Here is a 237,446-nt window from a genome sequence, read left to right on the forward strand (position 1 = left end):
TATCTCATATGGGAGTTCATCAACTAAGAAGACCTAATATAAATAAATTGTTCAAATTTGAATCCTTAACCGGTACCTACCACCTTATAAAATGGATAAGGAGATGGGTCTCGTCTCGAGCTCGAGATAAAAACATTTTTATTCTCAGGTCATAATCGTAAATTTGATCGGCGCTGGCGGCAAATCGCTGCGGCACCCTGGACATCGTCTCCGGGTAGAAGGGTCAGTCAGCATGCGTGGAAGATAAATTCGTCGTTTTGGTGCGTGCGTGTAGCGCGGCGGGGGCGGCGCGGGGCGGCGGGCGCGGCGCCGGGCCGCGGAGGCTGCTGCGCTCAGAGCACCTGCGCCCGCGCTCCGTAGCGCCGCACGTCGCGTGCTCAGTCCCCGCGCCCGCGTCCCGCGCCGCGTAGCGTCGCGACGCCACCCACGGTACGTAACGCCGGCGCGTCGGGGTCGGCCGGCCGCGCGTCCACCACTGCGCCGCGCCAGCGCCGCTTGTTGGCGCACTCGGCTGCCGCCGGCCGGTTTTGTAATTTCGCCGGGTGGGCCGTGACGTCACGATACTAGTTTGACGCGTGTGCGTGACGGCCTGCGACAGGACAGGACGCCCGCGCCGCCGCCGCCCCCGATCCACCAGACCAGTGCTATGACGTGTTGCTGCTCTCGAAAGTGTCTCGTGGTGCTCGCGGTTCATAATACTCCTCAGATCGTCGTCGTCAGATGCTTACCCTTCACGGGTTCTCGAAATGCATTCAGAAACTAAAAAACCTCCTTGTTTTGATTCGGATCGGTAGGAATGGTCGTCGATTTCCAATAAGCACTCTTATGAGATTAACAAATATAAATAATCTTAATTTGTAACCGAAGTAAAAAGGCTGCGATATCCATGTGTAACGAGCGTGTGTGCTGTACGTGTAGCTACATAGGTAGGTATGTCCGCGCAGCAGGCCATATTTGCCAGCGTGTGTGAGTGAATTACGTTCATTTCTTGCTGTATCGATATGCCGGCGAGCTTCGTGCATGCTGAGAGTGTGTGCGACCCGCACACTGGCGAGGCTTGGCGGCTCCGCGGCAAAGCCTTTTTGTAATTTTATTTTTCCTCCTGCAGAGAGGCAATGGCGCTTGCCTGAGCAGGCATTACTGGTGGTACCTAATGGCAAGGTCGCCGTCTTGGAATTTCAGAAAGTAAAATGACTAGGCTCCGACATTAACGAGAACGTTATTAACTCGATAACACATTCGGATAAATTCAAATTTAGTGTAGTGCTTTAACACTATCATTATTATATGTTACAAATTGGTACAAACAAATAAACCAAAACATCGATCGAAATCATTAGGTAGGTCACCTTAACTTCATAGTCATTAAATAGTTCAAACATTTTGCTAAATATACCTTTTCCTACCTACAAATAAGTATATTATATATAATCTATGTATATTCTGCAAAGAATCATTCTGGATTCTTATAAGTAAGTGCAAGGCAACCATATCAGGTAGACAGACAAAGAGAATTTTAAGTCGAGAAAATACAGAAACTGACCGATTCACTACCATTCCACTCGAACTGCCAGCAGCGTATATTCTCTTTCCTTTTCGCACGATAGCAGCCTCCCGACTGCATCGAGAGGGCAATATTTATCTTTTTATGTAAGTAAGTAGCTAGGATCCCTTACGATAATGAAATTTCATTTTATCTTCCAATATGCAATAATAAACAACGGGTGTATATTTTTTCTATTCACGCCCTCATCACAATTTGGGATCGGGACAAGTAGGTAGTTATTTTTGTTTGGTTCAGTTTGATTTAAAGAACTTATCTAATACGCGGTAATCTGATCGGATTCCAGTTTGGAAGTCCGGTTGTATCGAACGTGTTTACAATTTGGCGTACACAATAAAATGTAACCTGATGTATTAGGTGCATACTGTTGTTGTTTGACAGGCACGTGGTACAATAGTTACCAGTTTGTACCGTACGGGCGCGGTGGTCTGAGCGGCCGAGGGCGGCTTCTGAACGAGTTCGGGCGCTTCGGCGTCAGGTGCCTCGATACCAGTTCTTCTAACTGGACTCACATCAGCTGTTGCCGTGTCACCCTTAACTCACCCGTATGCAATCTCGATCGAACCTATGAACTCTGTGAAAATGAAGCGTTTTGTTTTGGTTGTTTTTGATGTTCTGTCAAAGCAACGTCCTTTTATGCATTGTTTCGTTTCTTTCTTTTGTGTTCAGTATCTGGTGGAGTTCTTCGCTTGCATCTGAAGCATACCGTGATTTCTCTGTTAAGTTTCTGAACAAAAGAGTTCAACGCGTCACTGTAGTGCAGGTCACGTCACACTACTGGTCTATTTTAACAAACCAAAAAATTTGCAGTTTACGCACTTCTAACTACCTAATAATGAGATACAAGAAGACTATAGTATTAATTACAAGTGTTCTAAATATATCATAGACTTTAGTTTTCCAAGCAGACTTATCCAATGTGGGAAATTATTTCAGAAGTTGAAATTGGGGGAGTCAAATTGTTACGCGGGGTGCTGGTGAGTGGGGCCTCCCGCGCGGCCTCCCCCCGCGGCGCCATGTCCGCCGTGTCGCCGGTGCCGCTGGTGCCGGAGCGCAGCCCCCCCGCCTCGCCGGCCTCCGCGCCGCGCTCGCCCGCGCCCGCGCACGCCGTGCTCGCCACCATGACGCCCGTGCAGCCCGCGCACGCGCACCACGCGCACCACCCGCACCCCCACGACTACTACCCACACAAAGTCGAGATGGACTCCGACGACGGGTACCCCCCCGAGGCGCACTCCTACCGGCACTCGCCGCACGAGCTCGCCGCGTACGCGCCCGACAACAAGGTGCCCGTGCAGCCGGACGTGTACGACCAGGGCATGGAGTCCATAGACGAGAAGACGCCGATTGATCTCATTTACGAAGACGAGAAACAGACTGTAATATATACGACGACGCCGGACCAGAAGCGCGTGGAGATGATCAGCGGGCAGTTGGAAGACGGGCAGCTGGTGGACGGCGGCGTGTCGGTGGTGGTAGGCGCGCCCGGGCAGGGCACGGTGCTGGTGCTGGCCGACCACGTCGTCGATGAGCTCGGACAGGTCATCACGATACCCAGGTCAGTTTATGATTTTTATACCTCACTCAAATTACTGTACCCAGTGCTCAGTAATGCTGATAATATGTTCAAGTTTTATCACAAATAGTTCAAAAGTTACCTTGTCTGGACGCTGTTCATCAAATTAGCATCTTATAACAGTTATAACTCAGATACAATACAACCATGAAGGCGAGTAGAATGTCAAATTATAAATACTTTTATGTGATGCAATTTTCATTTAATTTAAGTCAGCCTTAGGAAGGCCAGTCAGATAACTTAAAAACAACGTATATGAGAGGCAGTTTTAATTGAGAACGCGGTCTTTCAACTCCCTTTGGGAGGATAAGTATTAAGGAAAACAATAGATACCTATACACACGGCAGACCGCGTCGACTACGGTTTATAGCCCGTTCTCAAATTTCGAATAAAACAAGATTAACTCTAAATAGTCGTGGTTACGTCGTATTTTATTGCCTAGATTTATGAGACGGCATCGAAATATCGCGTTGCCAGGTGTCTTAACAGATTCAAGATGGGAAATTCCATCTCAGCGGATACAACTGAGTAGGTATAAAGTAAAATAAAACTTTTAATTTATTACAAGTTATTTATCTCGCTGCAATTTGGTATGCTTAATGTAAATTGCTTTTTTTATTCGAATAGTGCATGGGTCTTAACAAACATTTAAGCTCAGTGTGAAATCCATACTTTAAAATATGTTTGTTTATTTATGGCTCAGTAATCATTTCATTATATTTAAGCACAATGTTTAGAACAAAAAGGTCTACAGCTCACAGAGTCACTAGTTTAATTGTTTACACTCTGAAAATTAAAATTTTCTACCTCATATTACTGATGACTAAGTATACCTTGCTGACATCTTAGACGGACAGCAGTACTAGGATAAGGATAGTAATAGGATCATCGTTCATCGGCCTTCTACATTAACTAGTATGTAGTTACAGAACTTAAAAAATAATAGACTAATCATTTTGGCAGTTACTTACTCTTAACAAACGTGTTTTCCAGAATCAGGATCTATATTTTACGGGTTATTTAGCACAGGTTGCACTGATAGCGATCGCAGGTGTGATGTGTGTGTGACATTGCGCAGTCAGGCGGCGCAACTTCGTGTTAGGTACTATTAGGATGTAACAAGAAGCTCGTTAATTGTCAATTTACCTTAGAGCATTAGCAAACTGGAGAAATAATCAGCGCGCCCATTTAAAAAGTAATTAGAGTCAATAACAAAAATGTAATAAGCCAGCTTATTATATGCAGTTGAAATGAATGTTAGTTGCATGCGATGGAAAGGCCTCGCTTATTATGTATGCAGGCTAGTGATACCGATGCGAGATTAACCCCCTTATTCATAAACGTTTACTAAAGTTAACAAGCCGATAATAATCGTTTGTCCCTTTCCATCATACCAATACGTCGGAAAGGGACAAACGATTATTATCGGCTTGTTAACTTTAGTAAACGTTTATGAATAAGGGGGTAAGGCTTTAGAGCCGGGCAATTAAGTACCCTTTAGCAACTTCCGCGTTTTGGAGATTGCTTGCAGGTAAGTATTAAAGGTGAGCGCCGGGACAGACAGCATTCAGCCCGTGATTAATTGACAATGAAGCATGATGACGACCAGACACTTTAGTACCTCAGCACAAAAACTGGCTGCACTGTCTAGACATTTGTCATACCTACTTAATCATAAAATTCATAAAATAAAATGTTACAGACAAATAGTTAAGGTCACTACGGCCATCTTGTATTCAAGGGTGTTTAGACTATTTAGAGTTACATCAAGCTAACTCTGCACAGTCTGTGCATTTGTGCAATGACAAAGTGTGGAAGTGTCAAAATAAACGTTGTAGAGGATAGCCCATTTAGATAACTATAAACTATAAGACATACGACGATCTCTTCTTAGGAACCATGTCATCGATTTTAGTAACAAGAAAAACTGCATTCATACATTTGAGTGCCAAATATTCTCTTATGCCGCTGATAAGGTAGGTAGGCAGTTACTTGGCGAGTTATTTGACGGCAACAAAGTGGTCAGTGGATATAGTTAGCCAGTTAGGTTAGGTTAGAAGCCTAGTGATAATAATGCTTCCTCTGTTCTGATAGCTGTAGTATGTGCTAAGAACGGCTACAAAAATCTCAGCCAAGAAAAAAATGTGGTATCTACTAAACTAGAGATGCCCTGACTAGTGAATTTGGCCGAATACCGAATATTCGGCCCCCTCTCTCGGCCGAATACCGAATATTCGGCGACCGAATCATCTTACAAATACGTCGGAAAGGGACAAATGATTATTATCGGCTTGTTAACTTTTGTATAAAGTTCTTTATACAATTGTCTAATTGTATAAATAACGTTGCCGCTGAAGTTGATATTAATTATTTATTTGCGAAATGTCCGCGAACTCGTCTCCTATCGGGTTGCCTATGCCTATTATAAAGCCTGACTAGGAATATATGATCAGTATGATCACGCGCCATGTTGCAGGATTTCACTGAAACTATTTTTTTCATACTGAACTCTCACCCCATACATGAGAATAACAGCGCCTGACAAAATGATCATATGTGACGTCCCATGGGTAGAGGTATACCTTAATGGCGGTTGGTGCTTACGCTATTATTAACGCCGCTCCAATATTATTGCGGTGCTATGCGACGTAAGCGCCAGCCGTCATAAGGTACCTTCTGCCGTCGTGGAACGTCTCATATAATACGAGTATTGGTCGGGCTTTACATTTCTTTAACCATAATCGTCATTTTTGGCACTGATGTCAATGACACATATCTATAACAAATCTAGATCAAATTCATAACCTGTTATTAAGAAAACATTAAAACTAACTATGAACTAAAAACTAAACTAAAATAAAACTACTTATTAGAATTAGAATCCGCCATTGTTCTCGAAGAACATTCAGAAAAGTTAACCAAATTATCGCTGACTTGATTACCAATTAATACGTTTGACGCTGCGTCATTCATAGGTACTTACCTACTTAAACTTAATTTTAGGAACAGCAAAAGTGGTCAGTGGGTATTGGTAGGAGGTTGGCGATAGTGTTTGTTCTGTTCTGAAGCCTGCAGCATAACGGTTGTGCTAGGAGCGGCGCGTGGGCGGAGCGACGCGTTCACCTTGAACTTGCGAGGGCCCGCGGCCCGCCGCTCCCGAGCCGATCACATTTCGATGCTGTGATGTAGCCGTAGCCAAACCGTCGATACCAATACCACAAAATAAATAATACTACTGCCGTACAGAAAGGAAACTTTCCACAGAACCCAAGTTTGACAGCAGTTCAGGGTCGAATTATGGTGTCCCTTTCTAATATATGGCAGTATCCCTTTCGGCTATTTAGGGTTGTCAAAATTCAAGTCATTATCTTATCTGTGGTCGTGCACGCAAAGGGACGTCAAGTTGTGGTAACCATTAGGATTACTCGGAATAGAATTGCTCGGAGCAATGCTGAGCCGAGCGGAGCCGAGTTTGGTCGAAGTCAAGAGTTTCGCACCCCTGCCAATACTTATTACTTACTGATTTTTCTAAAAGTCTATGTACCCATGGTGTATTCAGATATTGATGTCATTAATGGTCTCATATTTAATGGGCCTCGCTCCACAAAGCATTGACGTGTAGAAATAGTTCGACGTGCTAATATCGAGATAAAATTTACATGTTTACTTACCTACCTTTTCTAAATATACTTTAAACCAACTTTGGCTTGGGTTTTATCATTCGCAATTTCTCATTCACTTGAACCATAATGTTTTCCTTAAATATTAATTCATACTGACTTTGGAACAAAACAAAGAACAATTATTTATATATATACATATGCCAATTTAATCTAAGTATAGTTTCTGAATTTTACTCTTCAAGAAAGTTGACTGTGACGGATTGGCCGCCAGATAGACGGATATGGAATATATTGTGGTATTAAACGAAAAAACTGTGGGTAAATTTAATCTGGGTAGGTAATCATCTCCATTAAAGGGAACTTGACTATTATATAGCTTGCCTAATCTAAGTATCTATCAATATCTTAATCGTTCTTTAACTAAACGAGTAGGGTATTTTTTTTTAAATAGCTGTTATGTTTATATTAAATATATGTATTTCAAGTTTATGGGTATTAAACATTACACACATAGGTACACATTTTTGTATAATACATTCACCTCTAAGGCATAACTATTATTTTACCGTAATACTATAATGCAGGGGTCGGCAAACTTTTGAGAAGAAGAGCTAACCGCAGTTTAAATCATCAGTTATAGGAATCTGAAAGGGCCGTAAATGTTGTTTTCAGTCGTCTAAGAAGTCTAAATGGGATGTTTTTGGTCCCTTGAAGAGCCGCATGCGGCTCGCGAGCCGCGGTTTGCCGACCCTTGCTATAATAATGTAATGAATTAGTACTGCTTTTAAGTAACTAATAATATCGTACTAAGAATGATTAACTAAGAGTCATATAAATTATAATTCTTGATATAACAGCTGGAATTGTCTAGCATCTATACAATTAGATACAATAGAGCTGAGTTTATAAGCGGCCCTCGTTAGGTCAGATAGGTATCTTAATAGTGAAGCTCCGTCATGTGAATACCTCGGCCCCCATTTTGACCCTCCCATTAAGTCTTTATTGGGTCTTTTGTCTGTATTGGGTTTCATGGACTTAATTATGCAGGTAATAATACTACCAAACGACATGTCTAGTCTCATGTCTGATATACTAAATTGATGGTTATTGCTAATAGGGTTGATATATTCCAATCGCTTCTTGTCTTGTAAGGTTAGAGTCTAAAGACTAAAGTCTAAAGTATCTGAAATCCTTTAACGATCGAACGAATCCTTTAACGAGCATGCCGTTCCGGATACCCTAACTCTGCATGAGAGCGCGATGACGCGCACAGTCCTCGGCTTTGGCCTCGACCCCGCGCTCATGGATAGGAGCCCATTCATTGTACACATGGCGACCTTTCCACCATTTAAAATGTGAAAAAACATTTAATAGTGGAAAATTATGAAGATTGGATTCATTTCTGTCTTGTTACGAAACCGATAGTAGTGTTCCGACGACCGTAATAAATAAGGCTTTAACGTATCTCGCTCCACTAACTAAGATCGTTCTTAACTGCTCCATCCACTCACCTTATCGGCAAAGTAATACGTATTAAGTGTTAGTTAGTATGCGGGTATGAGCTTAACATGTGATGTAACTTGTGGTGAGAAAAATTTTAATGCATAATTTTGAAATAACAGATTTAATAATATTTCCTGTTGTCGTTTTGCGACTCGGCTGTAATTACTAGCCGTTATCGTAATTATCATTTATCGCGAGACTGGCGGCGTTCGAATTTGCACTGACTCAATTTATTATTAAGAATAAATTACTTATTCAGAGATGAAAAAGATTTTTTTTTAAGATACAAAATCGGCGCCGTTTGTCATCGCTATAATTATAATTTATATTATAAATAAGTTTACGATACGAGGTGTACACAATAAGATACCTACTTGATGAAGAATGTAAGATATCGTGTATGTATCGTGTGTAAAATGTAAGTGAAAATGTTTTATTTATTTTTTACTACTACATATTTCGCAAAATCGATGATCGAGTTGCATTATTTATTAACAATATCTACATATAATATACTGGGTGTGGCCTGTAATACGAGCAAAAAATTTAACTGTAGGCTGTACTCCTCATACTGACCAACATTTGTTTCTAACCTTTGAAAATAACTTGTGGTTTGATTTTTAATACACTTTAAAGTTTATTCTAAGACGCAATGTATTGCGAGATTGAGAATTTTGTTATGTTTAAGGCATGACAAGCAACGTCAATCACAAATAATATGGCATGGCGATGGCGTCCATTGAAGATAATATTTATTTTGTATGAAAAATAGGAGGTCTAAATACTTCATAATTTTTAAAAGTTGTTGAAATAAAGTGTCACCGTTTGAGGAGTACAATCAATCAATGTTTTAATTATTTGCTCATGTTACAGGCCACACCCGGTATAATGTGTATTTTTTTATAAACCATGATTGTTTAAAGATTTTTAAATAAATTTAACTAATTTTTTCACTATCTACGGCCATTACATTTTACAATGTAACTATATCATTGTTTTCTGAAGCTTGTCTTCTTATTGTCTCATAATATTCTCAAATCAAGCCGTGAGTCACCGGTCTTATAAGGCCTACTGGCGTCCAGTGGGAGCGGTCCAACTATTTCAAATAGGGTATTGTGTGCTGATAATTACAATAAGTTTTCAAAATGGAAAAGTTTCCAGTAGAGAAAACAAAAAGTGTCGATATGGATTGGTCGGTAGGTCGAGTGGTAAAAAGTCGGCTGGATCGTTTAAGCGGGAGGCTGCGTTCGCCGCCTCCAACACTTTAATGATGACTTTTTGTTGAGAAGCGGCTTTTAATACAAGCTAAAAGCGATTTTATTCTTGATTAAAACTCATTTCAGGATAATATAGTACTAAACATTCGCATATTAAATCAAAGTGTTTATGAGCATTAAAACTTATCTGCCATTTTATTTAATAAGGTATTTCTACCTAATTGTCTAGTAGAAGTACTATTAAAGAACATAGGAATGTAAGTATTAAGATTATCAGCAGAATAAAGTGGCACCCAGCATAGGCCTATCTATTATAGGAAAAGGGTAAATTTTGTATCTATGCAACTAAAACACAACATTTATTTATAAAGATACTATATTATGAGTCTTAAGCAATCGCAATTTATAATATTTAAGTTATTATAACCAAATAAAACACAATTAAATTTATGAATAAGACATAAAATACCAATGCCAATCTATTTTTACCCTAGCCGGTAGCTAATTTAAATGTACATATATTTATCATCAATTCATCAATAACATAAATGGATCCGCTTCGACTTAATTTCCATTCCAATATGAGTGCAGTTATAAGTGTCCTAACCAAAAGGCTTTCCTTGAAACTTATACTTTAAGCTTGCTGAAATCGCTACCGGTGTTGACTTGCCACCTTAGGTTTCTCCTGAGGGCGACAGGCTGCGTGTCCCTCGCCCCCCTCCCCCACACTCGCCCCCCTCTTGCCCCGAATCCCTCGCCCCTCCCGCGTCGTGAAGCCTTATTTTACTGCCTCATCGAGCGGCCGGCGAGCCCTCGAGATGAGCGCTGTGCCTTTTTGCCCCCAATCATTATTTAATGTAATTATCTGCCCGGTAAACAACTTTTTTTTGAAATCTTAACAGTTATGAATATTTTTTATTCGAATTTTGTGTTTCTCCCGAGTCGTGGTCTTTGTGCGGTCGTGAAGGTAATTAAGTCCGAGAAAATTTTGCGGAATTTTGCTCACGAATAAGGAAGCCAGAGTACTTACGGTAATCATTAATCAAGTATACCTACTTAAAAATACAAAAATATAAATAAATTAAGGTTGCAAGTCTGAAAGCAATAATTCGGCTAATTAAACCAAAAATAAGTAAAATAGAGATTAGTTCATACGATTTTGTCTTTCAATTTTCGTCCGTATTACCTTCAGTGTGGGCAAATCTGTATAAAAAGTCAATTTATATATACATTATGCCATACAAAAGGGCTTTCATTGAAAAGGTTTACGCGAAATATCTGAAGAGGCAGGGTCAACAAACTCGTGAAAGTGGGAGACATTAAGCTCTTAGCAAAAGACATCAACGGGGTCTCGCACTCCCGGACAGCGCGCGGCGCGGGCCCATTCCGCGCGGGTTATTCTCAATACGCGTATTTATTTACATACAAGATATATACAGCGGTACCACTAAACGAAATTAATAACTAGCTTAAATCTAAAATAGGTCCCTGAGGCATTGTACCTACCTACGGATGCTCGCAATGCTAATACGTTGTGCGAGGTAGCCGCCAGCTCTTACGAGTTTTTAGGTTTGTAAAATATCATTTCAGTTAAACATTTATGAACCAAGATATATTTGTGCTACTTACTACAAAATCGGTTTTACTACAAAATTAGCAAAGATTATAATCTACTGGGAAAACTAAATAAATTTTCACTTTATACTGGGAATATCCCTTACGTGCATCCGCTGGCGTGATCGGCGAATATGGCTTCTCCGTGATTCTACTATCGTGAATACCAAATCATTTTGTATTCGCTCGGTTTTCCGTGTTAAGATATCTAGATAGGTTTCCCTCAGGTTCAGGTTCAGATGGCTAAAACCGAATTTTGCAATTTGCGGGGATTTTTCTCTTTTACTTAAATGAAAGCATAATTAGAGAGACAAAGAAAAGGCACTGTGGAATGCATACAATATTATTGTTATCCTAAAACGTTAACATAAAGTTGTGTTATACAATAACAATAATCTTAAATACTAACTGAAGACGGGTGATCATTCATCGATTTATGAATGCATTCCATTCAAAAAGTATTTTGCAGCACGCCTCACACAGAATCGTGCTAAAGTTACATTTACAAATGATTCGTTCCATGCGGGACTGTTAATATCGACTACTATTCCCAGCATCTCAGTTGCTTCTAATCTAACCCTGCGTGGTGATAATCATCACATCACATGTCACAGTACCTACTGGTATAATATTGCCAATAACTCGTTTTTTGCAATAAATACCTTGCATCAGTGTGAAACCTAATTTGATTTGAATGTACGTAGTTTAAAATTTGATCTTGCCTTGAACATATCATTTTGTTTCGATTTAAGTCAAGCCAAACCAATGCGTATTCATTGTAATTCCTAATTTCCTACGCGAAAAATTACCATGCGATACCAAGTTAAACCGCAGGTTTTCTTATAACATATCACGCTTATAAAATATAATAAAATAGAAAAAAGAAACACTAATTTTGAACGGCATTTACAAAAGTGACGGAAAACAAAAATACACAAATCTATTTTAAGTAAACTTGACTTCCTTAAACTGCATAGCGAGAACAGGTTTGCTAATGTTATGGTATTGTTAGGAGTTCAATGATAATTGTTCACCGAAAAACCTGTTACCGACTTCTTAGAGATCACACTAACATATCAGATCATGACCGCGTGTATAAACACAAAGTTCAGTATGTCCTTTAAAAATTAACGATCATCCTTTCTACCTGATGCCGCTGTCCGAGTGCAAATAAAAAACGGTTTCCCCGCGCAAAGGGTTCACTTCCCATCACATGGAGGCTGTAGGTACTCACGCACACATATGTATCAGCAGCACTCACACATTCGCTGGACCAACGTCACTTTAGGCAGCGAGGCTCGCAGCGTCCGACAGAAATCTCGACGGGGGATAAAATTTCTTCCGACCGTGAGCATAACGTGGATCTGTCAAATTGAACATTTTATTGATTGTTCTTGGAACGAAGTCTTTATTGAAGGGATCGCGAGAAATGAACTGTACCGGTCAGTTAGTGTCCTGTCCTGACGTCCATGATATTTACACTTCATTTGCAGAAATTATTTGCCGTATTTTAATGCTAAATTGGATTGGAACGTAGGCCTTCGCTAACGCTCGGACGATGAAATACTTTTTAAATCATATATAATTTGTATTTAATTGTACAAATTTTGTACTGTACTGTAAGCATCAAAAGTCAACTTTGGAAAACACTTAGGTACTTTACGAGTAGGTACCTATACATATTTAGATAAGTAAACGTAAGTACGAAGAAAACATTCAAGATATAGAAAAACAAATAAAAATTCTTGTTTGTAACACACACATTTGTTTTTGGCGAAGATAGAAACCGTAGTTGTCAACTTTTCACTAATAACTAAGCCAAACATACTGTCGGTTAATTTGAATTTGGCTGGGCATAACTAGTACCTATCGATTGTCATTTGTCATATAAATGTATGTACCTACTTACTTATTTATGTGCCTAATTAGTAATTAAACAATTAGGCAGTTTAAGTGGTAAGTACGGTAGTATTTAATATTTAATACCAATTAATCTAATTATATTCGTGAAAACTCTAATATTCCGAAACTCCTTACGAATATTCGTATTGGCATCCACAACAACATGTCATCTTATGACTGCAGGACTTAGAAATTTGTGTTATTTTTTCGTACCGAAAGCAAATTCCATAGTAGCGATGAAACTTTTAAATCATAATGCATGTACTTACCTATGATAAAACGTTTATTAAGTTGATTAAAAATTGATATATTGTTCAATATCGTCCGCTTTCATATTCGCACTTCAAATACTTTCCGCTAAGCATGCTCGATTTAGAACTTGATTCTTATTTCTGTGGATTTAAAAAGAAAAATTAACTATAGATTAAATATTGTTTGTAATTTCCAACAAACCGCCCGCCGATAATATATAAATGTCTAATGTTCATTTCAAATTTCATGTTATTTTAGAATATCGTTTTAAAATGGGAGCAAAACTTTGATTGTATTGCGGCGGCGGCTAGGTTCTTGGGACTCTTAACTACAACACAGGTAGCTAATTGGCATTAAAATCAACTTATTTTCTTTTGCATATAATATGAATACAAGTTGTCATTTATAATTATATGCACGATGGATAAATGTTCAATTTATTTAAAAATGTCCATGTCCATATACAGTAGGTAAATCGGTTGTTCTTTTTTTGTTCACTCACAGCCACAGCCGTACAAGAGCAAATCCATTATAGCATTTTATTATCTTATATCAAGGTTTGAAATTGTAAGGCATCAATATTTTATAGTGCTTGTGCGTGTGTATTATGCAAAACAGTTTCTTATTAGAGGGGTATAAGGCTGAAATCGAGAGTGCGTCCGCCGCAGGAGCTTCGGACATTAATGGGGATACATTTTTTTTTGTCGTTCGGGGATTCCTTTGTGGTTAGAATCCCATAAAGGGTCGACCGAAGATTTCAATCCCGTTGTTTGCCCTTTGTTTATGGACGAGTCAGTAGATAATTACTAATTACTCTCAGGTATTGTTTTCAGTGTGGAAACGCGCGGAAGCGGTGGTTGCTTACCGCCGTTCATTTCGTTTTCTCATTATTTTATTAGGTTAGGTGTGAGATGTGATCTAGGTAGGTACTATATTAAAAAAAGATCTCTGCTTTTAGATATTGCTCTTTTTCACAGTATTCAACACTTGAGACCAGTTGGAATTTAAAGATTTAATTTGTTGTATTTTACCAGATCATTAAAGTAATGTCATTCAAAAAGATTACCCAACTTTGCATAGATAGGTATCTATATATCGCCATTGAATCGTAAAATCGGAGAAACTGTTTATTCATCCATCGCGTAGACAACTCACACAGGCACGATGTATCTGCGTGTGTGAACGTAGCTTATTAGTGGGAAAAAGACGGAGAATCTGGCTGGGACCAATATGTGCAACTGAGAAAAACAGACGTCAACAAGGCTAGCTTTACCTTTTTAGTATATGAATGTACGTTTTTATTAACTTGATTCGTTATACGGCTCAACATTATAATACATGGGTACATATAATCGTAATTGAGTTCAGTTTAAAGATTACGGTATAAAAAGAAAAAGATGCATGTTTTCCTGTTTATGATTTTTGTTAACAAACGTGGTAGGTACTTATGCGATGTCCTCCAAAGTTTTTGAATGTTTAAGAATGTGAACCAATATCGTGTTAAGTAGGTACAAGCGTGTGAAACGTGGTTCAGAATTTCTTGATTATTTTGCTTTTATTTTACAATAATTTTACTCGGTGTTTATGCAAACATGCGAAAAACATACCTACACGTATTTTTATTTTTACAAGTATGAGTAGTATTGAAGATGTGGGTTGAAGTTTTCAGAGCTCCGCACAAACTGTTCGCGGAGCTGTTATTGGGTCTTGCAAATTGGTTAAATGCGTTTTTCTCTCAAATACTGTTTGATGTATTTGTTAATGGTATCAACTTCGATTCAGCAAGCTCTCCGATTTTCCTTCTTGTTTTGATTGTGATAATGAGGAATGCCATGTGTATATTGTAGATACACTGAGTGATGTAAGCAAATAAAGCGCGTCTAATTCTCATAACACCGTCAGTAGGCAACTAAAGAATAGCGGTGTGTTAACAACTCTTTGATGACCATATGAATGAAAAAGAAAATTGACGATAGGTTGCCATTGTTGTGTGTCACTTTATAACCACCACAAACTAAAACCATAGGTAACTTAATAATTGTGTATAGTCGTAGGCAAGATTAAAGAATAGAGTGTAAATTAGTAATATATGTAAATTTACTCGATAACACAATACACGCAGTGGTGCTAATGAAGACATGACGTGTCGCAGGTACATAATGCTTTTGGGAACCACTATATAGTTTTTAATAAAATACATATATCATGTATATGTAGGTATTACATGTGTCAGGTACTTAGATTTTCCTTACTACTATAATTAAATACGAATCAAACTATTTGCGGAACACATAAGTAAAATAGCAGTTTTAGCCATTATGTATAGGGTGATTTTACAACCCTTACTCCGCGAGGTGAATATGTAGGTCATACTAAAAATTATGAAGACTACCCGAGTCTAAGACCCGGTCTAATTATTTTGTTTGTTTTTATTTTAATTTGCTATGTCCTAGTCAGACGTGTTATTAATGAACAATTATTTATTCTTACGACTCCCTTTTTATAAATGTACTGTTTTGTTGTGCACGCCAAAACCAATTAAGAAAAGCGTATATTGCTCGAAGGCTTTCGTTTTGCAGTACAGTGTTGTTGGTCAGTAAGGTTGGACATTCACTCGCATGGCACTGGCAGGGTGCGCAGGCGCAGGGGCCGGCTCTGACGACCACATTGCTGCAAGGACCCGGCGCCGCGAGGGCGCGCCTCTCACTCGCGCCACAAAAGTTTCGGATACCTTTAACGTACTCGGTTCTTGTCATTTTGTAGATGTTAATGGTGATTCAACAATAAACTTTGTTTTGAATACTGCTCTACTAAGCCAAATAGCGCTAAGTATCTCAAAAGACAGTTCAATCCATTTTAATGTCAATTGCTAACTTAACTTTAATTTATATACTTAGCTGACAATTTCATTTTCATAATCATTTGTTATTGAGATAGCGCTATTTGGCTTAGAAGGGCAGTATTTTAGTAACCGATTTTGGATCCAAAATTGACGCATCACCGAATCTAGAGAATAAAAGAATCTGTAACAATGTCTAATGAAGCACAATGAAACAGACTTGTTATTCTGACGATTTATCGCAGTGACTTGAACGGTTTAATCGTTAAGCGGATACCATAAGTACGTTAAAAAAGAAAGCGTTTAAGGAGCGCTATGCAGGGGTTTTTTGCATGCAGTGGTGAGTGAGTGCCATAGCAGCCACCCTGTACTTACATACATGGAGTCGCAATCCCGCACGTCCGTCGCACCGCGATGTAAATGATCCCCAGTATAATGTATGACCATTCTTGGCCTCCTCCCACCACCAGCAAATAAGGCCTTCGACAATCGACCGTTACGACTAACTGCTAACTATGCAAATTGAAATAGTAATAAGCGTTTGCCCAATCTATGGGTGTAAAGTTCCATAGGATTATTAGTTAGCTCACTTGCCGAAACACTTCCGCGTGTCAGGGTTATTGAAGGTCACACGAGACCTTGAAAACTACCTATCTCACAACGTATTGTTAAAACAATACAGTGCTTAGGTATGCAAACACAATAATTTCGTTTTGTGTTGCCTCGAAGATGACGCCGAGTTCACGGTCTCGGGTTAGCGACAGCGTCTAATAAATACGTGTCGCATCGTAGCGCGTTATGATAACTGTTCGGTGTGACTCAAAACTAATAAAATATCGTGCATTACAAAACCCACACTATCGTATTGAAATACAAATACAAATAATTTATTGAGAAAAGTATAGTACAGTGGTTGTTTTTAAAGACTAAATGATAATGAAATGATAATAGGATAATACACTTCTTGAAGTAGTTTGTAAAATATATTTGTTAATAAAACCATCTATGATCTCAGCGTGTCGCTATTCGGTGGTAGTGATTCAATGTTGTCGACCCACAGGACACGATTAATATGTACCTACCTACATAAGTAAATACAAAACGGCGCTGCGACTGCAATCAAATCGTTTGTGATATTATAGTGTCCTATGCGGCTTTAACAACTGGTACAGTATTAGATGCAGGGCCCTAGCGAAATTAGTATGGAATTATTATGGACTCTATCTGTATTGTGTTTGACGTAAATGTCGCATGTAGTCGGTGGAGTTGAGCACAGCGCATGATCGGGTCACGACTGACGCGCACGCGCGGTCGTGACCTTGCCGCCGCGCGCGCCGCGCAGAGGTCACACTCTTGTGTTGATGCGGTAGATGCCAGAATATCCCACCACCACACACATTGTGCTTTTCTAGGGGTGGCGCGGGATCAGTTAAGGCGCACATTTGTCATGCCGAGGTATACTCATGAATTAGCTATTTTGTAGGTTAGGTTAGCTTAGAGCTTCCTCCCGGAAGGTAATTATATATATGACAGTGTGTAGTATTTATACACATTATCAGGGTTCCGTACATCAAGGGTGACAAACCGACCGAACACATTGTCTAGCCTTCTCTGTACGCCTGATCATAAACTCTAACCCCATCATACCAATACGTCGGAAAGGGACAAACGATTATTATCGGCTTGTCAACTTTAGTAAACGTTTCTGAATAAGGGGGTAAGATAGTAATTCTAATTACTTAGGTAGGTATATTGAGTGTACAATTCTATGCCCACTTTACGCTAACCAAAACTAAAAACATTACCTAGACGATATAGCTATCATATTCAATTTTATTATTAATATATTTTGTTAGCTTTATTAGGCTTCAAATGTTTTTGTTAACGTTGGTTTAACAATAACTTTAAGGCAACAATTCTATAAATAATATTAGTTAATCTTCTCTCCTTCTATGTTAACAATTCCAACCAAGAGAAATATGGATGTAATTATAATACCAAAGAGACAGATTTACACAAGTAACAGGGGAAAAGGCTCGAGGAATGAGAAATGCCGCCATAACAGGGCGGTGCGCGGACTTTCTCCTGCGTATTCCCTCTGAGCGCTGGCAAGCCTTTGCCTCGGGATACCCAGTCTACGTGTGACCTTTAAATCTGTAATAATAATTGAACACGTGAGCATATGAATGTGCTATTTTACAATAACATAATTTCGGGTAAAAGGCAATGAAAGGATTTCAGCTGCAGGTAATGTACCTAATTAGGATCAACCGAAATGACTATAATTGTTTGTAATGTAAATGTAACTAACAAAATAATTTCCAATACTATACTTAAATATTGTTTTTTAAATATAGGTAGGTATAGGTAAATTTATACACGATGATGTAAATCTAAAAATCAAAGTACAAGATTCACACATTTGCAGTTTGTCATAGAACTCACTGACGAACACGCCAAGATGTATATTACTTAGCACCAGCTTAGCACCTTCCTTCGTGGAAAACCTAACCTTTTTACGTTTATTACACGTTCACCCACTGAGTTTAAGGCTTTTAAGACTCAAAATATAAACTTTGAAAGTATGAAGATATTTGTTGTGACTTTATGCAATACAATACAATACAAATAGTCTTTATTGCACACCTCAAACATCACTAAAGATAAAAAGATGAAATTTATTATATTAAATAAATAGACGAACAATTGTAACATACATAACACACTTATCCAAATGTCCATCCACATTGGCTTCAATTATTGGTTGAGATCACACTTATGCTGGTTTGCTTGATGCTAACATTCGGAAAGCAATGATGAACAGCGCTTGTGGCTCGGTGTAGCGCAGCACCCTTTAGTTATTCAATCTAAAAGGCTTAAAGAATTTCTATATACCTAGGTAGATTAAACGATATTATCATCGCTCCTCTCATTCGTTATTCGTTTAATTTCGTATAATTATGTATTCCTCACTCACTTTTTACTTATCTTGTTTGCTATCCGTCATTGTCTACTCTTTCTTCTTGGCCTTCCTTAGTCACATTCATAGTTTGTCTCTTTTATTTTTATCTCAGTTATCTATATTTTATTCATATCTCCCATACCTAATTAAGGTAGGTACTGACTAGTGACTTTTGCAGGGAGTTTTAATGTATATGCACACATGTGTGGGAAATTAGGGGTCATTGTTGAACACGGGTATACCGTATTACTAGGATGGGTGGGACCTTTTAGGTCGGGGTCAAACCTGAGCACGGTCATTAGGTAGCTCGAAAGCTTTCGCTTCGCAGGTTCCCATTCCATATGGTAGTAATAAACGTTACAAATCTTATTTTAAATAACTGTATATACTGTTGACTATAAATTGTGAGTGATATTTATTCAAAAATTGCCTTCATGTCAGGCCAATGTATTGTTATACCGTTCGTTGTAGAATTATTTCTTACTATTAACGTTTCAGCACATACTCGTAGAGTATTCTCGAGAACGGCAACCTCTCATGATTTAAACTAAAAGCAGATAAAGTTGACTTCTCAAATTATTGTGTTTGCCAGGTTTGAGAACAAAATTAGGTGAAAACTGTCTAAAAAGTAGTTGCTAATCATGCGTCATATTATTATTTTATTATAGTCATGTAATAAAACGAATAGTCTGGAGAAAGGAATAGGCCCTTCAAATCCTTGGTAAGAGAGAAATTGTCTGTTCATCAGTGCCACTCAGAAATACTAAATGTACTTTGAATATTGTTATATGATGGTATGTTCGTACAAAGCACAGCAATAAATTGTGTTATATACCATGAAGTTCTGTAGTTAGAGTCGCGTTATGTATTTGTACCGCCGCGCCGGCAGTTGCTGATTACTATGTAAGGCTTACCTACTGGCGGGCATAAACTAGATAAATGAATAAGCGTAGCAGTGATTTCTGATTTATATGTTCCTTAGCAAGTCAAATAAATACGCAGTATTAGAATCAAATATGTACTTACTCCTTACCTCTTAATACACTTAATTTTGTCTTACGAAACAACTTTGTAGGTAATTCTATTCTAAATAGGTGCTAATTGGAGCTCTTAGTTATTTGTATGCTTGTTCAACGCCATTGTTAAAGCATGTATAACCTATAGATACAAATATTTGCATTATAGTTAGATATATTACACAGAAATAGCTTTTTCATTTCTCATTCTCTGAAAGAGGGTGATTGTTGTTCTAAAACGTGTGTAGAAAATGATACGTTTCTGCACTAGAGCATTTAGGTTCCAAGTACGAATTTTTTCTCCAATTTGTTATACAATTTCCATTCCGATGTTTGACTCCCCATTCCATAAATAAGGATACTTTTGCCTAAATTGTTAAATGAAAGTACCCTCAAAAAATACTATAAAAATGTATAGTTGGTCGTGTTTTAAAAAAACATGCATTTTACTTTCCTTGTATTCGAAATGAAATTCGATTGTTTAACTCGAGTGAAAGGCATCATTTCAGCCTCGGACTATTGGCGCTCTCACTGCGTTCGAACGCCAAACTACCTCGGCATAAATGAGTATGAGCCTCTCATCCCTTGGTTAACAATCTACTATTTACTGAATAATTATGTGACTGTACATAGGTGCAAAAACGAAAACTTGCGATCATTTTTGCAAATGAGCAAAGTAAATCATGTAGAAAACTCCATACCGTTACAGCCTTACTTGGGCAAAAGTAGTAATGAGCGCCACAGATGGTATCGCGCGAGCACGTCCTCAGCTTACACACGCTAATGCTTCTCATTAAATACTGCAACACCAATTTGTATCTCCCGCCACGTATGAGAATGCCAAGATCATCGATTTTTATTGCTGATTTATATGAAACACCATTTATGTCCGCTGGAAACTTGCCTAAGAGCCTATCGAATGTAGCTTTTACCTGACTTTTTAATGGAACGTGCGATATATTAGAACTATAAGGAAAATTCAATCTGGTTTTTTAATCATTTCTAAATAACATTTGTAAACAAATACTACGTAAAACCATTCTGGCGACCTTTTGTTCATGACCACGAGTTCTAATTCCTTAAATCATTCCTATTCCTACCCATAGTAACGGTAAAAACCCATAAGTAATCATGAAACCATCAAGAGAAAATTTAAAGATTCCAATACATTCTACGACTCTTCTCGTTCCGCACAGACTCTGCCTACTTGTAAAACTTCGACCGCTTTGCGCGTTATAATATAATTGTTTGTATTAAAATGTACTGCAATTAGTCTCAACTCTCAACATACTTAACTCACAAATGAAAACTATGTTTTTTTTTCTCCAACCACGATAATCAAGGCGCCATTTCTTTCAGAACAGACCGAAATTAATGGAACGTAAACTTAAGCAGCTCTATGACTTTTTATGTAAATGTTGTGAGCTTTTAAAAACTGATGTTTAATACTTATTTATTTATCCTTTATTGCACAATATAAAAAAAGTACAAATGGCGGACTTAATGCCATAAGGCATTCTCTACCAGTCAACCATTGGGCCAAACGGAAACTTACAATTGGTGCGGAAGAGAAAATCAGTACAGAGATATAAAAGTCACTATCTAAATACTAGGTACCTACTTACTATTATCACCAATAATGAAACGAACATAAGCCACACACTTATTGTAAAGGATGTGTGGCTTACGTTTCATTATTGGTGCCACTTCCATTATAGGGGTGTTTACTACGCATTCTAATACATATATCAAACAAATTAAGCGGTCACGAGATGAATTTCCTATTTATTCGATGTTAGTGTTAATAAATATCCTTAAGAGGAAGGGGACGGCCGTTTGTATGAAAAGTTGATTTTGCACAGGTCCTCCACATTCGTATTAAGTGCAATTTTAGCAATGATTTTCTATAACTGTAAACTTGATCGCCGATTAAATACTACTTATAGTACATTTATGGTGCTACTTTGTAAAGTACGTTTGTAAGTAAGTTTGTAGGGCTGTAGCTGTAGCCCTAGTATGGTAATTAGCACTTTACGTGCCTATGTCGAAAATTTTAAGGGTCATTAGTACTGTATTCGATACATGTGTGAATAGATAATTCGCAACTGGTTTTAATATATCGCCACTCGCTGAGAATTCCCTATTTTTCGCACTTGTATCGTAATGTACTATTAACGTTATCATTTGCATGCTCTAAAATCCACCGGTGCTGGTGGTGGATTTTAGAGCATGCAAATGATTAGTCGTTTAAATATTGTAATTTAATATTACCCGGCCACCTTGAATTCCCAAAAAGGGAATTTTGTTATATTGGCACTATTATTACGAGTAGGTAACTAACTAATATACTTAGTTGAAGTAAATTTTAATATTTAAGTTTAAAGGGAAAAGATTTTATGTGCTTTACATATACAGAAGGTATCCTAAAATATATATATTTATTTATAAGGTAGATACAAACATTATAAATGAAAATAAACTAACTTATCTATAAAATAAATCTAATTAAAAAAAAAATTATTGAATTTTAATTTTACTGTTTCGTGATTACAGTACAGGGACAGGGTGAAAAACTATAAGGGTCCCTAGTAGACTACGGAACTCTAAAAAAATTAAAAACCTTTATTTGATTTGATTTTTTGCTTGCTTAATTTAATTAAAGCTTTAAAGTTTTGATTTGCTTACTTAAAATATTACACCGTCCCAAATAGATACCTCTATTTAAATCCATTTGCATAATGACGTCGCTGCGCAGTTGCGTCGACGCTGCGTCGACGTTGCGTCGACGTCGGCCATAGAATTGTAGACGCCGACGCTCGAAAGACGCCAGATGTGGGGGGGCCCTTAGTCAGTCAGCCAGGACAGAACTTTACGACGACTTTATGATTATTACATATTCCCCGTTTTCGGTAGCCCACTAAGGGCCACTTGCACCATTCACTAACCGGTTAAACCTAAGTTACCATGGTACACTGAGATAAAAATCATTAGTAAACTAAACCAGGAATAAAAAAAGCGGCCAAGTGCGAGTCGGACTCGCCCATGAAGGGTTCCGTAACAGCAAGTAACATAATGCGGTTTACGGTTTATGACGTATTAAAAAAAAACTACTTACCAAATCTTGTTCAAACCAATTTTCGGTGGAAGTTTGCATGGTAATAATGTACATCATATATTTTTTTTAGTTTTATCATACTCTTATTTTAGAAGTTACAGGGGGGGACACACACATTTTACCACTTTGGAAGTGTCTCTCGCGTAAACTATTTAGTTTAGAAGAAAATGATATTGGAAACCTTAATATCATTTTTGAAGACCTATCCATAGATAACCCACACGTATGGGTTTGACGAAAAAAAAATTTTTGAGTTTCAGTTCTATGTATGGGGAACCCTAAAAATTTTTTTTTTCTATTTTTGTATGAAAATCTTAATGCGGTTCACAGAATACATCTACTTACCAAGTTTCAACAGTATAGTGCTTATAGTTTCGGAACAAAGTGGCTGTGACATACGGACGGACAGACAGACAGACAGACATGACGAATCTATAAGGGTTCCGTTTTTTGCCATTTGGCTACGGAACCCTAAAAACAGTTCTGCAGTACTGGGGGAAAAAATGAAGATTAGTAATAATTATAGACATTTCACTATTTCTGTAAAGTTAATTTATTTCTACAAACAGCTCAGTAATCCTAAATCTAATTTCAACAAACAGATAATAGAAATTGCAAGAACTAATAGAAATTGCAAAAGTCAATTTGTTCCTTTTAGTTGACTCTCCTTGCCCCCGGATTAAGTTTATTTTTGTAATTATAAGTGTGTTTTTATTATCCTTTTCTCTCAGTGTACCAACACAATTTGAGTTACAATCTGGGATAACGGTTCAACGGGCTAACCCCAGGTTAGTGCAACTGGCCCTAAGGAATGTAGCTAGGTAATTGCGATCTAATAATAAAATCACTTTAAATTCTGTTAGAAGTCATAAGTAGTTTTGATAATTATAAAATTTTGCCTGACGAAGTATGTTTTAACGCATTTGATGTGCAAAGTAGGTTGTATATTGAGCTTTTATTATTAATTTATTTCAATGATGTTGCAAGTTGCTTATATTTAATGATGACCTTTAATGATGTCTCCGTGGTGGACTTAATAATAAAATAGTAAATTTATTCGCAATATTGTGGATATTAAACGTTGGTTCAGGTATCACCGGTTGCGAATAAAGATGGTAATTCTATTTGTTACATTTTAATATTGTGTACATTGTGGTGTAGTGGGTTATGAAATGATTATCTATGCGTAATAGATGCGTTTTACACAGACACAAGACTTAATTTAACACTAAATACGCTGATTCCAAAGACATAAACATTATCATGCAGCATATTTGATGATGTATAGGTACTTCACTAGTATACATCATCATTATCATCAAACAAACATTAGTTATTAGCTCGATTATGGATTTTAATTCTTTGTGCGATTCTGCGAAATAATAATAATTAGATACGTTTAAATAAGAAATTAAAATAAGGTTATGTTTTGTAATTGAGTTAAATATAGGTAGGTATATTACCTCTAAAACTTAACCTATTTGCTCTAAAACTTAATCAATTTAGTAGAAACATGCCAAGTACTCAAACTTGAAGCCGGTTTACGATTTTGTCCCTCTCGCTGTTGAGTCGGCTGGTCCTTGGTGTACCGAGGCGAAGGTTTTTGTGAGGGATCTGGGAAAACGCTTGCGGGATAGGGGTTGCGATCCTAGGTCTGGTTCGTACCTGGTCCAGCGTATATCGTTGGCTATTCAGCGCGGGAACGCCGCTGGTATTTTGGGGACGTTTGTGCCGGGTACTTACCGGATTAGGATATAGGTTTATGGCTTGTTATTGTGTTGTGTACCAATTTTCTTTTAAATTTGACGATGCGTGTTGCGGATGACATATGTGAAAGTATACATTTTATTTTGACGAAACCTGAGGTGGATGAGCTATCTGTATAGTGACGAAGCCTGCGCTGTGGATCTGAAGGTACTGCTATTATTATGTTTTTTTTTGTGGGTCAATAAAAGTTCATCTTTTAATTAAAAAAAAAAAAATTTAGTAGTTGGGTCAAACACATTTTAGAAAAAGGTCACTTCCGTGGACAATACAATAAAAGTTGACGTTAACGTTTTTCTTATTTGTTTCTCAAGTACTGAAAAAGTGTACCCCGCCTTTAAACGCGCCGCGTAAAAATTAGCTTTATATTCCCTTTTTGCGATTTCTACAGGAAAGACGGGAAATATTTATGACCTAGTTAGTTAAGTTTATATGTAAAATAGGTACTTGTAAACTGTATAAAGCTTCAGGAATGTACTGACTAGTTGGAAAAGCTGACTATCCTGCCTCTTTTGTAGTCTGCAAAACTACCGATTAGTCGGTCTGTTATTAGTTACGGGGAAATTATACATAAATGAAAAAGCATATAGCCAATATTTATCATAAGTTTTATAACCTTTTTCTTTTTACCGAAATACCTATTTTGGGTGCAAGCTAAAAATTCATTTAAATGTATGTTGCAGACGCAGAAAATGTTGAGTTGGTTACAATTACAAATGTATTAGGTTTTTCATTTGTACCTATTATTTTGAGGTGTTATATTAAGCTGCTAATGCTAAGTACTAGGATATAACCAAACATGAGTCTGAAGAAAAGGCTAAATTGCTGAAAAGGCAATAAAGCGATGCTTGGAGTTTCCCTGCGTGAACGAATTAAAGATGTACTGCTTATCTGGTCAAGATCACAGTAAATAATTGAATAGGTACTTAGGTATTTACTTCACACGACCAGTCGTTAGGTCTTTGAACCAACGGAACATCGTTATCAGTTAATACGAGTTCATTTCATACGAGTAGCGCGACGCGAGTCGCTAAACGATTGTTTTTCATATGCATCCGAACTTACAGGCGTATTCAAATTTTATTGTAGGATATGAAGTCGATCTGGATTACATGTGGATAGTGGTTAGTGTTAAAAGTGACATTTGTTCATCCAAAAACATCACTCTTAGCACTGACTAGGGTAGCCATATGGAAGAATTAAATGACCGGATAAAAATCCGGACATCACCCTAAAAATTCGGACATTTCTTGTAGCAGAGATTTGGCATAGCTTGAACGACGCCCCGGCGGCGCGTTGCTCTCTGTGGTGTACTGTATCGTGGATCTACTTTTCCCTTTCCCTTCGTCCGATCCCGTAGCCTCCTCCCCGGGCGCGCATTTTATTTTTATAAGGTCATTCCTAAAAATCCGGACAGATGCTAAGTCCGGCCGCAACCCGGACAAAGGGTCAAAAATCCGGACATGTCCGGATAAATCCGGACGTATGGCAACCCTAGCACTGACAGATCCGATCCATATCTAATCCAGATCAAATTCATATCCTATAATTAAAATTAGAATACGGCTGTTAGACAAAGCTGGTGTAGTAGCCATCCGAATGTAACCTTTACCGACTAATCGGCTAGGCGGCCATCAGCAGGAGCAGCGCCATTACGGGAGCGCTAACTTGAGCTGCGAGCTTGTCACTTTGATCGCGTCACACGTGAACGGCGCCTGTAACTTTATAGGGATAATGGCTTCTAGCAAAATCTTGTCATTTCCTTAGCATAATGAACAATATTAAGAGACCCGCTAAGCGTAATTGGGATTCGAGCAAAGTGCTCGGTTTATGCGGCCACATAATTACGTATAATAGGCGACTTTTGCAACGTACGCGTATTCAGAATGTTTAACTCTTGGACAGAAGTTTTGAAACGGCATGTAATTATGAGATGTAAGGTGTACATTATACGATTAACTTAAATATTGTTATTGCATCTTTTCCGTTCAGCGATCGCGAAAGCGGGTTTTAATGTAGGAAACTTTTCAGCTCGTTTATCGATCAAGCACGGATTGTTTGTGGTTTCCAATTTATTTATAAGTAGGCAAATATTCATTCATTAACTATGAGTTTCAGCATTGCTCCGAGTAATTATTAGGGTTGAGACAACTTGACGTCCCTGTGCGTGCACGACCACAGATAAGATAATGGCTTGAATTTTTACAACCCTAAATAGCCGAAAGGGATAGTGCCATATAGGGACAGGATGATTCGACCCTGAACCGCTGTCAAACTTCGGTTTTTTAGGAAGTTTCCTTTCTGTACGGTAGTAAGTACTATTATTTATTTTGTGCTAACGTTAAATGACTGAGTCAGATGTTATTATTTCGTCGGGTGACAAGCAAAAGTCACTAAGTACTATCAAAAAATTAAAGTAACAATGAACTTTATTACACTTGTAACACGGTTTATTGTCCAATAATTTCAATGGTGTTAGTTAGTGACTTTTGCTTGTCACCCAACGATTTGTTCATACACGAGTATTTATTTACACTCGCGAATACAATCGCATACTCAATACTCATATACCTACCTAGACCTACCATAAGATGATTAATCTCAACGGTTATATATTTTCCATTAATTGCAGATTAAATACTTTAATGCACTCAATGACTCAAAGCCATTACAAAAATATCTACAAACAGTATAAAATACTTATTTCGGAAAAAAAAATACGTCGACGAGTGAATTGTCGGTGAGGCAGCAAATAATAATTGACTTATTTACAGAAAAAACTGCCAATTGAGATAAAATTACTTACGCTTAAATGTTATGGCATTGTTTTATATACTTTGTGATGCCAGTCCCGAGAATAAATACAATCATCACAGTAAGGCTCGCTAACAAAACAAACTCACCCATCATGCCCATTACGGGCGTACCGTCCGCAGCGCACGCGCATGAGGGATTCGCTCTCATTTAATTTTACTTTGCGATATATTTTTTAAGTAAGTAAGTAAATATTCTTTATTGCACCAATAATTATATATTTTACATACGTGTAAAACTACAAAGAAATTTTAACGGAAAAATAGAACCAGGTAACAATCGCTAAATAGTTATTTGTACAACAAGAGATCAAAGTTTGATATTTCTTCGAGTGCTTATTTTGAGTCCCGTGCAAGCGAAAGATTCTATAATAGATTCACGAGCGTAGCGAGTGAATCTAATTTAGAATCTTGAGCGTGGTAAGGGATTCAAAAGCGCACGAGATGTAAATAACTTTGATCTCGTGTAGTACACAAAATTTTTCACACTAAGCAGTGAGAACATACCTAGAGGGACAGAGATAATAGAAACCAAGTATATCGAACTTGTATTAGACCCCGCATGTTGAAATGACATTTGACTATAAAGGTCACTTGAATGACATTTTGTCTCACTCAGTGAGCAAAATACGATTTTGCTCACTGAGTGAGACAAAATGACTCAGTGAGCAAAATCGCATTTTGCTCACTGTTTTTAAGAAGCAAAGTACCCTTGTTCGAGCTGCTGAGGTGAAAAAGCCATATCTTTACTTACTTGCGTTGGATTAATTTTACACTTTAATATATACAATATTATCCATACTTAGCTCAAACTCAAATTAACAGTAGTGGCATCCGGAATAAGTATTACATCGTACATATGTATGGTATAATAACCTGTTGATTGCGGGCGCGTTGATAAAAAAATATTTTGGATGGAAATAAAACATAACAAGAATAAAAATAGACATGACGGCAATATTTATTCAACATACGTTTTTGGTCGAACTTCATAATATATCAGATCAAGAGTGGATCATGGAATAGCAAAACTGTCACACTTAAAAAAAATCAGAAGGTACTTACGCGATTTTTTCAAATTGCTCGTGAGTGTATTTATTGTCAACGATATTGTTTTACTGATCGTACCTTACGGTATTGGAATCCATTAATAATGTATAGGCTTCATTAAACTTATTAAGTCACCGAAGGGTAACGAGCTTTTGGTAAAAAATCGAAAAAAATCAAGGAGAAACTAATTAAGAAATTATTTCCTCCAATTTACTTGGCAACCTATTAGTAAGTTGGCACTGTTGGTATGTAGATTTCAATACAACTCTGTCTTTACACAAACATTTAAATAATAATCTGTATAATTATCACATAACCATATTGAGAACATGCAGGACGAGGATAAAACTAGTTAAAGATTTATGCAGGTAATATTAATAAATTAGGTAAGTTGTAATCTATAATTAAACATATATTGCACAAAAATCCTCGTTCATATCCATTGATGTATATGTGTTGCGGGTGTTGTTATCTTATCTATAGCAAATTAAGTGCCAGTTGCACCAACCACATTTGACAGACTGATCATCGTCAGCCGGCGCGCCCCGCGCCTTTACTATGAAACTTTCCATACATAAAAATTTAGCGAACTCTTTAACGTTCGTAACAGTTTGGTGCAACCGACCCTTAATCTATTTGAAAAATTAAAAAATGAAAATGAAAAATGTTTATTGTGTTAAACAGTACAATTTGAATACAAGTACACTTGAGTCCTCCTTGTAAGTATATGCATACCGGTATCAGGAGAACCCGCTCTGTATTATAACATATTTTTTATCAGCGAGCTTCCTAAAAGTTGTACATTTTCAGAAAACTTTTTATTAAGTACAGTGAGTAGGTAGGCCTTTGTAGAACAGTTTCTTATACCTACTTATCTACCTACCTACAATCAAAATTTGTTACTAAGTACCTATCTTATATTATTATAATTTTTAAACTTGACAAGTTAAAAACAAGCAAGATATTCTAAAAACTTTATTTTGGAATTGATTCGTAAACAAAAGTCGGTTAAAAATGTAGACCATGTTAACCGCGTTATATAAACTAATCGATTGACACATCATTCACCAAAATCGGCTGAGTAATTTTGACGCTATTGAGGATACAAACATAACTACATACTGACATACATTCATAAACATACATAAACTGCCAAAGTCGTAACCTTTGCTCCCGTAGTCAGTTAAAATAGTAAGCATCTACTCGTATATGACTGTATAAGCGTTAAACCCGTTAAACTGTCTATCATGTTCGGCAAATACGTAATGTTGTGTCGCTTTGTCAACAGATGGGATGTTGGAGCACGTGTGTACATTGAAATTCGGCTAGTCTCCGAGAGATGGCGTTGCTTATCACTTATTCAAAAGCGCGCGTAGCCTAGCCTTACTCGATAAACAAAGTGTTATTTACAGCTTACTGTGGTCCGTGTAAATTTATGTATTTTTTAGTTTTTACTGCATACTCATATTTCTCTTTTCATAATAAACTGGAACGTTATATTATTCCTTAAATCGGCCTATTACACAGCCTGTTGAATACGGCTACCAATTGAATGAACCATGCTAACTTTTTGCAGTTATGATATCCATCGCGTTATTGACCCTAATCTGTAGAATTTATGGTCATTTAGTACAGAGTTCCATAAACGTGTTATTGACAGTCGTTATTTGAGAACGTATATAAATGCGTTTTATAGCATTTCGCTGTTCGAATTTTATCACGAGATACAAACAGTACCAACTGCCGTGCCGCGATGAGTCCTCGACTTTCGTTTGATCATCATAATTCAGCCTATACTTATTAAGTACGTTTGACTGTTGGGGACATACCTCCTATAACGCACGAGGAAGATTGTGCTATAGTCCCCACACCTGACCCAACACGGGAGCCATTTGAATCATTTAGTTTTCTACGGAGAATCGAGCTTTTCGACACCTCACCTTTTTAAACTCTAGATCTATACCAGAATTCGGCATATTTTTTATGAATTATGACAACAGAAGTACACTTAAAACTAGATCTATATGTATATTTTATTAACATATTGGGCCCGATTCGGATTTTGAAATAGATATCTATTAGATGCTGGAGATACTCTTGAACGATTTCCACAGGATATGACTTAGATATCCAATTCACATCTAATAGATATCTTACTCTATCTAACGTAAAAGTGACATTGGTTGCCCCTGCAAAAGAGAACTAGTTGATATCTAAACTATAACGTATCTAGAATGGATCTAGTACGTGTCGTCTCTTGTGAATATCTTGAAGTTCGAATGCGGTTGATTATCTTGGGTTCTAGTGGATATATCCGCCATTTATTAACAATAATAAGAAAAAACATACAGCCGAATTGATAACCTCCTTCTTTGAGATTTGGAAGTCGGTTAAAAAAAAATCGATTTATAGGCACATAGTTATATGTATTACATATATGTATTTGTTTTCATTAAGAGTTATATTATATATTATTTGTTTTCATTGAGAATTATGTATACCTACGAGTATAGATAGTGAGGTTGTATGTTGAGACTCCATATATAAAATGTCGTAAAATGAACCAGTGGGTATGTTTTTTTTTTTACCCCAACTGTTTCCAAACTCTGTAGCCGGCATTGCTTAGTATCAACATCAACGCATGAGCGTAAATTTGCGTAAGTGGTTCCAAGAGACATTGGAAATCTGTTTTATGCAAAGGTTAAATCGTTCTGCGTCTCTGTGATGACAAAAACCAATAAGTAGGTACCATACACGTATCATATTACTTACTGCAAGTACACAACTTGGGCCTTTTCTTGGATCATATGAAACATTGTACGTGTAGGTAAATAGGATCATTATACGTATTACTATTATTTTATGGTAATTATTAGCTCCCTATTAATGTAATCCGGGAAAAACTCCAATAACTGTAGCTCTAATAATAACAATAATGGTTTAATATTAACCTTCTTTCTAAAAAAGTAGCTGTTAACCATTTGTAGCAGACAATACTCGTATTTCTTTCGTATTTCGTATTTTTTGTATTTGATACCAAAAATAAATTCAGCACCCCCAAATAGTATAAATCATACGAGAATGATACCAAACACGGCCTTGGGGTAGCAGCTTCACGAATGTAGATATCAAGATAAAATTGAAAGCCCTAAATAAACTTTCAAGAGCGAATATCTCAAAAACTATTTAAGATATCGAAAAACTTGACTGAATAAAACTTGTAACAAATTTTATCAGCTTTCGGTTTGTCTTAGTAGTCATGTCGCTAAGACGCAAAGTTTCCAAGATATAAGTGAAAAACCGAAAAATGGGACCTTCTTTCCCTACGGGCTACGGCCGGGGACTTTTGATATGTTCGCCTCCTAACTAGTCCAAACAAAGTTACGGAGTCAAAAATTGTGTTCCTAGCATTTCCCTCTATATCTTTTTATTGCTTGGCCTAACTGTAAATACATACTTATTTAAATTCGAGATCTGTATAAAACACTTTATTATACAATACATATACAATCTATTAAATTTCCCAGTGTCGGATTACCGAGCGCCTACTGTACTTATTTTTGTATTAGGTAAATACTTATTTGAAAGGGTCTCCTCTTATGAGCGTCCTCTATATTTTATTACTTGAAGTGTCTAACACTAACTTATTGCACGATGTAAAAGTTAGATTTAAATTGCAATGTCGTACAGAAGGGCACAGGAGTAATAATACGGCAGAGCCCTCGGGCGCAGATCGCCAGTGCGGTCACGTTCCCATTGTTCGAAAGCGGCAGATAAAAAGTTCACTGAGAACTAATTATTAGTTTCAGGTCGAAGCTCGCTCCAAACAAGAAGCTTAATTAGCACTCATAAAATAGCTACCACGAGCGCCTATATACTTTGTGGTGAATATCTAGGCTTTAAAAAAGTGATCTGTACGATATACTTAGACTCTGGCTCTGTGGAATAACGTGTCGCATTAAATTAGTTTATGGTACTTATAAGATGCCTCTTAAAAGTAAATAACTGTTTGCATAACCGCCTCAAATTGTCTTTAATAATATTATATGTATAAAATGATTACAAGTGCATAACGAAAAAAAAAATCCAAATCGATTGGCGTTGCTTTAGCGTTGCCCAGGTTGCCCTCCAAAAATCGTTATGCATTAAGAGCACATATTTTTATTTCGTTGATAACAACTCTAAGAAGACATTAACTCAGAAGAACAGATTAAAATCACCTACACACGACTTTGGTTCCATTTGTGGGAGGTGCCATTTGTAATGTCGAGCACAAACAATGTGCATGCCGGGTATCAAGTGATTGGTGCGATAGGTCATCGCGCGCACGCGAACTGTTCCTTCGTAGACTAGTTATGTCCTCTAACAAATTTGTCATCCACTCAAATCATTTAATCAATAAAAAAATATTCTATGAATATATTGGCGGACACGTTGACTTAAATTTACCAGCGGTTTGGATATTTTCGACCATCGAAGACGAATGAACCACCAAACAATTTTAATTATTTCCTCTCAATTCTCTCAAGCTTAAATGCAAGTGGTACGATGCTCCTCTAGAACGTACGACTGTCGAAGGTCTAACGCTACGTCTTACGTAGGCGAACAACGCGCGAAAGCGGCGCGGCGCGGCGCGGTGCGGCGCGGTGCGGCTAAATCAATCCTTTGATGCCCATAGAAGTGTCCTACGTAAGCGATCTCGTTGCGAACGCGACGCGGCGCGATTTGCACGCGAATGTCGGGCGGCGCGGCGCGGCGCGGCGCGGCGGCGGCGCGGCGAGACGCGGCACGGAAACAACAAACCGTTGTTGCGTATGGAAGTGTCCTAGGTGAGCGATTTTAACGCGATGGCGAAGCGGCGCGGCGGCGGCGCGGCGCGGCGCGGATCTGGCGCGATCAATCCATTTGATTTTTAGACGCGAGTATGACGCGGCTAGAGGCGTGGCGTATATAGAATGTACGGCTTTGATTTGATTAGTCAACTCCCGTTTGATTTCTTTATAGGTTTTTCCTGTATTCTATAGGCACAAAACTAAAAAATATTCAAATTCGCGGAAATTGGCATAAAAGACTTAACTCCAGTAGCGTCTATGGCACTTACGACTATTCTGAGTTCGCTGTAATTATTTTAATTTTTTTTAAGCTAATTGCGAAGTGTACAACTCACAGAAAAGAGCAACTACTTTTGTTTTTAACCGCCTTAAAAAAAGGAGGTACTCAGTTTGATCTGAATGTATGTATGTATGTTTGTCCGTGTTTTTGATGCGGTTTTCAGTGGGATTTAGAGTGGGAGAGGGAGTGGGAGTGCGAGTGCGAGTGGGTGGGAGTGGGAGTGCATCCCTATATTACGTGCGTGCAGCAAGATCAACCGATCGTCATAATGAAACAAAAATTAATAAAACGAAATAAAAAAGTAATAAAATAAATGAATCAATTTAAATAAACAAACATAAAAGCAAAATAACTTAATATAATTTCTTTAAAAAAACCGGTTAGGGGTCATCCATTAATTACGTCACACGAATTTCTAGGTTTTTTGACCCCTCTCCCCCCTCCTTGTCACACTTGGTCACATTTGGCAAACCCCTCCCTCCTAGTGTGACGTCACATTTTTTCTACGAAATCGCGAAATCGAATTAAGTAAGTACCTAAGTATTATTAATATTTTATCAAAATATTTTTGACGATAAATATTAGTAATTTTATAACCCAAAATTGCTTAGGAAAGAAAAATAAACGAATAAAAACGACTATCGTTTTAAAAACTTATTTAAATGTACAGCGAATAAAATAATTTAAATAAATTTTCGGTTACTCATGAAGTTAAAGTGACGTCACAAAGTTTGTGTCTCCCCCCTCCCCCATGTCACAACATGTCACATTTTCTTGAATCCCTCCCTCCCCCTAAACGTGTGATGTAATTAATGGATGACCCCTTAAGTGCGAGTCAGACTCGCGTTTCTAGGGTTCCGTACATAATTCCGCTTGACTTCACATTTTTAATAGGTTTTCCTGACATCTATAGGTAAAGAGGTAAAGAACTATTTTGGATACTTTTTTTTTCAAAATTTTAGACCTACATAGTAGTTTTGGAGATAAAGAGGGGGAATGGTCATTATTTGGCTATTTTCTTAAATAACTTCGAACCTATGTATTTTAAAATTATAAAAACCGGGCAAGTGCGAGTCGGACTCGCGCACGAAGGGTTCCGTACCATAATGCAAAAAAAAAAGCAAAAAAAAGCGGTCACCCATCCAAGAACTGACCACTCCCGACGTTGCTTAACTTTGGTCAAAAATCACGTTTGTTGTATGGGAGCCCCATTTAAATCTTTATTTTATTCTGTTTTTAGTATTTGTTGTTATAGCGGCAACAGAAATACATCATCTGTGAAAATTTCAACTGTCTAGCTATCACGGTTCATAAGATACAGCCTGGTGACAGACAGACGGACAGACGGACGGACGGACGGACGGACGGACAGCGAAGTCTTAGTAATAGGGTCCCGTTTTACCCTTTGGGTACGGAACCCTAAAAACATGTCTATCTTTAGGTTAGTAATGTACATATGTATACCAAATTTCAACTTAATTGGTCCAGTAGTTTCCGACAAAATAGGCTGTGACAGACGGACAGACATACAGACGCAGAAGTGATCCTATAAGGGTTCCGTTTTTCCTTTTGAAGTACTTTCAAAAACCCAACCCGCTGAAAAACACAAAATATTTTTTTATATACCCAGATCCCACCCCTATCCTTTTCCAGTCCCTATCCCGTCGTAAAGTCAATTTCTGCCAAAACGCAATTAATACCTAATAATAAGCAAATTAATAACCACCGGGGTAATTAATTGTGTACTTAGTTTTTGAAGGCGGTGCCAAATCAAAATGCCAGTAAACCAAAATTTCAGACAACGAAGAACGCTGCACTTACTTGCATTAAAAGACATAGTTTACTCATAATTTAAATACGAATTTTCTAATAAACCGTGTCTGTGTGCGGCCAAGGCGGTCGGGAGTGTCTCCCTAGCCGGACTAGGCCGCCGCGCCGCGCCGCTTCGCTGTGTGAGTAGGACACACCTATACGTATCAACGTTTTGTTTCTTCCTCACCGCGCCGCGCCGCGCCGCTTCGCTGTGTGAGTAGGACACACCTATACGTATCAACTTTTGTTTCTTCCTCGCCTCGCCGCGCCGCGCCGCGCCGCTTCGCTGTGTGAGTAGGACACACCTATACGTATCAACGTTTTGTTTCTTCCTCGCCGCGCCGCGCCGCGCCGCGCCGCCGCCGCGCCGCGCCGCCGCCGCGCCGCACCGCGCCGCGTTCGCGCGTTGTTCGCCTACGTAAGACGCTGCGTATAAATCTCTCTGTTCTCATCAACGCGTTTTTCCAGTTTCATTCTAAAATTTCCGGGTTTGCTTGTCCTAATTCCAAGATTGGTGTTCTCTCGACAGTAATCTGAAGGCTTATGATTTCAGAAGATAAATTAAGTTGAGTTTTGTCTCCTATGAGTTTATTGAAGTTCTTATGCTATGAAGATATTTGTTTTAAAAGCATGGATATAAAATGTTTAATGCAATAATTCAAATTAATAGATAGGTAGGTAAGTAAACATGCTTATATGCAACGCACAGTTAGTATACATATACTCGTAGGTAGAGACTTCTAGTGGTCACAAATTCTAAACCTAACTGTGGCCGATGTTGCCTGCATAATCATCAATGAATATTGCAAGCTCCACAAAGCTACGAAAGTTTTATCGACAAATGTGCTCTGTGTAGTAAACCTTGCGTGCTTGAGGGTCATGCCTAGACACGGCTATCCCTCTCCGCCCTTCGCGCTAATTTACTTCAAGCATAAATCTCCAAGCGCTCGCTGTATCTTGTCGCCATCTGTCACCGCTGTACGGCCGCCAACTGAAAAACGAACGTGATTTGGTTATAACAACGCACTAAACGAAGCACTTAGATGGCTCATTAAATAAATTTATTCCATTTGATAACGATTCGATACGATTGCAAGTAAGCTGGACGTTAGCTTTTGATTAATGACTATCGCGTGGAGAAATTTTTATGTTACTCGATCTTAGAACGTGCGTCAGCGTCTGAATTTGCGCGGTGTTGATTATATGCAAATGAACATGGGTGTAATAGAAATTCATGCGAATATCGATGGACAGCTCTTCGAGGAGAATAATTGCGTGACTAAATCCCGCTTCGGGGAGCTGATGCGAGGTGGTTATTCTCTTTCGTTTACCGAGCTCGATTTTAGCCAGCCAGTGTAGGTAAGCATGACATCTATAGCGAAGCATAATCGATATGGGTTTGAGATCCACAATTAAATTGAGTCACGTTAGGCGATTAGCACACGCCCCTTAGAAGTGTCAAACAGTCATATTCGCTAATGTCTGCGTAACTTACTTTCTATACATCTCACTCGCACTAATATCCGAGTACGAGTGAGATGCATAGAAAGCAAGTTACGCACACGCTGGCGAATATGTCGGTGTCAAACGGCGCGATTCGAACTTTAAAATATCGCGCCGTTAGACATTCACTAGATATGAGATAGTAAAGATATGTGACGTTCCACTGCAAAAGGTACCTTATGGCAGCTGGCGCTTACGCTTATTATTAACGCCGCTCCAATATTCAGTCGGGGTAATGGTACCTTTCGCCGTGGAACGTCACATATCTTTACTATATCTTATTTAGTGCATCTCTAAATCATTTCCCGAATCGCGCCGAAAGTGGTGATAGCCGTAATGCTCGGTAATTGAAGAAAATAGCACAGGCAGCGTATTGCCGTTGCTTACTTAGCGCAAGCGCATCGGTCGCTCACAAAAATATCAGTGTATATTTTGTCGTGAATAAAAAATAAAAATGATTTAAAGTAGCCATTGTCGTGTATAAAAAATAATATTGTTGTTGTATGAGAAATAATAAGGTTTTTAAGATGTCTAAATGATTAATGGAAGTGATGCCCCGGATAAGATCCGCAGTAAAACATTTCACCTTTGGAGTGCAAGGGTCCTCTTGTTACTCTAACCTGGTTAATGGGAACTTGATAGGATATTGAAAAGATAAGACCAAATATATGACATGCAATTTAATACAATTCGCTAACTACTACAATGCACTCCGCTTTAGGGCGGGCGCTGCTCAGAATACAATCGGTTTCTCTAAACTGTCGGCGGTTATGGGATGACACTATAGTAAACCTTAATCTACGATCGCGAGAGGGACGAGACGCGGGGTTTTGGCCAAAACCTGGGATAAAAGTCTAGTGCACTCACGGGTACCGAACGTAGCTATCATCCACAGGCCCGCTGGTATTTAACGCAGCAGGCGGATCGCTGACGGTGGGCGACGGGCGTTCCTCAAGCTCCGGCTTTGGCAAGCCCGGGCGAGAACAACCCGCGGCGCTCAGGAGTTCCACAAGAAGGACCCGCGCGATGATACCTTGGGATCGTCGGACCGCGGCAAGGCTGTCCGACACACGGCTCGCGAGTCAAGGCCGTGCCCTACGGCTTGATTGTGGCGCCAACGTGTCGCGCCTCGGAGTCGACAGGCCACGCAAGTGAAGGGGAGGCCTGTGTGAAGCACCTCGGGATCGCCGGGCGGCACGCAGTCCACAGGCCCTGGAAACTGCGCCCTGCGGTGAAAACCAGCGTCCCCACGACGCTCAGCACATCAGGGAGCGCGCAACGGCGCTCGGTGCAACACGACCGTCGGCCATGCTTGCGCTCGCCGGCGGCACGGAAAGCACTCGGTGGGCTACGCCCTTTTCGCGCACAACACACACACACGGCGCACTTTACATATATCCCAATCTTCCACCGGCCAGGGCAGGCGGCGGAAGGGGGCGAGGCGGTTTATTTCGATATTCAATTAGGAACTGTATAAATGCCAGCGTGCCCCAGTACCAACTCTCCATCCATTGTCGATTCTAGCAAAATCCCCAGCCCTCCGTTTCGATCCATATCGACGCATCAAACGTCAAACCAACTTAAACCTTTTCCAAATCATATGACTCTCGAAAAAATATCAATGCTCATTAATACTTGTAATATTTTAAGTGGTTAATAATAATTACTAATAATTATATTTCTATCGTACGTTTCCTACCTTGTTTCATTCAGAATACCTTCTTTCCGATGCGGTAACTAAACGCATAGTCTACTCTCTGACAGTTCTCCTGTCAAAATTTCAACCTTTTCACACCTTCATATTCACTATTTATGTTTCATAAAAATTCCGAAAATGATTCTAAAATACTAATTAAATTAGGAAGTGACCTATTTGAGCAGTTGGGGTAGACCAGGGGGATCATTTTGATATGCATGAAGCCAGGTTTGGTTCAACAATCTCCGCGCAATTTGGGTGACAAGTTCCGTTCAAGTGGCATACTCTTTAGCCTTGTTTCTTCGAAACCAGTTAACCAGGAGGCAGGATATGCTAGTCAACCTACAGCTGAGAAGGTACATTATAGTTTTACATAAGTGTCATACTCTGGTGTATGTTATTTTGTTGGAAATGCGACAGTCATGTTGTACCGGTTATCTTGTATGGAAAAACATGTATTTATCCTAGGCAAATATGTAGCATCGCTACAATATCCCCTCTCTCGGCAAAGAGGTTAAGCGCCGCTTAACCGAGGCAGCCGGGGTAACCGGAGAAAAAAAATCTTTTCCCAAAAAATCATCTGGTCCCGTAGGACGTTAACTATACATGCGGATATATACATGCGCTCCATATTTATTATCGTTTGACACTAAACCTAGATTTATTTATTTAGTATGCTACTTAATATTTATCTTTAATTTACCTATATTATGTTCTAGAACTATAACGTAGACGTATACCTCTTAACACTATGCTGTGGTCAGATCATGACTATCACATGTTTCACATTAGAAATCACAGCGTGTGGCCACCACACTGTGGTTTCTGCTACTCAACTAAAAAATATAACCTAGATTTCCTTTGAAATAGTCTTAAGTTGTATAATGTAGTCGCTATAGTTAATAATGAGCTAACTCTCATTTTGAGGCTAATTGATATCTTTTAATGCTAACAAAAATATTAGTTATCTTTGATTAGGCTAATTTATTCTAATTAATTAGTATATTACATGTATTTCTATTCCTAATGTAATGCTACCTATTGATATACTAATAGTTATGTTTTACTATAGCATGCTCTGCTATGCCTATATTCCTACAAATACAAAGCCACTAGTACCCTAATATAATGTGGTTACTAGTTGGTAGTCTTTATTTATTACTTATACTAGTGATAGTGGAAGTTACTTGTAACCCGCACTTAAATCAAACTCCAATATGCAGCCAATAGGCTTGCATTAATTGAAAAAGAAAAAACTTGGTTTTCTTTTCCATGTCCTACTTAGTGTATTATATCCACCATAATTGAGTCACCCTGGGCCCTTAGGGTATGTAGTTACTTATAAAATTTGATTTCCTAGGAAATGCTTGGAACAAATGTTGACCAGTTGGGTCAAAGAAGCATGTATGCTTGAAAAAAAAGAATGGGCTAAATCTTAGTATGCCCTAATAATATAAAATAAATTGTTACGTGTGACATACACCTTGTGGGACTTTAATTATGTCCTTGACATGATACTTTCCAATTTTACCCGTGTCTATCTCCTGAAGATCATATACGACATCCGAATGCTTCTTAATGACTTTGCATTTCAGGAAGCGCGGTGCCAATTTTGCGGAGAAGAAGTGTGCTGCATTTGACTGTACAAAATTACGCCTCCATACGATATCGCCTACGCTTAGCCGCAGTTCCTTACGGCGCAGGTTATATCGTACCGCGTTTTGTTTGTACGCTTTGGTCAAAGCATCAGTGACGCGCTGGAAAATATCTGCCATCTCGTTGAGAGCAGTTGCTCTGTCGGACCGGTTGGAAATTTGGAGGTCGTCTAACGAATTTGGAATACCGCCCCTAATGGAATGCAGCATGCCATCCGTCATCATCTCTCGCCCCTTTGCCAACAAGAATGGTGTATGCCCCGTTACAATATTAATAGTGCTATTCAAAGATAGCTGGATTTGCGGTAGGTACTTGGACCAGTTCCTTTGGTCTTGTCCTACTAAAATAGCTAGGCAGGTCTCAATAGTTTGATTAAAGCGTTCTACTGTATTAGATTGAGGTGCGTAATATGCGTTATAAAATATCCTTGGTATTGAGTGTGTGGCACAGAAATCTTTAAATTGTTTACTTTGGAATATTGTTGCGTTATCGCAGATTAAAACACATGGGATTCCCTCTTTATTTAAAATTTCTGATTCTATAAATGTAGTTACTGTTTTAGTTGTTGCAGTTCTAAGTGGGTGAATCCAACAATATTTTGTAAATACATCAACTATAGATAGTATGTAGACGTGACCAGAATATGATTGTACTAAAGGACCTATTAGGTCGATAGATAGAGTGTGTATAGGTTTATTAACCTTTTTCTGGTTTGTCATGTGCCCATGTGGAGGCTGATTTGAGTGTTTGTATGCTTTACACTTCTCACACGTGGCCACATAATTTTTCACGTCTGCATACATGCCTTTCCAAAAATAGTTTTCTTTAATTTTTGATAAAGTTTTAAATGTGCCAGGATGTACTGTTAGTTTTTCATGATTTTCTTTAATGCATTCTGGTATTAATTCTCTAGGCAAAACTATTTTCCAATTATTTTCGGTTTGTAAATTTGATATTGGTTTTGAATATCTAAATAGTACTTTATTTTTTATTTGATAGTTTTTATGAAATACTGGGTTTGTTTCTACATTTTTAAATAATTTATTATACCAATTATCTTTAGAACTGCAACCTCCTTCGAATATTACTGCCTCAATACGTGACAAAACGTCTGGAACTACGTGCATGGAGCCTTTTTTATGTCTAATTTCAAAGTCAAAACAAGATAACTGCATTGCCCATCGCGCCAAACGACCTGAAGGGTTGTTTAGCGTTTTGAGCCATTTTAGCGACCTATGGTCGGTGACCACCACAAAGCGGCTACCTTCTATGTACGGTCTAAAATGATTTATTGAGTCCACTAATGCTAGGAGTTCACGTTCGGTTGTGCTGTAATTTCGTTCGGTTTTCGTAAGCAACCTAGAATAAAAAGCTACAGGGTGTTCTATACCGCTCAATTCCTGAATAAGTACGCTCCCGATGCCGACGCTTGATGCATCTGAATGGATCTGGAATGGTTTGGAAAAATCAGGGCAGGCGAGCACCGGAGCCTGGGTGAGGGCTTCTTTAAGCGCTAGGAATGACCTCTCTGCTTCCACTGTCCAGTCTACGGTGTCTCTACCCTTCTTCTTGCCAATTAAAGCTGTCATCGGGGCTATGATAGTTGAAAAATTTGCCACGAATCGTCGGTAATAAGAACAGAGCCCTATAAATGCGCGTAGTTGCTTAGCGGTTGTTGGGCGCGGGAAATTTTTAATGCTATCTAGCTTTTGTGGATCTGTTAGTAGACCTTGTGAACCGACTATGTATCCAAGGTACCTAAGCTCTGATTTACAAAATTCGCACTTACTAAAATTTATAGTTAGACCTGCCTTGCTTAAAGCTTGAAAAACGTCATTTAAAATAACGATATGCTCTTCAAACGAATTGGTGGCTATGAGAAGGTCGTCACAATATGCAAATATCTTCTCGCCGTATTTATGGTGAAAAAGAGAGTCTACCAAACGTTGTAATTCACAGCCCGCGTTCGAGATACCGAACGGGACGCGTTTAAATTCAAATAGTCCGCGGTTTGGTACCACAAATGCACATTTTTGACATGACGTGCCGGAGCCGTCGACGTTGTCGGAGTCACATAAAGAAATTTGCCAGTAAGCCGCCGACAAGTCGATTGAGCTTAAATAACGTGTGCCACGTAAATTATCTAAAATTGAATTAATGTATGGTACAGGATATGAGTCCTTGACTGTGACGTCGTTAAGTTTTCTGGCGTCTAAACAAAATCTCCAGGAACCGTCTTTTTTTGGGGTCATTACAACGGGGTTAGACCATGGTGATTTAGATGGTGCTATCACGCCCAGCTGAAGCATCCGGTCTACTTCGTCATTTAAAGCCTTCAGTTTAACCGGTGAAAGCGGATAATATCGTTGTTTTATTGGTGGCCCCGTTGTTGTGATCTTGTGCTCTACTAGAGATGTTTTACCCAGACCTCGCTCCTCTGTACTGATTGACTTAAATTCATTTATTACTTTGTCCAGTTGAATTGATTCGAGAGGGGAGAGATCATGTTTTGGCACTATGGCACATAATGTTTTTAGTGACTCCGGCCTAAGTGATGTTTCCCTTTTTAGAAGGTGAATATCTTTTAATTTAAAAATATCTATTAATTCTAGTGTTAATATAGAATCCATGCCAAAAATGAAGTCATCAGATACTTCTGGGATTACCATAAACATGATATTATAAAGCATCCCTCTGAAATTGATTGGTAATAGGATTTTACCTATGACCTCAACGACAGAACGGTTTGCACAAGTCGCAGTTGTAGTGTAATTTATTAAATTAAATCCTAAATTTAAGAAATGTTTATGGTAATTGTTCCCTATTATACTTAAATTTGCTCCTGAGTCCATTAGACCTGTATATATTCGTTCTCGTACCTCAAAATCAATGTAAATTCGGTTATCTCCTTCAACCGCCTTTACACCAGGAGTCACCGCACCTAAATATAGTGTGTTTGATATTGTTTTGATGGCTCCTGGTCTATCTAGTTTTTTTGGACATTGTCTGCTTCCGGCGCTGGTCTGCCCTTGGCAGGATTACATTTGTGGCAAGTGCTTGTAAGCACATTTTTCTGACCGCACTGAAAGCAAACAATGCCTGGAATAGTGCGGCATTGTTGGTATGAATGTCCCGATTTTTTACATTTTTTACAAGTGAGTTGGTTGTTTTTATTATTTACCTGTCTTTGTGTATTATTGCTCTTGAAATTTCTCTGATTATAAGTTTTAATTTCGTTAATTTGTTTTATTTGTTTTGTGGTTTTGGAATTATTTGTAGGCCCAGGTAAGCCTGAATAAGCTTCAAAACGTTTGCCTATAGCAATAAGATTTTGGATGCTATTCGAGTCGTCGACAGCCAACAGGTGTCCATATGATGGCAAAATGTTATGTTTAATTATCTGCAGTAAGGTTGTTTCTGATAATTTTGTTGTGAGCCGCGCATTCATAGTTTGCATCTCCAATATGTAAAAATGTAATGACTGGCCTGGTGATTGTCGGTGTTCTCGAATAGTTTTTTCTAAAGTATAATCATTGTCTATCGATGTAAAAAACGATCTGAAAAGATCTTGCAATTCCGACAACGAGGAGACTGCGTCGCGTATGTGCCTATAGTAGTCTAAGGCTTTACCGCTTAGTAAATCTGCAAAACATTTAAGCACTTTGTGCTCCGGAGTGTCTCGGCTACGTCTGTAGTCATCAATCCTAAGGAAGAAGTCGGTGACATCTGAGTCACCTGAAAATTTCAAATTCCACGACCGCAAATGGTCCTCGCGCAATACATGCACGATGCGTTCTGTACTGCCTGTAGTCCCCGTCGTAGGGGTTGTAGTGACTGCCCCTGTTAAGGTTGAGTTGGTTTGACGGACAAGGCCCGGAGCCCCCAAATATGGTAAAATAGACTCTAGTGGTTTTGGCGTGGATGGGCCGGGCGGGTGGGCGTCTGCAGCAGCACCCCGCGGTCGTGTATTGACATACGAAGGATTGAATCCTGTTAATTCACGAGTAGTGGTGGGGGGTTTGACTTCCCTCGCACCTGTGTCATGGAATTCGTCCCCTTCCTCCTCCGACATGTCGGTAAGATTGCTGCTTTACTTGTGTCAGGGTGTGCACCTAAGTATTATAAGCTAATAACACTTCGGTAGATATATGAAGTATTGAAGTAAACTACCACTATGCTCTCGACTGGAGCGTGGTAGAAAAAATAATTTGTGGCTAAGCGCTATGCTAACTATTCATAGTGTAGCCTAATAATAATTACAATAAATAATAAATTTGCTACTCTGTCACAAGTAAAGTTACAAATTAAATGATATTGTATTTTTTAAGACCAATAATTGCATTTTAATTAATTTTTAACTGATACTAATTTTATATATTTATCTTATCGCTCTCCCAAGCTCACAGCAACCAGGTTGATATTTAAAACTTTTTTTCGGGCGCCATTGTCGTGAATAAAAAATAAAAATGATTTAAAGTAGCCATTGTCGTGTATAAAAAATAATATTGTTGTTGTATGAGAAATAATAAGGTTTTTAAGATGTCTAAATGATTAATGGAAGTGATGCCCCGGATAAGATCCGCAGTAAAACATTTCACCTTTGGAGTGCAAGGGTCCTCTTGTTACTCTAACCTGGTTAATGGGAACTTGATAGGATATTGAAAAGATAAGACCAAATATATGACATGCAATTTAATACAATTCGCTAACTACTACAATGCACTCCGCTTTAGGGCGGGCGCTGCTCAGAATACAATCGGTTTCTCTAAACTGTCGGCGGTTATGGGATGACACTATAGTAAACCTTAATCTACGATCGCGAGAGGGACGAGACGCGGGGTTTTGGCCAAAACCTGGGATAAAAGTCTAGTGCACTCACGGGTACCGAACGTAGCTATCATCCACAGGCCCGCTGGTATTTAACGCAGCAGGCGGATCGCTGACGGTGGGCGACGGGCGTTCCTCAAGCTCCGGCTTTGGCAAGCCCGGGCGAGAACAACCCGCGGCGCTCAGGAGTTCCACAAGAAGGACCCGCGCGATGATACCTTGGGATCGTCGGACCGCGGCAAGGCTGTCCGACACACGGCTCGCGAGTCAAGGCCGTGCCCTACGGCTTGATTGTGGCGCCAACGTGTCGCGCCTCGGAGTCGACAGGCCACGCAAGTGAAGGGGAGGCCTGTGTGAAGCACCTCGGGATCGCCGGGCGGCACGCAGTCCACAGGCCCTGGAAACTGCGCCCTGCGGTGAAAACCAGCGTCCCCACGACGCTCAGCACATCAGGGAGCGCGCAACGGCGCTCGGTGCAACACGACCGTCGGCCATGCTTGCGCTCGCCGGCGGCACGGAAAGCACTCGGTGGGCTACGCCCTTTTCGCGCACAACACACACACACGGCGCACTTTACATATATCCCAATCTTCCACCGGCCAGGGCAGGCGGCGGAAGGGGGCGAGGCGGTTTATTTCGATATTCAATTAGGAACTGTATAAATGCCAGCGTGCCCCAGTACCAACTCTCCATCCATTGTCGATTCTAGCAAAATCCCCAGCCCTCCGTTTCGATCCATATCGACGCATCAAACGTCAAACCAACTTAAACCTTTTCCAAATCATATGACTCTCGAAAAAATATCAATGCTCATTAATACTTGTAATATTTTAAGTGGTTAATAATAATTACTAATAATTATATTTCTATCGTACGTTTCCTACCTTGTTTCATTCAGAATACCTTCTTTCCGATGCGGTAACTAAACGCATAGTCTACTCTCTGACAGTTCTCCTGTCAAAATTTCAACCTTTTCACACCTTCATATTCACTATTTATGTTTCATAAAAATTCCGAAAATGATTCTAAAATACTAATTAAATTAGGAAGTGACCTATTTGAGCAGTTGGGGTAGACCAGGGGGATCATTTTGATATGCATGAAGCCAGGTTTGGTTCAACAATCTCCGCGCAATTTGGGTGACAAGTTCCGTTCAAGTGGCATACTCTTTAGCCTTGTTTCTTCGAAACCAGTTAACCAGGAGGCAGGATATGCTAGTCAACCTACAGCTGAGAAGGTACATTATAGTTTTACATAAGTGTCATACTCTGGTGTATGTTATTTTGTTGGAAATGCGACAGTCATGTTGTACCGGTTATCTTGTATGGAAAAACATGTATTTATCCTAGGCAAATATGTAGCATCGCTACAATTTAGAGTTTTTTCAGGTACTTTAACGTTACTTAATGAGTTACAAAAAATCAATAGGTACCTATATAACAGATCTGTAACAACTGTACCTATGTAATTGCGTAATTGCAGATCTTTTATTTAACTTTTCTCCTGAGATGAATCCGGTTAGCAGTTGGAATACAGAGTCAGATTCAGCGCGGCTCGGTTGAGCGATTTTTGTTATTAATGAGACAATATTTGAAGCGATTCGTTTCGCGATTGCAATAAATCAAATTTGCGCAGGTTTATATAAGGTAGAAATTGTAACGTTGTGAGGAATTTAATTAAAAGAGCAATTATTTTATTTGGCTTCAATTAAATCTACTGTTACTGTGTGTGTATGTACGGTAGTACCTATTATTAGTTATTCTGTGATGTTGCCTAATGATTATAGTTTTCAATAGTATCCCTTATTACTAAAGAAAAATAAGGAAATTTGAAAATAAGGAAAACATTAACGTTATTACAAATATTACCTACAGTCAGCAGCAGATATACCTGAGCGGGCAAGGTGTCCAAGAAAACATATACACTTCAATCGTCACAAAAATAAGGACATCTAAGTTGTCATTTTAGCGTAGGCTTTCAGTTCGTCACATATATCTTAACTTCTGAGTTTTTCTTTAACACATACACCCTTATTTAATCACAATGACAATAACGGTTAGAACGTCAGTGGTAACTAAGCACTCAAATTCAAGCTGCTGTCATTAATACCTACACGCACTGCCAATCACGTACGTCAGCAGCCAGGGTGCCACCAGTTGCTAAGCAGTTGTTATTTCAATGGTAACTAAGCATCAACATTTTATCTGTTTAACTTTTAAAAAAATACTGTAGCAAACTACGAATTGACACCTCCTTTCTTAAAGAAGTATTTTATCGTCAAGTGTCAAACTTAGACCATAAATAAGTACTTAGGTTCTACGAGAATGATCGGTTTTTTATTTTAACTATCATAGGCGGCCGTTTTTCCAAACCGTAGAGCATATTATATGTTAATATATTTATTTAGCCCGCTTATTGTACTAAAATATACCATATAGTACTAAAATACGACGCTCCGAATCGATCAAAGAACGAAGGAGAAAATAATAGAATTGAAACTTAACACGTTCACTGTCCCAATCTGACATGTAAACCTTATGGCTTTGTAATAGAGGCTAGCCGTGGCCCCACGTGAGGAGCACGGGCAGTAAAGGTGTTAAGCATATCCAACTATGACTTCTCTCTTTATTTTGTTGGTTGGACTCATGATCCGCAAGAACGGTGCCTCCTCTTCTATAGATGTACCTATGCGATAAAACCATCACTGCCATGCATATACCTACGTAATATGGTAACTGTTGACCATAGGACACGATCCTCAGCAGTGAGGGAACGACTTAAGGGGGAGGAGGTTGACCATAGGAATGACGAATTTTGTTTTTACAACTTAGCAGACAGGATAGAGTATACGGAGGTATACAGTATGTATCAGAACGAAAGGCCAAGAAAGAGACCCATTAATGTTTAGGTCATACTGAGCAAGTTTTACTATGGGACCAACCCCGAAACCCCGGAAAAAAATTTACTCTCCCATAGAAAATTTCAACATCAGACCAGCAAAATGTATGAAACTTCCAATTATTTTTCCGCGTTTCGGGATTGGCCCCATAGTAAAAGTTGTTCAGTATGACCTAAACATTAATGGGTCTCTTTCTTGGCCTTTCGTTCTGTATATACTATAGTATAACCTAGCAGTAAACATCAAATGGCATTCCGCACAGGAGTAATCTAAGGAACTTCCACTGCGGTTTCAAACCTACAATGTCCTGTTAGAAAGTCGTACATACGCTACATGTGACATATCTTTAAAAAACATATAAACTTATGCGAAATTAATATAAAACTACAAATTAATAATAAAAATGAAATCCAAAAAAAACTGCGTCCAACTGAGATTTGAACCCGCGGTCTCTGCTTTGAAAAGCAAACGCCTTAGTAACAAGACCACAACGTGCCTTGACAATTGGCTCTAAATTCGGCTTCAGTTAGCTTTCGCTATGTGTCACTCATTCGTTTTGATGATTCTATTCAATAAAAGAAATAGTTAGCAGTAAGTTGACTGACAGGCCCCTGTCAATGGTTGAAGGGCAAAACGTGAGATAGATGTATGTGATGACAAGACTGTACTGCTTTCGATGATTGTCAAAACGCTTTACCTGAAATTAGCATAGCTATTATTCATTCAATATACGACCATACATGTATGCTTTAAACGTCTATTTTTCCATATTGTTCAGATATATTTGACACGTTGACCGCTTAGATACCAGTGGTTTTCTGAGAGCTAATAAGGTATCAATGATTTGTTGTAAGTGTAGAAATTAATGAATAGCGACTGTTAAGATATTTGTGACATGTTGAGCGCTCACAAGTAAATGCTACCATGACAGTCAACAACTTTTTGACAGTTTAAACGTTTACCTCTCTTTGAGCACCTGGAGTGTATAGCGACTTCTGCTGCTGACTGTACAAGAAAAATATAATGACACTTCTATCTCTATGATAAATTATCGATGAAATTATTTTCTAAATCGCTTTCTTGGGGTTAGGTATGAGTTTTTATTACAAAAAATAAATCACCCATATCGTAACTAGAGGGGCCAAAACTTGGTATGTTTTGAAAATTATTTGTGTTTTAATTTAAAAATAATGGCTGAAATGTAATGATGTGGTATAATTTTAGAATTGCCTCAAAAACCCTTATATGATACCATAGGTAGACGATAGGTTTCTGAAAAAAAAGTCCCTATAAATAAATATTCAGCACTCTCCGAAATCAATCAATCTAGTATGCGTGTGTCAAACGGCTAAACTGTACATCAATTTGCGGTTTTTTTTGCGTACACCGTAATATACACTGTTTGATAAATTGCGTTGCTGTCGCTGCCGCATTGCTGTCGACATTAAAATGTTCAACCCGTCACAAGATTTAGCAATGAAGCTGACCGGGCCTGCAACACTGTACTATCAAACCAGATGTTGCAGTCGCCATCCGAAAATCAGCTTTGTTATGTGAAGTTATAATAACCTTAGACTTATCAATTATTGCAGACAATATAAGGTTGATGTTGATATTAAATCACTGTAAGCTGGTCACAATCTAGGTAACCTGTAATGCAGGAATGCACTAGACGTGACCTGCCCAGGTGTAAGGCTTCTAGACCGACAACAGATCGATACATCAACCATCAGAATTATGTAATTTAAATAATGGGTTTACGTATATATTGATTTCAATCCATAGTTCAGGGTAAACTTGAAACGTGGTGCGGCAATATTCCTTCTTGGTGTGCCTACAGCATAGAGAAATATAGTATTTTTTCTCTATGGTTTACAGTAAACTTGATTAAACATGGCCTGTTAATTGTTACTTCACAGGGGCAAATCCACTCGTTAGTTTGGTACTTATCGCTTTATAAATGAAATAAAGTGAATCCTTCTCTTGGTGACTAGTTAAGATCTTGAGATTATATAACCTTTTTATTTAGCCGTTGACGTCGTATATAAGATACAGTCAACTGTAAAAATATGGGTGCATATAACTTCCTCAAAAATATGTCCCATAGTTCTTAATTCGTTGAGATAAGAGCTATGGGACATGTTTTTGAGTATTATGTTTGCACCCATATCTTTACACTTGACTGTAGGTACTATAATATACTATAGTATGAGAAAAATATAAAGATATGACATCCAAAGTCAAAGGTTTTGGTTTGCATCTCAGGTAGCCACCGACGCCTATTTATCCAGGTTTCACTGTGTTTATTTGCTTTATTAAATGTTATAGCCTCGCACGAGTCGCACGGTTTATTAAAATCTTACAAGTTAATGGGTCATGGGCTACAAAGCTGCGGTAATTTACACCGCGCTCTAACGAACACTGCACCCATGTCTGACCGGCCGGGTCACAATAAATATTGCCGCGCTGAGTCCCGTTTAAATTCTATGCGGATTGGACGTGTACTTCATTAATACAGGCACTTGAGCCTACTTAGGTTTATATTTAAACATTTATTCCAAGTGGGTAATCATGGGGTAATCACTAAACTTGTAGTAAAACATTCTAAGAGGGAGATCTTTCGCGTTAGCAATATATTAGAAATGTTGCGTCGTTATTTATCTTCTTTACGTTGTACGACTCGTTTGTACCGAGTAATTAGTAACGGGAAGTACTTTCGGCACAGATTAATTAAGTATTTCATGCTTTAAGTGTGCTATACGCATATACGTATCGATGTGTAGTACCCACATATCTACAAAACAAATGAAGCACCTAAGTAATTCAATGTAGGTTTTTGTTAAATATTCGAACATTAGGTACTCTCTAGAAATTTTATCACTACTCTCTCACGGTCGGTTGGACGTTCGGAGCGGCCATAGTTTTAATTAGCCCCAAAAATTGTGGGCCCATAAAATTTATAGCAAGTTGGAGGTGTAATGTAACGTCAGAGGAGCGAACGCCCGGCGCGCCGCAGTCGGCGCTCATTTGGGCACCCATCACCTGCAGACGTATGATAGTTTTACGACAGCGCTTATGATTGATTAATCAGTGAGCCTAAAGCTGATCGCTTCGCACTTAGTCATTTGATTGCAAAACGTCAAACACTTCATCTTATACCAAGTGTATTAATTGGTAGGCAATGGTGGCCTGGTATCAAGATGAGAGGTGTCAGGCCAGTAGCTGTTTTATTGCATTGGAATGCATTAGAAGACCGAGAGAAAAATTGCGTCATTTATTTTACATCGAGCGTCAATTCAATAGTGTTGCGTGTATTATTAGATTCGACACTTGTCGAGAACAATCGATAAGAGTAGATAATCTTGCTCAGTGATTGACGACGACGTAAATACGTATAATGTGTTTTAGTCATTCCTGGGGTTATAGAGTTCAAAAACGGAACTCTGTAATGAAATTTGGTACATAGGTCAAATTTTCAAAAATGTGTAGTTAGTTTCAAAAATGTGTGGTGGCGGTCTTGGGCTTTAAAACTAAAGGTTGGTTGGAAAAATCCAAATCGAAATCGAATTATATCACGGAAAATCATTAAAATAAATTATTAGTTGGTTTTATTGACAACGGGCAGGCTGTACCTACTTATGTAAATAAATTTTCTGCTCTTGCAATTGATCTACTTACTTTCGAGCTACTGAGAACCATTTAAGACGTTCTTTTACAATAGCGGTGGAACATATTGTAAGACTCCTTTGAAAAAAACCTTAAACCTCATTTCAACCACCCACACATCACTAATGTTGTCAGAGAACACAATCAATACGTATTACCTATAATAGATGTAAGCATATTCAATTTTCTGTACGGCAATGAGCATATTTTATAACATGTAAAATAAACAAACATGTATACCATCGTCTTATTGCAATCGTGCAAGTAACTTATTGACATCAAACATAGCTGCCAAGATAAGGATCGTGATTGAGGAATTGGCACGTGTAGGTATCGAACAGCTGCGTAGGCCCGCTATTACATAGGTGCTGTTGTACATTTGAGAGAATGATCCATTAAAGTGGTAATCATACGACTAAGTAACTAGCGGTCACTACACAATTAATCGTAGATTTAATATCTACTAAACTGCAGTATCGGTGATCAGTCTGTCCTCTAAATGATTACTTAGCTTAGAGAATCATTAAAATTTAATTCTGTAATTATGTCGCATTAATCTACACGTACAGTTGATTTTAAAATTAGATAAGTACGTCTGTTTAGTTGCATAACTATTTATTTATTTAACATCATGCTGCAAATGTTATCGCTTCCAATTTTTGGTCTGTGCAGCCAGTGTTTTAAAAATGGCGAGTAGATAATTATATTAATTAAAATATACTTACAGTCGACGTCAAAGATATGTTTACACTTTTGCACTTTGTTACTTTGTAAAAAAGCGAAAAATTAAAACATATTATCTTTGACGTCGACTGTACTAAGTTACATGTAGGTAAAATATATGTATTAATTAAATACATAGATATACGTATTGGATCAACATGTAAATAAAATACACAGATTTTTTGCTGCCTGTTTACGTAACTTATTAATTAAATCGTAACTACTTCAATATTTCTGTACCTACATATGAACCCTCGGAGTTCTCTCATGTAGGTACCTATTTAAACTGTAGACACTTAATACCTGATTATTACTATTATTACATGTTATGGTGAGTGCTAGTGAGTTTATATGTATTGGTAAATTTTGGTACTCGTGCATTTCAGCACCGTTAAGATAGTTGTAAAGCGTACCTACACAACTAGGAGCACTATAGCACTATAAAACATTTTCTTAGAAAGCTTTGATGTTGTAGCTGTAGATAAATAATGTTAGGTGTCATAGAGAGTTTAAAGAGAATTTTTCTTGACCCTCAGTGAGGTATTTTTCATGTTTAAAAATTATAAAGCCACACGTCATATCATTCGGACATCTGACCGTATAATATTGCATTAGCCATTACGGACACACTGTAGCATCTCAAAAGTACCTCGTAAACGCGCTACACAGCTACTAGAAACGCAATTTAGCGGTGCACAGAGAGAAACGATGGCTATCAGTAAACGTATAAAGCGGTGTTAGTGCCGTCACACATTTTTTCTCGTTACCGTAGGTGTTCTGGAAGCTTATCTCCCGGTCGTCATCACGTTATGTTTTGGGCCTGCTTTGCATTTTTCTTCCTTGTCGTTCCGTAACATACTCTCATTAAACTTTCGCAATGTGTCACGAAACGGATGGCATTATTTACTTTCGAGCTCCAAATGAATTAAATTAATTATTAGACCGCTGTTTAATTTCTGATTCTTGTAATGGTGTTTCTAGGCTTCAAAATAAAAAATCCGTCGATGCCAGATTTCTGGTGCAATTTATGCTAAGAGCTAAAATGACTGACTGATTTGTGAAAAGAGGATTTTTTCATTGTACTACATATTATTAAAAAGCAGTGGTGGCCGAGTGGATATGACGTCTGACTTTCAATCCGTAGGTCGCGGGTTCAAATCCTGGCTCGTACCAATGAGTTTTTCGGAACTTATGTACGAAATATCATTTGATATGTACCACTAGCTTTTCGGTGAAGGAAAACATCGCCAGGAAACCTGCATACATCTGCGAAGAAATTCAAAGGTGTATGTGAAGTCCCCAATCCGCATTGGGCTAGCCTGCGGACTATAGCCCAAGCCCTCTCGCGCATGAGAGGAGGCCTGTGCTCAGCAGTGGGATGTATATAGGCTGAAATGATGATGAATGATGACATATTATTATTTGTATTGATATTTGATTGATAAGACAAAAACCACAGATATTAATTGATCCAAGCGTGAACGACATTCACGCTGTCAGATTTAAGTCGTGTTCAAGGTGATAGTCTCTCTTGCGTCTTACTAAAATGGCGACCGAGTTGACATTTAAATGCCATGCATTTTTAAATTCATGCGACGTACGCAATTAACAGCGCGACTTCGATTATATTGTCATTCGCTAGTGGACTTCTAAAGTCCATTCCAATAGAACTTGCTAACTTTGTAAACAAAAGACGTAACTTTGTTTTGTCACTGTTTCTCCTTGAATTTTCACATCATCTCATCAAACACCATTGAAACACATACACTAGTTATACACTATTAAAGCGATCGTTACCGTAAAATACAACAATATATAACTGTATCTTGGATATTTCATTAAAAGTTTAAAATGGTTTCATAAGTTAGGTTATTAGGCCCTGATGTAATGACGTTTTTGTTTCTTTTACATTCTACAATTGTCTATGATGGGTAGTGTTGTGACTAAAGTTGGTGATATACTCGTAAAGCCGCTACACACTACGCGACTCACGGTCTGTACCTGCCAACGCGGTTATATACACTACGCGGTAGTTTGACAATTTTTTTTTCCTCTGATCGTGAAGAATCGTGATTAAACAAATTAAAAATAAGTATCTACTTGTTTTTTACTTTCGGTATTTAATTATTCGATATGGTTTGACATAAAAACCGGGCAAGTGAGAGTCGGACTCGCGCACGAAGGGTTCCGCACCATAAAGTAAAAAAAAAACGGAAAAATGCAAAAAGAAAACGGTCACCCATCCAAGTACTGACCACGCGCGACGTTGCTTAACTTTGGTCAAAAATCACGTTTGCTGTATGGGAGCCCCACTTAAATCTTTATTTTATTCTGTTTTTAGTATTTGTTGTTATAGCGGCAACAGAAATACATCATCTGTGAAAATTTCAACTATCTAGCTATCACGGTTCGTGAGATACAGCCTGGTGACAGACAGACGGACGGACGGACGGACGGACGGACAGCGAAGTCTTAGTAATAGGGTCCCGTTTTACCCTTTGGGTACGGAACCCTAAAAATGGTAACACACTATCGCACCGCACACCACGACCTTGGTGCATCGCACCCATAAGTGATATATAGTTCGTTTTTTTAGCATTAAAAATACTTACAATCTTTATGTCTTTGTTTTTGATTGAAAAACACATTCAAAAAATAAGTTACGGCAAATATGTAACAATAATGAATCCAATACGATCATTTATATTCTTCTGCTTTCATAAGTAATAGTTACTGATTTTTAATAAGCGTTTTTCAATTAAAAGACATGTCAAGATCGCTTACCTTCTTTCAAGTTCTTTTTAATGCAAAAAAAAACGAACTATGGATGCGACGAACCAAGTTCGTGATGCAGTGCGAGTCCTTACGTAACGCCCGCTCGCTCGCTCGCGAGTCGCTTACGTGAGTGTGTTACGGCCTTAAGTAAAGGACTAAGTAAGACTCTTGCCCATCACTAGCAAATTCATCATCCAGAGACAATTTCAATATGGCGGTTTGTTTACATAGTTTGCAAGTTCTATTGAAATGGACTTTACAGGGCGCTTACCGTTAGAATCCCGCTTTCTGGTTAAGGTTCTTCTCTCACTCTCACCGTAATAATGAGCGAGACGGCTGTGCGTGCCCGGGATTGGGATTCTTAATACCAGAAATTTTGGAGCACGTAGTTGATGTGGCCTAATAAAAGTTTTTCATTATCTTTCAAAGGACAGGCATGTTTAAGAAAGAGAAACAAAGTTTTTTGTTTATTTATTTAGAGCACAGACATGATGACCATAATTTATTATGTACATAATATGTATGAGTATGTTGGCTAATGTGATAAGTAACGACTGGTCATGCGACCCGGCTGACGCCCGGCGCCAGGGCGGTTCCGGGTCTCCTGGTGTGAAATTGGCTACCGGCTGCAAGCGAGTTCGTCCGCAGGCTCCTTGCAGAAATTGGGCTACTGCTGGACAGATACCACCACACACAAGTCGACTCACTACCAAAGAAAATGCTCTCAAGATAGGGACCTGGAATGTGCGTGGCATGCAGATGACTGGAAAGATAGAGATAATAGAACAGGAAATGACTAGATATGGATTGGACGTGTTGGGACTGAGTGAGACGCATATAAAGGAGAGTGGCCATTGCATATCACAGAGTGGCATGCTCAGGATCAATGCCGGTAGTCAGGACAACAGTTTCAGCGGCGTGGGCTTCCTAATTTCTAGGCAGTTGCGTAATAAGGTGCTAGGGTACAATGCCTTCAGTGACAGAATTGCTACCCTGAAACTTGCGGCGCACCCTAACCCGATTGTGCTGATGCAGGTATATGCGCCTACATCAACTTCGTCAGAGGAGAGCATAAGCCAGTTTTATAGTGACCTAGAAAGGCTATACCAGGACGTCCCGAGTAAGGAGACCACCATCATCCTTGGTGATTTTAACGCAAAAATCGGAAGCACTCGTCACGATGAACACCTCAGAGAAGTTGTAGGGAGCTATGGCCTAGGTTCGCGGAACGAGCGGGGCGAGAGATTGCTCGACTTCTGTGCCGAATATGGGCTAACCATCATGAACTCGTGGTTTGAGCAACATCCGCGACGTCTCTATACCTGGCAATCTCCTACAGGGCATCGTAACCAAATAGATTATGTTTTGGTAGGTAGAAGGTGGAGATCGTCTATTCTATCCACAAAAACACGTCCTGGAGCTGACTGCGGCAGCGACCATCAGCTGTTGGTTGCTACCTTCAGGATCAGATTAAAAGTGATAAGGTATCAAAAAGCCACGAGGGTCATAAAGTTACCGACGCGCGCTGAGGAACCCTACGAAGATCTGGTCAAATCCCGTTTGTGCACAATGGATATTGACCCTTTTGAATCCGCAAACGCTACCTGGGAGTCATTGAAAGCCGTTGCTCTTGATGCAGCCAAACAATTTCCTGCAAGTACTGGTGCCAAGGCAGAGTGGATGACTGACAGTACCTGGAACGCTGTCGAAGAAAGGAAAGCATTGAAGTTGCAAGGCCTGTCTACAGAGGAAGAACGAGTGGAATATGCTCAGCTCAACGCCTGCGTTCAGCGTTTATGTAGACGAGACAGAAGCAAGTATATCGACTCAATATGTGACGATATTGAAAAGCATTCGAATGCAGCTCATGCTAAGGACTTGTTCCAGAAAGTCAAATTACTCGCCAAGGAATACAAAACGAAGACATGGTCCATCGGAGATGAGAGTGGCAAACCCGTCGTTGAAAAGGAGCGTGTTCTGGAAAGATGGAGGAACTACTGCCAAAAGCTTTACAGTTCAAATGTGGAAGAGGCACACATTAACAGGCTTGATTATACAGTTAAAGAACCAGATATCCTAATGTGCGAAGTGGAAGCTGCAATTGCGAAGCTAAAGCTGAAAGCTTGTGGTGGTGATGGTCTTACCGCACAAATGATCAAGCATTTAGGTACTGATGGCATAAAAATTCTCCACAACGTTTGCCTTAAAGTCTGGAGGACGGGTAGCTGGCCAGACGATTGGACGGAATCGATCATAATTCCTCTGCACAAGAAAGGTTCCACCCTTAAATGTGAAAACTATAGGACCATTTCGCTCATTTCTCATGCAGGCAAGGTTTTGCTCAGCATTATCAACAAACGACTGGAGCACTTCATTCAAAAACAAATCGCGAAAGAACAGGCCGGGTTTGTTAAGTGCAAAGGGACGCGTGAGCAAATCTTGAACATTAGGCAGCTCATAGAGAAATGCAGAGAATTGAATGTACCGATGGTGCTCTGCTTCATCGACTACGCAAAAGCCTTCGACTGCATCAGCTGGCACAAAATGTTCGGAGTAATGAAGGAAATGGGTATACCAGAACACCTAATATTCCTCGTGCAGAACCTCTATTTGAACGGTAGCACTAGAGTGCGGTTAGATGACGACATTTCCCATCCCTTCAAAACAGAAAGAGGCGTCAGGCAAGGCTGCATACTCTCCCCTCAGCTTTTTAATCTGGTCGGAGAACATATAATGCGCCGTGTACTGGACGGCTGGAAGAGAGGTGTAAGGGTTGGCGGCCAATTAATAAGCAACCTTCGGTTTGCCGATGACACCACCATTATTGGCACCAATGAAGCTGAACTCTCGGAGTTATTGCGCAGGATCGAGGATGTCAGCGCAGAATATGGACTTCTCATCAATAGGAGCAAGACCAAACTTATGTTTGTGGACCGAGCGGACCAGATGCAGAGGACTTACGAACTGCGTGACCTGGATACGGTGCAGGAATTTGTGTACCTGGGGTCACTAATTTGTAATAACGGGGACTGCGATAAGGAAGTGATAAGGCGTGGGCAAATGGCCAAATCAGCTGTCAACCGGCTGGGGAAAATATGGAAAAACAGAAACATCAAGCGCAACACAAAAATACGCCTCATGCGCACTCTCGTTTTCTCCATATTTCTCTATGCAGCGGAAACTTGGACCCTAAAAGCTCGCACAAGGGCAAGAATAGACGCGTTCGAAATGTGGTGCTGGCGCAAAATGTTGGGCATCTCATGGACAGCGCATCGCACCAACGTGTCTATTCTGAACGAGCTCAACATAAAAACCCGTCTATCTACTATCTGTCTCAGGAGAATCCTCGGCTTCTTTGGACACTTGGCCCGGCGGGAACCCGACAGTCTAGAGAAGTTGATGATCGGTGGCCAGGTTGAGGGCAGAAGAGGCAGAGGCAGAATACCTACACGCTGGTTTGATGCCATTGAGGCAGTCACACGCGTCAAGTTCCAGGGCTCTATGCGGAAGGCAGAAGATCGGCCAGGTTGGAGAGCAATCCAAGAAAACGCAACTTATGGCGGTCACGACCCTCAGTCATGAGGTTACGACGAAGAAGAGATGTTGTACACAATGTACTGAAACAGAGAGAAAGTACAAATATATCTGGAGGTTCATTTCATTGTTATAAACAATGTTAACAAACTAAGATAGGTAGAAATGTATAAAAAATACATAGTTCTAGAATAATAAGATATAAACATGGGGCAGTTATTTTGTATATCTCATATAATTAAGTTGGAATGCCAATTGAAATGGACCAATGATAATATTGATAATCTGTATTACAAAAATAATTTGTACAAAAATTTAAATGGGAGTAGTGTGGCCATATAGCACGCATGCATAGAGACAGATAGGCAAGAATAACAACACTAGGGCGAGGCCTTTCGGGAACAAGGGATAAAGGAAAGATCAAAGAAAAATTACTTGACGAAAGCGTGGTTACAGCCAGTCAAGATTGACAGGCAAAACTGACAAAATAGTTTAATTTTTACCCTTTTTTAACATTTTTTATTTTATAGTGTAATGATTTTGGTATCACAAGAAATTGTAGAAATTAAAAAGTGGCAACATCTTAGTGCGCCCCGTTTTCTTAGATTGATTTGAAAAAGACTTTTCACTTTTTAATTTCTACAATTTCTTGTCGGTCTATAATATTATAGACAATGAATAAAGGCTTAAAATATTACAAAAAAAAATCGTATATATGTTGGTGATACGAATAAGAAAAAAACCGGGCAAGTGCGAGTCGGACTCGCGCACGAAGGGTTCCGTACCATAATGCAAAAAAAGGCAAAAAAACGGTCACCCATCCAAGTACTGACCCCGCCCGACGTTGCTTAACTTCGGTCAAAAATCACGTTTGTTGTATGGGAGCCCCACTTAAATCTTTATTTTATTCTGTTTTTAGTATTTGTCGTTATAGCGGCAACAGAAATACATCATTTGTGAAAATTTCAACTGTCTAGCTATCACGGTCACGGTTCGTGAGATAGAGCCTGGTGACAGACGGACGGACGGACGGACGGACAGCAGAGTCTTAGTAATAGGGTCCCGTTTTACCCTTTGGGTGTCTACGGAACCCTAAAAATTGTATTAATTAAGTAATGAAAAACGTTGTACTAATTACCATAACTTCTTTCCTAGGTAGACATCAAATATTGTGCTACTCCGCGCCTTAACTACTTTATAGGAAGGATTAAAAGCTTAGGTAGAGCCCGTCTTTTATCTTAATATCCGTGGTCGCTATATGGACTAACAGGACCTAGGTCCTACCTAGGCAGCAGTAGCGTGTAAGTACTCAATTAACTTAATAGTCTTTCTGAATAGTATTCAATACGTTAATAATTCATTTTGTTTATGAGAATGAACATGTTTATTTCATTGGAGGGTCGCTGCGATACAAAGACTTTGCAATGTAAACCGATATCGTAATCTCCACTTATAGCGGTATGTATGTTAATTCATTGTGTTTCGCACTAAACGTAAACACCCAGTAGGTTTTTCTCTATTCTCACTGCGCTTGTCAGTTCAGTGATTGCCATGAGAACTGCCTGTTTGTGCTTTCTGAAAGTGATATAAATTGATAAAAAAGTGATAACTATTATGTTAAGTAATTTTAAATCAAAAGTTATGAGTCCCGTATCATAAATAATACATGGACACAGTATTTGTAAGTATACGTATATGGTCACGTGTGATTTCTACCTAGGATCGGGACAATTTATCAACGCTGTCAAATGTCATGATTTACTGCGGTGCCTCCGTACAGCCGCGTTTAGTTATGAGGCAGGCTAAAAATATTCAATGCAACTCGAGTGTGAAGCTTTGCACTCGGACATTATACTCGCCAATATTGTAACGAGCGTTGATTTTTATGAAGTACTCACTCGCATAAACTGATTTCGTAATAACAATAACCCAGTAAACTTTCGCAAAATATTCGTTTTATTTTGGAGTTTAAATGTCAAATATTATTTTGTTGTTTAATCCGTAAAAATATAATTTAGTACCGTTTGGTAACCAAAATTTCGTAACCAGCTACAGAATGGGAATCAAGATTACGAATTGGTATTTTTTTCCCGTTTCGAAGCTGGTTACCAATTTTTAGTTACCAAACGGTACTAAAGGAAAAATATAATAACAAACAATATTTCTGGTGCAATTTCCAAGTTTATTGAAGTGTTATGTTTGCGTTATTATTACTTAATGATGACATGTCCTTTTTATTTTTCAGGTACATAATTATTTACTACACGTAGATCGAAAAAACGGGAGAAGGTAAGTTAAATCTTATTTCTTCTTTGATTTTGATATTGACATTAGTACCAACTCTGTAATGTATTGGATGATTCATGGTGTTATAAGTTATACTGAATATCGATTAAATTAATCGTGAATCAAGATCAGTTCTCAAAAAATCTCTAATTGGCCAGTAATGTCGTTATCATCGATAAAGTATTTAAATGACTTACCGGATCAGAATGTGTGCTGAACGCTAAGTAGCCAATAAAATTCAAGCTACTTATTAGTCGTCTCCATTTTTAGTTACCTACTTCAATTGAATAGGTATCCATTTCACCGAATCCCGTTTTAATCTGTGAGTAAAAATTGTACTAGGAGGTAATATAACTACAAAAGTTTTTTATGGTATTTCCTATATTTACCTACACTAAAAATAAACTGTTCATGATTTGCTTTAATAAACAAAATTTTAACATATTTTTTCAATATTATTTTATGGAAGGTATCACTTTAAACATGTAAAAATATGAAATCCGTAAATACGAGTATATTGCATCAATTTAGCATTTTTACAAGTACAAGCGTTATTACAACACTTTATTCATTTCCAATTGTTTTCAAGTGAAAGGCACAATTGGAGGAGATTACGGGTTACGATGTGATGAAGCAAATAACGTCAAGAGAACGATGGCGTTCGGGGCGGGCCGGAGATGTCGATGACGATGATTTATTAATATTGAATCCATTATGTGGCATATTTTTGCACTAAGTGCAACGTGCCTATATTGGGATTAGCGGGACGTGGCAATTAAATAGCTAGCAATCTAGATGCATGACTTATTAGGTTATACCTTCTTATAAGCGTCTATTTAAGTCGAGCGGATGCATTTGTATGATAGGAATCCATTAAGAAAATCTGATAATTAAATTAGTTCCCATGGTTTAAAAATATTCTCATATTAGAACGTTCGATGGATTTGGATAATCAACTATTCATATTAGATTTATGAGAAGTCGAATAAATTATATTTCCACATTCAGGTCTAACGTTTAATTCGGGTAGTAACTATTAAACAAATGAAAAAGCATATAAACCTGCCTAAACTTACAGCTTTGATTTTTCATACGTAGTTGTTACACGTTTTCCTGGCCTCTTAAACAAGGTAATATTGAACACAAAGACAAGGCAGGTAATCTTAAATCTAGGCAGACGTGTCTCACTCCGCGATTTCGTCGCTTTGCTACAGGTAGCTAAAAGTACATCTGTTCGACCCCAATTTTGGGGTTTGCCATAAACCGCGCGTGGCGCTGTCGCCACCTAGCGGCCATATCTCTCCTGATCGTAACAGACGCGTTTTGTTAGAGAGTGAGTCTTCTGTACCTAGTACTATTATTTATTCTGTGATCTAGGTATTTGATGAGTGGTTCGTGGAACGGATTTCTTTTTACGGCCCATTTATCGCACGATTAGGCAGGATAAATCCTTCATCTCTCATTGCTTTGTATGTATAGGTACAGTCCGGGTAGGTTGGTACGTAATGAGTACGCACTCGCACTCACAAGAGCCACTCAATTTGCCGGCTAGTGCTACTCGGGTAGCAGATGTAATTTCACGCCGAAGGAGGATGGCCACGACACATCCCGTCCTCACCGACAATCAATTATCAACAATCCATAATCACGGACAATTAATTTTTTCTTGGCACGGTTAATGGGAGTAGGTACGCTTTCGTCGGTTATTTTCTCGATAATGGTCAAATTGAGCCGCCTGCGGCCTATGTGAACAAAACAAGCAATTTACGGCACTCGATACATTACGGTTTTTATTATTATTCTACTCGGTTATCTCGTTACACCGGCTCGGTCGAGACGTAATAACAGTGCTCGTCCATATCGCATGCTGAGTCTCACTTGGAGGGGTAACTGAATACCTATCGCGCGGCATCTTCATTCATTTCTTTAAAAGCTCATTGAAGTAAACTTGCCTGACTGACAGAGAGTTATAGAAGGCAGATTATCAAAAACAATTGCTTACGAAGTAGTAGGTATTTATGTATGTATACAAAAATGCATAAAAACCAAGAAAAATCATTTGTTTTATTTATATTTTTGACAAAGATTAATATCAACGTACAAATTATGCATATAGTTTGTTATAATAGTTATAGTTTGTTTGTCTTAAAGGCCGGCAACGCGCTTGGAACCCTTCTGGTGTTGCGGGTGTCTATGGGCGGCGGTAATCGCTTACCATCAGGTGATCAGTCTGCTCGTTTGCCTCCTATATCATAAAAAAAAACAGAATTAGTTGTCGTGCCGTACGTTAGTTTAACATTCGCACAGCGCCCCTGGGCACAACAGTAGAAGCCATGACCCTATTTATGACGTTACTTAAGAGTAACATACGATGTCACATAGCCGCAAAAGCAGTATTTTTTGATAAATCGTTGAAAAGAAACAAAGGGCGCATAAATTTATCGCCAGGGAGCGGCTTATCATGATCATGTCGACTTTCTCCGAGTGTCGATATACGCCGTGTGGCGGTAAAGGCGGCTCACACGTGCGCCTGCGCTGCGCCCCGCGACGGAATTTCTGACCGCATCTATGTATAATTGTATTTCCGAATGTTTGGTCTCGGGACTCTCGGGAGTATCGAGAGGAGACACTGAAACTCGATGTCGCAGGAAATGATGCCTATAATGCGTGGCCGAGTTGAATAAGTATGTGACATAACACTTTAAACTCTCGCGTTTTGTACACATATTTAATTACACAAACGGGTCTACCGCCTTATAATTTCATTGTTTTTACCTTTAATTCCGACGTTTTAGCTGAGTTGCACCAGCTGTGGTCACGGAAAGACTGACTGACTTTGGTCTGAAATTATACCGCGGTAGACCCGTTTGCGTAATTAAATATATGTATGTGACATAATTAAAAAAAAAATTACAAAATTCTAATTGTTTAGCAGTTCTGTAGTCGGCTTTATTATTTTCTCGAAAATACCTTTTTAGGTTTATATATAAAAGTACGATAAGCTAATACCTAATAAAAATATTTTAATCATGAAGATTATTATTTTAGTACACAGTTTCGTTATCGTTCGTCCGAATGCGATAATATTTGTAGAAAATTACTACTTACCATAAATGTGTTTTAATCAAAAGGACAATTTCTGCATCATAATATGTTAGTACTTATCCATTATTGCACGTTAATAGTTCATTCACCGGGCCTCACCGATAATAACGTATAATAAACGTTCATGGTAGTAGGTACCTGTAGCTTAAGCGATGAATAGCAACCGTTAACTTCACTCGAAGGGGTGTCGCGCAACTAAATGTTCCTTTCAAATAAATCCGAGAGGGTACTTTTTAAGGGTCTGTTTCTAAACAAAGCGTTCGATGACCACCGATGACCAGTACCCACAATGTCCAGTGTGGGAAGACTCGCTCATGTCTTTGTCAGGCTTGACCCTTTCTTAAGTTTCACTGTTTCATAGCGAAAGGGGATTTAGTCTATTGAAATGCGTGTCTCTTGTCTTTTGTTTATTTTTTCCTTGATATTAACGGTTAGAACAGGAAAAATAAGCACATGGCAAACTTCCCATGGCCGTTTTTTTCTACCCATAATTATGTGCACTCGGAACTGCGAGATATTTTCGTGCGCACGACCTGAAGCCCGGCGTGCTTGCACAAGAACTGTTCAGGCGTTTCGGAGAAGAGAAATGTGATAAATCGGACCCACCAATTATGAACAGCGCATTCGGTATGCGAAACTGCTCACTATACTTATGGCGATTATTGACCAAAATCGGTACCTACGCTTGTTACGCCAATCATACCCCCGTAGGTACTCGCATCGTACGTGCCTCTGTTACAAGATTACGTGTACCTACATACACAAATGCAACATAAATGACATTTACATATTTGTCGAGGCTTAATCGATTCACTTGTATATGTATAGGTACCTACATACATACTCCCACTTTAGGCGTAAGTAGGTATGACGAAGTTAAAAAGACATCTCACTAAGCCATGCAAAGGTTGTAATAAGAAGAGCATTATAGAGTAAATTTATTTAGATTAGTACTTATTTGAAAGGTTTTTTTTATTTTTATTAGCTTGTTATAGTATCCCACTGCTTGGCGGGTGCGTCTCATAATGAATATGCACTTTTGGTATAATTTCAGTTTATAAACGTTCAAAAAGTATAATCATCTTATGTATAATGCACTAAATGTATATTTTCAATTAGTATAACATAAAAATAATATAACATTCTATATACATATCGTTGTTTGGTATACTATACATATAAACTAACTATATTTAATATAACATTTATTACGCATATATATTAAAATAATTAATAAAATTTCATATAATTATTTGAACAAAACATTGGTAAAATTATTTGGATAGGATAGCTCAGAATTTCAAAGTTTATAGTACTTAACCAATAATAACTGTCAGAAAAGTAGGTTAGGTTAGGTTTGAACTGTGACCTTTAGAGAAAAAAAACTGCTACCAGAAAAGTGGGTTAGGTTAGGTTAGAACTGTGACCCCTCAGAGAAAAAAAACTGCTACCAGAAAAGTGGGTTAGGTTAGGTTTGAACTGTGACCCCTCAGAGAAAAAAAACTCCTACCAGAAAAGTGGGTTAGGTTAGGTTAGAACTGTGACCCTTCAGAGAAAAAAAACTGCTACCAGAAAAGTGGATTAGGTTAGGTTTGAACTGTGAACCCTCAGAGAAAAAAAACTGCTACCAGAAAAGTGGATTAGGTCAGGTTAGAACTGTGACCCCTCAGAGAAAAAAAACTGCTACCAGAAAAGTAGATTAGGTTAGGTTTGAACTGTGACCCCTCAGAGAAAAAAAAACTGCTACCAGAAAAGTGGGTTAGGTTAGGTTTGAACTGTGACCCCTCAGAGGAAAAAAAACTGCTACCAGAAAAGTGGGTTAGGTTAGGTTTGAACTGCGACCTCTCAGAGAAAAAAAAACTGCTACCAGAAAAGTGGGTTAGGTTAGGTTAGGTTATGGAAAACACGTAATTACGTACTAATCACGGCAAACTCAAAGTATATTGTTTATACAAAAAAATTTTAAGAGTGAATATAATTTCTCTTCTTACCCACACATAATTAGAAAAACATTTTATGGAGCAACTTTACTATCCATGCTATCGTCGTAATTGCATCTCTTATATTTATTGTGTGATATTCGTTTTGTATATTATATTATTTCAATGTTATACATTTTCCTACTTATCATAAACGATCTTATATGTAAAGTACATTATACAATATAAAATTATAGAATTCATTGTTATACGTATCGCACGTTATACTAATTGCACGTTATGCCATTCAAAATTATACTAATTGAATTTATATATTCTGAGCAATATATTATAGGTTTGTATACGTTCTATTACTTACCCCTGCTTGGCAGAGGCCTCTATCCTTGATTTCCACAACTCCCGTTGTAATGCTTTTTCCGGACAGTTACTGATGAAAGTTATGAACGCGTCTAAGTCGTCGCTCCATCTCCGTGTGGGCCTGCCACGTCCGCAAGGTTTGAAAGGTTTACGAAAATTATATTTATAAGATTGAAGAATACCTACCTAATAGATAAAAAAATATCTTAAGTGCTATGGCTAGTTATACCCGTATACCGGAGGAGCAAAAATTTAAGATATAAAATAACGCTGTACTCCTCAAACTGACCAACATTTGTTCAGCGACTTGGCGAAACTTATAAAAGTACATACTTAAAACTCAAGATTATCTTGTGTGATTGTGCTAAGAGATAAAATTGTACATTATTAGAGATGCTAAGTAAGGGAAATTATTGTTTTCTTAGTTTTTGTCCATAATAAAAAAACATCCCGTAATGTTTATTTTTCTACAATAAAGGTAAGATTTCTGAGTATATTGGAGAACTGATTTTATATGTACTTAACGCCACATATTGTAACGTTACTGCGACACGGTCTACTAAAATATTCAGTGTCGTTGGAATTTGACATTAGAATAAGGTAATAAATTCCTACCAGCACATTATGTAAGTAGATAGATATACTTCCAGAGCGTTGTTGTCAGTATCTCTTTAGCATTATATAAAAATAAATGAATTTACAAAATATGTATTATTTAAGGAGCCATTGCCAAACTTGCTACCCATTTAAAGTCGATTTTGTCATAGAAAAATGGCTAAATATAGAAAACCATTTCTAATAAGATTATCGTATGATAACGATCTTTTCATACATGTATTCTAATTTGAAAGCTTCCCACTCAGCATTACTCCTAATGACAGTGAAACTAAAGTCATATTGGATGGCCCATTAGCAATTTGGCGGACTAGTTGTTATTTGGCTACTTGTGAACGAACATGACACGTTATCTAAAGCAATCCATCTCGGATATAGACTCGCTTCTCTAATTCTCTTATTAGCCGCTGAGCGTGGGCGCGCCGGCGACCGGTATACTCGTAAATATAAGGCATAATTTTGTAATTATGTAAAACGGTAAAAAACCAAGTCCAAACCGTTTGCTATCTGTAACGCAATATAAATTAATGGCCGCCATATAATAAAACTCGGTGACGGCAAATCTTTTAAGTTGTTTTCGTTTCAATCGATTGACTCAAATGCCCTACTTTTATTATTCAATTAAGCTTACAGTATAACTTATTCGTTGAACGATTAGATTGTCAAGGAAATCAAACTTTTAATTGCCAGACGTTGACGTAAAAACGAATGTTCGGGTTCGGTACATTTTATTGCAAATATTTTTTCAATGAAGCAGGTACTTAATTTAGACGGCTTGATGGCCACGGATCTAAAGTCATTTTGTGGTATTGATTTTATCGCATTTAATTTATTAACAACATATGTACTTAAAAGTACTTATGCCAGGATCGCACGTACCGAGTAGAGTGGCGAGACGGTAAAACGAAGTATGAAATTGTTATCCGGCCGAGTAAAACTTCCATACTTCGTTTTACTGTCTCGCCACTCTACTCGGTACGTGTAACCGAGCCCTTAATGTTTACAATACGAAGTACCCTACGATAAATGTATTCTATCATAGTGACTTAACAGAGCAGTAGAGTGATTTCAATTTTAATCATGAAAAAAAAAACCATAGATCTATAGATTGGTTTACCGTCGATAAGTATTGATAACAGAGGAGTCTATTTGTGCCCATAATCATAGATCAATAATGACTTACCCATACCTACATACTTACGCCAGTAGCTGAGGTTTAGTTACCAGGCAAGCGCTTTGGTTTGGAATAAGTACCTATCTGGATTTTCTGGAATGTTTGTATTTGATTGTTAAGTGTTGTTTGTTCAATTTACTGCTAAGTATTAGACTGTACTATATTTTCGAAGACAAAGCTAAGTAACAGATACAAAAAAATGAAGTTATATTTCTTTCCTAAAAGAAGGGCGGTTTTCAACGTCTCAAAAGTAACGTAGCAAGGTATAACATATTCTTTGCAACGAACAACTACTTACCTATATTTACTTTTATTACGAGAAACATTAATGTAGTATAATGTATCTTTTATTGCATTGAATGAGTTTATGTTCTATCTAAAAGTACGTAACTAAACTATAAATTGGTAATTATTTGTACATTAAGTACGATCCCTAGAATAGCAAATCGGCTATTGACCTAAAGATTCTAAAGTAGGTATTTAAGGTATCTACCTCACCGGTCTTATGCGTGTGTAATTTTTACCGTATTTCACATTATAGACCACACAGAATTTTTTATAGATGTATTATTTTAAGACTAACACAGGACATACATTATAGGCATGATTACGTTTTACGGATATCATATTGGATGTATAGAGCTCATTTACATATATTGTTAGGAATAATTTATAGTTAACTGCTGAGCCTAACGTTCACATAGGGTAGGGCGAGAGTCTATACACGTGTTATTGCTTGGTGTAAAGCGGAGTATTACCTATATAAAGTTAATAAGTCCGCACGCAGACACAGTGGGCGCGCGCGGCGACTTCCTCCTCCGTCAGTGGGTATGTCCGCTGAGATTCGACTTCTAATTATATCGCCATTGCTAACATTTTATGTTTCCTCTACGCCATTACCTTAATTAATGTTAGGCTTAGATAACCACGCTTTTCTCACGAAGTTAAATTTGAAGTATTATGTGGAATAAATAAGTTTTATAGGTAGAAAACAGTGTTACGGGCACTAAGATCGTTTTAGATATCGGTAGAAATTAAATATTTATTTGTTTAGAACTTATCAATCACAGTTACGTACTGTTCTAATTCGCATGTAGCTTCGCGTTAAAATATTGATCGACCGACTTAAGACATCGTGTAGTCGTGTATGGCATAAGGAATAGTACTAAGATATATACTCTTATACATTATGAAGATGCGCAAATTTATGACAGGAGCAAATATCTTAGAGCATTAAAAAAAGGGTTGCCGTACAATGCATAGGCTGCATTGAGCACCCCTTTGACATGATAAGAGGAAGAACCGATGTCACCCTTCTCCGAATGGGCTAAGAGAACGCCAGCGGACCGAGCGTGTGGGGCGAGCGGGCGCGGACAGGCTGGCAGTAGCGAGCAGCGCCGCACCCGGACCGCACCGCCGTCGGCTGCGCACTGACACCCCACACCGACCTTAACGGACCCCTACCGACTGGACAGTGGGGTGGACGCTGGACAGTCTATTGTGCACAAGTGACCCCTATTGGATGACACCGGCAACTGACCACCGCGCGGTGTGCCCGCCGCCCTCAGCCGCTGATCCGGGGCTGCCCATCAGCCGCCCCCCCTGCGACCGCATCGCGACCCGTTCTACAGGTATTTCGATAATCGTTGTGACCTGTTCTTATTGATAATTCATTCGTGTAATCAAGCATTGAATCATCTTTGATGGCGTCACTAATTAGTTAAAAGTAAGAACATTAATAACAAATCACTAAAATGATATTTAGATCTTTGGAAGTTTATCGGCGCTTGAATGCCTACTGAGTGTTTACGACTTTGAAGTACACGACATGACTATAAATCATTTTTATAGTTCGTTCAAAATGCGTTTCCTATGTTTATTTTTTATTTGATTGCTTCACTTTATGCTTTTAATTTCCGATCGAGAAAATAAATTTGTGTTTGTTTCTTTTAATAATTGTAAATTTAAGGGGTTTCTTCCGTCCTAATCCTAATGACCTACGAATTTCTCTCTCTCAGTTTTCTCTGGTTTTTTAAAAACAAAGCATCAAATTAGGTATAGGGCAAAAACAACCGTTGTCAAAATAAGTTTATACACTGATACTACTACTACTGATGATACTGATGTTTATTTGTTCATAGTTCGTACACTGATAGCCAAAAGAGGAATGCATAAAAAGTTTAATTACTAATTTTTAAATTAAGTAAGTACTTTAGTTGCTGTAACCTTGTTTTTGCGTTCCTCTATAAATTTGTCCATGAGTATATTTAAAATCACTTATGTTATTAGAGACATCAAAAAGGAATAGTTCTTTTATTATAGTTAATTAAAAACATATATAGCAATCAACTTTCTTTTATATATGTTATAGACGGTCATAGTTTGTCGTGGGCGGCACTACGAGGGTCGCACTGAAATATTCGGGAATGGGACACTTAGAAATAACATAATAGAAAGAGGCATATAATTTATAAAAATGTAACTCTTTATAAAACTTTTAAGGTATATTTCATTTGGTTGTCATTTGTATTTAAGAATTACTGGCAATTTGAAAATTGTATGTCGAACATTATTTGAATTTTTGGCAAAGTGATTTTTCCGATCAAATTTTTAAACGGTTTTCAATATGCCCTCAGCGAACAAATAAAAGTTACAATGGGCTTCTGTTATTTTTTTATGAACTAGAGTTCATCGTACGCTCGTTTGCGGTTAAAATTAAATATGAAAGTCACTTTCATTTTATCCCATAGATGATCTTAAAGAAGCATGTCATTCCAAAGCGACGTCAAAAATTAAAATCGCATTTGTGCTGTTAATTAAAAAGACTGCCAAAAAAGTTGCATATCGGCAGATTTCGACATTCCTAAATATTCATATGACAACAGTAAAAAAATATTATATATATATATATATGTAAAAAAAACTTCAATTCCGTTGGCTACTCCACGAATTTCATACAAAACCACTAAGGCTCCAAAATCGCCATACAAAAAGGACTTTGGGATTATGAGCCGTGTGCATTACAGAATGATTACTTTCAAAAGAAAATTTATATGCGTGGTCAGTTTGAGATTAAGTATGCATTAAAATAAAGATTGACTGTCTAGATGCGACAGTATTCTCTATTCCCGACATTTTCAGTGCAACCCTCGTATCACCAAACAAACAAACAAACCAAGTACATAAATATGTAGTTGATCAAAATTTGACAACCGAGTCCGAATAATGGATGGTTCGGGGAAGATTGCCTTATGGTCTCATATTTTCTGGATGAGATGGGTGCAGATATAAAGATTCGATTGAAAATAATGGGCAAGAAACTAAAAAACCACACAAGTGCGAGTCGGACTCGCCCACCGAGGGTTCCGTACTTTTTAGTATTTGTTGTTATAGCGGCAACAGAAATACATCATCTGTGAAAATTTCAACTGCCTAGCTATCACGGTTCATGAGATACAGCTTGGTGACAGACGGACGGACGGACGGACGGACAGCGGAGTCTTAGTAATAGGGTCCCGTTTTTACCCTTTGGGTACGGAATCCTAATAAAATGAAATAATTATAAAACATAGGCTTGTATTCTATTATACATAGGTACAATAGGCCCCTGATAGTAACTTAAACATTTATTTATGTACATATCATCAGACCCCGTTATCAGTGGTAAAATTTTATTAAAATGCAAGGGTTGGCAATTACTCCCCCACCGTGCGAGTAAAGGCTCCTCTTCATGTTGGGCCAACGCCAACGAGGGACGTAGCCATGCGGTAGAATGAGATAGCAACATCACTTGCTCCCTCTAACGCATAAATACGTCCCTCGTTGGCGTTGGCGTTGGCCCAACGTGAAGAGGAGCCTTAAAATTCCGCAAGCAATTGGGTAAAAGTACGCATGTGGGGTAATTGTTCGCATCAAGAAAATTTTAATGGAATTGTCAATAAAACAAAGTTTAACGAATATTTATGAAATTGTTTGATCAATATCCACGTATACTGATAACGGGGTCTGCAAATCATGTATCATTGTAGTATAGACATTTTGTTTTATTCGGTTCTCCCCTAGGTGCCTTTAAATTATTAATATTTTTAATTGTAATGTAAGGTCAATTAACAATAGGCCCTTTAACCACGCTGTCCAGATAAATGCGCAGAGGAAGTAACAATGCTGGCAATGTATTCGTATTGCTTACGTGAGCGCGGACAAGTAGAGTTCCGAAACGCAACTGTCACTGTCGCACTAGTGGCGAAGAGTGATACAGAGAGATGACTACGATACTCTACGGAGCGATAACGATAGGCACTTTGGCTACGCGCTACGCGCCCTGGGGGCCTACCGCAAAAACCGAAATTCGCAAATTGCGGGGATCTTTCTCTTTTATTCTCATTAACGCGTAATTAGAGTGACAGAGAAAAATGCCCGCAATTGACGAATTTCGATTTTCGCGGTTATAGCTCTGATCAGTCAAATACTCAAATCGCTCGCACTCTGCAAGCGACTAGAGCTACAGCCGTGGTTTCCGCGTGCTCGGCCCCGCTCCGCTCGCGACGTTCGTCACAAATTTACGGCGCGTTTGACCGTGAGATCCCAAGCGTGGCTGTTTTTTGCTGCTACCTAATGAGTTATTTATTAAAATTTGATTGTAAAACCTCACAATTTAATGACATAAGTCTGTATTTGTGTCAAAACTTGAAGAAAAACATAATAAATACCAAAACTGTGAATATTAATCATTGTGTGCTGGTCAATTATTCCTATACGAGTTAAGAGGTCCAGGTCAGGAGGTATATCATGATCACGTTTATCACACAAGTAATAAAAAAAATATTAGGTATGTTTCTCCCTTTCTTGTAATGTTAAGAGATAAAACGAAAATACCTGCTTTAGGGATGCTCGAGCTCGCGAGATCTTGAAATTGTGAGATCTCGAGCGAAATTCTGAGATGCTATTTCGTTGGCAGGAAATCTCGATTTCGATATTGAAAGATTTTATATATTATTTTTGCTTATTCACCCTAATTTTTTTGTAAGTTGCTGTTTTATATGTATTAAGTACCCTAAAAAGCGAAAATATACCTACTGAATTCTTAGGGATATGTGATAAAAATAACTCATTTTTAATTACTTATCTCGATCTTAAGAGTGGGGTGATCGAAACACCGAATCTAGATTAAGATTTTTCGCGCGAGATCTCTAATCCCTAATTTTGGTTCGAGATTGCATTCCCTACCCGTCTTAAATATGCCAGCAGATATGTTTATTGAGTTTCGCTATAACAACAAATAATACAAATTTATTTCTCTAAATATATTTATTAATTTATTGAATCCATGAACAAACTTCCATGTGAATAATAAGCAGGTACCTATACGTCACCGTTAACGTTACACACATGGGTATAATAGCGCTAAGAAGACACGTAATAATATAGACACAGACCAAAAGAGCCGCTAAAGTGCCAGATGCTTTGAGTGGTACCTATGTACCACGACATACATTAGAATAGTATTTTCGAATATCAAATATTGGACATGGCGGCGGTCACTGAGTAAACAGCTAATGTTTATTTCTCTAAAAACGTCGACATCGGCGCACGACCGTTCGTTTTTTTGTTTGGCTAATCATTGTTTTTTTATTGACTCCTCCAATGTAATGCTCTTCTAAGACAACGGCAAATGGTATTTGGGGATATTTTCTCACGGCGCGTGACCTGTCCAAAGATATGACCCTATCAGGCTCCGTGATAAAAAGTATTTACGAAGACTCGCGGGCACTTCACATGGGCTCTCTTTAACTTGCAAATTATTACCTCTACTCGTTAGCCAAAATACTTCGTTGCATCCTACACGATTGTAAGCTAACAACCCATGTTTATTACATATAGAAATATTTTATTGTTGATATTTGTAGTTTACATCAGTATTAGAGATCCTGAACGTGGATACAAGGGGTTTTCCTCTTCTCCTAAATTAGTATAGGAGCGTTAATGTATGGCGACCTAATGTCAATTTAGCTGGTAAGTAAGTGATCTCTGCATGACCTGCAACGTGTGGTCGCGCGACGCGACGCCGTCACAGCGGACGATATAATCCGCAACGGGCTCTCGTGTCACACGTCAGATCAAATAGAATAGATAAAACTTAAACTAATGTACACTCAAAGCTTTTCACAATCACCGGCGAACGCAATAAATAAAGCTTCGTCGAAGAACGGGAGCAATTAATATGGGCGCGCCTGTCTTGCGTGAAAGTAGAGATACGACGCGGCACATGTGTGGATCGCGAACGAAAGCATAAAATGCCTGTTCCTATACATATATGAATATCGTGTGATATCGTGCAACCTACATGTGTATCCGCCCGGCGTAACGTCCTTTATGTAATCAGCCATGAAAAAAGTTAATATGAAAACTGTGAATATAGTAGTTATAAATCACTCTCACCAAATTTTCGCTGACTACTACAAGGTAGCCACAGTACAAATTGACCTATAAATTCAGTTGTCGAAATATAAACGATTCACTAAGAACTGTGCCGCAAATTTGCAATACATTTATCTTTCTAAATTGCAAGCAATAAAGAATAAATCATCGAACACGTATCGTAATCACAGGGTTTGGTGAAGTTAAACATAAACGTTTCATAGGTGTACAATTACACTCGATATCCAATTACTGTTCGATGCCGATCTGATATTCGGCTGACCTACATTAAAAACATTTGCGATATAGCCTCCCACGCACGTCGACGACATATCGAAATTGGCACACCTTCGATTTAAATACGGCCTCTGTGATAGTCTCCGCAACGTAGGTAATGGAGGCTGCATGTACCGCGTATGCTAATGGGAGCCGCGGGCGCCTGCGCATCGCGGCCGGGACGACCAGCGCCGCCATCACTTCTTAGTGTTATTAGGTATTTACATACTAAAAAGGATTCTCCACTGAGACTTCACCGATAAGTTCACTACATTATATAGGTATTATCCGAATAATACTGTCAACCTAGTAAGTACATGCCTTATGTTTCTGGGAAGCAGACTTTATTATGTTTCATTTCATCGCTGTCAATAGCGTTCTAGCAGTTTTGTGGTATTGGAAAGGACATAAAAACATCATAGTTGTAATTATGTGAGTGTCCATTGTGTACATACGTTTTTTTATTTAGTTAGCGTCTTCCCGAGAATCCCGCGCTCGTACGTTTTTCTAGGTATGACGCGTGAACACCGTGAGCGCAGCTTGGAATGCTGTCGAGAGCACGCTTTTTCTCAAACGCTTTCAAAATTGCCATAGAAAGCCTATTTTTTCCTATTTACAATGTTACTTTTAATTGGATCTTGTGGGACGTTTCAAATTAATTTTATGAGTATTATTATTATTTTACGCACTATTCCAATATAACATTGTATGTAAGTACATATGTTTATCGTTTGAAGGATAGTGGGTAGTGACCATCGAAGTGCCAGTATAAGGTCGGCATGCGCGGGATGCTGGGAGCATGGTGGCTACGGGCTACGCGCCGTAGATCATAATCGGACGAGTATTTATTGGTGCGCGCGCTTTCTAAAGCCCTGCGCCCGCGCTAAGGCTGAATACTCACAAATGTCAAATGACACGCGATGTTACACGCCACGTATTTTATTACACACCTTAAACTACATTATCATCGTATGAAAATAAGAATGTCTGAGTAGCAGGTGAATATAAGGATTTATAACTAGTTTACATCACAGATTAGTTTGTTTACGAGTATCATAGGGTATGTTATATGTGCACAAGCTATACTTTGTATTAGGCAGGCAGCTAAAAATATACCTAGGCAGATATATTATAATGTATGAGTATACAAGATTTAATTTTTTATTCGGCATCTATTGAGATTACCTCGTGGATCACTTTTTGTAACGGCTCGGAATGTAAAATTTATTGCATTCAGTTAACTTTTCTAAACGACTTTCAATTCCGAAACACGACAAGTCGGCTTCAAAGCGAAGCCACTAAACACATTTATACGGCGCGCGTCGTTAAAACGTATATCTTCCTCTGATTAGACGTGTATCTAGCTTCATTTAATTACACACACGCATTAATTAACGATCGAGAATAAGTAGTCATAAAATCGAGATTTCATAGCAGTTGCGGATAAGCTTTTTTTGTAAAAAGTAATTGTATTTCGTTTGAACACTGATTCCAGCTTTTTTAATCAATATCATTTCAGTAATTTTTATAATGAAAAATGGATACCTATTTAGCCAAAAATAAACAATTACTTACCTTTCTATTTGAACTAACAAAACCAAGCGAGGACAAATATGTGGAATGTACGTATAATAAACGTATAGGTATAGGTACCAGTAATATGTTATATTACAAAGCTTTTAATTGCGTAAACATACGTTGCTAATAATAAGCTCTTTAACAGTTTGTTGTCCGAACAATGCGTACGATCGTTGCTACGGTGAGCTTAACCGATCTTGACACTTGCATTTTTGACATCCAGTTCGTAATGAAACTCGACGTAATCAGTATCGAGCTTGGTACATCCACAGACTCATAGTTTAGTAAAAAAGTGACTTTTGTACTGTTTGGTGTCGTATGTTTATACGCCGTTTTTCATAGAGAAGACAACGGTTACGGGCCAACTGTATCGGAATTAGTCACATGGAAGATATACCTACGTATCATCGAACAATCTGGCGTCAGTCAGCCGAAATGCCGGTATTAGGAGATCATTATTGCGCTGCTTAGAAACTGTACTTTTGTAAGCTGTGTATATACCTACCCTCCTTGTTTTCACCGAAGTTTGGTACCGGTGGTACCTATCTCGGTACATACATATAGAATATTTAATTTAAGTACAAATATAAATGTAAAGACTAAACACAGTAAAATTGCAATTTTTTAAGTAGTGTACTTAGAGTAAGGTTGGCGGTGCCTTTATTACACTTTATGTATAGCTTTTGCCCGTTACTTTGTCTGCGTTAAATAATGAAGCCTGATATTTAGCTCTACAATTACTACTCAATAATCTTAATTTCTGTCTGTCTTTCTAATGCATACGTTAATCGCATAATGTAGAGAGTGATCACTTTCTGTGCTATTAATATTATCCAGTAAGAAAGTTTTTCGTTTATAATGTTAATTGATTAAAGTACTTACTTGCTTATTACTAAATAGATTTACCTATTAAATTATCCAATAGGTATTAATATGGGCATTAGTAAATGCAAATGATAATTGTGATATGCAAATGACACACAAAAATAATAGCATCAAATAATGGTGTGTCGCAGTATTGTTAGTTCGCCGTCAGGGTACCTGCGGGAGCGTGTGAAGTCCGGCGCGAGGGGCGCAAGCGCAACAAAGAATAAAGCCATATTCAAATGCGCTCCTGGACGCTCCTCGCATGAATGTACCTTACCCTATGACCATATTATTTTTAACATCCAAAGATAATGGCTCATCGGGGCGATTCTTAATTTTTTTGTCCGCTCCTTATAAGACCCTTTATTAGGGTCCGCAACGCTTTAGGGTTTTTGTGCAGCCGTACGTGTCATTAATGAAAATTACATTTCTCACTGCGCGCTTTCGTACTCCTCGCTTGGAACTTTATTTTATATTTATAATTTGTACCTCCAATGTTTATTCTTGAGATCTCGAATTCTCGACCGACGCTTTACCGTTATAACTAAGAATAGATCCGAGCGGAGTTGTCGAGTTATATACTACCAAGAGTACCAAGTTTTATAAAATACATACATATATGTATATACTTTGGTGTTTCGATAGCAAATCTCAACGTTTACGTAGATAATCAATTTTATTGTTTTGTCCAAGCAATTATAATTATAACGTGCAGTGAGTATAGGTGCTTAAGTTTTGATACATAGCTGAAATTATTATTATTAATAAACCGTTTTCTAATGGCTACTGTAGCATTGCTATTAAATTCAGTAAATACAGCGACAGGAGGTGTGGCGAAGTACCTGTATCTCGCTGTGCAATTAATAGCCACACGGGCGATGTATTCTCACGTGTCCCTGTGGAGCTACCTAGCTAAGTTGGCCTCGACCGCGGGCCTGAACCTCTTTGCAGTGGTTCACATGAAAAGACGCGGCTAGTAAGCATTGAGTACGAGTATAACGTCACTGTAGTGTTATTTGAAGCGCTACTTAAAAATAAACGAGTCGAACGGTCTAAAAGACCAGTATAAAGTCTACGTTGTTATATCTTATATATGTATCTCGATGTCACATTCAGGCTGGTTAGTCGGAGTGTTTGACTCGGTAAGCAATAGCAGTTTACGGACAGACCGCAGCGGCCACCGTCGGCCCCGGCGCTGCTCCGTCGGTGGTGATACCCACCCTGTAATTTGGCAATCAGCGCCGTCGCGGAGCCGGCGTGCCATTGTGCGCCTAGACTAGACCATATAATTTTGCGGTCTCATGCAGGTGTTTACTATATTTAAATACATTATACTCATTACCACAACTGGCGCTGTTCGCGTTGGTGACGCCTCGATTAATAACCGACTTTTAATTATCAAGGCCGAATTTAAATCAATTTATTTTAACGGCTATGCTTAGATTAAATTTGCGAATAAATTATGTTGCGGCGGTTTGAAATTGGCAGCAATTTCACACGGTGAGAGGTGCACACTTGACCATTGTGTGTCCCCTATCATTAAATAGACAATTCGCGACCCCGGCCTTTGTGCCGTTCACCCCTTTCTCCGGCGCGTCCATGGGTCTTGACGGCCTATGATAATGTCTCACAGTTTTGACAATCGCCTGATGTGAGGGTTTTATTGTTTCGCAGCATCCGAGGGTCCCGCCGAGAATTTATGCTCGCCTGTCATAACAGAATGAGTTTACGCTTTGTGAATCAATATAGTAATTTGATCTATAGACAACCATTGTTTCTGGGCGTTGGGCTTGCGTAACGTATGTATTAGGATGTTGGTGTAAACAGTAACAGTATATTTTTTAGTGAGACAATGGCAACTCGTTTGTTGCGGCACAGATCGATAATAAGATGCGATGGTCGCCGCGGGCGTCGTCGCTCCTCGCTCCTAACAAAAGACTTCAACGAACTTACACATATACAGTGTACGGGCGAAGATTTAAACGGTGGTTAGCATAGGACCTAAAAATTATGTTGAGATAAATTCAATATGATTCGGCCCGCAATGTAAAGCAAGATACAATTAAGTTACGAGATACGAGCTTTTTAAAGTAACTTTCAACCCTTGTCGGCAGTTACTATAAAAAGCTCGTATCTCGTTATGTAATGTCATGTTGTCTCGTAATGTGCAGTACATTGGTGCTCGCAAATTTTTCAATAATTGATTACGGGGTCATAATTAAGTATAACTTGAAAAAACTTCCCAATTATTTAACGATTACACGAATAAAATATATACCCTGATTTAATTTATTGCCCGTATTTTGGATTTACACACAGTATAGTATAGTTTTAGTACATATGTGTTTACTTCAACAAACTAACGTTAATAATATTGCTAAGGCTTGAAACGTCGTCTCGTTAAGTGTAAACAGCAAATTACTGCATTGACTTGATACTCTTGTTAGGATTTTAGAGCTACATATTAGAATCAAACTACATTGAGAGAATAATCATCACCAGGAATTAAAAAACAGTTCTGTACTCGGGGAAAAAATGAAGTTTTAGTAATAATTATGGACGTCTCACTATTTCTGTAAAGTTTATTTATTTCTACAAACAGCTCAGTAATCCCAAATATAATTTCAACAAACAAATAATAGAAATTGCAAGAACTAATGGAAATTGCAAAAGTCAATTTGTTCCTATTAGTAAACTCTCCTTGTCCCCGGATTAAGTTTATTTTTGTAATTCCAAGTGTGTTTTTGTTGTACTTTTCTCTCAGTATAGTTGCATAAATCTACTAAATTAATATTATTCACGCGCCTGATAATTTACTTTATATCAGTACGACCCATGAGTAAAATAAATTCAAAACCACGGAGAACAGAAACTAAAAACCTCACTAAGTATTTAATGTGCAACTTAATTGGTAATAGCTTAGCTGATTATGTGTCATTGTGCCAGACTTGCAAATACGGAGGATACTAAGTCAATGGAACTGTAACCTTGTGCTCAGTGGGATCAGTTTTATTCAACCCTCAAGCCTCATGCCTCCCAGCGTCTCTTGTTTACACTCAATACTGTAATTTCATAATTCAAGCGTTTAAATGCATAGCTTTTCGTGAGCGTTCGCAAAAAGCGGAGGCACGCTGAGCCGCCATTACGGCCCTTAAAATAACATCGTACGTTTAAGTTAATGACAGACACACCGACAAAATGCATTTATAATTGCTTATACAAAGAGTTTTGGTGAAAAATTATCATGTGTATAGTCTTGCGGTAAGCTCTCCCACGACTGCGGGCGGTGCTTATAAGGCCGCAATTCCAATTGGTATTGGAGCCGTAACTTACTTGATTACCCGGTGTTTTGTAGAAGTTTCGTGGTTCACCACTTTACCTTTAATCGTGATCGTAAGTTAATCATCAATCGTTCTGTTACGGCAGAGAATGTGACAATGTATCTAAGTCGAATGTCACCTTGAAGTGCGCACCAACTTTTCCTGAAAGCTAGTGGTGGGCAATTAGCGCGGGCGCACCGGGCGATCAATTCTCGTAACTAGTCGGTAGTTACTATGCAATAATCGACGCAGCAGATTTGCATAATTGTGAACGCTAAGTGTCTGTATCTACATAAAATTGCATCTTTTTCTCAACTCCCCTATATTTAGCAACGACGAAAACGCTTTAATCGAAAATTTCCTCGGGACCGCTTGACATTTCTAATTAAAGTTTAGTAGCTGCGCATTATTAACGGGCATTTTAGTTCTGATACGAAGACCCTAACTTTATTTATAATTTATCGGTGTTTATATAATTTATGACAAAAATTTGTGTGTATGGTTTTGGATGAAAAACTTTTAATGAGGATTATCATATCGTCTGACACGAGGCGGTCGGTAATAATATAATAGTATGCAATAAATTTTGTTATTCAAATGTTCGAATATTTTATATTACTTCGAATCGCTTACTCCGTTATTGGCTCAAAGATAAAGCTGCTGCAAATGAATATGTATAATGGATCAGATTGAGATGTAAATAAATGTATAGATCCATTAACGAACACTCAGCGGACATTGCACGAGCAGCGTTCTGCGCGCTCTTTGATTACTATTTACAAGGTAAATATGTACCTGCCCAAGTTCCATTACCAGCTACATATTATCGGGCTATGAATAGCAAAGACACTTATCAGGCAAAAAAACCTATAATCACTGTTGACATTCGTAAACGATTCCCTAATATGATTTATGAACTGATTCAGTGTCCGCTATTTACCTTATATGATGCTATCGTTCAAAGGCGTTATAAAAAAGTAAACAAGAACGGAAGAGAAAAAAAGTGGCGCAGAAACTGTTTTATTACAACGACATTTCCGTTTGATCCGATTAGAGATAAATTTAATATTGAGATCCGACCGTGAATAGTAAATCTAATAAGATTCCAACTAGTTGAACGGGTGTATAAAAATGGTTATTAATTATTATGGTATCGCAGTAGACGCGACGCCGGCACGGGGCGGGTGACAATTATTGTGTCGTTGTTTTGCTTCTGAATACTTTTATTATTCCGAATCGAAATCAACCTGATATTGCATAAATATGTATGTATCCAAGTCAGCCATTACGTGTTATTGGAAACATGTCACTCTGCTCTTAGTGCCCTGAAGATAGAGCCGGGGCGTGTCTCGACTTCAATACGTATATTGCAAAATCCAATCAGAAAGTTGTTACCTTTGAATCGATTTCCGTTTCTAATAAGTTCTAACTATATGTCAGAATTAAGTATCACAATCACGGTCATTGTATTGAATGTTTTTCTTCAGGTATCTACTACTAAGTAGGTAACATTCGGTTAGTGAATTCACTTATTAGTATAGCATATGATAACATGGATTTTACTAGAGGTAGATGAAACGCGCTAATAAGGCGCTTATTCTATAAATGGAGACGCAAGATGAAGTCGTAAGTGAGCAATAGCCATAAAATGACCCCCCTTTATCTCCGAAACTACTGGGTCAATTTTTTTTACAAAAATACACAAAATGGTTCTTTACCTATAGATGTCAGGAAAACCTATTCGAAATGTGCAGTCAAGCGTGAGTCGGACTTAATGTACGGAACCCTTGGAACGCGAGTCCGACTCGCACTTGGCCGGTTTTTTTTCAAATTACAACAGGCAACACACTTGCACGAAAATGAACTTAATTTATACAGTAGGTGTACTGAAGGACAAAGGCCTATATTGTTCACGACGAGCTGCTGGCTGGAGTGAATTAAAGACTCGAGTTTACAATATTCTCACCCCCGGAGTTACACACAATGTTTTTCATCATACGAAGAAAAGCCTTAATTTTAAGCGAAATAATTCTTAAATACTACTTATGCTATTATTGTCATTTCTTGACAGGTAGTTTTTGTCACTTCTAGATTAATTATCAATATTATCATTGTATAGCGGTGCATATCAATTAAATGCTATACGCATTAATAACGTGATATAGCGACCGTAAACATACAGGTGAGTACGAGTAGTAGTGGTCTTTCATGGACCGTAAATGGTTTTATGGCTGCATTGAATTACAATGGAATTGTCCACTTACTGTAAATTGAATTAAATTGTTATTTAAAAAAAAATGTACTCGTGTATTTGGGAAGCGTATGTACTATGTAGGTGCCGTATTGTGGATGCGCGACGTATGGCTGCGCGAAGCGCCGCAGGGCCGGGCGGTGTAACGGTGCGCAAGAGTCTTGATTTATCGTGGACATCCACCGAACCTATCCGATTTGCATTTAGATAGCGGCGGGCGGCGGGCGAGCGCCGAGAACGGACGACCGCTTTACTCTATCGCACGTAAATTAACTATAAAATTATGTTTGCGCAAAAAAAATCAAGATGGCTTCGCATCCCATAAATGAGAGATTTAATCGTCCAATCAACGGACCAGGCTCAGTATTCTGCAAATAACTAAGACTGTTAAAGGAAAGGAACACTTACTGATTAGATCGTGGGTATTCACGGACGGGACTACGGAACAAAATTCCTTCCAATGGTCGTAAATTTTATTTACGGTACTGTTCGTAGGGACATGGTATTTGGTTAACAACATTGCCAACGTTGATAATGTAGTTACCAAAGTGAAATACTATTCTCATAAGAAGCCTACATGTGTGTCATTTGTAACGCAATGCTAAAGCCAAAGTGTACAAAGATATTTCAACATTAACTCTAACACCCTGAAAATCTTCCTTCTAGTTAGGGAGGCGAGGTAGCTAAATGGCGTAATTCAACGGCGCCGTCGAGACCTATCAAAATCGAAAGATAAAATAATTTCGAAAAGAAAAGCTCGTATGGCAAAAACCATTTTAGCGGTGGGTTTGGCGTGTACGGTTTTTCAAAAATGTTAAAAAAAACAGTTACTTGGGCATTCTCGAGCGCGTCAGATATTCATACTACGTATGCCCCGAGTGCCTCTGATAACAACGGTATACTAATCTGCCGGTTTGCGTGGTGGGGGTAGGCATATAAAGTAGTCAAAAATGCAAAAAAAAAAAAATACTCGAGTGCGTCAGATTTTCGGAAGCGGTGTTAAGTAGGCCCCAAGGAAGCTTCCTTTAAAAAAACTGACGATTTCGGCGTGACGATAAGTTACGATGAATTTTTGAAAATGCAAAAAAAAAAAGTTTTTTTGAAATACTCGAGCGCGTCAGATTTTCATAGGGGAGGTTTATCTCGGTATCCTGAAAGCATATTTTTTTAATCTGACAAAAATGTTGGTGGGTTCTCTTAATCTGACCGAAAAAGGTTTTTTGGTTTCTTTTTTTCCTTTCTTTCTCCTTGATAAAACGGGGAATTTAAGAATGACAATAAAGCGATAGATACAACCAACGTAAATGTAGATGAAATGTAGTACACACATTCAGCACATTCGAAAAAAATATACCGTCGGGTCTTTTCTCTCTCTTCAATCGGCGTCATACTGAGGGCACATAGGTCTACGTTAGGGGACCATAAACATATATATATATATATATATATATATATATATATATATATATATATATATATATATATATATATATATTAGGGTGTACCGAAAATTAATTCCCTTCTACCGCTTCTTTCCCCACCATCAATGTTGCGAAATAAAGGAAAAATACTGGTAGGACGGCATATTTCCGCGAAGCGCTCAGTCTGTATTACATGTTTATGGCAAATTCCTCTTTTTTGCTTCAATTCTTCACTTCGTTTTGCTTACGGTACGTCCAAAAAACAATTTGAGGATCAACAGGCTATTGAATTATATACATACATGAAACTGTACATGTTAATAATACTTTTGTATACAGATACGCGTAACTTTTTCCGAGTCCACGAAAATTGTCGAGAAGCTTTAGAAAAAAAAAATTTTTGAGATATAATAAAAGTCACATAATTTAATCATCGTTATTTCATATAAATTTTTTTTAACACCCTCAGTTTTCGAGATATGCTCAAAAAACCGGGAGTTTGAGTTTTTATGATGCTTCAAGTCAAAAAGTTTTAACTTTGGACAAAAATGTAAAGAGACCTTTTTTGTGTAAAATAAAATTACCTTTTTTGTTTATTTAAACTTTTTTTTGTAAAATATATCATTCGCGACTTATATGCCGCAACGCGTTCTTAGGAAGACGAAATGGCTCCTCCACACTTCCGGTCATGCGGAAACCGGCAGATTTTGTATTTTTAGTAAGTTTTAGATTATATTCTTCAAAAAAAAAAAAAAATCGCGCTCGAGAATGCCGGATTAACGTTTTTTTTACAAGTTCGCGACCCTATAACTCGGCGGCGTCAAGGACTTATCGTCAGATTAGTTAAATTTAGTCTTTAAACACTAAAATCAACCCCCAATATCTTAATCTGACGCGCTCGAGTATTTCAGACTATCCATTTTTAGGGTTCCGTACCCAAAGGGTAAAACGGGACCCTATTACTAAGACTTCGCTGTCCGTCCGTCCGTCCGTCCGTCCGTCCGTCTGTCACCAGGCTGTATCTCACGAACCGTGATAGCTAGACAGTTGAAATTTTCACAGATGATGTATTTCTGTTGCCGCTATAACAACAAATACTAAAAACAGAATAAAATAAAGATTTAAATGGGGCTCCCATACAACAAACGTGATTTTTGACCAAAGTTAAGCAACGTCGGGAGGGGTCAGTACTTGGATGGGTGACCGTTTTCTTTTTGCTTTTTTTTTGTTTTTTTTTTGCATTATGGTACGGAACCCATCGTGCGCGAGTCCGACTCGCACTTGCCCGGTTTTTTTTTACTAATCTGATCGTCTATCCTAGGCGCGCGTCACTACATATAGAGCTAAATACTTTACAAGGTTGTTCTATTAGGTCTAAGGTATCTCTCATATCTTAAACTGCCACGCTCGAGTATTGCCGAAAATTCCCCTATTCGCCTCCCTAACTATTCCTTCCGCAGGTCACTGTAAAAAGACATGAAAATAGTAAACAACGCGAGTTCTATTCGGCTAATATAATCATTTAAATTTTACACTTTAATGTAAATATTGTAACGTAATATAACCCTTAAACAAACTATTTATAGACAGTAATTGCATTAATCATTAATTGCCCAACAGTTGCGATACCGTTCAGATTAGAATATCAACAGATTGTGGCTTTCTGAGGGCGGAAAAGTAAGCTAATAGACGAGGAGAAGGTTGCGGAGGGGGAGGGAGTCTATTCAGACGGCTCGTAAATTATCCACCTCCGCAATTAGCAGGCGCCGAATTGGCGCATTACCTGTACTCGTACGTTTCCTACGGCTGCTGCGGTAAGCAGCCTGCCATACTTACTATGTATTTACAAAATAAAAATGTTCTCTCCTTCAAGGTCTATTAAGTCTTATACTGACCTGGACCACTGAGGAGAAAAATAAATTTATTAAACTAAGGTACTCTTATATCGTGTTAATTTAAAGATAATTTCGGGATTAAAGTATTACTAGCGGTTTCCTTTCCTTAAATTAAAATCAAATCCTAATAATAGTCGAATAAGTAGGTACTTTAATAGTCGTTAAGTCGTTATTCAAAACCTCGTAAACAAGTACTTAGTAAACTGCGCTCGCGTTGTTATGTGACTCATATGCATTTATATGTAGGTATTATAAAAATATTGACAGTAGTATTACTAGTTTGTTGTTAATGAATTGAATTAATGAGTACCTAAATCGTCCCGTTTCCGAGTGCTCTCTTAACTTATTGTGATACCCGATGTATATACCCACCCACCCATCTGATATATATACTTAAATGGATTAGATAGTTTGTATTTAATATACACTCTGTCATACAAAAATCACTTTATTTTTTATCAATGCAATACCAAAATAACGTTTTTTTGCGTATTTCTGTCTAAAATTTTTTTAGCGCAAATAAACATTAAAAGTAGACAGATGCGAACATATTTATCTAGTAAGAGTGTGTAATTTCTTAATACATATAACGCAATTGTTTTTTTGTATGGAGAGCGAACCACCTTAACTACAATTTGATTAAAAAACAGTTCAGTCGAGATAATTATAACAATTTCAATAAGTCATTCAGTTCAAATACTTACAATATAAAGTAGCCATAAATATGTAGTAGTTTACGCATTTAGATGCTTTATTTGCATGGTACCTAACGGGTTAGCATACTAATATCGGGTATTAGACGGATAGATTTATTAATTATTATAGTGTTATAAATGGTGTTTGTGCGTGCTTTATGTTAGACCTACCTACAACCGACACGCCTCTATCTATATCTATGTTAATTCCAGACGCTCATATGCATGACCAATAAGCAAATGTATGTATGCATGTTGTGGTTGTGTCGTTCATATACCTACAGCTGATGCAGATTTTCCTCATGAGAGCGCTTAATCGTTCCTTCAAACAGATGTTATCGGATGAAACATCCCCGACCACTCCGAGGCGTAAAAGGAAGATGTATACGCCCCTAATTGCGAGATCTCCAGCAGTATCTACTACAATATGTAAATAGGCGTCGAAGGCAATTAAAAGCTTATCTCGCGGCCTGCCAGGCTCGCCGCGCCGCTGACCAGGATGGCTCCGAGAAATGATTGACATACGCACTATTTAAACTGCAGCGGTCCGATAATGAAAACGTTCCTCCTCGTTTAATTCATACTGTATTTATTGTTGACAATTACTATATTTACAAAACATTGTGGTATAATTGATCGCGTTCTCACAATTGTCAGGTTGATGAGTTGTTTGCTAGTTGTGTACAGTTAAAAAGTTGTCGGAGTCGAGACGTTGTCTGTCGACAACACCTCGCTTGTATAGCTTATTGCTATTTTTTCTTAAAGTGGTTTCCGATAATTTATCTTAAACGACAAATATTCGTCTTCTGTTGGATCTTTTAAACACATACTTATTGAATTCTGTGTCTGTCGGTATATCGACGTATTTGTATGTGCTTGAGTGCAGACTTTTTAGTGTCTTGTTGAAGCAGCTCCCAAATAGAATCTGGGACAAACACATATTATGAAAATAATGGCAAATTAATAATTTCTTCCGTTGAAATGAAAACTTTCATTCTTAACTCTAAAAATGATTGGTGTTCCATTTCTTTTAATGAGATGTCAAATTAGACAATGTACAACAGCTGAGGGTAGTAAATCAAGCTCGCGTAGATCCGTGGGCACAGCGCAGTGTCGCAGATCTTTCGGGTATAATGGCACCGAGATTTAATTATAGTCGCAGGAGTATAGCATAATCGGGCATAAATCACAGCGTATAGATACCTGCCAGCGCAACCTGTTTTAATTCGCACGCCACAATGCGAAACCGCGCCGAGCCGCGCATTGTGCGCCGCGCGGGCGACATCCTTCTAATTTATACCTTCATGCTTGTTTACTGAAAGCCGCCGAATTCATCCAAAACTATAACGTATCAACGTTTTTAAGCTCGTTCTAAAGAATTGCAAATCTGTTCATAAGCTTTTATTCGGATGCCTATAAAATTTATACAGCATCGTTTCATTGTTCAGAACTCTGTTTAGTACCGCGTTTAGCACACAATTGAAAGCATTAACATTCCCATTGAAACGTGAGTGGTTTAATCAGCCATAGAACTCACTCAATCTTTGTCTACGGGAGTATAACGTAGTCGGGTCAAAATAACTAAAGTAAGGATTTTTGGTTCTTGTAATCGCATCAAGGTGTGATCTAATTACTTAGTTTAAAGAAACACGTTGCTGCCTATCGTTTTAACATTAAATTAAAATACAAATATACATTACTTTTACTTCCGCCCGCGCAGGTAGTTGTTTCTGATTTATAAGGATTGCTATAATATAGTAAGCTATTAGGTAACGCCTTCTCACTGAAAATGGACCACACACGGGTATTCAAATTAGAAAAGTCAATGTAAACGGAAATGATGCATTTATCGTAGCTCGTACGTAAGGCGAACACCGCGGGCGTCTCTTCTCTTTAAGCTCGTAACTCTTCTAATAAGACACCTTTAAGCGCGCCTAATGCGTGCAACATCGATTAAATATTTCATTATGATTTGTGGTGAAACCGAAACATTTGTCCGCCGTGTTCCGTGTGCTAAGACGATTACTGTTATAACTTTGTCTGCCACTTATAACCACGAAACTGTAATACGCTTTATTTATTTAGTTAAGTTACGTAATCTGAATATCAATGAATTGATTTGTGATGTTTCTTTGTAATATATTAATAATAAAATTTTTATCTTAATATTCAATAGAATATTAATATAATTATATTTTTTTACAATAGAATATTAACAATTAAAGAAATTGTATTAATCAATGTCATCTGCCGGGCTAGCACATGATTGGCGCGACAGTATCTCGCTGCGACATAGACTACCCGTCCCTCTTTTATTTAAATAGTTCGAAAAAGACGAGTAGTCTATCTCGCCGCGAGATGCTGTCGCGCTAATCATGTGCTAGTCCTACAGACCAAAGTTAGTAAGTAAGTTATTAAAATTATGAAAAAATATATGAAAAGTCGAGCAGGAAAATTAATTTGCCTCAAATTTATAACAAAGCGTCGAAAGGCGCGAGTACCATGTCGTTTCTACTTCGGTCGACCTTTTGTGTAACCTTCTTTTCCGCATTGTCGAATGTTTATGTTAGCAGATTAAGTGCGGAAATTATAAAAATAACACTGGAATGGAAACAGCATTAAGAAACAATTGGCGATGAAAGCGTTAAATTAGCTATGATAACCACGCTAATTTTTATGGATTCTGTAGTCAACTAGGGACCCTTAATAGTTTTGCCATGTCATCTGTCCGTCTCTCCGTCCGCAGCTTTGCTCCGTGATCGTTAGTGCTAGAAAGCTGCAATATGGACTGAAAATATAAAGCAACCATGCCGACAAAGTGGTAAAATAAAAACAAGAAACATATTTTAAGAATTAAATCTTAATGTAAACTTTCAACGAAATAAGTACATATATATCGACCATGATCGGTTAAGCCGTTTTTGAGATCGCAAAAGTCTTCACTTCGTAGTAAAAACATGTACAGATTGCTGCGATGGTACTCCCTTGGGCTTGTTATGTATATATGAACTGTAAGCAGAGGTACCCAATGATAATTAATAAGAGTAATAACCCGTTCATTCGTTCAAGGCAGTCTAATATGTGACCAACGGGTAGCTAGAACACCGTACACTGAGCATGGCCCACCATGCTTTTGGCCAATTTTTAATACTTCATATATATTCTGTGAATTTTATTGTTGTTAAAAATTAAATTACGGTTCTGCTGCCTCGATTTGAATGACGGTCCGCGGTCTTGGCCAGTCGTCCCACCGACTACAATACAAAGGGCACTTCATATAAACGCAAGTTAACGTTCCAAACATATTCAATGAGCTCGCGTCAACGTCACCTCCGGCCGCTGTCACTCAACGGTCATCCAACGGTTTTGTAAAAAAAAAACAATGAAAAGTTCTCCACTTCCATGACATTTCACATAAAATGTCAAGTTTTGAGTATCAATAACGACTTTATAAATTTATTGAATTTCTACACATAACGTTACAATCATTATTTTGAGCTAAATTATTATTGAGCTAAATATGGAAATTACTCATAAAAGAAGGTATCGTTAAAATTGTATGGGTAAGATAATAAATTACGAGAGATACAAGTAATGTTTATAGCAATGAGCGTTAAAGATAATAGATAGCCTTTTGGCTCTTAATCGAACAATGAAATATCAATGACACCCTTTTCTTTAGGAGCATTGAGGGGTACGATATACAGTAAAGTTACTGATGGTATAAATGTGGCGTAGTGCGAACAAAAATAATAGATACCTAGTAGAACCGTCTCGAGTTAGCTATTAATTGAAAGCTTCTGCGAAACTCAGTGTAATTATTTGCCGCCATTAAATTTTCAGATTACTCGAGCGCTACTAGTTACGCAGACAGGAGACATGACTTATTTAGTGCCCATGTTGTGTTTCCATCTTTAATCTGCGTGGGCGCATATTTCCGAGAAAACATTTCTTGCCGAGCGCGCATGATGATGCTAAGAAAACAGAAGTAATAATGTTAGCCATACTTGTACGGTAAAGAACTCCGTAAATGAATCATCGCATATGCGTTCCTCGTCACAGTGCAAAAAGAGGTTTGTCGAAAATGCCCCTCGTTCAGTTAGCTCGCGCTTCTCTGCTGGCTGCTGGGTACTCATCCCTTATTTATTTATACTGGTATGAGGAATGCGTTTTTTGTATCTCTGTATCAGCGCGTTCAGCGCTGCCACAATCCGATCCAGCGAATTCTTTAATTGACGAAATGCAGCAACACTGCATTCCAGTTGGATCGTTAGGCTTAATGTGGGAATACGAAAATGCCTTATTGCTAGAGCATTAATAACTAATACATTTCACTGTTTCAACACCTGTTCAAATGAGCAATTATTACCTACGTTACACAGTTGTGTAATATTTAGGGATAAGGTGATTATTCCTACGTCACATGATGGCCCGTATTAATAAATTATACCCAGTAGTTTAATAGTTGTCTATTAAAAAAACCGGTCGTGTGCGAGTTCGGTTGACTCGCGCACCGAGAGTTCCGTACAAACTTTCAAATTATGTCATGTAACTATAAACACAAAAGACTTTTGACCAGAATTATACTAATACGTACAGCGCGATCTATCGGCAAATCGGCTAGTTAATTTGCGAGACCGGGTAACTACGTATGTTGGTCAATCATCTCAAAAAATTAAGTTATTTGAAACATATCTGGTGATATTTTCGCCGTTACGTAGAAGCCTTGCAGCACGCTAGTCCAATTACTTGTAATTAAATGTCTCAAAACAGCAAGAACTTCTTTTACCGATGTACTCAAACGTACCGTTTATGGCTCGAAGACTATCTACTCTAGACGGTAAGGTAGTGGTTAAATACGTCAAGCTGACGCTTTTGCTGTAATAATGATAATGTATCATACATTTTTATCGCATTATAATAACATGAGATCCGGTATAATAAAACTTACCTGCGGTTATTAGATGTTGAAGTTGGAAGCAGTTTAAAAGTTAGCTCGTCGTAACAAGTTGTCGGGGATTGATAGCAGTTTCTCTTATCACTGATGATAAAACATGCGTGTAGTGCGGCACTCCCTGCACTTTCCCCTGAACCCACTGCACCTGCTGCGCTGTCTGCCGGGTGACCGAGGTGAAGGCGGCTCCGTCGCTTAGACATGATTCAAAATACACTGCAATGCACGACTAACGTTTATAGATATATCCAGATACGTGAGGTTATTGCATATGAGACGGGTTAAACCGATCCACGTGAAAGTTCTCCTTATTATACCTACTACATATATGAATGGCCATTCACGAGATATACGGACCTCGTATTTCCTGTTTATTACAAGCGATGAGTAGCCCTCGTATATACTTTTTATCGTAATAGATGGTATGTGAAACAAATATAAACATGAGCAATATAATGGACGTAAATCGACGATGTTTGCGCATCCTGTGCGTAAGTGCAGTGGTATAATGTAGACCGTGATGGTTTATAATGAATAAAAAGATCAAAGTATTCCGCTTGGTGGATGGTGTTCGAGTTTTAATTAAGAGATTAATAATAAAGCAATGCAGGCGCAAGGCAACGACCGGAGAGCACACACGGCAGGCGGGCGCACGCAGCCCTATGAGACATGTATGCCGCTCCGTTACGACACCGACACCGAATTTTTCCACATGCCCGCGCAGCTAAGATAAGCGGCAAGAGACGCCAACGTGTTATTTATTAACGAACCGAATGATCGATAGTTGGACGCGACACCGGACGTGGACGTGGCGGAGCGCTGCCTTTCGAAACTGGCCGTCGCCGTCGCCGAACAGGCTCGCTGCGTGCGCCTCGTTTGCCCTTTAAATCAGTAACATATCCTTAAATCTCATTTACTTATGATTATCACTTACCTAATATAATTCAGAAGATTTCTACTAAAACCCATCAAAGTAAGAAATTTCCGTACCTATTAACTAAGTTGCCTCAATCCAACTAAGTGCTTATAAGTACCCGATTTACGAAGATTCTAAAATAAATGAGTTCAAGTTCTTTTGCAATGTCGACCACTGTAACAAAGCTTCACTTACGTTACACATACATCAGCCGTTGTGTCGTAGGTACACATCAAGGATACCTATATGTTGTCTGAGTAACGGTCGTGTAAAAAACGGCCGTGTCGAATCTTTTGTTTGAACAAGTCTCCTTCAACCCTTCGCTCTGAGCCATCCGTTCCGCTCTTGCATACGTCACGTCGTCGTGACAGCTGTGCGCTATACTTTCTAATCGCTCCATTCAATACCAAACAAACAGACAAGGAGTTGGCGACTTGCGAAAGATTTAAATGGCTCGAACAATCGACAGAAAAGAAAAGACTTATCAATTAATTATTTATAGACGTGAGAGTCAACAAAAGCTTTGTCAACCTGATTATGTAAGCGGTGACTTGATACCCCATATATTTAAATACAGAAACAGTACTTACATTGTATAAAGTTTAACCAGTATAAACATACTCGGATGTATACTTGAACTCGACGTGTAATGTGTACGATACGATAGGAAACGTTCGGAAATTCGTGGCTGAGGTGCGCAGGGCAGGTTAGACCAGTCCCGGTGGCCTCGCAAGGACCCCAGCAAACCTGTTAGATTCGTTGCACGATTTTTACGTGCGCACCTACCGGAATCTCATTCACGTGCTGCACCCGCGCCGCGGCCCCGCGCCGCCTGCCAGTTAACTCGTCAAATGACTCACGCTTCGGCTGGTTAAATGCCAGAAGCTGGCTTTTCCAGTTTTCTGATCGAATTCGCACATTCTATTCTTACTTGAAACTAATATGACATTCTGTGAAATAGATACTTTAATTCATTGAGTAAATGGGCAAGCGTAGCTCATTCATTCATATTATGAACGACGCAATACTGATGCACACCATAATAATCTATATACATAATTAGTAGTAGGTACTTGCGTAAAAAACGAACAGGTTCTTTGCATAAACCGCTTTTAATGAATGAGTTTAAAGTACAGTTACGTCAACTGGATGTTATGACTTATTCGTTTAGCTCAACTGGGTAAATAAAGGGTTTGAAACAGTTTGAATAATATCAAATATAAGTACGTACCTATTTATTTTGTTGTACTTACTTAAGCAACTTAAAAGCTGCGGATTTCCGAAAATGATATTGGCCAAAAACGAATAAGCAATGTCATCCCATGATATCAACACGAGACCAGGAACAGGAATCAGGTAGAGCTACGATCCGGTCAAACCCGTCCGACGCGTGCTTCCAACATTTTTTATTTATTTGTCTGCATCGTCGGATACCGCTGGGCGTGACGTCAGACGACCTAAACTGGTTAGCGAGGGAGCAGGGATTTGCCTCGCATCCTTCCGGTTCTGCAAGTGGCACGGACCTGTTCTACATCAGGTTGCGGCACCAGGTGACCCGCCGCCGTGACGCACGCCCGGCTTCGCGATACCTCGCAAAAAACTACCCGAATTAGACGTCGACGACGCCCCCGCGTTTGTTCGCGTCCCGTTCCGATCACTACTGGATTACTTTTGAACCGGACACTCGCCTTGCTGACTCACGCCTGTGTACTCAACAATTAGCACGCAAAGCGTCACACGGACGACCGCTGGTGCCCACCAACCACCAGAGGTCAGTATCCGTACCAAAATGGTCACGCCTAATAACTGGTTCGCAAGTTGTAGTCGGCCCCGTCGTACAACTAAAGGCCAGGGTACAGGTATTTTACGCTATGTTTACTCGATGATCCGATAGACTGAATGAAAATCCATTTGCATTACGTAATACGGCAGACGGAATTGTAATATGCATTGTGCTTTTGATGATGACTCGTAGGTAGGTGGGTAGAATATCTAAAAGAAGAATAGTACCTAATTGTTGTATTTTGTTTGAACAGGAGACGCAAGGAGGTGATGGAGGTGAGCGGCGAGTCGTGGCGCGCTTACTACTCGAGCGCGGAGCACCCGCTGAGCGCGGCCTCGTCTGCGGTGCTGGGCGTGGATGACCAGCAGCCGCAGGCCCTCGTCACCGAGTACTACAAGCTGCCACCGCTGCAAGCGCAGGATCTACACAAGGATGGGAAACTAACTGATGTCTGGACGTGAGTCTTCTACCTAGATCGATACGTTACTTATGCACACACAAACATATCTGGTTATATGGCATAGGTATTTTCGTAAATTCGTTTTTTTTTTACTTAAATTGTGCATATAGCGTTGTTATAACACGGGCATTCAATTGAACTCGACCAAAGAATTAAAAACTATGACATACTTGCATACATGCACACATATGACATACATACCAATGAAATTTCGAACATCGATCGTCCGAGGTATGTATGTGTTATTAGTAGTTGCGTTTAGCAGTAAATGTATGAACTCGTACTTAATACTAATCAATATGTAAATTAACATTCCCTAGACCCTAAGTAAGGTAAGTGTACACGATTTGCTATTAGTACGTACAGTCACCTGCAATAGTATGTTACTCTTCGAAGGCCGCAAAAATATGTGACACGCTCTTACGGCTCTATAAATAACATCGTGTCAGATATTTTTGCGGCCTTCGTTGTGTAACATATTATTGCAGGTGACTGTACAGTCAACCAATTTGATTCCTGGGTCTCGATAGAATTATGTCATAATGAATCAATTTGTTTATCTTCTACGACAGCGTTTGTAGAATGATGTATGTCATGTATCTGTAGTAGTTAAAGCGACGAGGTTCTCTATTGGTATTGGTTGACTGTACTTATCTTTTTATAAAACATTATAATCTTAGTAACATCACTACTCGAACTACGAACAAATTGCTTCGGCAGTAGATAATATATCTTAGGTGCGGTGCGGCTATAGCTGCTTTGAAAAGCATTACAAATTACGGATGAGCCGCGTTGATAACTTACACGCCGTATCATATTTATAATAATCAATTTTATGTTTACGGTTTTAACTCTGAATTCCCCGCAATAAAGCTAAAGTGTGTAGTTTCTCGCTGAATTAAATATGTGTCAAGGAAATGTAATAAATCTGAAACTTTTAAGTTACGCCCATGAAATGAAAACGACATACTTTTGAGGGAAATATACCCAACGATAGATTTTCATTGCTCTGAATTAAAATGTATAAATTCATAGACATACCTACTTCTTAAATATTTGAACTATAAAAAATAGGTCAGAGTAAAAATATTTTCGTATTTTATATAGAAATTCGAGACATTTTTTGACATAACTACCAGTGGCGGCGCGTCAAACATATCCATAGGCAAGCCGCTAATTTGGCTTACATATTTCTTTTACAACTCTGCTCACACGTCCAAAAACAGGCAAGCCGGTGGGAATCGGCTTTTATGGACGCGCCGCCACTGATAACTACATAGTTTATTTATTTACAGTCAAGAAACTGCCACAAGCAGTTTTGGCAGTCCTCTCGTCGAGACGTTATTTAATACTACTAATGCTAATGGTATCAAAACCAGCCCGATACAAACAGCATAACCATAGAGTTTTTACTATAACGGTACACCTATAAAATACGAAAGAACTTTATCCCCGACCTAATACTTAAAATTTTTTGCACAATACGTAATTCTACAAATGTCGGTTTTGATATCTCAAGGCATTTGCTACCCATAAACCATTGCGGTAAACAGAATCATTAATTGCTTAAAGAATGAGTAATATGTAATATGTTTGTTTGCAGGAAATATTACGTAACTGATTTTTGAACTTGCGAAGCAAATGACGGGAAGTAATAAAAACGATTAAAATGTCGATATTTTCCTAGGCATTAATTTAAAGTATTCTCCTGCCTGACAAAACGTTGAAGCAGACTTGTTTGTTGTTGCGATATTCTAAATTCTAAATTGTTGCGATATCGCATTCTATAATCGGCATTTGTTTTTACATTGATAACTGTAAAGTTATTAATTACTTATTTAAAATTTTCCTTCTACTTTAGACATTAGACATCTACCTGCATATTTCCTAGTATATTTTACTTACCTAATATTCTTCGGTGTATAATCAGGGCTTGAAACTGATTTATTTATACGATTTATACATTATCAATTTATCACTTGTTTTTAAGTTGTTAGATATCAAAAAAGTTTCATATATATACTATTTACATAATTACAATTTCAATCATGAATGTATCACAATCGCATCAATCACAAAATAAATTTATCGGTGTATGTAAGTAAAAAGATTATTATAAGGTGACAGTACAAATATCTAAGTAGGTACCTACGTGATACGTATTCGTATTTAAAACGAGTATAAAGGTAATGTGTTTTAAACAAGTGGCATGTCTTTATTTTTATTTTATTTTATTTTATTTTATTTTATTCGGGATGCTTACTGCCTAATAAGCATCCCGAATAAAATAAAAGGATAAGGTTTTTTTTTCTAAGACTGTCAGCGATGGATGTAGGTACTCAGGTATACCTATTATAAATTAGAACTAAAGAAATCATTAGTGATTTTCAACGTACAATAGTCAGACGAGTTAAACACATGTATCCCTATGCTCACAATAATTGTCTGCTTCGAATATGCAAAACAAATCTCGAATATCGACAACAATCAAAGTTTAATCAGAAGCGATCGCGGAAAATCAATCGGCGATTCTCACGGCCGTACATCATGACGTTCGTGTATTGGAGGCATTATCATTATAATCGACGAATTTTGAAGCGCAGTGAATACGGAATGAATTCGCGTAAAATTTATATGTAAACTATGATAATATGCAATCTTTGTAGAGTTTTTATGCACATTGAAGACACATGGGGTTTGTGTTGCAGAGTCTCACGGACGAGTACGCTGAGACAGAGGCCGCGTGGCTTCCGGCCCTAACGAAAGGTGTAAGAATAACAAATAATAAAAATGTTAATGTTCCACTCAATAAATCACAAGCACTCATTTGAATACCTATGGCAGGATTAACGAATTGAGAGTTCGCAACAGCGCATATTTTCGATCCCCACATTTCGACTTCGAATATGTTTTGCATAATATTATGTTTTAGTCTTGGCTCATTATTTTTTAAACTATTTATGACAGGTACTATTCATCGACGACGATATCATAGGTATCCTTTGTTTTCAAGATTTTCTATTTATTAAATGAGCTTATTAAAATATTTTTCAGGTGTATTATTATTTACTCTGATTGTTGTTAAATAAATTCAGTTAACTAAATAGACCAACCATGCCCGCCAATCTCATTGTATGTAACTGGTCTATCTTTTAGAAGCAGTCAAATGGTTGCTTTTTATTCATATTATTCGTGAAAATACGCGCAATTCAAACTTAAAATGTCAGTGCATTCAAAGAAATCCTATAGAAATGCGACCCCGATCCAAATTATGCTCGCTCTTTGAAAGAGGTTGTTAACAGCATCCCTTGAATAGCAGCCCAAAATGAGCAAACGCCGTGTCACATTTTAACACAAGGAGTGCATAATGTTAACTTGACCCCAGAAACCGTTTATATCTACTTTTATGAAGGTTTATTATATTCCATAAACACAGTGACGCAGTTATAAAAAGAACAAGTTTGAACCTATGAAAATGGTAATAGGCCGACTAAGATTATCGTGCACCTCGAAAGACTGAGCACAGTCACCGTCTGATATTTCTTACCTTTAAAATATTTGAACAATTTTTTTTTTATATATTTGGGCTCAATTTACTCAGAACGAATTATAAATTATGAAATCAATTACAAAAACCTCTATAAAAGTGGAGGGTGTAAAAGTGCATGGTGCAGCATTGCGATGGAGTGGGCCTCCTACATGACACCTCACACGTCGAGGGGCCGGGCGACAGGGACAAGTCGCCCTCATTCTGGCGCGCGGATGGAATGTGACGGCGGCCAGATTCGGCTCGTCATTCTCGTCACCGTTTACAGGAGTGCATAAATACAAATAATGACAATAGACGGATGTGGCTGGAAGCGGCTCACATTGACAAGGACGCCCAGGACTTGTCTGGTGCATTGTCGGTGCGCGGCCCACGCGACGGGCTACGATGAGCGCGCTATTGCTCATTCATACATTCAAAATTATAACGAATGCTCGCTCACCCGCGCCCGCTGCCCGCTCCCCGGGCTGTGTCTCTTTATGCGTTTGTATGCAAATTCACCTCTAGTTGAGCGCCAGGTTCATCGTCAGGTTCGGCTTGCAGTGTTTGTTGTCTAAATCGCTCGTATTATTTGAATTGAATGCTCAATATACTTAGACACGGACTAGTTCCATCTTTATAAATATCCTCGAGATCAGCCGTAGGCGTGAGCATGTTTCGTAAACGCGTTGCGTATTGCGCGGGCGCAGCTATAGCGCTAGCCTCCGTTATAGCCAGGACTACGGATATTATGGCTGTTAAGTGGAAACGGGCGGCTATAACCATTAATATAAGTTGGACGCTGTCGAATGCTAACTCTAAGATTAGCATAGAAACGCGCGGCGGGATGTCTCGGGGAGGGGCGCGCCCTTTGACCCTGTCACTGTTCACACTCAACACTAACGGGAAAACATTTTCTCCTCTCTCCGGATCACTTTATTACATTACATTAATATTGGAATTACCTATGAACGTATATAAATAAAGTTAATAGCCATGTAATAAAATATAATAAAAAATACTGTTCAGTGGGATTTCCTACATGCTAAATTGCGAAGGTTGGACGAAGCCACTGTCGGCGCGTTAATTAATCCTGTAGCGACACTTCGTTAATTATAAAATCACCATTTTTGATATGACCCTAAAACTCAGAATACATTATCTCCTATAAACCAATAAACTTTGTAATGGATCAGTTATGAATGTTATACCTAATAGAAGTCAAGCTAAACAATATAATCGTACATACCTGTTGAGCGTTTATTGGTAGGTACAGTATAAGTAGAGTAGGTAGTTTATATTTGTTTATATTGATAGGTATTGTAATACAAAATGATTCATAAGGATCCCTGGTTGTGCGACGCTCGGTAATGCCGCGGCAAAAACTCAGGAGCTGGAACCGTGTGACCCATTTAGGAGAGAACCGGTTCTCTCTTGACGATCCGGCTGTATTGTTAATGGCAAAGCAGTTAATACCATTCAATTCCCTTGGAAACCAACCCCCTTATAAGATAATGCATAAAAAGATAGGAACATCGTTATGTCCCTGGCCGGCCATCACGTAGCGAAATATCAAATCGGGGCTGACCATTCTTCTTGACCATTCTTTATCATGCGAACATTCCCATTGAAACGGTCAGCTAAAGAATTTGAATTAACAGTCGTTACGCATGCGAATTATTATTAAAGCATTACTCACAGACATGCTGATTTATTTTTATTATTACCTTTTAGCTATTTTCGGTTAATTAGGACCAGCGAAAAGTTTAACGGCTTATTAATCACCGTTACGGGTCTGTGTAACCAAAAACTCTTAAATTACTTAGACAAATGGCGAAATCGTTTTCAATTAAAGTTTTTGATAATGTATTAGTTCCGTGAGAAAAGTAGCAATAAACCTACATTTAGCGGAATGATATATTCAAATAGCATTGATATTACGATGCGGGCATCCGCTGCAAGCGCCTCCTCCGCGGCGCGGTCTCCGTCGCGCGATAGATTCTAATCTATTCGTCAAGCAACGGATAAACTGTCGCCGCGGGAGATACCGCGCGCGATACCACTACCAAGTGTTCATTCACTTCATTATCTCACTGGTTTTCTTCATCATTAAGCTTCTTTACATTTTCCAACAGCTTGTTTGTTGCATATTACATGACCAACATCTACTTTGCCGGTAGTTATTATTTTTAAAGTAAACATTATTATTTATTAGCGACCCGCCGCGCCTTCACACGGGTTACCAAATTACGCACATAAACCACAGAATAACTATTAACTAATAGCACTACCTAAACCTTCCTCAAGTATCATTCTTTTGATAGGTGAAAACGGCATGAAAAACCGTTGAATAGTTTTTGAGTTTATCGCGAACATAAATACAAACACAGAAACAGACAGAAGCGGCGGGGGACGTTTTATAAGGTGTAGTGATAGTGATTATGCAATTACTTGTATGAATTAGTTTCGACTACTTTATACTTTGACTAGTTATAGATTCTTACATTATTGGATAGTTATTACTCTTAACAAAGTTGAAATTGAAATTGCTTTTTGCTCACAAATATTCGAACACGACTAGTGTTCGATTGTATGATCAAACAATTCCGTACATTCTGAGAATGAAAATTTCCGATGGTGACTATAATAATAGTTGAATTTACAAATCACACAATTTATGCTGTATTTATCCTTGAGGATACTAAAGTTTATCATCTTTGTGATTCATAGGATATTTTTCAATTACTGCGTCTCTGAGTTGGTGCTTAGGATAGGGTTGCCCTTGCGCACCCCTTGCATCGTATTGTCGCGATCTCGTCATGTGTGAAAGGGTGTTAAGTAAACATTGCAAATAATTATAATGGCAATTGCATCCGCGCGTATTCCGATTTGCTTTGATAAGAAAATAGTTATTTGCATGTAAAATGTAGCAGTCGGATGCTAGAGGTGTTCATTCCTATCCTTTTATTACCGGCACTGTTATGGTAATCATTGCAACATGACACTGATATCTGATCTAAACTTTGGGATTTCGGATTCGGGTTCGTAACGGATTCCTTTCTATTCCTTATCAAAATTAAATTTATGTTGGCTAGCAGGTAAATCTTGGAATTAATACAATTTATTATTTCCTTGGCAACGGTGAGGTTCACATACTGATCTTTTTAGGGTTCCATACCCAAATGGTCTGTCTGTCACCAGGCTGTATCTCATGAACTGTGATAGCTAGGTAGTTGAAATGTTCACAGATGATGTATTTTTGTTGCCGCTATAACAAAATACAACAAATACTAAAAACAGAATAAATTAAATATTTAAGTGAACATTGAATTCCCGCGATCTGCAGTTCTGGTTAGCCTGAGAACTCGCGCCTGCGCTCGCGCATAGCAACTAGTATAATGTTCTCGCGTACTTACTTGTGTAAGTCGCTGCGGGCAAAATAAATAAATAAAAAATGTATACCTACCTACATATTTATTTTTTATGTCAATTTTGCAGTAATTCAATAAATTTGCACTTAATATTATATAAATATGTACTCGTCAAGATAATAAATTCTTAGTATAAGTATGTTTAACTCATGTAAGTGAATTGTAATATTCTTATGAGTAATAAAATTTCTTTAAACCTAAGTGAGACAATCCGGGTTCTTTTCCGCCGTTTTTTTTGCTTAATTGTACGGAACCCATTGTTTCCGTCGAGTCCGTTCGAGTCCGTCTCGCACTTGGCCGATATGTTTATAACCTACTTACCAATAGAAATTTTAGAATTGTACTAAAAAAAGGGACGGCCTATAACTGTTGTAATACGCTAAGTAAATACCTAACAAAGAATTTAGTACCATACAAAGCTAATCATAGTACGATTTATAAGTAAACCTGTTCCAGTGGTCCTAATAAACGCTTACTTGAGTTCATTAATGATACATATGCCAATTTCTAGACGAGTTTTTGTTTGTAATATTGAATAGCATCACCGTTTATAAACAGGATAGTACAAGCTACTTGGTTTTTATGTGAATGGAAAGTGGTTAACGAGTGGCATGGAATCAAGTAACAAGTTACGAGTATGATGTTAGAATTCCTAAATAACCGCGTATGTTGGAGGAGACATGAGCATTGAATGAAACCAGTCCCATAAAGAGAAGAAACCAATATTAGCTAAGTACATATTTTTACAAAGTATTTTTCACTAGTGATATCTGAAGTGAAACCCAGTGAGATAGGTTTAGCTGAAATGATCAATTGATCACAGATTAAGAGTAACTTTTAAACCACAATAATCCGCTCAAGTTACCGTACCTTCTAAGAAACAGATTCAAGTTGCAATGACTGGTTTTGGAAAGTGAGTCAAAAAATAAAAATGAGTAGAAGTTTTTCAATTGGTTCATATGCCTGAGTATTAAAAAAATCTCAGCTATATTTATTAGCAAAGAATGGGGATGGAGAATAGGGCTTGAAGGGATGAAAATAATATATATCTATGTATTTCAGTCCAAGTCGTCTCATTGCAGTGTCGCTCGGAATATTCTTCGAACAGTTCGAACTAACATACTGGTAGACACACGCCTCGATACAATGGATGACGTCTCGCGAGCTTGGGTCGCAACAGCAAGCTTGGCCGCGAGCGAAGTTGGCGGTCGTGTCTCGAGGCGCCGCGACTCAGCTGTCAGCGGAGCGCGCTTTGTATAACGTTTTTGCAAGGCGCCAACAATGAACGACAAGCAAACATCGCTTTATGATTCGCTCGCATGAATAACGATACCTATGCCACTTCATTCCGTAGCTCGTACCCTCATTGTCATAAAATCTATTTGAATATATTTTACGTAGTTGTCGGTATCTCGTAAGATCGACGGTGCACTCGACATCTAACCTGACTTACCAGACCGTTGGCACTGCCGAAATAATCCGTGAAGCAAATTAGCGCCGCATCTCTCTTGTGTAGAAACACTGTCGACGTTTCCCGAAACATTTTACACACGCGGTTTATCTTATCGGATGAGCGATTTCACACTCGTCGTGTTTCTCTTACAAATCGCTTTCATAAATCGTTAAGTATGAGCAAAGCGAGAATTGCAATCGGACACGGGCGGCGGCGAGCGAGCTTGCGGGAGGTCGCGCGTCCCGACCAATTCGGACGCATGAAATAGTGCGGCGCGAGACTCTTATCTAAAATAAACATCTGAACGCCAATGAAACTTGTCTTCAATTATCATAAATCGGCGCGCACTGACATCGCAGTGCCGACGAAAACCGCGCCTGCGCTCTTCGTGCGGAGGTGGCCGCATCGCTAACAAATCAAACAAATGTGCAGCCGTTCCTCGTGTAAGTACTTCGTGGCGCGAATGTTTTCATTAAAAAAAGACACAAGTATTTATACTTATTACAAATTATTTCACTGGAACATTTTACTAAGTAGGTTTGCCTGCATATTCTTTACGGAGCTACGAATTTCCAAGAAATAGCATTCCACTCTTAAAATGGGTACCTACATATATGTGATGTGTAATGCATACTTGTCTGAGTAGCTACATCTGCTCATGTAGATGTAGGTATATCAGTAATACAGAATATGGACATAGGTTTAAAATATATAATGTTTATAGAATTAATATACAGAATTTTATTTAAAATTACTTAATGAATGAAAACATTTATTTTTAGGCCACTATAGGCCCATAGATAAATACCTTAAAACTAGCATACATATTATTACAAAATATATCTTAAAACTAAAAACACAATTATGGCTGCGATGCAGTTCGCAACCCCGCAGTGTCAGGGAGCCGGCCGCGGAACTTGATACCCTTCGGCCATAACTCCTCCTTGGTTAATAGGTACCCTTAATCCATCCAAACACCACCATACCATTACCATTCTACACTTCTGCAAGTGTATTTAATTAAATAAGGTAAATCCGGGGTAGGTGGCCATAGGTTTTTAGGAGGACTTTGCAGGAGAGATACTTATTATTATTATTGAGAGCCTGTAAATTTTTCCCACACCCTCAATTCATCTTTTTGTATTTCTAGGGTTCCGTACCTCAAAAGGAAAAAAAACAGAACCCTTACAGGACCACTCGTGCGTGTCCGAAACTACTGGATCAATTAAGTTGAAATTTATTTTGTGACCCAAACACGGGCATGTACCTAACGTACCTAAACAAATTAAAGATAAAGATAAAGTTTTTATAAACTATATTGCGTTACATATCAAATGAAAGAGCTCCTTGTAAGAATCTCAAATACCGTAACATCGGGGTACTTTGTCCCAAAATCAAGATACTTTTTACTATTAGTTTGAGCACTTCAATTTTTATCGCATTATGACACTTTTATAGTCATAGGTATTTAATTGTGGGTATAATCAACTCATGCACATACGTAAAACTTAATAAATCAATCTCTAAATATTTTTTAATTTTTCGCAAAGTTTGAGCCAAAGTTGCGCTTTCAAGCGGGTTTCTTTGGCCATCGATTTTTCATTGAGTACAACGTAACGGTTTGCAATAAAAGCGCAAAGAAAGCTGTTTAAAATTATTACACAATACACATGTATATCAAATAAGGACATAGTAGTAAGATTCATTTGTTTTTATTACACTAAAAAAGCAAACTAATCAACACAAAGTAATAAATCTATTAAACATGGTTTTTTTTTAATAAAAACTTTGCCAAAACAATCAGAAAAACCTTCTAATCTTATCGATCATAATCATTAGAAATAGTTAACGTGTATAACTATAATTATCATTTATGAAAAATGAGTTATCCTATAGAATTATATTACTAGGTAGGCACCTAGTTAACAGTCGACTGTAACTAATCAGTCTTAAAAATTGATAATCATTTTATAAGATATTAAACTTATGTGGCAGATGTTCTTTATCTTTGTTTTCATTAATTCCATTACAATCTAGAGAATCTGTCTTTGAAACCTGAGCCTGTGGTTCATCCAGTGCTCCAGCACAGGACGAACCACTGGCTGCTGTTCCTGGGATCGTGATTTATAACCTGCGTCAATAGTAAATTGTCTTCTTAGTTAGCAGATTGATCTCGTGCCGTTATGAGACCTTCAGTAGATGAAGCGAGACTATAATATATCTGCGTCGCTGTTCTCTCTGAAGGAAATGTTTTCCCATGGGTCAAAGAAACCCGAAAACGATAGCCAAAGAATACTTTGATTTTCAATAACATATACTTCTCACAATAATCTCTTAAATTCTATGATTTATATCACATTAGGATCCTAGATACATATCTGTTACGATTAATAACAATCAAACACTTAAACTTATTTGCTTTCTTTGTTTCGAGAAAAAGTTTGCACATTATAGAATCGCGTAGTTTATAGGTAACAACTTGTGACCGAAATTATGGACTGACCAATCAGCGTTGTTAACGTGAAACTGTTTCTACCCACCGCCCCATACGGTCATCTATCGATGAATAGCGCGAAATACATCGATAGGTCCTGACGTGCAGCGTGACGGGAAGTTCAATCTTTTTTTCGTTTTGGGACAAAGTAACCCCCATGGGCTAAAGTACCCCGATGTTACGGTATATATTTTTTTTATAATTTTAGGATAAACAGAAGTTGGTCGAGAAAATAGGCAAAAAATTACCATTCCCCCCTTTATCTCCGAAACTACTGGGCCTAATATAACAAAAAAACAAAAACAAAATAGTTCTCTACCTGTTAGATGCGTGAGTGACGTGAGTCGGACTTAATTACTTAGTTTTTGTTCTGTCCCCTACGGGTTTTTTAAAGACATTTCACATACGTTTCACATAAAAAATGCATTGTTAGAAATTGTGTAATGTACGGAACCTTTGGAACCCGAGTCCGACTCGGACTTAGCCGTGTTTTTCTGTTTTTAACTCGTTATCATAGGGGGACATCTGATAACCTTCGGAATACCATATAGGCGATGGAGACATCTTCATTAGTTGCACCTTCACTGCCATATGGCCAATTACCCTGATTTGAACTGGCCATCTCTCCTTTCCGCCAGAGAAGGCCAAGCCTAAAATTAAAACAAGTTGAGACTCGCGGCCCGATTCGAACTTTAAGATACGTCAATTAATAGATTTATTAGAAACAGTGTTAGAAACGATATGGATTAGATATCTCAATGTTAAATGTGACGTTTCTTCAAACAAAATCGTGACTTCTTCCAATGCCACTTCTGACACTGACACATCTAATCCATATTGTTTCGGGCAGATGAGCTTCATCCTTATTTAGGTTAGAACAAAACTAGAACCTTATACTTTACACCAACTTTTATATAGTTTGGTCAACTTTTAGACTTGTCTTTTTTAGAAAATGTATAGGTACAGTCAAAGAATTTAATTTCCGACCCATTTGGTACCCCGTCACAGTGGCAATTAATATGAAAGTTGCTATGTAGACTTGTAGAGGCCTCATACAGTCAAGTGTAAAAATATGGATGCACACATCACACTCAAAAATATGTCCCATAGTTCTTAATTCGCTGACATAAGAGGTATGGGACATAGGTATTTTCAAGAGGTTATATGCATTTTTTTTTTACACTTGACTATAGGTAAGTACCAACATTGGAAAAGTAGCTAAGACTTATTGAATACTTACAAAAATGTTTAAGAATTATTGTGAACAGTTCTTCTTTATTAAGCAAGAAATACCTATTTATTCGAATGCAAAAAAAAATTTACTAATACGCCCTTAAATTGTAGGATTAGGTAAAAAAATTGGTACTACTTCTGTTATAAATATGTTTAATATTGGTTGAAATTATAGTTATTTCATTATACATATTCGTATGATGTATCTGTTGAAAATTTAGTATGCAATTAATTGTTGAGCCGATGATGAATGTTTGTAGAATGTGAAGGAATGTAAATTATCAATATGACAGTTAGCGCAGTTGCAGGATAATGATAGCGCGAATAGTACACTTATCAAGTGTAACGACGCTGCGCGCTGCGCTGCGCGAGGTCGCGGAGCGAGTAGCGCGCGCGCAGCGTCGGCGGCGCCAATCACCGCTATCTCCCCTCCGCAGGGCCGGATCGGCGCTGAAGGCGGCCAATGGCGCGCACGGGGCGGAGCTGGGCGAACTCTCCGGGCTACTACACGCGGGGCTCGTGAAGCGCGAGCCCGAGGACCTGAGCCGCAAGGTGGCCGACGAGCCCGAGCCGCACGCGCACGCGCTCAAGCCGCCGCGACACAAGGTGCGTCACACGTCCGCACGCCGCCGTCGCGCGCGCACGCACTCACACACTCCTTACCGGTCACTTATGTATTATTTATCGCGGTCTTCGTACAATGCGCCGGGCCCCGTGCTCGCGACGCACTAGCCGCCGCGCCCGCCCGCGCCCTAACCTGCTTTACCCTGATGCACCCCATCCCCAGGACCTGTATACTCATCCGGGATTATTCATGTGAACGTGTCACCGACCATAAACCTTAGTGTACGTGAAGCTGTGAACTGTGCTTCGACGCGGCATGTACGCGTCGACGTTGCGGAGCGGACAGTTGTCGTGGGAGAACGCGTGTAACAGACGCGTGTGTCCGCAGGTGGCGGTGGGCGAGGTGAGCGAGGCGGCGTCGCCGTCGCCGGTGCCGTCGCGCGCCTCCTCGGCCGGCTCGCTGCTGCCGGACGCCGCCATGTACGCGGCGCAGATGTTCGCGCCGCCCGGCACCCCCAGCCCGACGCCCTATGGCGATCAGTACTCGCGGCAGCCCTCCGGTGCCGCCTTCGCCGCTGAGCCCTACTACAGAGAGTACTTTGTGGGTGAAGGCTACCAGCAGAGGTCCGCGCCGCCCTACGGGGACGCAGAAGCGGCGCCGGGGTCGGCTTTCGGCGAACGGTACGCGGCGCCGCGCTACCACAGCAAGAGCGTGATCGCGGCGGCCGGGCTCACCGTGGACCTGCCCTCGCCGGACAGTGGCATTGGCGCTGATGCTGTCACCCCCAGGGATCACACCGCCGTTCAGCAGGTCGGTGCACACCCGGGCGCGGGCGGGCGGGATGCTTACACCACACCACACACCACTTTATCATACACAACACAACACGTTTATGTGTACCTAGTTCGTCATTCTTGATTTCGATCTCGTTAGAACTCAATAGGTATATTTTTAATCCTTTCTATTTATAGTGTATTTTATTTTCAATATATACTTAGGTCCTATTAAATAACTGACAACATATTATGTAGGTACACCTTATAACAGAATGTCGGTAGATATGCAAATAAGTTTTCTTTCACTAATTATGTCATCAAAGCCCACCCGCGCTCAGCTCTAATTACCAATATTTATTCAACGCTGATAACCTTATAAGTCTTTTGCCGAACCATGCCTTTACTTTATCTATATATTTTAATTGAATTTATATAAATAAGTAGGCACCGAAACTTTCTGGTAAAATGGTTTCTAATCAGCAAAAAGAATGTAGGTATACCTATATGAAATCCAATAAGAATTAAAATCTTTACCCAATTATATTTGCTAACATAACACAGTTAGGTATATTGGAATGTAAACAGTGCTTATATTGCTTATTACTCTTATTAGTGAGTAGGTACATTTTAAACACTTATCTATGAAGTGCATTGGTATAATTGCTCTTTGAGTCAGACAATGGCTCGCCGCAGCGTAACCTTCGGGGTCAATCAAGTGCCTAGATGGAGCGTTTCCGAGCATTAACAATGTTTGAGAAAATTAAAATAACAAATGGACCAGACCATAACCCAGTTAGGTGATAAGCTGGCTTGAAGGACGGTTTTCAGGGCGCGGTGCGCACGAAGTAGGCAACTGACAACCTAGCACCACAATGACACCGGATTGAGTTTATTAATTTGCCTCTTGTTGAACCGACTCGAGCTTGCAATTCACTCTGGCACCATATAAATTTCGCTTGATGTTTACTGTCACCTTACTGAGCGAAATATGAGCTAATCAAATTGAATGAGAGCAATAGTAAAATGTAAAATATACGGCGGCGCTACTAACTCAATTGTAAAGTTAACTAACTGCACGTGGGGCACGGCCTGTTAGTAGAATATGCAATTCTCAGCGCATTAATTGACTCGATTATTGTTTACGTGCGCGGGAGCACTCAATCAAGTCATTATTGCATAGAAAACTGATTGTAATGACACCTGTACAAGTATGAACTTATGAAGCAGAACCTAGGTATAGCTATATTAATCTTCCGATTGGGTCTAATCAGTGCATCGGCATAGCTAATCGTTTTTAACGATCATAACACGAAAATATGAATAATATTGTTTTTCTGCTTAATAATTTATAACAATTTGCTTAAACATATGTATCTGATTTAAATACCTTGTTTCCTAACGCGTTTATGAATTATTCATATACCTAAAATTTTCATTTATAAAAAGCACTTCACTTTATTTTCTTTATTATACACAATTTCGTTAACAGTTTGTTTAGGTCACATGTCTCATATATTATAGGAAGATACGGTAAATTTATCGGATCCATAGTAAATGTCTCCTACGAGAAACTGATATCTAAGTACATAAACATCTAAAGAGTTTGATACAAATAGACAAAAAGCAGATGTATTTAATAAATGTATTGAAGTCACGTCATACCTGCAAATAGCAGATAACTACTTAATGCCGATGACACACTTACAATGAAATTTTAATGAGAAACCATTATCATAAATTAGTTGCCAATTGGACTTTATTCACGGAAGATTTCGACATAAAACATTAGTGTAACAGAGTATCTCTCAAAACACCCGTTCGAGTAATTGGCTATTTATCAAAGCAATATCCGTTCGACGGGGAAAACTCGCGAGACGTTAATTACGCCCCATCACCTCTACGTCCTACCTTTTGAATTAACTTGCGTTAAAATATCTACAAAAATACCTTAATTAAAAACACTTACCGAAGAGCTTTCAGCTTTTTTTTAAATAGATCTGCATTTTTCTACTGAAGTGTAATATCTAGGTATCTTGTCATAAAATATGAACATAGTAACTATATAGACCTACAATCAATTTCCTGGGTTGTATTTAAGATAAGTTATATAACACATTCGGACTTTGTTTACTAAACTATAGAGATGAGATAATCAACATATTTACTTATGCTCTAATCAAAGACATTTACATAATTCATTAGGTAAATAAAGAAACAAGTTTAAAAGAAATAAACCTATAGTAAAAAAATATCAAAAAAATTACTTCATTATGACATTTTTCATTTGAATCTATTCTAAAAATCCTCGCGAGATATGTGACCTATCCTATCCTAATTGTATGCACGGGAGAGCGCTACGTTGCTACGAAATTAGGCAGTCGTAGGAAAAGACTTCAACGCGTTCCTTGCCGAGTGTCATTACAATTCAGGAATTTGATGATAGGAAACTCCGACACCAAAACACGCCAACGCTAAAAATGGAGCTTTAATCCAAATGCCTCAGAGTTAATTGCACGAACGTGATTTGAAATTACAATCTTTTTCGTAAATTGCGGTCACTTGGGATATACATTACATTACATTACATAGGTAACATTACTTTGAATGTCTACAATATCCGCCGTACGTAGGTTAATCAACTTGCAAATGTATTAGATATTACCGATATTAGCCATATGATATTATGTAGGCATACGACTTTACATAGTGTTTACAATTACAATGTATGTATTTAAATCGATTGTCATTACACAAATAACACGGTATACACAAGTACCATAGTGCTGGCATGAGTTTTTATTGTTGCATGTATATTGTATATTTTCTTTTCCAGAAAAAGTAAGTTTTGCTAGACGTATCAGTTTCATAACCTTTTAACCACGTTGTTTGATATGCTAACTTATGATCTAGTGTCAATGTTTTAATTACTCCTTCGTGACAGATATTATCCAGTTCAGGTTCTGACGAAAGGTGAATATTTCTTGGGTGTTACAACAGAATTTACAAACTATAACAATAAAACCTACTAAAAAACCTCACTTTTATATAATAGACTAGACATAAAAATTCAAAATCGCTCTCCTTCTTGATTCGACTGGCAAATCATATTACTTTTTGGCAACCGGGTTTTTTAACCTAATTAGACCCCGCTGAATCCGGTTGCTCGATCGAAATCATGACCGGAAGTGAGATATTTGACATTAAAGGTCCCTTTTTTTAGTTTTTATTAAATAACTCTTAAACGGAGGCGCATAGCAAAAAATGTTCTATTACATAAGTAATCTGCATAAAATTGCTTACAAGAAAGATTCAGTACAATTTTTGGCTAGGATCAATATTCAAAGAGATATTAACGCGGGAAATTTAATTATAATCACTTCTAAGGTCCCTTTTTTTAGTTTTTCGTAAATAACTCATAAACGGTGGCCAATATCAAAAAATGTTGTTCAACGATAATAATTTACACAAAATTTTGAACAAAACAGATTCAGTACACTTTTCGCAGGGATCAATATTTAAAAAGATAATAAAGAGGGAAAGTTCTAGTATAATGAATTCTAAGTTTCCTTGTTTTTATTTATTCGTTAATAATTTGAAAAATATGACTCATAGCAAAAAAGATCTTATACCTAAATAATAAACATAAAATTTCCTACAAAAAACCTGTAGAACACTTTTCGCTAGGATCAATATTTAAAAAGACAAAGCAGCGGGTAAGTTAATTATAAATAATTTTAAAGTTCCTTTTTAGTTATTTGTAAATAACTCGTAAACTGTGTCCCATAACAAAATAGGTTTTTAAAAATAAATTATCTACATAAAATTTTCTCCAAAAAACATCTGGAACACTTTTCTCTAGGATCAATATTTAAAGCGATATTAATGGAAGAAAGTTAATTACAATCAGTTCACTGGTCACTTTTCATTAGTTTTTCGTAAATAACTCGTATACGGTGGCCCTTTGCAAAATAATATTCTACATAAATATTAAACATAAAATTGTCCACAAAAAAGGTTCTGTACACTTTTTTGCTACATTCAATATTTAAAGAGGTATTAAAGGGTGTAAGTTAATTATAATCAATTTCCAGGTCCATATTTTTAGGTTTTCGTAAATGACTCGTAAAATAAGGCTCATAGCAAAATAAGTCCTTAAAGTTCTTGTAAATAAAAAATCGGCATAAAATTTTCTACGAAAACATAATGAACACTTTCCTGTGGGATAAATATTTGAAACGATATTAAAGAAAGAAAGTTGATTACGATCAATTCACAGGTCACTTCTTTTTAGTTTTTAGGGTTCCGTACCTCAAAAGGAAAAAAACCGGCCAAGCGCGAGTCGGACTCGCGTTGCAAGGGTTCCGTACATTACCCAAATTTCAACAACGTATTCTTTATATATGAAACGCGAGTGAATTGCCATTAAAAAACCCGTAGGGGTCGGTTCAAAAACTAAGTAATGTGCGACTCGCGCTTGACTGCATATTTCTAATAGGTTTTCCTGTCATCTATACGTAAACCCAGTAGTTTCGGAGATAAAGCCCATTTATCCGTTTACGAGTCATTTACGAAAACCTGAAAATAGGGACTTGGAAATTCATTATTATTGATTATTGAACTTACCCCCTTTAATACCTCTTTAAATACTGATCGTAGCGAAAAAGTGTACAGAACCTTTTTTGTGGACAATTTTATGTTTAATATTTATGTAGAATATTATTTTGCAAAGGGCCACCGTTTACGAGTTATTTAGGAAAAACTAATAAAAAGTGACCTGTGAACTGATTGTAATTAACTTTCTTCCATTAATATCGCTTTAAATATTGATCCTAGAGAAAAGTGTTCCAGATGTTTTTTGGAGGGAATTTTATGTAGATAATTTATTTTTAAAAACCTATTTTGTTATGGGACACCATTTACGAGTTATTCACAAATAACTAAAAAGGGACTTTAAAATCATTTATAATTAACTTACCCGCTGTTTTGTCTTTTTAAATATTGATCCTAGCGAAAAGTGTTCTACATGTTTCTTGTAGGAAATTTTATGTTTATTATTTAGGTATAAGATTTTGTTGGCTATGAGTCATACTTTTCAAATTCTTAACGAATAAATAAAAACAAGGAAACTTAGAATTCATTATACTAGAACTTTCCCTCTTTATTATCTTTTTAAATATTGATCCCTGCGAAAAGTGTACTGAATCTGTTTTGTTCAAAATTTTGTGTAAATTATTATCGTTGAACAACATTTTTTGATATTGGCCACCGTTTATGAGTTATTTACGAAAAACTAAAAAAGGGACCTTAGAAGTGATTATAATTAAATTTCCCGCGTTAATATCTCTTTGAATATTGATCCTAGCGAAAAATTGTACTGAATCTTTCTTGTAGGCAATTTTATGCAGATTACTTATGTAATAGAAGATTTTTTGCTATGCGCCTCCGTTTCAGAGTTATTTACGAAAAACTAAAAAAAGGGACCTTTAATGTCAAATATCTCACTTCCGGTCAAGATTTCGATCGAGCAACCGGCAAATTCGGATTCAGCGGGGTCTAATTAGGTTAAAAAACCCGGTTGCCAAAAAGTAATATGCTTTGCCAGTCGAAATCGTTTTGATGAAAAATATGACCAGTCTAATAAATTATAAGTAGATATGAATTTGGTTGATAACTCTATTTCTTTCTTCTTTATGTTTTGTTGGGTATTATTTGTTTATAAAACTAATATACAATCAAGCAAAGGACTTTAAATTGTTGATCGACGTTTATTATCTGAACGTTCATAGTAAATATTAATAAGTGGGTGAACTATTGCACGAGTTTGCTTTATCGTGACAAGGAAATTGAGTTAAATACTTGTCATAACAATACGAATTGAATATTCAATTCACCGACAGATTACATTTTTGAATGGAGAATAATAGGGTGTTTAATTGACAAGTCAAAGTAGCTTCTTTTTTCGGACTGTAAAAACGATTAGTCGCTATGGAGGTGGAGTGAAGTCACGTTCAACCTACTGTTTATATTTCAATTACATTCCGATTAATTACTGAATTATATAAATTGTGTCCAAACGTAACTGCGATCTACGTTTTTCCAGTAATTGTCTAGTAATTTATTTTATGCATGGTGTGAAATAATTTATGTTAATACAACATTATCCCTAATTAGAATAATCTATAACTTATCCTAAAATATTATAGACGACCGGTGTGGCTTAGTGGGTATAATATTTTTCAAACTCGATGGGTAGGATGATAGGTGTCATCAGTGTCATCACCATATAAATTATTATCTAAAACGCCAATTTTCGCAAAATTGTATTGAAACGACACCTGTCATCCTACCCATCGAGTTTGGAAAACACTAGAGTGACCCTGCCTGCGAAGCCGATGGTCCTGGGTTTGAATCCCGGTAAGGGCTGTTATTTGTGTAATTGACACAAATATTTGTTCCTGAGTCATGGGTGTTCTCTATGTAAATATATAAATTATAAGTATGTATTTATCTATTAAAGTATGTATACCGTCGCCTAGCACCCATAGTAGAGTTAGGCTAAGAAAAGTCTGCAACGATTTTGATAGCACACGCAGTGCAAGTGTTATTTTAAACGTCAAACGTCTATGAAATTATGACCTATTAAATGATACTTGCACTGCGTATGCTATCAAAATCGCTGCAGACTTTTCTTGTTCTAACTCTACAAGCTTCGCTTAATTTGGGGCTGGGTTGATCTGTCTAAGAGGTCCCCTAATATTTATTATTTATTTAATATAAAATGGAATTATTCTTACCTAAGATACGATAGATATTGGCACCACAATATGAAAAAAATCCTTTGTTCCTAATTGTGACAAACGTAGTTTAACCTAAGTTAGATTTATCAGAAGTTATTCATTTGTTGTGTTGTGTTCAGTTCGATGCCAATTTTAATGAAGATCAATAGATCTTCATTAAAATTGGCATCGAACTGCAACTAGCCTTTAGAAAATCAATTATGTTCAGTGGTTCACGCTATTGTTTTTTTTGTGTGCACAGTCGTTCGACTACACAGTGATCTGCCAGCAACCCCCGGAGGACGGGCGAGGAACGCCGTCCGCGCACCACTCGCCCGCCCAGCCCCCGCGCACGCGCCCCTGGCACGACTTCGGCAGACAAAATGACGCCGATAAGATACAAATTGCCAAATTGTAAGTAGATACTATGTTTCAGCATGTCCTAATAGTATCTCAGTGGTCTCAAAGCTACAGGGATATTAAACGATGCTGACATATACTTTAATTGAGATGGTATCCATGAGATGTGGATGACTTTCAGGTTCCGTTACACCAGGCACGGTGTTCCGCCTAGTATAGGTAATAAGGGTTTTAATTCTTCCTTATTCCTTACTTAATAAAAAAAAATTAAAAATTTACACTTCCGGCAGGCCTTGAACCCGCAACCTCCACAATCCGTGCATTAGCTCTAACCAATTGAGCTACGGAAGCCTAACAGAATCTCGAGATTCTTTCGATTCCTTCTCTTATGTATGCCTTTTGGGGTGGGGTGGGGCGGTGAGTTTTATATAATTATTTTGTATTGCTGTACTATGCAAATATGTACTAATACATTTATAGAGCCAGCTAGATGTATAATTTTAATAGTTTTCCTTAAGCCTGAATAGTAGAGGGTCAACGTGACACATCATAATCGATATCGCGTCACCTTAAGAGCACGTTTGCAATATATTACGATCCACGTAAATCTACATAAGTGTATACCTAATTCCAATGCCGGCATATATTTTAATTTGATTCGTGGTCGTAAAATAATGACTGTCCACTTTGTAAATACCTAAATCAAAGTATTTAAACGGAAGTTTAAAAAACATACTGTGCCTAATCTATTTGATCTTGAAATTTCCATGCACTGATGAAGGCTTGAAAATTAGTTAAACAATTCCCCTCAATTTGGAGTCTTTAATTAACGCTCGAACCGAAAACGGAACAATTTACTGAATTGCTGTAAACAGATAGAACAAACATTGGCATAAAACAGTTTGATTAAATCGTTTGTTGGTAAGTAAGTGTGGCGTGTGTGCGCGCAGGCACACCGTCTAATGCCCGAGCGACCTTATTGACCGACCACTTCGCACCTCGCCGCGTGTCTCGGCCAGAACCTTTCTAGGAAAACATTTTGTAGGTACTGTGTGTGTTCATCGTAATGCTATCCTAAACTTAGGAGTCTGATTACCTCAAAATAAAATAAAAGGTAGCTTAACGTGATAACATTTAACAACAATATCCAATATTGTGTTAATTGTATAATGAGGCATCATTGACTCGTTTTTAAAATATATTTTTGTTTGCTCATCTATGGAGGTACTAGTTATACTGGGTACCCATCGAATTTCAAACATATAATGTCTAATTCTTATACAATGCCTCTAGGACCTATTTTAAATTTAAGCTATAGTTATTAATTTAGTTTAGTAGTACCACTGTAAATAATTTACATAATTAAAAAAAACTTGTATGTTTAGGTAAATTCCTGAAATATGGACTTAGGACCATCGTATTAATTTTACTAAAAAACACATATTTGTAACTTAAAAGAAGTATTATAAACAATAAATCTCCAACTTTGCTGAGGCGTTTGGTAGGTATTTCTGTTGCCGCTATAACAACAAATACTAAAAACAGATTAAAATAAATATCTAAGTGGGGCTGCCATAAAACAAACGTGATTTTTTTGCCGTTTTATGCGTAATGGTACGGAACCCATCGTGCGCGAGTCCGACGCGCACTTGGCCAGTTTTTATTAAAAACAATTAAATAAGCCTGTCTAAAAACTCAAAATTACGATGTTTGATGTTGACAACTGATGTTGAGAACTGAAATATCTTTCATGCACCTTGTTAACATTAGAAGTCCATAATTAAAGAATTTCTGAATGTTAAATTTGGCATCACAAGTAGGTTCAGTGGGGTGTACTTACTTTTCACTCTTTGCACTGGGTGTTCAAGGTATCAAAACATTAATAAAATCTACAAAGGTGTAAATAGGTACAGTACATAAACACATATTTGTAGACCAAGAAAGAAACGAAAACAACAAGGAAATGCTAAAAGTATTTACACGTAGGTATAACTGTTTGTCGCTGTTGTGTGTATAGGTATTCTCACTTACAATGACCCATCGGGGAGGGATAGTTTTTTCTAAAAGGTGCTAAATGCCATTTCGTGACCGTCGACTGTACTAGTAGAACGTGTGTAAATTGATGTTTTCCTTGATGAACGCTAATTGCGTTTGTATGGCGGAGATTAAGCTGGCCTCAAAGATTTCGAAGAATTAATGGTGATCGTTTAATTAAATTAGTTTTTTGAACATTGAGTACCTTTTATGTGAAGCTATAATAAATAATAAAATAACCAACTGATTATATCAAAAATATTGCCTTCGCCATTAATATTTATGAACATAATATGCAAGAATGCACGGATGCCTGTCCTACAACGGTTACAACGCATTACAGCGAATAACTTGCTGCACCTATTTGGTTTGCATTTTATCAAGTCACAATTAAATTACTCATAAAAGGCTAAGTAACGCTGTAATAGTTCTCTTTTGACGTTTACTGATTTTAGATTAAGACTGAAATGTGCTAATTTGTACCTAGGTACCTACTCTTAGGTATGCATTAATGCAGATCCTTCATTGAGTTGACTTTGTTGTTGTTGTTGTTGTCAAGAGAAAGAAAAACCAGTGTGGGTTTTAGAATAAATATAATGATTATATTAAAGTGATTTTTAATTAAATTAAGTCGGCCAGTAGCACCATTTAGTAGGTACCTCTTAACGAGTATTTTACACGCACCATATTAAGTATCTGTTGAATAATGGAAATAAATTTGTTTTCACGCAACCGAATATGTGGATAACCAACTAGGAAATGTAAGTACATACTATAACACATGTTTTAGTATGCTTTATTATTGTTATTTATAGCTACAGATTCTGTCAGATTAATTATGCAGGTAACTGTTATTTAAGTTATGTTTACGTCTGATTATATATTCAATAGGTAACGCATGTCATTGAAACAGGATTTACGATTGAACGTTTAACACAAATCGGCACCCTCGATAGAAATCGTCACAGCCATGGCACTGCGCTGCGCCTGCGCGGGCGACGAGGCGGCGGAAGCGCTCGTCGACACGATAAGTGCATTAGCATTATTATCTGGATAATAATTACTTGCTTGCATTTGGCCCAAATAACGCGGTCGCTTCTACCGTCTTAAATTACCTCGATACCGATACGGCGCTCGGTCCCGGCCGATAATCAACCCTCGGCCACGTATCTGCCGAGTTATTCCGACGCCCTCACAAATGTTTGGCCTATTACTTACCATGCCGGTTAGCCACTCGACGGCTCCTCGCCTAGCTGAACTAATACTTCCAACAGGCACTTTATTTACCCATCCGATGCTCAACACAGAAATGAGCTCTTAAAAGCCAGTGACTTAATCAACTAATGTGTGCGTATGTGATTATCACTCCAAAATGGTATTTACATTCCTTCTCCGTATTCCGTATCACAGAATCGAATCTTAAAACGCTGTATACCGTTAGATTTCTTGGTGATTTCAGAAAATGTTATTGGTAAATTCAGAAGTCACATGATGATTATATACGTAATGATAACATTTCCGCTGTTTAAATCGCATTTTAATTCATGAGTTCATTAGTGAAGCAAGAAGTGCGATATCGCGTCGACAGTTCGGCATCGCGAATGGGTATTCGGCATAGCGGCATGCACTTTTATAATATGTACTTAATATATTTTTTGGTAAAAGTCAACGCTTTCACGGAAAATTAAATTTCCTAAACTACCTTGATTTAGTTTTTGAATTACCTACCACTAATGGCGTCTACGCGCGTGTATACCATCTAACATAAAATATGGGCAGTAATTACTCTGATCAACATTATTACTCGCTTATGCGTTTAAAATGTTAGAGAACATAATTCTATCCGGTAGCCGTTTAGTAAATTTCATTCAACCACCATGCACCATTTAGTTACTTCAGTTATTAGGTATAGGGTTGTCACCAAATAGAGCCCACGAACAGTGGCGTAGCTTGAACTAATCTAGCCGTAGGTGATGTCACTGATGTCGCATCTAGGTCCTTTTCTTTTATTGTGCCCTAAGGGGCCTCGTGCGAGGCTCCCCTTGGGGCGCCAGGCCGTGGGCGAAGGCCCACTTCGCCCACACCTAGCTACGCCACCTAACTTGAATTTGACGTGACGTGAGTGTGGAAGTGCCACATAGAATACAGTACGTGATGTTTATGGTGCCACTTTATTATTGCAAAGTTTGTGCTGAGTTTGTTTAGACCGACTCTACGAATAATAAATATCTTAGTAAATTGCTACGGAAATGCAACCCGTTAAAAAGATAGGACATTATCCCACGTGATTGGCAAATCCTGGGCTGGTTAATAATTGTGGTGCATCACCATTATGGCGTTGTGACGGTGCGTGTGTCGGCGAGGAGCGCACCTGGCAATCAGTACGCCGCTATTACGCCGCCTAAGCGTTCTCATTAACCGCTACCCGCCGCTGCCCCGCGCCCTGCTAACATGCTATCATGCGTGCACCAACCCTAGCATTATCAGATAACATCTTTTAATTTTCTAGCTGTAGTAATAGCTAAGTGACCTCGATTGGTATCCTTTCAATATATTTCTCCTGAGTTAATACTATCCTTTCCACTTTTAGTCTTAAGTAATGTCTACTCTTCCAAATTAATGGCTTAAACTGCATAATGACTTATTATTGCCTTAGTTAGTATTCGGTATGTAACGCAAACAATACTGCTGCAGTTGCAACAAAAGTAATATAAATTTCAATGAAACAAAACCTCAGGTACGTAGGCATTCAAGGCATTGTATCAGTCAAAGCATTCGTCTCGGGCATACAATGGTGCTTCGATTTCCATCAACGAATGATGAGACGATATCTTGGAGCAGTTGCTTAATGCACTTTTGTAAATAGCGGTATTCACTAATGTCGCGTTTTTGGTTAACGAGACCTACTGTATTCTCTTAATTACTCGATCTGCTTTAAAAAAAAAAGGTTTTGTCTACCACATGTGGGGCTGACGTAGTAAGAATAAGGTATGAGTTGGCCGTGCGGTGTGTAGTCGGTGGGGCTCTCTCTGTATAAGGCCGCGTGGATTATGCGCATCTGATTTGGGCCGGGAGCCCTCCGCGGGACGCCCGGGCTCTTATCTCGGCATGCGTTTTTATTGCGAGCACTTTGTTGCCGCGAAGTTCTGAGGCTTTTTGTGCACTCATCAATTTCCGCGCCTCACCGATTGATTTATTCATGAACGGTCCTCGTCTTCACGCAGGAAGTGTCTTTTTTGGCTGCTGCGTCGCTGAAATTTGTAATGAAGCTCATTGGAAAACAATGTGTTATTTATTACTGGAAATGAGGTACACGCACTCGTTTACTTGGCACTCGCTAACGATCTGTGATATGAATGAATGCTTGTTCTCATATATAATATTACCACCTAACCTAGGTTAGTATCGTATCTACTAAAATGGATTAAGTTTTATTCGATAATCCATTGTTCATTAGTCGTTGACTCCATGTAAAGCAGCTTGCAAGAATATAAAGGATAAGGATAGTCAAAATGACAATAGAGAGCAACGTCGCAAATGGAAATTGCGCTTGGAATCACTTAGAGAGCATCAGATAGGCGAGCGCCGCGACCGATCCGTCACTGTCGGCCCGCGTTTGCATTACACGGCCTTTATCTGCCCATGCTCGGTTTAAATCGCAAACATCAGCGGGCCTGTTTACCAAATTGTTTCCAATAAGCTTTAATGGTGCAACCGCGAGTCAAGAATGGAATCGATGTAAACTGGCGGGCCGACATTCCGGATTAAATCTTTCATAATTATTTATTGCGTTTATCTCATTGCATTGTTTAGTGCGAGAGCTATAATAAAGTAGGCTGATAATGACGTTTCCTAGTGTCGTTTGGTGTGACACCTCGACGTCGTAGGCGTAGATTGGCGCGGCGACAACAGCGGCGGCGGTGCGCGTGCGCCGGGCGGCCGCCGCGCGGCGCGCGTCGCGCTAACGAGCCGCGACACGCGATCAACTAAATTACCGATTAGCGGGGTTTTCCTTCCGTAGATCTCGAGCTCAGGAAATCACGAGAAAACCATTTTTCATTGCGTACTACCAACTAGATCTCGGCGACTTTATATAACGCCGGCCGACAAGCATTGCTTGCGGTGCAATTAAGATTTCCACTTTTTTCACAGTGTTATTGCTCAGTTCATGGAAATTATTGTCGAGAACTTGTATTTGTAGATAAACATCTTAAAGAAGAAATCGCGCTTTTTCTAAATGCTTGTTGAGTCGTCTCAGAACATTGTCGTTTTATTTGCATATGCGTGAACTTTACCGCTTACGACTGCTGTTGGCTTACGTTTTTATCTGCCTAGATCTAAGGCTACATTATGGCAGTTTCGCAGTAATTTGCTTAACTGACAACTCTTAGAGGATTGTACAACAATGTTAAAAGATATATATGACATCATGAGATTGTATAATTTACTGGCTTTTGAAGTTGCTTATTAAATAATTACCTTCCTTTGTCATATCTATACTCTGTATCTTTAGATATTTAAATAAAAGTAAACATATCTACCCTCAAAGGGCTCTCTATGGCAGTTAAGGGTAGATAAAAACATTATCTAATGTAGGTTAAAGTCAGGTCGTCCAGTGACAGATCCAGGGAGTTTTGTATTTGGTTAACCAATAAATGTTATATATAACTACCCGAAAATGTACACATTGTTTGTTAACTTTTATTTAACTGACCTAAAGATACACCCCCTTATTCATAAACGTTTACTTTTCAATAATCGTTTAATAATAGTTTGTCCCTTTCAATCATATGAATACGTCGGAAAGGACAAACGATTATTATCGGCTTTTCAACTTTAGTAAACGTTTATGAATAAGGGGGACATCGACCAATATTATAGTAATTTGTAATAAAAAATGGAACCCATTAATACCTGTAATAATTTGTAATTAAAACTTATTTACTCACTCAATTACACGTCATTGTGCAGGTTTTCGCCTTATGGCTTCAAGTACCACCTGGAGACGGCGAGCAGCAGCTCGCAGCGGCGCGAGGACGACCGCATCACCTACATCAACAAGGGGCAGTTCTACGGCATCACGCTCGAGTACGTCCACGACCCCGACAAGCCCCTCAAGAACCAGACGGTCAAGGTTAGTGCTCGTGCTTCTAATAAAACAAGTACTAACTGTAACTGGTGTGGCGCGAGGACATGGCGTCACGCTAGTTATAGACCCTTAAAAACCTTAGATACGCTCTCGTTATTTAATCACGGCCTGGTAATCAAGTAATTGAGACTAAAAATACTATACGTTACAAAAAGTCCTACTAAGATAACAGTTATAATATTAGCTCTGTTTTCCTACGATAGAGCGGTGGCGTCATATAGCGGCCGTCTCTATAGGTACAAAATATATGGATGGAGTACTATTTTGTATGGAGACGGCCGCTCTATGATGGCACCGCTATCCTAGGAAACCAGAGGTTAAGTGTTTAGTCATTTCCGTGGTAACGTTTTTAATTATAAATAGGTAATTCAAAAGCAAACATTACAAGAAAATTATACCTACTTATATTTGAGAAGTAACAAGAAAAGAAACATCTTGTATACAAAAAGAAAATCACAAAACATTCATTCTTTGCATTTTATACGCTAATGTGATGGTATTCGTACCTTAAATAGTACGTAGTTCCTAAGTGAGGTAGGAGTATTGTGCAGATAGCGCAAATTAATAGGTAGGTATCATTTGTCTCTTCGGTAAACCGGAATACAGGTTTTAGGTAGGTATGTTCTGATAGGATCAGGTGACTGAGTTGATTCGCTTGTAAAATTCATTTTGTTGTTTTACAGTATACTTAGCGACGTTTAGTCACATCACATTACATTTTTACTTCGCCTACAGAGTTTCGAACATTTTACATAAATTAAGTAAATTAATCTTTTTGTGTACCGCAAGCCAGCTATCAAGTGCACTGGTAGATAGGCGCTTGAAATACACTCTATGAATAAACATGAATAGTAGTTATACCGTCGATAGTGGCTGCAGCTCGATGACTTTTTATTATTAAAATCAATCGAAGCTATCGGCGTTAACCGTTGGTCGGCCGGATGTTTGCCCGCGGACCCTAGAAAGCTGCGCCGCACTTTAAGAGGCATAGGCAATCGTAAAACACAACCGCGCCGCCTCTCACCGAACATCTCAATTTATAATTCTAGCGCGGAATAATAAAATGTTCGAAATTATTGCTCCTGTGCGGAAATGTAATCGGTGTTTGATCGATATTTACGAGCGGGGTGCAGTGCAACGTGTATAATTTTATTGGGTAGCCCACGCCGCGTGCGCCTACGCCGCGCCGCGCCGCGTCAGACGCATCGCGCGTCACTTGTCACTTTGTGAAAGGCTGAACGCAGCTCGCTAGCAGTCTAGAGGACTGTCATTACAAATTGACATTTACAAGTTCCGACATCCCTACTCGAATACTTACTATTGCTTTTGTACAAATCAGTGGAAGACAGGAGGTTTTTAGTTATCAGATTTGTTAATTGGGTTTGTTAGGACATCTCGGTTCGGTAGCCCAGGAAGCGGCGACCGCATACTCGTACACGCACGCATCTCGTGTCAGTTTCCCCACCTGCACCCGGGCACCGCTGCCCTCGCCTTCGCGGACTAACCACAAAATAATTACAACCCAACTTGCAACATTCAACACTGTGGTGTTTATTATAAGAAATTCTAGCTGCTAGCTTTACCTACATGTTTTATGAGACTGTTTGTACTAAAAACAATTTATTTTCAACAACCTATAGATTATTTCTTATGGCAACCGTAGTACAATATTTTATTTCTTTATTCGCCTTATTTAGGTATTAATCGTAATAACTTAAATATGACACAAACTTCAAACTGGAAAAGTTATTGCGTGACTCAAGTTGTCCCTTATTATCTCATGAGAAAATTATCAATGTTCAATAGACAAAAGATAAACCCACGCGTCGCATTTAGCATGGAAGTCGGAAATCCCCTCACATTATTGTTCCCAGGAAATGATATCATTTTAATAGAGTCCAACACGAGATCTTTGTAACAATGAAATTGCATTAGTTTAGTTAGTTTTCTTGAAAAACCAGAAAATCAGGTACCATGCAATCTGGTCCTAGTTTAGATTATCGGCGTAAGTGTAGGTAGTACCTATTGTTTGAAATTGTACATATAATTGGCCGTGGATAATAAAACATTTTAATGACAGATTACTGGTCCGTACAGTAATTAGTACCTTATTTAGTACCTATAGATATGTATTTACAGAATTCTCTCGCACAATTTTGACATTTAGCAATCTATAGGTACGTGTTTTTGCGGGTCTTAGGTCTCTAAATTGGCATATAATTTAAAGACGCACGTAATAGATACTTGTATGTAGTGGTTCAATTTAATAAGATGGTGTGAGCATACATAAAAGCGCATATATTTTAGCAAGTTTAATGAAATGCAATTGCTATTCAGTTGTTCAGTTTTCTTTCGTTTTTCTTGTAATGTTCCATGGTCAAACATGTTTATCTGTATTGAATGGAGTTAGATCGGAATAATCTAAGATACAATGCGACATACGTTTGAAGTTATTATTAAGGCAGTAAGTGGAGCGAGTGTGAGTCGGCAGCGCGGCGCGGGCGCGCGGCCGCGAGCGGCGTATCGCATTCAATACTGATTCAGATAGTAGGTATAGAGGCCTTATCTCGGCGCAATCGAGTCCGCATTGTAAAGCCGCGCCCGATAATTAAGACGACGCTTTTGACATTCGCCATATAGGAACACAATGACCGCCCCGGGAGCCCGCTCCGCTCGGATAATATCGCTCCCCTTAAACAATAACCTTACTGTATATGATAAAATAATTTCAATGCGGCAAACATCGTGTTTCCTTAACGAGCATTTTGTTTTGTTCCAGCTTGAAAAAAGTTACATTCCTAAAGAGGTTGTTGTGGCTTGAAATGTTGTGGTCTCTTTTGTTCTGTCCGATCTAAGCAAGTATGTACCTACATATTCTACATATATCGCAAGCCCCATAAGATAAATTAGATATTAAATAACTTGTGTTGTCCGAGAAACAAGTTGCATTTATAGGTATACATTTTAGGATTATGTTCTGTCTTTGTCGTCTGTACGAGTTTCGGGATTAATCTTTTCATTTGTTGTCATCGACTTTTGAATAAATAATGCCGAAAACAATAAACGTTTTCATGCTTTTAAAGGTAATTGTTAAACCAACACAAGCAATTATTTCGTTATAAACCGTGGCTGACAATTTAAATTTCACACGCAATCTGAATACATTTTGCGTGTCAAGAAATTTTAGTAGAGTTAAGATTTGGCGCGCGGGGTGTGCGTGGCGGAATCGTAATTACGGCGGGCAACGCCGCCCTTGTTTTGGCGGAGCTTCGGCGATACCATCGCGGCTGTCCGCCCCGCCCGCGCCGAATGCAACATTTTGCACCTAATTAAACACCGTTGCTACGTCCCAATAAACGACAGACACAATTTCACATCCACTCTCGAAACGTTCGCACGCTATATGAAAATATCACGCTTTTTAATGCGCATAACAAATCGGTTTTTAAAACGCTGTCCTAAAATACTTAAGGAGTGCAAATATTCTTTCCGTTTTAATGGGTTGCAGTAAAAAAATGTGAAAGAAGACCGATCAATCAAAGTACACAGCAGCAATTAATCATTTTGCTAGTAAAACAGTTTAGTTTTTGTTATCCATCCCAGACGCTCGAGGGTTGAATGTGCACGTAACAGGTAACCCTAAGCTTTAAACTGAATGCATATATGCGACACGTTAAGCAAAATCTCATTAATCGTTGCTCTTTATTTAATGCTCAAACAAATAAAGACGTTACTTGATTATCATATGAAAAGGAAAAAGTAGGTATCGTGGTTGTATTTTTTATGGCATTTTTAGGCGGATACCCTAACGTTATTAGATTGATCATAGTAGGTAGTGATTATCAGTAAAAATAGGAGTAATGCTTTCGCTTGTCGAATGCGCGATGTTCCGTCGCAGGCGCGATTAAACGGCGTCGACTTAATGCGCGCCCACTCATTCAGAGCATTTTTTACTCTAGTTTTTATCGTTAACTGACATCATTGTGTTCACTTTCGTAGGAACGGAAACTCGAGTAACGAGATACGTCTCTTTATTAATACAATCTTTTCTCTTTGCAATATTTTACGATTTTAATGATCGCCCCGTTTGCCTTTTTAAGGCAATCGTTAATGATACCTTTTACACTGCACATGTTATGCGCGATGAGGGATTATAACGGTCGTATTCAGAGCACGCGGGCCGCGCACCTTTCGGCCGTCGCGGACAAGTGAAGGGCTGTCATCTGAGACAGTTCAAATAATTCTCACAGGGAGCAATCGAGTGTAATGATTTTCTTATGCAATTTCACAAAAAGAAGTTTTGCGACAATGTAGGCCACAAACACGACATAAATTTTACTTACATTTTTTGGTATTTTTATTACGAATCACGGTTACACAGTAATCAATCACTTGTTGAGATGTCTCAATTAAGTTGCACCCTCGCTACCCTGCGCCCGCGCCGCTCGGCCTCGTTGCTTCAGAAACACGCTAATGATTATAAATTGCGAAATTATACGACAGAAAACATGAGCAACGGCATTTTATAAATTAGGTACCAACCTACTTTGAATAGATACATAGCATTAGATATGTTTAATTATAAAATTATTCTATGCTATTCCATTAGATTTTATATAAATATCTATAAATAGGCGACTCAAAAGTTATTCCATGATATTAGTAGATATGTTAAATGTATATTGTAATTATTAATCTCACTTTAATATTAAGGCTCAATGCAAAAGGTGATCAAGGCGTGAAATGTATTTTGCATTTCTTATTTCTTAAGCTTGCTTTTAAACCATAAACACCTTTATGAGTTTCTGTATTTCAAAGTGAATTTATGTTCTTTCAAATAATGTCATTGCTTTTTAGTAGCTCGTTCTTAACTTAATAAAATTCGGCATGAATTCGTTTCTGATCGAAAAAAACCCATTATGTCGCAGCAAAGAACATATCCCGTTATTATTAAAATTGTAACCATTGGTTCGCTGATTTTTGCATGACAAACCATTACGTGGCTCTGTGAATAACTCTTTGAGAAAACAGAAAACATGCAAGCAGTAATTTAGATACGCCTAAAAAACTTTCGCAATGCTTAATAGGTGCATATTTCTGAATTTGCCGTAAATTTAAGTTACAGACACGGATAACTCGATAATTTTTGTGTATTACATGATGAAATAGAATGTCTGTCAGCACCGTGAGACATCGTAGCTGCTGGAACCAACTGCACTATGGAGGTGAAGTGGCTAGGTGTCGTAGCTGCGTCTACGCGCGAGGGTCGCGCTTCGCCGAGCGTGAACTTTCCACGTTCGGTTTCAGGTTCGCATAATACACGATAGCCATTATGCTTTCGAAATATTACGTGGTATTCGATAATACAGCTCCACGTAACGGCTGAAACTGCGTAACTGCACATAAGCGCTCGATAGCCATCCGGCCAAATATTTTTGCATTATCAATCACTTTGCGTCCTTTCGATAGAATAGTAATTACTTACATACTTTTTTATAGATCAACTTTCACTCGTCTTAACCTTAATTCCTCAACTTAGGTGACAGCAAAGTTGGACGCAAATGGCATTACGTAAGTTGAAGTCCGTCATTGCTCGAGTCGATATCGCGTCTTGGCGGGCGCGTATTTAGCGTCAATCGCGATAGCATCGCGCCACTGCGACAGCGCACCAACCAACACGCGTCCTAATCAAACGCAATGCTAGATTTAAGAACCATTGCGCAATCGTTACATGATTTGCGACTTAAAACAATGGATTAATGTTAATAGTTCGTTGATGTAATATTTCTGATAATAAGGGTACTTACCTATCTAACTATATCTCGTGCTTATATTACAAGAATAACTCGTTAATAAACTACTTACTGGAAAATGAATCATTGCTTATATATTATGAATATGAAGATCCAGTACGGATTTATGTAATTCGATAATTTAATGAATTTATTACAATATGTACATATAAATTTAAAGATGCATATGAAATTAAATAGAATACAGGGGTACCTACTTATAAGAATAATGCAATGGGGGCCTGGAAGAAATTATGTCACTGATATGATTCTATTATTACAAGTGTACATTAATGACGTAGCGACGAATGTGAGTGAAGCGAGTGACAGCGAGCCGTGCTCTAAGCGGGAGGCCCACACTTAAGCCCCATCACGCTCGTCCAGAGCTGCACTTTACAATCTGACATTTCCTTTCGACATTTAAGCAGATTAGTGTTACGACGCGACTTCGGATGTTAATCCGACGCTGGACGGATCGCAGGAATTGCTCCGATTTAATCGAGATTTAGCGGCCACTGGGTGTAACACAATCAAATGAAATTATTGCGTTTGTTATATTTATTGCCAATAATAAAAGCTGCTGATACAAAATCCTGTGTAATTAAGAAACACTTAACCTCGCTCTTGTAATTTAGGTAGTGTATTGGAGTATTGGAAATGATAATATAGTCTGCGCTCGATATTCAATTAGTAGTGCTGGGTTCTCGCCGGATGCGCGAGCGCAGGGCAATTTGTCCGCGAACGGAAGCTGCACATCTCTTGCAATCTTCCGCGCGCCTGCGGGCGCCCTCCCTCCCGGCATCCGCGCAACACATATTAGCATGCACGAAGCCTTTAATAACTTAATGCACGTTCTCAAATACAAGTTATCCTCCAATTGTAGCAAAGCTCAAAGAAAAAAATATTTTGCGTTGTTAGACTCCTACGAAGAAACAAATATATTTTGCCCCATGAATGAATGCAACCTATTCTTTACGATGCAAAAATGACCATTGATATATTTCACTTGAGGTGTAATAAATACCAACACGTAGATCGCTAGCAACTGCAGCAGTTACACCCACAGTTCCGCTCAGAATTTATGTCGAAACCGACATTCGCTACAGAGAACATTTGCAGCAAATAACCTAGGCGTTAAAACAACTAGCACAAACAACTAGCGCACTTAACAAACAGACGTAACCGTATCAGATATAGAGTATCTAGACGGCAGGACATTACTTTTGCGCTATCGATAAAGCTCAACGGTAAGCGAAATAGTTTTGCTATGCGGGGAACATAAATAATTGTCATAAAGTAGATAGGGTCTGATGGATGGCTGCGCCCTGCAGCTAACGAGGAAGTTCGCGGGCAAAAGGACGAGGACGAACCGGCGTCGGCGCCGCGCCGCTGCGTTGCACCGGCTACGCCGCGCCGCGCCGCGTGCGCCCGGTTGCATAACATCGCATGCATTGTTCGCTTACGAACAGATGATGCGATCACCTACCCAACACCGTTCCGCTATATATGCTGTCACGCACTACTTCTCCGAAGACGCACAAAAGCGTAACACGAAGAGATAAAATCAGAAACAGTAATTGTTTTGTTGACACATTACTATTTACCTCACTGAATCACCGCTTCCATAAACGAAAACGACGGTTTTATTGAGCGGCATTCTTTACAAGTGTGAGAAATGAGCTTTGATATAGGAATAAAGTGAGTACATGCGCGGGTCTCGGCTCTAATTAGCCAATTTATCACGAATCCTATACAATACGCAGGTACCTTTCGGCGTTTATGGCCAGGCATGTGATTTGAATGATACCTATTGTAAGGTGATAGTGATAGCATTGTAATATTGATCTGGAACTGGAATTTCAGAAGTGCTTTTTCGGTGCCTAAAGAATTCATGAGCAAATCAGTTGTTTTTAGCTTTTACATACCTAAATATTATGACCCCAGCCGGGATGAGGACTGATGATGAAAATATTATACCTACATAATACTATTGATAGAAAGATCGTCACTTGAATAAACAAATAGTCTCTCGGTAAATTTCAGTACAGGACAATTTAAGATTCATGACTGGCTATATTGATGACCGCTCGCTCTCTGCCACACGTTAACAAAAAGATAATGATCGTCACTGCTTAAGCTTATGCAATGCCATACCTGAAATATATGCAAATGCTTGTTTTATTCAAATGGAATGATGAAATTAAAGTAGAGTGGCTGTCAGTAGGTAATCGGTGAGCTACACATGGGCAGAGCAGTCACCGAGCGTATGTGACACTAGTCACACAGAGCGCGCATGCAAGAGAAAGCGTGCTTAATCAGATAACACAGATTGTCAACCGAGCTCCTGAAATCGGGTCGAATGTCGATACACTCGATTAATTAATTGACGGTCCGAAAAGTTGGAGCTAACTGGTCCGAGAAACCAAAACTGTACTCTTATGAAACATGCGCCGACCAACGAACGACGCTACTAAAAAGTTAATAAGCTCAATTTGGCTCTGGTTAATTGCGAGGTGTACATGCTTAACCGGCCGCGTAAATTGGAGCTTCATTAATTAGCAAAAAAAAAAACAATCAGTGCTCTGAATATCTTTTTCTTTTTGTTATTTGAAGGAAGACTTTGGTTTAGTTTTGAATTATGTCACGATTGGACTTACAAACACACGTAATAAAAACCACAAATCACCTGCCCACATACTTTTCCATAAATTAAGGAACTGACGGAGATTTATGCAAATCTTCGGCAATTAAAACTTTATTTCACAACTTTGATGTTTAGGTATAATGTGTTAAATATTTGTGTAAATATTGCAAGTAGTTAAATATTAATATACCTATATATACGAAGGCATTTAATTAATAAACTAATAGATTACCTACTGTAAACAAAAGCTAATGCCTAGCCTAATTTAATATCATTCAATACTTACACATGATTCGTTACTTGGTTAAACCTTTATTTGGATTCCGCAATCATATAATAATAAATAATTCATATTATAAATGACCTAGCCTAAGAAGAAAGATAAATAAAGAATAAATAAAAAGATAAATAAAAAAAAGATAGATAAATAAATGATAATTGTGCGTTCGGGGATGGTATCCGCCACGTGTATCCCTTGCTTTTAGATTAAAGTGTCTTAAAGGGCCTCTGCGCTGTTGGCTTCGGCCCCACGTACGCCTCCCAAAGATCCGGGACCCCATGGTCCCGAGATATGGAAAAGACATACAAATAAATGATAAAATTCATAAAAGAAACAAATGCACAATACCTAATAGTAATTTGGACGAACTGGATGTCTGTAACATATTATTAAAATAAGCACATTTATGTTAAACAGTTGTAAATCGTCACAACCTGTGAACCGAAGGTGACATCGTCTCTCCTATAGAATCTAGGTCCGGGCTGGAATTAATCAGTTATCTTTACTATACAGAGTATTTTTTTAATAACCTGCCAGATTTTATGTTGTGAATATTAAATCAACTTGAGCTATATTTTATAAAAGAAAAAAAAAATACGAAACTGCCCAACGTCAAATTACAATTAGTATTTGTTACTTTTCTCCGCTGTATACCTAATATCCGCGTATTTACCAAATGTCAATATGGATTAAAAATCCAATTAACGGCGTGGCGAACGTGGGCTGTTTGTGTCACCCACGCCACGCTTGCTGCAACCAATCTTAATGCTCACGAAGGATTAAATGGTGCACATTCAATATTAATCGCATCTATATTCATTTGTTGTCGATTGTTGTCTTAGCTGGGTTGACTTGACTATACCTAATATAATAAAACTGTACCTAGATTTATTTATTTTTAGATTGCACTGCGTTGCAAAATATTGCACTAAGCTATAAGTTATAACTTAAGTAAGTTGAACTTGTCAATGTAATCGGAGTTAAACTTGTCTTTGATAAATTGCGTAATTGGAATATTTAAGATAGTCGTAGTCACCTAGTAATTACCTGCGTAGCTCAATGTATCTTTGTCAAGCAACAATAGCCGGCAAACATTGTTTCGTATCAATTGCAATTTCAAAATAGGCACTAACTTACGTAAACCATTGCACTAGGGCTTAAATTAGTTAGTGAGACTTTATTAATTATTAGTTGCAATATAATAAACAAAATGTTGCCCCAATTACAACTAAACGATTAGATCTATAGGAAATACGGTTCCCTACAAAAATATTTAGGCACACAGTACTTCAAGCATATAATATTTTATAATACATAATAGGTACTTATCTGCGATTTGAATGCCATTATCATAATCGTAAACCTATTTGACGTTTACAGTTAAACATGCATTTAAAGATTTGGTGAAATACCTACGAATCATTTTGGAGAATTCCAATAAAGTGGTACGGTTAAGTTTATTTATGAATAGCGACGGTTAGAGACGATGCACCGTTACAATTTTATACATGGGCTATCGATTAGTATGCAGAGTCGTCGACTATACACCGTCCGATCTCCGGAGAAAGCCTGCGTCCCGCTTATATACTTATACTTATATATGTATACGCAGTTATACGCTGACGTAAATTACTCGTAAATTCGTTGATTTTCTTTAAATCAATTTCTATAGCTATATTCAGCTAAACTCTTATCCAAGTAATAGGGATGCGATGACAATTATTTTACGCGTTTGTTTGGCTGCAGTTCTGCAACCCAGCAACGGAGCGGCACCTGACGTCCACACGGGCTCATTCAACATCGCCCTTAACTATGGACTTTACGATCCCGATCCGGGATGCTATTGGTCATGACCAATCCGAATTCCATGGAATTCGGTTCTTGTCTCGCGGGCTGGAGATTATTGACATGACGTTGACAATTATTTTATCATTCGATTTTAGATTACACCGGGTGCTTAGCAGTTTCGTTTTCACTGTGTCTTCATGTATCGTTTCAGTAGAGTCAGACAAAAAGGGCGAGGCTAAGCCATTGGCGAGCGTTGCAGTCGCACCGATCCATCAATCAGAGGCGACGATCGGAGGTGCTTTCTCATCGTTAGCCCTATAAGGCCACGTCTGGCACCACGCCTCGCGCAAGCCACTTCTTTTTCACTTTATTTTCTAACTCGTCTGTAGAAATCTAACAGCATATTTCACTTTTTCACCTGAACGGAAACGGTCGAAAGGTTTCACGTGCCTTTTTCAAAGGAGATTTAAATGCGTATGAAATTAAGATGCCCGTCGCAACGACGTAATCGCACTCGTTTAACGTAATAGCTCAGGAATGCGCGTCGGTAATCGCATTTTGCGTATTCGCGAAATGCTCTAGGCGCTCTGTTGCGGCGGTGGGCACTTTCGCCATTAAAACTTTGCTATAAATTACGCAAAAGCATAGCTTCTTGGCGTCAGGTGTGTCTAATGACCACCCTCTGTATCAATTTATGTACTATGGCATTCTTTGTAGTCGTAGACCATCAACCATGTTTTTTATTCAGTTTCTTTCTAAATCAAAATGAGATGATGATTTAAACATTCCTAATTAAATTTATTTTATTTTGTTTCAGAGTGTGGTGATGTTGATGTTCAGGGAAGAAAAATCACCTGAAGATGAAATTAAAGCATGGCAATTCTGGCACGGGAGACAACATTCTGTAAAACAAAGGATACTAGACGCCGGTAAGTCATATTCAGTCTTCCTCTGCACATTAAACGCTACATCGCGTGAGTGAGAGTAATTACATGTCCATTAAGATGATCATTTTGAAAACAATGACTCTTTGTTTTTGCGAGAGTTCAGATCGGACAGTAGCGCGTACAAGGATCGGAGACACGGCATTACCTGCACAAAAACAGTCGTGCTTGAGGCGACACAGAAATATGCGGGAGTAGTTGCGTGAGGGTCGGCGGTGGCTCTCGCGTGGCCAGGAGGGTCTAATTACTGTGCTGCGGGCTGGCTCCCGCGCACCTCCCGTCCTCCGCTCCCGCCGTTATACTATCTCGTTAGAGCATTTGCATATATAAGGTCTACCTCTTTCGCGGCCCACACTCTGCGAACCTATCAATCGCCCCGGCTAAAAATATACTTATTCATAGTCCCCTGGCGCCGCCGCGTAAGTATCACTGCCCGCTTGCTTAATGCTGCCGGTCTCATATTACCTCCTCTGTAAACCTAGTAATAATGACGCATTCCACGGCTACAACCAGATTAAAGATATGAAACTCAATGTAACGTTTCCACGATGTGAGGTTGAATAAAACGATCTAAGCAATAAAGATATTTGACGCGATGGGCTTTCCTGCTATTTTAAACTTTTAGTGAGTAACAGGAAATCGTAAACATTATTAACATTATTATTGGAGCTTACCGTGGGGCTTAGTCAATTTGTGTAAAAAAAAAAAAGGAACCTATAATATTTAAAAGGAACCTATTTATTTATTTATTAAGAAACGTTGATCGAGCCCTAAACTCAACTAGTGAAATGGCTTAATTAAAAGTTATCGTTGAATTTATTTTTAAGTCTACGATTGTTAAATAGGCAGGTACACACGTATTCATAAGCAGTTTACTGTCTTCGTTACTTAGATGAGAAAATTGCAATTGCATATTGAACCGCAGCATTTTATTGGCACAATATAAACATGGCTTCAGTTATGCTTAATATATGCGCGGTGAGTTGTCTAACGCGAAAAGAAGAGACATAAGGAATGATACAATATAGTCTGGCGGACACATAAGTACCGCGATGATATCGCGCGGCGCGTTCATTAGCATGTTAATTGCGTGATGCTGCCGGCGCCTGCGCACCGCGACCGCGTACCGCGCCTATTTACCTCGGGACTTATTCTCAGGTATGCTCAACACGTCTCGAAATTATATCGAAATATTGATTGCATCGCCCTAAACACCAGACTTTGTACATATCACGAGTATGTGGCTAGTATTCAGTACATATTTAGATACATATATATCATATAGATGGCTTGTGGTAGGTAAAGATCTTTTCGCATTTGTTTTACAAAGTACCGCCCATTTAGTTGTTTAGTTTGCAACTTTATATGTAGGTATTAATTATTTATACATTTATAATATGTTTATTAAATATTTTGTATTTACTTACTACGAGTATAAATAATAAAAAATTAGAGGCAGGATAATTGATTCCAAGTTAGACACTAAAAGTAGCAAATGAAATTAATTTTTCCAACCAAACATTAACAATAAATCTCATCCATTTTCCACCAAACGAATTTCATCCCTGCGTGTAATACAAATATATTGTTCTTAATTTATTCAGTAAACTAAATAAAAAACCATAATGAATACCTACCTACGAAGCAAATTATAATGATACATAACAGGATAAGTAATATAAAACAATTTCGATTTAAATTAACATCATCAATTTCTGTCTCCTCGTCTGTACATAAAATATAATATAAAAGGCGCGTATCCTTCTATAGGCATGTTATTAAGTTTAAAGAAGCTAGAAAACGTAAGTTAATCGGTTCAATTGAAGTATAGTGGGCCTGACAGCGGCGCCAAGCGTCATCGACGGAATTAATCCCAGGCAAACATCGGCATTGGTGATATATGACACTTTACACATTCTAACATTACGCTTAGCTGTGCCTATGGCATTAGTAATGAGTGAAGCCGCGGTCACAAGCAATGCCCATAAATTATATCTCAAGGAAAATAAAAACATGGAAGACATTAATTCGCGCGGCCGGGCCAAGTTTAATGTCAAGGCTTTTTTAGCTTATCTCGATGTTACTTGAGTTTTGTTTTTTTACTTAGTTTGCGTTATTATAAACAATGATATAACGTCTAACGTCCAAAAATTAAAACTTAAAAATAGTAATGCTTCATACGAGTACCATTAAAAAACTCTAACCTATTCCTTAGGAATAAAATTGTTGCACTCATCTGTTTTACTTGTAGTCGCTATTAGATCCTAAGAAAACTTACCTACCTAGGTAAACGCCAAAGTCAGAAAATTCAGGATTGTGCAACTGTATATTAGTAAGAAATCGTTAGATGTCCGTTATTTATATATGTACCTACATGTAAAATGTGTAAGGCATCAGAAATTGTATGATCTTGGAGTCGGGAGCAGCGTCAAGGGCGACACCGGACACCTGTGCGCGGGCGTGTGAAAGCGAAGGGGTGATGGGGAACGAGGCCGGGGGTAGGGGCAGGGACTCGCAACGCACGGCGCACCCGCACAATGCCGGCTCCGATTACTACATGCCTTCTTGTATCGCGTGTCCAACGCATCCGAGCGTCTTTGGTTATTCCTTTTGACAGGGTTTTGCTTAAGCACCTACCTGATGTATCGCGCTAAACTGATCAAAACTAAAGATTTTACTGTAAAACAAACTGTATATAAATACAGTTACAAGCTGTATATACAACAAACTGTATATAAATACAGTTTGTTTTGCCATGTCTCAAATTTATTATACTTGCGCCACGAAACAAATTTAGCAAAAGTTATGGCCGTGTACACATATTATGAGTTTGATAGGTCCTCTGCTGTCAACGCAACGTACCTATCCTCAGAAAATCTTTCACATATGACTCGCAACTTACTCGAACACAATAATATTTATATTATATTGGGTAAGGTGGGAATTAGTTGTTCGTAGTATTCTGGTTGGAAATGATGGCGGTTCTACCCCAGTTATTCTGTGGCGGTGGTTTATTTACCTCACAAATTCTTACACAATCTATTATTTAAAAAAACCTGATTACCTTTAGTCTCATGGCCGGGGCTACTTTTTTGGGAAAAGGGTTTAGTGTTCGGTTCGGTGTTTTATTTCGTAGCTTTCATTAGTAAGAAGCCTATGAAATGCAGCTTATAAGACGAGGAGAAGCCAACGTATAGGTATCTTGACTCTTATATTTCGTTTGTCAATGTGCTTTTTATTATCCTTTTTCACATACTTTTACAAAAGTTTATTTGTTTATTCATAAAGTATGAGCAATGAGTAATTAGAATTAGTAGGTAATGAAAATACGTTAAGCATGTAACTGTTTTGAATTTCTAATTTTACCCTCTTCCCTGCCTCATTCCGTAAAACACACCAAAAATATGACAGAAGCGTTTTGAGTGACAGCACAGAAGGCGTATTGTTCACAGCAGGACGCAAGCCAGACTCGTAAATTCGTTGGAGGCAGTTAAAACAATAAGGCCGTGTGAGGGCGGGCGGCGGTCGTCATAAACACGTCGGCACCGGCGAGCGGCGCCCGCACAAATCGCTGCCTCGCTGATAGGGCTGCGCCCACGCCGCATCAGCCACGCCGATTACTCACTAACCACCACCCCCGCGCCCGATAATGCATAACCCTAGACCGGGGCTGCCAGTCATGTTGTCGACTCCAGCGTCACTCGTGTATAGTTTGTCCTTGTCAAAAAAATGTGCTAATCGAATGTTATGTGTCGTCCAATGTTTTGTTTGACTCGATACATAATAATATTTTCTTACACTAAATATTCCATTTTTAAAACAAACCTTATCTCACTTATAGTTTTCTAAGGGCCACTTGCACCATTCCACTAAACCGGGGTTATCAGGTTAAACCAGTAGTTCGCATGGTTTCCAGTACATTTGACACTGGGTTAACGGTTTAACCACTTAACCCCGGGTTAGTGGAATGGTGCAAGTGGCCGTAAATGTACTTCAATTTTAACAAAATCTGATAATATTATTAACGCAATTAAGTGATTTAGTATCTAATAAGTAAGTACATAGTTGGTACACATAGTATATGTACCAACTACTTAAATATTACTAGAATACTCGAATAACATCTACTGATGAATCTACCTAATGACGGTGACACGGCCTGCTAGTTAAAGTACCTAAATGAGTTAATTTCTTAAATTAATTTAATAATAGTAACTGTTTAATTGTGACTAATATCTAAATATTAGTCATAATATTAGTCACAATTAAACAGTTTCTATATTTGCATTTGAAACTATTTCTATAATTGGATTAAGTAAATGACATGAAATGTCGAACTGTTAATTCGATTGAACTTTATAGAACCTTAGGACTCAAAATAATTAAGTGCAGATGCAGATTGTGATATACACGTAGTACTTACCCGTCTCCTGCCATTTGCAAATTGGACTTGATTGAGAGTATAATAAAATCAAATGCGTACAAACACGGCGTCAAAACACGTTATTCGTTCGCACAAAGGATAATTGACGAGGCAATCAAAAGACATCACCAATTTACATAAACCCTAGAAGAACAGTTGTCGAAACGAACGCAATGGTTGATAAATCGATGTTATCACGTCATGTGATTATTCACGCCCTGCTAATAAATTTCCGTCGGCGATGACGTATTGTGAGTTGATATCTTAATCGAAATCTGCGTCGTCATTACTGCGGGCCGGGGTTGATAAATGCGTGTTTTTGTTGCAGACACGAAGAACAGCATCGGGCTGGCGGGCTGCATCGAGGAGGTGTCGCACAACGCCATTGCCATCTACTGGAATCCGCTCGAGAGTGCTGCTAAGGTATGTTACCCTAAGGTCTTGAGATTAAAATTAAATCATTAAAATAAATAACGTTTAGGCGGTTTCTAAAAAAAGTGAGATGCGAAGTGTCGGTAGGTATACGGTGGGCCATTCGAGTTTTAAGGACTTCAAAATGATACTTTGGCTATATCGGGACAATTACTTATGTAAAATGAAAAAGGAATGACTACTCAAAAAAAAGTTGATCAAAATATTTAGAAACTTCATAAAGAGTAAGTATTCGTATAGGTACTACTTAATTCTCATTGTGAAGTAGCATTAAAACACAACTCATGATATTATTATACACTTATTACAGTGTAATTAAATAGAATCCTGCAACCTTATTTGGTCGAATAACGACTAAATGAAACAAAAAAATCTGCAAGCGTCCGCCTGAGAACGCTGGCCGCCGCCAGTGGTCGCCGGGCGGCGATCGCACTCATTAAATTATTGAATAATAAACAACGGTCTCCGTTTTTAATTGCATTTATAAAATTCATTGTACTATAATTACCTATAAGTGCATTAATATAGTTCATATTTATATATGTAGATAGACTTATGGTACAACGCACAACGCTTAAAATAATGTACCTACCTAGAGCCTACCGTTAAATAAGATAGAATAAGTACCCAATAAAAAAGGCAATCTTCACTCAGATAAGCATTATATCAATAGAATACGGATGGTTTGAGAGATCATTGCGCTATGCCAACAAACTCATGTGTGCGCTTTTTGTTTTTCTTGGTTTCTTTTATTGCCGTAAATTACTTAGTAGTCAGTTACCAATATCCGTAATTATTTATTGTTGGGCGAAACCACAGCGGATGCGAGTTGTTAGCGACAGATAATATGCGTTCGGACAGTGATCGGTGGCGGTGGCGGCGAGGAAAAACGCAGGGGGTCATTTGCATAGACTGCGGTAATGAGCAAGGTAGACCAGCCACCAGCACCGCCCTTAGCTACCTGCTACGCTATAATGACCCTAACGCAACACTGGATACTACCAACATCGCCAATATTTCATTGAAAAATTCTCAGTCGCTTTATATTTTTTATACAACTGCATTAGTGACGGGCGGTTCTCATGTCTTAGTCTGATACCCCTGGCGCCTGTCATTGCGGTCAGGATGTGTGCTGTTTACATCGCCGGTGTTATCAGAGTAATGAGAATCTAACATCATTATAACCGGACCGCTCTCATGATATTTTGTTTATTTCAGATCAACATTGCAGTACAGTGCCTCAGCACAGACTTTAGCAGCCAAAAGGGAGTCAAGGTATGTTTCCGACACTGATGGTCTACGATGCTGATTACAGACATGGTAGATGCATTTTTATTTCATCGGGTATTTAAAAAGTAATTAGGTACGATACGTACGCCGGTAGGTAGGTACTATACTTATCATTATCACATGTCCTGAAATTATTGAGTTTGAAATGTTTGCTCGTTTGCTTCTACTTATTCTAAAATATTAATAGGTACCTATATACTTATATTCTAAACTCTAACTGTCCATTTACCTCAACACGCGGTTTATGAGTAACGTGTTGGTTGTTGTTTTATACCCGTAAAACTAAATTACAGCAGTTCCATTTTAAATGAAATATTAAGTTTAAATTTTTTGCTCCGCATGGTTTTGATAGGTACATAACAGTAGCCGGGCGTCCTAGCCGCTAGCGCACTTTTCGGCGTCCGCCCGGAACAGCCAGTCCGACTCGCGATTACCCTCCAGACCCGACGTTCTCATACATTGTGTAATACACTAACCAGGCGATCCCATATAATTGTGATCTCTGATTACACATTGGTGTTATGGATGACGAGGTTACTCTTATATTGGTAGTCTAGAAGCGAATGCTCAGCTCGCGTAAAGCCCGCCGCGGTGACGTGCGCCGACCTCGAACCGCAGCAATTAAGAGGGCGTAGAGGAGGGTAAATTTTCAGATTCTGTCAAATTACCCCATTTCACACACAAACGCAGCTCACGCACACTACCTCAATTTACTGGGACAGGTCAGTGACCCCTAATGTTTTTTTAAAGGTGCTGCTTCGAATTTAGTGTTAACTACTAACCTTCTTTGAGGAATTCAAACTGTCACAGCTTTCCTTTGTGAGAAGACAGAGAAAAAACACTTTTTTATATATAGCTTTCCTTGTTTGTTCATGTCATGTCATAGGTATGTGACGTATTAGGTAATTAATTATTTTCGTTGTTGACTTTTGTATTAAGATAGGTTCAAAACGGCGACGCTCTTAACTGTCCATCGGTGGACCTTATGCCTTTTGTAATAAGGTTTACGGACTGTCAGTTAACAGTGTGGTGGTGGGCAATGGTAGGTATGCGGTTTGTAGACAGACCGAATTAAACCTAGGAGTTTTATTATTAAAAATATAAGAAATCATCTCATCTATCTACTCGAAAAAAGTGGACTATATCTAAAATTATCCCTTTATTACTTATAGGTCTTGTAACATATTTTTTTACAACTAAAGACGCTTATTTAATTTCACTTATAACTTAATTTTTAAAGCTCTGTTAATAATAAAGCTTTAAAAACATCTAATAAAATTCAGGTACTACACTTATACTTTTGTAAGTCAGTAAGTGATGCTTACTTAAAACTTATTGGGAAATCAAATAACTCATAATTACCTATATTAAAATATATAAATGTACTATTTCATCTCATTTCATCCCAATCCGCATTGGGCTAGCGTGGGGACTATAGCCCAAGCCCTCTCGCGCATGAGACGAGGCCTGTGCTCAGCAGTGGGACGTATATAGGCCGAAATGATGATGATGATTTCATCTCATACGTTCAATAAGGCCCAGGACCGGGCCTTGTCACCCGCACTGACAGAGGGCCTTTTTAGCCCTACATAATATTAAAGAACTGTGTCCCGGATAGTATGGGTTCTGGTCCATGGCGCGTCCTGAAGTAACTTATACAGTGTGTAATCGTTAAGTGTAGCCAGGCTATAATTCCGTAAATATAACAGATATCAGAAAACTTCAAATTGATATCAAAAGTGCGTTACCCAATGAGTAAAATTACATTTATAACTTTTTTTAAATAAAAGTAGAAATATCTCAAACATTAACTTCAAACCCTCCCATACATTTAGTACGACGACTCACCCCTCAAAGAACGTCGGTGTCCTAAGAGACAAAACTGCTTGAGATTCATTATTTGCGATAGTAAACTGTAATAGAATAATAAAACTACCGTTTATTAAATAATAATCTCAAGCAGTTTTATCTCTTACGACACCAACGTTCTTTGAGGGGTGAGTCATCGTACTAAATATTTAGGAGTTAGGGAGGGTTTAAAGTTAATGTTTGGGATATTTCTGCTTTTATGAATAAAAATATTAATGTATTTTACTCATTGGATTACGCGCTCTCTATATCAATTCGAAATTTTCTGATATCTGTTATATTTACGGAATTATAGCCTGACTACACTTAACGATTACACCCTGTATATCATTAGATAGTTCATAGCCTATATCGATAGAATATATCGTTCTTATGAGCGTATTTGGTGGGCATACCTTATTATTAAAAAAGTCTACTGCTTTATACTCGGAGTAATTAACAATGGAGCCGCCATTAACAGGCGTTCCCCTCTGTCGAAAATAGGCGGCCAATGGTCAACCACATGTCAACCATATGTATGGACTGACGTTTGGCTGACTTGACGTACCTATACATTTGATGTGCCCCTTCCCCGCAAAAAACGGCAGACTATTTTGTACCGAAAATTTTAGACATGGCGTCTCCGTTGGTTATATCCTCTAAGGCTTTATAATAGGGTGGCACTGGTGGCAGAAACTCATTTCATTTGTAAAATTATCACCTGTAATTTATCTGTAAAATATAAAAACATTGTATTCACACTTTTCAAATGCCAGATGATTATTTTATTTAATTTTATTTCAATATTTAATGTTTGACTTGCCACGTGCGGTGCCACAATTATTATTCAGAAAAAATATATGAGTGCCTATTTTATAGTGATACTTTTTAGAATGGAGAATAAATGAGCAAAATTTAACAATTTTTTTATTAAGTACAAATCACCACACTGTGATTGTAAAAAAATACATATAATATTCATTTATTGTGCAAAAATCAGTTTATTTGTATGAATCGTTATACATACCTATAACGATTATTTAAAAACTGAATTCCTCGTCCCTAGATTATACAAAAATGATATATAAGTTGCTAAGAGCATGAAGAAATATAGCATAGATTGGACCGGGGAGCCGACCATTTCCCCTCTTCCCTTATTTTTGGTATACGGTACGATCTCGTTGCTACCGGGCCTTATCAGCCCATTATTTGGTAATAACGGTATGCAAGGCATCTAACACAACTAATAAAACCTCCATGAACAGAAATGGGTGACATATTTTATAAGATTTGACAGTATCCAAGAAGAATCTTCAGATTCAGAATCATTAAACGGCAACTAAGCCACTAGTATTGGGTTGCCTATAATCATTTTTCTGTGAATGTACTCGTAAACCTCTATCCGTTAGTATGCGATTCATTAATGGACGCACCATGGCCCAAATCGGGACACAGTTCTTTAACACGTAATGTTAATAATCAGTGAACATTATTAATTACGCTCAAATGCTTAAGTTTCAGTACAGGTAAAAGTACATATGAGCTGTACTTTTAATTGTTAGTACAATCGGCATCAAATAGATAGTGACGGCCAAAGTGACCAAATATAGTTATAGGATCTAAATGTGAACGAATAAGGTCAGGTGAGGCATATAAGGCCCACCTTTATATTAACTGAAATAGTTTTATTAATAATCAGGATATTATGACCAAACCAATTCAATATATATTTCTCATTTGTTCATGTTTCTTACACTGCTACTGTTGCTGTTACTGTTACCGACACAAACACCAGAGAGGAGGAGATCAAAATACGCATCCAAAACGCCCTGCGGTGCAGTGCAGCCCTCCACAAAGTGTTGGTGTCCGGGCTTCTCAGCAAACATACAAAGTTACGGATATATAAAACCGTTATACGGCCTATCCTAATGTATGGCTGTGAGGCCTGGTCCCTAACACTAAAAGAAGAAGGTCAGCTCCTGGTAGCAGAGAGAAAAGTTTATCGCAAGATCCTGGGACCTATTCAGAGAGATAACGGCACCTGGAGGATCTGGAAAAATGCCGAGATCGAGGAGTTAGTGGCCGAACCCAATATCATCGGCGAAACGAAAGCGCACAGACTTCGCTGGTTCGGTCACCTACTCTGAATGGGAGAGGATCGGGCTGTCAAGAAGGCGTTCTTGGGACGTCCGACTGGTAGCCGTCCGGTGGGTCGGCCCAGGTATCGCTGGGAAGACAGTGTGGCGGCGGATCTACTTCAGCTTCGCGTCAGTAACTGGCAGGAAGTTGCGCAGGAGCGGGACAGGTGGCACGCTCTCGTTTCGGAGGCCAAGACTCTCTTTGGATCGCTGAGCCAAAATAGTTAGTTAGTTAGTTCATGTTTCTTAATACAGCTTTTGAAAAATCCATTTTATAAAAAAAACATACCATGTTGGTTCGGAACCGGGCCTTGTTACTGGCACTGACAGTGGGCCTTCTTACAATTAGTCATAGTACAAGTTCAAGAATAACAGAAAATACTACCGGGCCTTATTAGCTTTTATCATGAATTAATTTCATCTTAGATTTAAAATGGTCTATAGTAAAATACGGCCTACATGAGTCATGGAAAAACAAATTGTATTTTATTTAGTACCTATTTGTTGTTCAAAATCTTCAGTAAGCTAACTTATAAGACTCTTTCTATTATAATTAATCTAGATTGACAGTTTACTTAGCAAATTGTACTTTTACCTTTAGGTTTTATGTCGGAAATATTTCACCCAATTTGTACTGAAACATAAGCATTTGAGCGTAATTAATGATGTTTACTGATTGTTAATCTTAAATATACCTATTATGTAGGGCACTTAAATTATTTTAGCGGACCAAGCGGATGTGTATGTTTGTGGACCACTTTTTTATTTAAATAATTAAATTGTAATTCATTCAAAAAAAGCTATTACAATTAGGGATTTAGATAACCATAAAGATAACGATAAAGATAAAGAACCTACCTTATTACAAAGCATTACAAAAATGTCCAAAGGCCAAAGCCACGCCGATAAGACATAAGACCTCATAAACGACTTCATAAATATAAACGTTCACTGAAAAAACCCAAATTCATTTCTGATAATTTTATTTCGTTACTGAGTTATCGTTTTGCACCGAATATCAATGAAATAAAAGCACGTTGTTGTTTGATAGATACATTTATATAAACATCGTCACATGAAACCAATATAGGTACTCGTAAACCAGACCACTGCGATGCCACTGGCTTTAAATATCGTTCTTTCAACTGATGATATAGCCACAAAAACCCGCTGAAACTGCAGGTCGAGTCTTGATTTCAATTTCTTGATGATATATCATTGCATTAACTTTCAAAGCACATGATAGATCTTAGAATAGCAACAAAACTGGTTGAAACTAAGAATTTTATTGCTGAAATTATGTGAACAACATTGCTTCGTCTTCATAAATAAAATTTTAATAGTTTATATTGTTTAGGCTAAAATGTGAAGAATTTTGTTGATAAATTGTTTATCTAGTATATTGACATTATGTCATATATGTTTTTAAAATGACGTAATATGAATACCAGCACAATGAAAATTTATTCCAATAAGAAATAACAAATCTTCAAACTTTTTTCATTTTAAGTGAATTAGGAAGAAGCTAATTATACTGATTTGGTTGTATTAATATATTTTATTAAATAATTTGTCATATTTTTTAAGTATTATGACTCGTGAATAAAAATAAATCGAAATTTTAATGACTCTAGATCTCCGTGTGACGTTATTTATTTACCCTATTAATTTTGAACACAGTTTTTCACTGGTATCATCATTCGTATACGGACATGAATTTCTGTCAATATATATGCCAAATCGAACTGTCAACTTGGAAAAAAGAAGTACGCGTCCGCTTCCAACGGCCCACAGCGGGCATCTGAGGAGAAGGAGAATTTGACAGATATGGCGGATGTATGGAAATTATACGAAAGTTTACGTTTACGATTGAATTTCACTGTAGCCTTTAAGAGGAAAAATAGGAAAAGCCTGATTCGTTGTAGTCCAGTTATATGGCTTTCGAAATCACTCGATTTTATAGCATGAGCATCGATTTTTTTATACAAATTTTACTAAACGCTGACACTCGTTCATCACGTTTTAGGTACAACTTTGCATAAGTGTATTTATTATATTGTAAAACATTTCAGATTTTCAAGGGTGATTCGTTGTAAACACACTCTTTGGGATATTAATGACATTTATTATATTTTTTTTATCAAGAGATGTGAACGCTAGCGACTAAACGGTGACTGCCTTTTTCGCTGATTTTGCTCGATGCAGTCTTAAGACGTTTTAACGCGATTCGATTCAGACACGTGCATATTTTTCCTTATTCGTAAATTTGACGTAATTATCCCTTATGGTTTATTAAAACAATTTTTTGTTACCATACTCGTTGTGAGACACGAAACGTGAAATTGCGTCAGACGAAAACTATTAGATAATCTTTCGAGCGGTTGATACATAGGTATTTGAATGTTTGCGTTTTACACTACATACGAGTGGATTAATTACGTAGCTAATACATAAATAGCTTGGTATAATGAATAAATAAAATAAAATTGATATTATTTGGTTTCAGGGCCTACCGTTGCACATTCAAATTGACACGTTTGAAGACCCACGCGACACACAAGTGTATCACAGAGGATACTGCCAAATTAAAGTTTTTTGTGACAAGGTAAGATCTCCAGATCTATTCAAAAAGGCCAAAGATGTATACTTACAATAGAAACACGAGATATCCCGCCAATAAACTTGTATTAGATTTTTTTCCGAATAGTTCCCTTTTTATGAACTTTTGTGAAACGTTAAGGATAATTTCTATTTATTTATGTTTACTACCGTACCGTACTTCAATGTAAGTTTCTTCATTCTGCTTATAGGGCGCGGAAAGAAAAACACGGGACGAAGAAAGAAGAGCAGCGAAAAGAAAAATGTCTGCTACGAATAGAAAGAAGCTGGACGAGATTTACCACCCAGTGACGGAGCGGAGTGAATTCTATACGATGGCCGACTTAGCGAAACCGCCGGTACTGTTCAGCCCAGCTGAGGACATCGACAAGCTAACGGGGATGGACATCCAAGGGTTCTACGGGCACGACGAGTCGGCGCTGGCGGAGGCGCACCTGAAGGGCGCCTCGCCGTTCCTGCTGCACGCCGCCAAGCCGCAGGCGCCTGCGCTCAAGTTCCACAATCACTTCCCGCCTGACGCGCCCGCGTAAGTATCTGCTCTACACACCTACACTTGTTATCACTTTTCGGTCACTGCTCCGAGGAATCCACTCGAACGAGGTTTCACATCGCTAGCCGTTTTTATACGAATTACTAACTTGGCTTGGCAGAAGGACAGAAAAAATACATGTCATTGAAATCCCTGTTAACCATCTGACTTATTAAACGACAGGCGTTTTGTACGTTAGGACTTGGTAAGGATTTAGCATTTTCAATGTTCTGTCGTTGTTTGTATTTTTTATGCGACCACGCTAATTAATGCCGCTGATATAACCTCTTGATACCTGCATAATAATGCAAATTTTCGACTTCTTACACTAGGTAAATTGATTACTCAATCGATCACGAAACATGATACTACAATACCCATGACGCAAGAATATACTTATGAATTCATTGTGATACCAAGTACACAAAGAGCTTATTAATCAAATCGATGTCAGATAAAGTCACATTTTGTTTAAGCAAATGTCATATCGGTTATTAGTTAAAGTCAGCGCCAAATTATTGATATCTCAAATTACCAAGAATAAGAATAAGCAAAATTCCGTAATAAACAATTATGGGTAGATAATGCTAGTCCTTCAACCGATCGATTGCAGCACCGATTAACTTGGCAAATTGTTATGGCTAAATTGTAAAATGTTGGTTTGTTACGTTGTTCAGATTGAAAATTATTGTTGTAGCACAAACGTTTGTGAACCATATTGCTTTCGAATTTGACCTAGTACCGTATAGCAGCGTATAGTAAGTAGTTAATCTGATAAACCTATATTTAGGAAAAATTCAAAAAAAAAATGTTTAAGGCAAAGATAGTGTTATTTATTTCTCTTTAAACTTAAGTTAGGTTCCTATTTTATAATAATATGGATATAAATATAAAATACAAAAAAAAATACTTTAACATAAGCAGATGCTTGCGTTTAATTTAGATTGTAGCATGAAGTATCGTTATGGTCAGAAACAGAGATATAAAGGGGATTGTGTATGTAGGTACAGGTCGGAGGTGGGCAGCCTCTCGCCGTACGGCGACCGCAAGGACACGCTGGAGCTGGAGGGCGTGCTGGGCAAGCGCGCGCGCGCCGGCACGCCGCCGCTCAGCGAGCGCGTCATGCTGTACGTGCGCCAGGACACCGACGACGTGTACACGCCGCTGCACGTCGCGCCGCCCACCACGCAGGGCCTGCTGCATGCGGTCAGTACCTTCACCACGAGAGCTCCACTACCGGCTCCTACGTGCCAGGGAAAAACTATATACGTTCTCCAATACGGCCATCGGCTCTGTTCAACAACGCCGTGCTGTTTCAACCACGTTTTTACAAACCGATTACTGTTATACGTTCTAATAGAAGCACCTTAAAATTAAATCCATTTCTCATAGGTATTGAAATATATGATTATCACTTACCTGTTACTTTTCAAAGTTACCACAGGCAACTGAAATATTAGATGAGCGGATTCTATTAAAATTTCATTACGTTTAAATCGTAATTATACCATAGCTGAATGACGCTGACGCGGCTCTAAGATACATTTTAAGGTGCTATGACGTCAACAAAATCCTGCTTGAGTTCGGACGGTTATTAGTTCAGTTGTTTTTCATTGTTATGATTTTCAAATGATTGATGGCTTAATGTTGCCGAATTTCAGTTTGTTTTGTTTGAATCGACTCTAGCTTTGAGATTATGGTTGAATAGTCACGGCTGAACGAAATTCAAGTACGTGTATTGTTTTTCCTTTTTGTTTTTGCACACGCTTGCCTTAATGGCTCGCCACGTTGACTAGGGCTCGTCAACGCGGCGGGCCGCGGGCCGCCGCTCGACGCGGCAGCACGAGAATAACCTTGGTGATGTCGGCTAACCGCAGAACGTGAGGGAGCGAGATGGACTTGGATACTTTCTCGCTATCTCGACATTCGTTAATGTTACCAATATTCAAAATTGTAAACCAATGTAATCGAGACGCTTCGTCCGCGCCGCGGGCCCCGGCGCCGCCCCGGGCGCTGCCGTGGCTCGCGGCGCCGCTGTAACCGATGTGGCGCTTCATAACCCCGTCTAATACAATACACACGTCATCATAACTGCATGTTGTAATTAACACCCGCGCGGCCGCACCGGACCACGTCGCCAGAACTCGCGCGAATCATCTCGTTGTGAAACCACTCCACCGGTTCCGTCAGACGAGACGTCTCGGTTCAAAAAAACAAAGGCCCGTTTGTAATCGTTTGTTTTTTGCTTATTTTCAGATTGAGAATAAGTACAAAATTTCAAGTTCGGCAATTAATAATCTTTATCGAAAGAACAAGAAAGGGTAAGTGGTTTTCATTGGCCTTAGATAGTTGTCGTTGTGACGTGTCTCACACACCCGGCCGCCACGCGCTAGCATCGCTTGCCCCGGGCGCGCCACTAACTTGCAACGCTTGTTCAAATAATTATACCCCTAATTGAATCGTTTGATTAGAAAACAAACAAGGTCGCATTAAAATACACATTGACTTTGATTGTTTTCAAAATAACCGATGCAATTTATAAGCTGCACATAAAATGATATCATTTACAATAATCATGTCCCTCAGCACAGACCTTGCCCCAAAACCTAATTTATATTGCAATAATGGTGAGCACTTGGACTGAATTAATAAATTGAGCACTCTAACGACTTAATAGCATTAAGTACCCAACTAATAAAATTATGCATACTTAATGGGTAAATTACGCAAAGATGGATTGATTCCTTCAATTGTTGAAATCTAATGACTTTTTTTGAATAGCTTTTATTAATGTGTAAATCGATGCACGCATTTGCAATAATTAATGGAACATAATTCTTCTGTCATTTACTGTCGCATTCTTTAAGAATGACTGAACGAATGAGTGCCGGCGCCGGCTTAGATTGTCAGTGTTTGACCAAAATATTATTTGCAGGATTACGGCCAAAATTGACGATGAAATGCTAGCTTACTACTGCAACGAGGACTTGTTCTTGCTGGAGGTGCGTCCGGCGGGCGCCGCCGACGACGAGCCGCTCTACGACATCACGTTCGTGGAGCTGCCGCTCGACCACTAGCCGGCCCGCCGCCGCCGCCCGGCGCAGAGACTCTACCGCGTGCCGACCACGCTCTGGACACTGATTCCAACAGTCTCCGTCACAGTTACACTCGTTATGAGAAATACTGATTAAACGTTTTCTCAAAGTGTCGATCTCACATTGAAATTTACTTTTAAGCGATTCATCACCGTAGCTTTCTTTTTACTAAAACTTACTGTCACAAAAATATCATGGTGGTTGTCGTAGGACGGCATCCGTTTGTGGGACCGCATTGTAAATAACGACCACGCTAGAATTTATTATTGTTACGGTACGACGATGACAGAGACATTCATATCTCTAATGTGAAGAAATTAGTTCATTCTGACTGTATTAGTTATAAATGTGTAATCTGTTGCTGATCAAAACGTGTGTGCCATTCACTCGGTTATCATACTAGCTGTATGTAGTTAACGTTTCAACAGGTACCTTTGAATCTTGCCATGATGATAAAAGTAAGAAATTCTTGTCACAAAACATTATGTATTAGTAGATACTATTATTATCTACTCGAAGTAAAAGCATGAAGTGCCTTTGTCATAATAATTAATATAAGTGAGTTAAGTCAAATTAAATGCCATCCACTTTGTTAAGTTTTATAAGCGTAAGTTTGCTTTATAAGCTCGCTCAATTCATTCATTTAGTAATGGTGACTCTAGCTATAGGAATCGATAGATTTTTCGTCATTATTTTCATCGTTCACTATCATATTGTAAATTACGTCCTTATTTATTTTTGTAACTCCCGAATGAGCCTATTCCCTTTTAGAATTTCTCGTAAAATACTTACAACGAAAAATTTTAATGACAACTTTATTATTGTATTTACAACTATTTGCCATTATCATTCACGCATAAAGTGCCGCTAGTAATTTCAAAAAGAAAAGGATATTTAGTCATTGTAACATAGTCACAAAGGACGAGTCCGTATGAAATACAATTTCATTATCATCTGTGGGATTGGTTTATTGTGTATAATATAAGGTATTATTGATAATAGATTTTGTTATTATAAACGAATTTCGATACTTAAGTTATCGGGCCATGACAACAATTTAGATTAAGGAAAATGTATGCTGTGTCCAAGACTTTACCATGTACCTAATAACGGTAATTTACCGTGCCATTTTATAATTCATATCCAAAGTTATCGCTTGAATTGATTGATTATGGTTTTTTTGTATAATTTTCAGCGATTTGCATATTTGGATTTACGTAGACAAATCGCAGCAAATTATATATAGATATCCATACATGTACTCAACAATGAATAATGTATAGAATTACGCCTTACATGCAAGCGACTGGCCATTTTGTTACAACGTTGCCATTTACGATTAAGGGTCGGTTGCACCAAATCGTCTGTCACCATTAAAGCGTTCGCTAAATGTTTTTGTTTGGGGAATTTCATACTACACTGCTGTTTGACGTTAATCAGTCTGTTAAATGTGGTTGGTGGAACTGGGCCTTAATCTCATAGCTTAACAAACAAATGATTAACACGTTCCCAGGCCAGTTCTATATTCTATACTATGCAGGATTATACATATATGCAACCACGCTGAAATGATATGACCCACAAGTTTAAAAAATACTTAATATGTACCTAAATAGATGCAATGTGTTACTTTCTTAAATACTGTTAAGCAAAAAAGGTTACTAGACTAATGAAACAAATTGGTTTGGAAACTGTGATCGTGTTAACATTCAAGTGATGGATGACCCTGAAATCATATTATGTATTAAGTTTCTCCACCGATTATATTCAAAATTTAGAACCAGGTTCTGTTTCCCAAAAGGATCAGTCTTGGACATGCCCAAGAGTTTTTAAGAGAAGTGCCTAGTGCGGACGGTTCGATTAACTGCCATATTATGACATAATTTAGAGTACTTAATGATGTTAGTTATAGATTTTTAAATATAATTCGTTTTATTGTCCCACGAATTGCAGATAGACATCGAATTTTAATTAAGATAATGTTATTGATACTTTTCTATTACTTGTATCTCGTTTCTTCCATGTTATTGCGATAGGGTTGTGACTCCTCTGGTCCATCGCATAACACTTATATCTGCATTTCATATTATATTTGAAGATATGTACCTATGTAAACGACACTCGTTAATGTTTATCCACTGCTTACGTAAAAGGGATCGAAGTATCTCGATTCAATATAAATTTTATATGGTTACGCGTATTGCTCAAAGTCTACGCTCGAATGGGGGGGGGGGGGGGACTATAACGACATTGTTATTATACCTACTTATACGTATTCACGTAATGTTTATTTATGTTCTTATTATTTTAATCGTGCAGCTTTAATATTTACTTACATTGATGTTAGATCGTGATTCTGAATCTCGTCATAAGTCACAAACGTCAGTAGCAATAAATACGTGAAGCAGTTAGTAGTTAAATGGGCTCGCGCGGCGCGACGCCGGCCGCCGCGGCCGCCGGAGTTGTGCAATGTCGGGTCAGTGGTCGGGTTGTCGGGTCGTCGGTCGGGTCGGAGTCGGGTCGGGCCCGAGTCGCGGCGAGCCGCGGCCGCCCGCGTCGCGAGAGAGTTTAGTCACACTAGTTAAACACACCCCGAAAGTGTTAGCACATTTTCGTTATAAAATTCTACTGTACTTAAGATTAAATTGAATAGATGTTACGTTATTCTTTTATATGAATATTTGTAAGTTGTCATAAAATATTATTAATATAATTATTTTTATCAAAGTTTATAATCTAAATAAAAATGTTTTTCTTCAAAACATTAAGTTTGTTTGATTTGTCACATTGGTGTGCCGTGTCTGCCGAAGGGATAAAGGGAAGACAAAAAGAAACAATATTGGAACCATCAACATTTAATGGAGCCTTAAAGTTAACAATAAGTAGGTAGGTAAATATCAGAATTTTTCACACAAAGCACATGGTACTTAAGTATTACATAGATCACGAAAGCATTGAGACGAAGATCTAGTACAATTTAGAGATTGATTAAGAACGTTCCCTAAGTAGGTATACTATAACTTAGCATAAGTAGGTAGGTAACTCTATTTTGTTCACTGTCTTTATTTTTTTTAGAGCACCGCACAAAACTTTGTTCACGGTGCTCTTATATGGGGTCTTGCAAATTGGTTATTTTGTTTTGTAGCTAAGAGGACAAATTGATTTTAACTTAAGTTTAATTACTGTTCAATGCGAATAGGTATCTAAGTATGCTGTCTACTTATTTCATTAATTATAAATTAGGTCCTTATATAAACTACTGCAGAATTTAACATAATGGGTTTAGGTAAAGTGGGTTGCAAAAGTACCTACCTACGATTTTAACGCACAGAAAACATTTTGACTTAGATTTTATTTCAACATTTAATGACAATATGACTGGCGGCACTATTAAATTCCATACGTTAGTATCGTAGATATTCGATAACGACCGTACGTACTTTTGAACCAGAACATCAAAAGAAAGCTGAAGATAGTCGGAAAATATCTAATATGAAGATCAGTCATATACTTATATACATGTTCAACTATTTGTGACGTTCCACGGGAAAAGGTACCTTATGAGGGTTTCTAGTTTCGGAGTTATGAAATGTTTTGTAAAGAGGTGAAAAAATGCTCAATTTTTTTTTATTGTGTGATCTCAAACCTTAATGCGTAACGTTTGTTTACCTGTTTTTATTTTTGTTATAAGTTAGTTATAAGCCTAGTAACGTCGTCTCAGAGTTTAGTAAAAAGGTACCTTATGGAAATAAGGTTGAAAATTTCCAAAAAAACTAGTCAATACGGGAAAAGAAGTTTGGTAGAGCATTCTGCACTTCGTAAAAACATTAAACTTCGTTTAGCATTCTGCAAAACTAATTTGATAATTTCAGTTCTGGTTGGGGCGCCTAGCAAATATTATAACCGTACATCGACCGACATTATAAATCCAAGTAGCCTGCTATTATACTAAAGTTACTCTCGTCAAGTCTTTCTTAACTAGAATAATCTTCATTTGGTTTGGTCGCATGCAATAAATCAGCCATTGGTTTGCTGAAAAATGCCAATACCCGACGCATTACCTTATGAATATCTAAGGTCATTGAACCTCAATGCCGCTTGTCTTCAATGGCAACCAAAATATATTATTGATAAGAAATAGACGATTTATAACATCTTTACCCCAAAATATTATTAGTTTATCCTAACTTTTCCATCATCATCATGCCTCATCATGTAACTTAACCACAAGGTACCTTTTCATTACATACAAATTATTGGTCTTTTTTAAGATTATTATGACGAAGAACCAATTAAATTTGTGGCAGTTTAATGTAAATTAATATTTTCTATTCATAAAAGATAAAAGCTTCAATGTGATTGATGTTTTGTAGTGATGTATTATTAGATTTATTTCCATAAGGTACCTTTTCGTAAATGTATGGAGCAAATACTGTTATTGTTATGTAAGTTTAAAGTGGCATAAGGGGTTAAATATAGTATTTAGTTGGGGTTTTAGGATTTATTTCATTTGAAAGACAGAATTTATTTCATATGTGCTCAGAAAAATTGATTGTGTGTTAGATTAAAAGTAAAAATATTCAATTTTCTGATTTTATATGAAAAAGTCAGAAAATACATTTTCACCTCTAAATCGGTATTGTTTTTTGCTTAAACTGTCTCTCAGTGTCGTTTTCTAATAGATAAAATTTAAATCTTGAGAGTTCATTGCAATCAATCGTGAAAATGAAATAAAACTTTATTTTCAAGAGACTGGTTAGTATACACATAAATCAGTCGATATCAAAGGTTTCTATTTGCATTACAGAACAAGTCGCAACATTTTTTTAATCTCAGATATATAAGGTATTATTATTTGTAGTCAACTATGTAACTTACTTCAGGAACATAGTTTTTTAGAAGGCTAAACTTAAAACTTCTCTATCGTAAAGTTGCTCATTTCACAACATTATTTTCAAAAAATCATATCTCTGTAACTACGCAACTTAGGAGGTTGATCTTTTGTGTTATCGATAGCTTATTTATTGTAGATTACTGGGGTATGCATAACTCCATACCCGCCATAAGGTACCTTTGACCGTGGGACGTCACATTTATTACCGAAACATCATTAGTTTTGTAAAAACTTCTGTGCAGTATTGTTGCATTTTAGTGATTTATATATACCCAATCTAGCTAAAATGATAAATAAAAATAGAGTTAATATGTGACGTTCCACGGAAAAAGGTACCTTATGGCGGCTGGCGCTTACGTCGCATAGCGCCGCAATAATATTGGAGCTATGTATTAATAATACCGCCATAAGGTACCTGTACCCGTGGGAAGTCACATATAAATAATACGAACCTTAATTATCTCTTTAGAAATTGTTTTTAGCAATTCCTTTAATTCAACTATGTTGCACCGTAATTGCTATACAATGTACGATGTCGGTTTATTACTCACTAATTTTATAACGCGGCTTTATTTAAAACTATCTAGAGATTAGGAAATGCAAATCGGTTATTTTCGGTTATTTTTTGTATGGAAATAATCGGTTATTAACCGAAACCGCGGTTATTACCATACAAAAAATAACCGATTTGCATTCCCTACTAGAGACGGATCGGAGAAAAGCTATTAGGTACTTGTATAAACTAGGTTTTACGATAAGCATTTTTGACAAACCTAATAGGCACTTAGTGGGGAAAACTAACTCTATGAAGATATTGACAAATCAAAGACTCACGGGCTTGACAATTATGCGGTGCGTATAATGAGCTTAATAAAATTACCATTAGATAGATACGTGTTGTCCTTAGACCCAGGGATCGGCAAACTTTTAGGGACAACAGCAACTTCACTCAACCTTATTAGTAGATAGGTATCATGACTTTTAACGAGTAATTGTCATATTTTTTTGTAAAAGAGTAATGCTACACACAGGCCACACAGCTCGTGAACTGTTGTTTTTCCCCATTCAACTGTCGGATTTAATAATTGTCACTGATTACGTTACTGATTTGTTTTCATGCGAGTAAGTTGTAAGACAAACAAGTTTATCCGATTTAGACATTTGTTCCGACTTCAGAAGCTTTCAGGATTTATTTAGCTCATTTAATGACTACCTTGGCTCATGTAAATAATATATTACATACCAATATACAATTTGGCTACTTTTTAACTCTTGTTTAACTAGACTAGTTATTCTTGACTTATGATTCACATTAATTACCTCGTAATTAAAAAGGAAACGACTAAAAATATAAACATATAGGTAACTAATAATAATTACCTACCTCACTATAACTACCTACTAATATTTTTAACAACAAATAAATGGGTAGCATAAATATGTTTTCCGACTATCAATAATTAGTAATTACGGATCCCTGGGGGGTTAGTTTATAGGAGAATCATTTATTATAAATACACATATTGGGACCCTAAATGGAGATATGGAATTGTTAGTGGGTTAATTTATAAGGGTTTTATGAGTTTATGCCTGTTAACCCACCGAATATATTTAACGGATAAAATAAATTTAAGTAGATAACACCATTAAGGATTATTTCTTTTAGAAAATGACATCAAATGGTATATATTAGCAAATGCATTCTCTCCACAGAAATCTTATTATTATTATAGATCTATCTAACCGCCACCAACGTTAACATCTCTTTACACTAAACGTTTCACCTCAACAATATGTATTCACAATAATATGCAAAATAGAGATCACTAAGCCTACGTACATTACGTACTTATTAATTATTTCAGCTCTAGCAATCACAATGGTATTTGTATGGAGGTCTATGTATATTTACCTAATATTATACAAGTAGGTTATATAATAGGGCGGGTTACAATTATCACTTTTCTATAGCTTAGGTACTGTGCGACGTTGTGCACTCCACAAGTAGGCCGGAGCCCCACTGCTGCGCACGCTACATCCACGGCCCGCGTTTTAATACAAACCGTGGGCAAGCCCACGAAATTTTGTATAGGAACGTGGGTCGTGTACATAGCGTGCGCAGCAGCAGTGGGGCTCCGGCCGTATAATAGCAGAAATTGCCTGTCGAAGGACTGATCTTAATATTAACTCTTTCAGTGCCCAAGTTTACTACAAGTGCTACGTCGTAGCTCGTAAAGGTCTTTTTGGGTGCGTAATCTGTGAAACATATTCGTACCTAGCAATGTGACACAACGTCTGCGTCATGCCGTATACATATTGGGCAATGGTCGTACTGGGAATTTTTATCTACATATATATGCACATATTGCACATTGCCGATACACTCACGTAGCGGAAAGCAGAATACCTACCTAATACGCATTTAAGTTTTGAATCACTCGCTTCTAACATCCATTGTGTATAGGTAATTAAGAGGTAGTAAAACGCTAAGCAAAACGGAATAAACTAGATTGAAAAGTTTTTTCGAAAGCAGGCACAAATGGAATGAAATAAACCGATATCCTATCCATCTATAATTGGGCAATAGATAGGTATAGTAAAAACCCCTATGATGGACAAATCATCAAAATGAGCACATCGTATAGCACAAACCCTGTAAATACGTATTTAACACCAGTTTTTAACAACTGGCAACATTTTGTTATTTAACAAGAGACATAGAGTTGCTTAAGTTTGACTTTACATTTTCTGCTTCGTTTAAAATAAATGGCACCACACTGCCCATGACTGGAGATAACAACAAAGTTTCAATTTGTTAATTATGTTGAAACCAATTGCAATATCTCTCATTAACCACGTTGAAAATATGAAAGACCAGGTAGACATTTTAAAGTGTCTGTGAAGTATCAAAAATACTCCAAATTTTCTCTAGGTAAATGTTTACCTGGCACCAATCATGGTGCTTTTACTATACATTCAGTCAATAATCCATTTATGCCGGTTTCCTTAAGTCTACCCGTTGTTGTAAGTTACCTATATTTGGCAATAAGTAACGACTGACAATAATATTCCGTTTATTAATCCCGCTTGAAGTTGATGGTTGAGTTCTGATTAAAAATACAAATTATGAAAGAAATTGTACATACCATTATTTTTTTGTCAAACTTACATAAGCCGTCAGCACTGATTCATAAAAGTCATACATTTTGTGTGAGAAGCAGAGGGCTACTTTTTATTTTTATATAAGCTTTTATTGAACTATAGCGAAGAATGTTTGTATATTCGGGTCAAATGTAAGTTGAAGTCACAATGCAATATTATGGTACCACCGAGGCATATGAATATGGACACAGGAGATGACCATATTAGGAACTCTGTGATAAAACAACGCAACCTTACCCTAAGTGTGTTTGGGTTTGTTAGAATTGTCTCCGTTTCCCGTTTAAAAAAGTACAGTCAGCGATAAAAGCTTGTATCATAAACTACATTTAAGACAAAAAAATAGTCAATATAGTCGAAGTTCTGAGAAGAAATAACTCAAAATTTGTTTGAAAAAAAAATGGTAAACGTTTTTCTGAATACCCCCAAATATCTCGTACGGGTCTCTATTGTTTCCCAAATAGTTTTAAGCCATAATGTATCGTTTGTCCGAATTTTCGTTAGTCATAATTGGTTTTTCTCAGAGACGCGTAACTTTTCAGGATTGCCACAAAACAAACCTAACCTAACCTCACCTATCTATAGCATAACCTTAGGAAAATCCTGAAAAGTTAACGGTTTCAGTTTTATGACTAACGATAATATGTCAAACAATACATTATGACTTAAAACTTTATGGGAAACAAAGGGACCCCATCTCGTACAATGCAAGTTGTGCGGTTTAAATTTGTATCTTGAACCGTTCCCCATCGGAGCAGTTCATGAGTGATTGCTATTGTATGAGCGGGGAGCTCTGGCTGTCGCTGAAGTCGAGCGTGTAGTACATGTCGGTGGTGTCGAGCGCGGGCGGCGCATGCGCGGGCGGCGCGTGCGCGGGCGCGCGCTTGTCGTGCAGCCAGTGCGGCGCCGGCGCCGGCGCGCGCGCCAGCCGCGACAGCAGCCGCGAGTACGTCTTGTTCACGCGGCAGTGGCATGCCGTCACCTGGAATGTCCATATTTTTGTTAAGGTCATGTGTTAACTCACATTTATAGACGGGTCTAACGCGAAATTTATTCAATTACCTTTATTTACCGACGTTTCGACACAGGTTTCAATGGTCGTGGTCGCGGCTAACTGATGTCCCAGCAAAATGTCAAAATAGAGATTTGTGTAACTACCCGACGAAAAGATATGTGTTCAAAATGCGGAAGTTTTAAATAATATTATAAAGTCTTGTGTGTAAGAAGAAAATCACTAGTGTTATTTTGCTCGGGTCAAGAGAAAAAGTATGAGAATTATATCTAACCTTATAGATTATTTTTCGTTTTAACATAGCATAGCATTGTCTTTCGTAGACATGTGAATTGGGAAGTAATATTTTGGTCATGCGCACCGAAAGATAACAATCACAGACATGTATATGGTGTGTACTGACCACGACGCCCACAATGGCGATGGCGGCGCCGAGCGTGCCGGCGGCGATGTACACGTTGTGCAGGCGGTCGTGGTAGAGGCCGAGCGGCATGCGCACCTCGCGCACCGCGCCGCCGCCGTCGCTGCGGGACTCCGAGCTGATCACCTCGCCGCGGACCACTGACTCCAGGATGAAGTCCTCTGAAAGTTATGTCATTATCAAATAAGCCGGAATATGTCCAACGCTACAGTAACCTCCGCTGCAATCAACAAGGAAACAGTCTCTTGCTACCATCATCTCACAGTTCCCTGTGATCTTTTACCAAATCGTCAATCCTTTAACCGATTCGGTGCTGATCGGATCGGTGCTGCCGTGTCATCAATGTTTTTTACGTGTGGCGTATGACACGGGAGGAGTGTCATCATATTCTATGAAGCATGGCATGGCTGCCGTGTCATGAAATGATTGTTCAGCGCCACAGCCAAAAGTTTTCGAAAATGGAACACACAACCAATCGGTTAAGGGATCTCCCACGCAATGTTTGACAAAATCTGAGTGTAATGAATCAATTGCGGGTTTAATTTATGCCTTTTGACATTCTAAAATTATATTGAGTTCTATCGTTGATTAGTATTCATAATCAGTTACTGTCTATTTCCAGAATTAATTTGGTTTAATAAACATAATTCAATGAATACCTACTTAAGGGTATTTTTACACAAATCTGCCGTACATCTAAGCTGATTAAGATTTTCAATGACGGTTTTAAAACGTTGATATTTGTATGTTTCAGTACTTACATGGATAACTTCCTCGTCTCAGGAATACACTTTTGTGATCATCAAACAAACAATTGTACTTACCAGGATTTGTACCCTAGCTTCGAAGGCAAGGTCACTCACTACTCACAACTTACTAGGTTAACTAAGTGAATGTTCGTAGCGCATATGAAGACTGGAGACGTACTTGGTAGATTTTAGAAAAATATGCGCCATGGTTGAGGCAATAATAATCGAATCAATTAATACAAGAATATTCGATATTTATACCTTCACATAGCTTGCCGGTGTATCCCGGCCGGCAGGAGCAGTAGAAGGAGTCGATGCCGCTCCAGCAGGTGCCTCCGTGCGCGCACGGATTATTGTCGCACGCCTGTAACACCAACATTATCATTATTAACCTATGAACATGTGCAATTCTTAGAGCCACCCCACACTAGCGTTTTTCGAGCGTCGGCGTCTAGTCAGCGCTATGGAAAATGGCGTTGCTGCGCAGTTGCGCTAACGTTGCGTCGAGCAGCAGCCATAGAGTTGACTAGAAGCCGACGCTCGAGAGGAGCTAGTGTGGGGTGGCCCTTAAGCCATAATAGGTAGTGAGTCGGTCCCCGTACTTATGGAATGGTACAATCGCCATCAGATATATCGGAGCGGCCAAGGTGCTCACAAATATCTGAGCACGTACGCCTCTATTGTCAAGGCGTTAGAGTGCTTGTTCAGATATTGTAAACACTTTGGCCGCTCCGATAAATCTGATGGTGACTGTACAGTGAAGTAGTGGAAAATTCTGTAAAGCGCAGCCAAGCAGCAGTTTTGGCAATCAGGTGGCACTCATCACTGACGTATCTGGGGGCCTAGCCAAGATGCTAATCGTTTGCGCCGCAGCGAAAGAAACGCTATTGTTTTTGTGTTACACTTATATGGAAGAGTGATAGGAGAGACATTACTAGTTTGTTCGCTAGGCCGCCAAAGATTGGCATCTTGGCTAGGCCCTCTGAACAGAATAGAATAGCTGTTGCCACAACACGGTTTTAGCTAGCACAGATCTATCTGCACGGATAGTTACCGATTTGACTGGCAGGTGGCACTCGTCACCGACGTAGCCGTGGGGGCACTCGCAGGTATAGCTGTTGCCGCGGTCCACACAGAAGCGCTGCGCAGAGCACGGGTTTGGTGAGCACAAATCAACCTGAAATGGGAAATAAAGTGTAGGTACTTTAGAATAAGGTACCTAATGGAAAATTGCACTCGACATAAGATTATAAACGACATCTGTGTCATTCTTAGAAGCTTAGAATAGTGCCACGCAGAAGTTAAAGACCAAACCGCGATACGCTATTTTTCCGCAAAATCCCTGTATGTATATAGGTATCGTATGTATCTCAAGCTGGCAGTTGCTGGTGAAGCCGCGGTCACAGGCGGACCCGAAGCCCCCAACGTGGTCGGTGCAGGTACCGCCGTTCGCGTTCTCGACAACTCATACACCCATGTATCTATCTACCCAGTAACATGAGCTGGCAGGTGTAGCCGGTGAAACCACTGCCGCTGACACACGCGAAACCCCCGACGCGGGCGGTGCGAATGCCGCCGTAGGAGCACGAATGCTCGCATTCATACATCAGCACCCGTGTACCCAGTACAGCACCTTGAGCTGGCAGGTGTAGCCTGTGAAACCACTGCCGCTGACACACGCGAAACCCCCGACGCGGGCGCTGTGGATGCCGCCGTACGAGCACGAATACTCGCACTCATACTTCAGCACCCGTGTACCCAGCACAGTACCTTGAGCTGACACGTGTTGCCGGTGAAGCCGCGGCCGCAGGCACATGCGAAGCCGCCGATACGGTCGGTGCAGGTACCGCCGTTCGCGCACGGCGATGACTCGCACTCGTTGTATTCCATCTCACAGTGCTCACCCGTGTACCCTGTTTAAAACAAATCAATGACTGCAATTTAAAAAACTCTCCACGTGTGAAAATAAAAAGAGCCTGCATGTGAATCTGATCATGTGTATAAATTATTATTGCGTAATTTCAAAAACTCAGACGAGTCAAAACCGTTAAGGCCCACTACCACTACTAGGTCAGTTAGAACACAATTTTAATAGTTCCGAACAACTGACAGGCCGATACCGTCCGGCGGACTGTTAATCAGTGGGCCCCTTTAAAGTATAAATAGGCTACCTAATAATGCTAATAAGTAACTATGTTATTAATGATTATTAAAGATGCAGTGCGTAGGTTTCTAATTTGACTTTTCATTAAATAAGTTCTAAGTAAAGTATCTAAGTTAACATTTTAACGAAAACTGAGCTCGGGTAACCGAAAACCTACAAATGAACTCGCCAATAATGTTCTTTATTGGCCTAAATTAACAATAGCAAAGTAAAATATGTTAATCTAATACGAAGGCGACATAAAATGCAAAACAAGAGAAATTTCTCATTCTGGCAAACAAGCCACAAAGGGTCCTTAACACGCCTAAGTATGTAAATAAATATTACGCAGTGACATTTGACGCGGGGCTGCGCCAACCATCTCACTCGCAAGTCGTTTTTCAAGGCTCGATTTTGCATGAAACTCTCATATAATAAATTGAGTAGAAGAATATCATCGCGAATTCAGAATTCAGATTAGGAATGATGTCGTATTAGGGTAAGTGCTACTTGGATGTTTAATATAGTTATCTACATAATTTTATCTCGAGCGTGAGAAAAAAAACAGCGTTTAGGTACTTACCTACATTTACACTACCTAAGGCGCGCAACTTTTAAATCGAGGGTCATGGCATGGCACTTATATGACTGTGTAGTTCCGAAATAACATTTGATATTTTAACAATCGCTTTTCGGTAAAGAATAACATTGTGCGAAAACCGGCCAAATCGTTGACAGTTCGAATAAAGAAACTGATTTGACTATAGTCAAATACCCTATTTCGCTCCCTTAATACCTAGTTTATATTATACTAGTTCATGTAAAATTATTAAGGGAGCGCTTTTGTGTGGCAACCTCGAGTCTGCTTATTATAGTTTCATACGTTTCGGCTGATCAGGCCGATTCTGATATAACACTTTGTTTTGATCTTGTTGTGATACGACGTTCGCTCACGATTCACGCTGATTGGTGCGCGCGAAATGCACCGAATCTGATAGGGTCGAGTCATTAGGCGTCTCGCTCGCAATTATTTTCTCGCGAAAGATTCACTGCTAATCGTGTCAGGGTCGTAACTTTAACTTAATTGAAACTTTAACAAATCGTCAAGTCAGTATCAGCCTCCAGATGTCGATTATAAACCAAGCTAGTTTCAATGCGGACTTGTAATATGTAGACTATTACTAATCAACTGTTAAGATTTATTTATCAACAAGCAACAAATCAATATTTACCTGTAGTACCTAATAGTACTCTGTTCACCCAGCTCAGATCAGCTGGGTTAATTAAGTCAACTAAAAATACACACATCGGTGAATTAATCACCGATGATTTTACTGTTATGTCAACTGTCTAATTACGAGTAAGTAGGTACTAGAGTTAAGCCACGAAAAGACTGCAGCGATTTTGATAGCCCTCGCAGTGCCAGTGTTATTTATACGTCATAATTTCATATAAGTTTGACGTTTAAAATAATCCTTGCACTGCGTGGGCTACCAAATCTGCTGCAGACTTTTCTTGATCTGACTCTAAGTAATAACTGACTAATAAAGTAATAATGCCTAAATATAGCCTCCTTGTAGGTGACCCAATCGTGCACAATAAAGCAATAATAAATTGCTGACCGGTCTGATTTTGGTACGATATCTTTTTTAATTAGGGTAGCGTCTAAAACTTCAGCATTAGATACAAGTTAAGTCCATGAGATACGGCAGAGATTTCCGTTCCACTTTACGATAGCGTAATTAAAAGCAACTTAAGAACTTAAGCGAAAGGGTTTTGTATACCAAAGTGATAAAAATAAATCTCTTCACTTTAATTAACGTTTGGTTAGATTTTTAATCTATTCGGATGATACTGAATCAACAGAAGAATGGGTATGAATATTGAAATTAACAACACTTCCGTGAGACTCAGATATTAAATACCTATATATGAATACTTCACTCATTCACCTATTATAAGTCGGAAATTGCTCAACACGTCTCCGTCGGTCCGCGAACGCGTGCTCCCCATAATGCTACCCGGTATGTAGCGAAACATACTACAACGTGAGGACCCGTTTTAATATATTTAATATTGAAAAACAACCGATTGTTCTTTATTTGTCACTACTGTTACTAGTACCTAAAATATGCATGTGTCGCTATTATACGTCTCGTGCGTACGATCTCAATGAAACAAGTTTCGGTCGCTTTCTTATGAAAGACAATATTATTATTGCCCTGGGGATTGTTTGTTTGCCCCGGCACTATGTATATTCCCTCTCCCAGTTGGGAAAACAAGTCCCTTGATTAATTCACCCCGATTTATTTCAAGCATGGGATATAAAACATTCGGTGACTTAAGACCCTTAATTAAATTAGGTATCTAAACGAATATTGATGCGATAAAAATTGAAAAACATTGGCCTTTTTTGAAGGAATTTATTTTGTTCTCCTGATTACGGCTCGACGACCGACGTAGCGTTTCGTGAAAAATGATCGATGAAAGGAAACAAATTTTCATCAAACTTGATTTGATTGATTAATTCAATTCTCGATCCATTACGCTACGTCTTACGTAGGCGAACAACGCGCGAACGCGGCGCGGCGCGGCGCGGCGAAATCAATCCTTTGATGCCCATAGAAGTGTCCTACGTAAGCGATCTCGTTGCGAACGCGGTGCGGCGCGATTTGCACGCGAATGTCAGGCGGCGCGGCGCGGCGCGGCGCGGCGGCGGCCGCTTTCGCCGCGCCGCGCCGCGCCGCGTTCGCGCGTTGTTCGCCTACGTAAGACGTAGCGTTAGTGTGACGTTTTTAGGGTTCTGTACCTCAACAGGAAAGAACCCTTATAGGATCACTTTGTTATCCGTTCGTCCGTCCGTCTGTTTGTCACGGCCCTTTAACTCGGGAACGCGTGAAGATATCGAGTTGAAATTAAAACCATATGCTCAGGTTATGGTCCTTAAAAGCTGTCAAAAAATCAACTTCTAAGTTAACGTAAATAAAAGCGCTTATGCCACTGAAAACGTACCATACTTCGACACTCTCAAGGGAATTAAAATGTATAGGGTATTATACCTACAGAAAAAAAATTCAAATCTAAAAATTTATATAAAACGTTAAATTTGTACGGAACTCTCGGTGGGCGAGTCCGACTCGCACTAATAAGTTTTTTTTAAGCAAACGTTGCCTCAAAAGATATACGTCTACCTATCCCAGAAAATATTCTTAAAAGTATTTCGAATAAGAGTTAAGTACATACCTAATCGCGGTACAAGTGCTGCTAATATTAAAGCTTTATAAATATTAAGTGCGTCGCGCTAACGCCCTATCTATATTTAATGGGAAGGCGAACGCATCCATTAGTTTTTCATGACATTTTTTTAACTATATCATTTGAATTTCGCGTTTTAAACACATATCTATCACGATCAGTGAAATCTGTGTCGAAACGTTGGTAAATAAAGGTAACAAAATAATTTCGCGATAGACCCGGTTATAAATATTTTTAACTACATAGCATTTTAGGTAAGTACCTACTAAAAATAAATAAGTTCAAGATACTATACGTAAATCAGCGTTTCCTATTCGCTAAACTTTCCGTAGATACACATGTATATTAGTGTTTCCATCGTATGTGCTGAGCGTACTTTCTTGAATAGGTAGGTATGTCAAAAAAATAATTTGACGAAGTATATGTATCAATCAATCGATATACTTATTGGATAATTGTTTGTATTGTGATATAAAAACAATGCATTTTTAAAGAGAAGCGAATAGAATTTATGATAAACTTATGACCCAGGTTGAAAATAAGATCTATGGTCTATGAGATAGAAAAGGTCTTTGGACAATAAAGTTTAAATAAACAAATAGATGAGATCGTGCCCCTCCAGCAAGCGTGGCAAGGCGGTTAGGCATCACATCAAGCGACGAGTGAGACCGCACGGGAGCGGGCAACCTTCCAACTGATCTTCAAATAAATCACTCCCACAATTTCGCTCGCCCGACGATCGCAAACACGATTAACCATTATTAAATCGACTAACTTCAAAACGATTTATTACATTAACGACCCCTAAAACACAAACACAAGCGCGTGATAGAGATAAGGTCGTTAGATCAATAGAGATTAGATGTATTCGTATTGTGTGAGAATTGTATGATCGGTTAGCGATAAATTTATTTTGCAAGTAAATTCTCACATGGAGTAAAATGACTTAGGTATTTATACATAAGGCGTGGCACTATTATTTATCCCCATTTATAATATAAAAAAACTTATTCTTATTACAAAAAATAAATATTATATACCTAATTTAATGCGTTTTTAAAATTGTACACAACAACTTTACTCGACTATTAGCTATGAAACCTAGCAGGTAATTTGTTTACAGTTAGATCAACGTCTAAGTAGTACCCACTTAATTCATATGATCAATTGATCACGTTTTTCCGTCATGTCATCAATTTCCATTTCCGTTAGAGTTATGATCAAAAGCTCTCCTACCTTTTAAAAATAAAAGCATAGAATCGTACAGAGGAGAAAGGCGACAACGACAGGTGCATTTGAATGCTGAGTGTGACTGATTATTCTATACTTTTTTTTGTCTAAGTGTACCTACCTTTACGAAGCAACTGGGAAAGCGCTATAAAAAAGAGGAAGAAGTCTATACCAAATGAAGTCCCTGGGAAAGAATTATAACGCGACTAACTCGTGCCTCTTGGTGTCGATGTGTGTGTAAGTACCTCCGTCTGCTCTATGCAAATGCCGCTGACGCTGTTCGCTGCGCAAGCGAAAAAAACTAAAAAAGTCACTATTAAATAATTACCTGGCAAGCAGAAACATCGGTACTCGTGGCCCTCAGCGTCAATGTCTGTCTGCTCTATGCAGATGCCGTTGACACAGGGCTTGTCAGCGCAGGCGCCGCCCACCGTGGGCAGCTCGCAATGCGCACCCGTCCAGCCGTCCGCGCAAGCGCAGTGGAACGTCGTCGACCCGTTCATAGCCAGGCTCATGCACGACCCTCCGTTCAGACAAGGCTCCGAGTAGCACGGATCCTTTTCACACTTCCTACCTGTAAAACCTACGTAAACAGGAAACATTTATAGCTAATGCATAAAACATTTCCCACGCTAAAAGGCTTCAATGTTTACGAATGCTGTCCTTAATTTACTTTCCCTTCATCTCACCTTTGAGGTCACACAGTGAAGCTTTATTTCTTTAGGTGAAATAATATGAGTACCTATATTTAAAGGCTCAGACATAAAAAAACGGTAGTCGCAGACATTTTGGCCGTTATTTATTTGGCAATAAAATAAATCATAAGCGATGTAGGTAGGTATGTGTTTATGAATACAGACTAGCGCTATAAATTGTAGCGATAATAGTGGACTGTCGATATCTTTTAGGATTAATGGTTTAGCAAGCATTGGAAGTCCGTCCAGCGTGACACAGTTGTGTGTAATGGCGCGCTAAATCGGCATCAAACCTCGACATCAATCGTAGGTACGTAGTTCCGATAAGAACCAATAGGTAGTAGTCGAACTAGTTAAATATCATTAAAATGTGTTTGTAGCCATCAAACTAAAGCTGGTAACATAAATAGAACATAGTATAATTTATATGATAATATTGCAACCATTTAATGTAAATCTAAGATACGTGATAGGTATTTACCTACTTTTAAGTCTCTTAATTTAAATACAACTGTATCAACGCAAAACAAAGTTCAAGTTCGAATACAATTTTGCATGGATTTAACCAAATTAACTTAATGTGCATCGATAAAATTAGTATTCCAAGCTAATCGTTGCAAATTTAAACTACTTATACATAGGTACCTCAACCGTTAATAGATTAACACTCACGTATAGGTAAGTTAGTTTCTGTGTTTTATCACTAATATTAGGACATATGGCCATATGGAGTTCTGTGTCAGACTGCAAAATAAATATTGTTAGCCCAAAACCCCCTATACAACTCTAAATAAATCTTCCTTCAAGCTGCAAGTTGAGTAAAAGCGTCGTGTAAACAAGATATATGTGGGGCATGGTACGGAAAATGTGTATTAAGAGTGCACCACCGTACTAACAAAGCTAAAAGCTTAAGCTCCTGACAAACTTTACTCATCCATCCCAGCTAACGAAAATAAATATAGGCGCAGCCCATATCGGGTCCAGCAATATTCAGCTAGCCAATATGAATATTTTATCCATATAACTTATTCAATCCAATTGGCTGAATGATTACGTAATAACACGCTCCGTATTCAGGGCAGCAGATTGCGTCACAACGATGCTTAATTGACTGAGTTACAAAAATTATCCTCCATCGAATTTAATATAATGAATAATTTCGTCATATCGCTCAACTGAATATGAAAGGAATAAATTATTTCAACTGGGATTCTTTATCCTGAGTTTAAACATAAAACATAAACTGTTACCTCCGACATAAATTAGAATGAAGTTGTCCGAAAAATAAATGGCACGAGGAAAATGGTAAAATCCAGGCAATAATTCATGAAGGAAATACGGCCTCGGTATGTTAGATATTTTCAGTTTCACGCTATGACGTCATGGGTTCACGCAACATCTGTATACCATTACAAAGGCGTGTAAATCCGTTCATAACGAGTTTTTTTATGACGAGGACCAGTTATTTAAAGGTCACAGAATGTTTTTAATACAGGCTGATTTCTGGGTCGTGATCACTTTTTCTGACTCTGTAAAATCTGTAAATGATCCACATTATCATCATTATCGGTGATAAACAATAATTAAGAACATCATTAGGATCTTTGAATTCTGTATGATGTCTTGTTCCCTTGCTTCACGAACCCGAAATCACCCTGTATAATTTGATGTAGGTACCTGTTCAACTGTAAAGCCTATTAATTTATTATAACAAATGCCTGCCTACCTTCGACGAGAAAAAATATTAGGTTACATCAAGGATTCAACAACTAGTAATTAGTAGGTATTAAGTTACACCTCACGCGCTAACGAGATAGGTATCATCACAATTTGCATAATATTCCTGATATTCCTTACCGTAGGGACAAAGGCAGTGGTAGTTCGCCCCGTTGAGAGGCTGCGTGAGGTCGACACATATGCCATTATTCAGGCAGGGTGATGGATTGCAGACGTCGCGCTCCTCGCAGTGCGGGCCGAGCTGGCCGGCGCAGCACTGGCACTCGTAGCCTTCCTGCGAGCACATCAATAACGCTGTCGGCTTCTATTACCACTAACGACGTGTCACACGCCGGTTGAGGTCAAACGCATGAAAGCCTTTTTCGACCGACTGCACAATACTACACATATCGTACCATTTTTATGGGAGCTACGTAACATTCAACTTGGTTATTTACAAAGGTTTACTAAAATATTGTAGACTTACCTACTTAATACATTTACAGTTTACGAGAATAGAGAATCACGACACATTTTCGTTAGGCCTCTTGAAGGGTCTCAATTCCATACTGTGTAACTTACAGTAACTACCTAAAACTTCAAGTGCCATGTAAGTGCCAATAAACGTCACAATCCGTTCACTAATGGGGATGACCGAAAAAACCATTAGTCGTTTATGGTGACCTAACCTAATTAAATTATCACAGTCACGAGGAAATCAAGCATCAAATAAGTTTGATCAAACCGAGATACTCCAAATTCATGTAATTCATCAAATCATCAGTTACTTTAACGAATCTTTTTATTTTTTTCATAAAAACGTACTCGTATGACTGGCCTAACTAGCGGGGGAAATGTACCTACGCAATAAGTACCTACTTACGACATTGCTGGCACATATGTGTTCGCGCTCAAAAGCTAGCAAATACGTAAAACCCATAAGTTTTCGATATTATTTTGATACGCCAAATGCACATCGCATAATAGGCCCTTTCTTATTCAAATTCCAAGGGAAAACCGTTACAAACCGCGCATAAAGCTCTACGATTTAGAGCCCTCTTTGGCCAGCGCTTACTCGAGAAAACTTTTATCTGAGGCATATCGCATTATAGTGGAAGCCGTACGAGCACAATTTCAAAGGAAAAATCGCAAATCGATGTACTGTTTAGCCGTTTGGCACCCACATACTAGAGGTCAAATCAAAATTTTAAAAAAAATGTATTGACCTCTAAGTAGTATGTGTGAGCCAAACGGCTAAACTGTACATCTATTTGCGGTTTTTGTGGTGTACAGCTTACAATGAAAATGATTAAATATGGTATGACCATCCCTATTCTGCTTACTAAAGCATTAGAGCATTAATAACGCTCCGGACTTCTATTAAGGTAAAAGTACGCTCCACCGAACGCTCAATATCCGTCCGTATCACCGAATTTCTTCTATTTTAGGCTATAAGTCGATTATTTACAGCTGATATTTACTTGCGTATTTTTTTTCCACGAGTTAAATACCTATCCCTTCAACTATGCCTCAGAGTCGGCCAATTTGTCCCGCAGTTGGGACGTGGCAACTGATCGAAACGGATCGTTGCTCCCGATTGCCACTTTGTATGGGCAACCTTAAAGAAATCGGTAAGAAGTTGCGTATATTTCTTAAGGTCATAAAACCTTTTAAATTTATTTCTGTGTTTCAAAGTATGGTTTTTCAGTGTGACTACTTAATTAGTTTGTGTATTTTAGTAAATTTAATTAATTTAGTGCAGTCATATTATCAGAAATTAAGCTTAATGTGAGTTCGGTGATGAGTACACCGACAATTTGATTGGAAGGTATTATCGAACAGCGTCCGAAATCAGGGAAAGCGTATGTTTTTGAAATTATTTTTTTAATGGTTGATTACGAACTATTTAGATTAACTACCTAATTTCACAAATAACTTAATGTATTTGTAATTTTATGAGCAATTGCCGAACAACAATAACCTATATAGATTATTATAAAACTGCGTTTGAAATGTTCATGTTTTACGACTTTTTGGCATCAAAATAAGGTTTTTGGCAAGACTATTATCAAACAATAATTTTAGATATTTTACGTCAGTATTAACAAGAACTTTATACATGTACGGTTTTGTAATGGATTCAAGTATTAAATTTAATGATAGATTTGTAGTTATACCACATTGATTACGATTAAAATACTATTTTCAAAATCCGTTCGCGAAATAGGTTCCACATATTTTCCATGTTTCGTTCACCGAACGGCCGTTCGGTGAATGGTACCCATGGTCTCTGCTACCGAACTCATGTTTGCGTTGGCCATGTTTCTATTCGACGTTCATGAGAATATCATCCTTATTACGATAACGGCTAGGTCGATATTTATATGTTTATTTTTTGTGATCATTATTTCAATGCCAGCGCTTTTCAAACTTTAGACATACTTATTGGACGCCTGATAATAGTCTTGGAACGTGGACAAAAAAACTGAATAGGATAATAAAAATAATGAAGCATGATGTTCAAAAATTTTTTTTAGATTCCTCTCGTCGTGGGCGATTGTGATTTTTTAAACTTTTATCTTTTGTTATGAAATTCCGGGGTTCACATACAGGGTGGCTAAAAATTAACTACATTCCCATTCCCAGGGAGGTTTTGGGATTATACTGAGCAACTTTTACTATGGGACCAACTCCGAAATCGTGAAAAAAAATTTACCCTTCCATAGAAAATGGACCAGTTTATGAAACAGCCAAATTAATTTATACATATGCGTACATGTTTTATAATTGTTGCGTACCTTACTTACTGACTTAGTTTTCAAAAGAATTATTTCAATAAAAAAGACACGTAAAGATCGCTTACCATCTTTATAATGCTAAAAAACGAAGCATAGTAGGGATTTAATAGTGAACTACTGAAGTTTGAGCACCATTCAACACCATATTTTCATACAATTATTTCCTAGTTCGGTAATGCGGGCTCCCTATTCGGTATAATGTGCAAATCACGTTTCTTAGTTCGGTAAACGGTACAAACAAGGAAATTGGAAGAAATGACTTTAAAAATGTTTTTAATACACGTCCAATCAATTCAGTAATTTATAGGTATGTTTAAATGAGGACAAATTTATCTATGTTTCTATTTTAGTATTGAACATATTCGTAAGAAAATATCGGAACGAATAAAAAAATTGAACGTAAGTCTAGGGCTTAAGCATTCGGTGAAGCGTACATTTACCTTACTCCTAACGACTAGTCACAGATGCCAGGGGTCGAACGCGTAGTTAGCATTAGTTCAGACATTTCCGACTTTCAGCGGTCACGGACTTACGAACGTCGCGGTCGGAACTTCTATCTACAAGGATCTACACTTACAGCCGAATATAGCTAAGTAGTTGTTATAAAACTGTATATGTATGTATAAAATTAAACATCTCGTTTTGTGGTAGGTAGCAATTAAGATGTTGTAATAGATTGAGGTTACATAATAATGGCTTCCTTGACGAAACTAAATTCCCAAGCACTATGCTCTGCGGCACGACGCAGCGAACTAGAATACAGTTTAATTAACTTACCATAGATACGTTGGTGTAGCACACGCCCTTCCCGGAGCAGTCTTGAGACTCTCCACAGTTATCCGACTTGACAGTAACTTTGAGGCGGACGCACTGTGACCCCCAGTTCTCGGATACAACTGTAAGCATAAATGTTTATTGCAGCCACACGGCGCCTCCTTAAAGTAACTTAATTATATCGCTGGAGGACCGACCGCTCGAGAGCGCGGCTTTGCAGCTCTTCAGTCTAGTGGAGCATTCTTTATTTAGTAGTGAGTGCTCACGGAATGTGAAAAACAACCTCACTATTTTTATTTAAAATTGGATTCAAGTTTTTGGCACAGAGGTTGTAATAATTTAAAAAGTTAGTTATATAGGTTGTAAAAATTATATGTATAGAGGAAATAATTAGTGTGTTATGAATTTAGAGTAAAAATTCGTTAAGTTTACACGCGCGTTTAATACGAGACAAAACGGCAGAGAGGTACAAGTGGGTCCCAGGCGGCAACATTAACTGTGTCAGCGATGCACGGCGCGTCGCATGCATGCGGCGGGGTTCCTCGCATACCTATTGTTCCCGAGGCATAAAAGCGTCATCGTTTTCCCCTTGGTGCCTCGTTTCCGCCCGCCATACACGTATTTACTCCCTCTGTTGTGAAAAGCGAGCATTTTCATGGTATATTACCTACGCGACTAAGCAGGTTATAGAATAAAACGACTACGTAGGTAATAATAGTTGATTGTATAAGAGTTGCTATAGTTATTAAACCACAACAGGAATTTACTCAGCGAAAATGCAGCCCTCACTGAACTTGCGTTATACCGTAGCGATAACAATTTGCTACGGCACAAAACGGCTAGCGCTGCGCTACTAACTTTCCGCAAGCTTCAAGTTACGTCATAGTTAAAGTGCCTTATTTCGAAAACAGGAGCTGCGCTTTTACAAAGGATAAAGTTTAGACAACAAAGAAATTTTAAAAGTGACACAACAAACAAAAGACTACAGCTCTTCAATTCTGTAATCTTGTCAGGTGTGGTGCCAGTAACAAAGAGTCTACCTGCTTACTTTGTCATGCCACGTATCCGGCGGTATCACTTCAGGCAGAAATAAACCGAAATAGCCGATTTGACTTGGCTAAGCGCCTTAACTAATGACGTCCACGTATACGTGCCCGGACTCGCAAGCGCTGAAACTCCCAACCACTCACAAGCCTTCACTTTTCACTATTCGGTTCGTTGTTTATAGTTAGCTGTTGATGTAGACAGTTGGCGGGATGAAGGTACGTTATTACTTCACGCCCACGGCAGCCTATGCGTTCCCGGAATTGGTTTTTTATTTAGATAAACCCCACTTTTGTTACAAAATCGTGTTTTCATTTGCTTAACGGGGAAAACTTCCTTTACCCTGGAAAACTCTATTGTTTTATTTAAACTTTTTAGTTCTTTATGGGTTGTTGTTGGTTTAAATGCTAATAAATAAAGTATGTTTCGTGCGTGATGCTCATTTAGAACTCATTCGACGTTGAGCTAAAAATGACATTCACATAAATCTCGAAACTCTACGTTTAACACACTGAAGTAACTGCCACTGCCATGTTTATAGGTTATACAAAAGTAATAAAACTTGAAGAAAGCAAGCAATATAGCACGAAAACTACGTAACGTACGTACCTACCTATTATAAACGTCTTACATGAATAAATAGTAATGTATAGACGAACAAATAGTAACTTAAATAGTACTTATTGTATGAACAATATTTAAATTAATAGTGTTATGTCCGTACCTATCAGCAAGTTGACGCCCTCTGTGAGGTCCTTGTCGTAGAGCGTGATAAGTTTGGCGCCGTTCTCGTCCAGCGGGGTGATGTCGAGCAGCATGCCTTCAGACACGTCGCAGTGCACGTGCCCCTGTCGCGTCACCTGGTACACGGCCGGCGAGGGCAGCGTGCAGTGTACCCCAAACAGTGTTAACTTATGTTCGTACCTATGAGCAAGTTGACGCCCTCGGTGAGATCCTTGTCGTAGAGCGTGATAAGTTTGGCGCCGTTCTCGTCCAGCGGGGTGATGTCGAGCAGCATGCCTTCAGACACGTCGCAGTGCACGTGCCCCTGTCGCGTCACCTGGTACACGGCCGGCGATTGCAGCGTGCGGTGTACCCTGCACAGTGCCACACATTAGCTATTAGCCATTACCAGACATCAAATTCTATGGGGCAGAATTTATTGACAGCTAGGGAGTTTCTATGTATATCGAAAAAATATTATCTATACTTTTCCGTAATACTAGTGATCGCCTCCAGTTTCGGTTGTAAATGTATATTATTTGTAAAATTATTTCAGGGTCGATGATAATGTTTACACAAAGCCTATTTTATATGACCGCTAGGTTAAAAAAAATGACGACGAGTGAAATATCAAAAATCCTTTTAAAATAAAGAAGAGAATTTAGTTATTATTTCGATTCACGCTAATACTTTGAATAAAATTTTATTTTTACAATGTTTGGAGCAATCACTAGTACAAGCATCTATAATTGAGTTATCCGATGTCTGGCTATTAGGTATAACGTAAAAACCAATAACACTTGTAGAAGTCGGACAGTAAACCTACACAATAGTACAACCTGCGATCATTGATCAGCATAATGATTAAAGAAGTGTAGTCTGTGTCACAGTAGAATGTAATTTTTAATTACATTTAAGATATTTTTTTTCTGATCGATATTTATAATTATTATAAATCCGTTTTATTTTATAGTGTTTCCAAAGATTAGATAAGTAAAAGACTTCCTACTTACTGACACTGAAATTCGATTGTTTCCCACTTTCTCAGAAACTAACAACTTCAAATAAAAGAACAACTAGAAGCGGGAAAGATCGAATAAAAATAGCGCATTTGTCGACTAAATACGAAAATTCATCAGAATTCGGATCTACGAGTATTTACACCCTAGAATCGTAAAACAGGGATTTTTTATTTGCATAGCCACGCGGCAAGCGTCGGTTACATAAGTAGAACAAATCCATCTCGCTACTCGTTGTGTTTGAAGTGGTTTGAAGCCCTGGGAGCATAGCCAACGTGCAATCGTTAACGCTCCGTAGCGAACTAATCGCAATTTTCGCTGTCGCCCTAGTGTGGAAGAGTGATAGAGAGAGATGAGTACGATACGCTACGGAGCGTTAACGATTGGCACGTTGGCTACGCGCCCTGATGCTTTTACGGTCGCTCGGAGCCCACCCTCATGCGGTCTAACTGGAGTTCAAACAGAACTAAGGTAGCTCGCTTTCAATTATACATAACGTCGATATACATAAATAACGGCCTCGTTATGCTAACCACTCTGTCTAAAGGGGTAGTTATATATTGATATACAGTTTCAACATACCTACACGTATATGGACTAACTAGGTACTCGTACCTTACTTTTGTTACAGTCAATACCAGCAAATATATGCGTCCCACTCTAGCACAGGCCTCCTTTCTTGTAGGTGACAGCAATTATGGGCTATCGTTAGCCGCCCAGAAGCTTTCTATTGCATTGTATTTTCTTTATTTTGAGTACCTATTTTGACAAAACAGTATTGCATTTGGTCTTGGCAAGTTTCATTTGTGGGCGGCTAAAAGCTACTACATCCCCCGCTACGCTAGCCAAAAGCGAACATAGAACTTCACATGCACTTTTAAAAATTTTCAGAGATGCATTTAGGTTTCCTCATGATGTCTTCCTTCGCCGAAAATCAGCTAACTAATATTAAATAAACTTCTTACTTCATAAGTTCGGAGAAGAGCAGGTAAAAATATAAATAAGTACTTTTGATTACATATTTGTTCTAGATTATACGAGTGCGTCTAAAAACTTTATAGGTACTACTTATTCATAAAGTAAAATTGCACTGCTTAATACGCTTGAGAATGAGTATGCAGGTTTTCAGATATTGGGCTAATTTACTTCATGTAGCAAGCTGTAGTTTTTCGAATTTCTGATACAAGTAGCTTTGATCAAAATAGTTGATAATTGATTATATCACTTATTGTTAGTATATAGATATTCTTTTAAATTTAATAATCAAAAAGTAACCCCCCGCCTTTACAAACCTACTTAAGTAGGTAATGTTATATCTGGCTGTCCGTAGGCCCGTTTCAGACCCTTTTACGGCTTATATAAGCCATAAACTCTGAAGGAAGTTCGATTTGGCTTCGATAACGTTCACTTTGAGAAGGGAAGAAATAGTATATTAAAGTTTTTATGATTATTTTAGTAATAAGTCCAACACGAGCATCGTGGCGCGTGAACGTGGGTCCCTACGACTTAATATAAAAAAAACCTAGGCATCTGCGGCCTCATTTCCGTAGGTATCATCACATTGATTGCTGTAGGGAGATTTTATTTCTAATTACCGCATCTAAGCCCACGCATAAAATAGACCCATAGAAAAATGGAGAGAAAAAATATTGAATAAATAAATTGTCCCGTCGGGCCTCAATTGTTTGCCGTTGAATTATTTGTGCTTATTAGTCGATTAGTTCTTCGGATTACCCGTGAGTTCAGTAAAGCATTGAGGCATCTCGATTTTTCGGGTCACCGCCTGACCCCTTCAAGATTAATCAATCATGTAATTATGACGCGTGATGAAGTAAGTTCATTCTGATCTTCTCTCGGCTCACAGTAAGTTAGTTACTTTGATGATATTTATTAAGCCTCATTAATCTAGCTAAGTACCTATATTAGATGCCGATATATCTTAGTAGGTATCATATTTATGTACCTACGATACATTCGCTTCTAGAAATTCTTGTTAACTAAATTTAACATCGGGTTTGGATCCCACCGAGGGATCAAATCCTCTTTGTTCCATGCCACTGGATATTCCACAGCGGAACAATTTTACAGCTGAATTGAATAGTTTCAAATCGGATAGTGTTTAAGTTTAACGCGAATATTTCGTTTAAGTTGTTATTCCAGATAAGTGTTTCACGTACAAAAGTAGCCAAGAACTACGCAAAACTATTCGGGTTTTCAAATTGAAAACTATATGAAGTCCCGTGAATCTCATGTTAGACCGTAAATTTTTGTGAATGTTAAGTACCTAATAAAAGCGGTTGTAACGCTGTGGTAGCCGAGGATAAGGATAAGGCGTCAAAGGGGATGATGCGGGGAAGCGGGCCGGAAGGTAACGGCCAACTTGAAGCGAACGGGTAGTATAGTTACCTACCTCTGTCCATCTGCTTGCGTAGCGTTCGCATCATGGCTACTGTTCTTAGCGTCAGGGTTGGCGAAAGTGTCGAGCAGCGACGAGTCGGCGATGCGCACGATCAGGATGTCTCCGCTCTGGATGTCGGCCGAGCCCTCCCAAGACACGACGACCGGAGGACAGTCCTCTCCGCCTGCGCAATCCTCTGCCACCTATGCAACAAATATATTTAATAATTATTATTTAGCCTTTTCATTGTAATATTTACTGATCACGGGACAATGGCGCGTACATAATTTGTTGCTGCCCTAATAAAATATAACGTGTTTAATAGTAGAAAGTATTCCCCGATTCTGGCCCCGCCTCAGTGGTCCCCGATCCTGACCCCAAGGCCGAGCCACCGCCCCTGCTGAACCTAAAAAAAAAAAAAAAAAAAAAAAAAAAAAAAAAAAAAAAAAAAAAAAAAAAAAAAAAAAAAAAAAAAAGCCCCCCATTTCAATTGATTGCGCTAGGTCTCAGCAGTGCCCGGCGCCTCCTTCAGGGACTTACGAAATACGCTAATTAAACAATACACCTTGTTCACCACGGTAACAATAGGCTTATCGACCCTTTTCTATTGTTCGATCTCGACTCGGGCGCGCTATTGTGTTACCGAGCATACTACCTGCCTGGACCCTTTCCTTAACCCACCGACGTCTCCATTCATGCCTTCTTTATGTGTGTATACTGTAGGTGTTTGTGATAGGTATTTTGCAATAGGTATTAGCGACAGCTATTTGCAATAGGTATTAGCGATAGGTACTTATTTGTGATGCATAGGTACTCTAATAACCCGCATTATCTTATTACCTCTTGGAGCTATTTCGATTTATAAGGAATACAGTTCTAACCTTCTTCTGACGTAGAATTTACACTAGTAATCCTTTGGCAGCCTAAACTAACCTTAACCTTTTACCAAACCTAACTTATTCTTCGAAAACCTAACCTAAACCTAACTTGACCAAACCTAACTAAAATCAACCTAACTCATTTCAAACTAACCTGCTTTCACCTAGTCTTCCGATATAAAGTAAACTCGTAGTTACTTGTTTCTTTCTATTATTTAAAAAAATAACGAGGCGTGTGAGGCATTTCTTGTGCACTTGTGTTCATTGTTATAATAGCTTAATTGTTTTATTGATAGACGTCTATTATATTTTATACTGACAATGGATTTATTGTTTCCTATACCTATTCTTTTATAATTTGGGTTTGAGTAAAGAGAACGTCTGTTTAGATGAACTTGTTGATACATGTTACTTTGTGTGATTTAAAAAAAGAACGAGACATGTCAACTGGTTTCAACATGATTTAGTCTAATACATCAACATTTCTTGTGCGTTGCTATTCATTGTTATAACAGCATAATTGCTTTATTAATAGACGTCTATTATATTTTATGCTGACAATGGATTTATTGTTTCCTATACCTATTCTTTTATAATTTGGGTTTGAGTAAAGAGAACGTCTGTTTAGATGAACTTGTTGAGACATGTTACCTTGTGTGATTAAAAAAAAGGAACGAGACGTGTCAACTGGTTTCAACATGATTTAGTCTAATACGTCAACATTTCTTGTGCGTTGCTATTCATTGTTATAACAGCATAATTGCTTTATTGGTAGACATCTATTATATTTTATACCGACAATGGATTTATTGTTTCCTATTATGCTTTTGAATTTGGGTTTTAGTAAAGAGAGCGTATGTATTAGATGAACTTGTTGAGACATGATTTTAACGGTACTGTACCCTGGTCATAGTGACACAGTATAAAAGCCGAAGAGAAATGAGTTTGAGTAAGTATTACCGTCGTGGCAGTCCACTGTATCAGAGCTCCTTGTATCTATTGCAGTATATAGAAATATAGTGTTAATTCAACAGTGAAGTGTTTAAGTGTTTATAGAAAGACCCAACAATGGATGTAAGTATGTCTTTTATTACCGTAACTTACTTTGTTTTGTTTTCACTTGTGTTCTTTGTGTTTTAATTATAAAGATTGTAGACAGTGTGTAAATTATTGTTTTATATTGTTTCAGTTCACTGAAAATACTTTCAAGAACTATTACTACCCGGATAATAATAAAGACGAATCAAGCGATGAAGAGGGTACGCTTGGTTTCAAAGTTAAACAAGCCATCGCAAAGAAACGTTCAGGAAACAATATCGATAGTTTCTTTGAACGACCTAAAAAGCAACCCAAAATTGTGAAACGGTCTTCGAATGTGAGCAAAAGTTCACCAGACGGTGTTGCAAACTTATCATCCGGACAAGACGACGGGGCATATGCATCACATTTGATTAAAATCGAGATATATGATATGCAAACAATTAAAAACATCCCACCCATGGAACACTGGAAGCATGCGGACTTCAGATTGAAATATTTTGCGCTGGAAGACGATTTGGAGCTACAAAATACGCGAAATATTATTTATAACATAACAAAGCAATTAGCTTCTAAGGACAGTAGTGTGAAATATTTTATAGATAATAAGAAACAGTGATAGTTATAATTATTAATGATAGTAGTAGCTTAATGATTGTGTTAACGTATTTCTCATTTTTTACCTCTCCTAAAGTACATTTTCCATGTAACAGATTATTTTTATTGTATAACATTACAACAAGTTTTAATTTAAACTTCTCACTTGTAAAGGTTACAGTCCCCACTCTTAGAAATCTTATACGTGTAGTCAACTATTTAAATGAAAGAAAGCACTGTATGATTTCTCATTTCATAATGGACTCTTTGAGCTGTGATGTCTACGATCTTGAACTTATCAGACTCTGTGAAGAAATAGAAGAAAATGAAGATCTATGCGAGGCTGCCCGTCTTGTGAGCCAACTTCATCGAGAGGCGTAAGTAAAAATATTCCTGTTCATACATGTTTATAACTCTTAACCGGTACCTGTTTAACAAAGGATGGGTCCCTAACTTGTTGTGACCTGAACTAATTGTTAGGATAAACGTGGGGTGGGAGAGGACTGGTTATATAAGCGGGGTATCTCGAGTTCATATCATTCAGTGTTTTGGTGCCGTGCTTGTATTGTGATATCCTTTTCCATAATGGTGTTTACTTATTATCATATTGGTCTCACCTTACCTCGTGATAAGATTGAGGAATTGAGTAAAGAATTTATTGTATCATATTTTCATAGAAATATTAGAATGTGGTACATTTCAAACAAATTACCTCACACGTTACTGGAAGATTCTGATATTATACCGTATTATACACCATGTGATGGGCATATAAAAAATTCCAAGGGGAATACTGAGTCATCAGATGTGATTGATGGAGTTTTGATGATGCAGGCCTATTGTCAGCAGTGTCGAAAAGACTTACGTTAGTATATACAACCAACCATTTTAGTAATTATTTTTATTTTATCTCACATTAAGATATTTATGTTTATTTTGTATTGTTATAGATCTTCTCAAATAGGACGGGGAGTAAAAAGGACAGCTGCAGTTTTGGAGACTGAAGAATTCTTATTGAAGAAAAACCGTCCAGCAGCTGCTGAACCTGTCGCATCAACATCATCCGAACTAGTTCCCGATGTCATTGTGAGTACAAATAATAATCATGAAATTGAATGTTCTGTGTGTAATAAGTTTGTCTCTAAAAGATATTTTAAAAATCATTTAAATAGTAATGTTCACAAAAATAATGTTTTAAGGGCTGACATTGAATGGGTTAATGTTCAGTTAATTGAAAATGCTTTTAAGAATAGGGTGGCCACTTACAGAATACTATTAAATGAAAATGTTCACCAACCATTTACTCCCGAATCTATTTTACTAGGAAATAAAGATAAAATCTTTGCATTATTGGATCGTTCCCTCACTGATCACCATGCTTTAAAAGTAAACTTTATTTTAAATGCGGATTTTACTCAAGAGAGCAAACAAGTAAATAATACATTTGATTTCCAATTATGTAACAATGTAGTTGATGTTAGCAGCGACAAAGATGAGATTTTCGAGTCAGTTGTTAAAGATATATTAACAAAATTATTTAACTTTGAGAGAAAAGATAGTGGATGGAGTTTAGTAAAATTTAACTATCTAGATGTCAATGTAAACAAATTTAATCCATTGCGTGGTTCTTCCTATATCGAATTACCACGTGATATTCAGAACAGAAAAGCAGTTATTAATGTAAAAAATAGTGATCATGAATGTTTTAGATGGGCTGTATTGTCAGGGTTGTATCCACCTACAAGTCATCGATCAAACACTACGAAATCGTATATAGCGCATAAAAATAAATTAAATTTTGGAAATTTAACTTTCCCACTTAAAGTTGGAGATATTCAGAAATTTGAAAAAATGAATGATATAAGTATAAACGTTTTTGGTCTTGAATACAATTCGAAAAGTAAAATACATGACGTAGTAGGCCCATTACACTTAACAAAGTGCAAAAAAGCTACCCACTTGAACTTATTGTACATATCCAAAGACAGTAAGGGGCATTATTGCTATATCAAAAATTTATCTAGGTTAGTATCCAAACAATTATCAAATACACAGCATGCCGCACATATTTGTGATGGTTGTTTGACGAACTTTACAACTCGTGACAATTTAATGAATCATCAAAGAAACGATTGTTTCCATGTTTGTACACATTTACCTTCAGAACAGGATAAAAAGAAAAACTGGTTCAATGAAAACGTTTCCTCCAATATACTTACTTTCGATAATTATGAACGTAAATTAAGGGTACCTTTTGTTATTTATGCTGATTTCGAGGCCTTTCTAAACCCGATTCAAACAGGTAAAATTAATCCTACTACATCCTCAACAACAAATATACAAAAACATGAGGTATATAGTTTTGGATACTATATTAAATGTTCTTATAATGATAAATTGTCAGTGTACAGAACATATAAAGGCAAAAATTGCACCCAGGAATTTATGAAGTATATGGAACAAGACTTAAAGGCCATTTGTAGGAGAAATACTTTTGTAAAAACTCCATTGCCTTTATCTAATGCAAATAATGTGCATATTTCTCAGAGTAGTACATGTTAAATTTGTGATAAAAATTTAAACGAGGATTCAGTCATTTCCTATAATTACCATACTGGTCTTTATGAAGGAGTGGCACATAAATTTTGTTCAGAAAAATACAGGGCACCTAATTTTGTACCTGTATTTTTCCATAATTTGTGTAACTATGATAGTCATTTTATAGTGCATGGGCTTGGTTTGATGGAAGGCGACATTGAACTGATTCCAGAGAACAAAGAGAAATACATTTCATTTTCTAAGAATTTGCAAATAAATAATCGCACAGTTAAATTGAGATTTGTTGATTCACTTAAATTTATGTCCAGTGGTCTTGACAAATTGGCAAAAAACTTGTTGCCTGAACAATTTCATGAATTAAAATTGAATTTTTCATGCGAGGAGGATTTTAAACGCTTATTACGAAAGGGTGTATATCCCTATGAACACATGTCATCATACGATTCTTTAAACTTAACAGCTCTTCCCTCTAAAGATGATTTCTTTAGTTCCTTGTCTGATAGTCACATCTCAGAGGAGGATTATGATCACGCAAAAGATGTTTGGTCTCATTTTCAATGCAAAAATATGGGTGATTATTCTGATTTATATTTAAAAACTGATGTTTTATTACTAACTGATATATTTGAAAATTTTAGAAACCTTTGTCTTAAGACGTATGGATTAGACCCCGCTCATTATTATACTGCTCCGGGATTAAGTTGGGATGCAATGTTAAGAACTACAAAAATAAAACTAGAACTCCTAACTGATATCGATAAAATAGCTTTTATAGCGAAAAATATTCGAGGTGGCATATCACAATGTAGTAATAGATATGCGAAGGCTAATAATATTTTTTTGTCAGATTATAATCAAAATATCCCATCGTCATTTCTTATGTACTTTGATGCAAATAACCTTTACGGGTGGGCTATGTCTCAATGTCTTCCTACCGGTAAATTTGAATGGGTAAATACAGATACTGACTTTAATATATCTGATGACGCTGATCATGGTTTAATTTTAGAAGTTGATCTCGAATACCCTAACGAGTTGCATGACTCTCATTCAGATTTGCCATTCTGTCCTGAAAACGTTTGTTTGGGTAATTCCAAAGAAAAAAAATTAATTCCTAATTTAAATAAAAAAACGAATTATGTCATTCACTATAGAAATCTAAAACAGTGTTTAAAAAATGGTTTGAAATTGAGTAAAATCCATCGCATTCTTAAATTTCAGCAGTCTATGTGGTTAAAAAGTTACATAGATTTGAACACCCACATGCGATCACAGGCATCATCCGATTTTGAAAAAGATTTCTTTAAACTAATGAATAATTCAGTGTTCGGTAAGACCATGGAAAATGTTGCAAAACGTGTAAATGTCAAATTATTAAATAACTGGGAAAATCGAGGAAAAACGCAGGGGGTTCAATCTTTGATAGCGAAACCCGAGTTCCATAGTTTATCCATATTCTCTGAGAATTTAGTGGCCGTTCAGTTGAAAAAAACTAGAATATTTTATAATAAACCGATTTATTTGGGATTTTGCGTATTAGATATATCAAAAACTTTGATGTATGACTTTCACTACAGCTACATGAAAACCAAATATCCAGACAATCTTAAGCTTCTTTATACAGATACTGATAGCTTAGTATATCAAATTTTCACGGAAAATTATTACGCAGATATAAAATCAGACCTTAATTTATATTTTGATACATCTGACTATCCTCCTAACAATAAATATGATTTGCCGTTAATTAATAAAAAGCGATTAGGGTTTTTCAAAGATGAAAATAATGGTAGAATTTTAAAAGAATTCGTAGGTCTGAGATCTAAAATGTATACCTTAGATGTTGAAAAATATGACGAGAATGATGAGAAAACTGAAAAATACGGTGTTTTATCAAAAGCCAAAGGAGTCAATAAATGTGTTACAAAAAAATTTACTCTTGACAATTACAAAACGTGTTTATTTAATAAAAATTTGCAACGCGCTCAAATGCTAAGATTTAAATCTATAAAACATATAATATTCACTCAAAAAATAAATAAAATATCATTATCGCATGAAGATACAAAACGATACTTATTAGAAAACTCTTCTGACACTCTTGCGTGGGGTCATTATAAAATACCGCAATAATTAAAAAGTTTCAAAGTTGTAATTTAATCACACAGAACATTCGAATTCTAAATTATTGTTTGTACATTGTATATTTTTAAGATATTACTTGTAAACATGTAAAAAAAAATGTATGAATTTTATTTTATTGTATCTTTTAAGGTAGTTTTGTAAATAAGAAACAAAAAATTAATGTTAAAAGTGTGATCATATATAATAAATTTATTTTTTTACGTAATCCTTTTGTTTTTTTCTACTATATCTGAGTTGTTTAAATAGTAATCTTCTTTCTGAATATTACCATTTAAAGTCCATCCGTTAACATATCAACACTCACCCACAAACACACACATACACATAGATTACGATATTTAATAATGATTCACTTTTATCATCCTTTCACCACCATTGTCGCAGGTCCTAGTGGCTGTGGTAAAACTCAATTTGTCACAAACTTTTTGAATAACTCCAAAGAGATATGTAATGTTGAATTTGATGAAATTATTTGGTGTTATGATGAAATGCAACCTCTCTACAATCTGGAAAATGTAAATTATAGTCAAGGAATACCAGATTTTTCAATTTTTGATGGGAAGAAACCTAAACTTCTTATTATAGATGATTTGATGAGAGAATCAGATGGACGAATCGTTGACATTTTTACGAAAGGTAGTCATCATAGAAACTTAAGTGTTTTTTATATTACACAAAACATATTTCATCAAGGTCGAGGTCAACGTGATATTTCATTGAATACAAGCTACATTGTATTTTTTAAAAATCCCAGGGATAAAACTCAAATACGCTACCTGTCACGACAAGTTTACCCAGAAAACTCAAAGTTTGTGGACGAAGCCTACAAAGATGCTACAAAGGAGGCTCATGGTTACCTCATGATTGACCTGAAACAAAATACAAATGACATATGCCGTTTCAAAACAAAAATATTTCCGTTCGATGGGCATTGCACAGTGTATGTACCTAAAAAGGGGTTTAAATATGATAAAAATCAGCATATTTTAGTCAGTTCTACATGATGCATGCAAGAGTAAACACATATAAACATTTACTTGAAGCATTGCAGTTGCTTAAACCCAAATATCGTACTGCGTTACTTAAATCTTGTGACGATGAAGAGATCAACATTATTTGTGAGTGTATTTATAACGTCCTAAATGGGAAAATTCCATTAGAAAAAAAAGAAAAGACGAAACTAAAAAAATATAAAGATATTTTAAGAAAATTAGTTTCGAAAGGGAAACATAAAATAAGAAAAACTGTTATAGTTCAAAAAGGAGGCGCATTTCTACCTATTATTTTAGGTGCAGTTTTAAGTGCTTTAGTGAACTCTTTATCATAAACAAAATGGAAAACACAAAAAAAATGTTATTAGTAGAATCAGATTTTATTGAAAGACTGAAACGGAATGAGAGTCCACCCGAAAATTCCTCATCTCGGCTAGATGGAGAGATGCAAAAGATCCTTAAAAGTAAAATGAATGATCGCGAAAAGTGGACGTTATATTCTCAAGCATTACAAAGATTTCTACATTTTATTGAAACAGATCGAAAACCGTTTAGACTACCCATCGTGATGGAGGGGCTAGATCAAGTCATCAACGAAAGTAATGATATTATAAAAACAAAAGTGAACAAAAAGGAGGAGAATGAAAATAATGAGTCAGTTACAGATAATATAACTGAAGCAGCCACACCGTCATCGTTTAATACTCCACCTGGTGAAATAAATCAAGAACTAATGCCAATCAGTCCATCAAAAATTATAAACATATTACCTAAATCTTATGAAAGAAAAGCTCGAACGTTGTTAGATTACATTGTTTCAAGTAAACCGAAAATTTGGTGGAAACAGACTGGTGAAGTTGTTATAAATAACCAAACCATTCAAAATAGTAATATTACTGATTTGGTAAGCGACACCGTTAGATGTCTTAAACGTCCTAAGCCAATTGGATGGGAAGTGTTTGCTTTACTTTTAAAAGATATCGAAGTTCCTAGGTCATGCATAGGTAATCCTACAAATTTAGCATTTATTAAAGGTACTCCTTTGATTGAACCCTTTACCCCCTCCACATCTGTGAAGACGAGAGCCTCAACAGATAAAGATAATAATACTTCTACACCTCTTGCTACACGGGAGCAAAAGAGATCCGGAAAGAAAATAGAGTGGGAAAGATGGACTCCTTATTAGACATTAACAGAATCTACTATGATGTCTCTAATCCAGCTGGCTATAGCAGTTTAAATAATTTATCAAAGGAAATGAAAGGTCAAATGAACAAAGAGGAAGTGAAAAAATGGTTACAATCTCAAGATACGTACACGCTGCATAAACCTACTCATAGACGATTTACTAGAAATAAATACATTCTCTCGAACTTTAATGAACTTTGGCAAGCCGATTTAAGTGATATGAGTACTTATAGTCAATATAATGATGGGTACAAATATATTCTTTGTGTTATTGATGTATTCAGTAAATATGCTTTTGCAAGAGCCATGAAGAAGAAGGATTCAGCAACTGTTAAACAATGTTTTGAAAGCATATTTACTGAAGCCAACTCTGTTCCCCGTCACATCCAATCTGATAAAGGTACAGAATTTGTTTCAAGGGCGGTTAGAGATTACTTTAAGAGCAAAAATATTAATTATTATACCACTAATAACCCCGACATTAAAGCAAGTATAGTAGAAAGGTTTCAAAGAACACTTAAAATGAAAATGTGGCGTTACTTCACTCATAAGAATACATATAACTACACAAATATATTACAAGATCTTTTACATTCTTACAACCATAGCTATCATTCTAGCATTAAAATGCGCCCAGTTGATGTTAGCTCTAATAATATTATGACTGTTTGGTGCCATTTATATGATCGCAAAAAAGATAGGCAAATTTCATCAGAAACTAAAAAACTAAATGTAGGTGATCATGTTAGAATCACTAAATATAAGCATGTGTTTCAAAAAGGTTATGAAAGTAATTGGAGTGATGAAATATTTATTATTGATTCGATTATTAACAGATCGCCACGAGTTGTTTATACAATAAAGGATTTAGAAGGTGAACCCATCATTGGTACATTTTATTCTAAAGAATTACAAAAAGTAACTTACCTCCCCTCCAACGAGTATAAAATTGATAAAATAATACGCTCGCGTCGAGTTGCTGGCAGAAAGGAAATACTAGTTAAGTGGCAAGGTTATCCTAATAAATTTAATTCTTGGATACCTGAATCAAACTTAAAGAAAATATGAGTGAAAATAGTTTTTATCTAACTTTGTTAAGTAATAGTTCATCAGATTACTACACGGATAACACGACTGCACATTTCTTAACTAAATTACCAAAGACAATTAAATTAGATGGAGAATGGGTAGTTGGGTTGGTGGAATTTCAATACCCTTGTTCCATGTATAATGTTCAAGAGCACGAAAACATCATTTATTTAAAGAAGACGGTGTTATCACCCACCGATAAAACTACAAAAATAGTGGATATAAAAACTCATATACCAGCCACTACATATGATAATATAGATCATTTTCTTCAAGCGTTTAATGAAAACCCACAGTTAAAAAATAACGTAAAATTTCGATATGATGGATTAACAAAACTGGTTGGAATAGCAACAACAAATAAAGAAATAACATCTATCATAACAACTCCGATACTAAGTCTGCAATTGGGTTTTAAACCGAGAACAAATTTAAAACAAAATACATTAGGAAAAAACCCCGCAAATTTATATTTAGGTTTACCATCTCAAATATTTGTTTATACTGATATAATACATCCACAAGTAGTCGGAGATGTTATTACTTCATTACTCAGAATAATACCTTTAGATCCAACTAAGTTCATTTATGGAGCTTATAAAACTCACATCTTCTCACCCGCTCATTATGTACCAGTTTTACGAAGAGAGTTCGATACAATTGAAATAGATATAAGAACAACGACTGGTGTCAGAGTACCATTTCAATTTGGATCTTCTTGCGTGAAGCTACACTTTCAACGAGTAAAATGATTTACAACAGATCGTCAGTCTCTTGTCCTTACGAACATTATTATTCACACCAAGCCGGCTCTGGGATAGGTATTGTCTATAAGGGAGTTCCATACCAACGAGGACATGGTATAGGCAGTTTTTTGGGTGGACTATTTAGATCAGTGCTCCCTTTGTTATCTAGCGGTTTAAAAACCATTGGAAAAGAAACCTTAGGGGCAGGGGTTGGTCTGTTATCTGATATGGTAAATTCTCGTCCTATGGATAGTTCAATTCGATCACGATTTAAGGAAGCGAGCGCTAACCTAAAAAGAAAGGCTGATGAAAAAATTGATTCTCTCATGTCAGGATCTGGGTATAAAATGTCGAATAAAAGAAGAGAACCGCTCATTACTCGAAAAGCATCGCGACGAAGAGGAAGTAAAAATAATAATAAAAATAACGATATATTTTCAAGTTAAATAATGTCATTTCTACACAGTCATTCATGTGAATGTGCAAAATCAGAATTAGATATATTTGCCCTTCCATCAACTCAAACAAGTATTGAAAGCGGACATTGGATTCATTACAAACCAATTTCATCTTTAAGTGATGATGGCCCCATTGAATTTCAAGTACCTGGATCAGGAGATGACTACATTGATCTATCACACACAATGTTACATATTACTGCTAAAGTGTTGAATCAAGATGGGACAAAATTAAAAGCAGATGCCGGAGTTGGACCCACCAATAACTGGCTACATTCCCTTTTCAACCAACTTGATGTATATTTAAATCAAAAACTCATATCACCCCCAAACAATACATATGCTTACCGTGCTTATATGGAAAATCTTCTCAACTATGGACCGGCAGCCAAAAAAACCCATCTTACTTGTGGGTTATGGTATGAGGATACCCCAGATTTTATGGATACCGTTGACGCCAACAACAAAGGATTTCAGAAAAGACTAGAATTTATCAAAGAGAGTAAGCAAGTGGAAATGATTGGACATTTGCATGGCGATATATTTAACCAAGAGAAATTCTTGATAAATGGCGTTGAATTGCGTATTAAGTTAGTCCGATCAAAAGAATCGTTTAATTTAATTTGTCATCAAGATAAAAAATTTAAAGTACAAATAACAGATGCTAGTCTCATTGTTAGAAGAACAAAAATTAATCCTAGCGTTTTGTTAGCCCATCAAAAAGTATTGGCAACAACGACTGCGAAGTACCCCATTACGAGAGCAGAAGTTAAGGTTCTCACAATACCATCAGGGGTCCAGGGTAAAACATTGGATAATATATTTCTCGGACAAATTCCTAAACGGTGTATTATTGGATTTGTATCAAATTCAGGTTTTAATGGAAATTTAGCTTTGAATCCATTTAATTTTCAAAACTATAATATGAATTCATTTAGTTTGTTTGTAGATGGTCATGAAATTCCTTCTAAAACATTACAACCGTCATTTAGTTCTGGTTTAATAGCGGCGGCATATCACACCTTATTTTCCGGAACTGGTATTCATTTTCACAACGAAGGTAATGGAATAAGTAGAACAGATTATGGTGGAGGTTATTGTTTGTTATGTTTTGATTTAACCCCAGATTTATCTGCTAGTTCAACTTCACATTGGAATCTTGTTAGACATGGAAGTGTTCGGATAGAAGTACGCTTTGATTCGGCTCTAACTAGCACCATTAATTGTATCGTTTATGCAGAATTTGATAACATTATTGAAATAAACAAAAACCGTGATGTATCTGTAGATTATAATAGTTGAAAAACATAATTATATAAATACAATGTTTTCTTTCGTTTACTTTATTTTGTTGTAGTCATTGTTTGCAGCATCATCAAGACAAAAATTGTTATTAATTAAGTAATTATGGATACTAATGAGATACAATTTTGTATGAAGAAATTAAACCCACTTTTTGAAACAAATGTTTTTGCTGCTAACAAAATACCTATTTGGGTCGATCTACCTGTCTTTATTGTTAGTAATTTGGACCCTGACACGAAACCAGGCTCCCACTGGGTTGCCATACACATTGATGTTACTGGTATAGGAGAATATTTTGATTCCTTCGGAAGGAAGCCTTCAGGTTACCATAACTTATTTTTAAAAAGAAACACCAGACAGTGGTTTTTTAACAATAAACCTCTTCAAAACCATTTTACTTCAGTTTGTGGTGAATATTGTTTAGTTTATTTGTATTTTAAATATCATGGAAAAACTATGAAAGATATGCTAAGTTTGTTTTCTGATAATTCTGTATGTAATGACCTTATATTAAGGAATATGTTTAAAACATTTTTTGTGAAATAAAATAATACGTGTACTTAAATAAGATTTTTTATTTTTTCATATAATACAAAGACCATTCTAAACTATACATTTTTTTTTAATTTTATTATTTACAAAATATTTCTTAATATTCTTTGTTACTTAAAAACGAGACGACACAAAAAATCTGTTACATGGAAAATGTACTTAAGGAGAGGTAAAAAATGAGAAATACGTTAACACAATCATTAAGCTACTACTATCATTAATAATTATAACTATCACTGTTTCTTATTATCTATAAAATATTTCACACTACTGTCCTTAGAAGCTAATTGCTTTGTTATGTTATAAATAATATTTCGCGTATTTTGTAGCTCCAAATCGTCTTCCAGCGCAAAATATTTCAATCTGAAGTCCGCATGCTTCCAGTGTTCCATGGGTGGGATGTTTTTAATTGTTTGCATATCATATATCTCGATTTTAATCAAATGTGATGCATATGCCCCGTCGTCTTGTCCGGATGATAAGTTTGCAACACCGTCTGGTGAACTTTTGCTCACATTCGAAGACCGTTTCACAATTTTGGGTTGCTTTTTAGGTCGTTCAAAGAAACTATCGATATTGTTTCCTGAACGTTTCTTTGCGATGGCTTGTTTAACTTTGAAACCAAGCGTACCCTCTTCATCGCTTGATTCGTCTTTATTATTATCCGGGTAGTAATAGTTCTTGAAAGTATTTTCAGTGAACTGAAACAATATAAAACAATAATTTACACACTGTCTACAATCTTTATAATTAAAACACAAAGAACACAAGTGAAAACAAAACAAAGTAAGTTACGGTAATAAAAGACATACTTACATCCATTGTTGGGTCTTTCTATAAACACTTAAACACTTCACTGTTGAATTAACACTATATTTCTATATACTGCAATAGATACAAGGAGCTCTGATACAGTGGACTGCCACGACGGTAATACTTACTCAAACTCATTTCTCTTCGGCTTTTATACTGTGTCACTATGACCAGGGTACAGTACCGTTAAAATCATGTCTCAACAAGTTCATCTAATACATACGCTCTCTTTACTAAAACCCAAATTCAAAAGCATAATAGGAAACAATAAATCCATTGTCGGTATAAAATATAATAGATGTCTACCAATAAAGCAATTATGCTGTTATAACAATGAATAGCAACGCACAAGAAATGTTGACGTATTAGACTAAATCATGTTGAAACCAGTTGACACGTCTCGTTCCTTTTTTTTAATCACACAAGGTAACATGTCTCAACAAGTTCATCTAAACAGACGTTCTCTTTACTCAAACCCAAATTATAAAAGAATAGGTATAGGAAACAATAAATCCATTGTCAGCATAAAATATAATAGACGTCTATTAATAAAGCAATTATGCTGTTATAACAATGAATAGCAACGCACAAGAAATGTTGATGTATTAGACTAAATCATGTTGAAACCAGTTGACATGTCTCGTTCTTTTTTTAAATCACACAAAGTAACATGTATCAACAAGTTCATCTAAACAGACGTTCTCTTTACTCAAACCCAAATTATAAAAGAATAGGTATAGGAAACAATAAATCCATTGTCAGTATAAAATATAATAGACGTCTATCAATAAAACAATTAAGCTATTATAACAATGAACACAAGTGCACAAGAAATGCCTCACACGCCTCGTTATTTTTTTAAATAATAGAAAGAAACAAGTAACTACGAGTTTACTTTATATCGGAAGACTAGGTGAAAGCAGGTTAGTTTGAAATGAGTTAGGTTGATTTTAGTTAGGTTTGGTCAAGTTAGGTTTAGGTTAGGTTTTCGAAGAATAAGTTAGGTTTGGTAAAAGGTTAAGGTTAGTTTAGGCTGCCAAAGGATTACTAGTGTAAATTCTACGTCAGAAGAAGGTTAGAACTGTATTCCTTATAAATCGAAATAGCTCCAAGAGGTAATAAGATAATGCGGGTTATTAGAGTACCTATGCATCACAAATAAGTACGTATCGCTAATACCTATTGCAAATAGCTGTCGCTAATACCTATTGCAAAATACCTATCACAAACACCTACAGTATACACACATAAAGAAGGCATGAATGGAGACGTCGGTGGGTTAAGGAAAATTTTTTTTTTTTTTTTTTTTTTTTTTTTTTTTTTTTTTTTTTTTTTTTTTTTTTTTTTTTTTTTTTTTTTTTTTTTTTTTTTTTTTTTTTAGGTTCAGCAGGGGCGGTGGCTCGGCCTTGGGGTCAGGATCGGGGACCACTGAGGCGGGGCCAGAATCGGGGAATACTTTCTACTTTTAATGCTTAAGATTCTGAATCGAGCTAGTATTAAGCGGGAAAAAAATTAGGTACTAGTGGAAAATATACCATTATGGGATACATCGTATACTACACGTGTAAGCGGGTTTATTGCCAGTCTTATGAAAACATAACGCTTATAAAAATTAATGTATTAAAAAAACATGTCAATAGTACGGTTAAAATAGTTCTCCTCCGTTTCGTAACAACCGCTGATCTTTACCGAAGTACCAACATAAATGTATTAAGTTCGGTACCTAAATAATATCCCACCTATATCGAAATTCCCAAGACTACAAAAAATATTAACTTCTCCCGAAAAATGGCCAGTATCAGGAACCCCGACTCATTCAGGCTACATTTGACTTCATACCGCCTCATGATGTGTGTCGCACACAAACCGCACACGCGAGTGACAAAGTCGCATACATTAATTATCATGAAACATAATAATTTATGTGAAAAGCAGTATGTGTTAACACTCACACACACTAACATTCTAGAATCCTTCGCTTCATTCAGAATTCAATGTACACTGGCGTTTAAAAATGCATGGACATATTTCAACCGTAATATTAAGGCATTACGGTCGACATCTATCCATTACTTTTGTAACGCCACTGTACCTATAGCGGAAGCAGTTATAAAGTTGACCCAAAAATTTTTTATTAAGCTATGAGCTTCATCACATATGTTCCTTGAGTAATTCTAAGCATTTCAAGCCTGGGAGGCAATAAGAAATGTGTGTCTACTCGGATTTGTAATGGATTCAAACTTTCAACCCCTATTTAACCCTGTTAGGGGATGAATTTTACAAAACGCTGAAATTACTTTTCCTGTCTTTTAATAATATCCCCAAATACAAAGATTCAAGTCCCGCGTTCGAATTTTTTTTTGATATCTATACAAACTTTCAACCCCTTTTTCACCACCTTAGGGGATGAATTTTCAAAAACGCTGAAATTAGATTTCTTTTATTTTAATAATATATCGTTTTACGAAGTTTCAAATTCCTAGCTTAAAGTAAAACTTGAACTCCATACAAACTTTCGTCCCCTTTTTAACCCCCTTAGGGGTTGAATTTCTCAAAATCGCTTCTTATCTCTTGTACACTTTATAAATGTAATCTAGTGTGCAAATTTCAACTTTATATCTTTTGTAGTTTCGGCTCCGCGTAGCAAAAATCTCCAACCAAATTTTTCACCTTTTTACGTTTTTCTTGTAAAATTACTATGAAACTGAAAAAAACAAATATCAGCAATGAATTCTACGTCTTTGGTTTATATGAAAATGATACCAAACTTGCCCTAGTGCCCACCAGGATCAGAATAGATTTTTTTTAAAGATGACGGGTGGTGGCCGTCTTTGTCCCCACCCTCCCCCTCACCCTAGGCTAGAAATGCTTAGAATTACTCAAATATCAGATGTGATGATGCTCATAGCTTAATAAAAAATTTTTGGGTCATGTATGGCAGCGTTACATAACTGATTCCAGTACTACGCCCTCACCGTCAATAATATGTCATTAAATTTGCTCCCTTGTGACACAATCTACAGTTTCTCTGGAAGGATAAATTAAAAATATTTACAATTTGTAATTTCCAAGAGATATATATTTACCATTCCACTCGTATTTAGACTAAAAATGTGTAGATAGGTACCTACTAATATATGTATTGTGAATAGAAATTCAAATTCGTCACAATCATTACCAAATGTAACTACCATCTATGTGTCCCTTCATGTAAGGTGCAGCGGGGTAATTTCGACTGCGGGATAGGATAATTTCAACTTAACGTAATATCTTCCATGTTTTACAAATTTACATTATTAACTAGAGTCACACACAACACATCTTTTTCGCCCACAGTCGAATATACCCCGCTGCACCTTACATATTGTGTTAAAAATTACATCATTTAAAAATCTTTCTGAGGTCATAATGTCAGTTAGGACTGGCCTCCCGGTCCTGGGTCAGAATTTCTTCAGTAGACTTATAGCTAACTTAACAAATAACTAACCCCGTCCGGAAAATATTCGGTAAGTAGTATATTGTTGATGATAATGACACTTCACTTCGAAAGCCATAAAACTGGGCGAACTGTGTAAGTATGGGTTTATGAACAAATATCGGTAACTATTCATTTCCGCGCTCTAAAAAATCTAAGAAAAACTTAAATTACAAATTTCTGCCCACGCATGTGTACAACATACTCGTATAAGGGTCGTGTGTCGTACCTTAACTTAAATTAAGACCTACGTAGGTCCCCAGACTCAGATGAGGGTACTATTGTGTCGATAATGACCCGTCATAAAGAATAATTCGAAGCCATTTCATGAACATCCCGCTTGGAATCCACTTATCATTCTCACGCGTAATTTAATTCATTTATAAATTAATTTCCTTTTATCCACCATTAAATTCCGGATATTTTCAGTGTCGGTCATTTATTATTATTACGAATAAAATTAACATCGTTCCGCGTGTAAGTAGGTACATATTTTTCTAATAATTCGCTATCAATGTACTGTAAAAACCCATTTTTAAGTAAAAACTCGTCTTCCCTATTTAAAACTAGTTTTCCGTATCTCCTCGACGAAAACACATTTTCACTAGTTTTCCGTAAGGCCTGGGTGTAACTAGTTTAAACAGGGATTTTTAGTTAAAACTTCGCAAAGTGCCTTGGTGAAAACTAGTTTTCACTAATTGTCATAATTCGTTTAATTTAATTGGAGTTAAAACTAGTTTTGACGTGCTGCGGTAGTATTGACCAGCGAGCGCCAGAAGGTCAGAACCGACTTTATGTATTTTATAATATTAATTAAAAAAAGCTTTTTTGTTTTTACTGAAAATATTTATTTAACGATTAGTTAAACCTACTTATTTTTCACTAGTTTTAACTAGTCAAAACGCGTTTTCACTAAGGCGATACAAAAAACTAGTTTTAACACGAAGTACGCGTTTTCACTAAAAACGGGGTTTTACGGTAACATATACAAATACATATTTTCTTATTCTCATTTGGAAAATTTTCTTTTTTTTATACTAACTGTAAAATCTGTAAATACATTTTAACTAGCGTTTTATAATAATAATTTATTAGGGAATGCCTTCTAAGACCATTTTAACTTAGCTCTACGGGATCCAGTAGCTGCCTTCAGTACCCAATTTATAAAATCCATCCTGTAAAACACTATCAGTCACTGATAGGTTCATCTATGGTTCCATCATTTAAATAATTGGTCATGAATAAGTATCATAATGCTTTCTATTATCTATATTTCGTTTTTTTTTGTATTAGAAAAAGGTAATAAACAATCTTGACCTGTCTTTTTATTGAAAACCACTTATGAAAAATAAGTCACGGCAAATAAGTATGTAACAATTATCAATCAGATACGATTATTTACATTCTTTTGTTTTCATATAAGTCATAGTCGCTGATTTATAAAAAGTGTTTTTAAATTAAAAGACAGCAAGTCAAGATCGCGTAGTCTTTTTTTAATGCTAAAAAAAACAAACTATAATGAATTAGTAACATTCGCCCACACAATTTGACTTTTATTAAAAAAAAATTATCTCTACATTATGTCAGGTTTATTTAATTTTAAATAAAGTTAATAATTACCTACTAAGGATATTCGGTCAAATCCGTTCTACATAAGATACTAGGTATATGAGATACGAGTAATAATCCAGTAAATTTGTCGAATTTTGTAACCTGGCTATTTTGCGTCAAATCCGGTAGTTCTGATTTTTTGCAGGCTTGTTTATGATGTTGGCCCAATGAATAATCCAAGTTTGAGACCTCGAGCGCCGAACGCAACTTTGTCAAAAATCGAATAAACCGCAATTTTTTTTAGATTTCGGTGATTATAACCCTAAGTACTAGTTTTTGGTAGTAACTTCTTAGGGCGTTTGTAAAGTAGACTAAATTTGCTACAATAAGACACTATAATTGTCTCTGTACATCTAATATTTTCCGAGATAAAGCCTTTTAAAATTTTATAATTTTACATCAGTTCTTAGCTGATCTGTTTTCGTTCTACAAAATAAATATTTTGTAGAACGTGGCGGTGATGAATTCCATATAAATTACCTACCTAACCCTTATATTATAGCTAATTCCAGAACTACCGGATTTGACGCAAATGCAAAATGTATAATTTTACTGTATGTGTAAGTAGGAGCCAAATATAATTGGCTTTCGTCTGAAAAGTCTAACAGTTATCAGTTTCGTAAAGGCCCAGCAGGGGTCGAAAAGTAAATAAAATTATGGATCAAACGCGTATCATCCTAAGTAAGGGTTAAAAAGGGTTCTTATTATTGAATGATCTTGCTACCCGATCTCTATTTCACAATACACTTATGATCGGAAATTGAGAATAAATGGGCAATCCTTCCTGAATCAGCTCATAAATAAATTCGGAGCCAAAGTCGAGAGCCGAAGGTTTGTGTACCATACAAAATATTTTAGTTCATTAATAAGAAGGTAGGTATATGTATATAAATTAACTCCGGCAGATGGTGCAGCCCCAGTAATTTATGAATTAGCTCCCACTGATCCTCTCTGAATTAATGTAATTGTACATACATACATCTATGTATATAAGTACTTATAGCATTATGCAATTGATATTTATGCACTAATGTATGCAGTCTAACGAATTACCCCCTTTACAAGAGTAAAATAACCACTCATTAGATTTAGGATACCGTATTGTGGTGACTGTCATCCAATGTTTTAACAAGTGTTAAAACATTGGATGACAGTCACCACAATACGGTATTGTTAATTATAAAATCGAACGAATACCTATTCTCTCAACCTGATTAGGTGTAGGCTAACCGCAACGCAATGGATGGCGGGTCATGACGGTAGACGACCGCAAAATTCATGCTACAACTTTTATAGAAAATGTGCAGTCAACGAGCAGCTTTCATTGACAGTTTTAGATTAACCCTATCTTTGTATCAATAGGTAGATGCAGTACCTTCTTTACAAACATTTTCAAACCAAATAACATGTTCTTTTTTTATTAGATTTTTGGAATGGTAGCTCACTGTCGAGATTCGTTGCTGTCGACATATAGTGAACCATTTTCTGGGCGGAACTAGCTATCCGTATAAATTCCATATTCAATTTCTTTGCACAAAACTAATCTATCTATATATATATTATATTATATATATATAAATGCAAGTGTCCTGACTGACTGACTGACTGATTCATCAACGCAGAGCCGAAACTACAAAAGCCAGAAAGTTGAAATTTACACACCAGATTGCATTTATAAAGTGTACAAGAGATAAGAAGCGATTTTGAGAAATTCAACCCCTAAGGGGGTTAAAAAGGGGATGAAAGTTTGTATGGGGTTAAAGTTTTCTTTAGAGCTAGGAATTTGATACTTCGTAAAAAGATATATTATTAAAATACAAGAAAACTAATTTCAGCGTTTTTGAAAATTCATCCCCTAAGGTGGTGAAAAAGGGGTTGAAAGTTTGTATGGATATCAAAAAAAAATTCAAGTGGTGGACTTGAATCTTTGTATTTAGGGATATTATTAGAAGACAGGAAAAGTAATTTCAGCGTTTTGTAAAATTCATCCCCTAACAGGGTTAAAAAGGGGTTGAAAATTTTAATCCATTACAAATGCTTTGATACTTGGTAGAAAGGCATAATAGCCGATTATAAAAACAGTGATTGCAACATTTTTTGGAAATTCAACCCCTAAGGGGGTTAAAAAGGGGATGAAAGTTCGTCTGAGGGCGCAAATTTTATTTTAAGCTAGGAACTTGAAACTTTGTAAAAAAGTATCAAATTCAAATACAAGAAAACTAATTTCAGCGTTTTAGAAAATTCATCCCCCAAAGTGGTGAAAAAGGGGTTGAAAGTTTGTATGGATATCAAAAAAAATTTCGAGCGCGGGACTTGAATCTTTGTATTTGGGGATATTATTAGAAGACAATAAAAGTGATTTCAGCGTTTTGTAAAATTCATCCCCTAACAGGGTTATAAAGGGGATGAAAGTTTGTATGGGGTTAAAGTTTTCTTTTGAGCTACGAATTTGAAACTTCGATAAAAGATATATTATTAAAATACAAGAAAACTAATTTCAGCGTTTTAGAAAATTCATCCCCTAAGGTGGTGAAAAAGGGGTTGAAAGTTTGTATGGATATCAAAAAAATTTTGAGCGCGGGACTTGAATCTTTGTATTTGGGGATATTATTAGAAGACAATAAAAGTAATTTCAGCGTTTTGTAAAATTCATCCCCTAACAGGGTTAAAAAGAGGATGAAAGTTTGTATGGGGTTAAAGTTTTCTTTTGAGCTACGAATTTGAAACTTCGATAAAAGATATATTATTAAAATACAAGAAAACTAATTTCAGCGTTTTTGAAAATTCAACCCCTAAGGTGGTGAAAAAGGGGTTGAAAGTGTGTATGGATATCAAACATTTTTTCGAGTGTGGGACTTGAATCTTTGTATTTAGGGATATTATTAGAAGACAATAAAAGTAATTTCAGCGTTTTGTAAAATTCATCCCCTAACAGGGTTAAAAAGGGGTTGAAAGTTTGAATCCATTACAAATGGTTTTGAAACTTCTTAGAAAGACATAATAGCCGATTACAAAGAAAAGTGATTGCAACGTTTTTGGAATTTCAACCCCTAAGGGGGTTAAAAAGGGGATGGAAGTTCGTCTGCGGGTGCAAATTTTATTTTAAGCAAGGAACTTGAAACTTTGTAAAAACGTTTTAAATTAAAATACAAGAAAACTAATTTCAGCGTTTTTGAAAATTCATCCCCTAAGGTTGTGAAAAAGGGGTTGAAAGTTTGTATGGTAATCAAACATTTTTCGAGCGCGGGACTTGAATATTTGTATTTGGGGATACTATTAGAAGACAATAAAAGTAATTTCAGCGTTTTGTAAAATTCATCCCCTAACAGGGTTAAAATGGGTTTCAAAGTTTAAATCCATTACAAATGCTTTGAAAATTCTTAGAAAGGCATAATAGCCGATTACAAAAAAAAGTAATTGCAACGTTCTTGGAAATTCAACCCCTAAGGGGGCTAAAAAGGGGATGAAAGTTCGTCTTCAGGTGCAAATTTTATTTGATGCTAGGAACTTGAAACTTTGTAAAAAGGCATAGGTACCTATTATGAGAATACAAGAAAAGTAATTTCAGCAACCAACATCAAAATCCACTTGACTTAAAACTTCATACAACTTGCTAAAAAAGAAAAGTACTTAATTTCAACATTGCTTGGATATGAAAATTATAGGTACTAAAGAAGTAAAATGTTGAAGATAAGATTCCACGCGGACGAAGTCGCGGGCAACAGCTAGTAACTAATAAGCATCTAGTTCTAGGCTTAGCCGACGACTATATTAAGGTCGACTGCAGTCTAGATATTAAGTGAAATACTAATTAACTAGGTATTTGAAGACATTCTTATTCAGAACGACCTTGCCCCAATCAAACTAAGCAAGGCTTATACTACTTAATGCTTGTACTACTAAGTACTAGGCAACGATAAGAGTATATGTAGAGTATACACGTAGGTAGGTAGGTACTTGTAGATATATATTTTTACATACGTATTTTTTACAAATTAATTCGGGAACGGCCGGACAAAACGGACACGGCGGGCAAAACAAATTCCCTCGCAATCTCATTTTTAACGTACAGAATAAATAATAGTACTAGGTACAGAAGACTCACTCTCTAACAAAACGCGTTTGTTACGATCAGCACAGATATGGCCGCTAGGTAGTGACAGCGGCGCCACGCGCGGCTTATGGCAAACCCCAAAATTGGGGTCGAACGGATGTACTTTTAGCTACCTGTAGCAAAGCGACCAAATCGCGGAGCGAGACACGCCTGGTTAGAGCAAGGAAACATGTTATGTTTGGAGGATGCACCTCTCGTCCACGCAATGTATGCTACGGCGACGCACGTGCACCGGAGGTGTATTTACTTATGAGTTTTCCGTGCAAAAGTTTTAAATATTTCAAAGTAGATATATACTTTGATTTTACTGCACTTCTATTAATACTAGTACTATATGAGTACAGTGGGCTTTTTTGACAAAGAAAAGCACTTTACGTTAAAACTATACATTATACAGGTTGCTTCCTGTAACAGGAGCAATAAATTAAACTAAAAGCTGTACTCCTCAAACTGACCAACATTTGTTCAGCAACTTTTAAAAATTATGAATCCTTTAGACATCCTATTTTTCATTCAAAATAAATATTGCCTTCAATGTACGCTGACGTTTTTGACGTTACTTGTCACGTTTTTAACATAACAAAATTTGCAATACATTGCGTCTGAGACTAAACTTTAAAGTGTAATAAAAATCAAACCATGAGTTATTTTCAAAAGTTGCTGAACAAATGTTGGTCAGTTTGAGGAGTACAGCCTACAGTTTAATTTATTGCTCGTGTTACAGAAAACACACTGTATATCTTCTTAGGAATTAGACTAGGTAAGATATGTACTTACGAATTTATTTGACATTTAAACAAAAGTGTGTATATCTAGTCAAGTGCCTAGAAGGGTTTTCGCGAATCCAATCTTATTGGCAAAATGTTCACGATGGAGTGCTTAACCAACCAAGTTCTGAATAATGAAATGGGCAAACTTTTCGCCTTAGCCAAAATTAAATTAAATGGTACCTACCTACCGTCGGAATTACCTTGAGGCTAGCACACTCAGCCAATAAAAGCTGTCTTTATAGTGATAAGACTCTTTTAGAATCGATTTGCGTCCGCAGTTAAACTTTGTTGATTTAATTAAAATACCAATGCTGTCTGGCCTAAAATATATTAATAACTCAATGTCATTAAAAGGTAGTACCATTGCGGGTGGTGCCACACCTCTACGTGTGTTCTTCGTCTTAGAACGGGGCCTTCTTTGGTGCAAGTACCAGTACAGTACCTTATGATTTATCATCAAAGGCCTTTCACTCTTCTATCAATTGCTAATTTCTTACAGAATCCTAAAAGCCCTTAGCTTTCGGGCGGTTGGGAAAGTTAATGCTAACTTAATTTCAATATTTTAAATGTATAATAGTACGACTTGGGTTGTGTGACCCAGATAACAATTGTGAAATTGTATAGATGTGACCCGTTGCTCTAAATTTATCTTAGTAAAGGTGTCGGTTACTCGAGTTCGGCCATATTTAATATATAATTCCCTTAGCAACAAATGCTTAACTTCCACGGTTCCATTGTTAAAGCGAAAGCAGGTAGAACGGGGTTATTTAGGGCTCGGCAAAACTATTGTACGTATATTAAATAGGTACCTGCAAAGTTTTCATTTTCAAATGTGATTTAAATTGTTGTTTAACTTTAAGGTAACTCACGCTATATAGTGGGTAATGAGTCCGTAAGTACATAACTAAAGTTATAGAAGGTATATACTTGGTATTAAATATGCCATGCCAAAAGTTACCGAATGCCACCCGACGCTCCGTGACGGACATGTACCTACCTACGGGTGTAACCAAATGCAGATTATATTTTGTAAATACTAAATAGTGATTTTGGTATGACATTGGCAAAACACCCAATATAACAACAAGTAAGTTTCATATTAACTTAATTTTGATAAGTTACATTGCTGCGACAAAGGACGTCGGCGAGATCGAATACATAAAACATACAATTCGACAGAAGAAGGAAAGAAGAAAGGAAAGGGGGAAAAGCTTTTTTGCTTCAACGATTTAAGAGACTCGTTGAGCTCTGTTCATTACTTTCTTTTAAGGAAAATCCTGTTCTTATTTATACGTGCTCCAAGATTGCGAACATTGTGAATGGATCAAAAGCAGATTTATGTTCGAAGATGTACCTCCGTGATTTTAGTATTGTCACAAATATTTTCTTAGTTTTAAAAATCAGGCAGGAACGCCAATTTAACCCACAGGAAGACTTGGGTTTAGTGAAAACTCAGATTAATTGACTCCATTCGGTTAGGTACGACAATTAAGTAGTAGTTTCTATTTAAGTTGCATGTATGAAAGTGTGATAGCGTATGCTATAGTATAAACTCATGTGTGTATGATTTAAGTAAGTACAATGAATACAATATAATACGATGATTAATTGTCGTAACACAATGTAACCAATTAACTTAAGACTAATTACAGCTCCTTAACTAATACGAGTATGCTTAACTACGTAAAATGTTTTGCAATTCACCCTCTTCAAATATACAGGGTGTCCCAGAATTCGACGTCAAGCCGTAAACGGATGATAGACCAAGTCATAACAGTTATCATAAAAATACAAAAAAAAAAACCAACTCATGTTCTTTAAAAATTATGGTCACTTTAAAAATTCACTAAAAAAACCACACCCTGTAATGGTTCTTTAACTCTTGTTACTACATGTGGTGTTTACCTTTAAGTAATTGTTACGCTAAGCGATAATAGTTAAAACGTTTGTAGTTATACTTTACAAAGTGTAAACAATTGTTGGTGAACCAATAAATATAAATATAAATATACAAATTCCATAATTTATTCTAATTTTTTTATTATTGTGTAATCTTGAATAATTACAGGGTGTGGATTTTTTAGTGAATTTTTAAAGTGACCATAATTTTTAAAGAACATGAGTTGGTTTTTTTTTTTTTGTATTTTTATGATAACTGTTATGACTTGGTCTATCATCCGTTTACGGCTTGACGTCGAATTCTGGGACACCCTGTATATGTCGGCGGCCGATCGTAAGATCACGCAGATCATAATGTTCCTGTGTAATGTTTTGACGATAGTCACATTAAACCAATATATAGGTAGGATCGGTTCGTTAGGTTGCTTCAGATGCCCGAAGGGCAAACTGCCTAGAAATAGGAGCCCCGCGTAGCGGGGCTCGTCGACTCAGGGAACGAGTCAAAGATTTTCACGTTTCACGATATGCCTGATCTTACGATCGGCCGCCGACATATATATGTAAGTGAACCACATACAGCAAGCATAGCAGGAAGAAAATGTTCATTATTTATTAGGTACTTAATTTAGCACCAGATTTTTATTAAAAAACATGGTGACGTGATGCGTTGTTTTTATATAGATTGTGTCTTTCACAAAGATAAAAGCTTGCAGCATCCGGAAGTATTTTATCTCTCTGTTCGCAACGACATGTATGGCAGCAGAAGGTATAAGTATTGGACCGGCGATATTAATTTAATATGGACGGATAAAATTGCATTTAAGCATATTTGAGCTCAAAGGGAATAAAGATGATTATTTCCTCTGATAGCCATCATGATGTATATTTAATTGTAAAACAAAGTAGGTACCTTCATCTACTTTGGGACGCAATTTCGACTTATTTAGTGTGTGATGTCTACTTTTTTTAAAACGTTGAAAGAACAATATAACATAAACCTACTTACTATTAAATGTCGAAGTCTTGATCAACGATTGATCAGTGTTAAGCGCGATTTAAATATAAATATTTTTGCTAGTAGTTATAGGAAAATGTAGTATAAACTCGTGCTTAGTCACTAATTAATGTGTAAAGTCTTTTAGATATTAGATACATATATCGATAAGTTCCTAACTTACCTTGACCGGTAGATTGAGTTCATGCGTCTCGTTGCCGCGCCAAAGCCGCGACTCCCGCGGCAGCACGGGCAGATCGCAATCTATGGCCCCTAGGCGCTCCTGCAGCCGGCCTGTGGAATGCATCCCCCCTACACTTGAACCAGTGTTTAACTTCGGCTTCCTTGCACTTTTTACTACGGCTTTTGTGCTCACGTATACTTGAGTCGTTGAATAGCTAGTCGTGGTTCGCCCGGCACGATTCGCTTTTGTTGTTTTACGGTTCGCCTTTGTAGTTGGAGATGCAGTAGTACTTGCTTCATCCGGCTCTAATGGCTTCAAAGTAGTGTTTGTCGGTGGAATATATACAGTTGTCTGAGGGGGCTGAGTGCTAGGAAACGTGCTAGGCAACGTGCTAGGCGTCGTGCTAGCTGACGTGGTATGCAACGTACTAGGCGACGTGCTAATAAGCAACGTGCTAGGCAACGTAACGTTTTCTGTCGGTTTAACAGTTGATTTACATAAAGACACTCCCGCTAAAGATATTATAAACAGCGCAGCCAATGCACTGGGTGCCATATGTGTTTGTACAAGATAATTGCGTCTTCGACCATCCATGATGTTAAGAACTTTTTATTTGGCTTTTGTAAATTTGGCACAAGTAGATTATTCTCTAGTGGTTCTTCTCTCAATGCTGTGTTAATCCTGTTAACAAAGAAAGCAATATCATGAAAAATTTAATGAATCGTTCTATTGTTCGAAAAAATTCTTACGATACGAAATTAATTTATAATTGGGTGAAAACTGAGGGTAAGTCCTTTGTTCTAATAAAGGACTTTTAAATAAAAGATGCAGGTATTTCAGGTGTCCCGGAATCCCAAGCGTCGCGATACACAAGTGGTCTCTTGGCGAAAACATCTAAGTATAATTGGACACGTAGAGTCCTCGCCTAAAGAGTGCCACCCTCCTTACACCACGAGTGCAGCTCCCGGATAAACTTTATTTATCTCACTTCATCAATACCTTTCAGTACTTATAAGAAAACCCTTATTCATTACTATACCTACCTATTTACTTGTAACTTTTTCGCGGGCGCTAATTTATACCGAGGTTTTAAAAACAACTTTTATATAAAACATGCTTCAATTTTAAAATTAAAATGTACAGTAATTTAACATTATGATAAATGCTACATGTAATAAGTAGCTATCTACATTTTCTTCTAAATATATGTATGTACTTAAGTATATACTATAACAAGAAAATAATAAGATACTTACGTAAGAATCCATACAGAAGCTTTCTCAGTCACGTTTTAGCCATTCATAAGAAGTTGAAAAACAATTCACATACTTGGTTGATAATCGTCAAACGAAAATTATGTTGTCATTTTCTTATTTTACAAGTTGAGCTAAGAAACGTGACTTTATAAGAAACATTGGCTCGTTTGGACTACGTAAGATTGTAATGGGGCAAGTTGGTGCCGTTAAAATGAGTAATTTGGATGGGATTAGGTAGTGTTTTGGCAAAAAGTTTGCGCGGCGCAGGGCGGGCGGCTCGATGCGCCGCAGCCTCCGCGACACTGAGGGCAGGCCGCCCCGCGCCGCGCCCCGCTCCACCCGCCACCCTCGCATGCACCCACGCGCCTGTATCTTTGCTTAATTTTACTATACATGTCTAAAATACAAACGAATTCTTCGACGTGTCAAGATTTAACGTGGGTTTTTATTTAAACTTAAAGGTGTTTATAAATAGCAATGTTTGCAATTAAGTTTTATGGTTGAGGTCTCAGTGGAGTTGATGGTTCATTGTAGGGTCAGCGTGATGCGACTGACAAACGACCTCTGTCTCGAGGGGCTCCACGGCGGGACCGGCCTGTAACATCGTCGGCGCTACCTGCCCGCTGCCCACTGGGTATTTATTGCGGTACATTCCACGGATACCGCGCCTAACACAATCCAATATCATGTGGGCAGATTGAAAATATTTTTCCGCTAACGCTGCCACTCATAAAACCTTGCTGAAATGAGCATTGTTGGTCGTATAGAGTATAAATATGAAGCTCGCCGGTTTGCCGACATGTCCCTATACCTAATTAAAAATTTCGATGAAAGCTCTTATAAGTAGGTCCACTCTTATACTTTTGCGATAATATTAAAATAAATAGGCAGACTAGAAAATCCTTATAGAGATCGAATTCTGCGCTGAAAAGATTTAACAAGATACAACTAAATCACTGTACCATCTCTTAATGATCCCCGCATTAATGAGCCCCAATGATCTCTCACAGCCTATTTTGTGGACGCGATAACATTGAGTACATTGTGCAATAAGGGAGGAAAGGTAAAATGGTAAATAAAAGGCTACGATTTTCAATAGCAAATATAAGAATAGAGAATAGTTGTTAGAAAGTGGAAATACTAGGTAGAATTAATAATACCTACCGATTTTAAGAGAACAAAAAAGTACCCTGGACTAGATTTATTTAACAATGTATATCTGCCCTATAATTTATGTGCATTACGAAAGACGCTAAAAATACAAAGGTAATATGTATCCGGGTATGAATTTTGTGAAAATTTTCCTTTGCGCTATACATCATCACACACCGCCAAACCGCATTACACGCGCAAACGTTGTAGATTGTTTATCACCATACAATTTACTCTGTTCATTGTTAAGCCGACCACTGACTAACAGTCCGCCGGACGATATCGGCCGGTCAGTTGTTCGGAACTGTCAAATTTTTGTTCTAACTGACAGGCCGATAACGTCCGGCGGCCTGTTAGTCACTGGTTAGTCTTGATTTCGATTTACAATAACGATTTTTGGAATAAATTGTGTTTTGTGCTTAGCTGATTAATCGACCGGTGTATATATACTTAGTGGAATTACAGGAGGCATTGACTTTATAATGAAAGGGGTAACATGGTCCACAAAATAGAGAAGAGAGTAGAAGGCGGGCAATTCGGGCATCAAAACTCGGAAACTTGAAAGCTTTGGACGTGTTTAATATCTGGATTTAATATTAGGAATCGGTATATGTATTCCTATATGAATAAATCAGTCTTTGTCTCGAACTTGTGTTTGAGTTACGTGCTTCAATACGTAAATGGCGCAGCCGGTAGGATGCGATCCTACGCTCCCAAAGGGAATCTGCTTTAAGATCAGTAACTGCAACTGCAACGGGATTAATTGATAAGAAGAGGGAGCTGTATATTTTGACAACAACTACCTACCGCCGGTCCGAATCGACAAAACATAAGATAGGTAAGCCGTAAAGGTGTACTCGTATTGAGATAGTTTATGTATTGGACTCGAACGACACAATCTCTTACTTTACATCCGATGTCGTTTTTAATCGATGTAATAGCTATGATAACCAGCATATCTACGAGTATATAAATGTAGCATGGTCACCATTTTAAGTTGATCTGTTATTACTGTTACCTATATGGGTTCGCAGTTAGGCAAGTTGTAAATAAAATTCACTACTAATATGGTATCATAAATAAGTCTTATTAAGTAATTCATGTCAAAAATGTCCCTTATTTATATCATATTACGGCCTACGGGCAAAAAAATATTGACGTAATATGTGCAAATATAATAATAAGTATTAGGTAGGTTCAAAATAAAACATGCTGCAAAAAGGCACGTTAATAATTTTATCATATAAAAGGGCAAAGCTATTTATATTATGGCACCTCATAAGCATTTTTTAAGTAAGTAGGTATAATATATTTAGATTTGAAAACCACCTCGCACGCAAGTAATATTTAACGAGCCATCGCTTTTTATCGTGTAACTTACGAACATTACTTTTTACTTGCCCATTTTTGAAGATATCATCTACTTACATACAGGGATATCGATGTTTAAAATAGGTTAGTCCGCCTATGTCACCCATTGAAATTGTACTATCTATTTTTAGGGTTCCGTACCTACCTCAAAAGGAAAAACGGAACCCTTATAGGATCATTTTCCGTCTTGTTCGTCCGTCCGCCAGTCTGTCAAGACTCTATATCTCGATCTCGGGAACGCGTGGAGATAACGAGTTGAAATCAAAATCATATACTCAGGGGTCTACGGTCCCTTGATACTGTGAAAAAATTAAACTTCTAAGTTAATTTAAAAAATAATTAAAGATATACTTCTTATTTAGATGAAGAGACATTTTTTCATTTGTGATCTTATATGGATGCAAACCAAACTATTGTGTTCCTTAGGAACCTGAGTATATACCTACTTAAATAATTACGCTTCGGCTTTAGACTAAATACAGGATGGCAGATGAATACGTACAAAATCAATACGTTAACAAATCAAACATGTAGAACTAAAACACGATCAAACTCAATACGCTCAGGTGTATATAAACTACTCGTGGCGTATTTACTGTTGCTAATGACTTTAGTGTTAATCTCTGCTTCGCCTTCAGCCGTAGCCGGAGGTTGGTAAGATTGCAAGTTAATCCAATGCTTACGAGATTAAATATATGCCTTACTGGAATGAAGCTAAGGTAAAATAAGACGGCCGGGAAAACTATTGTATAGGATGGCTATATTTCTAACGGGATATATTTCTTATAGAGTATAGGATTAATGACTAACAGTCAAAACAATGTTTCCGATGGCATCAAATAATTAAACTACCAAGCTATTATGAAGCTTTTATCCTAAACGGGCGGTGTTCTTATTTTTACTCGAACGATTATTACACTAGGGTAAATAAAGGCCTATGGGTCTTAAATACAGTGACGAAGGTTTTTTTCTTAGGCTATGAGAAGTAACCTTCTGCCTGCCAATGTATTCTAACTGACACGTGACAATTTTCTCACAACTCCTGTGTCTATTATTAATATACTACTTACTTACTTGGTTGGCGCGATGACCCAAAATGAGTCTTGGCCTCCAATACAAGAGCACGCCACTTTGATCGGTCCAGAGCGGTATCCCGCCAGCTTTCGCCTTTTCGCAGCTATTATTAATAGAGATGGGTAGTGAGTAAATACTCACGGGTAAATACCGAGTAAATACTCAGTATTTACTCAATATACCCGTATTTACTCGTTTATACCCAAATTGGTGGGTATAAACTATTTAGAGTGCTGAAAGGGGCATATAAATTTGAAATATAGGTGTATTTTGTAAGCCGCTACTGGATTAAGTACTCAAAATTGTAAGAAATGTATTTTTAAGAGGGGCACTCCATACATGTAACTAATTGTCACAAAAAAAAATTTCAGAAACCACCAACGTGTTGCACATCATTAAATGGGTCTTTAAAAATAACTGGAATGTATCTAAGAACATTATTGGATAAATTGAATATTTTGGAAAAAAAACCGTTTCGAAAGGCCAAAATAATGTTTATCTCTCTATAACTTTAGAACCAAAGTTCAGAAAAAATATGAAAACATATCGGGAGATTAGCCGTATAATATAGTACAAAAAACAATATTTTGAACATCATCGGTTGAGCCATTTTTGAGTTTTCTTTAAAAAACCCTTAATAAAAGGTCGTAAGTGCCACGTAAACACGCACTTTTTGCGCGACATGCAGTTATCTAGAACATCAATAGAATTTAAGTACCATATTTTTAAAGTAAATACCTTCTTATTTAAAACAAAATTGTTAACTTTGCATTATCACAATTTGCATCTCACTAATAATTACCTTTTTTTCCTAAATTAAGCGTCCTATATGCTTTTTATTTTATAGATATTGTTAATACACGTTAGCACTCTTCAATAAAAGACAATTTTGTTCTTAAATCTCACTTTTTGAATATTTTATAAGCAATCGTTTTTACCCACCTAAATGAGTAAATACGGGTATTTATCGGGTGCTTTGAGTAAATATCAAGTAAATACTCAGTATTTACTCACCCCTACCCATCTCTAATTATTAATATGCATCCTACAATTTCGGGTTTGTCAATTATGTATGACTATGTGCAATAAGGTTCAAAATAATTGTTATTTGCGAGGCTACCAATTGCCGTTCGATTGGTTAATCAAATCGACCGATTCCCTGACATATATGCCTGCCTCGCGAATATAGTACGCTTAGCAGCGTTTAGAGTAAACGCCACTGCGATCTTATTTCATTAATAATCAGCAGCTCACCTCTGGGAGCTTAGCTAACTGGGATTACGGCGCTTCTTATTACTCAGTAATAACAGTGCCAGTGTAGCGTGAGACGCAATTAATAATGCTAGGGATTGCTCCTGCTCATTAACATTCACAGGTGCCACATAAAGATATGAATGTAGAAAAAACAATATTACATTGTCAAATTGAAAGCAATTTGAATGTTTAATGTTGCCTTATGTTACTTCGAATAATTTGAATTGTTGGCAAAATTTAGCTCGTGTAAATATTTTACAATACAACAGGGTGCTCATTAATTGTGTCTACATTTGCGAAATATTTTACGGATGATTTGGTACCTGGGTAGGTACAACAATAGCGCCTTATTATGAGCGCAATGGATTTCGTCCGATTGTTTACGTTTAATTTGTATGATGATACCAATATTAACAATGTACTCGTACATATAGCGAGGCCGTGACTCGTGAAGAAAATGTAGTGTCGGTCTTGGGGTCCCTTTGTTTCCCATAAAGTTTTAAGTCATAATGTATTGATTGTCATATTATCGTTAGTCATAAAACTGAAACCGTTAACTTTTCAGGTATTTCGTAAGGTTATTCTGTAGATAGGTTAGGTTAGGTTAGGTTTGTTTTATGGCAATCCTGAAAAGTTACGCGTTTCTGAAAAAAAACAATTATGACTAACGAAAATTCGGACAAACAATACATTATGACTTAAAACTATTTGGGAAACAATAGAGACCCGTCGGTCTTATACATGTAGTTCGTGATTCCCTCTTATTCGGCAATTTCGAATGCTCACCCTGCATACTCCTTTGTTTACATACTCGTAACTACACAAATGGTAACAAAAATTTAAAAAAAGTTTTAGCTAGCGCTAAGAAAAATTATATGTAGGTAGGTACATGCATTTTTTGTGTCTGTAATAACCTATATGAACCTAAATATTACCTCGGTCATGTGGTCATGTCCTAAGCTTGCGATCCCTCAGATATTACAGATTACAGGTACATGCTTACATGAAAACGAATAATTCTGTTTACTTTCTTGGCCGCTTGTCTGCCTTTTACATTACGTCTCTCCGTAAAGTGGATTCCATTGAATTATGCTTGTATGTATATAAATAATTCATACTAGTACGTAATTTACTTATATGACTGTTCAAGCTTAGTAGGTCGTGTAGCGCCGCGCGGGCTGCGGGGACAGCGGCGAGAGGAGCTGGGGGCCTAGCCAAGATGCCAATCGTTTGGGCTACGACAACGAAACGCTTTCTCTCTATCACTCTTACATATTAGTGCGGTAGAGAGACATAGAATTTCATTGTCGTAGCGCAAATGATTGGCATCTTGGCTACATCCCCGGTTGTTAGTCACAATGCTAGAGTGTTTATGTCAGAGTCGTCAGATGAACCTTGTATAAGAGCACCTTGGTAAAACTCGAGACCCGTAACAGTCATGCTTAACCCTTAATTTTGCGCTGCACTTCAGGCTCAAATTAGGAACGACGTAATCTTATGTTTCTTTTTGTAATTGTGTTCCAGTAAAAAACAATTTCATGTAATAAACACTAAATTAAGGAATACCCTATGCAACCAATCATTATATAACTACCTATTTCTTTCTTTATAAAAAACCTTTTGAAGAGCAATTTAGCCGACATAAAAGGTGTAAATTCGCAAGAATTTGGTTGGTATCGCATGCACTCGTACAGAGTAAACTGCTAAGTGCCGCTCTTTCTAAACAAGTACCTACATCCAGAGGTAGGTTTCATATTTTAGTTTTTGGAACAAAATACCAGTAAAAAATCTCTATATGATTGTTAATTAAGTGTACCACTCACGTTGAAAAAATTGTATGACATTTAGATATACATGTAGGTATATTGCAACATTTGGCAGATCGATTGAATTTGCACCTAATACTCAGTCTGCCATGTAGAGCCCTTGATTAACGTACCTACCTACTAATTGTTGAAAAATAAACCAAAAGTACGACAACAACAATATCGGTACCTATACGCGTGCGTACCTAATAGGTAGTTCAATGTATGATCAAGGTCCCTAAAGCCGTTCGTAACAATTACACTTATGCTGGTTCACCAGAAGCATATTTTTCGGTAAGCAACAGAAATATACAAATGAAGCCTGGCAACGCGCCATCCGCTGACGCTGTCACTATCTCCGCTCGACAAAACAGCCTATGGACATTACCATCAACACACGTTTACCGCCTTTTAAACTGCGACAAAAGCCTTATCGCCGCATGAATCCGCGCGCCGTCAATACCTCGCTTCACTTTCCTCGTCGCCGTTTCCCGCTGCCAGCAGTGCACGCCACATTGTCTGTTTCTGCATTAAGCCCAGGCTTACTGTGTGAGCTCCGGCAATTTCGTCAAATAGAAACTTATGTAGATTTCATTCGTCTCTCTCAATTTGTCGCGTGCTATAAAAGCACTCGTCTTCGTATTAATGAAATATTGAAAGTTTTATGACGCAGATAAAATGTTGACATGGTTTATTAGCTCTCTTTCTAGTTTTATTCAAGATCTCTACAATGAGATATTTTTTTGCATTTTCTTAGATTTTTTGTTATTTGGTTTTCATTTCATCAGCTATTTTGCGGCTCAAATTAGGGCTAATCATAAGAAATTCTCGTCACGGTAATAAAAGTGTATACTTATTCAGACTCAGAAAAAATGGTAGGTAGGTAACTATTGATTCGATGCACTAAAATTAATACGAGTATTAGATAATAATCATTTAGTGTGCGGTGCGAGAAAATATTTATTGTTATTTTTGCTCGCACCAACGTGTATACCTACTCGCATGACCACGAACAAGAAGCATTGGATTAGATCTACTATATTTTATTATGGCGATGTACGGCGCCGCCGCGTACGGTGGTCACTGAATTGTCAAAGTGCCACATACTGTAGTAGTTACATTACTCTGCTCATTAAGAAGTTTTCAAATTCGCAGCGCGAATTGTTCCTAAGTCTACATATCTTAATGGTGCTCACATTGGCTTTTATAAAATAAATTGGTTGGCGTAGCGCTACGAGATTCGCACAGCAGCAAATGTTCAAGTCTACTCGACAGTTATCTTATCTATACGTATCCAAGTTCGTATACCTAAACTTTATTCATTAGCGCATTGCAGATTAAATTTGCAAATTCTGGAATCACCGCAGCGCCAGCAGTGCGTTATGCAATGAAACGCATTTGTTTCTACTGTCAGCCGGATTAAATTATGGAAATGCCTAATGGTCGTAACGCCACAGTAGATTTATACAGGGTGATTTTTCATGACTTGGCATGAGATGAATGTACTGAAATATTATGTATTTGCCTAACAGTTTCTCATATAGGGTCAACACAGAAATCGCAACAAAGTCGGCTGTCCCGTAGACAACATCGACGTATGATTTGCCAAAATGTATAGGTATAGCTACAATTTTTCGATATAGATAAAAGATAAGATAAAAGATTTTTATTCGTGACGGTCACAAAACATGTACGAACATGTACAGACAACAACAGCAAGAACAGAAAAGAACAATAAGTGTGCATCACGAAATGGACCCAACTCAGCATAATGCTAGCTATAAAGCCAGCGCTGGTCTTCCGTATATAGATAGTCGTAAAAAAATTACTCGATAGAGAGATCTTCGACTTTATCCATCTAGTAGTTATTAAACTTATGTACCTAAGTAGTATCAGCGAATGTCGACAAGTTATCAAAAAATAATTGAATAAAGTTTCAGCCGGAAATAGGTCACTGTTTATAAGCAAACTGTGGTTAGGTACGCTATCGCGGCGTACTTCCAGTCTGTGGGTATATCTTACTTTTTTGTTGAAGACGCTCCCCTCCTATAATTCTTTGTTTCGTGACTATTCTACTTACCGAGACAGAATAAGATAAGCGTATCGCGCGACCTGAACCCTTGAGCACGAACCGAGGTCACCCCAACTATCACTTGTATCTAGTTCTACCGATCGATGCGCTACACTACATCACACTCGTGGGACTGGCTACAATAAAATATAAAACTCTGTTAACATTTTATCAACAAATTAGATTTTCCACTATCTCACCACAAAAAAGTTGGTGTTAAGAACTTATTTTGAAGAAACCCTAGAGATGATAATGATGGCTACAAGTACGAGTATATTCAGGATGAAAATTAACGGAGAAGAACTAACTAGAAGTGGCATACGAAGTTTAAAAAATAATGTAGACCTTTTAATCTGATATCAATTTGTTATGATCAGTTTTGTATTTCTTTATGTATATTAATAGGCCGCGTCGTTGCTGTTAATCTATTAGGTATGCTTTCAGATCAGAGGGAGATCAGAGAAGGCATCAGATATTAAAAAGACTTGATTCTGAATAGAACAGATTTAAAAACGTTTACATTTTCTAAGATAGTTTTACGTCAGCCCGGTGCAGTGAAGGCACGGAGCAAACAAACAGTTCGCTTTAAAGCGGTCGCTTCATTTCAGCGCTGCATTTAGATCAATGAAAACATACGCCCACAATAGGCGACCCATTTTTCTCACTAAAGCGCCACTCTATTGACGCGTATTGAAATATGTATGTATGAGACAACCACTAATAAAAATAAATACATACCTACTAGATAGGTAGGTAGGTAGTTGCATTGCACAGGAAACTTATCCCAAAAATAAGAACTATTTTTTTATACTTCACCTACCAAGGGGAAAACGACAATATAGGGATAAAGCACTACTACTAACGAAAACTACTCACTCTAATTGAGATAAATTATTTATTATCAGTGAAACCAAAATGGTTATAATATTAACATGTAAAAATTATTAATACCTTACATAGAATCAGCTGGCGGAATACTAAACTTATTCTTTAAATAGCCTCTACTTCATTTTTCGCGTTAATAGCGGCGATGTCAGCTTTGATGTAATCCTGAAAATAAATAACTTATAATAATATTTGCTTACTTACATTTTAACAAGCTGCCATAAAACTTTTCCAAGTACAATCAGTAACTTTATACAGTTTACGAGTTTTCGACAAACAAGCAGAAGTTTAGACAAGTCTGCACAAAGGGTGACTTTGAAACTATCTAATACATACAATGGGCGTAATTTATTCTAGAGGAAAACAAAGTACATGTACAAGTCAGAGAGACATACGAGACGGGCTCGCGGGACAGGCGGGGCGGCGCGTACAGCGGCAGCTTTATCATTCTAGCTCTATGTGAATATTCAGAACGGAGTCTTCACCGCAAAGGAGTTATTTACATTATAAATGTACCTAATTGTGACATTTTGACAATTATAGTCTTGATGTAATTTTTTTAAAGCTTTTGTTAACTTAATATACAAGTTTAAATAATAATAATGAGTGGTAAATAAATTTATTTACAGAGCTACCTACGTCCATAATACTGCTTGGTGGTGGTTGATACCTAAATAGGTGCTATTTTTCCTTTACTATTATAAAGCTGGCTACACATGATCAGATTTAACACTTCGCATTAAATCGCTTAAAAATGCTCATTCTTAAATAAGGGGTGCAATATCGATCTCGCGGGTAAGTAATAGAACGTATACAAACCTATAATATATTGCTCATAATATATAAATTCAATTAGTATAATTTTGAATGGCATAACGTGCAATTAGTATAACGTGCGATACGTATAACAATGAATTCTATAATTGTATATTGTATAACATACTTTACATATAATATCGTTTATGATAAGTAGGAAAATGTATAACATTGAAATAATATAATATACAAAACGAATATCACACAATAAATATACCAAAAGTTGTTTTCTGTGCGGGGTCACAGTTCTAACCTAACCTAACCCACTTTTCTGGTAGCAGTTTTTTTCTCTGAGGGGTCACAGTTCAAACCTAACCTAACCCACTTTTCTGGTAGCAGTTTTTTTTCTCTGAGGGATCACAGTTCTAACCTAACCTAACCTACTTATTACCTGACAGTTATTATTAGTTAAGTACTATGAACTTTGAAATTCTGAGCTATTCTATTCCAATAATTTTACCAATGTTTTGGTCAGATAATTATATGAGATTTTATTAATTATTTTAATTTATATGCGTAATAAATGTTATATTAAATATAGTTAGTTTATATGTATAGTATACCAAACAACGATATGTATATACAGTGAGTAAATCTAATACGGGCGAATCTCTTAACGGTGGTTAGTATAGGACAAAGTAAAGGTAATTAGATAACATTTACTTAAAGTTGCAACAATAATTTGGTCCATACAAAATAATTCAGCCCGCAATGTAATGCAAACACACTCACGTTAAACGCTCGTTGACAGTTACTTTCAAAAACTCCTATTGCGTATGTAATGTCATTAACTGTCATGAGTGGGTAAATAATAAATAAGTATGATGTTTTTTATCGGACGAAATTACTACCTAGTTTAAAATCAAATTACATCAAAAAATCTTATTAATGCAATCATTTATTTTAATAACGACCCATTGAAATTACAACTGAAATGTACTGAAGTTGCTGAAATACTTACCTAAAGAAAACCAACTTAAAAAGAAAACTAAAAAACACAATTTACAACAATACAAATTCTGAGAAACCTGAGTTTAGTTTTGCCCCCTCTACCCTTCCAGTTACGGGCAATCCTTCGCGAGCTCGCTGTATCGCGTTTACAATTACTCGAGCGTTTCTTGGTACAACCCGATGAGGGAATCGCTCTCTGTACACAGCTCGCTCGATGACCATTTTGTAGTGTTTCACCGTAAATTAAAATCATGTCCATTAATTCAGGAGCAGTAAAAGTTGTTAAACGAGGTATTTTTATAACATACGATTACTTTTGAATCGAACGACTGACATTGTCAAATCAGAGTTGAAATAAAATAAGAAACTTGCAATTCCACCAAAGAGTTTCCCACATTTTCACACAATGTACCAACCAAGTTTTGTGGTGTTTAGACGGTTTAGTTAATTCTCGAAATAATTTTGGTAATAACTGTACAACTATTAGGCGGGCCGTATGCTTATTTTCCGCCATCCTGGTATAAAAAATCAGGCAAATTAAATATGAAATGAATACACAATAATCACTTATAAGATACTGATATTAGATGAATTTTCAAAAAGGGTGTAATATTAAAGGTGCTTGTCTATTGCTCAGATTAGAAATAATCAGTATAATCACGTCAAGTGCTGTCATCGTGACTGATTAAAATGAAGTCAGTTTCTTGTTGATAAACATGATAAATAAATAAGATTTAATATCTTTTAACACGCCTAGTAGTACTTTTATCTACCAAAATAACTACAAAACATTAAACGCAGTGTAATGCTAACATGTATTGTGAATGTTCCTCCAGATAGGTAAGTTTGTAAATGCTATTGTTGTATTGCTAATGAACATTTGACATTTTGGTACCGCAACCATGTTTACAGTACATTGCTGCTGAGAAATTTTTAAAAAATTAATTATGGGGTCGTAATGAACTGCAACTCAAAAAAACCTTTTACTTCATGATTACACTAATGAATACTATGTCCGATTTAATTTATCGCCCGTATTAGATTTACTCACTGTAGAATGTTATATTATTTTTATGTTATACTAATTGAAAATATACATTTAGTGCATTATACATAAGATAATTATACTTTTTGAACGTTTATAAACTGTAATTATACCAAAAGTGCATATTCATTATGATACGCACCCGATCTCGCGAGGTCTCGATCAAATTTTTCGCGATCAAAAATTCAATCGCGTTAGCAGGAAATCTCGATTAGTCCGTCTCGATTCGTTGGCGAAATTTCGCAACTCTTATCGCATGCGAGTTATCTTTTGTGGATATTTGTTAGGCAGAAATGCTGTCTGCGGTTTTAACTGGAACACATATTAAAGCTTGCCGCACATAGCAATTCGGGTGTTTAATCTAATTAACTTTTGCTCGCTAATCTGCATTTTTTGTAACTCGTGCCGTGTGCTACGCTACAGCGGAGTCTGTTAGTTAACTTCTCTGTGTATTATTGTGAGAAGGGTATTTAGTGGAGTGGGCAACTGAACCTGCTGATGCTCACTTGAGGATGCTGCGCGGCCGGTGCGACCGTAAAGTGGACGCGTACGACCGCCTCGGTCAACAGCACACTACACACACGTGACGTACCTGCTGCAGGATGTTGACGTGCCGGTAGACGTACTGCTCGTTCATCTGCGCCGCCATCTTGTCGGGGTGGCATCGCAGGCGGTGCGATCGTAAGGTGGACGCGTACGACCGCCTCGGTCAACAGCACACTACACACACGTGACGTACCTGCTGCAGGATGTTGACGTGCCGGTAGACGTACTGCTCGTTCATCTGCGCCGCCATCTTGTCGGGGTGGCATCGCAGGCGGTGCGATCGTAAGGTGGACGCGTACGACCGCCTCGGTCAACAGCACACTACACACACGTGACGTACCTGCTGCAGGATGTTGACGTGCCGGTAGACGTACTGCTCGTTCATCTGCGCCGCCATCTTGTCGGGGTGGCATCGCAGGCGGTGCGATCGTAAGGTGGACGCGTACGACCGCCTCGGTCAACAGCACACTACACACACGTGACGTACCTGCTGCAGGATGTTGACGTGCCGGTAGACGTACTGCTCGTTCATCTGCGCCGCCATCTTGTCGGGGTGGCATCGCAGGCGGTGCGATCCTAAGGTGGACGCGTACGACCGCCTCGGCCAACAGCACACTACACACAAGTGACGTACCTGCTGCAGGATGTTGACGTGCCGGTAGACGTACTGCTCGTTCATCTGCGCTGCCATCTTGTCTTGTCGGGTTGGCACCGCAGGCGGTGCGATCCTAAGGTGGACGCGTATGACTGCCTCGGTCAACAGCACACTACACACAAGTGACGTACCTGCTGCAGGATGTTGACGTGCCGGTAGACGTACTGCTCGTTCATCTGCGCGGCCATCTTGTCGGGGTGGCATCGCAGGCGGTGCGATCGTAAAGTGGACGCGTACGCGAACCGCTCGTCACACCATTTGCACGTCAGCGGCTTGTCGCCCGTGTGAGTATACATGTGGACCTAGGCAATTGGAAAATACACGTGTGATATCTGATAAGGCGAAATGGCAACGTATGCGCTGGAAATAACTTAAAATTTCCTCACATTTTCTCATGGGGTACTTCTCAAAATGGAAACATTTCAAATCCTGTGATTTTTTTCTGAGATATCTTGAGATCTAGAACTTATCCAATTTAAATATACACTTTAGTGTTCTTATGAAAAATCTTGCCACGAGACTTTAATAACTAAATATGTCAATACAATTTCAACTCACGACAGTTCAACATTAATAATAGTCCGGGAGCCGGCTGCATGAAACAAACCTCATCAAAAAATAGAATATACCTACCCTGTAGAGGTACCTGACATTTAGTAGATTCCAACGCACTTGGTCGGCCTAGGCTTAACCTGGCAGATTTTGTACAAATGGCAAAAACGTTGGACAAAAATTCATCAAAAAAAACCTCATCGAAAAATAGAATGAAACTTGTATGGTAGGATACCTGACCTTGAGGACAGTAAAAAAAAAGTGGTCGGCCTCACCTTAGCCTGGCAGTTTTTGCAGTCCGACCAGATTTATTGGGTCACGTGAGAGCTACAATTTACCTCATCGAAAAATAGAATGAAACAAACGGATTATAATAGCTAAAATAAGCCTGTTGACGTATGTCTTGGTCGGCCTCACCTTAACCTGGCAGTTTTTGCGGTCCGACCAAATATATAAAAAAAAATTCAAAAATTTTTTATCGAAAAATCGTATGAAACTTGTATGGTACGATAGCTGCCTTTGAGGACAGTAAAAAAAAATGGTCGGCCAAATCCTGTGTTGGCAGGTTCCTGTGTCCGACCAATTTTGTGGTACCACGTGAGAGCTACAATTTACCTCATCGAAAAATAGAATGAAACAAACGGATTATAATAGCTTAAATAAGCCTGTTGATGTATGTCTTGGTCGGCCTCACCTTAACCTGGCAGTTTTTGCAGTCCGACCAAATTTATGAAAAAATCATCAAAATTTTTTTATCGAAAAATCGTATGAAACTTGTATGGTACGATAGCTGCCTGTGAGGACAGTAAAAAAAAAGTGGTCGGCCAAATCCTGTGTTGGCAGGTTCCTGTGTCCGACCAATTTTGTGGTACCACGTAAGAGCTACAAGTTACCTCATCGAAAAATAGAATGAAACAAACGGATTATAATTAGAGATGCAACGGATAGTTGTTTGGCCGGATACCGGATACCGGATATCCGGCCTGGACACTGGCCGAATATCCGGTATCCGGCCGCCGGATATTCGGCCGGCGAAACTATACCTACATTTCGGTTTTTCAGGTGCGCATTCTGCAGGTTTGACCTGTTTCCTCGTAAACGTTCGCGCGGACTCATTTCTAGGTTCGAAATGAGTGCGCGTGTAAGTCAGTGGAATGATTAAATTGTTTTAAAATAATAAACAAGTACGATTATGACCGTGTCTGTTTCTTAAATCTAATTTGTTTACTCCGAAATCAAGCAATGTTACTATCCGGTATCCGGCCGGATAGTAGGTCACTATCCGGTATCCGGCCGGATAGTAAAATAATGGCCGGATAGGCCGGATACCGGATAGTAACCGGATATCCGGTGCATCTCTAATTATAATAGCTAAAATAAGCCTGTTGACGTATGTCTTGGTCGGCCTCACCTTAACCTGGCAGTTTTTGCAGTCCGACCAAATTTATAAAAAAATCATCAAATTTTTTTTATCGAAAAATCGTATGAAACTTGTATGGTACGATAGCTGCCTTTGAGGACAGTAAAAAAAAAGTTGTCGGCCAAATCCTGTGTTGGCAGGTTCCTCTGTCCGACCAATTTTGTGGTACCACGTGAGAGCTACAATTTACCTCATCGAAAAATAGAATGAAACAAACGGATTATAATAGCTAAAATAACCCTGTTGACGTATGTCTTGGTCGGCCTCACCTTAACCTGGCAGTTTTTGCAGTCCGACCAAATTTATAAAAAATCATCAAAAAATTTATATCGAAAAATCGTATGAAACTTGTATGGTACGATAGCTGCCTTTGAGGACAGTAAAAAAAAATGGTTGGCCAAATCCTGTGTTGGCAGGTTCCTGTCTCCGACCAATTTTGTGGTACCACGTGAGAGTTACAATTTACCACATCGAAAAATAGAATGAAACAAACGGATTATAATAGTTAAAATAACCCTGTTGACGTATGGCTTGTTACGGGCGGCTTTCATAAATTCAATGTGGCAGTGTGCGGCAGAATCCACTTGCATCAAATTTGATGCAACACATTGTGGCTGGACATTAAGAGATGAAATGTATAAGATCAAATGGTTTGAAGGACACATAACGCCTTTGCGAGTCGAAGAAATAACAATAAGATAATCACTTAATATATGTGAGGTTATCTTGTGTATTTTTATTTATTTATATTTATTGAGAAGTTCAACAGCGTTTACATTAAATAATATACAAAAAACATGAGAACTTATAGCATAGCCAATAACAGAACTTCCTGTAATTTATACATAGAGTCTGTGCGGAAAGAGAAGAGTCGTGGCAGAAACGGGAACTAACATTTTAAATTTTATATGGCAATCAAACCTTTGACACCTGTCTTGTAAAAAGTAAACAAACTTCTGTCAATGTATATTTTTATTAACAATAACAGCAAGTTTTATGTATAAAATATTTTCAAAACACGATGAAACCGTACATAAAACCACAAGAAAAATTATATTTAACATTGTTCGGTTTTGTCAGCGGGAAGAAAACGGTTAAAAGCCGACTATCGACTTACAAAAAGTCGCGGAACGTGTTTCCGCTATTCGCGGGTATTGATGTTGTATTTAATATCAAATAATTACCTATTTAATAAGCCCCCTAAATAACTTGTCTCCGGTACATAATCGGTAAGTATATTCATTCAAAATATATTAATTTTCATAAAAATATGCAGGTCATTCATGATCTTTAAAATAACTGACAAATAGTCTTGATACTTGCCATTTTATGCATATTAATATGTTTTTTCAGGATCGTGTAAAAGTACCTACGGTATCTCGAATAAAAGACCGCTAAGTAGGTGATATGCAAGAATTCGTAATCTACGTGCCGGATTCAAGCACATCCAGTTCCTCACATCAGTCCCTGGTTGTTCTGAAGCTAGCTCAAACACAAGTGACATTGAATATTTTAATTCAGACGTCGATTACAAAGAATAAAACCTTTTCATAAAAATATTTCTTTATTAAGTTCGTTTACTAGGTTCTGTTAGTTACGAAATTATAAGTAATGATACTAATATCGGCGAAGTAAAATATCGTGACATGAGAGAACCGGACATATCCCAAAAAGGCCTACCTACTTATGCACTATTTTTATTCATATTCATATTTATTATTAATAATGTACACATACATTACAAGTCAAGTTTACAATGGGTGAAATATATCCCAGATAGTAAAATTACAGTTCTAATGCCCAATCTCTACCCGATCTACCCGGTTTTGTATTAAAATAACTGTTGGACTGCACAGATTAGGTAGTACATAAATGAGACTCTATCTTGTTTGGTACTAAAATTTCAGTTGTATTGGGCAGATTCTTAACTAGTTTTAGCAGTTTTATCAATCGCACTGTCACTTTTTAGTATCTGAAACATAAAAACAAAAGTGTTTTTTAAAAAGAAAACTAGTGCCTGCGCTAAATAAGAGGATTGATTTGACGAGCCGACACCACCACCAGGCTCCGTTTAGTAAGCCGTGGTAAAAAACCGGAACAAAAGGGATACAAGTATCATGACCTTTAGTGTCGTACTATAATCACGTGACCAGTGTTGTCAGCATAGCAAAAACTATAAAATAGCACTGGCGCGCCCTCAAATCCCACGACTCTTCTCTTTCCGCACAGACTTTAATAAAAAATCATCTGTGGGTAGACTTGTAACTTGTGCTGTACAAGAATCGTAAATATAACTTAATTTGTAAGTCTTTAAGGTACAAGGAAAAAGAGAAAAAATTTATAATAACTGTAAACTGGAAAAAAATCCTAAAATAGTAGGTATAGCTCTAATTTTGCGTAAACAATAAATAAAAAATAGTAAAATAAAAATACATACAGTACCTACATAAACGAGCGAATCTATTAGTTTGTATGTATTTATTGGAATTTATGTGTTCGTGTGTGTGTGTGTGTGTGTGTGTGTGTGTGTGTGTGTGTGGGTGGGTGGGTGTATGTGTGTAAGTGGGTGTGATAGTGCGTGACTACCAGGAAAGTTGCTTTGCAATTTGTGATTTGAAAACACGTCTGGAGGAGAAGAAAGGGTCAATGTTTTGGAACGATTTATTATAGGTACGTGCGATTCTACTCAGAATTTAATAGAATAGAATTTTGGCCATAATTGGTACGATGACAGGGAATATGGAATAGTGTGGTGTGACGAGTTCGGCGCGTGGGAGCGCGGAGCCCTAACTGTGACAGCAATCCAACGCAGTCTAGATGCCCGTTGAGAACATCGTGGAGGAACATTTTACCATTTATTTAAATTTTGGAAGGATCACGTGCAGTTTTTCCTCTTATATTAGAGTCTGTGCGGAAAGAGAAGAGTCGTGGCAGAAACGGGAACTAACATTTTAAATTTTATATGGCAATCAAACCTTTGACACCTTGTCATGTAAAAAGTAAACAAACTTCTGTCATTGTATATTTATTAACAAAAACCGCAAGTTTTATGTATAATATATTTTCAAAACACGATAAAACCGTACATAAAACCACAAGGAAAATTATATTTAACATTGTTCGGTTTTGTCAGCGGGAAGAAAACGGCTAAAAGCCGACTATCGACTTACAAAAAGTCGCGGAACGTGTTTCCGCTATTCGCGGGTATTGATGTTGTATTTAATATTAAATAATTACCTATTTAATAAGGCCCCTAAGTAACTTGTCTCCGGTACATAATCGGTAAGTATATTCATTCAAAATATATTAATTTTCATAAATATGCAGGTCATTCATGGTCTTTAAAATAACTGACAAATAGTCTTGATACTTGCCATTTTATGCATATTTATATGTAATTTTTTTTTTCAGGATTGTGTAAAAGTACTTACGGCATCTCGAATAAAAGACCGCTAAGTAGGTGATATGCAAGAATTCGTAATCTACGTGCCGGATTCAAGCACATCCAGTTCAGATGAAGATAGTTCTATGAGTGTCCCTGGTTGTTCTGAAGCTAGCTCAAACATAAGTGACATTGAATATTTTAATTCAGACTTCGATTACAAAGAATAAAACTTTTTCTAATAAAATATTTCTTTATTTGTAGGTTCTGTTAGTTACGAAATTATATTTCATATTTAGCAGTGTTGTGACATAGGGGAGGGGGGAGTCACAAACATTGTGACGTCACTTTAACTTCATCAATATTCATCAGTAACCGAAAATTAATTTATATTTTTTTAATCGCTGTACATTTAAATAATGATGTAGGTAGGAATGTAATTTTCGTTCCTAATTGGTTTTGCGTTATAAAATTACTAATATTTCTTTTACAAAAAATATTTTTTTATAAAAAAAATACAGCCGAGTTAGTATTGCCGATTTCGTTGAAAACAAAATTGCCTAAATGTGACGTCACACAAGGTGGGGAGGGATTTGCAAAATGTGACCAAGTGTGACAAGGAGGGGGGGAGGGGTCAAAAAACCTAGAAATTCGTGAGACGTAATTAATGGATGATTCCTTATGCACTATTTTTATTCATATCCATATTTATTATTAATAATGTACACATACATTACAAGTCAAGTTTACAATGGGTGAAATATATCCCAGATAAAATTACAGTTCTATTGCCCAATTTCTACCCGATTTACCCGGTTTTAATAACTGTTGGACTGCACAGATTAGGCAGTACATAAATGAGACTCTATCTTGTTTGGTACTAAAATTACAGTTGTATTGGGCAGATTCTTAACTAGTTTTAGCACTTTTAGCAGTTTTGTCAATCGCACTGTCACTTTTTAGTATCTGAGACATAAAAACAAGTGTGTTTTAAAAAGAAAACTAGTGCCTGCGCTAAATCAGGGGATTGAGTTGATGAGCCGACACCACCACCAGGCTCCGTTTAGTAAGCCGTGGTAAAAAACCGGAACAAAAGGGATTCAAGTATCATGACCTTTAGTGTCGTACTATAATCACGTGACCAGTGTTGTCAGCATAGCAAAAACCATAAAATAGCACTGGCGCGCCCTCAAATCCCACGACTCTTCTCTTTCCGCACAGACTCTACAAGTGTTCGATTGAAAACTAAGCTTTGGTGTATACCTGGATCACCTGCACGTACAAGAAGGCGTTTCATATACGCCCGCCCATCAGATAGGTACACAAAGTCATGATGCGTATGGAATACAGCATGTGTGGTCCTATTCTAGCTGTCACGTGGTATCACAAATTTGGTCGGACTGCAAAAACTGCCAGGCTACGGTGAGGCCGACCAAGCCATACGTCAACAGGTTTATTTTAGGTATTATAATCCGTTTGTTTCATTCTATTTTTCGATGAGGTAAATTGTAGCTCTCACGTGGTACCACAAAATTGGTCGGACACAGGAACCTGCCAACAAAGGATTTGGCCGACCACTTTTTTTTTACTGTCCTCAAAGGCAGCTATCTTACCATACAAGTTTCATACGATTTTTCGATAAAAAATTTTTGATGTTTTTTTTATAAATTTGGTCGGACTGCAAAAACTGCCAGGTTAAGGTGAGGCCGACCAAGACATACGTCAACAGGCTTATTTTAGCTATTATAATCCGTTTGTTTCATTCTATTTTTGATGATTTTTTTATAAATCTGGTCGGACTGCAAAAACTGCCAGGTTAAGGTGAGGCCGACCAAGACATACGTCGACAGGCTTATTTTAGCTATTATAATCCGTTTGTTTCATTCTATTTTTCGATGAGGTAAATTGTAGCTCTCACGTGACCCAATAAATCTGGTCGGACTGCAAAAACTGCCAGGCTAAGGTGAGGCCGACCACTTTTTTTTTACTGTCCTCAAGGTCAGGTATCCTACCATACAAGTTTCATTCTATTTTTCGATGAGGTTTTTTTTGATGAATTTTTGTCCAACGTTTTTGCCATTTGTACAAAATCTGCCAGGTTAAGCCTAGGCCGACCAAGTGCGTTGGAATCTACTAAATGTCAGGTACCTCTACAGGGTAGGTATATTCTATTTTTCGATGAGGTTTGTTTCATGCAGCCGGCTCCCGAACTATAACTATTTCAAGAATGAAAAAGCGGTACCTTCAACGTCTGCCTCCTCTTGAAGGCCTTATTGCAGTACGAGCAGACGTGCCGGCACTTGTCTTCGTGTACGAGCAGATGCTTCCTCAGCGTCCGGCGGCTGTTCAGCACGCGGCTGCACACGTAGCACGGGTACGAAGTCTCTTCGTGGATGTCCATGTGAGTTTTGAGATTCGAGTAAGTTTTGAAACTGCAACAAAACAGTCAGTTTGAAGTGACCACGCGGATTTTACCAACATTGTTAACATTACATATATCTAGTGTCGTTAGTGCATGGAGTGGATGGGTCAACATTTTTTCGGCACTCGTCATACCTACGGTATCTTTCCTCCGATTACTCTTTGAACAAGGTTGTATTACAAGTCTATAGACTACCTCTATAGACTAGAAGATGGTATACCACCTTGGGCCACCTAGTATGTCAGTACTATGCATAGACAAGGAATCCTCTAGACGTAGTTTAGAGCAATTATTTCATGCAACCGATGCTGCCAAAAATGCGGGGGTGCGCGGGACGAGGTGAGCGAAGTCCCGTGCCGTGATTGGTCCGTTCAAACGACGAACGAGTTCACGGACGTCACGCAGACATTTTCGACTCGAACATGGAGTAAAATTACCGTATGCGTGGCAGCGGGGGTAGCGCGACTATGCTCAGTCTAGAGGATGTTTTGTCTGTAGTTTTATGTAGTTGTGTTACAACCCTTAAAACATTTTAACCCAACATACTTTGATGTTCCGATTTTCTCCAGGATGACGGAACATAATAAGAAATAGTCGATCCAACCTCAATTTAGCGGTATGTATAGATGACTTACGGCTTGGAGCACTTCCTGCACACGAAGGGCTTGTCGTCGGAGTGTATGGCGCGATGCTGCCGCAGCTCGCCGTTGGTGCCGCACGCGTAGCCGCACAGATCGCACACATAACTCTTGATTTTGTCGTGTACCACGCGCTTGTGCGACGCCGCTGACGACCGGGTTGTGAACCTAGAAATAACATCATACATTGCAATATCTTCGCGAGAATTTCCAATCAAGTCGCAGTCGGCACTTATAAGTTATGAGCGGCAGAAAAAATAGGATAAAATTAAAGTTACGGCTACTGCAACAGTAGGTATGTTTTTATGATTTTTACATGGTGGAAAAGGCAATGTAGAAAACTTTTTTTTTTCATAAATGTTTGAGTGTAATTACTAATTAAATTTTGTGCTCTGTTTAAGTTTCTTGAAGTTTCTTGAAAATCCGTTTTAAGGTATATAAATCTATTTAGGTACTAGCTGTATATGTATTCAAACTTACTTCATGTTACAAATACCACAGTGGTAAATTTTCCTATCTTCTATTGGAATGTGTGATCGTTCATGAGATTTTAACGCGTCCTTAGTATTAAATATTTTATCACAGGATTCGCACGTGAATTTCCGTTCCGATTTAGGGACGTGTCTCATTTTATGTTTGTTTAATGCTGCCATGGTTTTCGTAATTCGTGGACATTTGTCACACCTGAAAATAACGAATAATTGTTTAAGACATTTAAAGTAAAACACAAGTATAATTGAATACCGTAAAATGGGTTTAAACTTTGACAATTCCGTTGAATGTTATGGTTTTATGCAGCACCATATCTTAAAAAAGATTTAAAACATAATTCGCCTTCTATAACAATTTTAACTTGTGTCTGCAATTTTTAGGCACACTTCGTTTTTTTTTATCAAAACTTTATTATATTTGTTGTACTGCAGTTAAGATCTTTGTTTGTACATTATTAATAAAAAAATAGCATCTTCTTTCTTTGTGTCTCCATAATATTAAACATATATTTAGTCAACCAGACTAGTTGTATATACTTACGATAATACATTAGGATTTTTGTGATCATTTATATGTTTGTAGAGCACTGACTTTGACTTGAGAGCAATGCCACAAACACAATGCACTACTGGAAGAATCTTGTGGGCTCTTTCACAGTGTGACTTCAGACTATACCAACTGGAGCACACCTTATCACAGGCCTTGCAATTGAAACTGTAGGTGAGAAAGCGAATATGATTAATAACAAGCATAATAAAAAAACACCTTACTGATTGTAAAAGTATTATAGAATAGAATAGAATTTTTTTATTTGTGACAAAACTTATAGCAACTGTGACTCCCAACCTCAAGGTAGTTGAAGACATGTTCAAATTTATTTGAGCTGAACAGTATATTACAGAAATAGTTACAACTTTTAACAGACTAACAATTGACAAAATGAAAATATTTAATTGACATCATACATTTATCACAAAAACATCACAGATGCTTCATCATATTATTCATATTATTTGCCTTCAACAAACTTACTTCACAAAGTTATTAATTTTTAGATCTGAATATTGAGATTTTTCTGGTCTTTCTTCACACAAATTCTCAGCACTTCTTATTTTTCTACTTTCCAACTTATGCTGAGAAAAATGTTTATAGAGAACACTTTTCGATCTTATTGCATATCCACATAGGCAGTATGCTACAACTTTGCTTCTATGATTATTGAAGTAATGCACGCGCAAGTTACTCCATGTATTGGACTCTGCTCCACACAGGTGACATATCAGCCTGCAAAAAACAAAAACCTGTCATTTTGCACACTTAACCACTGTGACAACTTTATTTATTTAAACTATATTGCACAATAAAAGTAAGTACAAATGGCGGACTTAATGCCAAACTTAACTTTAATGTCAAATTTTTAGATTATCATTGATGAGATAAATAAGATGAAACTTACTGAACAAAATCTTTCACTTTCAAGTTTGGCTGTTTTAAAAGTTCACTAAACTTCATAGAGTCCTCTTCTGAAATGACTTTCTTTTTGATCCGCTTTTGCTTTATTTCCTTCAGTGATGCTATTGCTACATCATCCAAGTCATCATCATCTTCATCAACATCATCATTTATGTCAATATCATCATTGTAATCTACTGCTTCAAATTCGGACAACGAAGCATCATTTGAAGTGATTGCACCTAAACAATAAATAATCTAATTAATGTAAGCAAAGTAACTTTGATTTAAAATATCCATATATCCACATGACATACAAAATATCCATTTGATTTAAAATAACCGTGATTGGCATTTTGGATGAAACACCATGGTATATCAAGTTGAATTATTAATATGCATTTGCATAGGCCTTTGAGCCCACAATACCTTGGAAAGTGCTTGTATGACATTAAAATATAAAATATAATTGAGGTATTCCTCCCCGAGTTGCGACCAAAACACCAATGACTGATTATAACTAATATGTCTTAAAATATACTTACACACTATATCCTCCGCAGTTAACTCATCTTTAACCTAAAAATTAATACTCATTAATAAAATTGGTATTTGGCAAATAACCAAAAAAATACCTATAATTATAATAAATACCTCAGATTTTATCAGAGATGCTCCATAGTCTAAAGTAGTATCTTCAAGCTTGATTTGCAAGTCAGTACAGATGTCTAACTGCTCCTTATCCAATTGTTTTCTAAAATCCTCCTGGACTTTATAACATTCTAAGACAAACAATTGAAAAGATACCATTTTCTCTTCACAGTTAAGACAGATTCGGGTTGGTAAATCATCACTTTCACTTATCTGTAAAGTAAGGATTAAAATGCAGGAATATAATGAATTATGTGAATTGAAGCAACTTGTACATAAACAAGAGATGGTTTTCAATTCCCTAAAAGGTATGGAAAGAAATCGACCATTACAACTGTAAACGTTTTATACTTACAGTTATTTGAATAAAATCTCTTATCATGTTCATAACGTTTTTGTTGCTTTCCTCGAGTAAATCCTTACAAAACTCATCGCTTTTCGCACAAAGTCTACACAAGTACTTCAAGTGTTTAAAGCTAGACATTTTGTTAGAAACGTGTTCTTATATCGTAGAGTATAGAAGGTCAATTACATGTTGAAACAGATTATTTTCAGTAAGACAAAATAAACTGTTAATAAACAATACTGATATTAATAAATAAATAAAACAAGAAATGTTCACACATTATCTCGTAAGTTGCTTGACGTTTAGTGGGTGCCCTCTGTCACTTTCGGTTTGCAGTATTGTCAGCTACAAAAATATAAAGGGCTACACAGACCTTGCAACAATTTCCTATAATTTTCCTATAATTTTAAGAATAATTATAATAGTTTGTCAAAGGACCGTCTCATTTCAATCAAAGACAGAGAGAATCATACTATCTTTGTCTTACATTAGTACTAGCACAAAGAAAAGGATAAGTATAATTTTCCTTTTTTTAGTAGTTGCATGGAGAAAGTGTATGCAGAGCATTACAACTTTTTTACATTGGTAATGTCATCTTTAAAATGACAAGCGAAGATTAAAAAAAAGTCTGTGGAACAATGCTAAAATAAAATCGCGCTTCTAAACAATATATGGAAATCAGCTCACCTCAATGTGTATGTAATAAATGAAAAGAAAGTTATATTAATTATCGTGAGTTAGTGATTGAAACTGCAACCAAATAAAGTGTCATAAGGTTTCGAATAACGAACAAGTTCAAGTTGTGATAGCATCGGCGTCGTGTCAAATCAACCGTCAACTACGGTCGTTATTATATTTTTTACTTATACATTTCGTGGCGGCATGTTATGTTGGAGGTAAAATACAGTCATGACGCCGTTGGAAGCAATGTTTACTTCGATCACGTGAAGTTGGCGCGGAAATGCAGCTAAACAATTTTTCGTTTTAAGTTTGCATTCAACATGGATACGCTTTCTGATATGATGGAGCCCGCCACCCCAGTGCTATCTTGCGATGGTGTCAACTATTGTAGAACTGAAGACAGTGGATACCATACATTTACTCCCGGCTCCATCGACTGTTCAGAATTGTCGTCTGAGAATATAGATCCTGTTATTGTTCAAGCATCTATATGTGAAGGTAAAGGGAATCGTCATAGAATTTATAACAATACTCCTGAACCATGCTACGATCTGACTAATTTCTCAGATAATGGTGAAAATTACCCAGAAAGGTTGAAGAGAAGAGGTGTGAAACGCCCATATCCGAGTGATACAGAACCCAATGACAGCTTTGGATCTGTTCCAACTCCTACAAGTATAATAGCTGGTCAAATACAGAAGTTAAAAGTAAATGAATCTGGAAACTACAGTGGCAACTATACAATATCACCAATAAGCTCTGATTACAAAGATGCCAGTAGTATCTATAACTTCAATGCATATTCATTGTCATTCCCGTCTACACCCATAAAGAAAATATGCAAAAGCAGCTGCAAATTAAACAGGATAAGATCTAACCACAAATCGAGTCCATTGAGGCCATTAAATAGTAATAATCAGCAACCTAAAAAGTTTGCTAGACAACTTGATTTTGAAACACACTCATTGGCCTGTGAGCCGCAGAGTCTGATAGTAGTCACTATCCCACCGCCAAGTCCTGCTGTTCCAGTACTCTATAAACCCAATCAGAAGATTGATATCATCAAGCTCTTAAGTGAGCGAGTCTGCTCAATACCAGTTATTGATACTATATTGAGTTTTATGTCACCAGTAGACATTTTCAACTTTTCTTTAGTCAGCCCTACATGGTCTCGGGTTTGCGCGGATTCATTAGCAGGCAGAGAAAAGTTGAAGACTTATATGAGATTGTCTAAGGAAAATCAAGAGAACATAAGAAGTAGCCCTAAGATCAACATTATTGACATCAGAAGGAAACTTAGGGACATACACAATATTGAACATGTTCAAACTACACCAAGCTCTCCAAGAAGCCCTCCAACTTCTCCTCGGTCTATGAGATTCAAAACATTTGCTCGGGTAAGATATCAAACTTTCTTCTTGCACCCCACATTGTGATCCCCCAATAGAAAAAAATTAAATCTGTCTCAAATTATAGGTTGGATATTTTGAATTACTAAAATTCCATGAAATGTGAAACTTATCTCTTAAGAACAAAAGAAAATCAAAGGATTGATATCTTGTGGGGAGTTAATCATATCAATCTACCTGGTCATAATTGGCCTGTGTTAAAAAGTTGCACTTCTCTTTTGTTCCAATGAGATAAGATCTTGGGTGCTGATAACCTTTCTACTTTAGTCAGAAATCGTTTTTGTTTAGGCATTTTTAGAGTGTTGTATGAATAACCTACAGGCTGGATTTTTTATATGGGGCACTGATGTTTACAGATGTTGGAAAAAATGTACAGTCAGTGTCCCTTCATAATGTGCCCTCAGTGTCCCAATTCTTTGCCCAAAAATCTTTCCTGTACTTTAGGTACTCAAAGAGCAAATAGTTTGATAAAAATTGCTTACCCAATTAAAAGTGTTTTAATTGATTCAGGAATCCTTTGAATTGAGTAAGTTTCATGCAAGAAGCTAGGATAATCATATAGTATATACCATTCTTTATGCTTTTATGAGTTTAACTCCAACAAAAGGGAAGAGTGCATTGCTTATTAAATTATTATATTTTTGTTTGCAGTCAGCATCTTTGGATGTGTGCATTCAACTGGCCTGTGTGCGGTGTCAACAGCCAGCTAAAGTGACAAAAGATCCTTCTGGTGAGATTTGGGCAGCATGCACAAGAGCTACTTGCGCATACCAGTTCTGCAAGCTTTGCTCCTGCGATCGCCATCCAGGTAAGAGCTGTATTCGTTTTGACCTTGAAGGACCCAGCCCGTCTAAAAGGAAAAAGAAAACTTGTGCTGCTGGATCTAGACAAAGTAAGACCAACCTGCGCCGACTTCTCATCAAATGAGACTAGGTGGTTAAACTAATTTGATTATGTGTGTTACTTATAGTTGCTAGTGTCGACGAAAATGTAAGCTGGATGCGTAGGGGGCCAATTCGTTTTAGTATGTATTGAGATTATTTTTTCAAAAATTCCCAGTGTTAGGTGTTGTGCCATTTTTATACAACTTTTTATTCGAATTATTCTCGTTTTTAATGTTTGGCTATAGTAGCTAATTAAGAAAATTAGCTGTAAATTTGTGTGCGTAATGTAGAGTATACACTTTTGAGCATTCTTTTTATGAGCCCTACATTCCAAAATGACATTATAATGTTAAATTTCAAGTATAAGTAAAAACTCTGGAAGTTAAACGATAGACTGAAATATTAATGCCATGTTAAAGTAATTTACAATTTATAAGTTGGTTTTAATTTAGAAATAGTATTTTGACTCTTAATGTTGCCTTTAGAAGGAGATAGTTAGTGCCTATGTTGTGCCTGTTTATGATAAGCCGAATTATGTACCTTCATGTAAATGGCAATTTCCATTTACCCATAATACCATAAATTTTGTGCTGATGGCAAACTTTGGTACTATATTTTTTAACATAAAATTGAAAACAGTGATTGATTTTATTGAATATTTAACATTGCACTCAGTGATTTTATTTTATGATCTTGACATTATTTTGAATTTGTTTACTATTTTTGGTAAAATCAAACATTTTGAGCATACAATTCACTTTTATACCGATATCGTGAACTTGAAAAGGTTAATGTATACGTGGATTTGTTGTCAAACATGAATGTTTGAGAAAATTGAATTAACTACCTACACCACAACATTCAGAAGTTATTCTGCAAAATTTTAATGGTTGTTCATCAATTATTTAGGTACCTATGTTCTAATATCAGCATCCAGTCTGTTTAAATAGTGCCATATCTTTGCAGTGTAATGTTCGAGTAGGTACTTACCTAACTTTTACTTACTTAGTAAATAATTTTGGTGATCTCCGTGTAATAGTTAATTCACCCCAGTGATCTATATATTAACGAACCTTTATACTAACTTTTTGAGTATCAGGTGCACAAGTTGCACAACGTAAAAAAAAATAACAATGTAAGGAGGACGTATTTACTCATAAAAACAAGACTGTTCTTATTACATCACTACTTTTAACTTTCACTCGAATTACATGGACAATATGGCATTTTTAGGTGATAGGTTACATTTTAATTATTTTTAATTTGGTTTTATTGCCTTTTATCACATTGATTATTTGAATACTTAATATTAATAGGATTGTCACACAAAATCCTAATTACAATCAAATAAGTATCTAGTCCTTTAACATTATTAAAATAGTGGTTTCTAATTTGTTCGTAATATTTAAATAAATAGTATTACAATCAAAAGTCAACTTGTGTGCTGGTAATACTTGATTTTAGTAATAATTATGTTCTGAGATCATACTTTTAATTACCTAAAGTTAGTTATCAGATTTAAATTTAATTATTAAATTAGAAAAGATCAAAAAAACTGAGAGCCAATTTTTGAATTGCGAGCGCACGATTTGATATTTTTGAAATATGAGCAATAGAAATAATGGTATTGGTGTATTAAGTATTAACCACTCCGTTTTAAATTCTATTAGTAGAATTTAAATGCCTAGTAGTAGAGATATTATTGACGGTAGCCAAACGAAATCGAGCGCTCGAAATTCAAAAATCGTGCCATTTATTTCATTTTAGGTACTTAAAATATTTACCAAGTTTTAAACCAACTAATTTTATGAGTTACTTGATTTCTCTAGTGAGTGCGTAACTAAAAGTTTTAAGTA

At 37.5% G+C, this 237,446-nt stretch overlaps 4 protein-coding genes across 6 annotated transcripts; 2 read left to right on the top strand and 2 right to left on the bottom strand.

The window, feature by feature from the left end:
* The first annotated feature begins 324 nt into the window (after window positions 1-324).
* LOC134680063 (protein grainyhead) lies at window positions 325-153,707 on the top strand. 3 transcript variants are annotated; one of them, XM_063539072.1, is made up of 15 exons: window positions 325-429; window positions 2,501-3,122; window positions 95,118-95,321; window positions 107,899-108,067; window positions 108,414-108,836; window positions 115,841-115,992; window positions 122,944-123,106; window positions 134,443-134,554; window positions 139,321-139,415; window positions 140,643-140,699; window positions 147,207-147,305; window positions 147,511-147,845; window positions 148,853-149,054; window positions 150,105-150,169; window positions 150,784-153,707. In XM_063539072.1, exons 2-15 carry the CDS (start codon window positions 2,581-2,583, stop codon window positions 150,923-150,925), a joined length of 2,760 nt encoding a protein of 919 aa, XP_063395142.1. In that variant the 5' UTR covers window positions 325-429; window positions 2,501-2,580; the 3' UTR covers window positions 150,926-153,707. The 3 variants fall into 3 exon arrangements, with proteins under 3 accessions (XP_063395142.1, XP_063395144.1, XP_063395143.1); XM_063539074.1 differs by lacking the exon at window positions 108,414-108,836; XM_063539073.1 differs by lacking the exon at window positions 150,105-150,169 and having other exon boundaries at window positions 150,784-150,938.
* A 73-nt stretch (window positions 153,708-153,780) lies between these two features.
* Window positions 153,781-207,997, bottom strand: LOC134680042 (delta and Notch-like epidermal growth factor-related receptor). The gene is made up of 12 exons (XM_063539028.1): window positions 207,637-207,997; window positions 206,381-207,061; window positions 178,986-179,176; window positions 175,758-175,930; window positions 173,793-173,911; window positions 170,359-170,512; window positions 168,135-168,389; window positions 162,949-163,091; window positions 162,233-162,355; window positions 161,440-161,542; window positions 160,412-160,590; window positions 153,781-159,978 (listed from the first exon to the last, which is right to left on the bottom strand). The coding sequence occupies exons 2-12, from the start codon at window positions 206,972-206,974 to the stop codon at window positions 159,769-159,771; spliced, it is 2,244 nt and encodes a 747-aa protein (XP_063395098.1). The 5' UTR covers window positions 206,975-207,061; window positions 207,637-207,997; the 3' UTR covers window positions 153,781-159,768.
* A 9,245-nt stretch (window positions 207,998-217,242) lies between these two features.
* Window positions 217,243-232,932, bottom strand: LOC134680445 (zinc finger protein 718-like). The gene is made up of 14 exons (XM_063539576.1): window positions 232,626-232,932; window positions 232,274-232,483; window positions 232,165-232,198; window positions 231,624-231,861; window positions 231,200-231,451; window positions 230,708-230,881; window positions 230,156-230,359; window positions 229,673-229,843; window positions 228,858-229,047; window positions 221,393-221,563; window positions 221,094-221,285; window positions 220,936-220,991; window positions 220,653-220,764; window positions 217,243-217,413 (listed from the first exon to the last, which is right to left on the bottom strand). Exons 1-14 carry the CDS (start codon window positions 232,752-232,754, stop codon window positions 217,354-217,356), a joined length of 2,193 nt encoding a protein of 730 aa, XP_063395646.1. The 5' UTR covers window positions 232,755-232,932; the 3' UTR covers window positions 217,243-217,353.
* Window positions 232,933-233,247: 315 nt separating this feature from the next.
* On the top strand, window positions 233,248-236,026 carry LOC134680089 (uncharacterized). The gene is made up of 2 exons (XM_063539128.1): window positions 233,248-234,694; window positions 235,358-236,026. The coding sequence occupies exons 1-2, from the start codon at window positions 233,618-233,620 to the stop codon at window positions 235,631-235,633; spliced, it is 1,353 nt and encodes a 450-aa protein (XP_063395198.1). The 5' UTR covers window positions 233,248-233,617; the 3' UTR covers window positions 235,634-236,026.
* The last annotated feature ends 1,420 nt before the right edge of the window (window positions 236,027-237,446 follow it).

This window comes from Cydia fagiglandana, chromosome 3 (assembly GCF_963556715.1).
Source record: "Cydia fagiglandana chromosome 3, ilCydFagi1.1, whole genome shotgun sequence".
NCBI classification, from domain to species: domain Eukaryota; kingdom Metazoa; phylum Arthropoda; class Insecta; order Lepidoptera; family Tortricidae; genus Cydia; species Cydia fagiglandana.

Coding starts and splice junctions, on each gene's coding strand:
- LOC134680445 (XM_063539576.1), bottom strand. CDS start 232,754: ATGTCTAGCTTTAAACACTTGAAGTACTTGTGTAGACTTTGTGCGAAA. Junction 231,452..231,623: donor AAAGTGAAAGATTTTGTTCA/GTAAGTTTCATC, acceptor TGTTTTTTGCAG/GCTGATATGTCACCTGTGTG. Junction 229,844..230,155: donor TGTGGTATTTGTAACATGAA/GTAAGTTTGAAT, acceptor TGTTATTTCTAG/GTTCACAACCCGGTCGTCAG.
- LOC134680089 (XM_063539128.1), top strand. CDS start 233,618: ATGGATACGCTTTCTGATATGATGGAGCCCGCCACCCCAGTGCTATCT. Junction 234,695..235,357: donor GATTCAAAACATTTGCTCGG/GTAAGATATCAA, acceptor TTTTGTTTGCAG/TCAGCATCTTTGGATGTGTG.
- LOC134680042 (XM_063539028.1), bottom strand. CDS start 206,974: ATGGATGGTCGAAGACGCAATTATCTTGTACAAACACATATGGCACCC. Junction 170,513..173,792: donor GCTACACCAACGTATCTATG/GTAAGTTAATTA, acceptor ATGTGCTCGCAG/GAAGGCTACGAGTGCCAGTG. Junction 161,543..162,232: donor GCCACCTGCCAGTCAAATCG/GTAACTATCCGT, acceptor TTGGTGTTACAG/GCGTGCGACAATAATCCGTG.
- LOC134680063 (XM_063539072.1), top strand. CDS start 2,581: ATGTCCGCCGTGTCGCCGGTGCCGCTGGTGCCGGAGCGCAGCCCCCCC. Junction 149,055..150,104: donor CGCAGGGCCTGCTGCATGCG/GTCAGTACCTTC, acceptor GCTTATTTTCAG/ATTGAGAATAAGTACAAAAT. Junction 150,170..150,783: donor TATCGAAAGAACAAGAAAGG/GTAAGTGGTTTT, acceptor TATTATTTGCAG/GATTACGGCCAAAATTGACG.